The sequence below is a fragment of the Asterias amurensis genome, chromosome 20, assembly GCF_032118995.1.
Source record: "Asterias amurensis chromosome 20, ASM3211899v1".
NCBI classification, from domain to species: Eukaryota; Metazoa; Echinodermata; class Asteroidea; order Forcipulatida; family Asteriidae; genus Asterias; species Asterias amurensis.
In genome coordinates this window covers 8,229,857-8,517,356 of record NC_092667.1, presented here as the reverse complement: position 1 = coordinate 8,517,356, position 287,500 = coordinate 8,229,857, and the positions used below count along the sequence as shown (strand labels likewise).

Here is a 287,500-nt window from a genome sequence, read left to right as displayed (position 1 = left end):
CCAGTCTTTAAATGACTACATGGTAAGAGAAAATCATTGGATAAAATGAAGCAAAAGCGAACAGTGAACAAAGTTCAACAGACTTAAAAAAAAATAAACGAATAAATTATGTTTAAAAACAAGAGTTCTACCGAGATAACAATGTTATCGAGATCTTCCTTTAAGATCTTAGACCCACCCATTTTATTCTGACGGACAAAGTTTGATACACTTCACAATGTACCAAGGGATTCATTGATCTCGTGCGTGGTTCTGGTGAATCTATTGTTTTAACAAAAGTTATCTCAACTGTGATGATACATTCTGGTGAATGGTGCAATCTCACATAGACCAAAGTGTTATGTGACACAACGAGGTAAAATTACAAAGAACAATACATTTTGGTCGGCTATAGTCATTTTTTGGTTTGATTTACAGACAACGTCCGCAAGAAGCTCCATAAAAATTGCCCCCCCCCCCCCCCTCCGGCTATAAACTGCACCTTTCATCGGTAAAGTCACGTGCAAATTACAAAAAATTGGAATTTCAGTACAGTTTATTTATATGCATATAGCGTAAAATGAAAAGTCTATTGTACACGTCTTCCTCCATGATTGTACACAGAGATTCAATAATCCAGTCCTTGTACTTACAGCAAAATGTAAAACAGAAATCCGCCCATCCGGTGGGAGAGCGGATATCCTTTAAATGACCCAAATAAATGGTTGAATATCCAGCCATATCGAGTCTGTGCAGGTACCACGTCCTTGGGTATTGACTGATATGACTCCCTACAGTTCATCGTTCAATACAGAGTACCAGACCATTGTTGAAGATTAGCAACAGGTTCTGTCACTACACAGTGCAGTTCAAGGGCGTATTATATCAATCAAACAGTTCTCGGAGCATGTGCAAAGTGCAAAGAGTAAACGTGCATTTTGTACGTGTTCAAATAAAGCTTATTTCAATTGCAGCAATCGGAATGTTGTTGTCATTTATGGAGTATTTCATAATGTTCGTAATTTCAGACACATCATAGAGAGCACTTACTTGCCTCTCATACCGAGTTCCTTGGGGTCCTCTGTTTCGTAACAATCCCCGAACTTTGCTCTATTTTCCTGGAACCACTACAACGGACTTACACCAAAATCTAATTGATTAACCCCTGACCTTTTAGGCCTACTAATCTTTCAATAAAGCCTTTAAGTATTATGCGGCACTGGGAAATGCCCGCATGGTGCGGAAGCAAATTTAAAGGGCCCGTGTGACGTCAAAGTGACCCCACGTCACAACTTACGGCACAACTTTTGGTTCACACTTATTTCGTCAAGTTGAATCAAATATGGGCAGCCATCTTTTTAAAATAGAGTTTGGGAAGGGTAAATAATCCAACAGAGTCACCCCAAGGTTCCAGTTCCTAAACATGGCCGATTTGAACATGCCTCTCAAAGGAACTCGAGAATTTCTAACACGCATGAGAATTGCGCAGTGAATGGGGGAAGTTCATAAAAACAAAGGGGAAAAACCAGCGGTAATAAAAATAGTGCAGACCTGGTTCACTTTTAAATGTACATGTACATGTTTACAAAGGGAACATACAATGCAACGGCCAAATATGTCGGCCAAATTCACACTCCACGGTTGAATAAAGACAGACTTAATTTGGAAGCAGCAGACCTTAGCCTAATTTAGGTCAAAACGCTTCAACCAAAGAAGGCACCTCTCAAAAAAAAAAAATTTTTGCAAGTTTTTTTTAGACGCTTCGGTTATCTTACACAACACAAAAGTGTGAGTACTATGGTATTTTACGAGGCCCTGGACAAAGTAGACTGTTCCTGCTAGGCGTTGTCAGACACTAAATATATAACACACCTCTCGCTTGTTCAGTATTCTGGTTGGCTGAAACACGGTCTTGTGAGATGAGCTAATAAGGTCTAGTGATCGCGCGCGCGTGTTTTGCGGGAACTAGTACCTGAGCGGGCACTAGTCTTAGAAAATAGTGCCCGGTTACAGCGCCCTTGAACCGTGAACTGCAACTACAAAACTTCCTTTCTTTTCCAGATTTCTGTTCTTATTCGACATTTAAGACCGAGCTGTGTTATAAAACACATATTGACTGGCATAATTCGGTATTCGGCCACGGAAAATAGGTCCCTCTTCTGGTCACTCAACGTCCCTCGGGGGAATAGACGTACACTAGTTACCTAATTGCCAGTCAATGTGTGTATACTACTAAACGCTAATTTCCAACCAACCCTTTATTCAGTAACTTGCGTGCGTGACAGTGCTGACACCGTTTTAATTACCGCTACTTATACTGCAAAAAAGAGAAGCTTTTAATAAATCGATTTATTACAAGAAAATCGAAACCAGTGCCAACAGCGGTCAAAACCCTCTTAGTAATGACAGCAATAACCTTAGCAACGATAGTTCAAAAACTTCCTTCCATTTGATTTCCTACGTTTGTGATTATTACACAATCGTTTTCAGGCTAACTTTACTTCAAACAATACCTTTACAATTGTATTGTATATAAATATATCGAGTACTTCCGATGCGGTCATTTCGTCCTCCATGTTTAGATAAAGAACAATTCTTTGTTGAGAATTATCCAGATGGCTTCGTGTTCCTGTAAAACAGTCTTATCTAGACTAATCAGGGGTGGTGCACCAAAACTCTGCTAGCGTATGGAATAGCATTATCAGAACAGTGGGATAAAGTAGAACAAAGGAATTACATACACTCCATATACGGAAAGACAGATGGGCTATGTTATACAGATGGAACCTGCATTATCCCATACTGGAGAAATTAACTTGCCTCGATTGAAACAGTAGCCAATACAAACACAAGCCAAAGGCAGTGGACACTATTGGTAATTACTTAAAATATTTATAATCACAAAACCTTTCTTGATTACGAGTTATGGGAAAGGTTGACAGTATAACACACTGTGAGAAACAGCTCCCTCTGATTAGTGACGTAGTTTTCGAAAAAGAAGTAATTTTCCACAAATTTGATTTTAAGACCTCAGATTTAGAATTTGAGGTCTCGAAATCAAGCATCTGAAAGCACCATCTTCGTGTGACCATGGTGTGACCATGGTGCGACAAGGGTGTTTTTTCTTTCATTATTATCTCGCAACTTCGACGACGGATTTAGCTCACCTTCTCACAGGTTTGTTATTTTATGCATATGTTAAGGTACACCAACTGTGACTAGTCTTTGAAAAAGTGTCCAGTGTCTTTAAATCAATATAAACAAATTCACATACATAAAAAAAAAAGGAATTTAGCATATATCTACGGTGGCCCTGAAGGCACATCGTACATCGTAAGTATTTTCAGAATGCGATAATACGATATAAGCGTATGTTTGACAATAAGCGACATCGCAACTATAATACGCGATAATATTTTGCAACATCGCAAATATTTGCAAAGATATTGGCGATGTTTAAAGGCAGTGGACACTATTAGTAATTACTTAAAAAAAAAAAATTAGCATAAAAACTTAGTTGGTAACGAGTATTGGGGAGAAGTTGATGGTACAAAACATTGTGAGAAACGGCAATTTGCAAATTGCATAACCATGAATTGTGCCCCAAACTTGAATATCTACGAATTTGACCACATATCGCGAATACACGTGACAATAACGATTTGTGATTGATGCAAATAATGTGCAGTTTGATGTAAAATCTTGCCGCCATTAAAATTAAAATGGTGTTCGCTATCACTACGGGGCTATCATAGGTGAAATATACCTAGCTAGTTTATTATGTTGTTGTTTTGTTGTACCGGGCAAGGTTCAATACATGTATGAACCTGCATAAATTATGACTAGCGTGTGTGTATTGTTCATTTAGACTACCCACGCCGTCCTGCAGGTATGTATCCATCGACGCAACAATTATGATTGACGTTTGAATACGCCGATACCTGAACTTGCACCTGTGTAGACGTTAATCAAGGAAGCAGTCACAAACCTAAATATCATAAACAAACAGCACTCACACCTTTTCTTACTTACTGTATAGAGGGTGTTTTTACGATGACGTACACTGCAAAAACTGTGGTGTTAAGTTTTCAACACCCAGTTTTATTTATTCTTTTGGAATTAAAGTCGGTGTCATATTGACACCATCGGCATTAACTTGAACTCCAAACGCTGGTGTTGCCTAATAGTGGTGTTAATTTCGAGCTAAAGCGCATGCGTGTGTCGAATGGGGGCCTGTGATTGGTCAAGACGAAATAATGGGATGCGCTGCCGGCCGCTGGCGAGAGAACAGACAGCGTGTCAGAGAAAGTTGCTGCCACACAGAATTATACCAAGAAATAGTGTTCTGATCAATTGTTTTTGATAATCAACATGCCTGTAGCAAGAGTGAGTGACGCTCAAAAGACCATCCGGAAGTTAGTCCCATTCAGGGGGGACCACGACGAGTTTGTGGATCTTGGTAAGTCATTTATGGCATCCAAATGAGAAGCTTTTTTTGTCAGTTTTGCCTGAGCGGTGCGGGGCGAATTAACGATCTAAAGTGTGAGGGGCGATTGGTGCAACACACTTGTTATGTAGAACACGTCCCATAATAAACAGTACGTTGATGTCAGTTTGTGGTCTCATGCATAGTGGATTGGCTTACAATGTCGTACTCTAACATGTCTAAGTATGGAAGGAATGTATGTAGACGTACGTTTAGCCTAGCTAGAAATTGTTTAATCATGGAGTATAATTCTACCCCCCTGGTTATGATGGCTAATTCGCTTAACTTGTGAAATCTTTCTTGTTCTTGACCACAATCAAGCTTGTTAAGTTCTTATATACACAAGTCAATGCAATCATACAAAACTTCCGAAGTTCCATAAAAACTGAGGAATTTTTGTTTTAGCTTTTCTCCTCAAACGAGACCCGGCCGGCCGAGTGATTTGGTAACTTAGGATAGGAGGGATGAATAAGGCAAAAGTTCATAATTTGTTTAATATTTATTGAAATGAAATGAATTTTCAACAGGGGGGGGGGGGGGGTCAAACATAGGTCAAACCATGAAAACCAACTTTAGTCGGCCGTTACTGGCTTACGTGTTTGGAGTATTCCATTGTGCTAATTTTAATACATAGATACGTATGATAGATTTAACACCGACAAGAGGGTGGGCCAACTCAAGGGTGTTATTTTTTATTTTGTTAGCAGAGTGTAATATTTCCAATTAAAAAGACTTGTCACAAACTTAAAAAAAAAAACTATAAGAACATAAAGATGAATAATTACATAAAAATGTTGCGGTTATTTTGTGGACAAAAAAATTGATATTTATTTGTTTTGCGGTAGCACCATGTGTGTATCGACTTGCCAGGGCTCGTCAGTGCATTAACATTAAGTACATGTACACTGTTAGGCCTAACATGCCTAGTAAACACTATTTGGACATAACTTATTAAACAAAAGCTCCTTCATGAATTTCGATAACAAAATAATTGTTGTCTATTTTCTTTATTTTCATCCACAGTAAAAACAATATTTCAAATAGATAAAGATCAAGATGTTTATTTTGTTGATGACAAAGATGGTGCCGGCATTGATGCTGATGTCATAAATGATGTTCTCCAATCAGATCAGGGGATAACGATGATGGTGCTAAAGGAAGGGGAGGAGTGGGGCGAGTACTAAGCATAAATATTTTAGCAACTTTGTACTGGGCCCGAACTGAAACCGTCATTTTATTTTAATATTAGTAAGTATAACAATCTAATTTGGCTGCATGGACGAACTTTGTCAACAAGCTAATGGGACAAAAACAGAGACCCCTCTCTACTATAAATATACATTTCCTTTGCCGTTCACCGATGTGTGATAAGCACTGTATACTCAGTGCATGTTTTTTTCTTCTGCAGGACCCAAAATGCAAAGAGATGGTGCTTATCACATAGCGGTGAAGGGAAACAACAAAAATTATATTCATTTCCCCTGATGTGTATTTTTACACCTATTATTAATACTCTTCTATTGTATTGCTAATGCTATGAAAAATAAACCTGAACCTGAAACCCGAAGTCAATGTACGTTCTATTTTTCAGCTCCCTGTAGTCGTGAGCCAAGCATCATCAGTGACACAACTGGAATTATCAGCCCCAGTGATGACGGTTCATCAGAAAGTAGCCCCCCATATCAACCAAAGAGAGCGAAAAGACTTCAGTCCTGAAGTCACATAAATCTGAAAGCACACATTATATGGTGCAACAATGTTTGTTTTCCCTTCATTATCCTTTTGCAACTTCGATGACCAATTGAGTCAAAATTTTCACAGATGTGTTATAGTATGCATAATGTCTGGGATACACCTAGTGAAAATTATCAAAGGTGTCTTGAAGACACAGTATCGCGCTCCCGTACTTTTTGGTTATCCCCGGAAATTAATAGCGTGAGACTTAAACACTTGTCACTAGTAGCCCTCCCCCAATAAGGTTCCTCCCAAGACGGAACTCTGTCTCATGTCTTCTTGTCACTAGTAGCCCTCCCCCAATAAGGTTCCTCCCAAGACGGAACTCTGTCTCATGTCTTCTTGTCACTTGTAGCCCTCTCCCCACTAAGGTTCTTCCAATAGTATTTCTTCCCATAACTGCATTGTACCAAGGATAGAGCGAAACCAACAGGTGAACCTACAAAATGGACTGTAGCCGTTCTGTACAATCACACCCATAGCCACAAACTCAAGGCATGTGGTACATTCTTCTGACTGATCCTTGTCCAAACCTAGTTATTCAACCAAAATGGCAACAGTTAGAACAACTAGATGGAGGACCGAGGTGATGAAGGAGTAGGACCATATTGAAGCATGGAAGAAGTTAACGACACAAATGATGAACATTCATATTGAGTGATTATCCAGGTACCTTGATCCAGGTACCCATACGAAACTTAGGCATAATCAATCTTTGAATACTAAGTACTCCGATACATCCTTACCTCGATTCTTCATCTACTACCTATAAACAAAATATTTGATAATGGCCAGTGATAATGGTTACATAATTAAGCCCTACAATACTACCTCCATGTCCCTATCAATACCTATACTACTGCTTTCCTGGGTAGTGTTAGCATGGAGCTATTAAAAACAAGTAGATACACGGTGTGCATGTAGTAATAGTAGGCTTGGTGACCTTGGGCTGGGGTCGATTTCACAAAGATAGTCTCTTTGGCCCCACGATCAATATCTTTAGGAGTTGATTAAAACTTAATTAAGGCACGGGGGTATTTCTAATAGTAATACTATAGTTAGGACGACCATGGAGCTGTAAAAAGGAACTCGACACTACAATCTACATACCTCCGTATGCTCCATGGTACATCCATTAAAAATGATTAAGTTATTAACGTGTAGGCCTACATGATAAATGCACCCCGAATCATCTATACCAGCATGTATTGTATAAGCCTATCCCGATTTCCTTACGTAAGAAAAAAAAAAATACACATAATTATTCCTCCATGATTCAATCATAGAGCAATGACCAACCATGTACATGGGTACAAGCATTTCTACCTCCATGGTACAGGTAGCCTACATGAAGTGTATACGCACGGACGGACGACACATGATGTGGTGTGTTTGGTTTAGAACCCTATACAGACGAAACCGAGTGGTTGACACATAGAGAACCTGTGAGAGAGTATTTCTGTCAAGACCCCCTCGTTACAACCAGGCTTACCTGATGAAGTGGTACTAGTAGGTGTTCTTTCAGCAGCTGCTAGTTGGTTACCATGCAGTTGAATTAGCCTGCTCAATCCTAACATTGAGATGTGACCTTAGTACCAACAGTACGTAAGTTCGCTACGACGATTGTGAACAGATGTTGTTTCTATGAAATATCTTCACCTCCGAACCACGATCAACAGACTGATGTTACGTCTGGACATGCATTCTTAGCCCAAATCTCCATTGTTTGTGTTGTGTGTGCTTTGTGCTAGTACTACTAGTTCGTGCACACAGTGGTGCAGCAGCCAGACAACACACACGACATACATTCCATACGGTTGGAGTTCAGAAAGATTACCCATGTGTGACACACGCTGTGTGGCAACAGATCAGGTTTTTGTTGTCAGCCAATTTTCGTATTGCAAATGCACTTGTTGCGAACCCGGTACGGGTTTCAATGTGTACATAATGTACATGTACATGCATAGAGGAAGGTACATGCATATATTATTATATGATACAGCTGCGGTAATCATTGACTATATAAGGGTTTTATTAATTCGTCATATATAATTATTTGTTAAGCATTGCCTTTTTTTCTTCAAAATCGAACATGGATGGACCCGTTTCCACTATCCAATTTCAAAGCCAACAAAGTAAAGGCGGGGAAGTTAAAACTAGAGTCGTTCGGTTTATAGCGTTGGGAATACGAATCCACTCAACAAATAATTAGAAGTGTAAAAATAATGATCAACAACGATAACTAATGGCGTAGCTATGGCATGTGACGTCTCATTTGCTAAAAACTTTGTGGAAAGAAGAGTTTAAGGAATAACCGTCTTCTGAAACATGCTGTGTCGTAAGTGGTATTCTCCCTTTGTTGCAAATTGTTTATATGTTTTATAGTGAACCAGTTGGGCGGAGCAGGGGGGGGGGGTCAGTGTACCATGTGCAATGGACAGATGATACATCTTCTTTTACCTCATGCTAGGACGAAGTCACTTGCAGGCTTATAGTGATTCTTTTTTTGTATTGCCTCTAAGTAGAAGTGGTTTTGAAATCGCAAAGTATAGTTTGTATCATTGGATAGATGCCCCCCCCCCCCGTGTAAACAGTTGATAGTTGACCTCGCGACGGGTGTACGAGCTTTCGAAAGCCTAGACTGGTTCCAAGTCTGTGATCGTGGCTTTTAGTTTACACCATGGCCTGAGATAGCGCCCGCCTCTGGATTAACCTCCGAGTGGGGGGAGCGCGGGCTGAAGCCTTGAAATTAAGTCTATCGCAAGCTGTACTTCCGGGAACACCTCAAATGACAGCTACAGCGTGTATAGTGTTGCAATTGTTTTGGAAAAGAGGTTTCAAAACCAAGGTTAGGCAGACAAAAAAAAAAATTATAATCATTATCATAATTTTAAATAAATAATTAAACAAGGGTTTCCTATTAATGTAAAGGTTGGCTAACGAATGACAAGAATACAGTTTAAACGACAAGACAATCCAATTGAGATAAGGCAATCTTGGTTCTGCTCGACGTATACGGGAGAATCATGTAATTTCACGAAGAACACCTTTCCAACCATTACAAACGCTTTATAGAGCACAAAGGCGCCAAATCTGAAGGCAAACTCACTTCACTGCTCCGCCATTTTGTCAGTATTGTTTTATAATGTATTGTTGTGCTACATATCCATGGGCCTGAGCATGAGTCATTGTTGACAATCTGAGTCAACAACGTATGATATGCACGCAATAATAGCTTCAACCGTGCTTCAACGGGATATTTTATTGCAGACCGGAACGATCAAAATTCAAAGCGAATCTATCATTATGGTCAAATACATATCTGTCAAAATAATGAGGAGTTTATGAGCGTTTTGTACACCGTAGACGCGACGAGTTTGTTTTTGGTATCGAATTCAAACGAACACGTTAACAACAAATCTGTCAACTAATTGTCACTAACTGACGGTGACGTCAAATCCATTTGGCCATAATACAAGCGACCATCACTTTAACAAAGTGTTACCAGTAGGACCTAAGCCTACAGCAAAAATATAAATATACTAAATTACAATAATTAACATTTTTCTTGACGTTTTTTTTTTATGAAGTTCCAGAGAACGCCCTTGACCACATTAAACTGACATGTCGGCGTTGTTGGACCATTGTGGTCTACAAAATAAGACTCCACGTGTCTGGAAAGCATACGCTGACCTTATCCGTTTTTTAATATTTTATTTTAATATAATTTTTCGCTAATTACGTGATCCTTTTCATTTATGATTCCACACCACCAAATATTACGTAAACGGTGAGCCAGTGAGCTCATTTAAATAAACCCTATACATCAAACTTACCCTTAGACAAAAGTAACGTCCCGTAAGTGTTTAGCGGCTAACCAACTCATATAACGCAATGACATACAATTGTACATGAGTAATTGCCACGCGTTGTTCTAATGGATGGCCACCATCAAACTCATGCAGTTCCAATCGTTATAGGTTGATTTGAATACGTTCGAAGTCTGAAGGTGTTTGACACACACGTACGTAGGTTGCAAGTTACATGTTGTTTACACAGATACCAATACACGGAATCTCTTTCTACTTCGTGTGTGTAATCGTCCACGTGTTCTCAACGAGGCTGTAGTTTCACAAACATCGAGTATAAATAACCGATAGGCCAACATATACAATCTGCTAACCCTTTTTCATCATTATACATAATGTTTTATTGACAACAAAAACTTGAAAACAAAAATTGAAACAAAAAGATCACCCGACATGACACTAAAGTGCCATGGGAAATTTGATATAATAATAGTAAGAGCTAATAGGCTGGTTGCAGTTGGCAAAACGTTCGGCATAGGTCTAGTATTACTTTATCTGCTGTAGGCCTACAAACAGGGAGTCTAGCAAACAAAATCGGACGTTTTCTGGGCGGCGAGTGACGATGTCTCGACGGAGCCCGGTAACACTAGAACGTGGTCAGACCGGCCTGGCAGCGGAATTGGTGGCGGCAACAGGAAGGGTAGTCTTGGTGCAAGACGTTTCTCGTTTCCTTTTTACGCACACCGTGGCCAATCCACCGACAGCGCGCGCACCGACTCACCTGACTTAAGTCCACTCACCGCCCCGGTTTCTCCGGGGCGTGAGTGGACTATAAGTCATGTGAGTCGGTGCGCGCGCTGTCGGTGAATTGGCCGCGGTGTGCGTAAAAAGGAAACGAGAAACGTCTTGCACCAAGACTACAGGAAGGGTGGCTGACGGATGGGCTGCGGCGACGATGACGTGACTCAACGGCTGACACCAACTGTGTGTGTGCATAAAACATTGTGAGAAACAACTCCCTCTGAAGTGACGTAATCTTCGAGAAAGAAGTAATTTTCCACGAATTTTATTTCGAGACCCCAGGTTTAGAACTTAAGATCTCGAAATCAAGCATCTGAAAGCACACAACTTTGTGTAACAGGTGTGTTTTTCTTTTATTATTGTCTCGCAACTTCAATGACCAATTGAGCTCAAATTTGCACAGATTTTTTATTTCATGCATAATGTTGAGATACACCCAGTGAGAAGACTGGTCTTTGACAAACACCAATAGTGTCCAGTGTCTTTGAGCGAACATGTGCACTGTTCCCTTAAGTTATCTTATTACAATTGCCGTTTTTCCCACTTGAGGGCGGTATGCTCCTAATTTGGTGTCCAATAAAGGGTCTGTCAGTGTCACAGAGGGATTGTGCTTTTAGTTGACGACAAGTGCAATAACTTCATCTAATTCAACTTTCATTGTTGACGTTATATACCGTTGGAAGGTTTTTGTCATGAGTTTGCCTTCAACCTTGAAGTATGAATGCAGTTCGTTGCTGCGTGGTATTGGTTGCTGAAATATCCACAGGTAATATCCCCTGCATTGCTAAGAGTGCAACAATGTGAGTTGGTTGTCTTTAGTGAGCTCAAAACTTCTTACCTCCTACTGTCTACAATTCGTCCATTGAGCACTTCTGACACATTCTTAGTGTAGTGTTAATTGAAAATTTGTTGGTGAAGTGTTGTGGGATCAACGTTGAAACTTCTTTCCCATCAGTAGCAGAATCGGTTTTCCCTAGACATTTCAACGTTTGTGCCACCAGTGTGTCTGATGTTGTTTGAGGGTGAAACTAAACTATACTCTCGCCTTCCAGTAGCTTTATTTTCGCCTATCAAAGTCATCTGTTTGGAATCCCTTTCATGGTTTCCCACCATCCTACATTTTGTAGACGGCTTCTGAAGAAATTTCAGTTCCCATCCCGAGTTATCGTCCATCTTTAAATGATTTGCTTTTCGTCTCCTTACATGGAGTGGCTTTAAATACCTGGACACTATAAGTAATTGTCAAAGACCAGTCTTCTCTCTTGGTGTATCTTAACATATGCATACAATCACAAACATGTAACAATTTGAACTCAATTGGTCGTCGAAGTTGCGAGATAATAATGGCACAAAAACACCCTTGTCACACGAAGTTGTGTGCTTTCAGATTCGGTACCTCAAAATTTAATTCTGAGCTCTCGAAATCAAATTCAAATATTTTAGTGAAAAATTACTTCTCTCTCGAAAATTACATTACTTCAGAGGTAGCTGTTTCTCACAATGTTTTATACCATCAACAGCTCTCCTTGTTGCTTGTTACCAAGTAAGTTTTTATAATCAAAATTATTTTGAATAATTACCAATAGTGTCCACGGTTAGGGTTAACATTTTAAAATACTTTTCCTTTTGAATAATCAGATAAAAGCAGGTGTACATGTATCCTCATTTATTTGAATAACTTTGCTGTCTTTGTCGGTTTATTGTGACCGGGTTTGAAGAAGTAGTGTCATGAGACAATAGAACTTTAGCACGGTGCAGCCATCTCGAATTCTCCCATTGATATCCAATGTAACCAAACTGAGGCTGGAAGAACAAAATAGTCTGGTTCCTAATAGCAAGATGGTTATTATTCGATACGAGAAACATGACCAAGATGAAGGCAGCATGATCAAACAGCAAACAAAGGTGAACCCCATCAAATATATTGGCATTATCATCCCCGTCATGCAATTTATATTATTGAATATCAACAATAAAAACAAAGACATTTCAGAAAACGATTCACTCAACACCAATTAAGCTCGCCTCGTGCTACTTACTTAAGACCTAAACAGGATGTAAACATACCAGTTTGTAGAATTGCGAGCTGCTCCTATTAATACCTTATTATAGAGGTTCTTCATGGATGGCTTCATACATAGGCGCCAGCTAAACGAAACTGTGAATATTAATACAGGGAAGTAGAGCCATTATAACCATGTTATGAGTGTTAAGGTTCGTTAAGTTTGATTACTAAAACTCCACTCGATCAAAGCGTATTATAACACTCACCAATAAGCTCATTGCCCCCCATGGATTCGTAATTTACAGATGCATGATCGTATTAACATGCGCAAAATGCGTGTTTACCGGCTAGATACACACACACTTTATTTCGAAAATAATATTCACTCGAAATAATTAAGGAGATAAGGAGCTCTTGATATGCCATTGGACTTTCAAGTATCTTGCTTGCCGTACCACAATTTTTTTTCCTTCTTTTTTTACAGGTCGTTTTCTGACATTGAATTAAAACTTTATTACAGTTTCAAATCAATAACAAAATAAGTTGCAGTCTTAGCAACAAAGGGGTTGATAATCCTTGTGCTGGGCGTTGGTATTAATTGTATCGCTCATAGAAGACATGGGCGTCAATCAGGGGTGGGACAGGGGGACATGTCCCCCCCCCCCACCTTTTGGAGGGTGGGGGACACAATATCAAATGCCCCCACCTTTTTGACCACCTTTATCATGAAGCCCAAGTTTTGCCCTGTGTAAGACGAAACCCGGTGTCCCTATATGGGCATTAATCCTGTGGGCAAAGGATGACACAATTTTTGGAAGGGTGGGGGACACTATATCAAATGTCCCCCCTCAAAATTGGCCCTAGATTGCATCACAGAGCATCTAAAATGCAAAATTTCCCCGGGCCCTTAATCGGGCCCGCACCTCACGACGTAAAGGCTTCCCACACGCATGGTCCATCGTTGACAGATTTGCACCTCCCCCCTGAAAGAGTGGAAGGAATGTGAACCCCCACCCCATTTTCGAAGGGTGGGGGACAAAGTATCAACTGTTCCCCGTGTCTTTTGACCACCTTTATCATGAAACTCATGTTTTGCACTGTGGAACTGTGGAGCACTGGACCACAATATTCCCATTGTTCTGTTTCGTTTGCCATTTGGCCGCTAAATGGCCTAAAGATTGCACCAAAGAGCATCTAAAAATGCAAAATTTGCCCGGGCCCTTAAGCGGGCCCGGACCAATGGCGTAAAGGTTTCGCATTCGCGTGCTCACTCTTTGGCAGATTTGTCCCCTAAAATTCGTGTCAAAGATCAACACCTGAACATGCTGTTAACCAAAAAGATTCTACTGCTGCTCACATTTTACAGATATTCTGTTCCATTCTGTAAGCCTCTTATTGGCCTAAGATTGCACCACAGAGCATCTAGAATGCAAAATTTTCCCGGGCCCTAAAGCGGGCCCGGACCCATGCCTACAAGGAGCAGACAATAGACAATAAGAGAATTTTCCTGGGGCTTACACATGCCTCAAGCTCTCCTGCCTCTATTGAATAACATGAATATGTATAGCGTTTAACAAAGACAACGGTCCGAGTAGGGTGGAGCCTTCAGTATCGAGCTTGTGATTGGGCATTGGCAAGATCTGGACGTGCAACGGTGCTTTGAATGTGTAAAACGAATGATCACTATTCCGAACTATTCAGCGCGCACAGCAGGTAATATAATACAGCTGTACCATTAACATAATTCAACGATGCTTTGGTGGTAATTTCCCATGGGTTAACTCTTTATACATCTGTCAGCAAATTTACGGAAATTTTAATTTCAATACTGGTTGGATTTATTTCCCACGAACCCGGGAATAAATCAGTTTCCTTTTTGTTCGAGCGAAAAACTTAAAGTCACCTGGAAATAGAATTTGTTTTCTTTCAAACATAAGAGTATATGCTTACGAACAATAAATCAATTTTTTTTAGTAATTGTTTGTCACGATTTATATGTTTAAAGGATATATAAAGTTGTTTGGGGGGCTGACTCCGCCTAATCCTTTTGTGACGTCAATCGAGGCAGACTTTGCCTGCAATGCGTATAGTAAACACACGTGCAAAGTACATGTACGTCCAAGTCGTGAGTTGGTACATTTCAAAAAGTGTTTTTCTGCATTCAGCAGCAATACACCTGGTCGGCATTGCCGGAAAAAAACAAAATTTTTTTTTTGAAACGTACAAACTCACGACTTGGTCCGTACATGTACTTTGCAATTGTGTTTACTCTACGCATTACAGGCAAAGTCTGCCTCGATTGACGTCACGAACAGCGCCCTCTCGGGTCGGGACCACTCTTAAATTTGTAAATAACATAATAACTGATTTTTTAAAACCTTAGTTAACTGTTTATTCGCATTCCACTCATCAAAACACATATATTAGTGACAAAAGCTTTATTTTGAAAAAATACCACTTCCAGGTGACTTTAATCGTTCATGATAGTAATTGGGTCGAACAGTTTACTAAACCGACTTCCGAACAAGTAAACCCGTTTAAGTAAACCCGTTTAAATAAACCCAATCAATCAAACCCGTTCAATTCGACAGGCTTCGTAAATCTATAGACTAATTTGCTTCAAGAAGCATTTAAGAGAAGTTTAAAGTCTGAAATGTTTGAGTGATACTTTTCAGCGTGTCCGATGTAAAGCCTTCTCCGTTTAGTGCTTTCTTATAAGTTATTCAAACCTAATGAGGACTGAGGCGGGTAGGCATACTGCAGGCCCGCTAGACTTGTGGACAAGTCGTTAAATCGGCCCCACGCGCTGAGATACTGCTCTCGCGAGATCACTGCTCTCTCACGCGAACTGATGGCTCCCGAGGAGTCGAAATCGGGGAGCCATCAGTTCGCGCGAGAGCAGTGATCTCGCGAGAGCACTATCTCAGCGCGTGGGGCCGATTTAACGACTTGTCCACAAGTCTACAGGCCCGCGAGAGCAAATTTTTGCCAAGGGGTGCTGGATTTTCCAGAGACTCGGCGAGCGCGGTATGCGAAGCCAATACGGCGTGGGGTCCGGGGCCCGCTTAAGGGCCCTGGAAGTTTTTTGGTCCTAGATGCTCTGTTGGCATTCTTAGCCATTATTTGGCACTTAAATGTATCTTGTTGAGGTAGGATATTATTGGCAATTTAAAAAAATAATACCCTCACAATGCATTTTATTTAACACAAACACAAAGGCACTATATAATATATTCTGCAAAAGTTTTTTTTTTTTTTTTTTTAAACAGCATCGACAGCTATATTCCGACAAACCAGGGGCGTCGATCCGTCTTGCAAAAATGAGGGGGGGGGGGGGAAATAACATTTACGGCATGGGTTCCGGGGCCCTCTTTAGGGCCCAAGATTTTTTTTTAGGCCGTAGATGCTCTCTGTTGCAATCTAGGGAGTCTGAGAGGTGATAGTGAACTGCTCTCAGATGTTGGAATTTAATGCCTATTTCAAGGTATGATATGCACCATTTTTTGCTAGCATGGTTATTGTACCTAAAAACAATTATAGATTCGTAATATCCATATTGTTTCTGCATTATAATGCTCAGCCGGCGTTCCATCCCTACCATCACCAGCATCGTCAAAGACAAGACATTTTAGGGGAGGGATGGGGGTTGGTGTGTTCGGGTGGGGATTGGTGGGTTGGGGTGGGGTTGGTGAGTGTGGTTACATCTATTTAAGATGGAGCCTGCTAAAAAGCGGAACGCGAAGCCTTTTGCGGCATGGGGTCCGGGCCCGCGTAAGGGCCCGGGAAAATTTTGCATTCTAGATGCTCTGTAGTGCAATCTTAGGCCAATAAGTAAATTTTCTAATATCACTATAGAGCTGTAGAATAATGTTTTAATGTTTTAATTTTTTTTTAGCCTGTCTTGAATAAGTTAAAGAGAACTGCAGCTGGCTAAGTAATAGAGTCATACACAAAGTCTCACAGGACAATAGTCATAACAGATGTTTCTTCCACGTATGCCGATCACCGGGACACCACACTTTCTTGTTATGATAATTGATAAATGATAGAATCGCAGGATTTAGGCTATACAGAAAAAAACCGTGTAAACATGACAGTAACGGAGGTCGGCCGCGGCACCCCAGCACCCCCCCCCCCCCCCCCCCCCCCTGCTCTCGCGGGCCTGGCATACTGTGCCACAATAATCCAGGAACCTTTTAGCGCTATATCTGATCACCACCACATGATAATGTTTGAAATAATTATTTAGGATCATTAAATACACATCGGTGTCTATGGAAACGAAACACAAAATTTATATCCTTTATCCCCGATGCAAATTTCAATATATTAAATCGTTGCGGTACCCGCTGCCAAAACATAGGAATCGAACTGCCTCTAGCTACCGTCTATCTCGGTAGTCTAGTTGGTATGACACTGCTCTAGAATTGCAAGGGTTGTGGGTTCGAATCCCACCCGAGTAACATGCCTGTGATATTTTTTCACAGGACTCGGGAAAGTACTGAGTATACAGTGCTGACAGACATCGGTGTATGGATAAAAACCAAAATTAATATTCTTTATCCCCGATGCAAATTTAACATCTATTATATCGTTGAAGTATACCCGCTGCCAAAACGTAGGATTCGAACTGCCTCTAGCTACCGATCAACCTCGGTAGTCTAGTTGGTAATACACTGCTCTAGAACTGTAAGGGTCGTGGGTTCGAATCCCAACCGAGTAATATGCATGTCATTTTTCACTCAGCTCGGGAAAGTATCGAGTATAATGCAAACGCACATCGGTAAATGTGGTAAAACCAAAATTAACAAAACAAATCAACACAATTAAAATTGGATTTCGGTAGAGTTTTTTTAGTCCAATGATTTTCCTTTCCAAGGTAAACAAAAGGCAATTGTGCAACTGGCAACATAGGTAAGATTCGATGCACTCCCTACGTTGACATTTACAATAATAATAAAACTAATATTTTGTTTAAACCCTTAATGAAATCAATCGGCATGAGCATTGAAAGGTCAAGTTTGTTTACGCAAACCTCCATGCTGATTGAAAAAACCTTGCCCTTTATTTCTACACGAGGTGGATTTTTGATTAATTCATCCCAGAAGACAGAATCAATGCAATCAATATTGATGGGATTGTGGATGCGGTTCTCTGCAGTAAAACCAGCTATAATTGGGAGACAACAACAGTTGCTCGCATCCACTCACCCTCTAGCCCAGTCACTTGAATAAGCGTTTAGCTGACCTATTTTACCCAGCTGATTAAGGAACTGGACACTATTGGAAATCACTCAAAACAATTGTTAGCTTAAAAACTTACTTGGAAACGAGCAACGGAGAGCTGTTGTTATTACATAACAAAATTGTGAGCAATGGCTCCCTCTAAAGTAACACAGTTTTTGAGAAAGAGGTAGTTTTATCACTCAAATTATTGAAGGACTTCAGCTGAAGCCTTTTACAAAGCCGTATGCATCTGAAACACATCAAGTGGTGCAACAAGGGTGATCTTAGTTTCATTATTCTCTTGCAATATGCGATGACCAATTTGGTCCAAATTTTCACAGGTTTGTTATTTGATGCATATTATGTTGGGATACACCAAGTGATAATAATGGTCTTTGACAATTACCAAACGTGTCCATGTGCCTTTAAACTGGACAGATCGATCAACATCCGTTGAATAATACGTCCTGTTATTTTAATAGTTTCAAGTTTCACACATTTTGAAAGTATGAAAGTACAGTGTTGTTACTATGACGGATATAACCCCATGAACACAATTATTTTCAGTCCTCGACCCTTATGTGTATGTCCCTCAATCTCATTATGGGTATTACATTATTAATACAGGATTGGCCATTGCCGATGTGTATGAATTGCACCAGTTTTAAGCGGCTGGAAACAAACACACAAACATGCTGTAGTCCTCGAACACTAAATGTTTCTTGGCGAAATCTATGTTGTATCTGTTCCTGCCGGCCTCCTGCATTGCAGATCGATTTGTTGTGCGAATCTTCTTTTCGAACGCTTGTTAAATTGATCTCTAATCTAATTCAGTTACATGAACTAAATAGGCAGATCTGTTTTCTCTAAAATGCCACTTAAGGCCAAGTTAATATTGATTTAATAAGTGAGTAACCGATCCTAATGCATTCTATCTAACAGAGCGTGATCGTTCTCAATGGTTTGTTATTATTATTATTTTAGTGCCTCTAAAATAGTAAATGCAGGCCTGTATTGTCAAATAGTGTTGTCAAATTTTCTCCACTTTTAAAATAACGTTAATGACATTATTCTGTTTATTATTTCCGCATGAAACTGGGCTTGTTTTCCCACGAGGTCAGGCTTCCATCGGAGCACGAACGATTTGAATTAATTGCACGGGTCTGTCTTTGTAATGAGGGGAGCTGCGTCTGAGAGCGAGATGGAGAGAGAGAGGGAGAGAGAGGGGGAGACAGAGTGCCCGAGGCCGGCCCTTTTCAGAGACGTGTTATGTTCGGTTTTTCAATGAGAGTGGTTTTTGATCAATGTGCTGTTTTTGTATCGGGCCAAAATTATGCAGCTGTTATAAGTTATCTATCTCTTTCTCGCTAGAAATCGAAGTGTGTATTACAAATAAAAACATAATTTCTCAATTTTAACATCTCAAACACGACGTTTATTTGTAGTCGTTTACGCCATTATCATTATGTGAGTGTATGACTCGGTAATTGGATTTTAGCAATCGGAATAAAAAAATAAAAAATCACTGACCTGTAAATACTTTGACCTCTGTCGTATTAATTGGATAAATCTTCTTATAGATCTATCATGTTTGTCTTTTCCGAATCCGAATACTGCCCGATAACAAAATACATCGGATGCGATTAAAGGTACCCAAATACCTTTTTAAACACCAAAAAAAATATCCACAGATTAACATTAAACTCACCCAGTTTTAAGTTAATGATGGTAGAAAGCTCCCCTTAAATGTTAAATGCTGAGGTGCTGTAGTTTTTGAGAAATTAGTAAAACAATGTCACGGAAATATGTTTCGTCTCAGTCTGTTAGTGAGACGAATATTATTTTGCATGCAAAAACGTATTAACCATTTTGGGTATGTTACGGACATTGTTTTACTCATTTCTCAAAAATATTGGGACTTTGTGTAAAAAATACCCAGACCCTTTAAATGTGATCATAGTTTGCAACCATGAACACCACCCATTCGTAGATGCATAATGCAGATACGGTCACAACATTTACATGTAAATAATTATTGTACTAAGCATTCCAAATGACAGCCCAAATAAAAAACGTAAAGAAAAAATGTGAATCTGATATGAATTCTTCAAGTTGTGTTTAACATGGTGAGTTCTCCAAAATAAAAAATAATGCCATTTAAAAATGTATTTGAATGACAATCACCAGTTAAAATTCAAAGCAGCCTTTCAGCTGCTGTTTTAATAAATTCGTGCATACATTTAAACGAAATTAAACATTAGCTGCCAAACTCGAAGTCCAGGGCTTACACACTACGACTGAAGTCAACACCCAACCATTCCACTTACACAGTTCCCAATCAATCCTCACCAATACGACATGAACTCCGAAGGGACACCAGTTTTTGATTCCATGAACAGTTTGTCAATTATTTATGAGTTATTAACCGTGTCCGAAAACCTGAATATTTAACGGCCTCTCGACATCTGAAAGACTAGTTATGTAATTATCTCCCGCAGTTTCAGCTGTGATTAATCAAACACAATTCCAACATTTGTCAAAGAGTATTTGTATATACGTAGCAAGTTTATTTAGTTATTTATTTTGAATATTTTTTTTAATTTTCATTAATCAAAATATATCTGCAAATGATTTTTTAAATTTGTTTTTATGTAATTATTTAATATATTTGTTCGGTGGGTAGCAAGTCATTCAGTTTCCTTCCGCGACAATGTCTACAATTTCAATAATTACACTACTGTCCATGGTTTCAATGTTATCGCAATTATTTACGATATCAATATTACGCCACTCTATGATAATTCCAAACAAAAGGGTGTTACTTATTTGTTGTATTTCCGTCTCCCTTTTCATAAATATCTTGCGACACTGCAAATATTTTAAAGTTCCCTTTTTATAAGTGAAAATAGTTAACGCCCTAAATGACGCCCCATCTTTCTAATCATAATGCTGTCCTCAAAGGCTTGTTCTGTATCGGCGTATTGCATCACAAGCGATGTAGCGCATTCAATTTGCGTTTCCAGCTTAAATCCAATCAATAGAGACTATCCTTTTAAAGTGTTGACAGGCTGAGATGTGAGGAAGAGAGTACGTTAGCTCCGACCGTTAGCTCTCTTGGCTCGAAGCGTCATGCTTTCCCCTAGAAAACAAATCATGTGTATCTCACCTGAGGTGCATATTATCCATTTAATGACAAAAATAGTTTCGAAGTACCCGCCCGCATCATTTATTGTTCACGTTTGAAATGCATTTTATTTCGCAACGGTACTCAATTCTTCTCTCGTTCATAACATTAAAACCTGACAGAGTCATAAATGTTACTGCATACGTGTTCATATTTATGGAGCTGTGCCCTACCTCTAGCAAAAAACGGAAACATCATAATTATTATTAAAGGAACACGTTGCCTTGGATCGGACGAGTTGGTCTATTAAAAGCGTTTGAAACCGTTTGTTATGAAATGCATATGGTTAGAAAGATATTTTAAAAGAAGAATATAATGATCCACACAAGTATCACTCGAAATTGCACGGTTTTCCTTTTACGTCGTGAACTATCACGGTCGGCCATTTATGGGAGTCAAAATTTTGACTCCCATAAATGGCCGACCGTGTTAGTCGACACCGTGAAAACGTGTGCAATTTTGAGGCATGTTTGTGTGGATCATTGTTTTCTACTTTTACAACATCTTTCTACCCATATGCATTTTATAACAAACGGTTAAAAACGCTTGTCAAAGATCAACTCGTCCGATCCAAGGCAACGTGTTCCTTTAAGATGCGGACAAAAGTCATACTTAATTTACATTTTAAAGGAACACGTTGCCTTGGATCGGTGGAGTTGGTCGTTCAAAAGTGTTTTAAAGCGTTTGTTGTTAAATGCATATGGTTAGAAAGATAATTTGAAAGTAGGATGGAATGATCCACACAAACATCCCCCGAAATTGCGTGTTTTTTCTTGGACTTCGCGAACAAACACGGTCGGTCATTTTGTGGAGTCAAAATTCGTCCGTGTTATTTCACGACGTTTAGGGAAAACCATACACTTTCGAGGAATGTTCGTGTGGATCATTATAAACCCTTTTATGTTATCTACTCATAATGTGCATTTCATATAAACGGGTTTTTACAAGCTTTTCAAAGACCAACTCGCTCGATCCACGACAACGTGTTCCTTTAAACTTCTCCATCCAAATGAATAATAAATACATAATGTATTAATAATTTATTCATTAAAACACAAAGTCTAGGATGGAGATCACTCTGGCCATATGTTGGTTTAATGCGATTCAGTGTAGAATCTCATAATATGTGAGAAAGGCGATGAGACGACGAATTGAGTGCCTCTGGATCTGGAATAACTCATGTTCCGTGGACAAGAAGAATAATATATAGGCTAATAGCTTAGAGTCTGTGAGCTGAAACCTTTGTCCCTAGCAACAGCTGTGCAGCTGAATGCTGTTAAATTCATTGCAGGTTATCAAATAAGCCTTGTTGATGTATGGCGGACGTGATAGGAGTGTATACTGTTTGGTTTGGGTGTTACCCAAACCATAGTGCTGTAGCACTGTGTCCGCCTATCTCAGAAAGGCTTATGAGGTTTCCCGCCATAATGATATGATATGTTCATCAAACCGCTTCATAATTGAGTGACTTGTTGGACCATTCATCAACACGACGATAGGTCTGCTTTATAATTAGGTCCCATCCTGCCACAAGTCAACAGCGGTTTATCTCCATAATTGCAAAGTACAAACACAGGCATAATGTATCAGTACAATATCACCGTATACCAACACATACCTTTTGTTTCGTTTGATAATTGACCACGATGTTAAAGACTCTGGACACTATTGGTAATTGTCAAAGACCAGTCTTCTCACTTAGTGTATCTGAACATACGCATAAAATAACATTGAGCTCAATAGGTCGTCGAAGTTGCGAGATAATAATAAAAGAAAAAACACCACTGTCACACGAAGTTGTGTGCTTTCAGATGCTTGATTTCGCGACCTCAAATTCTAAATCTGAGGTCTTGAAATCAAATTCGTGGAAAATTACTTCTTTCTCGAAAACTACTTTACTTCAGAGGGAGCCGTTTCTCACAATGTTTTATGCTATCCACCTCTCCCCATTACTCATTATCAATTAAAGTGTTATGATAATAATTATTTTGAGTAATTACCAATAGTGTCCAATGCCATTCACCATTGGAGCTATACAATCTTTATTTTCGATGGTTCTACTTTACTGAGCTAGCCTGTCAAGTATGGTCATTTGAAACTCAACATCAAGCGAGCAGTCATGCAATTATTTTCTGATATAAGGTAATGACCAAATAAGATTACAATGTCTGCATATTAATGTGTGAATCTCAGAGCAATGGAGCATCAGCAATCTGCTTGGCAATTGTGATATTAATCTTTCATATATACGTTATGTAAACCCACCCATACACGTAGCATGCCGATTAGGCTACTGTGAGATGATTATCACACCGGCTGGTGGTAAACATATTTTTCAAGATATTTTAAAGACACAGTTTGTTGGGAAAGAATTCATTCAAACACAAACCAAAACAGGGTAATTAACTATTTTAAGCATTTACAAACGTATTTTCATGACATTGTTTTACTCATTTCCCAAAAACTACAGCACCTCAATAAGTAATATAGGTTTTCTCGGTCGAAATCGGCAAACGAGCAGCCAGTTTCATTTTCAAGTGTTCGAATTAAAGCTGTCTTGCCTCTTCAGTTGTTACTGCGTTTCAAATTCAGAATTCGGCCATTCAATTTCGTTTTGAGTCTAGTCAAATTCCTTTAGCACTATGTTCAATTTAGTGTATCGTCACTCTTTTTCGAGACACACACGCCTCAAGAAGCGACTGCGAATTTGAATGCTGCTTTGAAGAATTGTGAAATTGATTGATTATTTTGTTAAGTCGCATGACGCAACATTACATTTGACTAATCATAAAACGAAACCGAATGACTCTTTTCAGTAGCATTCGATTTCGCGCGAAATAGAATAGCTTGGTCAGGGTCAGGGTCAGGGTCAGGGTCAGGGTCAGGGTCAGGGTCAGGGTCAGGGTCAGGGTCAGGGTCAGGGTCAGGGTCAGGGTCAGGGTCAGGGTCAGGGTCAGGGTCAGGGTCAGGGTCAGGGTCAGGGTTAGGGTTAGGGTTAGGGTTAGGGTTAGGGTTTAGGGTTAGGGTTAGGGTTAGAGTTAGGGTTAGGTAATCTCCTAACACCTAATCTCCTAACACCGGTGCTATTATTTAGGCATATATTACAGACGTTGATGATAACTCAAGCACCCCTCAAACAGTAAACCCCTTAGTTGATGCAAGACACTGCCACACTATACATCGAATACACTGCGCACAAACTCGAACTCGGTACTAAACTATTCCATGGTAGCAGCAGTTGAGGAATTCATCTACCTTGACAATATCAATTGCTTCCCAACAAAAAGATATTCATACCCATTAGGTATCGGCCCGGGAGCAATGAATACATAGACTAGATACGACAGTTCACTCTTCCTGCAAACCTTCAAACCCAATCTGCTGTCGAATCACACTAGTATCTGATCAGGTGCCAAATCTCATGGCTCTGCTTTCTGTAATCAACGAATCGGCGCTTAAGAAGCTGGGAATTCCGCGCATAAGTTAAGCGTGTACTTTCACAGCTTAGCAGGGAATTGGTGCTTTTGCGTATGTGAACACCACATTTTTGTCTACACACATTTAGCCCCCCCCCCAAAAAAAAACCCCAAAACCGCCCCAAAAAATCAGCAAATCTTCAAAATTTCACCGACAAAGCAAACACACTCTTACCGTGCGGCTCTGATAACTGAAGGAAATAACCATTCAGAACAAAACGTTGCAGGGTAGTGGCATCATTCGAAAGAAGATTGCACTTCTCTGGTCCCAATTTCATAAAGCTGCAAATAAATTTTGCTTACCAGAATAAGTTTACCAGCCAAATTACCATATCACATGTACAATTTGTGACTGTAGCTTGCTCATTTCTGCATAGCAGAAAATTGTTAAGCAATATTTTTCTGCTTAAGCCGCTCTATGAAGTTGGGTCCAGGTCACTGATGGCTACGCAATGAAGAGCTCCCAAGTGTGTTTGGCTGCACTGTAAAACTCCTGGGTCGGATGTTGGTCCAATTCTGACCCATTAGGGTCAGGCTGGAAAGGAAAGTCATTTTGAATGTGATTTTACATCAGATTATGCGTTACGGGCAATCTCAGTGGTCCAGTTGGTATGACACTGCTCCATTGCAAAGGTCATGGGTTCGAATACCACCAGAGTAATATGCCTGTGATTTTTTCACAGGACTCGGGAAGTACTGAGTATACAGTGCTAACACACATCACTGTATGGGTAAAACAAAAAACGAATATTCTTTATCCCGATGCAAATTGAACCAAAAGGTCAGCCACTTTGAAAGTGACTTTCTGTCGCTATTGGCTTTCCCTGCCAGGGTTCTTGTCTTTTGTTTTGTCTGTAGTGTTTTGTGTTCTACCCGCGGCCAGGCCAGGCTTCTCAGTAATTTGCTTGTGTTTTTACATAATTGTATTCTTTTTACAACCATTGTATTGCTTTTACCTGTAAATCTTTGATATGCAATTTTTTAATACATGTTTGTGTTTTTACATGTTTGCTGGCAAATAAAATGAAATTAAATGAAATGAAATTTAACATCTAATAAATATCGGTTTATATTCATGAGTAACTTACTTTCGTCAACAAACCGTCTGAAGTAAAGTAAGTTGTCGAAATTTGAAAATAGAATAACATCAAAAATCACTACCAAAAAGCTATGCATAAAACACTTACTTTTTGCTCAATTTGTATTAGTGGGAAAAATATAATTTTCAAAAACATGTTTTTCTTTCTTTTTTTTCTTCATAGTTTTTGTTAATTTGTTTATGCGTAACAGTCAACAGACTAATCATTAAAGCCAGTGGACACTATTGGACCCGTCTTCTCACTTATTGTATCTCTACATTTGCATAAAATTAAAAACCTGTAAAAATTTGAGCTTGATTGGTCGTCGGAGTTGCGAGATAACTATGAAAGAAAAAACACCCTTGTCACACGAAGTTGTGTGCTTTCAGATGCTTGATTTCGGAACCTCCAATTCTAAACTTGAGGTCTTGAAATCAAGTTCGTGGAAAATTACTTCTTTCTCGAAAACTACTCCACTTCAGAGTGAGCCGTTTCTCCCAATGTTTTTTACTACCAACCTCTCCCCATTACTCGTTACCAAGTAAGGTTTTATGCTACTAATTATTTTGAGTAATTACCAATAGTGTCCACTGCCTTTAAGGCAGAACTCGCTAACAATGTGACAGACTTGAAAAAAAGGAACTCGGGACGACTGTTTTTATAAGATTAAGCACACACCATGTGTAACAAATTTATGCACTCAATTTGGAATCAGAAGCGCCGACCATCAAAATATATGATTACATACGACAATAATACTATAGGTTATCATAACTAATGCCAGATTCCTTAGCCCTTTCCTGTTTTGTTCGAATCATTATCGTTAACATGTGAGATAATTAATTCACAGGAATAACATTATTATTATCGATTCATTATTGTCAACAAAATCAGTTTTTGCAAACAGACTTGTTTAATTCCTACTTTTAAAACACAACTTTGGTTTACTCGAGAAGGTCAGTATTAATAAAAGAACAAAGCAACTTTAGGTTCACTCGATTGGATTCACTGGACACCACACTCCGAGTTACACCCATTCCTCATTTTCAAATTTTTCATTAAACTAAATAAAACGATACAAAATGGCGGTTTATTTTTCAACAATAATTATACCAAATACACGGTAGTGTGTTGTCGACACCTTAAAAATTATTAATTGAATCGGGGTTGCTATTATATAGATCGTTGACAAGATAGGTACAAAGGTTTCGTGGTTCGACTTTTCAAAGTGTGTATAACATCACACTGTTTATCGAATAGGCAGTGTTTTCATCATTAAGATTAAGTTTGATATACGCTCTTTACCACGTACCAGGTATGCAAAAGGAACATCACATACATAAAGTTATTCCTGATCACAAGACGGTTAAACTTAAAGTGTTTCCGTCAATCATTTTATTTTTTCGAAGCAACCATTAGCAGGATTGACTCACGGTGCACAATGTAACGCAACGTTGAATGATATTTTGGCCGGTAAACTATTTTTGCTAATAAGGACTCGTCTGTGCTAATCAAAGGTTTTGCTTTTCAGCTTTAGGAAATTAGGTCGCGGTCTTGGAATAAATTAAACTTGCTGTGACAATCGGCCAGAAGGCAACCCCATTCTTAACACTAATTGTAATAGGTATGCAGCTTTATAACTGCGTTCTCACACATATCCACAGAATTAAACTGGACGGTATTTTGGAATGTGGCTTGTATCTAAACTGCTGGCTATTATTTCAGCACTCTGATCCACAGCACACCAAAATGCAAAATATAATGGAGCTGCTTCATTAACGAATATTTACTTTATAGTACCATTCATATACATGTAGAATAACATCATGTCACTGTTTGGTAAGCAAAACTGTTCGCTGCTTAGCTTTATGATAATGAGCCCATGTGCGGACGGCGGTTGGTTAGATATTAAAATATAACTCTATATAATTTCGAAATGAAGTGTGATTGAAATGTCCATATTTCAATGAGTGATTATATATACTATTAATGGACCGCACTTATAGATAATTTTGTCATTTGATCGATAGACGGATTGGAGTGTCGGAACAGTTACGTAATAAGAGCAAAATAATGAAGGATCTAGTTGTGCAGTTTATAATACTCAATATTGGACTCCAATATGACTCAATATTGGACTCCAATATGACTCATTATTGGACTCCAGTATGACTCATAATTTGGACTATATTTAGTGTAGGAAAGTCGGGCAGTAAACTTGGAAAAAAAAGGGATCATACATGACCGCGTTCCAGTAAACAAGGCAATGATATGCGGTATTACAAAAGAAACCCAGCTCCCCGAACATAATACCTGCCTGTGAACTGCTTGTGAGTGGATGTACTTTTCTGTAACCTATTCCAGTGTTACACAAATCCACAGGAGAAGTTACACATTAATTAATGACCCATGACACAACTTATTTGTGTAAACTTAATGAACGATTTGCCCAAACAGATTGTGATGATGACATATACATGGTTTTGGGCATTTAACATTTTCAAATAATGTACTTTTGTGTTTAAATAACGTTAAATAATACATGGAATGTAATTTGGTTAAATAAAATAGTCTGTAAAATAAAGCCTCCAATATGCTAAATTTATTCTACTGACCAAGTCTAATCTCTTCCTCCATGGTCTAATCAATTTTTGACTCTCTTCCAAATAATGACAGGTTAAGGCCGATAGCATACACTAATCAATATTCAATGCTTTCTGCTCCAAACCGGCTTTGTTTACTTAACCCAATGAAGTGACACCGCGATAACCCACATTATAAAACGAAACTAATTGGTTATGTACACGTACATTGTAACTGTGGGTTGTTCATGCGGGCTTTATGATTTAATATATAAAATCATAGGAAATTAATCAAACCGCCATATATTCGGATACGGTAGGTGTTCCCTGAATGATCAAACCGCTAGATATTCGGATACGGTAGGTGTTCCCTGAATGATCAAACCGCTAGATATACGGATACGGTAGGTGTTCCATAAATGATCAAACCGCTAGATTTTCGGATACGGTAGGTGTTCCATGAATGATCAAACCGCTAGATTGTCGGATACGGTAGGTGTTCCATGAATGATCAAACCGCTAGATTTTCGGATACGGTAGGTGTTACATGAATGCACGACGAAAATCAAAGACAATAGATCCTTCCCATGAAATATTTAAACTGTGCATAGCGCCTGCGCACTAACATTTTGGTTGGCAAAATTAGGGAACATTGCGCTGTTTTGTACACAGGTAATGTACACAAGCGATTTCGCGTCTGCTTAGTGCACAACTCTATGGCGTTTGCAAACCAATAGGGTCTATACGCATGCGTGGATGTAATTAGCATATTTGATGGGAAGGTTCCATTAGCTTTATTTCTGTAAAGATTTGACTCATACACTACTTGGTAGCAACACATTGATTATAATGTTTAAATTTATCAAACAAATGCTGAACCTGGAACTGCCTTGTTTTAAAGCACACCTTTTTGTTAAAAAACACACGTTTTTGTTTTAATCGTTAAAGGCTGTTAGAGACGAGTCCAGGGAAAATTTACCACAACGGGGTGTTGTAGTAACCCAAATTCAAATATGGCGCACTCATAATAATGACCGTAATTTGCCTCATCTATTTGTTTTGTTTTACCCTTGAGTTCATTGCATTTACGTGGTGGTTTTAGGCAATTCAAGACGTTCGTTGAAGTGAAGACGCCACTTGTAGCGAAACACGTTCGTAGCGAAACATGTTCGACACTATAGGCTGACCTTCTAGTCTAGTAGGAATAAATGTTCCTCGGGTTGAAATCTGCGGGTTGTTTTTTGGAATGTGGTTCAGTTTTGAACGCTCACAATGCCCTTTCCTGCTACAACAGACTCGCCTTTAACTCGCTCTGGTTGTACATTGGTTACCGCCGATGTGTACGGTATTCCGTCGTCTGCTGATTCTTGCTGGGTAGCAACAGGCATGTAAGGTGGGAATGTATTCTCGGCATCAACTCTAATCTCATCTCGGCAGTACTCCTCATCATCAGTAGCAAACGAGAAGCTCGGTATGAGGAGGGAGATGGCTATGACTAACCCCCCGATACACATCATGATCAGACCCGCTAACTTCGCTGAATCAAGTTTTCGATTGAACAGACGAGCCTCCTCGTCAACTACTGGCACATCGTCATTGTATCCCAAAATCTCTTGATGTGGATTGATGAAGTAACCCACGATAAGAGCTAGGATAGCTAAGATGAGAATATTAAGGCCAACCCAAGCACCAGCCTTCCACCACACGGGAGAGCAGCACGCACCGAGGCGGCGTCGCTTCCTTGCTGCAAGATCAACAAGCGGATGCTCCTCATCCTCGCAGTAGATGTCATCACGGTCCTTGAAGGCTGGATCCTCCTCGTAGAACTTATGCAAGTAGGACTTGATGCCGAATGAATCGGAGCTCGCTGGGGAGTCAACGTAAGACTTGTCGCTATTCTCACTCTCGGACACACTTTCTAGGCGGGGAGGTCGTGTTAGTTTACGGCGTGCTGCCTGTTGGGTATTGGCAGTAGAAGCCGGCGGTGGTGGTGGCGGTGCTGGTTTAGGCACCGGAGGGCGGGGTCTCACGACACTTCCAGCCTCCATTTGAGCTTGGGTTGCCGTTGTCCCTGGGTTTGCACCATTCGTTTGGGGATTCATTCCATTTGCTAGCCCTTAAACGGTTTAGTTTCTGTCAGTGGGTGCAGTGTACATCACAGTGAGTCGAACAGTACGCAGGTTTAATTCATTCTGTAAAAAAATGACATTAAACCGTTTATTGGTTTTAATAAAAGACAGAGTTGAGAAAATATAGAAGAAAACACCTGAAAACGGAGTCAGTACAACAGGTGCCACAGGACATTGTTTTACGGTCAATGTGAGTGACATGCAGTTTACACTTCTGAATACCATCAACGGTTAACTTGTCGGTCGACAAACACAGACAACAAAAAATATTTCGAAGGGAATCCTTTCTCAAAGTAGTGTTTACTATCAAAAGCTACAGTGCTTTGAGTTCTTCCGAACCTAGGACCATACATGCATTTAATGTAACTTAACGTTCATAAATGCCTCAGACAGTTTCGCTACTACTATTGATGGAGAGCGCGTCACGTGGGGTGTTTAAACCTTTGATTATGACCAGTGTTTATGACCGGTTGTGAGCAGGACAGTTTCTTCATTCCTATTGGTCGAGAACAGTTGTGCCACATCACGCCATACGCACGACGCGCACAGCAATCTCCTTGTTGTTTACCAGAGGGCCTTATCATTTCATAGCTGGAGGGGTGTTGTGTTGAAAGAAATCATACAATAATTGTAATGTTTGCATTTATTTTACTTTTTGACCAAAAAGTGTTGATGTTTTTTGACAGAAAAGGTATTTATGAATGGGAATCAAAGTATGTTTAATCGGTTTTCAACTAGTGGTTTCAACCCGCCGAGGCCTGGTTCTGGATAATTTACCTCGACTTCGTCTCGGTAAAATTATCGAGAACCAGGCCTCGTTGGGATTAAACCACTAGTTGAAAACCTCTTCATCACACATTGATTCCCTGGTTTGTTGTTTAATACGCAACCCAATCTCGTGCTGTCAGCCTAAGGCGAGATGACATTTCATAATACACGGATCAATGACATAGCATTATCAAATACAACATTTCAGATTCATCATGTACCAGGCATCACGGTTTATTTTGATTGCAAGGGATGAAAATGATTACATTATTAGGAAGTTCGTATTTAAGAAGACCGCTTATCATTATCCAAATTATTTAAGGGAAAAATACCCCGTTTGAAATGATGATATACAAGTGGATACTCCCTAAAGCTATTTGCTTGTGAATAGTCAACGACATGATAAATATTGACTTAGTTAATTTGTTGTTGATACCACCAAATGAGATAACCAGGTTCACAGGTCGATGGTGGGTTTGCGTCAGGATTGTCACGGCTAAATTAAAAGCACTGGGAAACGTTTAGTAGTTGTCAGACCAGTATTCTCTCATGCATAAACAACACAATTTGGTCTCAAATGGTCGTTGAATATGCAAGAAAATATTGGAAGAAAAACAAAACACCCTTATTGCACATTGTGTGATTCAGATGCCCGGGAAAAGCTTCAGGTCTGAAGTCTTTTTTTCAAATTAAATCGTTTTGTTGAGTAATTACCTCGTTCCTAAAAACTGTGTTACTTCAGAGGGAGCTGTTCATAACAATATCATTATTTCTCGTAACAAAACAATTTTTTATTTTTATGCCAACACATTTTGAGTAATTACCAAACGTGTCCAGTGCCTTTAAACATATAATACATATTAATTGTCCTTAACATGCCTAAAGTGCCAAGTAATTGATTATCAGGCAAACTGAATTATTTAATATTTTGAATGCTTAATAGTCATATTTTAAGAAACCAAACACGTTAAGCAAATAGGGCTGTTCACGAACACGCTTTGGGCTCGATCGAAATACTTCATGATGTCTCATGAATAAGTTTAATTGCTTTATATATCTACTTAATTTAAGTAAGATCTTTCAGCCTCTCAGATTTCAAATTAGTTATAACTTGATATTAATCATAACGATATTTCATTGCCGACAATTAGTCAATTGATAGAGTTCGAAGGTTATGATATTCATTCCTAAACATCCATGAGTCGGTTTCAATAAATGTTAGAACAACTTGCATCAAAATTGTGTTTTTTGGTGTAGATACACACATGGTGTTACCGCAAACCAAATATTATGTCTGCCGCTTCCCAGGTTGTATCAATCCTAAATCATTTAAAAAAGTACCCAGTCAGTTTCCCTTGTGGTTTATTATTTGATATCTGATATAAAAAGTCGCATCCCCTTAAGGTGATCCCCTGTCTGCCGCTTCCCAGGTTGTATCGTTACCCGGGTGTGATCCCTGGCTACACGGCAGTTTGCGGTTTAATGTCTTCTGACAGGCACCCCCGAACAAAGATATTGACAAAATTGGGAGACCACCAACATAGGGCTAGATAGCTCAGTTGATAGAGCGCCGGCACGTTAAACCGGAGGTCGTTGGTTCAAATCCCGCTCTAGTAAATTTTTCTTTGTTCAATCCTAAATCATTTAAAAATTTACCCAGTCAGTTTCCCTTGTGGTTTATTATTTGATATATATATATATTGATACCTCACCATGCAATGCCTCAAATCCTATATAAATTTGTGATTGTTTGTAAAAAATAAATATAAAAAAAAAATATAAAAAATTGTGTTTTCCATTATAACGTTTTTCCCGTACGTCAATTATGACGCACGTATCGAGATTGTATGTCTTCAACATTGGTGTTTGTTTCTTACTGTGTGCATGCTTTATGTATCGTTTTGAGTTTTGTTTTGTCTGCACTCCGAAATTGCCACCGTCGTAGTGCTTTTCAAAAGCGAAGTTTTCTGTTCTTAATCGTTTTAAAAAAGGGAATCCTTTTAAACTTCAGGAATTTGTTTCAGAGAATATTGTTAAAGGCAGTGGACACTATTGGTAATTACTCAACATAATTATTAGCATAAAACCTTTCTTGGTGACGAGTAATGGGGAGAGTTTGATGGTACAAAACATTGTGAGAAACGGCTCCCTCTGAAGTGCCATAGTTTTCGAGAAAGAAGTAATTTTCCATGAATTTGATTTCGAGACCTCAGATTTAGAACTTGAGGTCTCGAAATCAAGCATCTGAAGCACACAACTTTGTGTGACAAGGGTGTTTTTTTTCTTTCATTATTATCTCGCAAGTTCGATGACCGATTGAGCTCAAATTTTCACAGGTTTTTTTTATGCATATGTTGAGATACACCAACTGTGAAGGCTAATTTTTGACAATTACCAATAGTGTCCACTGCCTTTAATTGCAGAGAAAAATATGTGAAGCGTAGGCCTTTACCGTTTGCGAAAAGCTAAATAGCACTAACTCAATGCAACAAGTACATGTATATTGCGGAAAGATGCAGCAATGGGAAAAAGCAAGGCGGACGGTATATCAACTAGAAACACGGTAGCGAAACGACAACATTAGAAGCAGCATCCGTTGTTGCATTATAATCAACTAGCGGGATGCCGCGCTTTGCACGGCAACCCGCTAGAAAGATCTACGTATAAAATGCTGCAAGTGTAGCGTTGTGTACAGGGGAGGGTTAGAGTGGCTGACCAGGGTCACAATACAAATCACTGTGGCAAACCACCCATCCAAAGTTAAGACGAATCTTAGTGCTTTGTGAAATCGTACACCAACCGTTGTCCGTCTTTTTTCCGTTTCGGCCATTATTGTCAATCCCATCCAGTGTTTTCCAGTTTCCAGCGGGTCCCGATAGTGGTTCTTTCCCAGTCCGGTTTATATCCCGTTCCGTTTATTTTGTTCCCGTTCAGTTTATTATTCAGTCCTGTCCTGTATCGTTTTCAAGTCCCCTTTCTTTTTTCACCGCCACCAGCCCCGTTCATTTCCACCCCACTTCCCCGTCCCACCGTGTGCCCCTTCCCTATCCCGTCCCATATCTAACCCACGCCTCCCGTCCCCGCGATCCCGTGCATTGGCTGGCATTGGCCTTTGCTTGCCACTGTTTGCCCATAACCCATAACCCGTTTCATGGGCTTGATCCCCCATTCAATTTAATATTTTCCTGTTCCATGTCCCATATCATGATAGTCCCTTTTCATTTTTTCAATCCCTATCCCAGCCCTGTCCATTTTCCCCGTAATTTTTTTTTGCCGTTCTCCCGCCCGTCCCCCATTACACAGACATACCACTTTGTGCCCCTTCCTCCTGTCCCCATCCTAAATCTAACCTGTATATATATTCTTCCTTCCCTACATCCCGCCCGTAAATTGTTCTTTGCACTTTTTTCCGGCCCATAACTTTCCCCCGTTCCGCGTGGGTCCCGCCAGTCAGGTGGTTCTCCGTTTCGTGTATTTTTCTCTGTCCAGTTTATTTTGCCCTGTCCAATGTCATCATTAGTCCCTTTTTCTTTTTCCCCTTTCCGTATTATTTTCCCAGCCCTTTTACTATGTTCCCTTCATTTTTGTCATTCCCCCGCCCCTTCCAACAAACGTACCACACTGCGTGCCCCTTCCTCCTCCCTGTCCCACAACGTGCTCTAATAACCCCCACCATCCCCGCCCAGCCTTCGTCCTGTCGTCGTGCCCCATGCATTGTTCTTTACTGTATGTACGCGCGAAGTTACTGGACGCTCGCGCTGTGACTGTGACATCACAAAGGACGCCTGCACTCAATCACAAAGTTATACACGCTCGCGCTTTGACTGTGACGTCACAGACAACACATATCCCCAACCCACGGGTACCCCGAAATTGCCCACAGGACGCATCATTTTAGCAGGGTGCGGGCACAACTTAACGTGAAAACAACATGGCGGCGCCCAGTGGGATTTAAGCGCTTTTATAATATAGATGGCAGCGACAATCGTGTCAACACCAGCATCTGTATAGATGACACAGACCTAGTATGTTGCTGTATCCAGGGCCCATTTTGTGCTTACTGTATATCAATTTGCTACGGTGTAAGCGTATTTCACAGGTAAGCAAGAAAAGTAGGCGGCAATTCTGTATGTTCACATGAAATTGCACGTGACGTCACTCGTTTTGGTGCAGTTCGCACCGGAAGGTTAGCATAACCTTTTCGTGTGCTTATTACGGTTAGCATCGCTATGAAAAGGAAGTCATCGGTAAGCAAAAAAACTCGGCCGCTAAGCAGCTCTATCAGACTCGTGATACAACAGCATGATATCTAATGGAAAGGTTTGCGGTAACACCAGACAATGACTATATCTCTTAATGAGTTGGGGTGGTTTTGAAAAGAACTGTTGGTTTCATCTCGACGTTTCGATCAGTATGCTCTGATCGTCTTCAGCATAATATCAACCAAGCATTACAGCAGCAAATTCAATATCATGAGTCTTGACGCATGTACCACAGGTCAGCAGCAACATCAGTATTAATGCTGGAGCAGCAGAACTGATTAGCAGCGGCAGACTCAGTTCTATGAGACAATCATAAGTGGCAATACAGATACATGCAGATGGCTTTTACTACTGCAGTGGCAATAACAGTGAAAACTCTGCAGACCGAAATCATCAACGAGCTGAAGATGCAGAAATGCAGTGGCAGATCAATGGCTGATGAATGACCAGACCATCTCTAATTGTGCAATGCATTTCTTCCTTCCAAATACATTACTATGCTATAATAAGCATGAAGATAAAAAGCGACTGTCCGTGACGAATATTATGCTCAATTGTTACGCCAGCCTAATTAGGTATGGCACCTCTGCGCAGTTAACAATAAAGGAACACTGGATGGCTGCCGAGTGTCAAGTCAGAACAATCAGTGTTACATTTGCCGCATTAAACCATGCACTGTGCGGTTATGAGATATTAAGAACACAAATTAAATTAAAGTAGTTCAATGCTACTTTCACTCACAAACAAACGAGTCCATCCCTGCATCCAAAAGTAGATGTTCAAGATGGCTGCTGATGCCTAGGTCTTACCTGCACAATGCGACCCTGCGATGTACTCAATGATGCCAGGCATACAAACACCATCAACTCCAGGGGAGTGGCTGGCTATCTCCTTATTGCAAAATATTGCCTCCAACAGTAATTTTCCCAGAAAAAATAAATCCCGAGATTCAACGAGTCGAAGTAACGGAAGCCAAGACGCAGGAAAAGCCAGCCGCGATGCAAAGTGGACTGAATCAAAATAGTGCAGTCCCTAGTCGTATAATAATGCACTTGTGTATCAGTGGCGCTGTTTTTTCCCCGTACATTAGCTATACACGGCGACCTCCCGCGGAAGAGTGTATGTTCTCAAAACCTTCTCACAACCGACGCGATATGAGTGAGAGGAGAGAGGTGGGGAGTAAAAAAAAAAAAAACTTGATAAATAATCACAGTAGAGCGAAGACGGTTTGCTCATTGTAATAATTACCGCCAGTGAAGAGCGACTACCTGCTACGGCGCGACGGAAACGACGGTCGGGGCATACCATTAAAGGGAGAGGGTAGTTTCCGAGTGGAACAATGCAGGTGAGATCTAGAGTGATGAATCCGACAAAATAGTGCCATTGGAAATAGGATGATGGGCAGATGGGTGATATGAATCAAACAGTATACACAAGGAATTAAAGGGTGAAAGTGGTATTGAAGTCCATGTGTCTTAAACAGAAGATGCATTGCTTGTCAGTTTCCATGCCAATATTTTCTTATTTATATTCTAGTTGGTTTGAAACTGCTCTAGAGCAGGTTGTTGGTTCGAATCCCATCCAGTAATAAATTATGCCACATTTTCACATAACTCGGGAAAATAGTGAGTATACAGTGCTAACACATCGGGTGAAACCAAAATGAACATTCATGTCAATGTTGCAAGCATAGATTGATGAACGTGTTTACAAGGAATAACAGTAATTGCAGTGAGCGGGGTGCGTATTTTTATACTGCATGCAACGAGGGGTTTGTTTTTTTGTTTTTTTTTGTTTACAAATATCACAATAGATAATCTTTAAAACATACATGTATTAGGTGGTGATAAGTCGAGGGCACAAGGGATAAACCTCGGCTGATACAGGTCCCTATAGTTTATAAATTAACTAATTTTTTACTTTAACTGCCAACTGTAGTCTTGAGCTAGGAGACTACCATAATTATATGGAATTACTTACCCCTTTTGAAATAGTCATCCAGTAGGGAACATGTGCATAGCGACGGTAGCAACAGCGTAGTCTCACCTCAAGACAGGAATTTGCAGTGTTACGGTACACAACTCATCGCTGCGGTGTAAAATAAAAACATGCCAGCGGGGCGGAGTAACCAACGCCACAAAAGCGCCATCAACGACTTGGACGTACATGTACTTTGCACGTGTGTTTACTATACGCATTGCAGGCAAAGTCTGCCTTGAATGACGTCACAAAAGGGGTAGGCGGAGTCAGCCCCCAAACAACTTTGTATATTTTTTAAACATATAAATCGTGACAAACAATTACTAAAAAAAATTGTTTTATTGTTCGTAAGCATATACTCTTATGTTTGAAAGAAAAAAATTCTATTTCCAGGTGACTTTAATGCTTTGGAGTATATATACTTCTGATATCAATTTGTCTGCCATGGCTGAATGGCTCTTTAACAAAACGTTTCCTTTGTATAACATGGTATAACCATGGATATAGAAATAGAACAACTCTCATTCACGTCAAGGCAGCATTTGATAAAAAAAAATAAAAATCTGAGGTCAGCCATCGAGATTTTGCTTCTGAAAACAGTTTGTTTGTTTGTTTGTTTGAATGATCTTCCCATCAAGGGAACTCGGCAAACTCCCACAAGAGGATATAAACGCCAACCTGACAACAGCCAATCTCTCTCATACAATTATTGGTTTGACGTCTATGATTATGAATTACACAAATCAAGAAATTGTGATACCCTTTCTAGCTGGCTACCAAAACACAAAGGTTTTGCCCGGCGGTATGCGCGCGAAGCATGTTGTGGTTTTCGTGTGACGTCAGAGGTGCAATGCATCGTCAATACTGCAGCCATGTATAATCTTATGGAAAATTGTTGAAGAGACGGTTTGACAACTGTAGGCGAACAAGTATATTACTTTGAGTCTTTACTACTAGGTGTTGACACTAAAAAACTGCAGTATTCTGGTGCACATGAATATGTAGAAAGTGTCTTCTAACTGGAGATTTCGAGTCCAATAATCATAAAGACCTTTATAACACCCCTTAAACAAATTCTGCATTTTCGTGGGTTTAGAGTGCGTCACTTGATATGTCTTAGTTTTCCAAGAAAACCGGCGGCCGTGTGATAGTCGTTTGCCACGCAATAGACGATGTGACCTGTGACATCACATGTTTACAAAAGAGCCACAGAGCCTGGACTTCCTGCAGGCATGATTTGTACACAGCTCAATGGAAGAAAATATGAAATCTTATATTTTATTGAGATTGCACGGTCTAATTCTTATCAACTTTTGATATGATGAAAGGGGCACAGTTCAAAACTTGACCAGCTTTTACTTTCACAACTCTTGGTTTTATGTGGACATTATGACACAAAATGTCAACTTTCCCATAGAACCAGTGTAGTATCTTGCCTGCCAGAATACTGAAAGAATGTACAAGGTCACACTTATTGTAAACAAGGTTCACATGGTCTATAGTAAAGATAATATACTTCATATATAGAATCCTTTTATCTGATTGGTTAAAAATTAAAGTAATTGAAATAGATGGGCCCCCTTTTTTCGTCAAGATGACGTCATAGTTAACCGTGCCCGCCCTGAAAATAACGGTCGCAAACAGGTCGCTCATGTGTACTGTTTTGTTTTGTACGACTAGCGTTCCGTGTCACAGTAGTCAGGGTCTGTTGATTAATTATTGCCTGCTTTAATAATCGGGGCACAAGTAAAATAATATACCCTCGGTGATGTCAAACCATGACTTTGCCCTCAGCTTGGCTTCGGGCATAGTCATGGCTTTGACATCACATTATTTTGGCCTATAACTTTTTACTGTGTCTCTCATAGCAGTCATGTATGTCTATACTAAACTGCTCACAAAAAGTAAGGAAACTTTTTTCAATCCAGTATAGTTGTTATTATTTAATACTCTCTTTGTATATGTTATATATCATTGCAAAGCTGAACTGTTCCTCTTTAAAATGATACCACAATTGCAATGATTACATGTTGCTGGACTTGACCACGTTAATGAGAATGAGACAAAGTCACATATCAAATGTGCCAAAATTAGCAATTTTGTGGTACTGTGTGAACAATCAAAATGACACTGTAACTCAAACAAGCAAGACAACTTGCTGATCTTAATCCACTTTATTGAGACAAGAAGTTTAGTATAGAGCAAGACAACTTACGGATCTTAATACACTTTATTGAAACAAAAAATTTCATTAACAAGTGGATGATCCAAAGGCGTTGATGACAGCCTGGCACCTTCTTCTCATGCTGCACACAAGTCGTGTGATGCGCTGATGATGAGGGATGGCGTTCCATTCTTTATTAAGGAACCTGGTTAGGTCAGCCACAGTTGATGTGTTGGTGGTTCTGGCGCGGACAGCGAGGTCAAGCTGGTCCAACAGATGTTCCATGGGATTCAGGTCTGGACTGTTAGAGGGCCAATCCATCCGGTGCACCCCAACATTTTTCAGGTAGTCAGTCACCAGTCGGGCTCGATAGGGGCGAGCGTTGTCATCTTGAAAGATAGGGTTCTATTTCTATGCAAAACAGCTATCTCACAGCGTGTGTTTGTGCGGCCATTTTGTAAGTTGAACAAACAGCATCGCGTGAGCGTTCAATAAAAAAAACCTCAAACGTGTATTTTATATTCAACGCGCGTGCAGCAGAATGACGCGCTTGTCATATTGCGGTCCCGTGGCGTTTGTGCACGAAGCATCACTCGTGCGCCCTCTAGTTCTTATATATAACTCTATGACTCGAACCAAGCAGATGTGCATCTGTGTATCTGAAACGCGCGTACGAACGTTACGTGTATTAGGATGTTATAAAACAAAATTGACTGCTTTTACACGTGCTGTGGTTACTGGTTACTGATATATACTTAACTTCTAACAGTTATAAGAATGTTCACAAATCTTGCCAATCCTATCGAACCAGGCCAAGTTCTGTATAGATAGTTCCCACATGACGTAAATCGGCCATCTTTACGGGCAATTTGGAACACATAGCCATGTGTTTTGCGCGAGAACGGCGTGCAGCACGCGCAGGATTCACAAAACTCGTTGCCTGATTGGTTAGTAAACAGCGTGGTTGCGTTAATAAACTGAGCGCTTGACGCGCCTGCAAGCTTAAATGCAATTTGCCCGTAAAGATGGCGTCTATTGCAACTTATCTATAGGCGATGTGCTTCTTTGATGTTCGCAACAACTACTAAGTTCAGAATATTGAGTGATCTTTCACAGGAGCTACAGTGCTTTTGATACGGGGCGCTGGCACATTAACATCACTGGGTCTTCGTAATCACAAGGAATATCGAACCAGCCTGAAAGACGGCCAGCAGCGCAGTTTTCATTGCCGCCGACACTCCTTGGCTGACCATCTTCCCATCTCTTGTCCTGCTCGTCAAAAGTACCCTCACCATCATGACACACCCAGGTACCTAAACAAAGTCAATCAGAAATGAAAAGTCTCATTACATCGACTGTTTGGAGCGTGATCGTATGGAAAATATACATACTGTTTTTGTTCTGGAATAGATTCAAGTTTTCACCCTCTTTTCAATAAACACACCATACCTTTCCATTATAATGTTTTAGAAAAAGCAAATAGAACAACGATTAGCGTGTCATGGACTGTTTGTCCGTGTGTTTATCATAACTACAATGCTAAGTATAAATACTATAATGTATTGAACATCATTTCTAGAATTGTGTACAAACCTTCAACTTCAAGGTCGTTGCAACCAATCCAGAACCATTGGCAACTGCTCATGTTGACGAGGTGTTGTAACTCTTCTTCGGATTGAGGGACAACCATCACCCTACCCAACTCAACACAAATCTGCTTGCCCTCTTCCCATGTAGCGTTGGTATCATGCACATTGTAGCATTTGTCTTGCCACTGGCTCCAAGTAGGGGGCATCGCGGTGACCCTCCGGTAGGTGTCCCTCCGGTAGGTGTCCCTCCGGTAGGTGTCCCTCCTGTGCTGGGGGCCTTCTTCCAACACCGCCCATTTACATCAGCGTAGTTTAACATCAAAAAAGTACCAACAACACCCAGCAATTTGGTCACCAACATTTTGCAGACCGTCTCTTGACAAATTGAAATTGTTGCTAGGTATATCAAGAAGGTGCAACCTTCACAGAACGATAGCGTGCCAAGATCCATAAATTGTCAATAAAAACACGACCGCATCGAGTCACACAAAGAAACGGCACAGAAGAATCTAATATAATAGCCATAATTTAATAAATCTAAAATACATAAATTATTATAATAAGAGTATATTAAAATAGAGTTTGAAAAAAGACCTTGACTTATTATAATTTTGAGTCTGCATATAACAGTTGTGATGTAGTATGACAATTTAGATTAGAAGAAAATAACGAATTCAAAGTAAAACATTTTGCAGAATGTTTTTTAAATGTCTTTCATTTTAGAACCATTGTGTACCCTTACAGACTTCTCTATGACCCACATTACAGTTTGACCTATCCCCTAATCCCGATAAGTCAAATGAAATTTAAAATTGTACATGGCGATAACTTTCCCCTTATTTTGTAAAAAAAAAACAAAAAAAAACACACAAAACATACGACTTTTTGGTATACATAAATAAGTATCATGTAAATACAGAAGATTGGGCTTTGCCTGACAGGTCGAACCTTAAAATGCTTATTAATTTGTTAATAATTTTGTTTTGTACAGGCATTGTTTAACTGGGTAATTTGTAAACATTTGCCGTTGGTTTTATTGTTTTTCTTGGTTTTCGTCAAACAGTTGACTATATGTTTGAATTGCAAGTTTTATTCTCCCGACATAAACTATATTCGCCCCCATCTTAAATGACTTTGCACACAGGATGGTCTAATGAGTGACCTTGTGTTAACCAGCTCAAATGGCGTCATGTGTTGCAAGGGTTTTTAAACCGATGATGCCAATCAAGCGATCATGACCAAACTATGAGTTGTCGTTGCTCTGCCGAATCTGTCGAAAAAGATACGTCAAGGCATGTTGCATGATGTAACTGAAGCAGCTATTTCTATGTAATAGATGTTAAATTTGCATCGGGGATAAAGAATATTACTTTTGGTTTTTACCCATACACGGTTGTGTGTTAGCACTGTACACTCAGAACTTTCCCGAGTTTTGTGAAATTGTTATCTTTATTGTTCTGTTATTTTATTCTCAGTCTCCAAAACGATATCGGACCATCTTCAAAGTCCGAAGACAATGTAAGCAAGTTCTCGTGGCACTTATTGTTTGAGTTTTGTCTCTGTGCAGTCTTTGAGGTCTTGTAACAATATTTTTTCAATGAGACACACATTTTTCAAAGTTCACTTATTCCATGAGTTGATTTTAACTTTCATATTTTATGCCTCTGGACCAACTCCATTAACTTCATTAATTGTATAAATGAAAATTTGTCAACCCCGCCCCGGATTCGAACTGGGGACCTGGAGGCGAGTGGATCTTTCGCAAGACCAATTTGATCGGTTAAAGGGCGTTTATTATAACTCAAACAAATATTTAGTTATAATTGTCTCTTCACTCCAGCTTTTGTCACTCTTGCCACTCGTTTTGTTGTCAATTGAAAAACAACAACATCAATTCCAGTATTTTCTATTACGAAATCTGAGTGTTTAAACATTTACTGCACATTCCATCCTTGGGTGAGGAAACCTCTTGTTCTTATTCATGATTCCTACATTTACCCCATATGACGCATCATAGTGAAACCTGACACCATGTGTACCGTTATAAGTAAATAGTGAATCCAAACCAGTTCTTATCAACCCTTCACGATAAAAAAACAACGGTCGTTTAACACAATCTCACTGGACAGGCCACTTTCAGTTTAGCTTTTGGATGATAACATGAAGGGCTATGGTCTCTTTTTGTATCGTTTCGAAGGTTCAATCGTAGATGATAAGTGCTCGGCAGTTCAAAAGACACAAGGAGTGACACAAGGAGGCAAAGGTTTTAGCCATTGTTGATTTCGATATTTTAATGTTTATTCGGGAATCACAAATGAAGCATTATCATTTAAAGGGTTAATCGTTTGTTTTGGAAGAGTAAATTCATTCATTCTTAAACACTCCACCCATTAAGCCGATGCATTGCGATGCATCGCGATGGTTCCATTTTAGTACAACAATGACTAAGGGAATCAATGTGTGGTGAAAGTGGTTTAATCCCAACGAGGCCTGGGGTGGACCAGTAACTCATCCTAACTTAGGACTGGTCCTATCTCTTAGCATTGCCTAGAACTAGTCCTAAGTTAGGACTACCTTTGTGAAATCCACCCCTGGTTCTTGACAATTTTACCAAGACGAAGTCGAGGTAAATTATTAAGAACCAGGCCTCGGCAGGTTAAACCTCTAGTTGAAAACCGATTCGACACACTTTGATTCCCATTCATAAATACCTTTTCGGTAAAAAACATCATCACTTTTTGGTCAAAAAGTAAAATAGATGCAAAAACTATAATTGTTCAATTATTTCTTTCAACACAACACCCCTCCAGCTATGAAATGGTAAAGCCCTCCGCCGCTCTCGGGTAAACAACTCCTTATAAGGGAATGCTGTGCGCGTCGCGCGTATCGCGTAATGTTGCACAACTGTTTAGCCGTTGCTCTCGACCAATAGGAATGAAGAAACTGTCTCATAAGAACAGGTGCCAGGTCGCGTGTCACGCCCATGAATTAACAATTTTTACCGGTCATAAACAAAGGTTTACACACACCCACGTGACGCGCTCTCCACCAATAGGAATAGCGAAACTGTGTCTGAGGTATTTATGAATTACAGTTTCTATTTTGCAGGATCATGCATAATATAACCGAGCGACCGACAACCATACTCACACAAGCTTTGGTGTTTCTAATTGCAGAGTATGGGTTCGAGTCTCGGTCGTGGCACTTGTTTCCTAGAGCAAGATATGTTATTAGAGTATAGGTGTTAAAACTGTATTGACGCCTTTACTTTACTTATTGAAAATTTAGCAAAATAGTCTGCCGCTGGCGGTCACTTCTAGGATTTCAAGATAAACGCCACTTATTTTGAAACATTTTGTCACACCCCTTAAATGTAGATTTATGCATTTCAACTGTCTCGATATCTGTACTAGTTAAGGAGCAAAACATGTCTAAAATGTCAGTCATTTTGAAATCCAAGATGGCCGCCATACGAGGTGCAAATTCTGGTGGTCCCTGGATAGAAAACAAATGTTTGAATTGTGTTTAACCATAGGCTATAAGTTTCATGGTTTTAATGTAAAATGCAGTTTATCAGCTAAGAGTAAAAAAAAAAACCAAAACAAAACAGAACACTTGACATGATGAGAAAGTAGCGACCAACCCTGGTGTTTCAGGTTCACATAACAGGCACGTTGTTCAGAGGTTTCCCCAAGCCTGAGTTCTACAGTGATTAAGATCACGATGCATCCTTTTTTGTATTACCATTACAATGAAACAATTACGTGTTTATTTTGAGATAACAATTTTAAGTTTCAATTGTCTAAAGAAAATGTTTTACGTACCTTGACCCTCTAGAGGTTTTACAATCAGTGAATTTACAATGAAACTGATAACCGCTATTCAAGTCGGATTTGGTCTAGCACGAAATGAGCTTTTGAATCAAATTGTGGCTTTTTACACAAAGAAACTCCACAAGCACTTTGGGTGAACTGTATCAGCCATTGTATCCCATTTGTGGTAAGGAGGTCCTGGTTTCGATGTACAATGCGGCGTCACATGACAAGGAAGTAAATGTAGAGAACTTCAGCAGAAGATTTATCGTATCAAAATCCACAATTGTTTGTGCATTCTGATCATGGTCAACCATACGTAAGGACAGGTAAGTCAATTCGTCTTTTAATCCGTGGTTATTGTCACGGAGTGATATAAGTTTTTTAAAGAATTACTTAAGTTTCCTCAGTTTGCTGGCCGTTATGTATAATACAGGAAGAAACAAGGTTTTAAATAGTTATGGCCAAAGCGCCGCAATCATGCCTTGGCATTTTCTTTTCATTGTGTTGAAGTTCTGTAAAGGTTAGTAAACTTTTGGGGCAGTTTAAAGGTTCTGATTAGCCAAGAAGGCATCTGACCAATAGTTATTTTATGTTAAAGGTTTGGAATGCGTGCAAGTCACGAGATCTTACAGCGGGAAGTTATTTTGTGTTAATTTAAGGGGAACAGAAATTTAGGTGTGTCACTTTGCATTTTGAGATTCCCGAGGAGAGGACTCTGTCAGCCTCGACGATCGAGTTATTGAGAACTTCTGTACTTTGCTTATGGGTTATTGAGAGCCCTAAGTATACAGTCATCCAGCCTTAGTTGCATAGTTTTTGCAAAAGCAGTTTATTCTGGCGAGTGAGACACGCCGAAATTTTGTTGAAGAGACCCGCCACTGTAGAAACCAGGATCGACAAATCGACCTGTAAGTAGCTATTGATAATGTTATTTATTATTTCAAAGAGATTGTGTTAATGAAATTCAGTTTTGTAGTATTTAATTGTGGAACCCCTTCTCAATAGAACTGTGATTTACTTTGATTTAATTGTTCGAGGAAGTTGTGGAAAGAAAGTTTTGTACATAGCATTGATTTGAATTTATGCGTTAAAGATTGGAAGTGCGTTGTCGAACTACCGTAAAGAAAACATTGATCATAAGTTGATAATGTGTTATTTTACTTTAAGTTTTGTAAATGTAGATTTGGGTTTATTTGCTTATTGCAGGGTTTTTCCCGCAAGGGTTAAAACGCCATACTTGAAGTTGATGTGCTAAACTGAGGGCTAACAGAAGGCCGGGCAGAGATACGACCCAGTGCCAAAGACTAATCTAAACTTAAAGAAGACTCGAAAGACGTGATGGGAGTGATGTTAAGCTAGGAACCGAAAGAGACAGAGAGAGAGAGAGAAAGAGAAGATTGTTATAACCGGCAACTATTATTGAAAGTCATTGATAGGACAACGTTTATTTTATTAATTTTGTGAAGACACACTTAATGTAAATTGTAAATAAATCTGTATATTTTCTTGTAAATACAAACTTGTTTCCTTTGCCTTCAATTCTCTGTTTGTCCAACAACTACCGAAGGTCATGGCTCGGGGCATGACAGTTATCACTTTTAAAAACTTAACAAAAATATTTTAATGTAGTCTCGAACAAATTCAAAACAATTGCTACAATTATTTATTTCATTGTAAATGAAGGGCTTCACAATAGACCCTTCCCATGAAATATGTAAATTGCATATAGCGCGTGCGCACTAACGTTTTGGTTGGCAAAATGAGGGAACATCGCGCTGTTTTGTACACGGCTAATGGGTGCGTGACGGTCTGCTTAGTGCACAATCTGCTTAGTGCACAACTCTATGGCGTTTGCCGACCAACAGGGTCTGTACGCATGCGTGAATGTGATTAGCATATTTCATGGGAAGGGTCTATTCGGTTTGCTCCATAGAAATCATAGAGTTATATATAAGAACTAAGGGCGCACAAGTGATGCTTCGTGCACAAACGCCACGGGACCGCAAGATGACAAGCGCGTCATTCTGCACGCGCGTTGAATATGAAATACACGTTTGAGTTTTTTTTTATTGAACGCTCACGCGATGCTGTTTGTTATATAGGCCAGTGCGCGCTCTAGTTCTTATATATAACTCTATGATAGAAATAGAACCCGGAAAAAGCTGAGTTCGACCACCCTCTGTGTCGTATCAATACTGCGCAATACGCGCGTATGGCAAAATTATCATCGTGTGACACGCGCGTATAGACCTTTTCGCAAATACTGGGGCGCGCGCGTAAAGCTTGGAATTAGGTGCATTGTGATCTAGCTGGTAGCAAAATTTGATTCATATCTATCCCACAATGCACCTCATTCAACAGTCTGCGCTTGCGCATTGGTATTTGCGATAAGGTCTATGGCAAAATGGCAAGATGTCAGCGCACATAGACCATTTCTAGTGTTTTCATTGGTCAATGATGATGTCATTGTTTGGCAAAATTGTATGGCAAAATATTTTGCCATAGACCTTTCTTTTGCAACGTCACAGCCCGAATTTTTGCCAACCCAGATTGGAAAACTATGGAAAGCCGTAAGTGCAAATTAAGAAAAGATCGCTATTTTTGGTAACAATGTAACCAAATTTGTTGATTTTGTTAAAAACAAAACAAATAATTATGAGAGGTATTTTATTTAATTGAATGTTTGCAGAAAATGCTGAATTTGGTTAAAACATTTGTTTTTAAGATTTAGTGTTTTTACTAACATTCGGCCGACCATGCCAACCAAGGCGGTTTGTTTATCAACAAAAGAAAGGTCTATACACGCGTTACGAAAATGGCGTGTGCGCGTCCATAAAAATGGTCTCACAACGAAACCACACGCACAATGAGACACTCAGCGTTCTCCGGGTTTTATTTCTATGGTTTGCTCACTTCTACGTGTTTATAGGCGTCAATGATGGGCGTTAAATTTGTTCGGTATTTCATCGTGACTTTTATTATTTTACGTTCAAGTTCAGTATCAGATGGGTTTACCTCACAATTGTGTTGGCCCACGGTCCCATTTATCAAATTCGTATAACTCGCTCTAAATATCATCATCAAGAAAATATACAAATAAATTGAAAAACCTCTTGCCACTTACTTTTGCCGTGACATGACATCCTAAAAGGCATACTCCAAGAACAGTTTGAATGAAGTTTTGATTGAGACACTCTGCAATGCTTGATAAAATGATTAGTCATCATCACAGTGAGGAAATATTTGTAACTATTGTATGTCTTAATCGCTAACAGAGAGAGTTGTAGTTTTCCACCACACAATAAATGCTGGCTCCAAATACAAAGTAAAAGTTGTCACCACAAACTATGATGAATCTACGGGGGATGAAAGACTGCCCGGCTGTGTCTGGGTATGCTTTACTTGGCCTGCTGGTCCTTCTAGTTCAACCTCATTCTTCACAAGGTAAGACAATTAGTTATAACAATCAATGTTCTTAACCATATTTTTGTCTCTCCCGTATTAGTTTTCTTGCTTGACGAATTTAATTGCGCGTCAATTAATCAGTGGGTAATAACCCGTTCACACAGCACTTTACGAAGACCATGCCGATCAACCCGATCGCCGTCAAAATCAATCAATTTTGCAAATTACAGACTAAATCACGACTGTAGTGCGATGCTTCTACATCAAAAGCGTTGCTGACGCGACGCTACTTCGGTTACACTTAGACCAATGCCGACCGATGCAGTCGTTTCTACTTCGTTGCCGCTGCGACGTACAGGATCATACTACGTTGTTACACAAACCTAGAAGACTGTAGGACGATACCACTACGCTGGTGCTGACCATAATACGCTTCTAGTACGCTTCTAGTACGACTTGTGCCGATGTCTATTACCCTAGTCAAACAGCACTATGACCTTGAGAAGGTCATGCCAATCACCCCGATTTCAAAAAAATTATCAAGTCGGGGTATGATCGCCGTCAAAATCCAGCAATTTGGCAAACTGAAGACTCCACCAAAATTTACTGATTCTACGTTACAAGTAAGTGTTCTGACTTGCTGCCTCTACGATTACTGACGAAAACACCAAGACCATTGCCGACCAAGCGGTTTTCTACTTTGAAATGGTTGCCGACGGTGCTGCGTTTTAATTACAACCACAGATAACTCACAACGATGGTACCACGACGTTGTACGATAATGGCGTTCCCACTACGACCCGCTTATTGTTGGTCACGACCTGGCTACGCTTATTTGGCCCACGATTGGTTCGCGATTGGTCACGCTCTCGGCCACTTTCCCATCATAGTAGAAGCGACGTCTATGTGTGAATATGTTCAAAATAAGCGTTGGGAGAGCTTGCAGCTCCCGACCTAGGAGATCCCACCCAGTTCATGAAGATCCTCCTACATTTGGCCGACGATTGGTCCGCGATTGGCCGCGCTCTCGGCCATTTTTCCATCGCAGTAGAAGCGGCGTCTATGTGTGACAGGGGTATAATACGCAATCCGACACTTGGTTTGTGACCGTAGGAGCCACTACTACTAGTTGGACTTAAAAGTCACCTGGAAGTGGTATTTTTTTCAAAACAAAGTTGTTGTCATTAAGATAATATGTGTTTTGATGAGTGGTTAACTAAGGTTCTAAAAAATTAATTCTTATCTTATTTAGAAATTTAAGAGTACGCCCCGACCCGAGAGGGCGCTGGTCGTGACGTCAATCGAGGCGTGATATTCGAAGAGAAAATGTATAGTCTGGCCCCGTACACTACGTCTGGTACCTGATCGGTATGATACCTACGTACATAACTACGGTCCACTCGGATTACCAAGCACGGTTAATCGCATGCCGTGCAAACAGAAAAAAATCATGACCCTAAGCGCACGCTAAAAACATGCCCTCAAAGTTCAAATTTACCCGAAAATTTTCACGTTTGGCAAATGCTCCTGTAAGTTCGTCACGTCTTTCAGGTACCTTCGTCGACTTCGAATAACCTTTCTCTTCATGTCAAATGTGTGGTGTGTTCTGGAATCGAAGCACGACGCGTCGCGACGGCTCAAAGTATTCGCTGCACAGCGTTTAAAAAGACGTCGGACTGGACCACTATTGCTCTTGTGAGTCTGACTATGCAGACTGACCCCATCTTCAGTTGTTTTGCTGCATCAAGCAGCAATACACCTGGTTGGTGTTGCCGGAAAAATGCAATAATTTATTTTTTATTTTTCGAAACGTAAAAAACTCACGACTTGGACTTCCATGTACTTTGCAGGTTTGTTTACTCTACGCATTGTAGTCAACCCCCAAACAACTTTATATATTTTTTAAACATAAAATCGTCAAACAATTGTTAACAAAGTTAGTTTATTGTTCATAATCATTACTCTTATGTTTGATTTTTTATTTTTATTTCCAGGTGACTCTTAATTGCAATTATAAAGCGCTTTAACACTGTTTCAAAGCGCTGTGCAGTCAAACAACATGATATTTTATTGATACTGTGATTTATATTGTATTTATACATTTTTGTATTGTAATTATGCATTGTTATTTAATATTAATTGTTAAAGGAACACGTTGCCTTGGATCGGTCGAGTTGGTCTTTAAAAAGCGTTTGTAACCGTTTTTTATAAAATGCATATGGGTAGAAAGATGTTGTAAAAGTAGAATACAATGATCCACACAAACATGCCTCGAAATTGCGTGGTTTTCCTTTTACCTCGTCGACTAACACGTCGGCCATTTATGGGGGTCAAAATTTTGACTCCCATAAATGGCCGACCGTGTTAGTTCTCACAGTAGAAGGAAAACCACGCAATTTCGAGGCAAACTTGTGTGGATCATTGTATTCTACTTTTAAAACATCTTTCCAACCATATGCATTATATACAAAACGGTTACAAACGCTTTTGTTTTGACCAACTCGTCCGATCCAAGGCAACGTGTTCCTTTAATGTTAAGTAGTGACCTACAATAACAAATAACATGCCAATATGTGAACCAATACCATAACATGTCTATGTACCCTTGTGGGAGATGGTTACAACCCAGTTGAAATAAGGGAATCATGGTGTGGTGAAGAGGTTTTCAACTAGTGGTTTAATCCCAACGAGGCCTGGTTCTTGATAACTTTACCGAAACGAAGTCGAGGTAAATTATAAAGAACCAGGCCTCGGCGGGTTCAAACCACTAGTTGAAAACCGATTCAACACACTTTGATTCCCATTCATAAATACCTTTTCGGCCAAAAACATCATCACTTTTTGGTCAAAAAGTAAAACAAATGCAAAAATAAAAATAATTGTTTAACGATTTCTTTCGACAAAATGGTAAAGCCCTCCGCCGCCCTCGGGTAAACAACTCCATAATTTATAAGGGAATGCTGTGCGCGTCGCGCGTATCGCGTGATGTGGCACAACTGTTGCTCTCGACCAATAGGAATGAAGCAACTGTCTCATAAGAACAGGTGAAGGATACGTTTTGTTCTTGCCTGTCACCATAGACCTTATGCATTGACGTCATCCAGCCGCCATCTTAGAGAAAAAACACTGACGAAACAATTGAGACGCACCGATCTGTACGCGCGGCGCACAGTATTGACCAATGAACAACCTCCTTTTGACCTCTAGGTGAGGGCGCCCTACTGAAATGACGTCATGTGCATAAAGTCTATTGTAACGTTTATTTGTTGTTGACTAGGAGCGGTTCCTGATTTCACGTGCTTCAATTCAAGACTGTATGCGTATGCAGTAGACCAACTTTTCCATTTCATTGGTGGCTACAAAAGTGGTGATGACACTGACGCAGTTGTCTCCTTTGAGCGTGTTCTGGATAGTGGTAGTGGCAGTAATCTACCAACTGGAGGATATGAAGAAGTTCATCCAGACCTTTCAGTCAGTGCCATACGTTATATCATGCATAACTCTATTGGGGCAGATATTTTCGGTGCTTACACCTGTATCTTCACCTCCTCACAGGACCAAGTCAAGATAACAACGGTCATTTTGCTGGAAAACGGTAAGGGATCAATGTTTTCCGGATTGTGTTTTTTTCATCAGATTGGAGTCAGTAGCAATTCAAGAGTTTGAAACTACCGTTGTGCCTATTGATACAATAATTGGCCATTACAAATGCGGAGTGTGATGGTTTTTTCAAGAAAAGGCGATTTATTTTGAATCCTTGTAGACAGTCACATACAACAAACAATAGACTGTGCAAGTCTCGCGAGAAATTAAACTTCCGGGACCATTGTGGTCCCAACCTAATGGAGTTTTACGTTGGGGAGATTTTGTTCTGTCAATAATTTTAGTTTAACATAAGTTATGACTCTAAAAAGTGAATATGTTCTTGGGAATGTAAAAAATAAGTGATTAAAAACAGAAAACGTAAAACGTAAAACTCCCAACCTAATGGAGTTTTACGTTGGGGAGATTTTGTTCTGTCAATAATTTTAGTTTAACATAAGTTATGACTCTAAAAAGTGAATATGTTCTTGGGAATGTAAAAAATAAGTGATTAAAAACAGAAAAGTAAAATCAATTCAACAAATTAACGAAGAAAACTAAAGAAAAAAACTTGATCTCCAGTTTCCGGTTTACTCTAAACAATAAGAATATTACCCAATTGACGTTCCCATTACCACTGAACCTATGTGATGATCGCACCAATTGGACGTGATTCACAAACGGGGTTTATTAGAAAAACCATCCAGGTCGATGTGGAACAGCGATCCTCGTCTCGATAAATGTATAATTTTTACGTTAATTTAAACAAAACAATTATTATGTACACGAATTAAAATAATAATTATACGAAAAGTACGTTAAAAATAATAATCTTTAAGAATTTTTTAACAAATAACAATTTCAGCACAATTTGGTTTTGTACAAAAATATACTTTTTTTTCGAATTAAGTTCTCGTTTTCGCTACGTATAAGACTTGCACAGTCTATAACAAGTTGTTCTATAACAGTCTATAACAAATTTTCTGACAACTTTTATGTACTGTTAAGGATGGAAATAAATGTTATATATTGAATTGTTACACTGGAAATGATGTAATGGGATGTAGTTGATGTATAATACCCAACATCAACAAGATTGACTATACTTCGACTCATGGAGAGGATGTAACATTGACAATGACACAGTTATATAACGGTCTATCAACTGAGCTTATTATTGATTGTAGGTGATGTATCTCCAGCCTCATCCACCTTGACTACGAGTGCTGGAGAGGATGTAACATTGACAATGACACAGTTATATAACTGTCTATCAACTGAGCTTATTTTTGATTGTAGGTGATGTATCTCCAGCCTCATCCACCTTGACTACGAGTGCTGGAGAGGATGTAACATTGACAAATGACACAGTTATATAACGGGCTATAACTGAGCTTATTATTGGTTGTAGGTGCTGTATCTCCAGCCTCATCCACCTTGACTACGAGTGCTGGAGAGGATGTAACATTGACAATGACACAGTTATATAACTGTCTACCAACTGAGCTCAGTATTGATTGTAGGTGATGTATCTCCAGCCTCATCCACCTTGACTACGAGTGCTGGAGAGGATGTGACATTGACAATGACACAGTTATATAACGGGCTATAACTGAGCTTATTATTGGTTGTAGGTGATGTATCTCCAGCCGCATCCACCTTGACTACGAGTGCTGGAGAGGATGTAACATTGACAATGACACAGTTAAATAACGGGCTATAACTGAGCTTATTATTGGTTGTAGGTGATGTATCTCCAGCCTCATCCACCTTGACTACGAGTGCTGGAGAGGATGTAACATTGACAATGACACAGTTATATAACGGTCTATCAACTGAGCTTATTATTGATTGTAGGTGATGTATCTCCAGCCTCATCCACCTTGACTACGAGTGCTGGAGAGGATGTAACATTGACAATGACACAGCATTACGGATTACTGTCTGAGCTTCGATGGAGACACAATGGTGATAACGTCACTGCATGGAATGGCCAATCAAGCATTACTATCCTTAATGTCCAACTGCATGATGCTGGTATCTACGAATGCTACATAGAAGGCAGACATGATCAACACAACCATGCACTTATGAATCTACTTGTAAGGCGTAAGTTGCCAGATGACTTTTGTTCTTTTAAAGGCAGTGGACACTATTGGTAATTGTCAAAGACTAGCCTTCACAGTTAGTGTATCTCAACAATATGCATAAAATAACAAACCTGTGAAAATTTGAGCTCAATCGGTCATCGAACTTGCGAGATAATAATGAAAGAAAAAACACCCTTGCCACACGAAGTTTAGTGCGTTTAGATGGTTGATTTCGAGACCTCTAGTTCTAAATCTGACGTCTCGAAATCAAATTGGTGGAAAATTACTTCTTTCTCGAAAACTATGGCACTTCAGAGGGAGCCGTTTCTCACAATGTTTTATACCATCAACCTCTCCCCATTACTCATCACCAAGTAAGGTTTTACGCAAATAATTATTTTGTGTAATTACCAATAGTGTCCACTGCCTTTAATTAAAGAATATTATTTGTTTGTTATGGGTCATAGATGTAACGACCCCTTTCAAAACGTTTTTAACAGATTGTTGCCGAACAGTGGTTTAATTAGAGTTTTCAATTCAAATCAGGTAAAATGCTTTAAATGTGTGTATTGTGGCGATCAAACTATTTAGTTGCTATACATATCATCATAAAACGTTATTAGTGAAAAATTGATTTAAATAACAATGATACCCGTCATTTTTTTTTACCTAAGGAAATTAAAAATTTGTCAGACCAGTTTCTTTCATTGTCACAATAATAATATGTAAAATCTAGTCACACACGGACCATATGGACCAACATACACGCTTCCAAATCCACATTACTTGATAGCATGACCATGATGTACATTGAGCAATAACAATAATTTTAATGAGGGATTTAGTTTAAAGGCAGTGGACACTATTGGTAATTACTCAAAATAACTATCATCATAAAACATTACTTGGTAACGAGTAATGTGGAGAGATTGATAGTTTAAAACAATGTGTGAAACGGCTCCATCTGAAGTGATGTACTTTTCGAGAAAGAAGTAATTTTCCACGAATTTGATTTCGAGACCTCAGATTTACAATTTGAGGTCTTGAAATCAAGCATCCGAATGCACACAACTTCGTGTGACAAAGATGTTTTTTTCTTTCACATTTATCTCGTAACTTTGATGACCGATTGAGCTCAAATTTTCACAGGTTTATTATTTTATGCATATGTTGAGATACACTAAGTGAGAAGACTGTTTTTTTGACAGTTTCTAATAGTGTTCAGTGTCTTTAATTTAATTGAGATTGATAATACTTGTTTTTGTGTTGTTTCAGATTGCTCTCCCAATAAATGGGGTTTATCTTGCGATAATGATTGTTCGTTCTGCTATAATGGCGGTCAGTGTGACGACACGACTGGTGACTGTATCTGCGCACCAGGATTTAGCGGCGTCCTTTGTCGATCAGGTAAGTTAGGCACACTTCCTGAACTTGGTTTTAAGGTAAACCAATTTGAAAGAAAGACCATGTGAAGAGTTTGTTTAGATGGATGTTGCATTGTCACGAAAAACTTGTATGTACTCAGTATAAAATACAAAAAGGGAATACAAAAACCAACAAACAGAAATAAATTCATGTTCGTTATTCCCATCCGTATTTTCTTCCAATATTTTGTTATTTCTAATAACTAGTTGATTGTTGGTAATAAGTGTACCAGGCCGTTAAAAATTGATAACTGATTTATTTTAATATTTCCACAGTGCATAACAAAAACTGTTTTGGTCAAGACTGCGATATCCGATGCACCTGGGATTGGGATATAGGTTGCGTCAACAACCTCATGTGTCTTCCAGATCCTTTTGGCTGTACGTGCGCTGCTGGTTTCACAGGCATCAATTGCGAACAAAGTATGAATAAAGTTCCGTTTAAACATCATAACAAAATAACATGAAAAACAATTGCAGAAGTCAATAACAAATAAGTTTCATAACTTTTGCTGGTATAAAATCATCAAAATAAAGAAAATGGGTATTTATAGTGTATTTAAAGTGTATTTATATGGCAAAAGGTCTTTAAGCTTTCATAATTAATTTAAATTGAATTGATATATTAATTAAAAAAATTTATCAACTTCTGATTCAACCTGTGATTCTTACAAGTTGGGTATCCTGTGACATATTAGAATTTTATTGTGATATAACTTGGACTGTTTCTCGTTTAGATTGCCCACATGGTATGTATGGTGCTGGTTGCACTTTGGAATGTCGCTGTGAAAATTCAGCTTGTAACAGTACAGTTGGTACTTGCACACCAGGCAGTAATTGCAGGTATCGCTTCACAGGAGTCAATTGCGAGGGTGAGTATAGACTTTATAAATGAATATCCATTGATTTAATTGTTTCTTACACTTAGAATTAATTGTACAACTATTGCACCAGCTTTTTCTGAAAGCCTAAACACTAGTCGTAACTATTGCAAATCTTTCACACGGTTCTCATTCGATGTACACTGTCTCAAGTATAAGTTAAGTTCTTAACCTAAAAAATATAGAAAAAACATACTAAGTATTTAAAATCGTCCCTTTTGTTTCAAACTTACCATACTTGTAGGAAACATGACTTAAAGACACTGCACACTTTTGGTAATTGTCAAAGACCACTTGGTATATCTCAACATTTATGCACAAAATAATAGACCTGTGAAAATTTGAACTTAATTTTTGGTCGTCGAAGTTGCGAGTATTATTGAAGAAAAAAAAACCTTGTCACACGAAGCTGTATACTTTCAGATGCTTGATTTCGGGACCTCAAAATCTAATTCTAAGGTCTCGAAATCAAATATTTTAGTGGAAAACTACTTCTTCCTCGAAAACTGCGTTACTTCAGAGGGAGCCGTTTCTCACAGTGTTTTTTTATTTTATGTTTTACTATCAATAGCTCTGCATTGGTCGTTACCAAGTACGTTTTTATGCTAACAATTAGTTTGATTAATTACTAATAATGTCCAGTGCCTTTAATTATGACTTGATTTAAAGTATATTGAAATGAACTTATTTAATAAAAGTTACTAGAAAATTTAACGTTTTAAAGAGTGTGTTAAGTTCATATGGGTATTTACCCTATACTCACTTCACTTCAGATTCAAACTACTCAATTTGACATTAACAGCTTGTACATTCTCTTACCACCAATACTATTCCCCTATGCAGACTGTTCCAATGGGTGGTTTGGAGTCAATTGTGCCCAGGAGTGTCATTGTGCTGGTAGTGGAGCTTGTAACAGAGTTTCTGGTGCATGCCAAACTGGTGTTCTTTGTCAAGGAGGATTTAGAGGTGAAAACTGCCAAAGTAAGTCTGACTGACCACGTTCTCCCGGTTTTTCCCGACATCCAAATACTGCTTAAATAATCAGCGATATTATATAAAACATGTCAGCAGACCTCGAGAAATGAAAAGTATTTAGCTTAGGTATTTAACTTGACATGGTGTACGGTCCGATACTACTGGTTCTAGAAGTGATCATGTCAGTTAATGTGTTCAATATCCTCAAAGCTCCGCCGTTCCAGTAGGATTACTTACCATAGATCTGAGCCCAAATTCATAGCACATAAAATGTGCTTAGCATGAAGTTTCTTCCTTGATAAAACAGGATTAGCAACCAAATATCCACTTTATTTTCAGGATAAGCAAACAACAGCTGGATACCAAAAACGAGCTATATATAACACACGCAAATTTGGTTGGTAATCCTGTTTTTACCAAGGAAAAATTGTCATGCAAGACAAATTTGTCTATGAAAGTACAAATAAGTCTGATCGCTAGCTAGACCAGCATGCACGTCAAATGACAGTTACCACTTGCGCAATGGGTGTTTGCGAAAAGGTCTGTTTGTCTCAGTACGTATAGAGTAAACGTTTGATTTTAGCATGCTTTATCAATGACTTTTGATTAACTATTTGATAATTTTGGTGAGCTACTGCATATGTCAATCAGGTTGATGTATATTTTTCAGTGTTGTCTTTCTGTGTGTCTGTCCATATTAAGGCTAAATTTTAAACATAACTATTTTGTATTATTTGTTTTGTTTGGAGGAGTTGTTAGACTCCGTTTACTCATCCCCAGTGATTCAAAAGGTTGAATTGTACAGTGTAACTGTACATACATTTTAAATCCATAAAAATAAAACGAAAATCTGAGCAGTATTTTAAAAAGATTGTTTCATATGATACTTCTTTAAATGTTTTAGTATTATTTTGTTATGGAATTGTTTTTAATAATTTGTGTTTTACAGATTCTTGCCCGTATGGTCAGATTGGTATTAACCCAAACTGCAGATTATGTTACGGTAAGATTGGCAAACAATATTTAATCCAAATAATGATTTTATTTATACCGAAAAAAACCCGAAAAAAACAACAACAAAAATACAGCGAATATTAAATCAGATTTTTTCAATTGTTTTTTTTATATTTTATTGTAACGTTTTTATTCTAACGTAACCAGATGGGTGGGGGCAGAGATGTTACGGTAAGATTGGCAAACAATATTTAATCCAAATAAACTTTTTTATACCGAAAAAAAAAAAAAATAAATAAAAAAAAAACGAATATTAAATCAGATTTGTTTAATCGTTTTTTTTTATTTTATTGTAACGTAACCAAATGGGTGGGGGCAGGGGCCAGTACTTTCATTCCCTCCCCTAATTAATATACATACAAACATCCACAAATAAATAGCTGAATCAACTGTTTAGCCCGAAATGAAAAGTAATGTCTGACTACGCCAATAAGTGTATTATACCGACTCTTAAAATTATTGATAACAATACCCAACTATAACGACTCATCACATCCGAGGGCATCTAAGAGCGCTCATTATATTTTTGTTCAAGGAATAATGTTGAACTATGTTGGAGTAAAGGGGCCCAATATGCATCCAATCACAACGCACTGGGTGAACCCTGTCTACATGGGTCACATGTAGTTCTTAAAGGACACACGTGTCAAGAACGGGACTCGAACGGTCTCTCTAAAACACCAGGGCCCAATTTAATAGAGCTGCTTAACGGTAAGCAAATTTTTTCGCTTAACGTAGCAAAAATAATTGCTTAAAACCATTCGGATTCCATGCTAAACGTACACGAGCTTAAGCACGTAAACAATCTGCGCGCAGAGATTTTAGATCGTTTGCTTAAGCAAAACAGAAGAAGGCAGTGTATTTTGCACTGTGTGCATGGCCTAGGGCTGCTTAACGGTAAGCAAATATGTTGGCTTATGTAGCAACAAAAATTGCTTAAGCGTAAACCTATTTCACCAGCGGTTGCTAGCTTAAGCACGTAAACAAACTGCGCGCGCAACATTTTAGATCGTTTGCTTAAGCGAAAAAGAAGAAGGTGCTGACAAAATGGCGGGCGAAATAAATGCGGAGTGCACTTGAGTGGCGAAAAAAAAATTCATCACCTTCTGTGTCTGATATGAATTATTTGTAATGGTTCAAAGTGCCCCTCGAAAGGTTTACACACTAACTTGAAAGTAAACAAGAAGATAATACATTGTACAACATGATTCTGAAGCATTTTAGACACTCGTTTATTCGCTACACCTACCATACAAACGCACGTACAATCACCGCTGTGCCGGCACAATAACATCGTTTGCAATGAGTGTTGCACTATGCGCTGTGTGCTTAAGCAAAATAGAGGCGTTAAGGACCCTTTTTGTTTGCTTACCTATGCAAGCAAAAAACCTTGCTTAAGAAAGGGTATGAAATAAAAAAAAATGCTAGGTGCGCCCGTTAAGCACAAAATCGACCGTAACGGGATGCAGCTCTTTGAAACTGGGCCCGGCGCTTAAAAAGGGTGCTTAAGCAATGGGGCTTTAAGGACCCTTTTTGCTTGCTTGCCTCGCCGTTTTAAGCAAAAAACTTTGCTTAAGCAAGGCTATGAAATGAAAAACTTGCTAGCTGCACCCTTTAAGCACAAAATCGACCGTTAAGCAGCTCTATGAAATTGAGCCCAGAGCTTTAGTCCAGTATGCTTTGACACCTAGTTATGATACACAGATTGCCAGGGATATAACAGGACACTGACAATTGTGAAAAATGTTAATTCTGTACCATTTAAACAATTTCGTCAAGCACAGATGATTTGTAGTTTCAAATTTCGTTCCCAGTTCCTGTTTCAGTGATCTATCATGTCAGCTCTGAGCAATACCCCAGCAGAACCATTACATGGAAAGCTCCTCAAAACAAGTGTCCTGTTATTGACTATGCGGTACAGTATCAACTGGTAAAGAGAGTTCTTTGCCAAGAGGAGGCTGGTGAATTTCAAACCCTACACAACACAACGGAGAGACAGTCTCCGTTATCACATCCTGATTCATTACCCAATGCAATCTATAAAGTTCGTGTACTTGCCAAGAATGAGGCAGGGCTTGGAGAATTTCAAGAGAACATTTATATCGAATACACAACACCTGAAAAGGGTAAGTTCAGCAGAGTATCTATAGAATGGGAACTTCCAAAACATTGAATTATAAAACTCCAGGGGAAACCAACGCCAATCTCGGTAACTTTAACATACAATTAGAGGAACCCAAGTACACTGCACTCAAAATGAACTGGTTACTTTTTGTAGATTACCCAAAGTACCATGATCCCATAACAGGGCTCATTAAACTACTTTTATATGATTTGACATATTTCTGGCACATAAATCAATCACCAAACGACTAGCACGTTGACCTGTATGTCTCAAGATATCAGATATTTAGAGAGCGTGAGAGAGAGAGAGAGAATGATAAATAAATATTCCGGTTATATAATATACACAAACCCTATTACTATATAACAGATGTATACTCAGTACTTTCTCGAGCCCTGTGAAAAAAAGTATCACAGTCATATAACACGGGTGGGATTCGAGCCCACGACTCTTGTAACTCACATGACTCGGGAAAATTACTGAGTATACAGTGCTACACATCGGTGTATGGGTAAACAAACAAATTAATGTTCTTAATCCCCGACGCAAATTTTAAATCTATTATAAATTTATATCGGTGCGGTACCCGCTGCCAAAACATAGGATTGGAACTGCCTCTAGCTACCTGGCAATCTCGTTAGTCTAGTTGTTTGTAAGACACTCCTCTAGAATTGCAAGGGTTGTAGGTTTGAATCCCACCCGAGTATGCCTGTGATACCCTTTTTACACAGGACTCGGGAGTATACAGTGCTTAAACACAAAGGTGTATGGGTTAAAACCGAAATTCCTATTATTATTATTATTATTATTCTATAAATATTCTGTAACTTTGTAGTCATCATTGTGACAGATACCAAAATATTTCAATTTGAGCATAATGATGTAAAAGTAAACTTGCCGTTTTGTGTTATTATTATTCTAGAACCAACGGGATCTCCTACAAATTTCAAGACAACTTTATCTACGAAGCACAGTGTGGCATTGAGCTGGAGTGAAATACCATGTGGTCAAAGAAATGGTGTTATCACGAAATACAGAGTGAGTCTTTATAGCAGATTATTTAGATCAAAACAATTGATATATGTCAACCCAGTCAATCAAAAATGTAGGACTAAATAAGATTGATCATGCAACAATCGTTTTTGAAGCTTTGTTCGTGTGTACTCATTTTGGTAGAAAACAGCAAAAACAAATTGCACAGGACTCGTATAAAGTACTTGGTTTGCAGTGCTTTCCATAGATCGGTGTATCGGTAAAATCTAACACTATAATTAAATGTTAACTCACAAACAAAGGCTGGAAGCCAAAGCTTTTTAACCTCACCTCTGAACGTTGTCACACTGCGCTTGTATAACGTTTAGCAGCTATACACAATAAGACAATATTGGTTAAAACATTACAAACAGCTGGCTTCAACTAGTCAACTTTGCATCTAATTTTGCAGGAAAACCTACATTAGACTTTCCTGGCTCAAACAAAGTTAGTATGACAACTAAGAATATCAATTAAATTTACATCGAGACTCAATCATATTCTGTTCAACAACATTTATTTCCATTTCACAAACAGTATTACAAGTATCATACACAATAAAGATTAACATTAAAACAGCTCACGATACCAAATAATAATAGTAGAAAAAGGACAGAGTAAGATAAATGGTGGCAATCCCCGGTAAGCGTTTGCTTGATTTGAGAATGCCATACAGGACAAGACATACAACAGACTAAAACCAAACCAAACTTTAAACCAAAGTAAAAATTGTTTTTAACCTTATCAGTTCAGTTTCCTTTAAACATAATTAAAATTTGCTTGGAACCTCAACTTAATTTACCTCTATAGCGAGTGTGAAAGTATATATATCTATAATAAGTGTGTTTCCCCATTTTACAAACATTATACAGCTCTCATACAGGGTGCTGGAAAAACCTTATGACGCCAACTTCAGTCCAACCAACTCATTCGAGACGGTTGATATAGAACCATCAGATATGCACCGCAACATTAGTGGTTTAGAACCCTCCACAAAATATGATTTCTTACTGGAAGGTTTCAACAGTGTTGGTGTTGGAGAGAAAACAATAATGGACACATTTACTGCAGTTGAAACAGGTATTTTCGGAAGTAAAAATTAAGTGAACATTTATATACAATAATTATATAATTATAACACTCTTACTTGAGTAATTTAGTTTCTTTGTGAGATTTGGATTTACACATGTTGGTGATAGAAACTACCAGTTTAACGGAATATATACACACTCTAGAATACTCACCGATCAAATTAAAACAGTTCAACCATTTGAATTTTGAGATGCTCTCTTATGATGCTTTAAATAAAGAATGTTTCCTTGGTAAAACTACATTTTTTTCTTTGACTTTACAGATCTTTCTGCTCCGACCCAGCTTTCCCAAAACGATATCTCACATTTGACTTCTTCCACAGTCACTATTGCTGTGAACCTTCCATCCTCCTCAAAATACATTACGTAAGTAGAAATGATGCAAGTTTGAGGTCAACCTTGTTCTTTGTTAATCCTGGTATGGGGTTATTAATAGATCTGAATCCAAGTTTAAGGTCGGTCAATCAGCACTGAATTCATTTCTAATAATTTGGCTGGTTATTGTGCACTCTTGTATAGTGTTGCATTAACTTGAAGTTTCCATTATGTATTTTTTTTAAGATAAATTTGTTTATTAATTGTTTCAATCATAAAAACAAACTTATTCAAAACAAGCCCCAAAGGCATCTTCAAGATACAATTAAAGAACACATAAAATCGTCTCAATGTCCAAAAAGGACTTCACCTGGCAAGAACTTCATGAAGTCCAAGCAAATGAATAGTAGAGGACGTACCATCCATTCATATATGATTTATTCTTCCACAGCAGACAAATAAATTACTCCAAATGAACCGTATACCTTTTGACTCGTTATAACTCGAGTTTAAAAATTATGAAGCATCACTTCAATTTGTTTTTAAATTGGCGCGGACATTTACCTTTCTCTAGAATTTTTTTTACTAATGAAAACTGAAGTGCTCACTCACCAACATGTTTGTGCATTGTGTAGAGGCATTCAAATCGGTGTGCGCCGTATAAGGACAGTCACTAAAAGGGACACCATGGGATCCGCTGCACCAGCTATTGATTATGTAGCTGCAGAATTACATAAGACTGATCTCCCTGCAACATTCACTGTGGGTGACGGAGAAACACTGGGAAATAACGTGAACAAACCCCTGGAAAGCAACACTCTGTATGACATCTACCTAGGATCAGTCAGTAGGACTTCTCAATCGGTGAGCCGTATGACGTCTGTATTTTTTTTATTTATAAAATAGTCATAATAATAAACCATTCGTGTAAAGAGCATAACACATAGTTGTACAACATGTCTCTAAGCGCTCTAGAGACAAAAACACAACACAATACAAGATGTACTAAACGTAATAAGATGTAATAAGATGTACTGTACGAATTCAGTACACACTAACAATAGAGTCAATGTTTTGTAACTGTTCTGGGAGATTGTTCCATAAAGTTAAGGCAGTGTTGAGGCAGTGTAACACTAAAACTTGAAAACAAGTAAAACGCTTACATTTGAATTCGCCAGACTATCAAGACAGTTGCTACGTCACCCGGCACGCGCAAGCCTTTGGGATGTTTAATGTGTTGTTGTTGAACATTATTCTGTCAATTTTCGTTGTAGACTTATGCTGTTAAGTGGAGTGAGCCGCTCAGAGTTCAAGGTAATTAACTGCCCAATAACCCAATACTAATCATATTGTGGCAATTCTGCTTTAAAGCATCCCAGATTGTTTTAAAGTGAAGCATGAATCAGAACAATAATGAGTGGTTCTTTCATTAAGTTTTTATAATAATTTATGAGTTTCCATATTATGGATATAGAGCAAAGTTTTTAATGCAGTTATCATGAAATGTTTGTTCTTTACTGACAAATTTACAAAACTAGGCGGCCAGCTTTTCGAGAAAAAAAAAACTTAATTTGGAACCCTGCACGGGTTGTTTCAGTGTCATATTATCGACGTCGAAAATGTTAGCTCAACGTCAATGTCAACAACAATAGATAACCTTCAAAACCTAAACATTGTTATCTTTTTTGGAAGTGCCTCAAAGTGCAATTAACCCAAAATGCTGCCAACGTCAACTCATGTGAACTTTATTTCCGTAAAATTTAGAATTTGGTTGGAACATCTGATTTAATTCATACTCTTAGAATGATAATTACAAACAGTACAAACATTACATAACAATGTCTTTGGCAGTTCCGCAAAGTGTAATTCCACTGGTGGCTGCAATTGTTGGCCCATTGATGTTACTTGTCGTGATTTGTGTTATATCGGCTTTGATCTTCAAAAAAAGGTAATTACTACAGTCTGAATTGTTTGTCATTTCCTCGGTGAGAGGGACACACGTTCAAATAAAATCAATACTGCTTTACACATTTGGCAGAAACAAGCAGGACAGGATGTCCGTTACAGTTGGTTCATTTGCAGTTTCATATTTACATAGCCTTATGCTGCTTTCATATTTATCTTGGGCTTTTAATTAATCAATTATTGGACATAGACAACTCTATGAAATGTTCGCAAAAATTGTTAAGTAAAATATCCCTGCTGACCAATTTACTTTAACTCATGTGCTATTTAGCTTTTCCCTGTGAGCAGTGGTAGTAATGAACCATTTACAATGCATACATTATCTAAGAACTGCAACTTATCGTTGCTGAGTGACAAGTAATTCTTTTCTTTCTTTTTCTTGTTTTACTCTATCTTTGACAGACGGAAGAGAACACTTAACCGTAGCTCAGGGGAAGGTATGCATTTCAACGCTGTTAATGACAAGTCATTTCAAGTCGCACCTAATAAAATTTTGTCATAATTTGTCATTTTGAAACCCCGTCAAATGTTGGATGTTCTATTAAACTATTGACCCTTTTAACATTATGTTGTTGTTGGCATCGTTACGAAAAACTTTGATCCATAAACTATAAAAGTTTGATCAAACAGTACAAATATTATACACAATTTCTGCACATCCTTTTTGTTGAAATCTTCACAGTAAAACTTGTCATGAATACTATAATTGTTGTTTCAGCAGGGATGCGAGTAAGCTACTTTTCTTCAGGACTAGAAAATCCAACGAGTGATGTTACCTATGACGTTATTGCTGATACCATAATGAGCACTGCACGAACCAGGGCACCAGCCATTTCACCAGTCACTTCACCGGCCACTACACCAGCCACCACACCAGCTACGGCACCAGCCAATTCACCAGCCACTTCACAAGCCACGGCACCAGCCTATTCACTAGCCACTTCACCAGCCACAGCATCATCCATTGCACCAGCCACTTCACAAGCCACGGCACCAGCCTATTCACCAGCCACGGCATCATCCATTGCACCAGCCACTTCACAAGCCACGGCACCAGCCTATTCCCCAGCCACTTCACCAGCCACGGCATCAGCCACTGCACAAGCCAGACCGAAGATCTTGGTTCAGAAGAAACAGTTTACTGCTCCTATCCCGATTCCCTTGTCAGAGTTCGACGATTATGTCAGCAAAAAGAAGAAGGAAACATACAAAAAAGGCAATGGGTTTCTGTTTGATTATGAGGTGAGTCATGTGATAATGTGGTTCTGTAATAAAACCATGTGACGTTGCTGTGCGCTTTTTAGCCAAAGTAGACCCCTCAAAGCACCTCATGATATTATCACTAATTGGTATTACACATTATAGTCCAATGCACTTGACTGCTTGCAAGAAACGCTCATTATGCTGAGCGAGATTTCATACTAGTTTGTGTTAACTGCAAGATGTATGTGGGTCTATAGTGCCGAGTACTGATGGCGTCAATGTGCATTCAAAGTAAAGCCCGGTTCATCATCATGCGAATGCGAATGTGAAGCATATTTACGTGTAAAGCCCGGTTAATATGCTTCTCTCACACTTGGGCGAATATATTCTTGCGAATATGGATATTTGAAATTCGCGGTAATTTCGCCCAAAATTTGCGAATTGATAGTGAATATTTTCACGTTCGCCCTCGGTCACCCCATGACCTGTCCGTACCAATATGTTACGAATTTTTACGAATGCTTAACAATGCTAGCCAATGATTGCCAATGTCTTACAATAGCTTACGAAAGTTGCCAACGCTTACGCACGCTTTACCAACGTTACTAATGGCTACCAATGCTTACTAAAATCTACGGCAAATGACTGTCTTCGCAACATTCGCTGAAATTAAAAAGCGCTTCCCAATGTTGTTTCAAACTGTTGCGGTAATATTAGAGTAAATGTGCTTACGAATGAAAGTATTTGACAATCGCTCATACTTTGCAACATTCGCCGTGTCTTCGTAAGCGTTCGTAACCAGTTCGGAGCGGTTACCCGTCATGCCCAATCTCCTTACGAAGATCGGTCAATTTACAAACCGGTTTGTTAATTTCAGCGAATGTTGTGAAGACGGTCATTCGCCTCGACATTCGTTAGCATTAGTAAGCCATTGTTGACGTCTGTAAGCATGCGTAAGCGTTGGCAACGTTCGTAAAGGCACCTGTAAGACGTTTGTAACCTTCGCGGGCCAGAGCAAGATTTGCCCCGGTACATATAGCAATCGCGGCCGCGTAATCCATTGTTCGGAAATTAGTCAGAAAATAGCAAGACATTGGCAACAATGGTAAGACATTGGCTTTACTTGTTTGAAATCGTTGGTAAGCTCAGTCGCGACGTGCGCAACGTTCGTTGCCTATTTGTAAGGCATTGGCTAGCATTGTCAAGCATTGGTCATATATTGTTAAGGAGAGGTCGAGGGACGACCGAGGGGTGACCAAGATGAAAATATTCACCATCCAATCGCAATTGTTTGGCGAACTCACCGCGAATGTAAACATTTTTATTCGCAAGAATTTATTCATAATCGCAAGAATATTTGCCACATTTTGATTGAGTGATCTTCGAAAAGAGGTGGAGAATGACTAGTGAACGTTCCGAAATTGTTACCAACGCTTACGAAACACGGCGAATGTTGCGAAGTTTGAGCGATTGTCAAATATTTCCATTTTGTAAGTCCATTCGCTAGCATATTTTCCCTGGTGTGAGAGTAGCAATACTTCCTGCGAATGTTGACGTCACATATTCGCAACGAAATTCGCACTGAGTTGAGTTGCCCTCAACTCACTCGGACTCAACTCACTCTAGCGAATGGAAATATTTATCAATCGCTCAAACTTCGCAACATTCGCCGTGTCTTAATAAGCGTAGGCAACACATTCACTACATTCACATGTCGTTCTACTCCTTACGAAGATCGGTCAATTTATGCTGTTCTCACACGGCAAATATGCTAACGGAAGGAAATATTTGACAATCGCTCACACTTCGCAACATTCGCCGTGTCTTCGTAAGCATGGGTAACAAATTCGGAACGTTCACAAATTGTTCCCCACCTCCTAACAAAGATCGGTCAATTTAGAAACCGGTTTCTAAATTTCACCGAATGTTGCGAAGACGTCATTCGCCGTCTATTTTTGTAAGCATTGGTATTATGCGTTAGATATTGGTAAGGAGAGGTTTCAGGACGACCAAGAACATATTCACTATCAAATCGCAACTTTCGGGCGAAATCATCGCGAATTTCAAATATTCATATTCGCCCAAGTGTGAGAGTAGCATTAAGACGTCACAAATTCGCAACGAATAATTCGAAGCAGTTGAGCTGTGCTCAATTCCTGCGAAACATTCGCTACAAACACGGCCCTGTGACGTCAAAATGTCCTTCACATTCGCATTTGCAGGAAGTAGGAACCGGGGTCTAGAGGCTGTCGAAGCGATGACAATGGGTGGCGCAGTGTTAAGGGGATTCCTACTAGTGGAGCAAGCCCTTGGGATAACGGTCAAAAACTGATATAAGTACTCAAACCGAACCTCCAACTTCACGGAGCCCTGATCAAATTATCATCTGTCTTAAAACCACAAAACGAGGCCAGTTCCCGTTTGAGAATTTGCTACCAGCCCAGTAGCCTTGGGATAAGGAAAATGGTTTCAGCAAGAATGCTTACAATCCATTTACGTAAATGACCGATTGAAGTCACAGTAAAACCACTATACAAAGAGAGGATGTTCAGAGATTTAATTTGGCTAATAGGAAATTCACGAAATGCCATGATGCATTGATGTATGCTTGCACAAAAGTTAAAGTCACCTGGAAGTGGTATTTTGCCAAAACAAAGCGCTTGTCACGAATATTTGTGTTTTGATGAGTGGTTTGTGAATGAACAGTTAACTAAGGTTCTAAAAAAATATATTTGAGAGTAGACCCCGACCCGAGGCGCAAAATTGTAAGAGAAAGTGCTGCACAGCGCTGAAAAAGACGTCGGACCGGACCACTAGGCACTATTGCTCTTGTGAGTCTAACCAGCCATGCAGACTGACCCCATCTGTAGTTGTTTTGCTGCATCCAGCAGCAATACAATTGGTCGGCATTGCCGGAAATATGCAAGAAGAATTCCTTTTTTTTTCGAAACGTACATTCTCACGACTTGGACTTGCATGTACTTTGCACGTGTTTTTACTCAACACATCAAGGCAAAGTCTGCCTCGATTGACGTCACAAAAGGGGTACGCGGAGTCAACCCCCAAACATTTACTAAAAACATTGTTTTATTGTTACTAAACAATACTCTTATGTTTGAACAAAAAAAAACATTTCCAAGTGACTTTAAGATCAGCTTTATAAATCCCTGTATGTTTATGTACAACTCTCCCCGATTCAGCAAGCAAACCAATATTGCTATGTTCTGATGAACACTTGCCATACATTTCTCGCTGTCAATTTGTTTTTCCAACAAACCCATCTCTAATAGCCATGTGGTAAGATGCATTACATATTAACCGAATCATTCTGGTTGTCTTGATACAGAATCTAAATTTGGTCACCAACATTCCGAACCCTGACATATTTAAAGGAGGTTGGCAACCAGACAACGTTAAGAAAAATAGATTTCCAGGCAAACTACCAGGTGAGGTTTGATTCAGTTTATAATGACCTCTCAGGGAAAGGTTGTGCTGTTTATAATAGCAAAGCAGCTTTCTCTATCTACCAAACTGAAACAAAAGTTATTCTCCCAGCAGTATTTATTAACACTTTAAAAGGTGTTGCTATAAAACCTACGCCAGGGTGGCGGGATATCTTTTTCAACCACACTGTCACCAATTTAAAGCTTGGTTGAACCAGCTCAAGGCAGGCATGATATTTGTAGGCCTCACTGAAGGATCTAGTGAAGCACCAAACGGTGAAATTAATGTCATCAACTTTATATTTTTCAAGTTGATCTGTACCGACCTCAGTTGATGACATCAGGAAAACATGGATCCAACAACCACATCAATGCCTGCTTCCTCAATGTAGGTAACATACTTGAGTGATTTTTGTTGTTCCTTCTTAAAAACTCAACCACTAGAGAAATATTTCGATCTTCAAGGTCACTGAAAAGTCATACGAGTAGCAATTCTCCACAGTTTTATTTTCATATGAAAGCTGACTGGTTTTAAAAAGCATACCGGAACCAATCCTCAGAGAAATGTTCACATCTGAAATTAATAATGTTTGTATTTTTTTGGGAAAACAATGATACACTCTCCGTAAAAGCTCATTGGATCTGTATTTTTTACGCTGGGCTTGAATCGTAACAACTTTGTCTTCCAATTTTGTAATTTTACAGAGTCCTAGCTACAAGGGACAGTACATTACTACCCCAATGCCCTTACCCCACACAATCAGTGACATGTGGAAAATGGTCTATGACTACAAGTCAACTTGTATCGTCATGTTGAATACACTAGAGAAAAAAGACCACGTGAGTACAAGTTGTACTTAAAAACAAATTGAAATTAATTTGACCATTAAAAATATCTACATTTAATACCGACTCCCAATGTAGCACACCCAAAGTAGTTTATGTCATATCATGTAAGAGATGTGGGCTACAATGTGCGGGAGAGACTAAGACCAAACCCAGTCTTCGCTTTGCGAACCATTCTCTATCCACTTCAACAGCCCCAATGCATCTGAAGAAGGTCTGGTTTGGACCGAAAGCTAAGGCCATCTACCCTACTCATAATAACGGCATAAATAAGTACAAACAAATACATATCCATTTATAGAAAAATAAAAGAGGGTAAAGGGATTAAGGGAAGGATCCAGAAAGAGTAGGTGGCTGTGAACCAATAGGACCAAAGTGGTGACAAAGGCTGATCAGTATGAAATGATGGATTACTGGATCATAAAAGTGTTGCTTGGAAAATTAATTTCGAAAGTCTACTGTATTTTATAAGAACATTTTTACTTTTAAAAACTCATTTGTTTTGCGCATGTTTATATTTTAATCATTATCTCTACTTGTTTTCCTTCCCACATACGTGTGTCAAGTATTGGCCAGAGAGAGACTCTGCATCATATGGCAATCTGACAGTTACTCTACAGTCTACCGATAAAGTGGGACCAAACATCATCATACGCTACCTATACCTGGCCAACAAGGATAATCAGGTATCAAGCTAGAATAATTCTTTAAAACCGTGCATTGTGTCAAACCAAAGCTGTCTAGATAAGTTACTGCGGCTGCGACTTTGGCTGTCGCTAATTTAATAAGATATGGATTAAGGCTGTCTCAACTGGTCACTGCGAATGTGGCTGTCGCTAGTGGTGTTGCTATGGGTATCCAAGCTTCAGTGTATGCTCAGGTAATGATTAAGCGGTAGCCTCAACCTCTACTTAAGATATGGCTTAAGGCTGTCTCAACTGGTCACTGCGGATATGGCTGTCGCTAGTGGTGTTGCTATGGGTATCCAAGCTTCAGTGTATGCTCAGGTAATGATTAAGCGGTAGCCTCAACCTCTACTTAAGATATGGCTTAAGGCTGTCTCAACTGGTCACTGCGGCTGTGGCTGTTGCAAATGGGGTTGCTGTATGCATCTTATGCTTAATCACATGCTCAGATAACGATGAAGCCATAGCCGCAGCCAGTACTTCAGTTATGGCTTAATACTGTAAGAGTTGATCACTGTGGTTCTGGCTGTTGCCGATGATGTTACTAATTATAAGGGGTACCTAATTTTTTGATGTGCAGGTTAAACGACCAAGTCGTAGCCACTTATTCAGACATGGATTATAAGATGTGGTGGCTTTTAAAGCTTCCCTGGATGTACTCCCACAGAGTACCATGCTTGGAAATACAAATTATACGGTTTGAATAATTACTTTAAAAACACTGGAATTAAAGGCCTCTCGCTGTTGCATTTTGCCTTGTTTAGCCTCGAGCAAGGCAATGGATTTGTTTGAATTAACTTTTTTTTATTATTATTTTTTATTTGCGCCACGCCTCTGTATGCGGGTGGGTCGTGCGATGCGGTACTCAATTACGCAGAGTGTGTATTTTGTGGGTTTACGCCCTTTTTTTTCGGAATGAAGAATGCGATTGCCTTGAGCAAGGCTAGAAGTCCCTTCGAAAGTTTCCAATAGTTTTTAAGATTTTCCATTGTTAACTTTACAAATTAATTTTCATATTAGTGCAAAAAGTTGTTTTTTAAAAAGAAAACGAGTTCACTACACAGGTCTGTGCTTGCTTAAATGGCAGAACTGTTATACCTACCGAAACTATCAAATGTTACATGAATCGTTGGTGTCTTGACGATAATGCCTTATTTGAGGCATGGCTACAACGGCATATACACAATACACAATCAGGATACAGTGTGTTTGCACTGACTGACTTTCTAATTGCAGAAGTTTTTAAGATTTGGTTTCATTCTTGCCATTGATACACAGGAATCCCGTCTGATTTGCCACCTTCAACTCATGAACTGGCCCATAGATGGCATACCATCATCACCCAAATCCATCGTGGAATTGGTTACAGCCGTTAAAGAGTGGCAACTCGAGCATAAGGATGACCGAGTTACAGTTCAGTGCATGTATGATGTTTGGTCATTTTCTTCCGCTAGTTTTAAAGAAAAACACAATCCAACAACTCGTTAAGTTTCAAACATATTAGAGATTTTGTGCCCTTTCTTTTACAAATGTAATGCATATTGCAAGAACCCATTAAAATGAACTTGGGAAAATGTGGTGGGCTGAGAGAGTAACTTGTTCATTTTTCAACTATTTTTCAACCACATCACCTCCTTTAAACGTCGATAACATCAGTCCAATCCTTTTATTGATATAGTCGGAATCAAAGCAACAACTTGTAATCCTAATTGTTATTAGTTCGTAAAGTTCCAATTGAAAATAAACAGTACTTCTTATTCAGGATCCAGATTTAATCAGAAAAGAAAACACAATAAAACTTACAGTAAGAATAAGATAGAGACTGATTTTTATTTGCGTTTTAGAAAACCCCAATCATCTGTGTACACCTCTTTACAAATGATGTAATGGTTTTGTTCTTAACAGTGATGGTGAGGGCGTCAGTGGAACATTCTGTGCCCTCCTTAACGTCATAGAGAAACTACAAGTTGAAAATAAAGTGGATGTCTTCCAGACAGTCCAGAAACTCAGAGTCTCTTGTCATGGATTGGTGCAGTCACAGGTAAGTTGACTTTACTATTGGGGCATCGTCTCATATGGCAAAGTATACTTCATCGATTGGTGCAGTCACAGGTAAATTGACTTTACCATTAGGGCATCGTCTCATTATTGCAAAGTATACTTCATGGATTGGTGCAGTCACAGGTAAGTTGACTTTACCATTAGGGCATCGTCTCATTATTGCAAAGTATACTTCATGGATTGGTGCAGTCACAGGTAAGCTGACTTTACCATTGGGGCATCGTCTCATATGGCAAAGTATACTTCATGGATTGGTGCAGTCACAGGTAAGTTGACTTTACTATTGGGGCATCGTCTCATATGGCAAATTGTACTTCATGGATTGGTGCAGTCTTAGGTAAGCTGAGTTTACCATTGGGGCATCGTCTCATTATTGCAAAATATACTTCATCGATTGGTGCAGTCACAGGTAAGCTGAGTTTACCATTAGGACATTGCATCATGGGGAGCAGAGTAATACTTCATGGATTGGTGCAGTCACAGGTCATGGATTGGTGTAGTCACAGATAAGGTGACTTTACCATTCGAACATTGCATCATGACGAGCAAAGTGTACTTCATGGATTGGTGTAGTCACAGGTAAGGTGACTTTACCATTAGGGCATTGCATCTTAGGGGAGCAGAGTGTGCTTTGAGTGTACTTATAGATAAGCTGACTTCACCGTTATGGCGAGTTTACTTTGGTATATTTTGGCAGCCGAGTTTTCCATATGCGGCCAGTCTCTGTTCCTCAAACGCATCTGGCAGCCTACGGACACCATTGGCCAATTTTGCTTATCGGAAAATGGTTACCTCCCAAAGTTCAGTTTTTGCATATGTTCCCTCTTAACTGGTATCCCTGTATTTGTGGCTTAGCAGTAAGTATTTAAGCAACATTTTCTGCTAAACAGCAAAACACAAATTATACACTGAGCTAAGATTGTTCTTAAAGGGGGTGTGTCAACTGATCAGAGCAGGCTATGATCTCTAAGACAACAGTACCCATATTTTCTAGATACGGTCAATGCATGTAAACTCATTATCAATTATTATTCTTTATTCAGAGTATTATTGTTTCTTTTCTCTCGTTTTCGTTTCGTTCAGGAGCAGTACGAGTTTATATACGAGGCCTTACAGATGTATTTGGGCGTTAACGCTTTGTACGCAAACCTTTAGACCCCCCACCCCCATCAACTGGTTCCTTGTGGAAGCTGGTACCGTAACGATCGATCAAGGAATGATAGAAAGTGGTCTACTTCGTAAGACGATCATACTTTTGTTGTGGTTAATAAAAAGTGTCTTATTTATCCGAAAAGTATTTGAGTTTTTGGGAAGATGATATTGTTTCGACTGGTTTCATTTAATAACTGGATATGTATATATATATGCTATCGGGGAACGTCGTATGACAGAAACGGTGCACTCTGTCACTTGTCAATTGCCAAAATGTATAGACAAAACAATTCTTGACAATTTTGAGAATAAAATTAATGTTTCAGTTTGTTTTTAACTCACTACAGGGTCTGATTAAATTAGAAAATTTATTTTGTGTACATTTGAAAAAGAAAAAAAAAATATTTTGCAAATATCTGAAATAAATATCCACATTTTTCTTTGTAGTTGGGCCTACTCTGACTCGGATGAACAATTCAAAGATTTATATTTTAAGATCCGAGCTGCGTAATAATTTGCTCCTTTGGCACACCTTTCTTGAGATATGTTCTGTATCTGACCTGAACCAATGAGGTCAAACTCAGGAACTCTTAGCGTGAGCAGAATAACGCAACTGAATGTACAATCATTCTATCAGAATCTAACTGTATTTGCGTTGATTAATTTTTGCTTTTAGAAAGTAGGACACATAGACTTTAGGCCTACTATTTAATCAAACAAATTAATTTGTAAATAGCTGTGTCTTGCAATTCTCATGCATTACATTTTGGTGGATTTAATTGTTGGAAGTAAATTAAAAGACTAATTTAAGGGGCTAAACATCCGAACTTAGCATTTTTAAAGAATGGTAAACATTTAAAGAATATACATGTATTTAGTTTATTATTATGAAACATATCATACTGTCTGTTTTCATAACTTTATCCTTGATTTGACTGAAAGTTATCATGTGAGTATTTCGATCACTGTGCAGAACGTTTTCTTTAATTGTATGTATATTATTATGAAAAAAAATAAGCCTATGCATTTATTTTACATGCCTTCAAAAATAATGTATTAATTCAAATGAAATAATGTATTAATTCAAATGTGTACTTGAAAGAAAATTGTTGTACTGAAAACGAATCTGAATTACCGATGAAAGTGTTGGTTATAATATTAAAATACTCAGAAAACACATTTTATTGCATTATTTTTTAGGCATGCTGTATACACAATTTCAACGCATTTTCAAAGGGTTTAAGCCTACGCCCCAGTTTTATAAAGCCGTTTGTCGGTAGTGTTTAGAAAATAATTAAGCGAAATATTGGAATGAGAACCAGTTGCAAGAATGTAAATTTTATTGAATAATAATAAGCTGCTATTTCACACACATCATTTGTATGGAAGTGACAATTTTAACAAGCACTCACTTCACTTTACAGTGGTTACCAGGTGATGTCCACTAACCAAAACAACGTTAACGTCACCACTTTATTCCCTCCCTCCACATTGAAAATTAGGCTAAATGTAAATTCAGAACCGTTTGTAATGATTTTGTTTTAGATATAGGCCTACTATGTTCAGTTTAACTATCTGTAACTTATAGCAATCTTGAATTTGAACTTGTATCAGCAATTGTCGTAAATAATAAATGTCTGCTAATTGTAGCAATTTTAGGAAATCATTTATTGAGTGCCCAACAGAGAAGGAAATGTGGTGAATCAACTGATATGAATATAGGCAAAACGTTACGGCACCAGGCCAAAAGGTAAAACATTGGAGATGGACACATGGCCGGAAAAGGGACCTAAATTATTATGTTATTAAGGGGAAGACAACAACAATGTGAGACCATTGAAATTTGGCAAAGGTTGAGGATTGAATGGGAATGCTGGCCCACTTAAGTCGTTCCTTATAACTTGCTTGGCCTTTAAAAAATACCAGTTGTAGCTTCCACACTGGTAATGGTGCTGCAAAGAGGATGAGCTTGCCGTTGGCACCACTGCCTGTTGTACCGCCTGATTTATACCTCCAAACATGCAAATGCTTAGCCAGTGGGGAACACTGCGGGTTCCACTACCCCGTTCCCCAGACCCAGTCCCAATCCCAAATGGAAATGTCGAGTTATGACACTGTACAGGTTGGTTGGATGGAGTGTTTATTAAACCCAGAGGATGAAGTGGCATGTATTGAGAACCAATGACTTAAAGGAACACGTTGCCTTGGATCGGATGAGTTGGTCTATAACTGAGCGTTTGTAACCGTTTTTTTTATAAAATGCATATGGTTGGAAAGATGTTTTAAAAGTAGAATACAATTATCCACACAAGTTTGCCTCGAAATTGCGTGGTTTTCCTTTTACTGTACGAACTTACACGGTCGGCCATTTATGGGAGTCAAAAATGTGACTCCCATAAGTGGCCGACCGAGTTAGTCGACGAGGTAAAAAGAAAACCGTGCAATTTCGAGGCATGTTTGTGTGGATCATTGTATTCTACTTTTACAACATCTTTCTACCCCATATGCATTTTATAAAAACAGTTACAAACGCTTTTCAAAGACCAACTCGTCCGATCCAAGGCAGCGTGTTCCTTTAAGGAACGTATTCGTTTACCTCGGAGACGAATTTTAAATTTTTAATACGATCGAGCACTTGGTCTTGGGTTTGGTTGTATCGATCTCTTCTATCAATGCGTCCACACGTCTCTGCGATGCGATACACAATGATGATTACGATATACAATTACATATTTACGTAATTTCTTTTTGGGTAACCTTTTTTGCGTATCCTGCCTTTGAATCGACAGATAAGGATCAGAACTGCTGGAAAAAAATACAATTGGATCACCATAGCAACGTGAAGCTGAGATTTGAAAACCTCAGATGCTTAATTGTTTTATTTAAGTCAACCGTTTACCTGTTGATACCAGAGTAGGCTAAGCGTTAACTTTTTACCTGTTGATACCAGAGTAGGCAAAGCGTTAACTGTTTACCTGTTGATACCAGAGTAGGCAAAGCGTTAACTGTTTACCTGTTGATACCAGAGTAGGCAAAGCGTTAACTGTTTACCTGTTGATACCAGAGTAGGCAAAGCGTTAACTGTTTACCTGTTGATACCAGAGTAGGCAAAGCGTTAACTGTTTAACTGTTGATACCAGAGTAGGCAAAGCGTTAACTGTTTACCTGTTGATACCAGAGTAGGCAAAGCGTTAACTGTTTACCTGTTGATACCAGAGTAGGCAAAGCGTTAACTGTTTACCTGTTGATACCAGAGCAGGCAAAGCGTTGTTCATGCAAGTTGGAGTTTTCTAGCGTTGCCTGCAAAATTGTAAATTTAACTCGGCGAGTGAGTCTTAAACATCTTTCTTGCATTCTCCTTTATTGTAAATCATAAAAACTTTAGTTTTACTTTTCACAGTTGCCTTTTATTTCGTGGTATCGAGCTGCAATGAAGATTTGATCTGCCCCTCCGAGTGGGTCATATTTGGCGAGTCATGCTACAAGTCAGTGATGGAGAGAATGACTTTTGATGACGCAGTCATCACATGTACCGACATGAGAAGCCGTGTGGCAGTCCCTATGTCACTCCAAGAGCATCTATTTATCTGGGAGTTGGTCAATGCAGTTGATTCAGAAGCAGTTTATATCGGCTGTACTGACAAGGAGGAAGAAGGCAAGTGGTTGCAGCCTGGTGACGGGGGTGAGGAATGTAGTTTCTTCAACTGGTATCCAGGAGAACCCAACAATGCAGGGGGTGAAGATTGCGCGTTCATGAATCCTGATTTCAATGTTCGCTGGAGTGATAATACGTGTATCTGGCCAAAGTACGTGGTCTGTCTGCGACCTGCCGTCGCACAACCACCCCGCAAATCCGTCTGCACTGCCTGCAAGCAGACACCAACGGCCACTTCTCATCCCACTGCCTGACCGGTCATGTCATCGAGTAGGTACCGATCAAGGGCGTGGTTGCGTGTGGCTCAGCGTGCCGGGATGAGCCTAGATGCCGCTCCTCCAATGTACGACTTGGACGCAGCAGCAAAGAGCAGCTCTGCCAACTCAATGACGTCACTCGCAAGGAAGCTGATAAAGAGGATATTGAGATGGATAGTATACAAATATTGACTGCTTCGAGTGCTATGGTTAAAACTATGACCCCCGAGGTGATCCCCGGAGCGTTCTATACTTCCCGAGGTGAAGCCGAGGGAAAATAGAACGCTCCGGGGATCACCGAGGCAGTCATAGTTTTAACCATTGCACGAGTAAAAGCAGTCAATATTTGTTTTATAACACCCCAAACATTTCTAAATACTGTACTTTTAAGTTACAGACCTGAATGCTACAATTCACGGACGACGCGAATACAGATTGCGAAAACTTTTACTGTGCTGCATGTAGTGTGATGTAATCGGAAATGTTTACAGACTATTAATTTATCATCCTCGTACACGCAACGGACGTCTGGGTACTGCACGCCGTGTGATAGTATTCGGACTAGCGCATGGCAAACCGATGCACTATCACACGGCAAACCGATGCACTATCACACGGCCGTCGTCTAGTAAAACTAAGACATACCATGTGACGCGCTCTAAACCAATGAAAAGGCAGAATATTGGTAAGGGGTGTTATAATTCTTGTTATTATTTCAACAACTGACAATCTACAAAAGAACAGACCGCAGGAGAAACAGTCGGATTGACAACATTGTGAATTGAGAAAGGATTGTTATATCAATTAATAGCTCCAAATGATTATGATTATCAGCGAAAGATATCATGTTGCGGTGATGTATAGAGTAAAAATAATTGCCCTCCACAATTCCCCCCCCAAACGTCCCTCCTTTACTTTAGCAGTAACATTCAATGTTATGCCATTTGTTGACGTCATACCGTCTTTAATATTAACAGTGAAGATTACTTTTCAAAGCAAAATAACCAAACATTAATTATGAAGGCAACATAGACGATGTAAAGTCTCAGACTTGAGCATTTACCGCCGGTCACCAATCTTTACATGTAACTTGAATTCACAAATAGCAGACCAAATACATCCATTGGAAAAACAATTCCGTCGCGTTTTAAAATTTTCCGTCGCGTCAGACTTTTTCCGTCGCGTCAGAGATTATTCCGTCGCGTTTGGAAATTATTCAATGTATCCTGCTGGGCAAAGTTATACAGGCATCGTGGTTTTTTGTTTGAATGGAAAAAACACAAAAAACTTGTGCAATAGTATATCCATTGATGCCCTAATTACCTTCACTTATGGGAGGTATGCATGGATGGACGTCGCAATCTCCACAGCACGCACTGATCGTTTGGGTTTTTAGGCTTTTTGCACAATCTTTTTTTGACTGGCCGCTTCAAAAGTTTTAACAACCATTTCTTCGACGTACAATTCACAATGATCAAACCACGTGACTCACCTGTCAGCTGAGCATTCTAAAAATACGCTTCAGAAAATTCTCTGACACGACGGAAAATTCTAAAACGCAACGGATTTTTTATTTTATTTTTTTTTCAAAGGAGTGGCACATATGAAACACCCTTTTCACTCGATATTGTGTGTTTCTGAGTTCAAAGTCAAGAATGGAAAGCCTCAACTCGTATACCTTATTACTTGTACCTAGATCATACGTAACCGTTTTCTGATGGCTGGACGCTATAACCAGTTCAGCTTGAGACTTCATGATCAGAATGATAAAAGCGAACGGATACACGGCCCCATTTTGCTCAAATGACCAATATAAAACACGACTTCTTTTGTTGCTAAATCACGGCAGTTTGCGGTTTAATGGCTTCTGACAGGCACCCCCGAACAAAGATATTGACAAAATTGGGAGACCACCAACATAGGGCTAGATAGCTCAGTTGGTAGAGCGCCGGCACGTTAAACCGGAGGTCGTTGGTTCAAATCCTGCTCTAGTCAAGTTTTCTTTGTTCAGTCCTAAATCATTTAAAAATGTACCCAGTCAGTTTCCCTTGTGGTTTATTATTTGATATATATATATATATATATATATAAACTGCGCCTATAAAGTATCTAAACACTTGCAAATTGTCAGATATATCGGAACCTGAAATAGTATGCCAAAAAATTATTATTCATTTCGAGTCACCGTTAATTTCTGCACATTTTGACACATCTTGTGTTGCGCTACGATGTTGTTTGGTGGATTTATGGACACTTGAGTGGCTTAAGGTCGAATTTCAAAAGTTGTAAAAGCCCCTATTCAAGCTAAATCGTTGTATTGTGACGAGTAAGATCAGCGTTTCTTTTGCCCACCTTTTATAAACGATTTTTTTGGTCGCTTGTTTGATAAATCGGTTGTGATGAACATCAGCAATAATTGTCAGTAACCAAGCAAAGGGGTCAAAGATGGGAGGCTTACAACAATATGGGTTAAGAGCCAGAATCCCTGATTATGATGGGATAGGGAAAGGTGGTTCAAGATAACAGGAAAGATGGCTCAAATGACCAAACAGGAAAGAGGACGGATCGTTGGTTTGATAGAAGCCGGTACGTCGATGCGAGCTGCAGCTCATGGTTACAACGTCACCAGCGACGGTCAGTAAATGATGAAATGGCTACCAAGCTCAGGGAAATGGGGACGACCTGTCAAGGAGTGGCCGTCCGAGGGTGACTTCTGCAGCAGAAGAAAGTGAACAAGTCCAAAAAGCCTGACACCACTCTCGAGGGATTGCGACGCATCCTGATCAGGAAATGGCAGGGGATTGACCAGGTACAGATCAGAGGTCTCATTGGGAGTATGAGAAGACGACTCCTTGGCGTACAGGACAGTGATGGAGGACACACTAAGAACTGAGGACAGGATATCAGCAGTTTTAAAGTTAAAGATACGGCAATAAATTTCATGGTCAAGTAAACGAAACGAGTTTGTGTCTTTTGATTTTGTCTGTGTGTGGTGCTTGTGCGAGTTCCCTTCTGGAATTGGGGTGAATAGGGGCTTTTGCAACTTTTGAAATTCGACCTTAAGCCACTCAAGTGCCCATAAATCCACTCAACAACATCGTAGCGCAACACAAGATGTGTCAAAATGTGCAGAAGTTAACGGTGAATAGAAATGAATAATTATTTTTTTGTATACTATTTCAGGTTCCGATAAATCTGACCATTTGTAAGTGTTTAGATACTTTATTGGCGCAGTTTATAATGAATAGGGTAGGTGGCCTTAGCTTTCGATCCAATCCGGACCTTCTTCAGAGGCATAAAACAAGTACAAACAAATAGATATCCATTTATAGAAAAAGAGAGGGGGAAAGGGATTAAAGAAAGGATCCAGAAAGAAGCGGGAAAATAACAGCCAATCAAAGTTTCTATTTCAGAGACAATATTGGTGGCTATGAACCAATAGGAGTGAAGTGGCGAGGACAAAGGATGTTTAGAATGAAAGGATGGGTTACTGGACCATAAAAGTGGTAAATGTATTGTTCGACAACAATGCAGGGAGACATGAAAGGGTAGGATTAGAGAGCAAGTTGCATCATGATGCAACTAACAATGGTCAATTAATAAGAATAGCAAGATCAAAGGTATGGTGATTTTAAAAATATATATATATATTGTTTTCATTTTATTTTAATTGTTCAAACAATACATTTAAAACGAGCACAGGCCGTCCAGGGAAGGGAAAAGGGCATTAAACTGTCAGACAAAAAAGTGTGTGCCCTCCCAGACCTAGCTCATGAAAAGGTAAAAAATCATGTACTATACATTACACTCTAAAATTGTAGTGAAAATAAAAACAAAAGATGGCAAGTAAAAGCAATATGTATTTACATATTGTACCGAATTGTTTATTTATTTATTTATTTCAAAAACGTATAGCAGGGAAGAACGCAGCCTATATATTTTGTGGCTGTGCGATGTAGTTCCTCATACCTGCGAGGATATGACCCGTATATAAGGCTATAGTTAGATAGAAAACAACATTATTTTGTTGGCTGTACGATGTACTTCCTCAAACCTGCGAGGATATGACCCGTATATAAGGCTATAGTTAGATAGAAAAACAACATTATTTTGTTGAGCTTTTTTTTTTTGCTTTGACAGTGAATACAAATAATGCTTGTGCACACGCGGGCGTGGGAAAGTTAACAATAATATAATTCAATTTGTTCACTATTCACCGGTGCACGATTAGCCAAACATTCCCGTTAGTGTGCCACTGAAACGCAACCCTACAGGCCGTTTTGTCAGCAAGTACAAGCTTCTAAATAATTTGCATTTTTGGTTTCAGTCTGCATTAAAATGGAACCATCATGTATGAAAATGACCCTGTTGGTCTTCATAGCCGTGTTTTCTATGAGAGCAAGATCCCAAACTGAACATAGAATTGGTTCAGATTCAACGAGCGAGACTGAACGATGTGTGTGTCAGCCACACATCACAGTCAACCCGCCCGTTTGTAGACGCGCCGTTCCGGTCAACTCCGGTGCAAGCTGCAACTGTACGACTGTCCAGGAAGTACTTCGTAAGGTGGATGATTTGCAGTTTGCAGTATCTACTAACCAAGCAATGGTAACCACGGATCTGAGCAACACAACACATCAGTTGAAAGAAACAAGACTTCAAGTGGAAGAGTTGCGAGTAAACGTTTCCACTGAGATACAGGGTCTGAAACAACAGTTGGACGAGCTGCACGTCTTGGTCTCGTCTTTAGTGGAATTCCATCATGGTAATTTTACATTTTGTTTTGATAGTCGTTGTCACAACGTTTGACTAAATGCCGAAAAAGTCACCTCTAACCACGCAATTTCGAGTGATACTTGTGTCTTTTCAAAGACCAACTCGACCGATCCAAGGCAACGTGTTCCTTTAAAATGCTATGCCGTGCGATATCATGCAATGTCTAACAAGTTTGTTTTTGCAAAAAAGCATTCCTGAGTTATAGATATATACATATATTCAGGGACAACATGTGTGGGTGGAGACAAACGATATGATAGTAAAATCGTTAGTCGTTATCGTAGTATGTTTCTACGTATAATAATAACTTGCTAGTTTTAATGACACTTCCATTCTCAGTTACCCACTTTTAAAACTAAAAGTATTCTGGGAGATCGCGCTTTATCTGTTTATTGTTGTAATGCGCACCTGTACATATTTGTTTATGAAACTTGCACATAATAAAGGAATAAATTATTATTACTATAGGTTTTCCCGGCCAATTTCAGCAAAAAAATAATCAATTTCATTAACATGCATTCAAATTTACGCATTTTCACAAAAATCCCCTCAAACCAGGGTTTCTTTTTAGCTCTTAATTCATTCAATTTCGTTTTCATGCACACACGTTCGCATTTTTTCTCGTTCAGATTCGCTTCAGTCATTCTACTTCATTTATAGGTATTCAAGACTACACTTTGACCATTCTTTAATGGAATTTCTACTACATATTTACAAATAATGCATTCAAATTAAGACTCACCGAAGCGAACATGATTTTGCTGCTAGTTTGAGTTTTCTTGTTCATTTATGTGCAACGAATTTGAATTTCTTTGCATTCAAATTAAAGATGAGTTAGACCCCCTTTGGCTTCATGACTTAAGTAAGAATTATACCCCCTTTGCTAGCACATACTCTTGTCATTGGTAAGAGGTGTTTCCATGTACTTTACATTATTTACTTTTTTTTTCTTTTCTTAATTTAAATAGTTTACTGTTCCTTTTGCTTTGTTACCCTTAAAGTTAAAGCCTGTATCCGATAACTTTGAAATGAAAACTAAATCTTTTGCTTCGGCCTTGAGATTTTGTTGCAATGTTGCTGTCTTTGTTTCTGCTAATGTCAGGTACATGTCAAGTTATAAGTTAACAAGTTTTTTTTTAAGGAACAAAAAGCTTAAAATTATAAAGGGTCGTTATACAATTTTAAAACAAATTAATCTCAATGTTATCTTGCTCTGATTTACGGACCACGGGCATCCATTGTTCGTTCAAAACCGTTGGGCTTAAATGTCAAACCGGTGTACAAATGAGTTACCCTGAAAGTATCTGCCTTTATATAGGTAGCAACGAATCAGCACATAACATAAATTTTATAATTTGAATTTGAATGCAGACAGATGGAAAATGTTTGCCCATTAATGAAATTGAATGGTTGACCAGCTCTTGCTGCTGGCTTTAACGAAATTGAATGAGTCTTGCAGCCTGATGAAATTGGATGATTTTGTTTGACCAGTGAATGCTTAACTGTTGAAATTGAATAACTATTTTTGACTCTTGAATGCTGATTCAAAGTGCATTCATTTTCAAAACGAAAATGAATGAGCCAGGAGTTAAAATGAATGGATTTTTGTTTAATTTGACCGGGAAAACCTATATTATTTAATTAGTGCTCATTGGATTGATGAAGCGTATTCCGCGGAGGTATTTTCTGCTGTACATATGAGCACAGGGTCAAATTTCATAGAGCTGCTAAGCACAAAAATTTGCTCAGCATGAAATGTTTGCCTTGATAAAAACAGGATTTCCCAACCAAATTTCTACGTGATTTTCAAGATAACCTACAACAGCTGAATACCAGTAACTAAGAAATGCAACAAAATGGAAATTTGGTTGGTAATCCTTTTTTTATCAAGGAAGAAATTTCATGCTAAGCAAATTTTCGTGCTTAGCAGCTCTATGAAATTGGGCCCTGGTCATGAGGTCTACGTCATTGTGGGAGAAAAACAAACTGTTTAGAAACTCCCTATACCCTCTTCCCCCTTTTTTTCTCCTCTTTTTTCTTTTCTGAACGCTCTTAATGTACACAAGTGAAAATTTCACTCTCTTGCCCGAGTGGTGTCAGTTTTGCCCTTTTGAGAGTAAAAGTCAATCTGTGTCACTCTTTTCGAGTGAAATTGGAACGATCTTCACTTTCATTCGAGTTGATCTACGAACGTAGGCCTACCCGTCTTTCACTCTTAGAAGAGTTGTCCGCCATGGCTCTTTGCAAGATTGGTATGGCGTACAAAACGGGTCTTTTTTCACTCTTTTACATTGAAAAGGAGGGGAAAGAGGGGCGTGCGCCCCCTCCCGAACCACACCATCCAATGTTGAATAATTATCTCGTTTAGTTAAACAAGGTTAAGTGTTTCAAGAAATCGGCCGAAAACGATGTTTTATTTACTTCTCCAGTTAGACACGAAGTCCTCTTTTCTTGTTTGATTTAATTATGTTTGCTTGCTTAAGAATGATAGTTATAACGTCATCCTGAGACCGCAGGTCCACATCCCACAGTTAATCAATACGGAAAAATCATACTTGCATTTCAAATGATAAACAGTCGAGTAATCATTTGTAATGTTTACTTGTTTGGGTTTCCGTGCAAAGAGTTGTGAGGAAATAAGAATGCGCACTAAACGAGAATAATGGGCAATTACGTTTTGGTCTTACTTACAGCTGCCTTTCCAAAAGACTGTTCGGAGATTCTTGCGAGTGGCACATCGACCAGTGGCGTGTATACAGTTCAACCTCTATGCTCTCGTAGGTTTTTCCATGTGTTTTGTGATATGAAGACAGACGGCGGTGGATGGACGGTAAGATAGTAGGCTACGCTAGTGAAAGTGAGACACTCATCTTTAGCGTTCGATATGAAACGAACCCGGTTGGAAAAATGTTAAAAGGAATATAATGATCCACATAACTATAGGTTTTCTCGGTCAATGAGCAGCCAATTTAACCACCAAGCTATTCTATTTCGCACGAAATCGAATGCTACTGAAAAGGGTCATTCGATTTCGTTTTATGATTAGTCAAATGTAATGTTGCGCCATTCGATTTAACAAAATAATAGTGGACACTATTGGTAATTACTCAAAATAATTATTAGCAAATAACCTTTCTTGGTGACAAGTAAATAGGGAGAGGTTGATGGTATAAAACATTGTGAGAAACGGCACCCTCTGAAATGCCATAGTTTCCGAGAAAGAAATAATTTTCCACGAATTTGATTTCGAGACCTCAGATTTAGAACTTGAGGTCTCAAAATTAACCATCTAAACGCACACACCTTCGTGTGACAAGGGTGTTTTTTTCTTTCATTCATATCTCGCAAGTTCGATGACCGATTGAGCTCAAATTTTCACAGGTTTGTTATTTTATGTATATGTTGAGACACACCAACTATGAAGGCTAGTCTTTGACAATTACTAGTTTCCACTGCCTTTAACAATTCATCAAAGCAGCATTCAAATAATTCGCAGACGCTTCTTGAGGCGTGTGTGTCACGAAAAAGAATGACGATACGCCAAATTGAACAGAGTGCTAGAGTAACTTGAATGCCTCAAAACGAAATTAAATGCCTGGATTCTGAATTTGAAACGCAGTAACAACTGGAAAGGCAAAACAGCATTAACTTGAACGCATGAAAATGAAATTGGCTGCTCATTTGTCGAATTTGACCAAGAAAACCTATATTACGTGAACATGTTTGGCTTAAATTTCGTGACACAAAACGCTCCGCCATATTGTGTAGTCAATCTTTTTCAAAACTCTGTGGTAATATTTATATCTATATAGGCCGATGAATGGAGGACCATAAGTGGACAACGCAATTTTCCAATGTTTTGATAGCAGAAAGTGAGAATTTACTTTCAAGTCAAACCATTTTTCCCAATCTTCATTTTCTGCTAGCAGAAATTTGGAATTTACTTTTTGCCAGTGACTGGAGTCGAAAAGTAGACAACCCAAATTTCCAAATTTGTACTAGCAGAAATTTGGATTTTCCTTTTTGGACCAAACCATGTTTCCAAATTTCTTCTAGCAGAATTTTGGATTTTACTTTTTGGACCAAACCATGTTTCCAAATTTCTTCTAGCAGAATTTTGGATTTTACTTTTTGGACCAAACCATGTTTCCAAATTTCTGCTAGTAGAATTTTGGATTTTACTTTTTGGACCAAACCATATTTTCAAATTTTTGCTAGTCGAATTTTGGATTTTACTTTTTGGATTTTACATCGGTCGTCATTGTTTCTGCAAAATGTCTTGCCCAATTTATATTTCGCCATAAAATGGTCACACACGAAATGATGAGGTACGATGGTTGGCTGGACCTTAATTTCAAGATCACGGTTATCTTGTCTCCACCAGTCGCGCAAAAACGTACATTTTTTATATTATTTTGTTAAGAATAATTTCAACTTCTTTGCATTCAAATTAAAGATGAGTTATGGCTGCATGAGTAAACTGGAAATTAAAGCTCCTCCAACACACAAGTTGTCCTTTGTTAGAGGTGTTTCCATGTACATGTACTTTACATTATATTTACATCATTTTTTCTTTCTTTTTAAATTGAAATAATTGTTCCCTTTGCTTTGTAACCCATGAGGTTAAAGCCTGTATCCGATAACTTTGAAATGAAAACTAAATCTTTTGCTTTAGACTTGAGATTTTGTTGCACTGGCATTGATGTTGCTGTCTTTGTTTCTGGTAATGTCCGGAAAATGTCAAATTAAAGTTTACAAGTTTTTTTCATAAAAAAAACTTAAAATTATAAGGGGTCGTTATAAAATTTGAAAACAAATTAATCTCAATGTTATCTTGCTTTGTGCCGACCACGGGCAGCCATTTTCATTCAAAACCGTTGGGCTTAAACGTCAAACCAGTGTACATGTATAAATGAGTTTTCCCTGAAAGTATCTGCCTTTATATAGGCAGCAACGAATGAGTATAAGTACATATGTTGAATTTGAATAAAAACATTTGGAAAATAGTTGCCCATTAATGAAATCGAATGGTTGACCAGCTCTTGCTTTGCGTAAGTCTCTTCTCGCTACCATGGGCAGCGCTACTTATCGCCCGCTAGCTTTGTGTAAGTCTATTCTCGCTACCATGGGCAGCGCGTCGTATCGCCCGCTAGCTTTGTGTAAGTCTATTCTCGCTACCATGGGCAGCGCGCCGTATCGCCTGCTAGGTTTGTGTAAGTCTATTCTCGCTACCATGGGCAGCGCGTCGTATCGCCCGCTAGCTTTGTGTGAGGCCGTGTCCGAAACGGCGACTTCGGCTACAGCTACGGCTAGATCGCGCGCGTCTGCCTATTCTTCAACACTGGTAGACGCGCTGATCTAGACGTAGCTGTAGCCGAAGTCGTCGTTTCGGACACGGCCTCAGTCTATTCTCGCTACCATGGGCAGCGCGCCGTATCGCCCGCTAGCTTTGTGTAAGTCTATTCTCGCTACCATGGGCAGCGCGCCGTATCGCTGCTAGGTTTGTGTAAGTCTTTTCTCGCTACCATCGTCAGCGCGCCGTAGCGCCCGTTAGCTTTGTGTGAGTCTATTCTCGCTACCATGGGCAGCGCGCCGTATCGCCTGCTAGGTTTGTGTAAGTCTTTTCTCGCTACCATTGTCAGCGCGCCGTAGCGCCCGTTAGCTTTGTGTGAGTCTATTCTCGGTACCATGGGTAGCGCGCGCTAGCTTTGCGTAGGTCTATTCTCGCTACCATTGGTAGAGCGCTGTATCGCCCGCTAGCTTTGTGGAAGTCTATTTTTCTACCCTTGGCAGCGCGCCTTATTGCCCTCTAGATTTGTGTAAGTCTTTTCTCGCTACCATGGGCAGCGCGCCGGATCGCCCGCTAGCTTTGTACAAGTCTATTCTCGCTACCTTGACCATTGTGTGAGTCTATTCTCGCTACAATGGGCAGCGCGCCGTATCTGCCCGCTAAACTTTGCGTAGGGCTATTCTCGCTACCATGGGCAGCGCGTCGTATCGCGGCTAGCTTTGTGTAAGTCTATTGTCGCTACCATGGGCAGCGCGCCGTATCGCCCGCTAGCTTTGTGTAAGTCTATTTTTGCTACTATTGGCAGAGTGCCGTATCGCCCGCTAGCTTTGTGTAAGTCAATATCCCTAGCATGGGCAGCTCGCCGTATCGCCCCCTAGCTTTGCGTTAGTCTATTCTCGCTTCCATTGGTAGCGCGCCGTATCTCCCGCTAGCTTTGTGTAAGTCTATTCTCGTTACCATGGGCAGAGTGCCGTATCGCCCGCTAGCTTTGTGTAAGTCTATTCTCCCTAGCATGGGCAGCTTGCCGTATCGCCCGCTAGCTTTGTGTAAGTCTATTCTCTCTTCCATTGGTAGCGCGCCGTATCTCCCGCTAGCTTTGTGTAAGTTTATTCTCGTTACCATTGGTAGCGAACCGTATCGCCCGCTAGCTTTGTGTAAGTATATTTTTCTACCATTGGCAGTGCGCCTTATTGCCCTCTAGCTTTGTATGAAAGTCTATTCTTGCTACCATGGGCAGCGCGCCGTATCGCCCGCTAGCTTTGTACAAGTATATTCTAGCTACCACGGGCAGTGCGCCATATCGCCCGCTAGCTTTATGTAAGTGTAGTTTCGCTACCATTGGCAGCGCGCCTTATCGCTTGCTAGCTTTGTGTAAGTCTTTTCTCTCGACCTTGGGCAGCGCGCCGTATCGCCCGCTAGTTTTGTGTAAGTCTTTTCTCGCTACCATCGGCAGCGCGCCGTATCGCCCGCTAGCTTTGTGTAAGTTTTTTTTCGTTACCATTGGAAGCGCGGCTTATCGCCCGCTAGATTTGTGTAAGTCTTTTCTCGTTACCATTGTCAGCCCGCCGTATCGCCCAATAGCTTTGTGTAAGTCTATTCTCGCTATAAACATGGGCAGCGCGCCGTATCGCCCGCTAGTTTTTTGTAAGTCTTTTCTCGCTACCGTGGGTAGCGCACCGTAGCGCCCGCTAGCTTTGTGTGTGTCTATTTTCGCTACCATGGGCAGCGCGCCGTATCGCCCGCTAGCTTCGTGTAAGTCTATTCTCGTAAGTCTATTCTCGCTACTATTGATAGCGCGCCGTATCGCCCGCTAGCTTTGTGTTAGTCTATTTTCGCTACCATGGGCAGCGCGCCTTATTGCCCTCTAGCTTTGTGTAAGTCTATTCTCGTAAGTCTTTTCTCGCTGCCATGGGCAGCGCGCTGTATCGCCCGCTAGCTTTGTACAAGTCTATTCTTGCTGCCATGGGCAGTGCACTGTATCGCAGGCTAGCTTTGTGTAACTCTATTCACCATACCATGGGCAACTCGCCGTTTCGCCTGCTAGCTTTGTGTAAGTCTATTCTCGCTACCATGGGCATTGTGCTGTATCGCTCGCTAGCTTTGCTAAGTCTTTTTCGCTACCATGGGCAGCGCGCGCCGTATTGCCGCTATCTTTGCGTAAGTCTGTTCTCGCTACCATGGGTAGCGCACCGTATCGCCCGCTAGCTTTGTGTAAGTCTATTTTCGCTACCATGGGCAGCGCGCCGTATCGCCCGCTAGCTTCGTGTAAGTCTATTCTCGTAAGTCTATTCTCGCTACTATTGATAGCGCGCCGTATCGCCCGCTAGCTTTGTGTTAGTCTATTTTCGCTACCATGGGCAGCGCGCCTTATTGCCCTCTAGCTTTGTGTAAGTCTATTCTCGTAAGTCTTTTCTCGCTGCCATGGGCAGCGCGCTGTATCGCCCGCTAGCTTTGTACAAGTCTATTCTTGCTGCCATGGGCAGTGCACTGTATCGCAGGCTAGCTTTGTGTAACTCTATTCACCATACCATGGGCAACTCGCCGTTTCGCCTGCTAGCTTTGTGTAAGTCTATTCTCGCTACCATGGGCATTGTGCTGTATCGCTCGCTAGCTTTGCTAAGTCTTTTTCGCTACCATGGGCAGCGCGCGCCGTATTGCCGCAATCTTTGCGTAAGTCTGTTCTCGCTACCATGGGCAGCGCGCCGTATTGCCGCTATCTTTGTGTAAGTCTATTCTCGCTACCATTGGCAGCACGCGCCGTGTTGCCGCTATCTTTGCAAAGGTCTGTTCTCCCTACCATAGGCAGCACGCCGCATCGCCCACTTTCTTTGCGTAGATCTAGTTTCGCTACCATCGCCAGTGCATCGCATCGCCCGCTACCATTGCGTATGTTTGTTCTTGCTACCATGGGCAGCGCGCCGTATCACCTGCTAGCTTTGCGTCAGTCTTTTGTTGCTACCGTGTGCAAATCGTTGAATCGCCCGCTAAGTCTATTGTCGGTTCAATTTTCAGCTTCCGCAAAGACAGTTGTCAACAGAAATGAGACGGAGAAGAAAAGCGCGCCTAATATCACGTGTACATTACGTTACGTTACATTATGTTACTGTACGATACGTTACGAGTAACATGATACAGTGACGTCTTTAACCGACACATAGGATTCGAACTGCCTCTAGCTACCGGGCAACCTCGGTTGGTAAGACACTGCTCTAGAATTGCAAGGGTCGTGGGTTCAAATCCCACCCGAGTAACATGCCTGTGATATTTCTTCACAGGACTCGGGGAAGTACTGAGCATACAGTGCTAACACACATCGGTGTATGGGTAACAACCAAAATTAATATTCTTTATCCCCGATGCAAATTTAACATCTATTATGTCTTTAACCAATAAAATCACCAATTTTATCAAATGTTTTTTTGGCACGATTAAAGGATAAGGAACACTCAAACAATAACATGTTATGAGATTTGATGGCATAAAGGGGTTTGATCAAATTAAATAAGTCTAGGGTGTAATAGATGTTGAATTTGCATCGGGTATAAAGAATATTCCCACAGCCCCGTTAATTTATTTCCGTCCTGATCATTATTTTCTCGTCCTATTTTCTTCCGTTTTGTATTATTTGTCAGTCGAATTAATTTTGTTCCCGTCTCGCCCATTCATAATCCCCCGTTCTCGCACTTGTACGCGTTTTTGCAATGTTTTTGTTTTGTTTTGTGTAAATTCCTGTACTGTGCGGGTCCCGCTATACAGGTAAACCGGGCAGTTAGCACACCTGAATACCTGCTACGCATAACAACATTAAAATAAAAATTAATGTCCCCATGTGTAAACCTTTAAATTGAGGCGTGTTATATTATTCAGTTTGTCATAATTTGCTTGAGGACGGATGCATGTGTCCTGAAAAATGGAGCTGCGTGATAGGTGCCGTTCCCCCGTCCCCCTGTCCCTTTCCTCCCCGTCCCACGTGCTCTAAATGTCTGACTCCGTTCTCCATGATCCCATCCCGTAGCAACAGTTAAATAAAAGGTGCCGTTCCCCCGTCCCATGCCCCTTCCCTCTTCCCGTCCCACGTGCTCTTAAGCCTGCCTCCGTTCTCCATGATCCTATCCCAAAGCAACAGTTTAATAAAAGGTGCCGTTCCCGAGTCCCACTGCCCCTTCCCTCTTCCCGCCCCACGTGCTCTAAAGCCTGCCTCCGTTCTCCATGATCCCGTCCCATAGCAACAGTTAAATAAAAGTGCCGTCCCCCCGTCTCCCTGCCCTGTTCCCTCTACCCGCCTCACGGGCTCTTAAGCCTGCCTCCGTTCTCCATGACCCCGTCCCATAACAACAGTTTAATAAAAGGTGCCGTTCCCCCGTCCCATGCCCCTTCCCTCTCCCCGTTCCACGTGCTCTTAAGCCTGCCTCCGTTCTCCATGATCCCGTCCCATAGCAACAATAAAATAAAAGTGCCGTCCCCGTCCCACTGCCCCCTTCCCTCTCCCCGCCCCACGTGCTCTAAAGCCTGCCTCCGTTCTCCATGATCCAGTCCCATAGCAACAGTTAAATAACAGTGCCGTCCCCCCGTCTCCCTGCCCAGTTCCCTCTACCCGCCTCACGTGCTCTTAAGCCTGCCTCCGTTCTCCATGACCCCGTCCCATAACAACAGTTTAATAAAAGGTGCCGTTCCCTAGTCCCCCTGCCCTTTCCCTCTTCCCGTTCCATTTGCTCTAAAGCCTGCCTCTGTTCTCCATGATCCCGTCCCATAGCAACAATAAATACAAAAGTGCCGTTCCCCCGTCTCCCTGACCCTTCCCTCTCCCTGCCCCACGTGCTCTAAAGCCTGCCTCCGTTCTCCATGATCCCGTCCCATAACAACAGTTTAATAAAGGTGCCGTTCCCCAGTTCCCCTCCCCCTTCCCTCTCCCTGTCCCACGTGCTCTAAAGCCTGCCTCCGTTCTCCATGATTCCGTCCCATAGCAACAGTTAAATAAAAGTGCCGCCCCCCCCCGTCTCCCTGCCCTGTTCCCTCTCCCCGCCTCACGTGCTCTAAGCCTGCCTCCGTTCTCCATGACCCCGTCCCATAACAACAGTTTAATAAAAAGTGCCGTTCCCCAGTCCCACTGTCCCTTCCTTTTCCCCGCCCCACGTCCTCTAAAGCCTGCCTCCGTTCTCCTTGATCCCGTCCCATAACAACAGTTAAATAAAAGTGCCGTCCCCCGTCTCTCTGCCCTGTTCCCTCTCCCCGCCTCACGTGCTCTAAGCCTGCCTCCGTTCTCCATGACCCCGTCCTCTAACAACAGTTTAATAAAAGGTGCCGTTCCCCAGTCCCATTGCCCCTTCCCTCTCCCCGCCCCACGTCCTCTAAAACCTGCCTCCGTTCTCCATGATCCCGTCCCATAGCAACAGTTAAATAAAAGTGCCGTCCCCCCGTCTCCCTGCCCTGTTCCCTCTACCCGCCTCACGTGCTCTAAGCCTGCCTCCGTTCTCCATGACCCCGTCCCATAACAACAGTTTAATAAAAGGTGCCGTCCCCCCGTCCCACTGCCCCTTCCGTCTCCCCGCCCCACGTGCTCTAAAGCCTGTCTCCGTTCTCCATGACCCCGTCCCATAACAACAGTTTAATAAAAGGTGCCGTTCCCCAGTCCCCCTGCCCTTTCCCTCTTCCCGTTCCATGTGCTCTAAAGCCTGCCTCTGTTCTCCATGATCCCGTCCCATAGCAACAATAAAAACAAAAGTGCCGTTCCCCCGTCTCCCTGACCCTTCCCTCTCCCTGTCCCACGTGCTCTAAAGCCTGCCTCCGTTCTCCATGATTCCGTCCCATAGCAACAGTTAAATAAAAGTGCCGCCCCCCGTCTCCCTGCCCTGTTCCCTCTACCCGCCTCACGTGCTCTAAGCCTGCCTCCGTTCTCCATGACCCCGTCCCTTAACAACAGTTTAATAAAAGGTGCCGTCCCCCCGTCCCACTGCCCCTTCCGTCTCCCCGCCCCACGTGCTCTAAAGCCTGTCTCCGTTCTCCATGACCCCGTCCCATAACAACAGTTTAATAAAAGGTGCCGTTCCCCAGTCCCCCTGCCCTTTCCCTCTTCCCGTTCCACGTGCTCTAAAGCCTGACTCCGTTCTCCATGATCCCGTCCCATAACAACAGTTTAATAAAGGTGCCGTTCCCCAGTTCCCCTCCCCCTTCCCTCTCCCTGTCCCACGTGCTCTAAAGCCTGCCTCCGTTCTCCATGATTCCGTCCCATAGCAACAGTTAAATAAAAGTGCCGCCCCCCGTCTCCCTGCCCTGTTCCCTCTCCCCGCCTCACGTGCTCTAAGCCTGCCTCCGTTCTCCATGACCCCGTCCCATAACAACAGTTTAATAAAAAGTGCCGTTCCCCAGTCCCACTGCCCCTTCCCTCTCCCCGCCCCACGTCCTCTAAAGCCTGCCTCCGTTCTCCTTGATCCCGTCCCATAACAACAGTTAAATAAAAGTGCCGTCCCCCGTCTCTCTGCCCTGTTCCCTCTCCCCGCCTCACGTGCTCTAAGCCTGCCTCCGTTCTCCATGACCCCGTCCCATAACAACAGTTTAATAAAAGGTGCCGTTCCCCAGTCCCCCTGCCCTGTTCCCTCTACCCGCCTCACGTGCTCTTAGCCTACCTCCGTTCTCCATGACCCCGTCCCATAACAACAGTTTAATAAAAGGTGCCGTTCCCCAGTCCCACTGCCCCTTCCTTCTCCCCGCGCCACGTGCTCTAAAGCCTGTCTCCGTTCTCCATGACCCCGTCCCATAACAACAGTTTAATAAAAGGTGCCGTTCCCCAGTCCCCCTGCCCTTTCCCTCTTCCCGTTCCATGTGCTCTAAAGCCTGCCTCTGTTCTCCATGATCCCGTCCCATAGCATATAAAATAAAAGTGCCGTCCCCCCGTCCCACTGCCCCTTCCCTCTCCCCGTTCCACGTGCTCTTAAGCCTGCCTCCGTTCTCCATGATCCCGTCCCATAGCAACAGTTAAATAAAAGTGCCGTCCCCCCTCCCACTGCCCCTTCCCTCTCCCCGCCCCACGTGCTCTAAAGCCTGCCTCCGTTCTCCATGATCCAGTCCCATAGCAACAGTTAAATAAAAGTGCCGTCCCCCCGTCTCCCTGCCCTGTTCCCTCTCCCCGCCTCACGTGCTCTTAAGCCTGCCTCCGTTCTCCATGACCCCGTCCCATTAATAAAAGGTGCCGTTCCCCAGTCCCCCTGTCCCTTCCCTCTTCCCGTTCCATTTGCTCTAAAGCCTGCCTCTGTTCTCCATGATCCCGGCCCATAGCAACAGTTAAATAAAAGTGCCGTCCCCCCGTCTCCCTGCCCTGTTCCCTTTCCCCGCCTCACGTGCTCTTAAGCCTGCCTCCGTTCTCCATGACCCCGTCCCATAACAACAGTTTAATAAAAGGTGCCGTTCCCCAGTCCCCCTGCCCTTTCCCTCTTCCCGTTCCATGTGCTCTAAAGCCTGCCTCTGTTCTCCATGATCCCGTCCCATAGCATATAAAATAAAAGTGCCGTCCCCCCGTCCCACTGCCCCTTCCCTCTCCCCGTTCCACGTGCTCTTAAGCCTGCCTCCGTTCTCCATGATCCCGTCCCATAGCAACAGTTAAATAAAAGTGCCGTCCCCCCGTCCCACTGCCCCTTCCCTCTCCCCGTTCCACGTGCTCTTAAGCTTGCCTCCGTTCTCCATGATCCCGTCCCATAGCAACAGTTAAATACAAGTGCCGTCCCCCCGTCCCACTGCCCCTTCCCTCTCCCTGCCCCACGTGCTCTAAAGCCTGCCTCCGTTCTCCATGATCCAGTCCCATAGCAACAGTTAAATAAAAGTGCCGTCCCCCGTCTCCCTGCCCTGTTCCCTCTCCCCGCCTCACGTGCTTTTAAGCCTGCCTCCGTTCTCCATGACCCCGTCCCATAACAACAGTTTAAAAAAAAGTGCCGTTCCCCAGTCCCCCTGCCCCTTCCATCTTCCCGTTCCATGTGCTCTAAAGCCTGCCTCTGTTCTCCATGATCCCGGCCCATAGCAACAGTTAAATAAAAGTGCCGTCCCCCCGTCTCCCTGCCCTGTTCCCTCTCCCCGCCTCACGTGCTCTTAAGCCTGCCTCCGTTCTCCATGACCCCGTCCCATAACAACAGTTTAATAAAAGGTGCCGTTCCCTAGTCCCCCTGCCCTTTCCCTCTTCCCGTTCCATGTGCGCTAAAGCCTGCCTCTGTTCTCCATGATCCCGTCCCATAGCAACAATAAAAAAAAAGTGCCGTTCCCCCGTCTCCCTGACCCTTCCCTCTCCCTGCCCCACGTGCTCTAAAGCCTGCCTCCGTTCTCCATGATCCCGTCCCATAACAACAGTTTAATAAAGGTGCCGTTCCCCAGTCCCCCTGCCCCTTCCCTCTCCCTGTCCCACGTGCTCTAACGCCTGCCTCCGTTCTCCATGATTCCGTCCCATAGCAACAGTTAAATAAAAGTGCCGCCCCCCCGTCTCCCTGCCCTGTTCCCTCTCCCCGCCTCACGTGCTCTAAGCCTGCCTCCGTTCTCCATGACCCCGTCCCATAACAACAGTTTAATAAAAGGTGCCGTTCCCCAGTCCCACTGCCCCTTCCCTCTCCCCGCCCCACGTGCTCTAAAGCCTGTCTCCGTTCTCCATGACCCCGTCCCATAACAACAGTTTAATAAAAGGTGCCGTTCCCCAGTCCCCCTGCCCTTTCCCTCTTCCCGTTCCATGTGCTCTAAAGCCTACCTCTGTTCTCCATGATCCCGTCCCATAGCAACAATAAAAAAAAGTGCCGTTCCCCAGTCCCCCTGCCCCTTCCCTCTCCCCGTCCCACGTGCTCTAAAGCCTGCCTCCGTTTACCATGATCCCGTCCCATAGCAACAGTAAAATAAAAGGTGCCACTCCCCCGTCCCCCTGCCCCTTCCCTCTCCCCGTCCCACGTGCTGTAAAGCCTGCCTCCGTTTACCATGATCCCGTCCCATAGCAATAGTTAAATAAAAGGTGCCGTTCCCCCGTCCCCCGCCCCTTCCCTCCCCGTCCCACGTGCTCTTAAGCCTGCCTCCGTTCTCCACGATTCCGTCCCATAGCAACAGTTAAATAAAATGTGCCGTTCCCCCGTTCCCCTGCCCCATCCCTGTCCCCGTCCCACGTGCTCTAAAGCTTGCCTCCGTTCTCCATGATCCCGTCCCATACGCCTCTCTTAATATTTATGCATGACGTCATAATTCTTACAAAAAAATGAGAGGCTATGGGCGCCCCCACTGTACTGCACGCGCACGCGGCCCATAGCAACAGTTCTTTTCTTGCATTGTACGCGCGCGCTGCCCATAGCAACAGTGAAAACGGCGCGCAAAACTCCACAAATTGTTTTTTTTTTTTTGCTCATAAATCTGTCAATTCTAAATGGATTTTGTTCAAAAATAGATGAGTGTCAAGACGAAGTCAGCTCTTTTCTTCCGTGTAAATTTGGCGAGGTTTGATGCGGTATCCAGGGAGGAGATCCAATAACAAACAAACACACACACACACGCACACACACACAGACACGATTCGACTATTTATACGAGATTATACACCGTTTTAAGCACTGTATACTCAGTTGGGTGTTTAAACAAAATTTTTTTTCCTTCGATAGGTTTTTCAGCGGCGTCAGGACGGCAGTGTTGATTTCTACCGGAGCTTTGCCAATTACAGCCAGGGCTTTGGGAATCTAGAGGGAGAGTTTTGGCTCGGTAACGACAACTTGCACCGTCTCACCGCTCAGGGCGAGTACGAACTCCGTGTAGATCTGTGGGACTTCGAAAACAATACTGCATTTGCTGTCTATGACTCATTCAGCATCGCTGGTGTAAGTGACAAATACAGACTGAGTCTGGGGAATTACTCGGGAACCGCAGGTAATAAATCAGTAACATTCATGCAAATTTAAGAATGAAAGGAACCTATGAAACTGCATTTTCCAAAATTGCTTTGCTGATGGGTGTGTGATTATTGTTCTTTTATCTTTTCACGGTTTCAACAAATTCCATAATAAGGAGCATTCAAGGCGGTGACAATGGTTCTGAATTCCTTGATGGTACACATTAGTACTTAATTCTCATCGTCTCCAGTGGGACATAAGGTCCCAATCAAGTTAAGCAACACGAGCCTCAGACCCCGGGCGAGACTCGTGTTGTTGCAATGGACATCTCCAAGGCCTTCAACTTTAAACTGCTATGGACTCGGCAAGCTTAACATTTGATTAACATATTTGTTTTGACAATGATTTTATTCCTGCTTTTCTTTGGAATTTCATTTCTAAAGTTTAACTTTTAAGCTCTGACCAGGAATGAACTTTTCACATATAACCTTGGGTTTTGAGTTTAATTAACGCGTTGTGTTTTAATCAATAATTTGTATTTCTTGTTGTTTTTAATAGATTTTCTCGGTCAATTTCAGAAAATTAACAGCCAGTTTAACCACCAAGCTATTCTATTTCGCGCGAAATCGAATGCTACTGAAAAGGGTAATTTGATTTCGTTTTATGATTAGTCAAATGTGTGCTAATGTTGCGTCATTCGATTCAACAAAATAATCATTAAATTTAACGATTCATCAAAGCAGCATTCAAATTCGCTGACGCTTCTTGAGGCGTGTGTGTCACGAAACAGAATGACGATACGCTGAATTGAACAGAGTACTAAAGGGATTTGGCTCCACTCAAAACGAAATTGAATTGCCGAAATTGACCGAGAAAACCTATATCACTTATTTACATTAAGTTTCGGTTTGAAAAAATTGAATGTTCAGATGTGTTTTTATTCTGTTATCATTGTTTCTATACCTCTAATTCAATCACTGGTTTTGTTTTGATTATTGATTGCTAATCATCAAAAGTATTTTGTAAAAATGCCCCCAAAATGCTCTTTTTAATTGGTCATTTGACAACGTGGGACATACTGAAATAATTAAACAGATTTCCTGTCATAATATCACTTAAGTGAGGAAGACAACAAATGGTTTCTCAACTCCTAGATAAAGGTATTTGCTGTGTGCAATTTAGTGACAGCACATGTTTACAAATGTGCCAGAGAGCCTGTACTTGTTCATGCATGGTTTGTACACTACGGAAGTGTAGTTTTGCCACATGAATTAAAAACAAATTATTATACAGATCATTTACGTACACGAAAACTAAACTGCGCCAATAAAGTATCTAAACACTTACAAATGGTCAGATTTATCGGAACCTGAAATAGTATACAAAAAAATAATTATTCATTTCTATTCACCGTTAACTTCTGCACATTTTGACACATCTTGTGTTGCGCTACGATGTTGTTGAGTGGATTTATGGGCACTTGAGTGGCTTAAGGTCGAATTTCAAAAGTTGCAAAAGCCCCTATTCACCCCAATTCCAGAAGGGAACTCGCACAAGCACCACACACAGACAAAATCAAAAGACACAAACTCGTTTCGTTTACTTGACCATGAAATTTGTTGCCGTATCTTTAACTTTAAAACTGCTGATATCCTGTCCTCAGTTCTTAGTGTGTCCTCCATCACTGTCCTGTACGCCAAGGAGTCGTCTTCTCATACTCCCAATGAGACCTCTGATCTGTACCTGGTCAATCCCCTGCCATTTCCTGATCAGGATGCGTCGCAATCCCTCGAGAGTGGTGTCAGGCTTTTTGGACCTGTTCACTTTCTTCTGCTGCAGAAGTCACCCTCGGACGGCCACTCCTTGACAGGTCGTCCCCATTTCCCTGAGCTTGGTAGCCATTTCATCATTTACTGACCGTCGCTGGTGACGTTGTAACCATGAGCTGCAGCTCGCATCGACGTACCGGCTTCTATCAAACCAACGATCCGTCCTCTTTCCTGTTTGGTCATTTGAGCCATCTTTCCTGTTATCTTGAACCACCTTTCCCTATCCCATCATAATCAGGGATTCTGGCTCTTAACCCATATTGTTGTAAGCCTCCCATCTTTGACCCCTTTGCTTGGTTACTGACAATTATTGGTGATGTTCATCACAACCGATTTATCAAACAAGCGACCAAAAAAATCGTTTATAAAAGGTGGGCAAAAGAAACGCTGATCTTACTCGTCACAATACAACGATTTAGCTTGAATAGGGGCTTTTACAACCTTTGAAATTCGACCTTAAGCCACTCAAGTGTCCATAAATCCACCAAACAACATCGTAGCGCAACACAAGATGTGTCAAAATGTGCAGAAATTAACGGTGACTCGAAATGAATAATAATTTTTTGGCATACTATTTCAGGTTCCGATATATCTGACAATTTGCAAGTGTTTAGATACTTTATTGGCGCAGTTTATATTGTACGTCAACGATAATTACCATGTGCATACGCTATAATTATCATGTAAGTGTATGTGCGCGATAATTATCATAAAGGTTCTTGATCTCTTTCGGAGTTAGGCTATCATATTTGACACAATATTGGGCAGCATCTCCATGCGAAAGAATAATCCAAAAGCTGTTGGGTGTGATCGAATTATTTAACACCCTAATAAAATCCAAACAAAGTTGTGTTTCTGTTGTCATTATAAACATCTCTGTATAATTATTCTGTGTTTGGGGAGAGTATTTTGTGCATGGAGATGCTGATAGTGTTTGTGTACGTACATAATAAGAGCGGATTTTGATTTTATTCATGTGGCAGAACTACGCTTCCGTAGTGAACCAATAGCCCGGACGCGATATTTTTCCCAGCTCAGTTGCGGCAGAATCAACAGGGGGCGATGTTGCGAGGATTTCGTCATAGAAAAATATATGAATTATGCATTAGCTGTTGCAATGAATGTGAAAGGAAGAAAATATTTTCTACCTCCTTGATATGGACGCTTTATATTGTGGCATTTATGAAACACCGATGGTATGCAATAAAACACAACAGTACACACAAACATGTTGGTGTATCACATTATTACCATCGCGACAGCGCCTTGCCCGTGTGTGCGATCATAGTACTGTGTATGTAACAAGCTTCAAGCATATATTACCAATCACAACTGCCACTTATTTCTGCAATGGGAATTAGCAATAACAACTGTCACTTATTTCTGCAACGGGAATAACCAATAACAACTGCCACTTTATTTCTGCAATGGTAATTACCAATCACAACTGCCACTTATTTAACTTTTAACTGTCAGCTCACCGTAATAAACCGTTTGGACGTAGGTGTCTCATGGCTTTAGTCTATAACTATTGTGTTCCGATTGGTACTTGTGCTCGTACTTTTATGATCGAAAATGCTGACTATAGGGCAACCACCCATGTTAAAAAATGCTCACTGAATGCTATAAATCCACGACCGTGGCTATGGAGGAAGGAAAACCCAACGGAGTGTATTTTCCACCATTGAGAAGTAACATCGATCTATTTTTGTTAGCTCTGTTGCTAAACATCCTCGTTCATAACATTTTTAGATTCCATTCCCCTCAATTAATTGCACTTACACAAATTCACAAAATATTCCCCCAAAACGTATTTAAGGGCAAATTAAAATTCGCACATCGTTCAGCAGCAATCATGTTTACAAAAATTAAAAGACGAACGTAAATATATAAGCCCTGTACACACCAATTAACATACGAGGAAGCCTGGCTGTTTCTGGTTGCGTTGCACCGAAGACGTACAGATACCAGACTGTGGGAAATTATGCTGATACTGCTACGTCAGAGTTATGCAGGCCACGGCATGATTGGAATGTGCTCGGAATTTCCCGAGCGATCAGCAAACGGACCAAGACGTTTCTCCGGGGCGGTGAGTGGACTAAAGTCAGGTGAGTCGGTGCGCGCGCTGTAGGTGAATTGGCCGCGGTGCTCGTGAAAGGGAAAGGGAAACGAGAAACGTTTTGCACCAAGACTATATCATCCAGTACTACCATGGTACTACTTTTATCACTATCCGCCACACACACGCGGCAATGCACGGTGGATTGAAAACGTGCGACAAGAAACTAAACATGCATTATTCATATGTTTCTTTGACGAAATCCCGGCAAACAGCGCGCCCTGTTGATTCTGCCGCAACTGAGCCTTTTCTTTCTCACTTAAGTAGACTGGATACAAAGTGCTATTGGGGAAAATTTGTAAATATCATTTTTCATAACCAAAACGTTTAGGTGAGAAGAGTTACTGGAAGTAATGTCTTAATATACAAAATATAACATGGTTTGATGGTGACAAATCGATATCAGCTCCCCGAGGTTCTGGAAGTTGACAAACTAGTTTGTCAACTTCCATTGACTAGTCACCCGAAACAAACTATGTTATATTTGTTTTACTATACTTCATACATATTAAGTTACCGGAACATGAGTTTTGAGCGAGAGAAATGATTACTGTGTAACAAAATGCACATGATAAGTTTGTTCATGCGCATTTACCACTTGCGTGAATACTCACGTGCGCGCTTGGTAATTAGCAAAACTAACACCTCGCACGCGGTGATGAATGGACCAATGAGAACTCGACTCTCGGTCATGAATATATATGAGGTATAGTAATGCGGATTAATCTTTCTGCGTATGGACATAATCGTTCCTGATTTTCGGCGACATCTATCAAAACCGATCAGTTTTGAAAAGAAATGTTGACAGGTTATGTTTTATTACAACACTATTAAAACAATTAAAAGATTTCAAAAACCAAAGGTTTGCTGAAATAACAATAAATTGAAAACATTAATGTTTCAAAGTTGTTCAATTATTACTTTGTGTAAGATAAACCGAAAGAGCAAAACAAAACTACAGTATATATAAAGCGTAAAAAAATCCTAAACAAACACAACCATTAATTTGTCGTACGTTTTATAATAAAAACTTCGTCTCTTTTTTCAGGTGACTCGCTTAGCCACCACAATAACTTTAAGTTCACTACCAAAGATCAAGACAACGATGAATACCGAGATAACTGTGCCCAGCTATACCACGGTGCCTGGTGGTACACGGGCTGCCGCCATTCTCATCTTAACGGGGTGTACCTCCGTGGGCACACGCCTGAATTTGCTCGAGGAGTAATTTGGTATCACTGGAGGGGGTCGTATTACTCACTCAAAACCACAGAGATGAAAATACGACCCACTCCACAATAATAACATCCTACCACAGTTTGGGAAAATATTTCCGTCTGCAAAACTTACATGGAGCAAAACTGTCATTTAATATCTCAATTTATAAGCATTGAATGAAAATGTTAAAGGACAATGTTTGCACAATGACGTTTATTCAGGCACTATATTTCCAAAACAATTTTATTTTATCTTAAATAAAGCTTTTTAAAGAAATAACACCCTAGCCTGTAGTTTGTAATTTCTTAGAAACTCTTTGTAATAAACAGTAAACTTGAATCTCCTTTGTGGTGTGGATAGTCAGTCACCCAGTGTAATGTACTCAGATAGCAGCTTAGCAGCGCAAAGGAAACACTCTTAAAATTTGATTTATTATTACAAAAGTTCTTTGACAACGTTAATAATCCTGTGTTTCCTTAAAATTTCATTTTTTAATGTAGCATTTTTGAAGATATGACCAAGAACTTTTCCTATAACCTTTGATTTCACGATGTTGTGTTCCTTCATTAGTTTAATTGATATAATTAATTGTTATCAATTTGCATTTCTTGTTGTTTATCGGTCTGTTTTGGCAAAATAAGCAGCTTATTGACCACCATCCCATTCAATTTTGCGCCAAATCGAATGCTACTGAAAAGGTTCATTCGATTTCGTTTTATAATGAGTCAAATGTACTGTTGCGTCTTTCAATTTAACAAAATAACCATGCAATTTACCAATTCATCAAAGCAGCATTCAAATTCGCAGGTGCTTCTTTGGGCATGTGTAAATTTCTTTTTGGGCAGACATTTCTGGAATTTGTGCAAAAATAAAAACACTTGGTTAAATGGTTTAAACAAAATCTAATTTTAGCAAAGCTGGTTCGACTGTATCTTTTGCTCATGTAGTTATTTTCAATTTCGCAAAGTGGCAATCAATTTCGCTTAAAGGATTTACATTAAACCTACAGGATTTGAATATTATGATAGTGGAAAGCTTCCCTTCAAATATTACTTACTGAGGTGCTGTACTTTTTGAGAAATGAGTAAAACAATGTCGTGCAAATACGTTTGTAAATGATCAAAATAATTTTCATGACATTGTTTTACTCGTTTCCCAAAAACTACAGCACCTCAGTTCGTAATATTTTCAGGGAAGCTTTCTACTATCATTATCTTCAAACTGTGTAAGTTTAGTGTAAATCTGTGGACATTGTGTTTTTTGTCTTTCAAAAGTTATATAGACTCTTTAATGAGAATTCAAATAAACACGATTAAAAAAATACGAACAAACAGATAATCTGTCTTAATAAGCAATTGTTTCGTAACTTCACTTTTAAATCAAGCGAACCTTATTTTATCTGTTTATGTTTCCAGTAGACTTTTTTCTTGTTTGATTTCTTAATTTTGTTTTCTCTTTTTTATTTTTTATTGGGGGGGGGGGGGGGGGGTGGGGGTCTTTACTGGTAATCTGACCTTTTATTCTGGGATAGTTATTGGTCAACTGAACAATACCTAGTTTTGTATTGCGTTTGAATCGGGTGTTTATTTACGTTTTTCCTATTAACTTAATGTTTTAATGTTTATAGGTTTTCTCGGTCAATTTCGGAAAATGTGCAGCCAATGTAATTTTCATGCGTTCGAATTAAAGCTATTTTTTGCCTCTCCGGTTTTTACTGCGTTTCAAATTCAGAATTCGGTCATTAAATTTCGTTTTGAGGCATTCAAGTTCCTAGCACACTCATTCTTTTTCAGGACGTACAATCATCATTCAATTTAGCAAAGCTGGTTTGAATAGAGATTTCGCTGATTTAATCATTTTCAATTTCGTAAAGAGGGAATCAATTTTGCTCAACGAGGATTCAAATAAGTACGACTAAAGAAATACGAATAAACAGATAAACTGTAAAGGGCAAACTGTTTCGTACCTTCACGAACCTTATTTTCTTTACTTAATGTTTTTTTTCGGGAGACCTTTAACGGTTAACTGACCAAGACCTGATATTTGAATGTGTTTGAATGTTTTTTTGTTTTGTTTAAAAAAATTTTTTCCAGTTTTTTGTTTGTAAATATTCACCAACCCGTTGTTGGCGTGCCAGACATCTTGGCATATTATGTTCAAGAGTGCAAAAAAACTAACCGCATGCCTTTAACATTCGTAAGGAAACAACAAGTTAACCAAGCGTTTTTAAGATTGCACAAATTCCAGAATTGACTGCCCCAAAATGAAATTGAATGACTACACATGCCTCAAAAACACTCCTGGGAATTTGAATGCAGCTTCGATGAATTGTTAAATTGAATGATTATTTTGTAAAATTGAATGACGGAGAAGTACCTGTGACTAGTCTTAAAAAGAAATAGAATGACCCTTTTTAAAAGCATTCGATTTCGTGCGAAATAGAATAGGCTGGTGCTTAAATTGGCTGCTCATTTTCCGAAATTTACCGAGAAAACTATTAATACGTTTCTCCCTCAACTTTTCAACCAAACATTTTTTAGATTGCACAAATTCCAGAAATGACTTCCCAAAAATGAATTTGAATGAAGCACACGCCTCAAGAAGCCCATGCGAATTGGAATGCTGCTTTGATAAATTGTTAAATTGAATGATTATTTTGTTAAATCGAATGACGCAACAATACATTTGACTAATCATAAAACGAAATTAAATTACCCTTTTTCAGTAGCATTCGATTTCGCGCGAAAAAAAATATGGCTTGGTGGTTAAAGTGGCTGTTCATTTACCGGAATTGACAGAAAAAACCCTGTATTTACACAGGTTTTAGTGAAACTAAGGTTTGAAAAACATATTTTTTTTAGATGTGTTTTTTGTTATTTTAATATCATTTTGTTTCACCTTATTTCAATCACTGTTTTTGTTTTTGATCATTGATTTATAATTAATAAAGTTATTTAGAACATTTTTTTTAGGGAAACTCTGAATTTTGTAGTTGTAGCGCCTCCGTTATAAGCAAAATGTGCCTTCATGCTATAACCTCAAAACGAAACGACTTTCCCAAAGTATGAGGACAGGAGGCACATTTCAAAGTGTTTTGGATACAATAATTTAAATAGTATAGGTTTCCCCTGCCTTGTTGGAGCCAATTCATTAAATTTCATTAACACGCATTAAAACTCACACATTTCCACCTTTTCCACTCAAAGTTATCTTGCTAAATGCATTTAATTTCGTTTTAATGCAATCAACAGTGGTTGTGTGCCCTCTATCTTGACATATCTCCAATACCTCAATACACTTTGGAACAAGCTACCCACCCTCATTCAAGCAGCTCCTTCATTGGACACCTTTAAATCTCCAGCATGAGTTACAGCACATCACCACTTCTCTACAGCGGAATGGATACAACGCTAAGCAAGTCAAGACAAGCAAGCCCGTCCCCCGACCAAAGGGTCTCCTATACCCAAGGTCAAACACACACACCCACAGTTAGTTTACCATACCTAGGTCTCGCCCCCCTCTCATCGCCTCCAACGCATCTTCAAGCAAGCAGGAATCAAGGTGTATCACTCCGCCTCGAAGAAACTCCATGGCTCTCTCCAACCGCACAAGGACAAGAAGGACCCCTCCACCCGTGCCGGAGTCTATCGCATTCCATGCGAATGTGGTAAGGTTTATGTCGGGGAAACAGGGCGTAACCTTCCCACTAGACTTAAGGAACACCGAGCACACGGAAGGAGGGGGACTTCGATAAATACGCCATCGTCAAGCATTCCCACATCACTGACCACCGAGTAAACTGGGAAGCAGCAGAAATCATCGCTCCCATCCAGGCGTGGCACCATAGACGCATCAGAGAGGCCATCGAGATCCACAAGCATGACACCGTACCCCAAGACATCGGCTTCCACATCAGCGACATCTGGCTCCCCTCCTCCCGACCAATGGATCTTCTATATCCACGGTCGGCCCATAGGCCCCAACCATTAGACTGCTTTGGGTCATCTATACCCTCAGTCACCTAGGCCCCACACCCTCACTATCCCCTGTGCTTGTTCCTACTGACACGGCTCAGTGAGCACACACCCCCACACACCACCCAAGGCTCCACAACAGGTTTCACCACGCATCATCGAGTACACTTCCCGCCTGTATTTCCCGCCTTCGTGCATCACCGCTGATCCGCCGCCCAGTACTTAGCAGCATGCAGCATCAGAGTCCAGCATTCTCCAGAAGAAATAATTTTTTTATTTATAGTATGACAAAATATTATAGAACGAAATAAATATATATATATATAACGAAATAAAAATTATATAGAATAAAACAGAAATATATGGAACGAAACACATATAGCGCGAAACAGACATATAGGGCGCGTTAATTTAGCTTCCCTGGGTCGACCCAGGTGTGTGGCGGACTTTTTTCTAGGACATATATCGAATGAAATAAATATATATAGGACAAAACAACAAAATATAAAGAACGAAAATAAATATATATAGAACGATATAAAAATATATATAACGAACTAAAAATATATAGAACGAAATAAAATTTGTATAAATATTTAGTATGAAGTAAAAATTTAGAGAACGAAATGAATTTTTTTTTTATAGTATGACAAAATATTATAGAACGAAATAAATGTATATATATATAACGAAATAAAAATTATATAGAACAAAACAGAAATATATGGAACGAAACACATATAGCGCGAAACAGATATATATAGGGTGCGTTCGTTTAGCTTCCCTGGGTCGACCCAGGTGTGTGGCGGATTTTTTTCTAGGACATACGTGGGTTATTATCTGGACACGTTCGTCCTGGAAAAAAAACCGCCACACACCGGGGTCGACCTGTGGAAGCTAAACGAACGCACCCAGTATGAAACAAAAATAAGTGGGTTCGTTTAGCTTCCCCGGGTCGACCCCGGTGTGTAGCGGTTTTTTTTCCAGGACGAACGTGTGCAGAAAATTACCCACATTCGTTCTGAATAGTCGTGAGCGACAAACGTGTTTAACCAAGCAGGAATTCGATCGCGGCTACAGTACGTAGTCGTAGCACCACGACCGAGAGTGAGTTGAGTAGCGTAGTTGCGACTGACTAAGCAATCAAATGTTGTAGTTTCCCATGAATTGTTTCAAAAGATATGGTTACGTTCCAAGCTACGCAGGCATTCCAAGATACACTTACTTTCCTTCCAGTTACGCTATAATTCCATTAAAAGGTACGCTTCAATCGCGAGTCAAGTAACGCTTACGTTCCATTACACGCAACAACGCTTTGTTCCAAGATATGCTTACGTTTCGTCCAGTTACCCTTTCAATTAAGGGTACACTTTCAATCCCGAGTCAAGCTACGCTTACGCTCTAAGATACGAAGCTACGCTACCTCCAAAATCACTTACGTTTCTTCATGTTACGCTTAATTTTTTATAAAAAGGTGTGCTTTCAAATACGTAGTCGTAGCACCACGACCGAGAGTGAGTTGAGTAGCGTAGTTGCGACTCGACTAAGCAATCAAATGTTGTAGTTTCCCATGAGTTATTTCAAAAGATATGGTTACGTTCCAAGCTACGCTGACATTCCAAGATACCTTTACTTTCCTTCCAGTTACGCTATAATTCCATTAAAAGGTACGCTTCAATCGCGAGTCAAGTTACGCTTACGTTCCAAGACACGCAACAACGCTTTGTTCCAAGATATGCTTACGTTTCGTCCAGTTACCCTTTCAATTAAGGGTACACTTTCAATCCTGAGTCAAGCTACGCTTACGCTCTAAGATACGAAGCTACGCTACCTCCAAAATCACTAACGTTTCTTCATGTTACGCTTAATTTTTTATAAAAAGGTGTGCTTTCAAATACGTAGTCGTAGCACCACGACCGAGAGTGAGTTGAGTAGCGTAGTTGCAACTCGACTAAGCAATCAAATGTTGTAGTTTCCCATGAGTTGTTTCAAAAGATATGGTTACGTTCCAAGCTACGCTGACATTCCAAGATACCTTTACTTTCCTTCCAGTTACGCTATAATTCCATTAAAAGGTACGCGAGTCAAGTTACGCTTACGTTCCAAGACACGCAACAACGCTTTGTTCCAAGATATGCTTACGTTTCATCCAGTTACCCTTTCAATAAAGGGTACACTTTCAATCCCGAGTCAAGCTACGCTTACGCTCTAAGATACGAAGCTACGCTACGTTCCAAGATCACTTACGTTTCTTCATGTTACGCTTAATTTGTTATCAAAAGGTGTACTTTCAATTCTGAGTCAAGCTATGCTTACGCTTCAGGATACGCAGCAACGCTTACGTTTCAAGATACGCAGCTACGCTTACGTTTCAAGATACGCAGCTACGCTTACGCTTCAAGATACACTTACGTTCTCTCAAGGACGGTTAGGAATCCCTCAAAATTCCCTTCCCTTCCCCAAGATGCTTTAAAAATCGTTCACATACCAAGGCCCACCAGTTTCATCTGTTTAGCAGAAAATACTGCTTAATAATCACCCTTTGTACTATTGTTGCTATTATTTGTTTGTTATGCTGATAAACAAGTCGTTGAAGTTTTGGTGTGGTAGTTGAAGAAAATACTTGTTTTTTTTAAAGTCTCACAGAAAAGTTAAAAAAAAAATTGGCACCGTGTTCCTGGTTTATTTGTAGTCATGGTTTAGTATTCATAGTTATTGATCTTGAGTTTTGCTGGCTGAAGTGAGTTCCCCTAGTGTTAGTTACATAATACTGTGAAAGTTGAATTCCCATACCAATACTACATGTACACGGTTGTGTTCTTATAACGTATGCTGCATGCCGTGGTGACCGAAACAAAAGAAGAAAAGTTCTAAAACTCAGCAAGTGAAGCTGCATGCATTCCCCTTTTCTTTTCTTTTCTATATTATTTGGTAATTAATTTCACTTCAAACCAGCCTGAATGTAATATCTTTAGTTGCAGTTCGTTCCCCAAAATTGGGAAAAATTATCTGTGGCTGTGTGATTATCCTAAGGTTATTGACATTTTTTAGTTTACGTGTTCTATCTACAGCGATAGTTAATTCAACGTGTATCATCAGCAGTAAGGAAGTGTGCACGACGACTCTGTTATCTAACGACTTGATGTCAAGTCTAGCATACTGGTCCGTCGCGCGGGCGGCGCTTCCTGCTATTTAGGTGTTCGGGCCAACAGCCCGGAACACCTCTTATTTTTGTTCGTTTTTTTTTTTCTTTTTAGGTGTTCGGGTATTGAACACCGAATTTTTTTTAATTAGGTGTTCGGACTCGAGTCCGAAGACCTCTTGTTTTTGTTCGTTTTTTTAGGTGTTCGGGGAAACAGCCCGGAACACCTCTTATTTTTGTTCGTTTTTTTTTTTTTTTCTTCATACTTCTTCTTCTTCTTCTTCTTCTTCTTCTTCTTCTTCTTCTTCTTCTTCTTCTTCTTCTCAGCGTCCCTTGTCCGCTAACAAAAGCGCCTTTCCCAAACTCGTATGAACTTGAAACTTCACACATAGTTAGCGATTTATTAGGAGAAGAAACCGTGTGAGTTATGTCATGATGACGTCATCAATTCTTGAGTTATGAATATTCAAAGTTTATTAATTCAAAAAATCATAACTTTTGATCTACATGAGGGATTCTTACAATCGAAACATCATCGGAATCGTCATTGAAAACTCCGTAAACGCCTCACAGACATGACCCCATTTTGATGTTGTCTTCCGGCTCAAAAGAGAGGTTGAAAATTTCAAAATTCACGTCTAAAGAACAACGTAAATCCCCATTGGTATGTGCATAAACATTGCACGTAGGCATACACACAACGTGTAGTGTATTAGCGGTGCAGCAGAGCACGCTCCAGTGATCATCCATTCTGCTTATTAGCGGCGATTGTCCGCTAAAAAAATTACACTTCCCAAGCACATATAAAGTTGAAACTTCACACATAGTTAGTTATGTATAAGGAGAAGAAACCGTTTGAGTTATGTCACGATGACGTCATCAATTCTTGAGTTATAAATTTTCAAAGTTTATTATTTCAAAAAATCATAACTTTTGATCTACATGATGGGTTGTTACAATCGACACATCATCGGAAAGTTCGTTAAAAACTCCGTAAATGCCTCGCAGACGTGATCCCATTTTGAGCTCGTCTTCTGGTTCAAAATCGAGTTTGAAAGTTCACAATTTCTTGTATAAAGAACTACGAAATTTCCCCATTGGTTGTGCGTAACACTTGTGGCGTACACGTGAAGTGTATACTATTAGGCATAATTTATTTGGTGGCATGCTGCCAAGTTTGTTGTACTCTGTGCCATAGCGTGATATGCGTAGAGCTATATAGCTATGCAGAACGCTGCGAAAACGATTTCATTTCAATCTTCAGCGTCAAATTGTTCAAATGTTACCCTTCCGATGGCTAAGTGGTCAATGTGATATTGAAGACGAGGTTTCGCTGAGATGGCCACCTACTTCAGTGATTCATGGGACTTTTAAGTATGTGAGAAAACAACAGTACAAAATGACGAACATTGGTCATGTTTGGTTAAACACCGAGAAGAATAGAGACGTTACATCGATCGACCACTCCCCCCGGGTGAAGGGCGTTTTGGGCCCACGGAATTCACGTCAGTATTATGATATCTATTACTTCTTGAACTTAGCATAATCATCAATTGTTTTGATTATTTGTTAAAACAACTATCCAAGTTATTTTGAGTTAAATATTTTGAAGAAAAAAAATCTCTGAAATAACATAAGCCCTTTCAAACTTTCTCTAGTAGGAAAGGACGTTACGTAACCTAATCTATTTCTACCTCCATGCACAGACATGGATGTTACAATACAAAACATTCAAAGAAAACAGAATGGTTAAAGCATAAGGCCCAAGCAATTAGGAGTGGTCTTGCTAAAATAAACTGCCGGATTAAACAAAACTTTAGTACAAACAAATAAATAAAACAATCCAGATTTTCATCTTCTTCTCTTCGTCCCTTGTCCTCGAACAAAAGCACATTCGTATGAACTTGAAACTTCGCACATAGTTAGATATGCATTAGGAGTGGAATAATGTGTTAGTTAGGTCATGATGACGTCATCCATTCTTGAGTAATAAAAATTCAAATTATTATTTCAAAAAATCATTATTTTTGATCCACTTTTTTTTTTACTTCTTTTTTAAAATATTATCAATAGAGCGCGAAAAAGCTTCATGAAAAATAGTCTTCGTTCAAGGCGGTTAAAAAATACATGCCCCTTACAGTATTTTCTTCAGTCGTCAGTCAATATTTCCTTAGTTCAGATTTCCTAAACTACATAAGCTATTTTGACAATCTGTACATCATATGAAAGGGCTTTACGTACTTGACAGAAATGGATATGTTGGTGAACTTTCGTTGACCTTTTGACCTGTTTAAACGGGAAGTGACTGTGAAATGATTTGAAAGGGCGTGGTTGATTGTCTTTTAGGTCGAAATAAACATCCTTTGATGCTTTACCATCACACCATACAAGTCTGGCAAAGGTCTGGTTTAAAACAAATATTACCGATGACGTCACCAAACATACACTTTTACTAGATGACGTAATCATGTGGTTTTGACAGTTTTTGTAATTTGAATCATTTATTACAAATCTTGAGAACAAAGCAAGGTATCATATTTGTTTTTTAATCCAGGCTTTTACTCCCGGAAACCGAACACCTTGAGTTTGTTCACAAACTCTCAATCTCTAGTTTTTTTTTTTTTTTACTTCGTCTTCTTCTCCGTGGTTTTTGTCCGCTAACAAAGACATACTTGCTAAGCTCACATAAACTTGAAACTTCACACGTAGTTAGATATTTATTAGTAGATGAAACCGTTTTAGTTTCGTCATGATGACGTCATCAGGTGTCGAATTACCAGGTTTTTAGGTTCAAAAAGTGACCATTTGCTTTTCGCTATATGTCTTCGAATTTTAAAGTTATGATATTCATAATTACGCATCTGATAGATCAAGACTGGGACTACATTTGAAAAGTTAACGTCAAAATCGTATGACCCCTCCTTCCGTTCGTACCGGAAGGTCAAAGTTTGCAATTGTATATTTTTCTTCAAAAATACATCTCCGTCCCTTGCCCTCTAACAAAAGCACACTTTCCAAACCTGTATGAACTTCTAACTTCACACATAGTTATATATTTATCCGGAGAAGAATCCGTTTGAGTTACGTCACGATGACGTCATCAACTCTTGAGTTATGAATTTTCAAAGTTTATTATTTCAAAAAATCATAACTTTTGATCTACATGATGGGTTGTTACAATCGACACATCATCGGAAAGTTCGTTAAAAACTCCGTAAATGCCTCGCAGACGTTATCCCATTTTGAGCTCGTCTTCTGGTTCAAAATCGAGTTCGAAAATTCACAATTTCTTGTATAAAGAACTACGAAATTTCCCCACTGGTTGTGCGTAACACTTGTGGCGTACACGTGTAGTGTATTAGGCATAATTTATTTGGTGGCATGCTGCCAAGTTTGTTGTACTCTGTGCCATAGCGTGATATGCATAGAGCTATATAGCTATGCAGAACGCTGCGAAAACGATTTCATTTCAATCTTCAGCATCAAATTGTTCAAATGTTACCCTTCTGATGGCTTAGTGGTCAATGTGGAATTGAAGACGAAGTTTCGCTGAGATGGCCACCTACTTCAGTGATTCATGGGACTTTTAATTATGTGAGAAAACAACAGTACAAAATGACGAACATTGGTCATGTTTTGGTTAAACACCGAGAAGAATAGAGACGTTACATCGATCGACCACTCCCCCCGGGTGAAGGGCGTTTTGGGCCCACGGAATTCACGTCAGTATTACAATATCTATTACTTCGTGAACTTAGCATAATCATCAATTGTTTTAAATATTTGTTAAAACAACTATCCAAGTTATTCTGAGTTAAATATTTGAAGAAAAAAAATATCTCTGGAATAACATAAGCCATTTTAAACTTTCTCTAGTAGGAAAGGACGTTACGTAAACTAATCTATTTCTACCTCCATGCACAGACATGGATGTTACAATACAAAACATTCAAAGAAAACAGAATGGTTAAAGTATAAGGCCCAAGCAATTAGGAGTGGTCTTGCTAAAATAAACTGCCGGATTAAACAAAACTTTAGTACAAACAAATAAATAAAACAATCCAGATTTTCATCGTCTTCTTCTCTTTGTCCCTTGTCCTCGAACAAAAGCACACTTCCCATACTCGTATGAACTTGAAACTTCGCACATAGTTAGATATGCATTAGGAGTGGAATAATGTGTTAGTTAGGTCATGATGACGTCATCCATTCTTGAGTAATAAAAATTCAAATTATTATTTCAAAAAATCATTGTTTTTGATCCACGTTTTTTTTTTACTTCTTTTTAAAAATATTATCAATAGAGCGCGAAAAAGCTTCATGAAGAATAGTCTTCGTTCAAGGCGGTTAAAACATACATGCCCATTACAATCTTTTCTACAGTCGTCAATATTTCCTAAGTTCATATTTCCAAAGCTACATAAGCTATTTTGACAATCTATACATCATATGAAAGGGCTGTACGTACTTGACAGAAATGGATATGTTGGTGAACTTTCGTTGACCTTTTGACCTGTTTAAACGGGAAGTGACTGTGAAATGATTTGAAAGGGCGTTGTTTAATGCCTTTTAGGTTGAAATCATGGAGGAGTAAAGAAATATACATCCTTTGATGCTTTACCATCACAGCATACAAGTCTGGCAAAGGTCTGGTTTAAAACAAATATTACCGATGACATCACCAAACATCTTTTACTAGAGTAATCAGGTTGTTTTGACAGTTTTTGCAATTTGAATCATTTATTACAAATCTTGAGAACAAAGCAAGGTGTAACTACTTGTTTTTTAATCCAGGCCTTTACTCCCGGTAACCGAACACCTTGAGTTTGTCCACAAACTCTCAATCTCTAGTTTTAAGTTTGTTCGGCCAACTCAAAAATACCTTGTCCGCTAACAAAAGCACCTTTCCCAAACCCGTATGAACTTGAAACTTCACACATAGATAGGTATTTATTAGGAGAGGAAACCGTTTAAGTTACGTCATGATGACGTCAACCGTTCTTGAATGATGGTCATTCAAAGTTTTTTTATTAATATAAAATCATAACTTCTGATCTACACAGGGGATTCTTACAATCAATACATCATCGGAATCATCATTCAAAACTCCGTAAACGCCTCGCAGACATAATCCCATTTCGACCTTGTCTTACGGTTCAAAAGTAAGCATTTGTATATTTTCTTGGCTTAAGTGTTTATGCCCAACGCAGCATACCCCTCGCGACTATAGCTTGTTCAGACTTGTTTACACATTAAACGCCAGTGCCATGTGCGTGCACATGGCGTGATTTTCCATTGATAAGTTTTGACTGGCAAAAGGTCACATACGGAGCTCCAGGAGTGCCATCCAACATATTGAGTTACCGACATACGTTATCTCATCAAGACGACTTATTTCGTGGAACCAGTTACTAACCGACATATTATTTTGCTAAGTCGACTTACTCAAAACTATCAGTTGACTTAATAACATAATTTATCTCATCAAGTCGACTTAGATAAAATGTTAAGTCCACTTACTGACATATTTTATCTCACCAAGTCGACTTACAGTTTACTTATACACAGCCTGCACACGTTGCAAATTGAGATTGCGAGTTAGGGCCCGCGTGATCGCTAACAATGTGGGGCGTTTTTGTGCCTGGGATGCAGAAGAATAACCACAATCTAAGACTTGAATCAAGTCTACACCTCGTCCAACTCCGACTGTATTAGTCAATTCAGGCATCCTCTTCACTTTTATTTTATGTAACAAGCAAAATTATTAATTTACTGATTATATTTAAAAAAGGTTAATGGCTGTTAGCAAACTGCGTCCAACTAACACTACATGGTGTACATGTACTTGCAAAATAGGTTTTGACCCTACTAAATAACTACGTGAGAAGATTGAGACAATAAATCATGAATTCAGTTCAAACGGATAAAAGTTTGTTTTCGTCATATTATTCATCAAACTATAAGCCTTTACACAATGAAAAAAATTAAAACAAAATGTATGTATGGAAGGTACCAGACAGCACGTAGAGCCGAGTTGAAAAGTGACAATACCAAAGTGCAACCATCAGCCGTGAAGTTACATTATATATGATGGTTGTCAAAAGGATAAAAAGGTTGTTGTCGCCGCAACCAACCCCTTATATTTGAACGAACCATGTGAATCTATTCAAACAAACAAAACCTTCTAAAGAATATCCATGCATAGATTTGCCAGGTGCATAAAATTATGTCCCAGCCAGCACTGTGATTTATGTGTGTTTTACTAGTTTCCTCACTCCCCAACCAAAGTGACTACAATACGTCTCTATTGAATAGCAATGGTATGTTTCGACATGGTTTTTATTTTCAGCTTTTCCATAGATCCTGTTTTTTTATGACTCCCAAAAATGGCCGACCGTGTTAGTTCGCAAAGTAAAAGGAAAACCACGCAGTTTCGAGGCAAATTTGTGTGGATCATTTTATTCTACTTTTACAACATCTTTCCAACCATTATGTATTCTATAACAAACGGTTACAAACGCTTTTTATAGACCAACTCGTCCGATCCAAGGCAACGTGTTCCTTTAGCGCATATAATGTTATTTACATAAAATAAGAAAATACTGGAACCCAAAACCGGGCTAAGCATATACTAATTATGTATCGTTTGGAACCTCCTTAACATCTCCTGCCCTAGTGGTGCCCGATCCAAGGCATCAAACATGACTTAAAGCCATTGGACCCTTTCGGTTAACAGTATTGCCCAAGGCCCACACTTCGTGTATCACAACTTCTATAACAAACCTGTGAAAATTTAGGCTCAATCGGTCATCGGAGTCGGGAAAAAATAACGGGAAAACCCACCCTCGTATCCGCGCGTTTCGCCGTGTCATGACATGTGTTTAAAATAAATCCGTAATTCTTTTGGCCCAGAGGTGCTCGGTCCAAGTTGTCAAACATAATGACAATGAAGTAAATTTAATCACAAACAATGGAACCCCCATGAGCGGGCTAAGCACGGGCTAATCATACTAATACTCTGGTAGCACCATGTAATGCTTTACAAGGTGCTGTGGCGCAATTTTGCTGCTAATTTTGTAAAGTTAAGAAAACTCCTAAACATCTTTTGACCCAGAGGTGCTCGGTCCAAGTTGTCAAACATAATGATAATGATGTAAGTTTAATCACAAACAATGGAACCCCCATGAGCGGGCTAAGCACGGGCTTATCATACTAATATTTTGTAACCGTTGGAACCTACTTTATATCTTTGCCTGGTCAAACATCATTTAAAGGGGCATTACAGTATTACATTTAGTTTTAGCCCGCAAACGTAAAGTTAAAAAGCAATATAAAGACTAGGAAATAGAGTGCTCTCATAGTGGTGCACAAGGTTTGATACACACACATCTCAACGCGTGTTCGGGCTGTTAAAGCCATTATACACTTTCGGTAAACAGTATTGTCCAAGTCCCACACTTCGTGTATCACAACTTATATATAAAATAACAATCCTGTGGAAACTGAGGCTCAATCGGACATCGGAGTCGGAAGAAAATAACGGGAAAACCCACTCCTGTTTTCGCGCGTTTCGCCGTGTCATGACATGTGTTTATAACAAATCCGTAATTCTCGTTAACGAGAATTTATATTGTTTTACCGTTTTCTCAAAAAGTAAACCATTTCATGGACTAATATTTCAAGAGAAGTCTTTCACCATTACCTTCTGTAAACCCTGTAAATTATTAATAAATCTGTGAACTTTTTGTTTCTGTACCGAAAGGGTCCAATGGCTTTAAGTCAACTTCTTAGTTTCTGTAAGTCGACTTGGTGAGATAAATTATGTCAGTTAGTCAACTGATCATTTGATCTTAGTCGACTTGGTGAGATGGATTATGTCAGTAAGTCGATCTACTTGAATCAAGTCTACACCTCGTCCAACTCCCAAGTCTACACCTCGTCCAACTCCGATTGTATGAGACCCGAGCGCGAGTAGCACTCAGGGCTCTCGGGGATCGAGTACATCCCCTTACCTTATTTTCCATGGTAGAAAAGCTAGCTTTTTTTCTAGGGTCAGTGTTCCACACTCGTGGGACTCCCTACTCTCCGAGAGAAGTACTCCCGGCCGTTGTAGTAGGAGGCTGACTCTAGGGCTCAATAATTTACGATTGGCTAACGTTCTTCTGGTCGCGACCAGTCGAACTCCCCCGCCCGAGAGAAGTACTCCCGGCCCGGCGCAGGAAGTTAGCGGAGAGAGCTTGGGTATACCGGTTAAATCCGTTCCCTTCCCCTGCTCGCTCCCCCTCGCTCCAGCGGAGAGCGTGGGCGCAAACGAAAATATATACGGGGTATACCGGCCTCTGGCCTCTCCCTTGCCCCGTCTGTTTTCGTACTGAGCCGGTCCCCGAGCTACCAGGAATTTACGCCGGTAAGGCCGTTCGATAAATTCCATGGTCAGCCATTTTCCTTCCTCGACACCGCGGTGACTTGGATCGAGGGACTATTGAGGGCGCTGTTGTGAGAAACATCGACCGGACGGTCTTTTTCTTCCCACATACGCAGTACCGCCCGGAAAGAGGGACGAACTTCAGTACCGGTCAAAATTGAAAAAGACCGCGCTACTGCACGTACGTGCCCTAGCGTCTCCTATCACTATCCACGTGATATTAACGCATTAGCGATTTTTTCTTTCGCGCGATTATCCACTCCAGCGGACATGCTAGCCATAGCTTTTCGCTGTCTAGAGGAAGGCCTTAGGATGTCCTTGGAGCAATTCACCAGAATTTCGCTCCAGACCACTCGTTCCAGAAGTAGTGGCTATTTGGGTAAGTGAATGAAATAGACTCCCCCCCCCCACAATAGTGTGGGACGAGTCTATGATTGATACTTACCCAAATAGCCTTCCCGCCCTCCTTCCCCACTAACGGCTCGTATTCAGGGTTACCTGTAAGATGAGAAAAAGAAGGACGTATTTGGCGGAGCTACTGCGTAGCATGCTGGGTGGGCGCGAGAGGGCGCCCTCTGGTTGTCAATTTTTCTAGCGAATTAGCCTGTCGGCTATGAAATTCAGGCATCCTCTTCAATTTTATTTTATGTAACAAGCCAAATTAATAATTTACTGATTTTATTTAAAAAAGGAAAATAGGCTGTTAGCAAACTGCGTCCAACTAACATTACATGGTGTACATGTACTTGCAAAAAAGTGTTACTGGCCTCACGTTTTGACCCTACTAAATAGCTACGTGAGAAGAATGAGACAATAAATCATGAATTCAGTTCAAAAGGATAAAAGTTTGTTTTCGTCATATTAATCATCAAACTATAAGCCTTTACCCAATTAAAATCTTCACAACAAAATGTATGTATGGAAGGTACCAGACAGCACGTAGAGCCGAGTTGAAAAGTGACAATACCAAAGTGCAACCATCAGCCGTGAAGTTACATTATATATGATGGTTGTCAAAAGGATAAAAAGGTTGTTGTCGCCACAACCAACCCCCTTATATTTGAACGAACCATGTGAATATATTCAAACAAACACAACCTTCTAAAGAATATCCATGCATAGATTTGTCAGGTGCATAAAATTATGTCCCAGCCAGCACTGTGATTTATGTGTGTTTTACTAGTTTCCTCACTCCCCAACCAAAGTGACTACAATACGTCTCTATTGAATAACAATGGTATATTTCGTCATGGTTTTTATTTTCAGCTTTTCCATAGATCCTGTTTTTTATGACTCCCAAAAATGGCCGACCGTGTTAGTTCGCAAAGTAAAAGGAAAACCACGCAATTTCGAGGCAAATTTGTGTGGATCATTTTACAACATCTTTCCAACCATTATGTATTTTATAACAAACGGTTACAAACGCTTTTTATAGACCAACTCGTCCGATCCAAGACAACGTGTTCCTTTAACGCATGTAATGTTATTTACATAAAATAAGAAAATACTGGAACCCACGATCGGGCTAAGCATACTAATTATGTATTGTTTGGAACCTCCTTAACATCTCCTGCCCTAGTGGTGCCCGATCCAAGGCGTCAAAAATGACTTAAAGCCATTGGACCCTTTCGGTTAACAGTATTGCCCAAGGCCCACACTTCGTGTATCAAAACTTCTATATCAAATAACAAACCTGTGAAAATTTAGCCTGGAGAAAATAACGGGAAAACCCACCCTCGTATCCGCGCGTTTCGCCGTGTCATGACATGTGTTTAAAATAAATCCGTAATTCTTTTGACCCAGAGTGGCTCGGTCCAAGTTGTCAAACATAATGATAATGAAGTAAATTTAATCACAAACAATGGAACCCACATGAGCGGGCTAAGCACGGGCTAATCATACTAATACTCTGGTAGCACCATGTAATGCTTTACAAGGTGCTGTGGCGCAATTTTGCTGCCGATCGGACCGGGAACACCGGGGCGAAATCCTTCTCTTTTCGATAAGTACACTGGGTTTCTTTTATATGCGTTACATAACACATGGGACCAACGGCTTTACGTCCCATCCGAAGGACGAAGCAATGGTTTAAAGTGATATCATAATTTTGTAAAGTTAAGAAAACTCCAAAACATCTTTTGACCCAGAGGTGCTCGGTCCAAGTTGTCAAACATAATGATAATGAAGTAAATTTAATCACAAACAATGGAACCCCCATGAGCGGGCTAAGCACGGGCTAATCATACTAATATTTTGTAACCGTTGGAACTTCTTTATATCTTTGCCTGGTCAAACATCATTTAAAGGGGCATTGCAGTATTACATTTAGTTTTAGCCCGCAAACGTAAAGTTAAAAAGCAATATACAGACTAGGAAATAGAGTGCTCTCATAGTGGTGCGCAAGGTTTGATACACACACATCTCAACGCGTGTTCGGGCTGTTAAGTCAACTTCTTAGTTTCTGTAAGTCGACTTGGTGAGATAGTTGTAAATAGTTGCGTTAAATAATAAGTTTACACTTGGCGCCTCATAAGGGAACGTGTTCCTTTAATTGTTAGTTGTTCGAGCAGCAACCCTTTTGATGCTAAATTACCATAATACACATCGAGAAAAAAAAATCTTTGCATTTTTAACAACACTTATTTCATTGACTCAAACGCTGACCTTGACGATATCCGAACACCTTGTGTTTGTTTCTACAAACACTAAATTCTAGTTATGCTTATGTTCGTGCTACTATGCTAATGTTCGTGCCGTGATACTATGCTAATGTTCGTGCTATTATGCTAATGTTGTACAACCCCTGGCCCTTACTCGTCGAAGGGGGAGCTTCGTTCTATATATTTTTGTTTCGTTCTGTGTATTTCTGTTTCGATCTATATATTATGTTTCGTCCCATATATTTCGGTTTTGTTCTATATTATTTTTATATTATTATTTCGTTATATAGATATATATTTCATTCTTTATATATTTTATTTCGTTCTATATATTTTTGTTTCGTTCTATATCTATTTTTCTTCGTTCTATTTTATTATTTTTCGTTCTATATATTTATTTTCGTTCTCTATATTTTTATTTCATTCTATATATATTCTATTTCGTTTTATATATTTTTTATTTCGTTCTATATATATATTTTTTTCGTTCTATGTATTATTTTTCGTTCTATATATTTATTTTCGTTCTATATATTTTATAATTCGTTCTATATATGTTTTACTTCGTCCTCCATATATTTATTGCGTTCTATATATATTGGTTTCGTAATAAAGTCATAAACGGCGCCCCATAAGAAAATGTCGAAACTAATGTAAACCAAAACGTACGTTGCACCTCAAAATCAGTTGTGGCCGATAGAGGATACGTCTCGTTAAATTGGAGAAGTTGCCCGAATTATAACAATCGCTGAGAGGTAACTCATACCAAGAATGTGAATATATCAGGACACTCTTGCTCAAGAACAATATATCACATCATCAAGTGTTAAATCCATTTACAATACAACCAATCTTTGAAAGTTTCATCACCGTTATTGTCAGTGAATTGAATCTGAAAGATTATGAGTACAGGGAGCTATAGACTCAAACCCCAGTTCGATCATAATTTGATACACAGCTGTTTATTTTTGATTGGTTAAATATTAGTTCTGTCATAGATTATATCTGAGCATTAATTAACCAGGACAAATCCATAATAGTTAACATTCGTCTCATTACTATGATTTTGTTTTGTTTTGAGTAGTAACATTACCAGACTGCAGAATGTAGCCCGAAAAGTAATGAATCACAGCCTCATCGTCTGTCAGATTATTTTTTACATAAATGCCATGGAGTATAGACGATGTGACATATGTTAACATTTAAACCGCCCTCTGTTGAAAAAAAACCCCACTAAATACGTCATGTTTCGCTGGGCAAAAAGACACGTAGTCATGTTAAGATTGCATACCCCTTCTAGCTGGCTACCGCAACACAAAGGTTTTGCCCGGCGGTATGCGCGCGAAGCATGTTGTGGTTTTCGTGTGACGTCAGAGGTCCCATGCATCGTCTATACTGCAGCCATGTATACTCTTATGGAAAATTGTTGAAGAGACAGTTTGACAACTGTAGGCGAACAAGTATATCACTTTGAGTCTTTACTACTAGGTGTTGACAATATAAAACTGCAGTATTCTGGTGCACATGAATATGTAGAAAGTGTCTTCTAACTGGAGATTTCGAGTCCAATAATCATAAAGACCCTTAAACAAATTCTGAATTTTCGTGGGTTTAGAGTGCGTCACTTGATATGTCTTAGTTTTCCAAGAAACCCGGCGGCCGTGTGATAGTCGTTTGCCACGCAACAGTAAAGATAATATACCTCATACATAGAATCCTCTAATCTGATTGGTTAAAAATTAAAGTAATTGAAATAGATGGGCCCCCTTTTCTCGTCAAGATGACGTCATAGCTAACCGTGCCCGCCCTGAAAATAACGGTCGCAAACAGGTCGCTCATGTGTACTGTTTTTTTTTGTACGACTAGCGTTCCGTGTCACAGTAGTCAGGGTCTGTTGATTAAAAGAATCTCTATCCGGTATATAAAATAATTATTGCCTGCTTAATAATCGGGGCACAGTTAAAATAATAAGCCCTCGGTGATGTCAAACCACGACTTTGCCCTCAGCTTCGCTTCGGGCATAGTCATGGTTTTGACATCACATTTGGCCTATAACTTTAACTGTGTCTCTCATAGCAGTCATGTATGTCTATACTATTACATTGTGCGCGCGGTACCCAGACGTCTTTCTTACCCAACTCGAACCAAGCAGATGTGCATCTGTGTATCTGAATTGCGCGTACGAACGTTACGTGTATTAGGATGTTATAAAACAAAATTGACTGCTTTTACATGTGCTATGGTTAAAACTCAAATTCCCTCGGTGATCCCCGGACCGTCCCATTTTCCCACGGTTGCGCCTCGGGAAAATAGAACGCTCTTGGGATCACCTCTGGAGTAGTAGTTTTCACCATAGCACTCGAAGTAGTCGATACTTGTATACACCGAAACAAATTGGGTAAAAAAATGCCCAACTTTTTACCCAATTAATGGCGAATAGTGAACTCCTCCAACTTTTGGGCAAAATATTACCCATCAAAGTTAAACACTCTGATTGCCAAATAATTGGGTAATATTTCCTCATCAATAGTTGGGTATATTTTGGTAACCAACAGTTGGGTAATTTTTTGTTTACCCATTTTCTGGGTATTTAATAAATTATCAATAACCCACTTATTGGGCGATGATTTTATTAATGATTTAACTCTTTTCGGTGTTATCCGACAAATGGTGAATGTATTTAACCCTTTGATTTACAGTTTCTTCTGTGATACGTCATACAACCAGGCGTAGAAAATATCTTTTCCACGATGGCAAACGGTGGTGAGCTGTGACCTTCAAAGGCCTTGGCATCTCTCTCAAAATCGAGAGGGTGCTCAGTGGTTTGTAGATGCTTTGGAAGGTTAGTTTTCAACTAAGTACTGTTTGTTTCCTGTTCAGTTGTTGTACACAGTCGTGACAGTTGCAGCGCAAGCACACGCATACATGCCACAACCGGCGTTGCACATAATGCCATGATAAAACTGAAACTAAAAACTGAAACTAATTCAACAGTAGTGTCACTTTGTTGCTCCCTCTGCAACTGTCACGACTATGTATGACTGAATAGAAAACACAACTTTATATTTAGTTAAAAACTAACTTTCAAATTTGATCTATATCTACTGGAAAACCCCGCTCGTCACAGCCACTCCTCCACTCGCCATGTTGGCAAATATCGTTATGTTTTTTCATACCTTGCCCAACTTTTGGGCAACTCTTTGATCGTAGTGCGCATGATCGGATGATTTTGACCAATTAATGTGCATCATTTTAACCAACAATCGAAATTAACTAAAATTACCAAAAAAGTTGCTCCAATAAATAACCAAAAGTGTAACCAACAGTTATGATAAATTTAGATTACGAATTATTTGCCCAACACTTGCCCAAATTTTGTTTCACTTTTTAAACAAAAAATTGGCAAACAAAATGTTTGTCCAACACCAATTATTGGTTTTGTTGGGCAATTATCGACCAATGAAAATTTATATTAGAAGAAAATAACGAATTCAAAGTAAAACATTTTGCAGAATGTTTTTTAAATGTCTTTCATTTTAGAACCATTGTGTACCCTTCCAGACTTCTCTATGACCCACATTACAGTTTGACCTATCCCCTAATCCCGATAAGTCAAATGAAATTTAAAATTGTACATGGCGATAACTTTCCCCTTATTTTGTAAAAAAAAAACAAAAAAAAAAAAAAAAAAACATACGAATTTTTGGTATACATAAATATGTATCATGTAAATACAGAAGATTGGGCTTTGCCTGACAGGTCGAACCTTAAAATGCATATTAATTTGTTAATGATTTTGTTTTGTACAGGCATTGTTTAACTGGGTAATTTGTAAACATTTGCCGTTGGTTTTACTGTTTTTCTTGGTTTTCGTCAAACAGTTGACTATATATGTTTGAATTGCAAGTTTTATTCTCCCTACATAACCTTTATTCGCCCCATCTTAAATGACTTTGCACACAGGATGGTCTAATGAGTGACCTGGTAAAGGTAGCGATTAAACTGGTTTTAGCCATTGTTGATTTCTATATTTTCATGTTTATTCGGGAATCACAAATGAAGCATTATCATTTAAAGGGTTAATCGTTGGTTTTGGAAGAGTAAATTCATTCATTCTTAAACACTCCACCCATTAAGCCGATGCATTGCGATGCATCGCGATGGTTCCGTTTTAGTACAACAATGACTAAGGGAATCAATGTGTGGTGAAGAGGTTTTCAACTAGTGGTTTAATCCCAACGAGGCCTGGTTCTTGATAATTTTACCAAGACGAAGTCGAGGTAAATTATTAAGAACCAGGCCTCGGCAGGTTTAAACCACCAGTTGAAAACCGATTAAACACACTTTGATTCCCATTCATAAATACCTTTTCGGTAAAAAACATCATCACTTTTTGGTCAAAAAGTAAAATAAATGCAAAAACTATAATTGTTCAATTACTTCTTTCAACACAACACCCCTCCAGCTATGAAATGATAAAGCCCTCCGCCGCCCTCAGGTAAACAACTCCTTATACGGGAATGCTGTGATGTGGCACAACTGTTTAGCATAGATATAGAATAAAATAACTAGATCGGCCGCGCGTAAATACGCAGGTTCTGGCATGGGGGCTGCCATTGGCTATCTCCCGTGTACATTTTCTGTGCGTTGCCGTCAGCACGTGACTTTTTGCCGTCAGCACGTGACATTTAGCGCGTCAAAGGCCTATCTCCCGTGTTCATTTTTGCGCGTCGCCTTTCGAACGTGAAATTTTTACCGCGTCCATGGCGAACAATTTTATTTTCTACACAGGTAATGGCGCGTATGTACGCGCGGCCGATCTAGTTATTTAATTCTATATCTATGCTGTTTAGCCGTTGCTCTCGACCGATAGGAATGAAGAAACAACTGTCTCATAAGAACAGGTGCAAGGTCGCGTGTCATGCCCATGAATTAACACTTTTTTACTGGTCATTAACAAAGGTTTATACACACCGACATGACGCGCTCTCCACGAATAGGAATCGCGAAACTGTGTCTGAGGTATTTATGAATTACAGTTTCTATTTTGCAGGTTCATGCATAAACATAACCGAGCGACCGACAACCATACTCACAAGCTTTGGTGTTTCTAATTTCGTATGAGTATGGGTTCGAGTCTCGGTCGTGGCACTTGTGTCCTAGAGCAAGATATGTTATTAGAGTTTAGGTGTTAAAACTGTACTGATGCCTTTACTCTACTTATTGAAAAAAATTGCAAAATAGTCTGCCGCTGGCGGGCACTTCTAGGTTTTCAAGATAACCGCCACTTATTTTTGAACTATTTTGTCACACCCCTTAAATGTAGGTTTATGCATTTCAACTGTCTCGATATCTGTACTAGTTAAGGAGCAAAACATGTCTAAAATGTCAGTGATTTTGAAATCCAAGATGACCGCCATACGAGGTGCAAATTCTGGTGGTCCCTGGACAGAAAACAAATAATTGTATTGTGTTTAACTGTTGCACCCGCCAAATTACCAAACTGGCAATCTAAACGGAGCACTTTAAAATCGGGTTGATGACCACTGTAAAGAATAATGGAAAAGCACTGTCACGATATATATCTAGAAGAAACTCCACTAATGTCTGTTACTGGTCATCACTGGTATAATAATGACCAGACCAACATCCTGTCCAGAGTATCTCTGCTGATGTGGCAATCTTGGACTGATCCATTAATTCTAAAGGTAGGGTCAAAGTTCTATTACAAAATTAAAAGGGGGGGGGGGTAAAATGTGTATGGGTAAAAAAAAAAAAAAATAATAATAATAATAAAAAACAGAACACTTGACATGATGAGAGAGTAGCGACTAACCCTAGTGTTTCAGGTTCACATAACAGGCACGTTGTTCAGAGGTTTCCCAAGCCTGAGTTCTACAGTGATTAGGGTCACGATGCATCCTTTGTTCTATTACCATTTACAATGAAACAATTACGTGTTTATTTTGATGGCTGCAATTGACATAAAAATTATAAGTTTAAATGATCTAAAGGAAATGTTTTTTTCTTGACCCTCTAGAGGTTTTACAATCAGTGAATTTACAATGAAACTAATAACTGATGTTCGAATTTAACGCTGTTCTCTAACATTAAAGTCGGGTTTGGTCTAGCACGTTATAAATGAGCTTTTGAACTAGAATCTAATGCTGGCTTTTTACACAAAGAAACTCCACAAGCACTTTGGTGAACTGTATCAGCCATTGTTTTCCATTTGTGGTAAGGAGGTCCTGGTTTCGATGTACAATGCGGCGTCACATGACAAGGAAGTAAATGTAGAGAACTTCAGCAGAAGATTTATCCTTTTTTAAATCCACAATTCGTTTGCGTATTCTGATCATGGTCAACCATACTTAAGGACAGGTAAGTCAATTCGTCTTTTAATCCGTGGTTATCACTTTTAAAAACTTTACAAAAATAATTTCATGTAGTCTCGAACAAATTCAAAACAATTGCTACAATTATTTCATTGTAAATGAAGGGCTTCACAACTGGCGTTTTGCCCACTTCTTCTACGTGTTTATAGGCGTCAATGATAGGCGTTAAATTTATTCGGTATTTCATCGTGACTTTTATTATTGTACGTTCAGGTTCAGTATCAGATGGGTTTATTATTAAAGCACAAGACTTAACAATTTGTAACATATAAAAACCTATGGGAAAAGCTTTGCAAAGAAAAAATAAAATAAACAAGCAACATTAAAATTCCTTGGGAAAAAGGAAAGTTTTTAAAAACTTCTTAAACATTTTTACACTAGGGGCATTACGAAGGTTTACAGGGAGACTGTTCCAAAGTCTGGACCCTGAAACAGAAAAAGACTTGTCCCCGAAAGATCTTTTGGTTGACGGTATTGCAAGTCGTGTGTGATCATGGGTTGATCAGAGTTGCGACCAGAGTTGTATTTATTAAAAAGCTCTTGTAAATAAATAGGTGAAGTACCATAGACACTATTGTACACATGCACTAAGATCCTCTGCTGGACTGGCAACCAATGCAACTCACGAAGAAGAGGGGTCGCACTTGTGCGCTTGCTGACCTGGTAAATGAGACGCGCAGCGCAATTGTGCAGTATTTGAAGACGCTGAACATCAGTGACAGACAAGCCACCAAGCAGAGAGTTGCCATAATCCAGCCGTGAAAGGATCAAAGATCTAACTGCATGAGCACAAGTGGACTGATCAATATAACGACGAATTTTACTCAGATTACGCAAATGAAAATTCACACTTCTACACAAAGAGCTAATGTGTTTTTCCATTGACAAACTATTGTCAAGGACAATGCCAAGATTCTTGACAGAAGCTGAGGGGGAAATCACAGACCCACCAATCCTCAAATCAAAGTCAGACAGAGCATCAGCATGCCTAGTTGATGCAATCAGGAAAAGCTCTGTTTTCGTTTCATTAAGTTTCAACCATGTTCACAAGCATCCAAGATCTTATTTCAGTAATGCAGTTAGTCATTCTAAGCTTTGCTGACGCTCTGTCTGCCTCAGACTTAGGATTGAAACTGGTGTACAGCTGGCGTATCATCAGCATAAATATGATAAGATACATCAAAACGCCTGATGATGTTCGCAAGTGGTTGAGCATACGTAGTGAAGATCGGCGGGCCTGCAACTGAGCCCTGTGGAATGCCAAAATTTAATGGATAATTTTCAGAATAGTCACCGAGTACACAAACCCTACTTGTACGATTTCTAAGGTAACTGTTGAACCAGTTGTTGGCAGACCCAGTTACACCATATTCCCTCCGCATTCGATCAACCAGAATATCATGATCAATTGTATCGAATGCAGAGGAATGATCCAAAAGAACAAGCATAACTGATTTACCCTTATCAAGTTCGTTGAGCATGTCATTCTTGACCCTAAGGAGAGCTGTTTCTGTACTGTGACAGGCTTTATAAGCAGACTGGTATGTTTCAGTGAGATTGTTATTCTGAAGATGAGTATTAAATCTAGATACAGCAGGGTACTCCATGATCTTACCCAGCGTGGGAAGATTAGACACAGGACGGTAATTACTGAGTGAATCTGGATTGAGAGAGGGGTTTTTAATTATAGGTGTAATAACCAGATTGCTCCGGGCAGGTGGAGCTCGTTAACCATGGGAGGTAGTCCACCTAGGAGACAGCCACTCTGATTTCAAACTCGGGTGGGTGGGGCTCGCAGCCTTGGTTGGCAGCCCACCTAGGAGAAGGAAAACTCTGATTTCAAACCACCGAACCGGAACGTCGGCGGCTAAACCGGCAACCCCACTGGAGCCCAGAAGGGAGCTGATGAGGAGGGTGGTTGGACATCCTGATGGAACGAAAAGTAATATCCATCTTTCTAAGGGCAGATGAACTCAGTTTTAGAGCCAACGGCCATCCATCAACGGTGGAAGGCAACGGCAAACCACCACCGTCTTTGTATGCCATGTAAACCGTATGATGAGTTCAACTTTAAGCAACGATATGACACTGGAAAGTGAGACCCCCAGGCTGGAAGGTGTCTCAATTACTTCTGGGGAAGAGAGGACGAATGATACCCTGCCTTGCATCAATGACGCTGCTGCATTAAATCCAAATGGAAGTGTGGGAGCTGAAACCAAGGTTAGTGTTGTCAGGCGTAACCTCTGGAAGACAACTTTGAAAATTGGCACTTGGACGTAAGAACCATGAACCAAGGGAAACTAGACATCGTGACAAGAGAACTAGACAGACTCGGTGTTCATCTGTGTGGAATTTCAGAAATGAGATGGACAGGGAAGGGGCATTTCACCACACTTACCAACCATGTAGTCTACTTCTCTGGAAAAGACAACAAGAGAGAAAGCGGAGTAGCCTTTGTTGTTAATCCAGATGTGGCTGGCTGTGTACTTGGTTATAACCCAGTAAACGACAGGATCATCACAATCCGTATTCAAGGAACACCAATGAATGTCACCTTTATCCAAACCTACGCACCTACCTCTGCATCGAGCGATGAAGAAATCAACACATTTTATAATCAACTCCAGCAGGCAATAAACAGTGTCAGCAAACGAGACATAATGGTCATCACAGGAGATTTCAATGCCAAGGTTGGAAATCAGAGCACTAACCAATGTGTGATGGGCAACTGTGGATTAGGAGATCAGAACGAGAGAGGAGAAACCTTGATCGACTTCTGCCAAGAAAACAACCTGGCGATTCTCAACACACTATTCAAGCAACACCCAAGAAGACTCTACACATGGATATCTCCAAATCATAGATACAGGAATCAAATTGATTACATTCTGGTAAACAAGAGATGGCGGTCCAGCTTTGAAGCTGCCAAAACATACCCAGGGGCAGACTGTGACTCAGATCATCAGCTCCTGGTTGCAACTATGAAGATGAGACTGCGAAAAATAAAACGTCAAAAGAAGCCTGTTCGGTACGACATCAGTAAGATCAGTGATAATTATAGAGTGAAGGTCAAGAATCAATTCCAATGCCTACTGGAACATGACCATCAGGAGACCAATGGCAAGATATAAAGAAGGTAGTCTTGGAGGCGGCTGAGGAAACTGTTCCAAAGCGTAAGAGCAGAAAGAAGCCCTGGCTTACAGAGAAGGTGTTCAAGCTAGCTGACGAAAGGAGAGAGGTTAAAGGAAAGGGACTGGAAAGGAGGGTGCAAGAAGAGAGTACCGGGTCCTAAACAGGCAAATCCAGCAACAAATCAGAAAGGATAAATCTGATTTCATGAACCAGAAATGTGCCGAGATCGAAAGGGATGGAGTGATAAATAACACAAAGGATATGTTCAAAAACGTCAAGTTGCTGACAAGCAAACCAACTACCAGGCTTAATGATGGGGATGGCACCATTCTAACTGAAGAGAAAGACATCAAAGACAGATGGCAGCAGTATTGTGAAAGGCTTTATGCTTCCCAAGAAGAAGTGACTGACCACGAAAATGATCACCAGCTTGAATATGAAGAAGATCCAGATATTCTCCTTAGTGAAGTTGAACAAGCTATTAAGAGAATGAGGAGTGGCAAGTCACCAGGATTTGATAACATCCAGGCAGAACTACTGAAAGAAAGTGGTACAGAAGGAGTTGAAGCTATTCACAGACTGTGCTGCAAGATATGGAAGATAAACGAGTGGCCAGAGGACTGGAAAAGGCAGTTTTTCTTCCATTACCCAAAAAGGGGGATACGAGGGAGTGTGCCAACAACCGCACAATCTCACTGATATCACATGCTAGTAAGGTGATGCTTCACATAATCGCTGAGAGAATCAGACACAAACTGGAGAGTGAGTTGCCACCAGAGCAAGCTGGATTTCGGAGAGGGAGAGGAACACGCAATCAGATTGGAAATCTGCGAAATCTGACAGAAAAATATCAGGAGTTTCGCCAGCCATTGTTCCTCTGTTTCATAGATTATTCAAAGGCATTTGATTGCGTCCTACATCAGAAGCTATGGAACATCATGAAAGAGATGGGATTCTCAACACATCTGACTGCACTAATCAGAGCACTGTACCAAGGACAGGAAGCCACAGTAAGAACTGAGTGTGGAGACAGTGGTTGGTTCTCAATCGGTCAAGGAGTCCGTCAAGGATGCATACTTTCACCCTTTCTGTTCAATATTTACGCTGAATACATTATGCGGAAAGCCTTGGATGGCTTTGCAGGAGGGGTCTCAATTGGAGGTCGACAACTCACCAATCTAAGATATGCAGATGACACCACCTTGATAGCAAGAACAGCAGCAGAACTTCAACACCTGATTGACAAAGTCAAGTACACCAGCGAAGATTATGGGTTGTTTCTCAATGTAAAGAAGACGAAAGCGATGATTTACGGAGGAACTCTTGATCAAAACCAGTCACTGCACGCTGATGATGAGGATATTGAAGTAGTTAATAACTTCAATTTTCTGGGCTCTTTGATCGTCAACGAAGGTGGAAGTTCTAAGGACATCAGAAGGCGCCTTGCTATGGCAAGAACATCAGCTATCTCCTTGACTGACATCTGGAAGGACAGAGGGATCTCCAGAACTACCAAAATTCGACTCATGAATGTTCTCGTCTTCCCAATAGCCACCTATGGGTCTGAAACGTGGGCTGTGGGTAAAGCAGACAGGAACAGGATCAACGCTTTTGAGATGTGGTGCTGGAGGAGAATGCTGAGAATATTATGGCAAGAGCACAAGACCAATGTTTTTGTTAGAAACCTGATAGGAGAAGGCAGACCCACCTTGTCCTCAAAAATTAACAAAAACAAGCTTCAGTACTTTGGTCACATATCCAGAAGAGAGGGGGACAACCTTGAGAAGATCTTTATGCAAGGATGTGTTGCAGGTAGTCGCCGACGTGGCCGTCAAAACCTTCGTTGGACAGACGGAATCAAAGAACTCACGGGCTTATCAATAAATGTTGCTTATCGATCTGCACTGGATAGACAGAAGTGGAACTACATCATAAACAGTGTCACAAAGGATCAGCCATGACTCATAGGACGACGACGACGACGACGTACTAACTGCTTGACGGAGAGTAGAAGGAAACAAACCAACTCTAAAGGAATTATTAATTATGGAAGTAATTATTGGCAACAAAGTATCAATACAATTTTTCAATAACCAAGTAGGAATTGGGTCAAGAGGACTGGTCTTATTAGGTAGCTTAGAAATATATTTTCTAACCTCATCTTCACTCACGGCATCAAAACTGTCTAACACCTGGCCATGGTTTGTAGCATCACCAAAGTTAATGCACAACCCGATTTTAACAGTAGACATTTCATTTGTTTGTCTTACATCAGTATCATTATTCAAACAGACAGAGATATTAGAAACTGTTACAATACTTGCAATGACACCTGCATTTTCAGCAAGCGGTTCATCAAGCTCAGACCTAATTTGAGAAACTTTGTCACTGAAATAGCGAGCAAAAGTATTACTGAGAGTCCGGTTAGAACTGCAAGCTGGGTATTTACGAGTAGATGAGTTAAGAAGCATATTAACAGTTCTATACATGGTATTAGCATTAGCGTTTTTTAGAGTTTCTAGAAAATAAACAGTCTTACTATCCAGAATTAATTGATTCACTCTAGAGTTCTGAGCAAGATATTCATCCCGATCATTGTTGGATTTAGTCTTTCTCCACCTGCGTTAAAGTCTTCTTCGAGCTCGTCTAGCATCTCTGACGTCATCTGTAAACCATTTAGGATTACTTATCAGACTCTGAGAACGCAATTTTTCCGGGCTATGATTGTTAAGAACCTCACTTATCGAGCTGTTGTATAGTACTGCTTGGGTGTTTGGATCATCAATTGAAACAATATGTTGCGTCGCCTTTGCTAGATCAGATGTAAAAGCATTTAAATCTAAATCTTTGAATGATCTAGAAGAAAACACCCTTCTTTCAGGAGGAGGTTTGGATCAGTTCACATTGCATTGGATCATATGATGACATGATATCCTAAAAGGCATACTCCAAGAACAGTTTGAATGAAGTTTTGATTGAGACACTCTGCAATGCTTGATAAATATGATTATTCATCTTCACAGTGAATGCTGGCTCCAAATACAAAGTAAAAGTTGTCACCACAAACTATGATGAATCTACGGGGGATGAAAGACTGCCCGGCTGTGTCTGGGTATGCTTTACTCGGCCTGCTGGTCCTTCTAGTTCAAACACATTCTTCACAAGGTAAGACAATTAGTTATGACAATCAATGTTCTTAACCATAATTTTGTCTCTCCCGTATTAGTTTTCTTGCTTGACGAATTTAATTGCGCGTCAATTAATCAGTGGGTAATACCCCGTTCACACAGCACTTTACGAAGACCATGCCGATCAACCCGATCGCCGTCAAAATCAATCAATTTTGCAAATTACAGACTAAATCACGACTGTAGTGCGATGCTTCTACATCAAAAGCGTTGCTGACTTGATGCCACTACGGTTACACTTAGAGCAGTGCCGACAAAGCAGTCATTTCTACTTCGTTGCCGCTGCGACGTACAGGATCATACTCATTGTTACACAAACCTAGAAGACTGTAGGACGATACCACTACGCTGGTGCTGACCATACTATGCTTCTAGTACGCTTCTAGTACGACTTGTGGCGATGTCTATTACCCCGTTCACACAGCACTACGACCTAAAGAAGATCATGCCAATCACCCCGATTCCAAAAAAATTATCAAGTCGGGGTATGATCGCCGTCAAAATCAAGCAATTTGGCAAACTGAAGACTCCACCAAAATTTACTGATTCTACGTAACAAGTGTTTTGACCCGCTGCCACTACGATTACTGACGAAAACACCAAAACCAATGCCGACCAAGCAGTTTTCTACTTCGAAATGGTTGCAGACGGTGCTGCGTTTTAATTACGACCACAGATAACTCACAACGATGCTACCACGACATTGTACGACAATGCGTTTTAATTACGACCACAGATAACTCACAACGATGCTACCACGACATTGTACGACAATGGCGTTCCCACTACGACCCGCTTATTGTTGGTCACGACCTGACTACGCTTATTTGGCCCACGATTGGTTCGCGATTGGTCACGCTCTCGGCCACTTTCCCATCGTAGTAGAAGCGACGTCTATATATGAATATGTGAATATGTTCAAAATAAGCGTTGGGAGAGCTTGCAGCTCCCGACCTAGGAGATCCCACTCAGTTCATGAAGATCCTCCTACATTTGGCCGACGATTGGTCCGCGATTGACCGCGCTCTCGGCCATTTTTCCATCGCAGTAGAAGCGGCGTTTATGTGTGACAGGGGTATAATACGCAATCCGACACTTGTTTTGTGACCGTAGGAGCCACTACTACTAGTTGGACTTAAAAGTCACCTGGAAGTGGTATTTTTTCAAAACAAAGTTGTTGTCACTAAGATAATATGTGTTTTGATGAGTGGTTAACTAAAGTCCTAAAAAATTAATTCTTATCTTATTTAGAAATTTAAGAGTACGACTCGACCCGAGAGGGCGCTGGTCGTGACGTCAATCGAGGCGTGATATTCAAAGAGAAAATGTATAGTCTGGCCCCGTACACTACGTCTGGTACCTGATCGGTATGAAACCTACGTACATAACTACGGTCCACTCGGATTACCAAGCACGCTGAATCGCATGCCGTGCAAACAGAAAAAATCATGACCCTAAGCGCACGCTAAAAACATGCCCTCAAAGTTCAAATTTACCCGAAAATTTTCACGTTTGGCAAATGCTCCTGTAAGTTCGTCACGTCTTTCAGGTACCTTCGTTGACTTCCCACTAGCAGGAAAAATTGTTGGGATGGCTTCATGTTTTAGAATAACCTGTCTCTTCATGTCAAATGTGTGGTGTGTTCTGGAATCGAAGCACGACGCGTCGCGACGGCTCAAAGTATTCGCTGCACAGCGCTTAAAAAGACGTCGGACTGGACCACTATAGCTCTTGTGAGTCTGACTTTGCAGACGGACCCCATCTTCAGTTGTTTTGCTGCATCAAGCAGCAATACACCTGGTCGGTGTTGCCGGAAAAATGCAATAATTTTGTTTTTCTTTTTCAAAACGTAAAAAACTCACGACTTGGACTTCCATGTACTTTGCAGGTTTGTTTACTCTACGCATTGCAGGCAAATTCGAGGGGGTCGATATTCGATCGAGGCAAATCTGCCTCAAATACCGTCACAAAAGGAGTAGGCGTTGTCAACCACCAAACAACTTTATATATTTTTTAAACATAAAATCGTCAAACAATTTTGTTAACAAAGTTAGTTTATTGTTCATAATCATTACTCTTATGTTTGATTTTTTATTTTTATTTCCAGGTGACTCTTAATTGCAATTATAAAGCGCTTTAACACTGTTTCAAAGCGCTGTGCAGTCAAACAACATGATTTATTGATACTGTGATTTATATTGTGTTTATACATTTTTGTATTGTAATTATGCATTGTTATTTAATATTAATGGCACAATGTTAAGTAGTGACCTACAATAACAAATAACATGCCAATCTGTAAACCAATACCATAACATGTCTATGTACCCTTGTGGGAGATGGTTACAACCCAGTTGAAATAAGGGAATCAATGTGTGGTGAATAGGTTTTCAACTAGTGGTTTAATCCCAACGAGGCCTGGTTCTTGATAACTTTACCGAGACGAAGTCGAGGTAAATTATAAAGAACCAGGCCTCGGCGGGTTCAAACCACTAGTTGAAATCCGATTCAACACACTTTGATTCCCATTCATAAATACCTTTTCGGCCAAAGACATCATCACTTTTTGGTCAAAAAGTAAAATAAATGCAAAAATAAAAATAATTGTTTAACGATTTCTTTCGACAAAATGGTAAAGCCCTCCGCCGCCCTCGGGTAAACAGCTCCATATAAGGGAATGCTGTGCGCGTCGCGCGTATCGCGTGATGTGGCACAACTGTTGCTCTCGACCAATAGGAATGAAGCAACTGTCTCATAAGGTGAAGGATACGTTTTGTTCTTGCCTGTCACCATAGACCTTATGCATTGACGTCATCCATCCGCCATCTTAGAGGAAAAACACTGACGAAACAATCGAGACGCACCGATCTGTACGCGCGGCGCACAGTATTGACCAATGAACAACCTCCTTTTGACCTCTAGGTGAGGGCGCCCTACTGAAATGACGTCATGTGCATAAAGTCTATTGTAATGTTTATTTGTTGTTGTCTAGGAGCGGTTCCTGATTTCACGTGCTTCAATTCAAGACTGTATGCGTATGCAGTAGACCAACTTTTCCATTTCATTGGTGGCTACAAAAGTGGTAATGACACTGACGCAGTTGTCTCCTTTGAGCGTGTTCTGGATACTGGTAGTGGCAGTAATCTACCAACTGGAGGATATGAAGAAGTTCATCCAGACCTTTCAGTCAGTGCCATACGTTATATCATGCATAACTCTATTGGGGCAGACATTTTCGGTGCTTACACCTGTATCTTCACCTCCTCACAGGACCAAGTCAAGATAACAACGGTCATTTTGCTGGAAAACGGTAAGGGATCAATGTTTTCCGGATTGTGTTTTTTTTTCATCAGATTGGATTCAGTAGCAATTCAAGAGTTTGAAACTACCGTTGTCCCTATTTGATCGAATAATTGGCCATTACAAATGCAGAGTGTGATGGTTTTTTCAAGAAAAGGCGTTTTATTTTGAATCCTTGTAGACAGTCACATACAACAAACAATAACAAGTTGTTGAGGTAATTTTCTGACAACTTTTATGTACTGTTAAGGATGGAAATAAATGTTATATATCGAATTGTTGTACTGGAAATTATGTAATGGGATGTAGTTGATGTATAATATCCAACCTCAACAAGATTGACTGTACTTCGACTCATGGAGAGGATGTAACATTGACAATGACACAGCTATATAACGGGCTATAACTGAGCTTCTTATTGATTGTAGGTGATTTATCTCCAGCCTCATCCACCTTGACTACGAGTGCTAGAGAGGATGTAACATTGACAATGACACAGTTATATAACGGGCTATAACTGAGCTTATTATTGATTGTAGGTGATGTATCTCCAGCCTCATCCACCTTGACTACGAGTGCTGGAGAGGATGTAACATTGACAATGACACAGTTATATAACTGTCTACCAACTGAGCTTATTTTTGATTGTAGGTGATGTATGTCCAGCCTCATCCACCTTGACTATGAGTGCTGGAGAGGATGTAACATTGACATGACACAGTTATATAACGGTCTATCAACTGAGCTTATTATTGATTGTAGGTGATGTATCTCCAGCCTCATCCACCTTGACTACGAGTGCTGGAGAGGATGTAACATTGACAATGACACAGCATTACGGATTACTGTCTAAGCTTCGATGGAGACACAATGGTGATAACGTCACTGCATGGAATGGCCAATCAAGCATCAGTATCCTTAATGTTCAACTGCATGATGCTGGTATCTACGAATGCTACATAGAAGGCAGACATGATCAACACAACCATGCACTTATGAATCTCCTTGTAAGGCGTAAGTTGCCAGGTGGCTTTTGTTCTTTTAAAGGCAGTGGACACTATTGGTAATTGTCAAAGACTAGCCTTCACAGTAAGTATATCTCAACAATATGCATAAATTAACAAACCTGTGAAAATTTGAGCTCAATCGGTCATCGAACTTGCGAGATAATCATGAAAGAAAAAACACCCTTGTCACACGAAGTTGAGTGCGTTTAGATAGTTGATTTCGAGACCTCAAGTTCTAAATCTGAGGTCTCGAAATCAAATTGGTGGAAAATTACTTCTTTCTCCAAAAACTATGGCACTTCAGAGGGAGCCGTTTCTCACAATATTTTATACTATCAACAGCTCCCCATTACTCATCACCAAGTAAGGTTTTACGCTAATAATTATTTTGAGTAGTTACCAATAGTGTCCACTGCTTTTAAGTAAAGAATATTATTTGTTTGTTATGGGTCATAGATGTAACGACCCCTTTCAAAACATTTTTAACAGATTGTTGCCGAACATTGGTTTAATTAGAGTTTTCAATTCAAATCAGGTAAAATGCTTCAAATGTGTGTACTGTGGCGATCAAACTATTTAGTTGCTATATATCTCATCATAAAACGTTATTAGTGACAAATTGATTTAAATAACAATGATACCCGTCATTTCTTTTTAACCTAAGGAAATTTAAAATTTGTCAGATCAGTTTCTTTCATTGTCACAATAATAATATGTCAAATCTAGTCACACGCGGACCATATGGACCAAAATACACGCTTCCAAATCCACATTACTTGATAGCATGACCATGATGTACATTGAGCAATAACAATAATTTTTATGAGGGATTTAGTTTAAAGGCAGTGGTCACTATTGGTAATTACTCAAAATAATTATTAGCATAAAACCTCACTTGGTAACGAGTAATGGGGAGAGGTTGACGGTATAAAACATTGTGAGAAACGGCTCCCTCTGAAATGATGTACTTTTCGAGAAAGAAGTAATTTCCCACAAATTTGATTTCGAGACCTCAGATTTAAAATTTGAGGTCTTGAAATCAAGCATCCGAATGCACACAACTTCGTGTGACAAGGATGTTTTTTGCTTTCACAGTTATCTTGTAACTTTGATGACCGATGGAGCTCAAATTTTCACAGGTTTATTATTTTATGCATATGTTGAGATACACCAAGTGAGAAGACTGGTCTTTGACAATTACTAATAGTGTTCAGTGTCTTTAATTGAATCGAGATTGATAATACTTGTTTTTGTGTTGTTTCAGATTGCTCTCCCAATAAATGGGGTCTATCTTGCGATAATGATTGTTCGTTCTGCTATAATGGCGGTCAATGTGACGACACAACTGGTGACTGTATCTGCGCACCAGGATTTAGCGGCGTCCTTTGTCGATTAGGTAAGTTATGAACACTTCCTGAACATGGTTTTAAGGTAAACCAATTTGAAAGAAAGACCATGTGAAGAGTTTGTTGAGATGGATGTGTCCATTGTCACGAAAAACTTGTATGTACTCAGTATAAAATAAAAAAAGGGACTAAAAAAAACCCAACAAACATAAATAAATTCATGTTCGTTATTCCCATCCCTTTTTTCCTCCAATATTTTGTTATTTCTAATAACTAGTTGATTGTTGGTAATAAGTGTACCAGGCCGTTAACAATTGATAACTGATTTATTTTAATATTTCCACAGTGCATAACAACAACTGTTTTGGTCAAGACTGCGATATCCTATGCACCCAGAATTGGAATATAGGTTGCTTCAAGAACCTCATGTGTCTTCCAGATCCTTTTGGCTGTACGTGCGCTGCTGGTTTCACAGGCATCAATTGCGAACAAAGTATGAATAAAGTTCCGTTTAAACATCATAACAAAATAATATGAACAACAATTGAAGAAGTCAATAACAAATAAGTTTCATAACTTTTGCTGGTATAAAATCATCAAAATAAAGAAAATGGGTATTTATAGTGTATTTAAAGTGTATTTATATGGCAAAAGGTCTTTAAGCTTTCATAACTAATTTAAATTGAATTGATATATTAATTAATTTTTTTTATTAACTTCTGATTCAACCTGTGATTCTTACAAGTTGGGTATCCTGTGACATATTATAATTTTATTGTGATATAACTTGGACTGTTTCTCCTTTAGATTGCCCACATGGTATGTATGGTGCAGGTTGCTCTTTGGAATGTCGCTGTGGAAATGCAGCTTGTAACAATACAGTTGGTACTTGCACACCAGGCAGTACGTGCAGGTATCGTTTCACAGGAGTCAATTGCGAGGGTGAGTATAGACTTTATAAATGAATATCCATTGTTTCTTACACTTAGAATTAACTGTACAACTATTGCACCAGCTTTTTCTGAAAGCCTAAACACAAGTCGTAACTATTGCAAATCTTTCACACGGTTCTCATTCGATGTACACTGTCTCAAGTATAAGTTAAGTTCTTAACCTAAAAAATATAGAAAAAACATACTAAGTATTTAAAATCGTCCCTTTTGTTTCAAACTTACCATACTTGTAGGAAACATGATTTAAAGACACTGCACACTTTTGGTCATTGTCAAAGACCACTTGGTATATCTCAACATTTATGCACAAAATAACAGACCTGTGAAAATTTGAACTTAATTTTTGGTCGTCGAAGTTGCAAGTATTATTGAAGAAAAAACAATCTTGTCACACGAAGCTGTATACTTTCAGATGCTTGATTTCGGGACCTCAAAATCTAATTCTGAGGTCTCGAAATCAAATATTTTAGTGGAAAACTACTTCTTTCTCGAAAACTGCGTTACTTCAGAGGGAGCCGTTTCTCACAATGTTTTTTTAAATATATTTTTTTAATTTATTACTATCAATAGCTCTGCATTGGTCGTTACCAAGTACGTTTTTATGCTAACAATTAGTTTGATTAATTACCAATAATGTCCAGTGCCTTTAATTATGACTTGATTTAAAGTATATTGAAATGAACTTATTTAATAAAAATTACTAGAAAATTCAACGTTTTAAAGAGTGTGTTAAGTTCATAGGGGTATTTACCCTATAATCACTTCGCTTCATAGGGGTATTTACCCTATAATCACTTCGCTTCATAGGGGTATTTACCCTATAATCACTTCGCTTCATAGGGGTATTTACCCTATAATCACTTCGCTTCATAGGGGTATTTACCCTATAATCACTTCGCTTCATAGGGGTATTTACCCTATAATCACTTCGCTTCATAGGGGTATTTACCCTATAATCACTTCGCTTCATAGGGGTATTTACCCTATAATCACTTCACTTCAGATTCAAACTACTCAATTTGACATTAACAGCTTGTACATTCTCTTACCACCAATACTATTCCCCTATGCAGACTGTTCCAATGGGTGGTTTGGAGTCAACTGTGCCCAGGAGTGTCATTGTGCTGGTGGTGGAGCTTGTAACAGAACTTCTGGTGCATGCCAAACTGGTGTACTTTGTCAAGGAGGATTTAGAGGTGAAAACTGCCAAAGTAAGTCTGACTGACCACGTTCTCCCGGTTTTTCCCGACATCCAAATACTGCTTAAATAATCAGCGATATTATATAAAACATGTCAGCAGACCTCGAGAAATGAAAAGTATTTAGCTTAGGTATTTAACTTGACATGGTGTACGGTCCGATACTACTGGTTCTAGAAGTGATTATGTCAGTTAATGTGTTCATTATCCTCAAAGCTCCGCCGTTCCAGTAGGATTACTCACCATAGATCTGAGCCCAAATTCATAGCACATAAAACGTGCTTAGCATGAAGTTTCTTCCTTGATAAAAACAGGATTAGCAACAAAATATCCACTTTATTTTAAGGATAAGCAAACCACAGTTGGATACCAAAAACGAGCTATATATAACAAACGCAAATTTGGTTGGTAATCCTGTTTTTACCAAGGAATAATTGTCATGCAAGACAAATTTGTGTGCTAAGCAGATCTATGAAAGTAGAAATAAGTCTGGTCGCTAGACCAGCATGCACGTCAAATTACAGTTACCAATTGCGCAATGGGTGTTTGCGAAAAGGTCTGTTTGTCTCAGTACGTATAGAGTAAACGTTTGATTTTAGCATGCTTTATCAATGACTTTTGGTTAACTATTTGATAATTTTGGTGAGCTACTGCATATGTCAATCAGATTGATGTATATTTGTCAGTGTTGTCTTTCTGTGTGTCTGTCCATATTAAGGCTAAATTTTAAACATAACTATTTTGTATTATTTGTTTTGTTTGGAGGAGCTGTTAGACTCCGTTTACTCATCTCCAGTGATTCAAAAGGTTGAATTGTACAGTGTAACTGTAAATAAATTTTAAATCCATAAAAATAAAACGAAAAACTGAGCAGTATTTTAAAAAGATTGTTTCATATGATACTTCTTTAAATGTTTTATTATTATTTTGTTATGGAATTGTTTTTAATAATTTGTGTTTTACAGATTCTTGCCCGTATGGTCAGATTGGTATTTATCCAAACTGCAGATTATGTTACGGTAAGATTGGCAAACAATATTTAATCCAAATAAATTTATTTATACCGAAAAAAAAAGAAAAAAAAAGAAAACACCATCAGATTTTTTCAATTGTTTTTTATTTTATTGTAACGTAACCAGATGGGTGGGGGCAGGGGCCAGTACTTTCATGCCCCTCCCTGATTGCAAGGGACATAACAATATACATACAAACATCCACAAATAAATAGCTGAATCATCTGTTTAGCCCGACATGAAAAGTAATGTCTGATTACGCCAATAAGTGCATTATACCGACTCTTAAAATTAATGATAACAATACCCAACTATAACGATTCATCACATCCGATTCATCTAAGAGCGCTCATTATATTTTTGTTCAAGGAATAATGTTGAACTATGTTGGAGTAAAGGGGCCCAATATGCATCCAATCACACCGCACTGGGTGAACCCTGCCTACATGGGTCACATGTAGTTCTTAAAGTACACACGTGTCAAGAACGGGACTCGAACGGTCACTCTATAACACCAGAGCTTTAGTCCAGTATGCTTTGACACCTAGTTGTGATACACAGATTGCCAGGGATATAACAGGACACTGACAATTGTGAAAAATGTAAATTCTGTACCATTTAAACAATTTCGTCAAGCACAAATGATTTGTAGTTTCAAATTTTGTTCCCAGTTCCTGTTTCAGTGATCTATCATGTCAGCTCTGAGCAATACCCCAGCAGAACCATTACATGGAAAGCTCCTCAAAACAAGTGTCATGTTATTGACTATGCGGTACAGTATCAACTGGTAAAGAGAATTCTTTGCCAAGAGGAGGCTGGTGAATTTCAAACCCTACACAACACAACGGAGAGACAGTCTCCATTATCACATCCTGATTCATTACCCAATGCAATCTATAAAGTTCGTGTACTTGCCAAGAATGAGGCAGGGCTTGGAGAATTTCAAGAGAACATTTATATCGAATACACAACACCCGAAAAGGGTAAGTTCAGCAGAGTATCTATAGATCGGGAACTTCCAAACATTGAATTATAAAACTCCAGGGGAAACCCAAGTCAATCTTGGTAACTTTAACATACAACTAGACATAGGATTTTTGTTAATTACAAAAATACGGTGTTCGGTTGGGCGTTACGTGATGACGTAGTTCAAAAACATTGAACCATAAAGATGAATTTTTCTACAACGTGTCGTTAATTTTTATAGTTAAACTTGTGTCACAGTTTTTAACGACTCCTTTTTTCTTCACAAATGCAATATTTGTGTGTGAGATTGGCTTTAGGTTTTAATTTGCAATTTATGGAAACCCTTTTAAAATTTAGCTACCCCTGCACGGGATGATGTACACAGATTTGATAATCAACAGCGCCCTCTTCTGTTGGACAAACGAGAGCTCTGTTGGGATTCCCCCCAAAACGTTCGCGCCATATGATTTGTACACATTTTAAACATTATTTTATTGTTATTTAATACCTGATGACGTCATTATGACGTAATTAGGCCTGTGTTGTCTTAAAAATACTAAGGTTCAACTATCTATTGAGTTTCAAGGTTCAACTCGATCTCAATCTTGAGTTATGCCGTAGATAAGCTCAAAAGTTGTTTTTTGATGAAAAAAAAACACAAAAGCGAACTTTGACCCTTAGTTAAGCGAGCATTAACTTTTCAAATGTTTTCCAAGTCTTTATCTATCCGATGGCCAAGTATGATCATCATAGCTTTTATATTCGTTGAGATACAGCAACAAGCAAATGGTAATTTTTTAACATTTAAAACCCTGTCATGACGTCATCAATGACGTCATCATTCCAAAAAAGTGGCTGTGTCATCAACTCACTGGTGCCTATGTACATAGTAAGTTTTAAGTTTATACAAGCTTAACTTTTGTTCAAAAGCTCAAAAGTTTTATTTTTGATGAAAAAACACGAATAAAAAAACACGAAGGCGAACTTTGACCCAGGGTAACGACCCGGAAGTTTAGGTCGTACGATTTTGGCGTTAACTTTTCAAATGTTGAACTATCTGATGCCTTAGTATGAACATCATAGCTGTTATAATCGTTGAGATACAGCGAAAAGCATATGTCGTTTTTCAACTTTAAAAACCTTGCCATGACGTCATCAATGACGTCATCATTCCCAAAAAGTGGCGGTTTCATCTACTCACTATTGCCTATGTACATAAGAAGTTTGAAGTTTGTACAAGCATTACTTTTGTTTAAAATTGCTGGAGAAGGTTCACATGGAAAGAAGAACACGAGGGGAAAAAAACAAACTAGACATAGAATTTTTGTTAATTACAAAAACGCGGTGTTCGGTTGGACGTTACGTGATGACGTAGTTCAAAAACATTGAACCATAAAGATGACTTTTTATAAAACGTGTCGTTAATTTTTATAGTTAAACTTGTATCACAGTTTTTAACAACTCCTTTTTTCTTCACAAATGCAATGTGTTTGTGTGAGATTGGCTTTAGGTTTTAATTTGCAATTATGGATTAGCTACCCCTGCACGGGATGATGTACACAGATTTGAAAATCAACAGCGCCCTCTTTTGTTGGACAAACAAGAGCGCTTTTGGGATTCCCCCCAAAACGTTCGCGCCATATGATTTTTACAAATTTTAACGTTGATTTATTGTTATTTAATACCTGATGACGTAATTATGACGTAATAAGGCCTGTGTTGTCTTAAAAACACTAAGGTTCAACTATCTGTTGAGTTTCAAGGTTCAAATCGATCTCAATCTTGAGTTATGCCGTAGATAAGCTGAATAATTACTGAGTATACATCTGTTATATAGTAATAGGGTTTGTGTATATATAATTATTATTATTATTATTATTATTATTATTATTATTATTATTATTATTACTATTACTATTACTATTACTATTACTATTACTATTACTATTACTATTACTATTACTATTACTATTACTATTACTATTACTATTACTATTACTATTACTATTACTATTACTATTACTATTACTATTACTATTACTATTACTATTACTATTACTATTACTATTACTATTACTATTACTATTACTATTACTATTACTATTACTATTACTATTACTATTACTATTACTATTACTATTACTATTACTATTACTATTACTATTACTATTACTATTACTATTACTATTACTATTACTATTACTATTACTATTACTATTACTATTACTATTACTATTACTATTACTATTACTATTACTATTACTATTACTATTACTATTACTATTACTATTACTATTACTATTACTATTACTATTACTATTATTATTATTATTATTATTATTATTATTATTATTATTATTATTATTATTATTATTATTATTATTATTATTATTATTATTATTATTATTATTATTATTATTATTATTATTATTATTATTATTATTATTATTATTATTATTATTATTATTATTATTATTATTATTATTATTATTATTATTATTATTATTATTATTATTATTATTATTATTATTATTATTATTATTATTATTATTATTATTATTATTATTATTATTATTATTATTATTATTATTATTATTATCGTCGTCGTCGTCGTCGTCGTCGTCGTCGTCGTTGTTGTTATTATTATTATTTTCCTATAAATTTTCTGTAACTTTGTAGTCATCATTGTGACAGATACCAAAATATTTCAGTTTGAGCATAATGATGTAAAAGTACACTTGCCGTTTTGTGTTATTATTATTCTAGAACCAACGGGATCTCCTACAAATTTCAAGACAACTTCATCTACGAAGCACAGTGTGGCATTGAGCTGGAGTGAAATACCATGTGGTCAAAGAAATGGTGTTATAACGAAATACAGAGTGAGTCTTTATAGCAGATTGTTTAGATCAAAACAATTGATATATGTCAACCCAGTCAATCAAAAATGTAGGACTAAATAAGATTGATCATGCAACAATCGTTTTTGAAACTTTGTTCGTGTGTGTTCATTTTGGTAGAAAACAGCAAAAACAAATTGCACAGGACTCGTATAAAGTACTTGGTTTGCAGTGCTTTCCATAGATCGGTGTATCGGTAAAATCTAACACTATAATTAAATGTTAACTCACAAACAAAGGCTGGAAGTTGTCAGAACGTTGTCACACTGCGCTTGTATAACGTTTAGCAGCTATACACAATAAGACAATTGGTTCAAACATTACAAACAGCTGGCTTCAACGAGTCAACTTTGCATCTAATTTTGCAGGAAAACCTACTGATTAGACTTTCCTGGCTCAAACAAAGTTAGTATGACATCTAAGAATCTCAATTAAATTTACATCGAGACTCAATCATATTCAGTTCAACAACATTTATTTCCATTTCACAAACAGTATTACAAGTATCATACACAATAAAGATTAACATTAAAGGGACACACCGGCCGAATTGGGCTATTTGGGCTACAAAATAGACTAAGATGTGACTTCAACAGTCTTCCAGGAATGAAAAAGAACAGTCCTTAGAAAAAATCATCAAATTAAGCCGTTTTTGAGCATTTTAAGACAAAAACGCAGGTCGCGTGATTGTTCTAACCAAAAAGTGGTACAAACAATCACGTGACCTTCCGGGCTAGTTTTACTTGCAGCCGTCTAAAAGTAACTTACTTAACCAAATTTAAATCTTTTTTTTACAAAATTATTTACGAATAATTGACGAAAAAGGTCATGTATTCAAATTATCGCTACAAAATGTAAATAATGGTGAAAATCTAACATAAGATTCACATTCAAAGAGTCCGTGTAACTGAAGCTTGTTATATGGCCGCTTTTATTTTTTAAATCATTTTTCGCTAAATACGTGACATTTTGATGATTTTTGTTTACAGCAACCATCTATAAAAACATTATTTATGATTCTCCACCCCTAAATTGCGTAAACGGTGAGCCGGTGTGTCCCTTTAAAACAGCTCATGATACTAAATAATAATAGTAGAAAAAGGACAGAGTAAGATAAATGGTGGCAATCCCCGGTAAGCGTTTGCTTGATTTGAGAATGCCATACAGGACAAGACATACAACAGACTAAAACCAAACCAAACTTTAAACCAAAGTAAAAATTGTTTTTAACCTTATCAGTTCAGTTTCCTTTAAACATAATTAAAATTTGCTTGGAACCTCAACTTAATTTACTTCTATAGCGAGTGTGAAAGTATATATATCTATAATAAGTGTGTTTCCCCATTTTACAAACATTATACAGCTCTCATACAGGGTGCTGGAAAAACCTTATGACGCCAACTTCAGTCCAACCAACTCATTCGAGACGGTTGATATAGAACCATCAGATATGCACCGCAACATTAGTGGTTTAGAACCCTCCACAAAATATGATTTCTTACTGGAAGGTTTCAACAGTGTTGGTGTTGGAGAGAAAACAATAATGGACACATTTACTGCAGTTGAAACAGGTATTTTCGGAAGTAAAAATTAAGTGAACATTTAAGTGAAACGATTTTATGTAATTATAACACTCTTACTTGAGTAATTTAGTTTCTTTGTGAGATTTTGATTTACACATGTTGGTGTGGAAACTACCAGTTTAACGGAATATATACACACTCTAGAATACTCACCGATCAAATTAAAACAGTCCAACCATTTGAATTTTGAGATGTCTCTTATGATGCTTTAAATAAAGAATGTTTCCTTGGTAAAACTACTTTTTTTTTTCTTTGACTTTACAGATCTTTCTGCTCCGACCCAGCTTTCCCAAAACGATATCTCACATTTGACTTCTTCCACAGTCACTATTGCTGTGAACCTTCCATCCTCCTCAAAATACATTACGTAAGTAGAAATGATGCAAGCTTTAGGTCAACCTTGTTCTTTGTTAATCCTGGTAAGGGGTTATTAATAGATCTGAATCCAAGTTTAAGGTCGGTCAATCAGCACTGAATTCATTTCTAAAAATTTGGCTGGTTATTGTGCACTCTTGTATAGTGTTGCATTAACTTGAAGTTTCCATTATGTATTTTTTTTAAAGAAAAATTTGTTTATGAATTGTTTCAATCATAAAAACAAACTTATTCAAAACAAGCCCCAAAGGCATCTTCAAGATACAATTAAAGAACACATAAAATCGTCTTAATGCCAAAAAAGGACTTCACCTGGCAAGAACTTCATGAAGTCTAAGCAAATGAATAGTAGAGGTCGTACCATCCATTCAAATATGATTTATTCTTCTACAGCAGACAAATAAATTACTCCAAATGAACCGTATACCTTTTGACTCGTTATAACTCGAGTTTAAAAATTATGAAGCATCACTTCAATTTTTCTTAAATTGGCGCGGACATTTACCTTACTCTAGACATTTTTTTACTAATGAAAACTGAAATGCTCACTCACCAACATGTTTGTGCATTGTGTAGAGGCATTCAAATCGGTGTACGCCGTATAAGGACAGTCACTAGAAGGGACACCATGGGATCCACTGCACCAGCTATTGATTATGTAGCTGCAGAATTACATAAGACTGATCTCCCTGCAACATTCACTGTGGGTGACGGAGAAACACTGGGAAATAACGTGAACAAACCCCTGGAAAGCAACACTCTGTATGACATCTACCTAGGATCAGTCAGTAGGACTTCTCAATCGGTGAGCCGTATGACGTCTGTTTTTTTATTTATAAAATAGTCATAATAACTAACCATTCGTGTAAAGAGCATAACACATAGTTGTTCAACATGTCTCTAAGCGCTCTAGAGACAAAAACACAACAGAATACAAGATGTCCTAAACAAAACAGGATGAATTCAATGTTAAATAAGTGCAGACTAACAATGGAGTCAATGTTTTGTAACTGTTCTGGGAGATTGTTCCATAAAGTTAAGGCAGTGTTGAGGCAGTGTAACACTAAAACATGAAAACAAGTAAAACGCTTACATTTGAATTCGCCAGACTATCAAGACAGTTGCTACGTCACCCGGCTCGCGCAAGCTTTTGGTCTGTTTAATGTGTTGTTGTTTAACATTATTCTCTCAATTTTCGTTGTAGACTTATGCTGTTAAGTGGAGTGAGCCGCTCAGAGTTCAAGGTAATTAACTGCCCAATAACCCAATATTGATCATATTGTGGCAATTCTGCTTTAAAGCATCCCAGATTGTTTTAAAGTGAAGCATGAATAAGAACAATAATGAGTGGTTCCTTCATTAAGTACTAATTTATGAGTTTCCATACTATGGATATAAAGAAATGTTTGTTCTTTACTGACAAATTTACAAAACTAGGCGGCCAGCTTTTCGAAAAAAAAAAACTTAATTTGGAATCCTGCACGGGTTGTTTTCAGTGTCATATTATTATTTGCGACATTTTGTCACTCGACGTCGAAAATGTTAGCTCAACGTCAATGTCAACAACAATAGATAACTTTCAAAACTTAAACATTGTTATCTTTTTTGGCAGTGCCTCAAAGTGCAATTAACCCATCAACTCATGTGAACTTTATTTCCGTAAAATTGAGAATTTGGTTGGAACATCTGATTTAATTCATATTCTTAAAGTGATAATTACAAACAGTACAAACATTACATGACATTGTCTTTGGCAGTTCCGCAAAGTGTAATTCCACTGGTGGCTGCAATTGTTGGCCCATTGATGTTACTTGTCGTGATTTGTGTTATATCGGCTTTGATCTTCAAAAAAAGGTAATTACTACAGTCTCAATTGTTTGTCATTTTCTCGATGAGAGGGACACACGTTCAAATAAAAACAATACTGCTTTACACATTTGGCAGAAACAAGCAGGACAGGATGCCCGTTACAGTTGGTTCATTTGCAGATTCATATTTACATAGCCTTATGCTGCTTTCATATTTATCTGGGGCTTTAAATTAAACAATTTCTGGACATAGACAACTCTATGAAATGTTCGCAAAAATTGTTAGGTAAAATAATCCTGCTAACCAATTTACTTTAACTCATGTGCTGTTTAGCTTTTTCCTGTGAGCAGTGGTAGTGATGAACCATTTACAATGCATAAATTATCTAAGAACTGCAACTAATCGTTGCTGAGTGACACGTAATTTTTTTCTTTCTTTTTCCTTTTTTACTTTATCTTTGACAGACGGAAGAGAACACTTAACCGTAGCTCAGGGGAAGGTATAACACAATAGGAAACATCTTTATTGGATTTGCAGTTGTTTGTATTTTGTACAAAAAATTTACTCTTTTGTCACCAAAATCATTCTTTTTTAACATTTTCACAGACAAATTTTACACTTTGTACAAGTGTTTAAAAGCCATTGGACCCTTTCGGTACGGAAAAAAAAAAAAAGTTCACAGATTTACAAATAATTTACAGGGTTTACAGAAGGTAATGGTGAAAGACTTCTCTTGAAATATTAGTCCATGAAATGCTTTACTTTTTGAGAAAACGGTAAAACAATATAAATTCTCGTTAGCGAGAATTACGGATTTGTTGTAAACACATGTCATGACACGGCGAAACGCGCGAAAACAGGAGTGGGTTTTCCCGTTATTTTCTCCCGACTCCGATGTCCGATTGAGCCTAAATTTCCACAGGATTGTTATTTTATATATAAGTTGTGATACACGAAGTGTGGGACTTGGACAATACTGTTTACCGAAAGTGTATAATGGCTTTAATGATCCTTTTTTTTTATCAATAAAAAACTCGATGTAGCTCTACGAGCACAGTTTTTGCATTACCAAAACATACCTTTGTCGAAAACTTCCACTTTTCCTTCAAAATCGAAACAGGAAAATATGTAACTTAGGTCTGTGTTTCTCTATCTCAGTTATTTTTTACTAAGTTACAGTTCAACAAAGCAACATTTAAGTTGTTCATTTCATGAAACTCATTCTTTTAGCTTCAAAATAAGCTTTGCGATGGTGTTACTACAGAAAACTCAAAATTTGTGAAATAATAACAGACATAATTGCAAAAGCATTAACATTGTTTCAGATGGCACTTTATTCTCCACCAAACTGTCACTTGAACGATCTTCAATAACTTTAAGACACAAAGTACAAAATAATTCAAAAAAAATTAAACAGGGTGATTTTCTTGAAAAATAAATTTTGTCGTTAATGTACAAATAAGAAACGGAATATTAAAAAGTCACTTTGACTATGAGGGGTGCCAATTGGCACCTTTCAGGAAAGAGTACATACATGTACTCCTATGTACAAAGAGTAAAATGAATACAAAACGGCATACCATAAAGCCACATTGGATATGAGTGGTGCCAATTGGCACCCTTCATGAAGATTCTATACTCCTATGTAAAGAGAGTAAAATTAATACAAAAAGGCATACCATAAAGCCACATTGGCTATGAGCGGTGCCAATTGGCACCCTTCATGAAGATTCTATACTCCTATGTACAGAGAGTAAAATGGTACAAAAAGGCAAACCATTAAGTTGATTTGGCTATGAGGGGTGCCAATTGGCACCCTTCATGAGGAGTCTATATTCCTATGTACAGAGAGTAACATGAATACAAAAAGACAAACAATAAAGTAACTTTGGCTATGAGGGGTGCAAATTGGCACCCTTCATGAAGAGTCTATATACTCCTATGTACAGAGAGTAAAATGAATACAAAAAGGCAAACGATAAAGTTGCTTTGGCTATGAGGGGTGCCAATTGGCACCCTTCAAGAGGAGTCTATACTCCTATGTACAGAGAGTAAAATGAATACAAAAAGACAAACAATAAAGTAACTTTGGCTATGAGGGGTGCCAATTGGCACCCTTCATGAAGAGTCTATACTTATGTACAGAGAGTAAAATGAATACAAAAAGACACTCTATTAAATCACAGTGGCTATATGAGGGGTGCCAATACAGGCTAACTAAAAAGCCCATTTTTATAACTGAAAAAATGCACCCTAGCCCCACAAATGATTTCTTTGTTCAACTTTGAACCCAACAGGGGAATAAAGATAAGGTAATAATATTAGCACGAACCAATTAACATGTAAAACTAAGGGTTCTGACTGAATTATTTAGTTACTGTCTGATTCGTAATCAATCGCATCGTTGGGCCCAGGTGCTGGACTGCTTTCAATGTTTACAGCAGGATGCCACAAGCTGGATAAATCTTGCAAAGAAGTGAAACAGTTTTGCAGAGTCATCTTCCACTGCCACACAGTTTCGTGCCTCTTTCAAAGCTGCTACCACTCCTGTACCTGTGTTTCATTAAAAAAAAAAAAAATTCTTTACTCACTTTCAATGTTTTATTCTTATAACAAAATATTTTTTAAATATTGTTTTATTATATAGTTAATAGAATGGCCTCAAAGCCTATTATGAAGAAACTTATCAATAGGAAGCACGCATTCAATCGAGCACAAATGGAACATAAAGATTAACAATCCAAAGGTATAAAGCAAATATCATAAACAAAAATGGACTAGTCAGTTCTGTTCGAAACATATTCAGTTTCTCTTTAATTTAAAACAGACGTTTCTCGCTTTTACAAAACGCGGCCGTTCACCGTAATAAGCCAGACCTGCAAACACTGGTATATGGTGCAGATATGGACGCAGAAGTTGGTCGTTGTAGCACAGGTCTCCATGAATATAACCTAAAATGGTTGTTGAACTTTGACAACAAAATTAAAAAACATGGCACTATTGAAAACTATCAGCCACCATGCGCCCCCCCTCTTTCTTTTACAATCCACCGTAAAGGTTTAAATGACATTGCAGCCGATCTTCTCGGTACAATGCATCCTACGTCTATGGATACGGAACTTAACTCGTATTAAGTCCTAATAAGATTAGTCCAAAGTTTAGGAGAGTTTGGTGAAATCAACAGTTTTGGACACCTTCCGGTATAGTTGTCAAAGACCAGTATTCCCACTCGGTGTAACTAAATGCATAAAATAACAAATCTGTGAAAATGTTGACTCATTTGGTCACAAAGTTGCAAGAGAATGATGAAAGACTTCAGGTATGAAGTCTTTTTAATATTTGATTGAGAAATTACCCCTTTCGTAAATAAACAGTTTAAATTTGAAAAATAGATTTGTTACTTACCGGATTTTATACCTTTGATGACCTTTGTAATGAAAGTCAATTGCTGGCAGTCTGTCAAGATGCGGTGGACTTAGAGTTGCTGGGGTACTTGTAAAGCGTGTGTCCGGTGAGCTTGGCAGATACATTCGTCGACGTGAAGTTTGCCACAGTCTCTTCCTACTCCTGTTGAAAAACGTATTTTTGAAGTCCTGTTTAGATTACGTTGCTTTTTGTTGTTGCTATTTTTTATAGGGGGGGGGGGGGCCTTCAAATAAAGATGTAAACAATGCAACGTGTTTTGATCACCCCATCACTCTAATTTTGTTTGGTTTTAATTATTTAGTAACGAATTTGCAATTTAGAATGCAAGCAATCCCCACCACGCACTGCATTACGATTTGCATTTAATTATATGGTGCATTTTTATGTTCTTTGGTGCAAGTTCTTCAAGGGAAGAGTTATCACACATGTAGCTGTGTATTTCCATATCAAAATTACCATGTTTTCATAGATGTAGCACTGTACTTTTCAAAGAACCATCATATGGAAAAACCGCAGGCTACTCCAACCACCCTAAAACTATTTTTTCATCTTATCAATCCCATATGTACATATTTAATCATACAGTACTTACACTTTCTGAGAAGCTTTCCAGTGATGTTAACGTTAAAGTTTTTTTTTAAATTTAAGTCACAATAATGGAAAAAAAAAAACGGTCCAGAAACAATACGAATCACCAGAGGTAAGCAGATATTTTGCATAGAAAAGAAAGTTGTGTAAGATAATATATTTTAATGGGTTTCTTAAATTTGACAATTTCGTTTAACGTTAGTGTACAACCTGTTCAAGTGTGTGTTTTTCTTGTTAAGGTAAAATCAGTTTGGAATAGGTTCAGGGCAACAATTTTATCAATTACAGGTTCAACATTTTGTTTACCTTTTTTTTGGTTAAGTATAGCAACTTTTCTAGAAGATGTTATCATTTTGGAGAACAAAATAAATGTCGGTGCACAAACTAAGCCAGAAAGAGGAAAAGATAGATTGATTATCCCTTGCTGCTCAAAAAACAAAAGAAAAAGAGGAAAGGTGATTTGTTTATCCCTTGAAACTCAAGCACGACAACATGTGCGATATACTGCAACAAATAAGTGGAATTAATCAATGTTTTAAATGTTAGCATAGAAACATTAGATTGATTCGTTAAATCTCTAGCGTATTTTCACGATTTGGTGGAGAAAATAGTAAACAAAAATTTGTCGGTTTAAAATCTGGATTCGAGAGCAATTTTCAGACAATAATGACAATTTTCCCTGTAAGTTTGAAAAAATAGCAAAATATTAAGATGCAAATAAATGTACGTGAACCTGTTCAATAAATTAAGTTGAAAAATAAAAATCAATTCCCCTTTCCTTTTAATCCTATGATCACTGCACCAAGAAAATCGGCAGCAAATTCCAAAATGGCAACACAAATAAATACTGAAATTATTTTTTTCCTTGCGACAAACTGTGACATAATGCTTCAAATTGAAGTTGATAAACTTGCATATGCATTACGCGAAATATTTGTAACTGGAGCGATATATATCATTGTTCAAAAATTAGTACGTATAATCAAATGGGGATAACATAAGGAAATTAATTGGATAAAATTTCCACAATAACGTTTCATGGACAAACTGCTTAAATACAACCTACGCTCTGTGTTTTTCAAACCAACTGATTTTCCAATAATCCCCCCTTTTTTGTGTGTGTTACGAAATAGTGGAAGAAATAATCACCAGTATCAATTACAATAATTTGTGTTACTGTCTTACTGAGAACAGGTGCACGGAAAAGGTCTTTAAGACGTTACGAGGCACTGTTTGTGAATTCCTTCCTCATGGATGAACTATGATGAAATGCTGACCCCGTGCCGGTTAATTTTCTGTCCGAGACATCTTCGTGTTTGTTTGTTTGTCGTTTGAGTGATAATAGCTGCGCCTAACTTTCTTTCTGATGTTTTTAACAATATTTAAATTAAAAATACTTAACATAAGTAACATTTTTTGTTGTGTAGTAATATTATGTTTACTTTGAACACAGACAGGAAACAAAACGCCAAAGATTATTTAAACAAGTTTTTCGTGAAAACACAATCATGTCAGATTTTATCGAGACCCGACAATCTGGTTCTTTAAATTTTGTGTTTTAACAAACGTATTTATTTTTGTAATATTTATATGTTTGTTTTGGTGTTTGTTGGTTTGTTTGGTTGTTTTTTGTTTGTTTCACCCCTTGTTTGTTTCTTTGCTCGATTATTGTTTTGAAACATCGTTGCAACTGATTTGTTTACGTCCATGGTTTTCTTATTTCGTAAAAATCTTCAAAATAATAACGTTTTGTTTCTTGATGTATTATTTTATTTGAGCATCATCTGCGACATATTAGTCTGAAGAATGTTTTATTGGCTTGGTTATAGGATACGTGTAAGCAAACAAAAATTAAAAATTAATAAGGACAATGCTTTAAGGTTTATTGAAATTGCTCAGTCTCCTAGGAGGTGGGCAGATAAATAGATAGATAGATAAATAGATAGAGGGCGCTCCCATTTGAGTAATTGCATAGTTCCCTGACTTAATTCATAGTAACATCATCGCTATCAGTGCGGAGGGCTGAGTGTGGCTTAATCAGGCACTTCTCATTTTGTTCGTGTACCTCAGGCCGAACCCGAACTGGCGGCTACAGCTACGGTTACGGCTGTTGCCAAGTGTGTTGCTAAGGGCGTCATATACCTCAACGCATGATGACACGGAAATCTAGCCATAGCCCTAGCTGTAGCCGCTAATTTGGACACGGCCACAAACCTAGCTGTGCGTGTCTGCGACGGATTAAGGATGTCCATGCACGAAGTGTTTGGATTTAGCCATGGTCACACATCACACCAAGATCATGTCACACCATGGAGCTAATAGTCCTCTACGTTAGTCCAAACCTGGGCTACATGGAGCTATGGTCACACAGGTAACACAACTGCCCATACTGGATAAACACAGCACGGATGTATTAAGGAACAACTCAGAAGTTCTTTGTGGCAAAAAGATTCTCGAGAAAAGGGTTGTCAGTCGTACACTCTAAAACAAAAAAAACAAGACTTAATGAGTTCTTTAAAAGTTTAAGTAGCTGATGAGGACAGACAGAAGAGCAAATTAAGGTAAGCTTTCTTCAAAATTTCAACTTGTTTATAATTAATGTAGGGGCCTAGTTTAGTTAATAGCGTTTACATATGTTTAACCATGGAGGGTTTAAATAACATAGCGTTTATATGTTTAACAATGAAAAACAAAGGGCTAAGGCTGTTGATCGAAGAGTGTCTGGGCTGGCACTCCATCTTGTTCCAGTAAGTTTGCTGACAATGTTGTTTCTTGCACAGACTTTGGCTTTGGTCTTCGCAACATGGGTCTCAAAGGAGAGGCAGCGGTCTAGGGTGACACCTAGATACACTGTATGGTTACAGTTTTCAAGAAGAGCCCCAGACCAGGAGACGTTCAGTTGGCATTTGGCTTCTCGATTACAGAGATAAAAGGCTGAATGAGAGTGATGAGCTCTGCAGCACTATAGTCAATTCGGTGGTCGGTTAAAGAATCCCTCGTTTTATGATGAAGTTTCTTGTGAGCGGAAGGTATATTGGCCTTATGCCTGCTTGATGGAACATACACGGAAGAAAGTGAGTAGTGGTATGTGGTTGACCTTGGGTATGGGAAACATATAGTTAAGTTTGGGGCGGCTTGGTGGTGTTAATCTGGTTGAAACTGTAGCTGTCCATACCAATGCGGTGACCCTACAATTGCCTTTAAAACTCCTCTGCAGAAGGTGACTGTCAAAATGATCCACAATCTCACTGGTAAATTCTTGGTAGCAAATGCCGAAACACTTTGCTCATCGGCGCTAGCTATCTGCCACTGGGGGCTGAGTATTGTGATCCAGTTTGGAGAAACTCTCAAGCCTACTCGATATTCAATTGAACAGCACCATGAGGACCATCGCTGGTGCTGTTAGCTGCACAAAGACTGATTGGCTACCAGTCCTGAGTAAGGCAAATTTCCCTATTCAGATGATCCAAAGAGAGTGTGCCATATCAGTGATGGTTCTCTAAAGCTAAAGCAAAAGAGCGGCGCACGCAGTGGCAAGGTCCAGACGGCACAAGTTCTTGATGAAAAAGGATCGCACCATCAAGTTCCCGGGGATAGACCTTCCCAATGGTAAAATGTACCTCCTGAACCGGTTCCGCACTAACTCGTCACTCCAACTAGCCAATTCTCTTCACTCTGACTCAATTAATCAACTGCAGAGACAGCAAGGGTCAGTCGCACCGATCTCCTGTGTCCACGTCCTATAGAGCTTTGTGGTCAATTTCACTAGGCCAGGCAGTTGTTTACCCCAAGACGATCGTGGACGGCCTCTGGATATTTTCCAGCCAGGAGCTGGTGCTAGGCCTCCCCTGGAGTTGCTGGCGATGCGAAGAGCGTTTTTAGCTGGGGTATTGTCAGCCAGGCGAGCGACATGACAAAAGAAAGCAGAACTGCGGCATTGAATCACTCAGACTGGCAAACCCACAACTCCAACAGACCAACTCACAACACCGACAAAGGCTATCCTGTCCTGTATATTGAACACCATAGACACAAGTTGTAGGAACCTTGAACAAGAGGGTGTGTTTAGATGCTAGGGTAATGAAAGAAGAACTGGTGTACAACGGTCAATGTTGGTTATTTTTCATTGGAAACTGTGGTGGAGGGTGTTGTCTTGTTTCTTTGTGGTGGGGATCAGGCATCTAGACAGCTATTGCAAGACTGCCCTTGTCCCATGGTGAACACGGTGAACTTGATGCTTGGGTGTTGCTGGTTGAGGTATCTGTATAGCATTTTGGGGGCTAATGGGTAGAGTCGGGCCACATCATAAGTTCGAATGAGCTCTTGTGGGAATTTGGAGAGGCAAAAACTGTATAAGAATACTCAATATTAAGGCATCACTGCTGGTTCGATTTGTTTAGCACCCAATCGTTTACTCTCAAGAGGGAGCAAAGAAGTGCTGTGAGTAAATTGTAAACACTGTTACTGCGAACAACTATGTAGTGCGTACTGAAAATGTAGAAATATTGTAATTAAATGTCTATACATGTATTTACACGGTTTTGCATGTATCAGTACAACAATCAAGGGGCTAGAATGGCATGTTTTATTTTATCCCCACTTTCAAAAAATGTGACTCCCCTCACAAAAGGGGCAGGAATAAAGACAGTTATTAATTTCTAAATAACTATTTTACTGTTATTATGTATTTTAGTCTAAAAGAATGACGGAGAAAAGCAAATTTAGTCAAAATTAACATATTACATTTTTTACCCCCCACTTTCTTAAAAATACGACTCCGCCCACTAAAGGGGCAGAATTCAAGACAGTTATTAATTTTTAAATAATTATTGAACTGTTATCATGTATTTTAGTCTAAAAAATGAGCAGAATTGTTTTTCAAATAGTCAAAACTGACATATTAAATTTGTTACCCCAATTTCTTAAAACGTAGCCCCACCCCTAAAATGGGTGAGATCCAAGATGGGTCCAAGTCTGAAAATGATCTTTAGGGTGTATGTAACAACTGTAGGAAGTTTCATGCCTTTACCACAAAGTGCACAATTTGTCCACATATGGGCCTTCAGCAGCTGGACTAATGTACATCATGAAGGGTGCCAATTGGCACCGCTCATAGCCAAAGCAAGTTTATGGTTATCATGTTTTTATTGATTTCATTCTCTGTACTTTAAGAGTATAGACTCTTCATGAAGGGTGCCAATTGGCACCGCTCATAGCCAAAGCAACTTTATGGTTATCATGTTTTTATTGATTTCATTCTCTGTACATTAAGAGTATAGATATATCACTTTTGAATGCTGAACTTTTTAAAATCCATTGATTTGATGCAGGAAAACAACACTATATAGTTTTTATCTGTACAAAATTAAACTCTCTGAGCAGAATTGTGTTATTGTGTATTTGTTATTGATAATAAACCATCTTTTCATAAATTGAGTCGTCCGAAGGTATCAAGTCGATTTTGTTTGAACAATGTGAAGGTTACTTCATTGCCACTGCTATGTAGCATTTCGTAACTCATTTGTATCTGATTAAAAACACAAAATTGAACGTCCAATAAAGACAATATGTTTCCTATTGTGTTATATGCATTTCAACGCTGTTAATGGCAAGTCACAATATTAACACATTCTGCAATCTTTTAGTTTAAAAAGAAAACATGTGCAGATGTGTTAGTAAGGATGGGACGTTTCAGACGTTTATAACCTTGTTTCCAGGTTCAGGCCTTTAAAACCTCTGCGAGTGTTGCTGTTTTTGTCATCAGATTACAAAGAAACGCGGGTCTTAAGTCTACTTTATCTAAAGCTGAGTATACTTTATCTAAAGCTGAAATTTAGATTTCCAGGAGTTGCTTAAAAGTTAGAACGTCATCACTTTTACATCTTAACGTTTTGATCTTAGTTACATACCCTTATTCCAGCAATGATTGTCACCCCCGGAATGTTTATCACAACAAAGAACAGTTCCACATACTGCCTGATTTTGTCAATTTAAATATGAAAACTATATCCCTAATGAAATGATGTACATTTGTTTCTGTTAACGCTGATAACTTAAGCCTTCATACATAATTCTGTTTTTTAAAAACCCTGTTTTACTTGCTCTACTTGAGAATTTAATGCAAATTCGATTTATTTATCAACAAAACAACCTAAATCCCTGAGAGGACCCACGACTATAGAAACAACAATAAAACAAAGAAACACGCAGGCTGTTATTTGTACGGTTTCTCATACAGGACAATAAATGGCAGCCACGACGCAATTTTTTGGAGAGATAAATACTGCGTTCCCTTAATATTATTTCATCATTTTGAGGGAGTGAACAGATTTTAAGGGACGAAATAATATTTCGAGGATACGAATTGAGGGAACAAATTAATATGTCGAGGTAACACAATCATAAGTACGGTAGCTTAATAGTTTTTTCGAGGGGACGCATTAATATTTTGAAGAAATACCATTTCTGTAGTACCTTTTAAGGTTTTGCACTCAAGCAATTTTCATTTCAAGTCGCACCTAATAACATTTTGTCATACTTTGTCATTTTGAAACCCCGTCAAATGTTGGATGTTCTATTAAAGTATTGACCCTTTTTAACATTATGTTGTTGTTAGCATCGTTACGAAAAACTTTGATCCATAAACTATAACAGTTTGATCAAATAGTACAAATATTATACACAATTTCTGCACATCCTTTTTGTTGAAATGTTCACAGTAAAACTTGTCTTGAATACTATAATTGTTGTTTCATCAGGGATGCGAGTAAGCAATGACAAACTTTCTTCAGGACTAGAAAATCCAACGAGTGATGTTACCTATGACGTTATTGCTGATACCACAATGAGCACTGCACGAGCCACGGCACCAGTCATTTCACCAGCCACTTCACCAGCCACTGCACCAGCCACCACACCAGCTACGGCACCAGCCAATTCACCAGCCACTTCACAAGCCACGGCACCAGCCACTTCACCAGCCAATGCACCGGCCACTACACCAGCTACGGCACCAGCCACTTCACAAGCCACGGCACCAGCCTATTCACCAGCCACTTCACCAGCCACGGCATCAGCCACTGCACCAGCCAGACCGAAGATCTTGGTTCAGAAGAAACAGTTTACTGCTCCTATCCCGATTCCCTTGTCAGAGTTCGACGATTATGTCAGCAAAAAGAAGAAGGAAACATACAAAAAAGGCAATGGGTTTCTGTTTGATTATGAGGTGAGTCATGTGATAATGTGGTTCTGTAATAAAACTATGTGACGTTGTTGTGCGCTTTTTAGCCAAAGTAGACCCCTCAAAGCACCTCATGATATTATCAATAATTGGTATTACACATTATAGTCCAATGCACTTGACTGCTTGCAAGAAACGCTCATTATGCTGAGCGAGATTTCATACTAGTTTGTGTTAACTGCAAGATGTATGTGGGTCTATAGTGCCGAGTACTGATGGCGTCAATGTGCATTCAAAGTAAAGCCCGGTTCATCATCATGCGAATGCGAATGTGAAGCATATTTACATGTAAAGCCCGGTTAATATGCTTCTCTCACACTTGGGCGAATATATTCTTGCGAATATGGATATTTGAAATTCGCGGTAATTTCGCCCAAAATTTGCGAATTGATAGTGAATATTTTCACGTTCGCCCTCGGTCACCCCATGACCTGTCCGTACCAATATGTTACGAATTTTTACGAATGCTTAACAATGCTAGCCAATGATTGCCAATGTCTTACAATAGCTTACGAAAGTTGCCAACGCTTACGCACGCTTTACCAACGTTACTAATGGCTACCAATGCTTACTAAAATCTACGGCGAATGACTGTCTTCGCAACATTCGCTGAAATTAAAAAGCGCTTCCCAATGTTGTTTCAAACTGTTGCGGTAATATTAGAGTAAATGTGCTTACGAATGAAAATATTTGACAATCGCTCATACTTTGCAACATTCGCCGTGTCTTCGTAAGCGTTCGTAACCAGTTCGGAGCGGTTACCCGTCATGCCCAATCTCCTTACGAAGATCGGTCAATTTACAAACCGGTTTGTTAATTTCAGCGAATGTTGTGAAGACGGTCATTCGCCTCGACATTCGTTAGCATTAGTAAGCCATTGTTGACGTCTGTAAGCATGCGTAAGCGTTGGCAACGTTCGTAAAGGCACCTGTAAGACGTTTGTAACCTTCGCGGGCCAGAGCGAGATTTGCCCCGGTACATATAGCAATCGCGGCCGCGTAATCCATTGTTCGGAAATTAGTCAGAAAATAGCAAGACATTGGCAACAATGGTAAGACATTGGCTTTACTTGTTTGAAATCGTTGGTAAGCTCAGTCGCGACGTGCGCGACGTTCGTTGCCTATTTGTAAGGCATTGGCTAGCATTGTCAAGCATTGGTCATATATTGTTAAGGAGAGGTCGAGGGACGACCGAGGGGTGACCAAGATGAAAATATTCACCATCCAATCGCAATTGTTTGGCGAACTCACCGCGAATGTAAACATTTTTATTCGCAAGAATTTATTCATAATCGCAAGAATATTTGCCACATTTTGATTGAGTGATCTTCGAAAAGAGGTGAAGAATGACTAGTGAACGTTCCGAAATTGTTACCAACGCTTACGAAACACGGCGAATGTTGCGAATTTTGAGCGATTGTCAAATATTTCCATTTTGTAAGTCCATTCGCTAGCATATTTTCCCTGGTGTGAGAGTAGCAATACTTCCTGCGAATGTTGACGTCACATATTCGCAACGAAATTCGCACTGAGTTGAGTTGCCCTCAACTCACTCGGACTCAACTCACTCTAGCGAATGGAAATATTTAACAATCGCTCAAACTTCGCAACATTCGCCGTGTCTTAATAAGCGTAGGCAACACATTCACTACATTCACATGTCGTTCTACTCCTCCTTACGAAGATCGGTCAATTTATGCTGTTCTCACACGGCAAATATGCTAACGGAAGGAAATATTTGACAATCGCTCACACTTCGCAACATTCGCCGTGTCTTCGTAAGCATGGGTAACAAATTCGGAACGTTCACAAATTGTTCCCCACCTCCTAACAAAGATCGGTCAATTTAGAAACCGGTTTCTAAATTTCACCGAAGGTTGCGAAGACGTCATTCGCCGTCTATTTTTGTAAGCATTGGTATTATGCGTAAGATATTGGTAAGGAGAGGTTTAAGGACGACCAAGGACATATTCACTATCAAATTGCAACTTTCGGGCGAAATCACCGCGAATTTCAAATATTCATATTCGCAAGAATATTCGTGAGAGTAGCATTAAGACGTCACAAATTCGCAACGAATAATTCGAAGCAGTTGAATTGTGCTCAATTCCTGCGAAACATTCGCTACAAACACGGCCCTGTGACGTCAAAATGTCCTTCACATTCGCATTTGCAGGAAGTAGGAACCGGGGTCTAGAGGTTGTCGAAGCGATGACAATGGGTGGCGCAGTGTTTAGGGGATTCCTACTAGTGGAGCAAGCCCTTGGGATAACGGTCAAAAACTTAGATAAGAACTCAAACCGAACCTCCAACTTCACGGAGCCCTGATCAAATTATCATCTGTCTTAAAACCACAAAACGAGGCCAGTTCCCGTTTGAGAATTTGCTACCAGCCCAGTAGCCTTGGCATAAGGAAAATGGTTTCAGCAAGAATGCTTACAATCCATTTACGTAAATGACCGATTGAAGTCACAGTAAAACCACTATACAAAGAGAGGATGTTCAGATATTTAATTTGGCTAATAGGAAATTCACGAAATGCCATGATGCATTGATGTATGCTTGCACAAAAGTTAAAATCACCTGGAAGTGGTATTTTGTCAAAACAAAGCGCTTGTCACGAATATTTGTGTTTTTATGAGTGGTTTGTGAATGAACAGTTAACTAAGGTTCTAAAAAAATATTTCTTATCTTATTTACAAACTTGAGAGTAGACCCCGCCTCGAGAGGGTGCTGTTCGTGGCGTCAATCGAGGCGCAAAATTGTAAGAGAAAGTGCTGCACAGCGCTGAAAAAGACGTCGGACCGGACCACTAGGCACTATTGCTCTTGTGAGTCTAACCAGCCATGCAGACTGACCCCATCTGTAGTTGTTTTGCTGCATCCAGCAGCAATACAATTGGTCGGCATTGCCGGAAATATGCAAGAAGAATTCCTTTTTTTTTCGAAACGTACAATCTCACGATTTGGACTTGCATGTACTTTGCACGTGTTTTTACTCAACACATCAAGGCAAAGTCTGCCTCGATTGACGTCACAAAAGGGGTACGCGGAGTCAACCCCCAAACATTTACTAAAAACATTGTTTTATTGTTACTAAACAATACTCTTATGTTTGAACAAAAAAAACATTTCCAAGTGACTTTAAGATCAGCTTTATAAATCCCTGTATGTTTATGTACAACTCTCCCCGATTCAGCAAGCAAACCAATATTGCTATGTTCTGATGAACACTTGCCATACATATCTCGCTGTCAATTTGTTTTTCCAACAAACCCATCTCTAATAGCCATGTGGTAAGATGCATTACATATTAACCGAATCATTCTGGTTGTCTTGATACAGAATCTAAATTTGGTCACCAACATTCCGAACCCTGACATATTTAAAGGAGGTTGGCAACCAGACAACGTTAAGAAAAATAGATTTCCAGGCAAACTACCAGGTGAGGTTTGATTCAGTTTATAATGACCTCTCAGGGAAAGGTTGTGCTGTTTATAATAGCAAAGCAGCTTTCTCTATCTACCAAACTGAAACAAAAGTTATTCTCCCAGCAGTATTTATTAACACTTTAAAAGGTGTTGCTATAAAACCTACGCCAGGGTGGCGGGACATCTTTTTCAACCACACTGTCACCAATTTAAAGCTTGGTTGAACCAGCTCAAGGCAGGCATGATATTTGTAGGCCTCACTGAAGGATCTAGTGAAGCACCAAACGGTGAAATTAATGTCATCAACTTTATATTTTTCAAGTTGATCTGTACCGACCCCAGTTGATGACATCAGGAAAACATGGATCCAACAACCACATCAATGCCTGCTTCCTCAATGTAGGTAACATACTTGAGTGATTTTTGTTGTTCCTTCTTAAAAACTCAACCACTAGAGAAATATTTCCATCTTTAAGGTCACTGAAAAGTCATACCAGTAGCAATTCTCCACAGTTTTATTTTCATATGAAAGCTGACTGGTTTTAAAAAGCATACCGGAACCAATCCTCAGAGAAATGTTCACATCTGAAATTAATAATGTTTGTATTTTTTGGGGAAAACAATGATACACTCTCCGTAAAAGCTCATTGGATCTGTATTTTTTACGCTGGGCTTGAATCGTAACAACTTTGTCTTCCAATTTTGTAATTTGACAGAGTCCTAGCTACAAGGGACAGTACATTACTACCCCAATGCCCTTACCCCACACAATCAGTGACATGTGGAAAATGGTCTATGACTACAAGTCAACTTGTATCGTCATGTTGAATACACTAGAGAAAAAAGACCACGTGAGTAGAAGTTGTACTTAAAAACAAATTGAAATTAATTTGACCATTAAAAATATCTACATTTAATACCGACTCCCAATGTAGCACACCCAAAGTAGTTTATGTCATATCATGTAAGAGATGTGGGCTACAATGTGCGGGAGAGACTAAGACCAAACCCAGTCTTCGCTTTGCGAACCATTCTCTATCCACTTCAACAGCCCCAATGCATCTGAAGAAGGTCTGGTTTGGACCGATAGCTAAGGCCATCTACCCTACTCATAATAACGGCATAAATAAGTACAAACAAATACATATCCAGTTATAGAAAAATAAAAGAGGGTAAAGGGATTAAGGGAAGGATCCAGAAAGAGTAGGTGGCTGTGAACCAATAGGACCAAAGTGGTGACAAAGGCTGATCAGTATGAAATGATGGATTACTGGATCATAAAAGTGTTGCTTGGAAAATTAATTTCGAAAGTCTACTGTATTTTATAAGAACATTTTTACTTTTAAAAACTCATTTGTTTTGCGCATGTTTATATTTTAATCATTACCTCTACTTGTTTTCCTTCCCACATACGTGTGTCAAGTATTGGCCAGAGAGAGACTCTGCATCATATGGCAATCTGACAGTTACTCTACAGTCTACCGATAAAGTGGGACCAAACATCATCATACGCTACCTATACCTGGCCAACAAGGATAATCAGGTATCAAGCTAGAATAATTCTTTAAAACCGTGCATTGTGTCAAACCAAGGCTGTCTAGATAAGTTACTGCGGCTGCGACTTTGGCTGTCGCTAATTTAATAAGATATGGATTAAGGCTGTCTCAACTGGTCACTGTGAATGTGGCTGTCGCTAGTGTTGTTGCTATGGGTATCCAAGCTTCAGTGTATGCTCAGGTAATGATTAAGCGGTAGCCACAACCTCTATTAATAAGATATGGCTTAAGGCTGTCTCAACTGGTCACTGCGGATATGGCTGTCGCTAGTGGTGTTGCTATGGGTATCCAAGCTTCAGTGTATGCTCAGGTAATGATTAAGCGGTAGCCACAACCTCTATTAATAAGATATGGATTAAGGCTGTCTCAACTGGTCACTGCGGCTGTCGCTGTCGCTAGTGGTGTTGCTATGGGTATACTAGCTTCAGTGTATGCTCAGGTAATGATTAAGCGGTAGCCACAACCTCTATTAATAAGATATGGATTAAGGCTGTCTCAACTGGTCACTGCGGCTGTCGCTGTCGCTAGTGGTGTTGCTATGGGTATCCAAGCTTCAGTGTATGCTCAGGTAATGATTAAGCGGTAGCCTCAACCTCTACTTAAGATATGGCTTAAAGGCTGTCTTAACCGGTCACTGCGGCTGTGGCTGTCGCTAGTGGTGTTGCTATGGGTATACTAGCTTCAGTGTATGTTCAGGTACTGATTAAGCGGTAGCCACAACCTCTATTTAATACGATATGGCTTAAGGCTGTCTCAACTGGTCACTGCGGATATGGCTGTCGCTAGTGGTGTTGCTATGGGTATCCAAGCTTCAGTGTATGCTCAGGTAATGATTAAGCGGTAGCCTCAACCTCTACTTAAGATATGGCTTAAGGCTGTCTCAACTGGTCACTGCGGATATGGCTGTCGCTAGTGGTGTTGCTATGGGTATCCAAGCTTCAGTGTATGCTCAGGTAATGATTAAGCGGTAGCCTCAACCTCTACTTAAGATATGGCTTAAGGCTGTCTCAACTGGTCACTGCGGCTGTGGCTGTTGCAAATGGGGTTGCTGTATGCATCCTATGCTTAATCACATGCTCAGATAACGATGAAGCCATAGCCGCAGCCAGTACTTCAGTTATGGCTTAATACTGTAAGAGTTGATCACTGTGGTTCTGGCTGTTGCCGATGATGTTACTAATTATAAGGGGTACCTAATTTTTTGATGTGCAGGTTAAACGACCAAGTCGTAGCCACTTATTCAGACATGGATTATAAGATGTGGTGGCTTTTAAAGCTTCCCTGGATGTACTCCCACAGAGTACCATGCTTGGAAATACAAATTATACAGTTTGAATAATTACTTTGAAAACACTGGAATTAAAGGCCTCTCGCTGTTGCATTTTGCCTTGTTTAGCCTCGAGCAAGGCAATGGATTTGTTTGAATTAACTTTTTTTATTATTTTTTTTAATTTGCGCCACGCCTCTGTATGCGGGTGGGTCGTGCGATGCGGTACTCAATTACGCAGAGTGTGTATTTTGTGGGTTTACGCCCTTTTTTCGGAATGAAGAATGCGATTGCCTTGAGCAAGGCTAGAAGTCCCTTCGAAAGTTTCCAATAGTTTTTAAGATTTTCCATTGTTAACTTTACAAATTAATTTTCATATTAGTGCAAAAAGTTGTTTTTTAAAAAGAAAACGAGTTCACTACACAGGTCTGTGCTTGCTTAAATGGCAGAACTGTTATACCTATACCGAAACTATCAAATGTTACATGAATCGTTGGTGTCTTGACGATAATGCCTTATTTGAGGCATGGCTACAACGGCATATACACATTACACAATCAGGATACAGTGTGTTTGCACTGACTAACTTTCTAATTGCAGAAGTTTTTAAGATTTGGTTTCATTCTTGCCATTGATACACAGGAATCCCGTCTGATTTGCCACCTTCAACTCATGAACTGGCCCATAGATGGCATACCATCATCACCCAAATCCATCGTGGAATTGGTTACAGCCGTTAAAGAGTGGCAACTCGAGCATAACGATGACCGAGTTACAATTCAGTGCATGTATGATGTTTGGTCATTTTCTTCCGCTAGTTTTAAAGAAAAACACAATCCAACAACTCGTTAAGTTTCAAACATATTAGAGATTTTGTGCCCTTTCTTTTACAAATGTAATGCATATTGCAAGAACCCATTAAAATGAACTTGGGAAAATGTGGTGGGCTGAGAGAGTAACTTGTTCATTTTTCAACTATTTTTCAACCACATCACCTCCTTTAAACGTCGATAACATCAGTCCAATCCTTTTATTGATATAGTCGGAATCAAAGCAACAACTTGTAATCCTAATTGTTATTAGTTCGTAAAGTTCCAATTGAAAATAAACAGTACTTCTTATTCAGGATCCAGATTTAATCAGAAAAGAAAACACAATAAAATTTACAGTAAGAATAAGATAGAGGCTGATTTTTATTTGCGTTTTAGAAAACCCCAAACATCTGTGTACACCTCTTTACAAATGATGTAATGGTTTTGTTCTTAACAGTGATGGTGAGGGCGTCAGTGGAACATTCTGTGCCCTCCTTAACGTCATAGAGAAACTACAAGTTGAAAATAAAGTGGATGTCTTCCAGACAGTCCAGAAACTCAGAGTCTCTTGTCATGGATTGGTGCAGTCACAGGTAAGTTGACTTTACTATTGGGGCATCGTCTCATATGACAAAGTATACTTCATCGATTGGTGCAGTCACAGGTAAATTGACTTTACCATTGGGGCATCGTCTCATTATTGCAAAGTGTACTTCATGGATTGGTGCAGTCACAGGTAAGCTGAGTTTACCATTGGGCATCGTCTCATATGGCAAAGTGTACTTCATGGATTGGTGCAGTCTTAGGTAAGCTGAGTTTACCATTGGGGCATCGTCTCATTATTGCAAAATATACTTCATCGATTGGTGCAGTCACAGGTAAGCTGAGTTTACCATTAGGACATTGCATCATGGGGAGCAGAGTAATACTTCATGGATTGGTGCAGTCACAGGTCATGGATTGGTGTAGTCACAGGTAAGGTGACTTTACCATTCGAACATTGCATCATGACGAGCAAAGTGTACTTCATGGATTGGTGTAGTCACAGGTAAGGTGACTTTACCATTAGGGCATTGCATCTTAGGGGAGCAGAGTGTGCTTTGAGTGTACTTATAGATAAGCTGACTTCACCGTTATGGCGAGTTTACTTTGGTATATTTTGGCAGCCGAGTTTTCCATATGCGGCCAGTCTCTGTTCCTCAAACGCATCTGGCAGCCTACGGACACCATTGGCCAATTTTGCTTATCGGAAAATGGTTACCTCCCAAAGTTCAGTTTTTGCATATGTACCCTCTTAACTGGTATCCCTGTATTTGTGGCTTAGCAGTAAGTATTTAAGCAACATTTTCTGCTAAACAGCAAAACACAAATTATACACTGAGCTAAGATTGTTCTTAAAGGGGGTGTGTCAACTGATCAGAGCAGGCTATGATCTCTAAGACAACATTACCCATATTTTCTAGATACGGTCAATGCATGCAAACTCATTATCAATTATTATTCTTTATTCAGAGTATTATTTTTTCTTTTCTCTCGTTTTCGTTTCGTTCAGGAGCAGTACGAGTTTATATACGAGGCCTTACAGATGTATTTGGGCGTTAACGCTTTGTACGCAAACCTTTAGACCCCCCACCCCCATCAACTGGTTCCTTGTGGAAGCTGGTACCGTAACGATCGATCAAGGAATGATAGAAAGTGGTCTACTTTGTAAGACGATCATACTTTTGTTGTGGTTAATAAAAAGTGTCTTATTTATCCGAAAAGTATTTGAGTTTTTGGGAAGATGATATTGTTTCGACTGGTTTCATTTAATAACTGGATATGTATATATATATGCTATCGGGGAACGTCGTCTGACAGAAACGGTGCACTCTGTCACTTGTCAATTGCCAAAATGGTTAGACAAAACAATTCTTGACAATTTTGAGAATAAAATTAATCTTTCAGTTTGTTTTTAACTCACTACAGGGTCTGATTAAATTAGAACATTTATTTTGTGTACATTTGAAAAAGAAAAAAAAAATATTTTTGCAAATATCTGAAATAAATATCCACATTTTTCTTTGTAGTGGGGCCTACTCTTACTCGGATGAACAATTCAAAGATTTATATTTTAAGATCCGAGCTGCGTAATAATTTGCTCCTTTGGCACACCTTTCTTGAGATATGTTCTGTATCTGACCTGAACCAATGAGGTCAAACTCAGGAACTCTTAGCGTGAGCAGAATAACGCAACTGAATGTACAATCATTCTATCAGAATCTAACTGTATTTGCGTTGATTAATTTTTGCTTTTAGAAAGTAGGACACATAGACTTTAGGCCTACTATTTAATCAAACAAATTAATTTGTAAATAGCTGTGTCTTGCAATTCTCATGCATTACATTTTGTGTGGATTTAATTGTTGGAAGTAAATTAAAAGACTAATTTAAGGGGCTAAACATCCGAACTTAGCATTTTTAAAGAATGAATAACATTTAAATAATATACATGTTTTTAGTTTATTATTATGAAACATATCATACTGTCTGTTTTCATAGTTTTATCCTTGATTTGACTGAAAGTTATCATGTGAGTATTTCGATCACTGTGCAGAACGTTTTCTTTAATTGTATGTATATTATTATGCAAAAAAAAATAAGCTTATGCATTTATTTTATATGCCTTCAAAAATAATGTATTAATTCAAATGAAACACAGGAGTACTTGAAAGAAAATTGTTGTACTGAAAACGAATCTGAATTACCGATGAAAGTGTTGGTTATAATATTAAAATACTCAGAAAACACATTTTATTGCATTATTTTTTAGGCATGCTGTATACACAATTTCAACGCATTTTCAAAGGGTTTAAGCCTACGCCCCAGTTTTATAAAGCCGTTTGTCGGTAGTGTTTAGAAAATAATTAAGCGAAATATTGGAATGGGAACCAGTTGCAAGAATGTAAATTTTATTGAATAATAATAAGCTGCTATTTCACACACATCATTTGTATGGAAGTGACAATTTTAACAAGCACTCACTTCACTTTACAGTGGTTACCAGGTGATGTCCACTAACCAAAAGAACGTTAACGTCACCACTTTATTCCCTCCCTCTACATTGACAATTAGGCTAAATTTAAATTCAGAACCGTTTGTAATGATTTTGTTTTAGATATAGGCCTACTATGTTCAGTTTAACTTTCTGTAACTTATAGCAATCTTGAATTTGAACTTGTATCAGCAATTGTCGTAAATAATAAATGTCTGCTAATTGTAGCCATTTTAGGAAATCATTTATTGAGTGCACAACAGAGAACAAATGTGGTGAATCAACTGATATGAATATAGGAAAAACGTTACGGCACCAGGCCAAAAGGTAAAACATTGGAGATGGACACATGGCCGGAAAAGGGACCTAAATTATTTTGTTATTAAGGGGAAGACAACAACAATGTGAGACCATTGAAATTTGGCAAAGGCTGAGGATTGAATGGGAATGCTGGCCCACTTAAGTCGTTCCTTATAACTTGCTTGGCCTTTAAAAAATACCAGTTGTAGCTTCCACACTGGTAATGGTGCTGCAAAGAGGATGAGCTTGCCGTTGGCACCACTGCCTGTTGTACCGCCTGATTTATACCTCCAAACATGCAAATGCTTAGCCAGTGGGGAACACTGCGGGTTCCACTACCCCGTTCCCCAGACCCAGTCCCAATCCCAATGGAAATGTCGAGTTATGACACTGTACAGGTTGGTTGGATGGAGTGTTTATTAAACCCAGAGGATGAAGTGGCATGTATTGAGAACCAATGACTTAAAGGAACACGTTGCCTTGGATCGGACGAGTTGGTCTATAACTGAGCGTTTGTAACCGTTTTTTTTATAAAATGCATATGGTTGGAAAGATGTTTTAAAAGTAGAATACAATTATCCACACAAGTTTGCCTCGAAATTGCGTGGTTTTCCTTTTACTGTACGAACTTACACGGTCGGCCATTTATGGGAGTCAAAAATGTGACTCCCATAAATGGCCGACCGAGTTAGTCGACGAGGTAAAAAGAAAACCGTGCAATTTCGAGGCATGTTTGTGTGGATCATTGTATTCTACTTTTACAACATCTTTCTACCCCATATGCATTTTATAAAAAACAGTTACAAACGCTTTTCAAAGACCAACTCGTCCGATCCAAGGCAACGTGTTCCTTTAAGGAACGTATTCGTTTACCTCGGAGACGTATTTTTAATTTTTAATTTTTAATTTTTAATACGATCGAGCACTTGGTCTTGGGTTTGGTTGTATCGATCTCTTCTATCAATGCGTCCACACGTCTCTGCGATGCGATACACAATGATGATTACGATTTACGATAACATATTTACGTAATTTCTTTTTGAGTAACCTTTTTTGAGTATCCTACCTTTGAAACGACAGATTAGGATCAGAACTGCTGGAAAAAATACAATTGGATCACCATAGCAACGTGAAGCTGAGATTTGAAAACCTCAGAAGCTTAATTGTTTTATTTAAGTCAACTGTTTACCTGTTGATACCAGAGTAGGCAAAGCGTTAACTGTTTACCTGTTGATACCAGAGTAGGCAAAGCGTCAACTGTTTACCTGTTGATACCAGAGTAGGCAAAGCGTCAACTGTTTACCTGTTGATACCAGAGTAGGCAAAGCGTCAACTGTTTACCTGTTGATACCAGAGTAGGCAAAGCGTCAACTGTTTACCTGTTGATACCAGAGTAGGCAAAGCGTTAACTGTTTACCTGTTGATACCAGAGTAGGCAAAGCGTCAACTGTTTACCTGTTGATACCAGAGTAGGCAAAGCGTTAACTGTTTACCTGTTGATACCAGAGTAGGCAAAGCGTTAACTGTTTACCTGTTGATACCAGAGTAGGCAAAGCGTCAACTGTTTACCTGTTGATACCAGAGTAGGCAAAGCGTCAACTGTTTACCTGTTGATACCAGAGTAGGCAAAGCGTCAACTGTTAACCTGTTGATACCAGAGTAGGCAAAGCGTTAACTGTTTACCTGTTGATACCAGAGTAGGCAAAGCGTCAACTGTTTACCTGTTGATACCAGAGTAGGCAAAGCGTTAACTGTTTACCTGTTGATACCAGAGTAGGCAAAGCGTCAACTGTTTACCTGTTGATACCAGAGAAGGCAAAGCGTTAACTGTTTACCTGTTGATACCAGAGTAGGCAAAGCGTTGTTCATGCAAGTTGGAGTTTTCTAGCGTTGCCTGCAAAGCTGTAAATTTAACTCGGCGAGTGAGTCTTAAACATCTTTCTTGCATTCTCCTTTATTGTCAATCATGAAAACTTTAGTTTTACTTTTCGCATTTGCCTTTTATTTCGCGGTATCGAGCTGCAATGAAGATTTGATCTGCCCCTCCGAGTGGGTTATATTTGGCGAGTCATGCTACAAGTCAGTGATGGAGAGAATGACTTTTGATGACGCAGTCATCACATGTACCGACATGAGAAGCCGTGTGGCAGTCCCTACGTCACTCCAAGAGCAAATATTTATCTGGGAGTTGGTCAATGCAGTTGATTCAGAAGCAGTTTATATCGGCTGTACTGACAAGGAGGAAGAAGGCAAGTGGTTGCAGCCTGGTGACGGGGGTGAGGAATGTAGTTTCTTCAACTGGTATCCAGGAGAACCCAACAATGCAGGGGGTGAAGATTGCGCGTTCATGAATCCTGATTTCAATGGTCGCTGGAGTGATAATACGTGTATCTGGCCAAAATACGTGGTCTGTCAGCGACCTGCCGTCGCACCAACCGACCCGCAAATCCGTCTGCACTGCCTCCAAGCAGACACCAACGGCCACTTCGCATCCCACTGCCTGACCGGTCATGTCATCGAGTAGGTACCGATCAAGGGCCTGGTTGCGTGTGGCTCAGCGTGCCGGGATGAGCCTAGATGCCGCTCCTCCAATGTACGACTTGGACGCAGCAGCAAAGAGCAGCTCTGCCAAATCAATGACGTCACTTGTGAGGAAGCTGATAAAGAGGATATCTAGATGGATAGTTCTTGTTATTATTTCAACAACTGACAACATACAAAAGAACAGACCGCTGGAGAAAGGGCCGGATTGACAACATAATGAATTGAGAATGGATTGCTAGATTAATTAATAACTCCACAGATATGATTAGTGATTATCAGTGAAGCAGAATAAGTTGTGGTGATGTATAATTTTAAATTTACTGCCCTCCACAATCCCCAAAATAATTTCCCTCCTTTACTACAGCAGTAGCAACCAATGTTATGCCACTTTTGGACGTCATACCGTCTTTAAAATTAACAGTGAAGATTACTTTTAAAGTCACCTGGAAATTATTATTTTATTTTTTTTCAATTATAACAGTATATGCTCAGTAACAATGAAACCATTTCTTCTCGGGTCGGGGGCCTGCTTTTAAATTTGTAAATAAGATAAGAACTAATTTTTTAGAACCTTAGTTAACTGTTTATTCACATTCCGCTCATCAAAACACATTATTAGAGACACATCTTAGGACTTAGGACGAGTCCCAACCCTGCACTGTAGCACCCAGACCTTAAAATTAATCCTAAGTTAGGACGAGTTAATCGTCCTAACTCGAGATAAGACGAGTCCTAAATCTTTGTGAAATCGACGGCAGGCTTTATTTTGACATTCCAGGTGACTTTAAGGCAAAATAGCTAAACAACAATAATATGAAGGCAACATAGACGATGTCAAGTCTTATTCATGAGAATATACCGCCGCTCACCAATCTTTACATGTAACTTAAATTAAATAATCGCAAACCAATTCATTGCCAATTTGTGGTGTGAACACATACTTCTGCGCAATGTGAACTTAGATTTTTGTCACGTGGTAATAAGTCAAGAAACGCTTTTTGTATAACAAGCTGATTTTATAATTTTAGAAAGTAATTGATTTTCTTGAAAACTGCATTGGCTGCAAGTTGGATTTTCCAATGTATAAAGTCATTAACAGAACTTCATACGACATCTTGTCAGTAAAGTGCCCTCGGCTAAAATGTGACAGCACATCCATAAACTCATCACAATGTTTAACTCTTTATGGATGAAGTCAATGCATAAGGACAGTATAAACATTTAGAGTAAAGTTAGTGGGATTAGGATTAGTTTTAACATTTAAGTGAAGTGCCTGTGCTGAGGATTATATTAAAGAATAACTGTATTAAATAATATGCAGTCTGTCGGCTCTGTCTAAAGTTGTTTCGAACATTAAACGTATACTAAAGCCAAATCCGGCGCCCAAGACTAGGTTTGGGAAAGGTATTCTCTTCGAGTGGCCATACTGTCAGAAGGGCGCCATCATGGTCCAGCTGAGATCAATTGAATAAATTACCTTTACAGTGTGCGTTCGTTTAGCTTCCCTGGGTCATTCCCGGTCTGCCCCAGTGCGTTCGAATAGCTTTTGACGTCACTCCAGGGGCTCACCTAGGTCATTATGGGTACGTTCCTTTAGCTTCCCTGGGTCGACCCCGATGTTGCGTATTTTATTTTTTTCTAGGTTGAACGTGGGCACACAATTACCCCACGTTCGTCCTCGAACCAGAGAAAAACCCCAGACACGTCACCACGTGAGCCTTCCCGTGGTGACGTCAGTGCACCTCGGGCCAGCCCCAAGTGACCCAATCCACAAGTGGTGACGTGTCTGGGGGGTTTTCCTGGTTCGAGGACGAACGTGGGGTAATTGTGTGCCCACGTTCGTCCTGGAAAAAAATATAATACGCAACATCGGGGTCGACCCAGGGAAGCTAAACGAACGCACCCAATATGGGTGCGTTTGTATAGCTTCCCTGAGTCGACCCCGGTGTGTGGCGTTTTTTTTTCCAGGACGAACGTGGGTAATTATCTGCACACGTTCGTCCTGGAAAAAAACCCCATTCACACACCGGGGTCGACCCAGGGAAGCTAAACGAACGCACCCAATATATAGGGTGAGTTCGATAATAAGCTTCCCTGGGTCGACCTCACTCGGGTGAGCCCCTGACAAAAGCTAATCGAACGACCACGCTCGCCCTCTCGTTGTGACGGCATGCACCTCAGGTCACCCCAAGTGACCTACTCCACAAGCGACCTACTCCACAAGCAGGGCACTGGGGGCTGACCCGGGTGAGCCCCATCAAAGCTATTCGAACGTACCGGGGCAGACCGGGGTCGACCCAGGGAATAAGACCTTTCTCGGACAGGTAAAATTGTCGGTTTTGCTTTCGTTGTTTTGAAGAACATACAATTCTCAAACAAACCTAACTATTTGTGTATGAACTGATAATTGTCAAACACTTTGGTGTATTCCATCATTATGCTTAAAACAACAAATCTGTGAAACTTTTGGCTCAGTTGCTCACGTTGCAGGAAAACAACGAAAGCAAAAACGAAAATTTTGCCTGTCCGAGAAAGGTCTTATAGACCATTAACCCCGATCACAATGTCCTTCAACTGCATACAAAGATTGTTTGTTTGTTTGTAGCTGTTAATCCTTCAAAATTTAAACTCCGACTTCAATGAGGATTCTTTACACATTGGTTGGCTATATTTGTTAATTTAACCCTCCGAGCCTCCAAGGAAAAAATGTACATGCTGGAGAGTCCATCTCAAAACAATTTTTTGGACCAACCTTTGCGCTATCGGAAGGCAGATTGTAATTGACTTTGTTTGGGCATAGAGCTAGGACCATTGGGGTACAATTATTGTTCCAACTGTCCAAAAAGATGACTTTGTTTCCCGGATCCTAGTGTCACAACAAAATCATATACTGTGTGCACAACAACCTGTAATTCTTTGAATAAATGTAATTATGTTCTTCACATGTATACACATTTCAGAATGCTTCTGGTTAATGTAGACTTATTGTTGTATGCACACTATTTTGTCAACCTCTGTTCGAGTTTTTAAATGACACACTTTAAAGTATGTTTTTTTAGATAACATTTAGTAGTAAAGGTTCCCCTTGCCAATGTTAGCCAAATTTATTTGATTTCATCACGACGCTATTAAAGACACTGGACACTGGTAATTGTCAAAGACTAGCCTTCATAGTTGGTGTATCTCAACATATACATAACATTTCAAACCTGTAAATAGACTGTGGGATGATCATCAAAAAGGGCTCTAGTTTTCGAGTTTTGTGGTCCACCCTCTGCAACTACCTGAACTTTCCCCCAGATGTTCTTATGGTAGTCCTGAATAACATGTGAAAGTCGTCAAGGGCAAAACTTGCACAGTAATGAGTTATTTTAATTAGAAAATAATTATAGGAAAATAGCGCCCTCTATTGGTCAAAACTGGAGAACTATGCACAAACTCTATGGGCAAATCACCAAGTGCACAAACGAATGGGGAAAATATACTGGCTTATTTATTTTGCTTTCATTTACAGGTTTTCAGCTCTTTTCTCCCAGATCTCAATTAATTAATTATTTAACATCCCTGCACATCAATCATTTCCCCAATTGAGTTATTTCAATTGTTTCAAATTAATGTCACTAACAAACTTTCTGGGCCTCATTTTGGTCATTTACTAAGTCTTCAGAGCTTAGACAGGCCTTAATTAAATTTTAATCGAATGAATGAATGAACTTGACAAAAAAAGGATATTGTTGACAAGAGACACACATTTAGATTTTTTTTTATTTCTTCTCTTCATATCATGACACATTTCTGGTACAATACTCATTGTTATTATAAACATTGAAAGTTAATATTACCCTCATGATGAATTATGTTACTTTCTTGAAACGGTCCTTTTTAAATTCCCCCAAACAATTCAATTTAAAACAATTCAAATTCAAATTTAACAGCTGAACACTCATCGTTTGTTCTCCCAATTGTGTCCACTAGTCATCATTGGTTTGGAACACAAAAAGCTAACCAAGAAATTATGCCCATTGGATCTTCTTTGCAATTTACAAATTGATGATCATGTATTTAGTCTCTCAAAACACAGATTTTTTTTATTTAAGGGCTTGCCACACCATGGCGTATCACCTGCTTGTATGTTAACGTTTGGTGTACGCTGATATAGGTTAGGGGTAATATGTCGCTAATGTTATTAGAGCACGCTGTGATACGCTATTAAAATTTGGAGCATGTAGAGCCCGCAACAAAATATTGAGCATGGTCAAAATTTCTCGTTGCCCGTTGTACGTTAGACATTTGTCAGCGGGACGTTACTGGTATAGGGCTCTGTGATGTACTTTGGCTGACGAAATAAATACGTTTATGTGCCGTATAACCTATGCCTGGCGTATCCCCAAAAAGTCTTGACGTATTCTGACGTATCCACCTGTAACATACATAACTTCATTTTAAGTTAGTGATACGCTATCAATTCATTAGTCATATGCTTTGTATACGTTCAGTACGCTATGGATGCGATTCTGGGAAGTTGGGCACTCTTGGACTTTTAAAATGCTCGAACTAGTTTCTGTAGGCCTATACGCCGGCACACGTTAAGGCGATACGCCATGGTGTGACAGGGCCTTTAACAATTTCAAAGATATAAAGTTTTAACAAAATTGAATGAAAATAATATAAATCTAGTTCCCAAACTGTCTTTCTGGTACCACAGTAACTGATGGGTTAATTCAATTCTCAAATAAATTGTTGCACATTTATTTTAAGGTTTATGTTTTGGTAAGCCAAAAGCTTGCTTTTTACACATTGTACTTGTGCAGAATTCTCTTCTTGTTTTTCTACCTTTCTATTGAAAATGATGATTCAGACAACATTTTGATAAAATTAGTTATCATCAGAATAAACATCAAAGAAGCCACTCCACAACTGGCACAAAAGCATAAGTTGACAGGAACATCTTCTGTGTGATATTTTCCTTTACATACTTTCTTCTTCAATCTGCATGATACACTGTACGGGGAGCAGGTTCAACTGAGGCGTTTCAGAATCACCAGTGTCAGAGCGTAGCAACCTTTTGATCGTGGTTCACCTTCAGTTGTCTCGTTGCTAATGGCATCACTATTCTCGCGTTCTGCAAGCGAATTAGAAAAGCATACTCGATGACTGAACAGACAGTACACAAAATAAAAACAATTTGTAGGAAAAGCAAACATTAGCCTTGCTCAAGGCAGTCGCATTATTCGCTCCGAAAAGACGCAGCTGTAAACCCACCCGCCGTATACCCTGTGCATGGTGTGTGCGATCACACCGAATGACCCACCCGTATACGCACTGTCACATCGCACGAATACTGTTCACACAAGTCATCGCACTCGTACACAACCGCATGCGGAGGCTGTCAGGCCGACAGCCTTGTCGGGTCTGTATCTTCCCGTTTTAATGTGTTGTATTGAAAAAATTCCAATAGTGGACGAAATTGGGGGGGCTCTAGGATATGCTAGTATGCAGCTCATGAATATGTTTATCGTTCGTCAGACCTATCAGACAACACAGGATGTGAGGCAAATGAATTATTCATTTTGACGTCCAATCACGCACTTCCCTTATCACGATCTTTGGACCCTATCATGCGTCCGTGGTGGTGGTGTGTGAGGTAAACATGTCTCGTCTTTCGCGGGCATTATGGTAATGAGCTGACCGTGGGAACTCTTCGCTTATTATAGTAATGAGGTCAGTGGCTTCAATACAGATCCTACAAGGCTGTCGGCCTGACGGCCTCCGCATGCGGATAGTGTACGGGGGCATCGTGTCGTGCGATGTTACGCACAGTGAATACGGGTGGGTTTTACACACAGTGAATACGGGTGGGTTTTTATACAGCGACGGTCTTTTTTCGGAGTGAATAATTCGACTGCCTTGAGCAAGGCTAAGCAAACATGTACAGTTTTGGTGAAGGTACAATATTACAATAACAACATAGAAAAGCAATCAGATCAACTCATTGTTCCTTAATTGCAGTACACATCCAATCCAAAGTTTATTTAGGCATGACCTCATACCCTAGTCAACTTGTGCCAAATTATTAAAGGTCAATCCATACAAAACGTATGATAAAGAGCACTGGAAAGCTTTTGATATAAAGAGGACATTTTTACCCAATACTTTGAACTTTTCATTATCTTGTAGCAAATTCTTGCCAAAATTTACACAAATTTTTTATTTAATGGGGATACTGGTCCTGTTCACAAATACCAACAGTTTACCATATATTCATTTGATTTTTTTTCTCTCGTTTTCCTTAAAACAAAAGAAAAGAAGGTTAGAAGGTTACGCACAGTATTTCTTCTGGTGGACGAGAGTAATGAACAAGTTATTTTGTTTTTACCTTCAATTTTTGTTCTTCTCTAGCTTTCTCAGATTAGTTTCTGCCTTTCTTTGTTTCTCCTACTACCAGCACGCTTCATTGTCAGCGAAAAGTGTTGATAGCACTAACCCAGAGCGGACATGTCATACTGAAAAGAAAAGAAATACAAATAAATGAGGCCCTAGTTTACTCATCTTATTTGAAAACAAAATTAGGCTTGTTCCCCTTAGTTTAAATACAAAATTTTAATTTTAATACCACATCTCAAATAAATCTGGTTGTTTGCCTCTAGAATTTTAAGAATAAAGATGGGGATGTTATTATTATTCAAGCATACATGTACTTCATCACAAGATTAGTATGGGGGTCTTTGGGTACGTGTATGTACCCTTGCCCTTCCTCCACTTCAGTGTTTTAGTTTAGTAAGTAAGGGCCAATTTAATTTTTCCTGAATCGTGTAAATTTTTAATCGGCCTAGTGCATTAAATATTTAATGCTTTTTGATTTTTCATACTGTAGTCTGTACATGTAATTGTAATTACTAATTGTAACAGTGCATGTATGATGTATGTTTTTTATTTTTAATTTAAGTATTAAGTAAATAACTAAAACCGATGTGTGTCATCATCATGATTCATCAACAAAATATGTATCCTCATCATGTGATCGTGACTCTGATTTCGTTTCATTTAATTGAGAGATCGGAGCATTTCATTTTGTTTAACTTGACAAAATAAAAATAAAATAATGATTAAAGCCATTACCCTTGCCGAAATTCTAATAGAAAAACCTATTTTAATCCTGCTGGAAACATGTTTTTTTCCTGTTTTCCCACCAAAAACTAGGAAAAAAATATGTTTTTTTCCTGTTTCAATGAAAATATGCCAAAGTTAGAGACTGTTTTTTACCAATTTGCAACATCAAAACCTGTTTTTTCACTGTTTTTATGGACTCTGAATTTTTGGGGAGGGTGGTTGACTGTTTCTATACTGTTTTGGGGGACTTAGAATATTTTGTGACTGTTTCTTTACTGTTTTTTGGGACTTAGAATTTTTTCGAAAGGTGGTAGTCTGTTTTTTTACTGTTTTTGGGGGCTTAGAATATTTGTTGAAGAGTGGTGGACTGTTTCTTTACTGTTTTTTGGGACTTAGAATTTTTTTGAAAGGTGGTAGTCTGTTTTTTTACTGTTTTAGGGGACTTAGAATATTTGTTGAAGAGTGGTGGACTGTTTCTTTACTGTTTTTTGGGACTTAGAATTTTTCGAAAGGAGTTAGTCTGTTTCTTTTCTGTTTTTTGGGACTTAGAATTTATTTTGAACATGCTGAAAATAAGCGTAGTGGGGTCGTGGCCAACTACATTCGCAGTACAGTCGTGATGTGGTCTTTAATTTGCAAAATTGCTGGATTTCCCTTACAAACAAGTTTTATAGAATTCTATAGAACGCTTTATAGAGTTCTATAAAACTCTATAGCATTCCAGATTCTCTATAGAACTTTTAAGGATTCTCTATAGAAATCGGTTTCCTCTATAGAGTTCTATAGAATAAGTTTTCTATAGATCTAAATTTCTATAGAAAATTTGATTTAAAAAATGGCGTCCCTGCTTCTCTAAGAATTTTTATGGTCTTCTATAGAAATCGGTTTACTCTATAGAATTCTATAGAATAAGTTTTCTATAGATCTAAATTTTTATAGAAATTTTGATTTAAAAAAAAGGCGTCCCTGCTAATTCTCTACAGAAATTTTACGGATGTCTATAGAATTTAGTTTCCTCTATATATATCTATAGAATATGTTTTCTATTGAACTAAACTTCTATAATTGCATTTATTTTCAAAATGTCTATATAGAAATCGGTTTCTTAGTCTATAAAGAATTCATAGAATTTATAGTTTCTATAAATTATGATAATCAACATTTCTTAAAAAAAAAAACTTTTCAAAAGTAGAATCCCAACTGCTCCATAGCACAGCAAGCAAGCTTAAACACAATTATTGTGACGCATGTTTAATAATTCCCATCCCCCATGCCCCCTCCCCCCCCCTCCCCACTGCAAGATTTTTCCCAAGATTGTCTAGCTTTGAAAAATAATGACTGGTCATTTTACGCCAATAGAGGGCGCACTAGGATCTTTGGTTGTCTAACTCGACAGGCACCTAGACTTCGCGCATGTAAACTGAACAGCTATATTGTTAGAGTCCCGTCTATTCTCTCAGTCAGAGTCGGTTTCAAACCGTTTGAACAGGAGGAGGCCAACGGATTTTAATTTCTGTAATGATGTACGTTTTTGTGTATAATTCTACATTCTGGAGGTATTTCCAGTGAATTTTAAAGGCTGACAGTGTGGAGCTGATTAGATGTGAATTTTACAGTGAAAATTAAGAGCAAGAGAGTCGTCCGCCGGGTACGTTCGCCGTGCGTGATGTCGGTCGGTGATCATTTTTATTTGGTAAGTCATAAGTGTTTTGGTTAAGCTTAAGTTTGTGACCGTGATGTAGGCTTTACAATTTTTTTTATTTTTTTTATTATTATAGAGCTGGGAAATGTTCAATGCACAATTGTATCTCTTTTTATGCTTTGCTGCTTGTGTAGGCAAAGTACAAGTTCTAACATTAAAACCCAGGATTTTCCATCAACAAGAAAAAAGTAAATAAATAGCTATTGATTGGTTGGAGTGTTGGACACTTTCTTTATGAACAGAACAACAAATAAAGGAAAGTTCACAGCTTTACAAATAACTTAGAGGGTTTACAGAAGGTAATGGTGAAATACTTCCTTTGAAATGATTCCGTGATCAATTCTCGATATCGAGAATAACAGATTTATTTTAAACACATGTCATGACACGGCGAAACGTGCGGAAACAAGGGTGGACTTTCCCGTTAATTAAACTTAGTATTATTTCTTACACATATTTTTTATTTTCAGATCTTTGTGCTGCTCTGATGATAAAGACAACTAAATCAACATCATTATCATTCAACGGAAGGCTGGCAATGAAGCATGGTGCCATTTTTCATATTCATGACCAGCATTGTGTTTGGGCTACCTCTTGCTTGCCCAAGATAAATATTCCAAAGAATCCAAAAAGAGATTAATCCTGTCCTGTGGTAGTGCAACAAAAGGTGCTGCATGTATTTTATTTCAGTTAACAGTTCATGTACATTGCATCTGTGGGAATGTTCTTCATTTCTTCAGTCAATCTTAATCTTAATCTTTGCACCCCATGGTCGTTGTTTATTGGAGCCACAAGTAGCACTAGTCTCATTTGCATACTCCTTTGTGGTTTCATGTTTATACATTCTGTAAGGAGTGGTTTTTTAAAGAGATAGTTTTGTACAACGCCCAGTTTCCACTGTTGGAACAATGGGATGTTTCCAGTCTTGATAAAGAACCAATCTGTCGGGGTCACAAATGGAATTCTATAGAATTCTATAAAATGGTTTATAGAAATAATATTTCCTAGAATGTTATTGCATTTTTTATATAAAAAAAGGATGCAAAATTTCTATAGAATTCTATCAAATGGTTTATAGAGATTTCTATTGCAGATGTATAGAAAAGCAACACAATTTCTATAGAATTCTATTGCAGGTTCTATAGAACCGATACAACATTTCTATAGAATTCCATCAAATGATTTGTAGAAAAATCAAATTTTCTAAAGAATCTGGTTCCAGGTGTTATAGAAAAGAGACTACATTTCTATAGAATTCTATTAAATTGTTTATAGAAAGTCCTATAGAATTCTAAAACAATGGTCTGTAGAATTCTTTTCAAAAAATTTCTATAGAATTAAAATTCAATAACAAAATCCTAAAGAATTTCTATAGGCCATTGTATAGAATGTTTTAAAGAAATTCTATAGAAGTCCTTTATATATTTCTATAGAATTCGTATAGAAAAGTGCCCCATTTTTCTAAAGAATTTCTATAAAGCATTTCTATACATGTAGAATTGCCTGTAGAAATTCTATAATTTTTTTTTATAGAATTCTATAGAACTTTTTTGTAAGGGTTTGACGGCGATAATAGTGCCCGATTTGATAACTTTTTCAGATCGGGTGATCGGCATGGTCTTCGTAAGGTCGCAGGGCTGTGTGAACGGGGTATTAGCAAAGTCAATGACCGCGGGCCCACAACAAAATTGAACTGTTTTTAAAAAACAATTAAAAACACTGCAATTCTGCATAAATAAGACAAGTTAAAGCCTGTTTTTACAAAAGACCAATATGTGTTTTTAAAAAACAGTAATTCCTGTTTTTTAAAAACAGTAATTCCTGTTTTTTTAAAAACAGCAATACATGTGTAATAACATAGACTATAATTTATAAGGAAACCTGTTTTTAAAAAATAGAAAGACCTGTTTTTACCAAACAGTTCATAACTTTCTGTTTTAATACTGTTTTTGTACCTGTTTTTATGTTTTTCGTCGTTCCAAATTGCATCCTTTCAAACAGGTTTTTAAAAAACATGTTTCGAGCAGGATAAAAACATGTTTTTTTCCTGTTTAGTTTCGGTAAGGGTATACACTTTCGGTAAACAGTATTGTCCAAGTCCCACACTTCGTGTATCACAACTTATATATAAAATAACAATCCTGTGGAAATTTAGGCTCAATCGGACATCCGAGTCGGGAGAAAATAACGGGAAAACCCACTCCTGTTTTTGCGTGTTTCGCCGTGTCATGACATGTGTTTATAACAAATCCGTAATTCTCGTTAACGAGAATTTATATTGTTTTACCGTTTTCTCAAAAAGTAAAGCATTTCATGGACTAATATTTCAAGAGAAGTCTTTCACCATTACCTTCTGTAAACCCTGTAAATTATTTGTAAATCTGTGAACTTTTTTTTTTTTTCTGTACCGAAAGGGTCCAATGGCTTTAACTCAACTGCTTTGCTTCGAATTGAAGCACAACTTATTCTGGAAAGAAATGTTGCCTAAATACCTTCAACTTCCACTAGTACATCCACGGTACTCCAACCAGCAGCTGCCGCTGTGCTTTCTGGTGAAATTGGATCGGAAGGTCTTGTCTTTTGTAGATGTCATCATCCATGGCGTCCAAGCATGATTGATATTGATACACATTTCACATGTCATGATGATCATGTCGTCCGTCAGTGTCCGTATGGTCAGCACATCACCGATGCTGATAGTTTTTCCTAACCACTGCTGGGCCAACGAACTCCTGCCAGCGATAACTATTTTCCCTAACTAGCTCGGATTTAATTTATGTTGTGTTCATGTAACATAAAACGAGCCGATCTTCGCAACTTTCTTCCCTTCACACAGGACGAAGTTTCCTTAGAAGCGTACACGACATCTTTCTGAAACCCTTTTCGAAACCACGGTTTCGGCTCCGGATGCTAGCTTGGCCCCGTGCTTGTTTTGGCAATTGTGCCTGCTTTGCGTACGCGTTCAGTCAGGGCTTCAGACGAGATAAGGGAGCCTGAAGCTGAATCCAACGCAGACGCCGTCGTTTCGAAAAAGGCCACAAAACCACAGGACTTCGAAACAAGCTCTTTCATTGGTCCACACATCCACATGCATGTCATATGCGCTATGATTGGCCAAGCTTAAAAGTCATCTATTTTTTTCTTACACGTTCAGCCATTTATTCTCGCTGTATTATTGTGCTTCATTTCGCGAATAAATCCATACTGCGTACGTTTTGTGCTTGACGACTTTTTTGGGTGGTAAGTTGAATTTTCTTCAAATTTTGAGACCAAATGTAAGTAGTTGTGTAGGGTAGACCACTGAAAAGCAGAATTTGGAGCATCATCCCACCATATGATCCCACGGTCTAGTCGTCGAAGTTGCGAGATAATAATGAAGAAAGAAAAAAACACCCTTAAACAAAGTTTGTGCTTTCCAGACGCTTGAATTTCAAGACCTCAAATTCTAAATTTGAGGTCTCGAAATCAAATTCGTGGAAAATTACTTCCATTTCTCACAATTATTTTTACTGTCAACCTCTCCCCATAGTCGTTACCAAGTAAGGTTTTATGCTAATAATTATTTTTTAGTAATTACCAATAGTGCCCACTACCTTTAATATCAAACATTGCACATTTTCCCACTCAAACTAAGGGTAATGTTTTGCTATTCCACGTTTTAATGCATTCAACAGTCGTTGTGCGCCATCTACCGGTGAAAAATACAAACAAACAGCGTCGCCAACGAAACAAGTATCGTGTCAGAGCCTCTAAAAAAACATGTAATGTATTGGTTTTACCATGGAGGTAGGATTACGGAAGCAGCAATGTCATTGGATACAACATACATGTATACAGTACATACATACATGTATTACCTTACATTATGATAAATGTACATCCATATAATGATATTTTAATCATCAGCCTCGAAGTGTGACGTCAGATGTCCAAGCTTTTCTACGCCCCGCCCCATAATATTTCAGTGACCTCGTATCCTGGTTCGCGTGTCCTTGGATTGGATTGCCCCTTCAAAAAGTATGGCATCTGACGTTCTTCATGCGCTTTGCAGTGTGACATCAGCTGTTGGAAAGACAACTTGTTGTGACCTTTTCCTTGCGCTGTGTTAACTGTACTGAAGTTGCTGCGACGTTTTCGTGCGGAACCGGTAAGTAATAACCATGTAACTATAAAACCACGATAAGCAAAATCTGGATTCATCTTGTGAATACAAACAAATTTCAAACGAATTAAACTTCGTAGGTGTTGAATGCATGTTCAATGCTTCGGTTTAACCATGGAGGTGGGAATAGACCTCCAGGGTTCAACAGAGCAATGTGGCGTGGTACAGTCAATTGTTGAATGGGTACTACCATGGACTTGTCCCTATTATACATCGTACAATACTTCATTGTCTTTTGTAGTTGGGTGGCTAGCCTCCAATAATACAATGGTAAAATGCACAAACAAAAACCAGGGACGAGTCATGTTAGCTGCAGCAGTCCGCCGTGTTTTTCACTGGTCCGTATTTTGCGAGGTCACCAACTAATACTAACTGCAAGGTGTTTTTGTTTGTTTGTTTGTTAATTAGACAATCTCCACAGAATTCTTTAAAATACAGAAAAGACACTCTGAGATTGTTGAGGATATCACAGTCACCTGAATTATTAGTTTGAAATTCGAATCTAGTGTTTTTTTGCAAAGTTCAGAGAATTGCTATGACATAAGTGGCTTTTGTTCGCGTACGAAGTGTAGGCAACACATTGTGTGTTTTACTTTTAGGCTGGTTATTGCAGCATAGAGGTATGAATTGCAGCCATAGTTCGTGTGGTATGTACCACCATAGAGCAATGTGCTTACATACTATGGTACACACTCACTTCGTTGTTGTGAATTGAGGCAATAGCTGAATTCCCACTGATGAATAATTCAGCGTCAAGTGCGGAGCAGCCAATGGGAGCGTGTATGCAAATCTATTGGCCTTTACCATCCTTGAAAAAAAAATGTCTTTCAGTCTGACGCTAGCCTTGCTTATTTACCTTGGCACCCATCAGCCATTAAAGGCAGTGGACACAGTATTGGTAATTACTCAAAATAATTATTAGCATAAAACCTTACTTCGTAACGAGTAAAAGGGAAAGGTTGGTAGTATAAAACATTGTGAGAAACAGCTCCCTCTGAAATGGAGTAGTTTTCGAGAAAGAAGTAATTTTCCACGAACTTGATTTCGAGACCTCAAGTTTAGAATTTGAGGTCCCGAAATCTCCGGCGTGAAGTTGGTTACTTATTTGACGTTCGACGTTCAATATCAAACGAGTAACAGTTACCGGTTTGACATTCGTCTTAAGTGCATGTTCAATACGAAAATATAAATCATTCATTTTCTAGTGGCCAGACCCTTTTGGCCGGGCAGTGTCTGGCATAGTTGTGTAGAGGAGGGTCCAAGGAACACTTCCATGGTAATTTTGACCCGGCCATTAGGGTCCTTCTATTTTTTAACTATTTATTATAAGAGATGTTAAATTTGCAACGGGGATATTTAACTATTTTGCACAAGTAGAAGGAAAACCAACAGGTGCATTTTGCTGCTAAACCAAAAATATGCCTACTCAGTATTTAGTGGGCTCAACCAAAGCAGACTGGGTTTGGCTGCGCATTGTTGCAATCTACATCCATTCAGTTTGTGCACAGAGCCCTGGTCTTTCCTCTATAGGTATTATTTTGTTGTACAATGGTCATTATTGATTTTCTTATACCCAGGGTTACAACCACCTGTAACCTCTAAACTATAAGCTCACGGTTTGCTCTATGGATTGCTCCGTGACTACAGCATCGATATGTTTACCCCTTTATAGCACTGTGTGTCCGTGTATGAATGTTCAACGGGCATACTATAAGACCTTTATTGTCACCTTTCCTGCAGACCTGTTTACTGGAAACAGCATTATCACGAGCTCAAACGTTCAAAGTGGCACTAACTGGCATGTTTTTGTGCTGTTTACAAATAAATTTCGCCCACTGAACTTTTTTTATAACTAAAAGCTTGATCAATTGCGGTTTTTACCATGTGCAAATCTCTTTTGAGAAGTGTTGGTTCTAAAAAGACTGGTGAATAACGACTCAGTATACCATAATCTTGGATTTATTTGCTTCGTTTTTAAAGGCACACGTTGCCTTGGATCGGACGAGTTGGTCTATAAGAAAGTGTTTGTAACCGTTTGTTATAAAATGCATATGGTTGGAAAGATAATTTAAAAGTAGAATACAATGATCCACACAAGTTTGCCTCAAAATTGCGTGGTTTTCCTTTTACTGTGCGAATGAACACGGTCGGCCATTTATGGGAGTCAAAAATTTGACTTCCATAAATGGCCGACCGTGTTAGCCGACGAGGTAAAAGGAAAACCGTGCAATTTCGAGGCATGTTTGTGTGGATCATTGTATTCTACTTCTACGGCATCTTTCTACCCATATGCGTATTATAATAAACGCTTTTTAATGACCAACTCGACCGATCCAAGGCAACGTGTTCCTTTAAGAGCCATTCCTTATACTTTTCATCATTGAAACCATAAGACAAATGCGATAAAAAAGGCGACCAATGTGATCCTTCATATCAAGCAGAGGACCAAGACCCAACGAGTAATACAGAACCCCAAACCAACGAGTAGTATGGAACCCTAAACCAATTGGTAGTACGGAACCCCAAATCAATTTGTAGTCGGAACCCCAGACCAACGAGTAATATGGAACCCAATACCAACGAGTAGTATGGAACCCTAAACCAATTGGTAGTACGGAACCCCAAATAAATTTGTAGTACATAACCCCAGACCAACGAGTAATATGGAACCCAACACCAACGAGTAGAATGGAACTCCATACCATTGAGTAATGCGGAACGCCAAAACCAACGAGGTAGTACGGAACTCAAGACCAACGAGTAATGCGGGACCCAAACCAACAAGCATGCAGTATTGAATCCAAAACAAAGAGTAGTATGTAACCATAAACCAACAAGTAATAATACGGAGCCCCAAACCATCGAGTAGTATAGCATCCTGAACCAAAGAGTAATACAGAACCCCAAACCAATGAGTAGTACAAAACCCCAGACCAATGAGTAATAGGGAACCCAAGACCAACGAGTAATACGGAACCCCAAACCAACGAGTAGTACGAAACGCCAGACCATTGAGTAATACGGAACCCAAGACCAACGAGTAATACGGAACCCCAGACCAACGAGTAATACGATACCCCAAACCAACGAGTAGTATGGAACCCCAAACCAAAGAGTAATACGGAACCCAAGACCAACGAGTAATACGGAACCCCAGACCAAGTAGTAGTACGGAACCCCAAACCAACGAGAAGTTCGAAACCCTAGACCAACGAGTAGTACGAAACCCCAGACCAATGAGTAATACGGAACCCTAAACCAACTAGTAGTACGGAACCCCAGACCAACAAGTAATACGGAACCCCAAACCAACGAGAAGTACAAACCCCAGACCAATGAGTAATACGGAACCCCAAACCAACGAGAAGTACGAAACCCCAGACCAACGAGTAATACGGAACCCCAAACCAACGAGAAGTACGAAACCCCAGACCAACGAGTAATACGGAACCTTAAACCAACGTTTAGTACGGAACCCCAAACCAACGTTTAGTATGGAACCCCAAACCAACGTTTAGTATGGTACCCCAAACCAACGAGTAGTATGGAACCCCAGACCAATGAGTAATACGGAACCCAAGACCAACGAGTAATACGGAACCCCAAACCATCGAGTAGTACGAAACCCCAGACCATTGAGTAATACGAAACCCAAGACCAACGAGTAATACGGAACCCCAGACCAACGAGTAATACGGTACCCCAACCAACGAGTAGTATGGAACCCCAAACCAAAGAGTAATACGGAACCCAAGACCAACGAGTAATACGGAACCCCAGACCAAGTAGTAGTACGGAACCCCAAACCAACGAGAAGTACGAAACCCTAGACCAACGAGTAGTACGATACCCCAGACCAATGAGTAATACGGAACCCCAAACCAACTAGTAATACGGAACCCCAGACCAACGAGTAATACGGAATCCCAAACCAACGAGAAGTACGAAACCCCAGACCAACGAGTAATACGGAACCCCAAACCAACGAGAAGTACGAAACCCCAGACCAACGAGTAATATGGAACCCCAAACCAACGAAAAGTACGTAACCCCAGACCAACGAGTAATACGGAACCCCAAACCAATGAATAGTATGAACCCCAAACCAACGAGTAATACGGAACCCCAAACCAACGAGTAATACGGAACCCCAAACCAACGAGTAATACGGTACCCCAAACCCACGAGTAGTATGGAACCCCAAACCAACGAGTAATACGGAACCCAGACCAACAAGTAATACAGAACCCCAAACCAACGAGGTGAGCATTCCATATTGGTGTAGGTTTACAGTAAGTTGTACCCATTTTGTGAAATGTCAGCTACCAAGTTGGCATTATACTGTTGGTGTTTTCGTCCATGAGCCGTAGTATGGAATCCCAAACCAATGAGTAGTATAGAACCCAGAACCAGCGAGTAATACGGAACACCGAACCAACAAGTAGACTGGAACCCAAACCACCGTTTAGTACGGAACCCCAAACCAACGTTTAGTATGGAACCCCAAACCAACGTTTAGTACGGAACCCCAAACCAAGGAGTAGTATGGAACCCCAAACCAACGTTTAGTACGGAACCCCAAACCAACGTTTAGTACGGAACCCCAAACCAACGTTTAGTACGGAACCCCAAACCAACGTTTAGTATGGAACCCCAAACCAACGTTTAGTACGGAACCCCAAACCAACGTTTAGTATGGAACCCCAAACCAACGTTTAGTACGGAACCCATAACCAACGTTTAGTACGGAACCCCAAACCAATTTGTAGTACAGAACCCACAACCAACGAGTAATATGGAACCCAGAACCAACGAGTAATTTTGAACCCCGAACCAATGTGGAATGGAACCCCGACCCAACGAGTAATACAGAACCACAAACCAACGAGTTGTATGTTACTCGGGTAACATGCCTGTGATACTTTTTCACGGGACTCGGGAAGGTACTGAGTATACAGTGCTAACACACATCGGTGTATGGGTAAAAATCAAAATTAATATTCTTTATCCCCGATGCAAATTTAACATCTGTTATATTGTTGCGGAACCCGCTGCCAAAACATAGGATCGAAATGCCTCTAGCTGCCGGGCAACCTCGATATTCTAGTTAGTAAGACACTGCTCTAGAATTGCAAGGGACGTGGGTTCGAATCACACCCGAGTTACATGCCCGTGATATAATGTTTTACACAGGACCCTGGGAAATACTGAGTATACGGTGCTAACACACATCAGTGTATGGGTAAAAACCAAAATTAATATGGACATGTTTTGTTTGGGTATTGATTATGACAATGTCGGGACGAAGTTTGGAAACAATGTCAACCGGAAGGGTGCCACCCGGGCATAAAACAAAGCCCTCATTATTGCACTTTGCCATTGTTCAGAGGTGCCAGGATAGTCAATGGTGACATTTTCGTTTAGAGCGAAGTGATCAAATCTCAATTCATGTGGCAGTGATTTGAATATAAACATAATGTTAATATAGTTCCAGCTATTACACATTACTTTTAAAAGGTCATATGATTAATAAAGGAAGTGTTATAACTTATGCTGCAACCGAAAATTAAATTAAACTTTCGTTTTAAAAATGTAGAAAGTTCACAGCCGAGGTGCTGAGCCCACAAACAAGCGATTATTTCGAAATATATACCATATGAAGAGGAGGGAATAAGCTTTCAACTGCTGTACGCCATGATGGTTAACAGGAAACAATTCACAAAAATAGGCGAATTAACAAGCTCAAGGATGCCATGTTCTAGTTGGTTTTCATTGCAATTCTAATAAGGCCTATCCATTCTTAAAAACAGCCAGATGGGAAAAATATCAAATTTTTTTTTTTCTACTTGTAAGGCACGAACATCTTTAGCCCCGCTGAGGTTTGATGACAGCTCTAAAATCCGACAACCCAATATTTCGACAACCCCTCAAGATTTGCCTGCTAGGGTTGAGTTTGGGTTAGGGTTTGTAGGGTGAGGAATAGGGAAATACATTGGGGTGTCGGAAAATCGGTGTGTAACCCTGAGGTTTATTAGACTTTACAATGCTGAGAAAACAAGGCTTCATAACCCGAGTGCAACGATTTTTCAGACTGCTATTACGGGGTGTCACATGGCAGTGACTAGCCGTGTCAGCTGTCAGAAAGATCATTCTTGAGTATTCACAACTCAAACTAGATTTGTATGTATTTATTTAGTTATAGTTTTTCGTAAAGCCTCTAGTGTTATGGTAATACAGTTTTTTTTTTCATTTTAGATTTAGTAAAATTACAGTATAAATCCATCGCTTATTGATTTCTAATACCAATATGTTACTAGTTCACGTGCACAAACACAATCGGCGAGCCTTCTTTTCCATGCATAAAGTGATGGCGAATTGTTTCGCTATGATTCGATAAAAGCAACGAAAGTTTGATTTGCAATCCAAAGTATGTATCTTTGTGCTAAACAAGTTACAATGGGCTTCGTTCGCGTACAAATGTATGTAAAACTGAGTTGTGCAGCTCATAGTAGTACAGATAGCTTTCTAGAATGCAAAGAACAATAAAGTATAATATTGTGTTAAAGTCTAATTTCTTAGGCCGATGACCCCCGGCCAGCTTCGTCTTGTTACTTAGGCCGATGACCCCGGCCAGCTTTAGTAGAGCTTGTGCTTAGAATGAAATAGCAACAAGTTCATTTTAATGAAGAGAAACAAAACCAAAGAAAAACATATACGTGATAGTGATACCCAAAACAATTGTTTTCGAAAGGATGTCGAACATACTCCACAAGTTTTCTGGGAAAAATCTGAAACTACATTGTTATGGTTAAAAAATATCAGTCGACCTGCGTAGACAAAGCACAAATGTACCGCACTGATTCATACTAATAATATTGTTGTTATCAAAGATTAATTCAACCACATTGGTCTTGCTAGAAGATTGATATTAGAAGGAACTATTCACGTAGTTAGCATAATATACCAGTGCCAACGTAAACACCAGCTAAACAATGCAACAAATTGCGACGCGTGTAAAAACAAATGTGTAATAGTGCTTAGGGACCGTAGACTTGGTTTGAAGGCTGCGATCGAGGCATTTAGTCTACCCGATATAGCCAATAATATATTATTGCCTGAAATAGTGCCCTCTTGCAGATTAACCTCCTTCATAAGTGTATGAGATTGCGGGTTGGTGCAGGGCGGGTGTGTGTGATAGATAATGCTGAGGATCGAATAACCGCGATCTCAGACTTTACATTAAGTCTAGGGGGACCAAGATGACGACATTGAACACTTGTGTTACCGTGGCCTTGTCTAAGGCGGAACATGGTGTCGCCGATGGATGACTTTCTTCACAATGCACAATGGGACACTAACCTAGGTCATTCAACAGTTCCGGTTGTGGAATGTTGTTATAGCAATGTTCTTCCTCTTTCGAGTCTTGTGGGAAGTGTTCAACCAGAGCCCATGAACTTAGACTGGCTTTGTTTCAACACGTAACAGCTACATAAGCTTCGACTCGACAACATTAAAGAAGAACTGCAATTAACTGCTTTTTGTCAAAAACTGCGTCTGATTCAAATGATACAGATTTTTACAAACCCAACTTTGACACTGCTCTAGAATTGCAAGGGTCGTGGGTTCGAATCCCATGCCTGTGATGTTTGTTCACAGGACTCGGGAAGTACTGAGTATACAGTGCTAACACACATCGGTGTATGGGTAAAAACCAAAATTAATATTCTTTATCCCCGATGCAAATTTAACATATATTATATCGTTGCGGTACCCGCTGCCAAAACATAGGATTCGAACTGCCTCTAGCTGCCGGGCAACCTCGGTAGTCTAGTTGGTAAGACACTGCTCTAGAATTGCAAGGGTCGTGGGTTCGAATCCCACCCGAGTAACATGCCTGTGATTTTTTTCACAGGACTCGGGAAGTACTGAGTTTACAGTGCTAACACACATCGGTGTGTTACACCCACAGCCAGGAACACCGGGGCGGCCCCCTTCTCGTTTCGAAAAGTGCACTGGTTTTTTTTACATGCGTTACACAACACATGGGACCAACGGCTTTACGTCCCATCCGAAGGACGAAGCAATGGTTAAATGTCTTGCTTAAGGACACAAGTGTCACGGCTGGGGATTCGAACCCACACTCTGCTGATCAGAAACACCAGAGTTTAAATTCGCTGCTCTTAACCGCTCGGCCACGACACTTCAAAGACAAGGAGATTTTGTTGTATCTTTGTTCCTCAAACCCGACCACAAAATGGGAGGAAATATGTTTGTTTACCCTGTGTTCCTCAAACCCATCTGAAAGAAGGATATGAATTTACTCATTTCTCAAAAACTACGGCACCTCATCAAGTAATATTTTCAGGGCTGCTTCCTACCATCATTATCTTCACACTATGTAAGTTTAATGTAAATCTGTGCACATTTTGGGTTTTGTCCTGCAAAAAAGTACCCATAGAAGAAGCAATGGTTAAATGTCTTGCTTATGGACACAAGTGTCACGGCTGGGGATTCGAACCCACACTCTGCTGATCAGAAACACCAGAGTTTAAATTTGGTGCTGTTAACCGCTCGGCCACGACACTTCAAAGACAAGGAGATTTTGTTGTATCTTTGTTCCTCAAACCCGACCACAAAATGGGAGGAAATATGTTTATTTACCCTGTGTTCCTCAAACCCATCTGAAAGAAGGAGATGCATTTACTCATTTCTCAAAAACTACGGCACCTCATCAAACATTATTTTCAGGGCTGCTTCCTACCATCATTATCTTCACACTATGTAAGTTTAATGTAAATCTGTGGACATTTGGGGTTTTGTCCTGCAAAAAAGTACCCATAGAAGAAGCAATGGTTAAATGTCTTGCTTAGGGACACAAGTGTCACGGCTGGGGATTCGAACCCACACTCTGCTGATCAGAAACACCAGAGTTTAAATTTGGTGCTGTTAACCGCTCGGCCACGACACTTCAAAGACAAGTCTTCTCACTTGGTGTATCTCAACATGTGCATAAAATAACAAAACTGAAAATTTGAGCTCGATTGGTCGTCGGAGTTGCGAGATAATTATGACAGACAAAAAACACCCTTGTCACACGAAGTTGGGTGCTCTCAGATGCTTGATTTCGAGACCTCAAATTCTAAACTTGAGGTCTCGAAATGAAATTCGTCGAAAATTACTACGTTCTCGAAAACTACGTCACTTTACAGGGAGCCGTTTCTCACAATGTTTTATACCTTCAACCTCTCCCATTACTCGTTACCAAGGGAGGTTATATGCTGATAATGTTTTTGAGTAATTACCATTAGTGTCCACTGCCTTTTAGCCTGGTGCATACTTCCTGCGAATGCGATTCGAATGTTGACGTCCATGGCTCAGAGTTGAGCACAAGTCAACTGATGCGAATTATTCGATGCGATTTGGTGTCGTCAACATTCGTATCGCATTCGAGTATGACTCGGGTTTTATATAATGGTTTCAAACATGCAAGGGTACCTTAAAAAAAATGCAGGGATGGGAAACTACAAGAATTTGACAAAATAATAACTAAACACAACAAGAAACAAACAAATAAAGAGTCAAACTTAAGTTGATCTTATTTCGTAAGCTAAGCTGTACCTTAGACATGTTGCTCACTTTTGTTCATTGTGGACAGATCATCCATCTTTTGAAAGGTTTTATAAAACAAATGCTTGTTTGTTTCTGTTTTATAACGATAGGAGATTTGTTGTATCTTTGTTCCTCAAACCCGACCACAAAATGGGAGGAAATATGTTTGTTTACCCTGTGTTCCTCAAACCCATCTGAAAGAAGGAGATGCATTTACTCATTTCTCAAAAAGTACGGCACCTCATCAAGTAATATTTTCAGCCCCCGATTTCACGAAGCGCTGCGACGCGTCGCAAGTGCAAGTTGCGACCGGTTACACGTCGTAAGTTGCGAACTCGTCGCAGCCGCGAAGTGTCTTATAGGTCTGCGACGCATCGCAAACCCTACGATGCGTCGCTACTTGCGATGAGTTTCGTGAAATCGGGGGCAGGGCTCCTTCCTACCATCATTATCTTCACACTATGTAAGTTTAATGTAAATCTGTGGACATTTGGGGTTTTGTCCTGCAAAAAAGTACCCATAGAAGAAGCAATGGTTAAATGTCTTGCTTAGGGACACAAGTGTCACGGCTGGGGATTCGAACCCACACTCTGCTGATCAGAAACACCAGAGTTTAAATTTGGTGCTGTTAACCGCTCGGCCACGACACTTCAACGACAAGTCTTCTCACTTGGTGTATCTCAACATGTGCATAAAATAACAAAACTGAAAATTTGAGCTCGATTGGTCGTCGGAGTTGCGAGATAATTATGACAGAAAAAACACCCTTGTCACACAAAGTTGTGTGCTCTCAGATGCTTGATTTCGAGACCTCAAATTCTAAACTTGAGGTCTCGAAATGAAATTCGTCGAAAATTACTACGTTCTCGAAAACTACGTCACTTCACAGGGAGCCGTTTCTCACAATGTTTTATACTATCAACCTCTCCCCATTACTTGTCACCAAGGGAGGTTATATGCTGATAATGTTTTTGAGTAATTACCATTAGTGTCTACTGCCTTTAAGCCTGGTGCATACTTCCTGCGAATGCGATTCGAATGTTGACGTCCATGGCTCGAGAATTGATGATTGTTTTAATGTTTTCTCAAAAATGGAGCATTTCATGGAACAATATTTCAAGGGAAGTCTTTCAGCATTACCTTTTGTAAACCCTGTAAGTTATTTGTAAATCTGTGAACTTGAAATTTTTGTTATGTTCAGAAAGTGTCCAATGGCTTTAAATCAGTTGTCTGTGATCAGTGAATGTGAGTAACCACTAGATCGCCGAGGGCACTCTCTTTGCACTCCCTTTTATTCCCACGCTACACAAGTGGTCTAATTCCTTTCACTGTGAATACGATTTAACTCACTTAAAAGAGCAATGCAAACTTTGACCTGCTGCTGTTAAAGAGTTAAGGTCACTATTGAAGGATCCACACACTAACACGTCGTGTCGCGTGATGTACGTTGAGCATTATAGCTCTACTGATGCGAAAGGCTCGTACGAATAGTCCGGGTTTGATCCGAGCGGTAAAAGATATCGCGTGCCGAGTTGTGTCGTTTGGTACCGGGAAAGGACATAGGTAAACTATTTTTTTGAAGAGTGCGTGATTATTTGTCTAGCCCTTATTTGGCGGCCGCCACTTAGTAAGTAAATATCACATCACCAACATGAGTGTATTTATTTTGCTATGGTTTAAATGTATGGCAATCGGCATATAATCGCAAGACACATTGTATAAAACAAACACGTGCACGCGCTTGGCACTATCATGGCCTCCGTGGACTCTTGCTGTTTGTGTTTGACTTATCGATGATATAATGCAATTCCGATAAATCGGATTATTGCTGAAATGTATTATTACGAAACATATTGGGCAGACAGTTGTTCATTTGAATTTGTCTCATTTATTTCACAGATAGCTTCAACAGTTTCACGAAGGCCAGAGCATCGTAGAGCAAAATGTCTCCAGTAGATACAACATTTCAGCCGGCGGATTACGCAGTATGTGCCTTTACCCTGATGGTAGCGTGCGGTATTGGCGTATACCATGCATGCACCGGTGGCAAGCAGAAAACAACCAACGAATTCCTCATGGCAGATCGCAACATGAATCCAATACCTGTGTCGATTTCCTTGGTTGCTAGTTTCATATCTGCAATCACCTTCCTAGGGACACCGGCTGAGAACTACATCCATGGCTGCATGTATTGGCTGTATGGACCTAGCTACATTCTCACTGGTCTCTGGACATCTCGATGTTTCCTTCCTATATTCTACCGTCTTCGGGTTACCAGTGCTTTCGAGGTAAAGTTGTTAATATTGTTATCCTTAACCACATTATTATACAATAGAGTGTTTTTTTTAAGTTATCGAGTTTTTATTTTACTTCAGACCTAACATTAAAAAGCACAGAAAGCCCGCTTAACATGAGTTATTTGATGATGATGAGTCTAACTAGTGAATCACGAGGCACTTTTTATAGACAACCAGTTCCAGGCCATATCAATGAAATAAAGGCTTCATAGTTGAATTCACAATTTTTTCTTTGGGTTCGTTTGACATTGTTTGAAAATCTATTCGTGTGACACCGAAGTGCTCATGTAAAGCACTGCGTGTTTGCCTTTAGGTTGCTTGTCAAAGTTGCCTCAAGTGACAGGGCCCTCTATAACAATACAGACTTGTGGGTGTTTTATTGTATCATTTGCTAAATTAATCATTGCATAACATTCTATGGAAAAAAAACTACTGAAATCGTAAATTTGCTATTACTAAAGAGGGAAGCAAAAAAACAATTGTTTGCTGTTTTAGCCTCCCCCGGCAGATGTGGCCGCAGGTGTTAAGACAATCTATATGAAAGGTTACTTCTCAAGTTGAGGTCAATGGCCAAGCTTTTCATGGGGACATGCAGTCATGTACAAAAAACAACCCATTGTGTGTCCGCTTTGCTGTGCAGTAGTTCAACGATCATAGGTTGTACGTTTTCACTGGGAAAGCGCTCCAACAACACCCAGATTGTTGGTCAGATCATCAGATACATTCATCAGAAACAACACATTTTTGGCACAACAGTCTGTCTGAAATTTTGCCTTCTTGGGAACCACTGCTTCGACATCGGCAGTTTCTACTTCAACACCGTCAGTGAAAGTTGATACTGGTAAACGGGTGTATCCTACTTGTAACGCCTGAAACCGATGATAGTTTAGATGCTAAACTGCTCACAAAAAGTAAGGAAACTGCTCACAAAAAGTAAGGAAACTTTTTTCAATCCAGTATATTTGTTACTATTTAATACTCTCTTTGTATATGGTATATATCAATGCAAAGCTGAACTGTTCCTTTTTAAAATGATACCATATTTGCAATGATTACATGTTGCTGAACTTGGCTACACGAATAACAATGAGGCAAAGTCACAAATCAAATGTGCCAAAATTACCGTTGTCTGTGAATGGTCAATAGGTAATGCTCAATAATCGAATCGATCAAGCTTTTTAGAACCATTAATGGTTTACACAATGATTTGCACCAGTGAGCTCATCAGACATAAACCCTCATCTCATGAAAAACACCTTGTTTGATGGGTATTTGCAAAACGATATTCTACAGCCGAATGCAGTGTCCCATACTTGCAGACTCTTGGACCGAATGCCATCTTTCAAGATGACAACGCTCACCCCAATCGAGCCCGACTGGTGACTGACTACCTGAAAAATGTTGGGGTGCATCGGATGGATTGGCCTGCTAACAGTCCGGACCTGAATCCCATGGAACATCTGTGGGACCAGTTTGGCCTCGCTGTCCGCGCCAGAACCACCAACACATCAACTGTGGCTGACCTAACCAGGTTCCTTAATAAAGAACGGAACGCCATCCCTCATCATTAGCGCATCACACGACTTGTGTGCAGCATGAGAAGAAGGTGCCAGGCTGTCATCAACGCCTTCGGATCATCCACTTGTTACTGAACTTTTTGTATCAATAAAGTGTATTAAGATCAGTAAGTTGTCTTGCTCTATACCAAACTTCTTGTCTCAATAAAGTGGATTAAGATCAGTAAGTTGTCTTGCTTGTTTGAATTACAGTGTCAATTTGATTGTTCAGACAGTAACACAAAATTGCTAATTTTGGCACATTTGATTTGTGACTTTGCCTCATTGTTATTCGTGTAGCCAAGTTCAGCAACATGCAATCATTGCAAATGTGGTATCATTTTAAAGAGGAACAGTTCAGCTTTGCATTGATATATACCATATACAAAGAGAGTATTAAATAATAACAAATATACTGGATTGAAAAAAGTTTCCTTACTTTTTGTGAGCAGTTTATAATGCTAACTACACACTCGTTGTTTGTTTCAATCACTGACCGCTGTTTAAGCCTATTCATTGTTGGAATGCATCACCCTATTAATTGTTGGAATGCACTATAGTTATTGTACAAGTACAGACAGACACGTCGACAAATTCACCTTCAACCCCATGGCTACAGATTGCATTTCTTGTCTTTGTATAGGAGGTCCCACCATTAGCATAGATTGAATGGGTCTTTTAGAACCTGCTCGAACAGAACAATAATATAGTGTGACCTTTATGACCTTTAATATGACGTATGACCTGTGTTGTATGAGTTTTGACCTGTAAGATGACGGATGACCTGTGTTATATGACGAATGACCTTTAATATGACGTATGACCTGTAATATGACAAATGACTTTTGTGTTATATGGGGGATGACCTTAAATATGACGTATGACCTTTAATATGACATATGACCTGTAATATGGCGTCATACCTGTAATATGATCTATGACCTGTAATATGACCTATGACCTGTTATATGATGTATGACCTGTAATATGACGTATGACCTTTAATATGATGTATGACCTGTAATATGATGTATGACCTGTAATATGACGTATGACCTTTGCTATGACGTATGACCTTTACTATGACGTGTGACCTTTAATATGACGTATGACCTGTTATATGACGTATGACCTGTAATATGACGTATGACCTTTAATATGATGTATGACCTTTAATATGACGTATGACCTTGACGTATGACCTGTAATATGATATATGACCTGCAATATGACGTATGACCTGTTTTATGACGTATGACCTTTACTATGACGTATGACTTTTAATATGACGTATGACCTGTAATATGATGTATGACCTGTAATAAGACGTATGACCTTCATACTGATGAACCCGTGTTAGTACAAACAGGGAGGTTGTAAATGTGTGCGAATGACATTAAGAGTGTTCACAAGCACCCCCTCCCCCACCCCTCGAAAAAGGGACGTACGGAAAACTAATGTGTAATACAGCATGGTCAACATGTAACGAGTGAATTTGAGTTAAGATTCAAAATCCGAACAATTGAAACTGTAAAGGTAGGTTTGTTGGACAAAATGGCTGATAGAAGGGGCATAATTATTTGCATCGGGAAAGAAATTATTATATATTGACTTTTACCCCCATACACCGATGTGTGTTAATCACTCCTGAATAATGTGTAAAACAACTAACACGCACAATGACTTTATCATCGATTTGCGATTCTCTGTCTGAGTCTTAAATAATGTCCTTTCTCATTCAAACTAACAATTGAATCTTTTGCAAATTTACGGGCCAGGCGAAATGAAGATGAGTGACTTTTGCCGCATGGTCAGTGCACTAAAAGTCTGCAACAATTTAGATGACGACGTTATGGCATTATGCGGGAATTGATGGAGTTTAAAGGAACACGTTGCCTTGGTTCGGTCGAGTTGGTCTATAAAAAGCGTTTGTAACCGTTTGTTATAAAATGTATATGGTTTGAAAGATGTTGTAAAAGTAGAATACAATGATCTACACAAATATGCCTCGAAATTGCTTGGTTTTTCCTTTTATCTCGTCGACTAACACGGTCGGCCATTTATGGAAGTCAAATTTTTGACTCCAATAAATGGCCGACCGTGTTAAGGCTCTTAATTATTTTTACTTTGTTATTTATTTACACATGCATCCAACGACAACAAGAAGCCCCAATAACATAATACATCGGAAAAAAAGAAGAAAGTTTTAAGTCTTGGAAGAAAACTCGTTTGGGACTGAAACCCACAACCTACATGCAAGGTTCCAATCTTAGGCGGGGTTCGAACCGGGTTTTAAACCGGGTTCCACAGGGGTGAAAGGCATGGCATGGAAAGGGACCATTAAACCTACCAGATTTCCTAACCACAAAAAGCAAAACATTGCTAATTAAAAACATTCAAAACCCGGGCGTCAGCCTTCAGCTAGTGGCTCGCTAAAAACAATGTTTTTATATTTGAGTTGATGCACATGTTTTGCGGGAAAATTTGCGGAAATATTGTTTCAAAATCGGTTTGTCTAATGTTCACAGTATCAGATTTACAACGTAACTAGATGGTTATGGAAAGTGCAAAGACCCGTGTTCATTTGAAACTCTTTAAAGTTCAACCGTGAAAGATATTGTAGCTATAAACTAATGGCTTACTTTAATGTCAGGCGAGCGGGTCTGAACATTCAGTATGAGTTACTTGAACAATGATAACCTTGGATATGACCTTATGACATACTTCACATTTCCCTCTGTTTTTACCGGCCGCTAAAAACACGCAATGCGTCCAAAACTACGTGTACAGCTTTGGGGATTCCCCGAAACATGATGTGAAAGCAAGAGGGCGCTATTCACTGAGTACGATCAGATCCAAAGCTAAGGCCATCTTCACTCAAGTCAATAAGCCTGAGACAGATAAACGGTTTTAAAAACGTTTACAAAACCACAATCCGTGTAGTTTGTATCCGTTAAAGTGAAACAAAAACATCAACAACTTAGCCACCCGATGCTTCGTATGAGTTAACGTTATGAAGTATTCGTAGTTTATATTTTGTGTTTTTTTCAAAGACATATTCTAAACAACACTTGGTGATTTTTAAGACTCATGTCCTGTTGAAAGTGGAACAAACATGTAGCTGTCTCTTTCACTAATGGCAAGTTTGCCATCAAGAGTTGAATTCCCCGGAGTTTTTTTTTAGGCGAAGTGGTATTCTACAAAGATACTTTTTTAGGTGTGAAAGTGGAGGACAACGGAATGTTGAAGTCAATGTTATGTTCAATGTCCCTTCAGGGCCACCATACGATCGGCCACCGGCATTCGGCAAATCCACAGAGAGCCTTGAAATAATATAATAAATGTGCAGTGAAAATCAAAGAACAATTCTCACGCACAGTTCCATTCGGTTTAGTTTGTGTTTGTGGTGTATTGAACGAGCCAGTAGGACGTGAAATCAACACTATTAGGCTATTGTTAACTTTTTACAGATTTGGCGGATCCGTTGTAGTCAATTTAGCCGAGGTTTTAACGATGTTTTAAAACGTTCCCTTTTAGGAATGCGACATGCGCCCGAGTTTGTAACGGTATGTGCACTTGCTATAGTTAAATGCAGCTGAACTTGGCGTTCGGTACACTTTGAGTTCGGTTTTGGCAGTGAGTTTCCATTAAAAAAAACACGAACATGAAAAACAGCAGCTAACTGCATGTGCAGTGCCACCTTTGACCCATCATGGTAAATGCATTAAGCTGTGGGTCGGAGGGTTCTACGTTTGTTTTCACTTCACCGAACATAAATCTTGTTGGAACTAGGTCAAACTTTGAAAGGTGTCTGAAAACTGTATGATTCTTTGTTGAGTATGTTGAAATCGCAGTGGTTTGGCCGATAATCAAACTTCTGATAATCAGTGATGCGTGGTTGGCTGTGTGGGTGAATGGGTGAAAGCACACACAGTACGTACCAGGGGTGTAGTGAGCGAACCGACAGCTAGTGCTTTCTTTTGCCCACCAACAACTGATCCATAGTTGTTCACTTCTCAGCTGGCCCAGGCACGTCAAGCAGTTGATTTAAACGCACTGAAGTCAGTCTATTACGAGTTGTAAACATGGTTGCCGAAGAAATGAGAGTGTTCGGCGCTGCCGACTATGCCGTATTTGCGTGTGTTCTGTTAGTATCTAGCGCTATTGGTGTCTACCATGCCCTGACTGGAGGAAAGCAGAAAACCACCAAGGAGTTTCTGATGGCTGATCGCAATATGAGTCCAATTCCTGTTGCAGTGTCCCTAGTAGCCAGCTTCATCTCGGCAATAACCTTCCTGGGAACACCGGCAGAGAACTACATTCACGGCTGTATGTTTTGGCTGTACGGATTCGCCTACATCGGTGCTGGCTTCTTTACGTCCAGGTGTTTCTTGCCAATTTTTTTTAGGCTGGATGTGACAAGCGCATTTGAGGTAAGAATAAGTCCAACTTTAACCATCAACTCGTCTGCCTCCGTCGCATCATTGGAAGTTATAATTCCTTTTAGAAATTTAGGTAAACATCATCCGGTGTGTGTGGGGGGGGGGGGGGCTCACATAATGTAAGCCATTGCTGCTCAGTTACCTGCACGTGTACATCCCGATATGTGGAGATTGTGCAGTAGTTCACCGGAACCAGAGTTTTTTTCAAAAAAATTCAACTTGTTGCGACCCTTCCCTTCTATTACACAACATAGTACGAAGGGCACAAGGGCCGAATTCATTCTATTTGATTGCTAAATTTTGGATCGGTTCGTTTTTTCCTTTCGATTTAGATTTGATATTTTCTAACGATTTGTATGTGTACTTATGTACATCTTTTTATCGAATTGATGGTTGGAACGACCCCATTCGAAGCCAGAATATGATTAACAGGGAAACGATGGCAACAAACAAAAACGTAGGCCTACCCTGTGACTGTTTACGTTTTTCTTTTTACCTCAATAGCCCCCCCCCCCCCCAATCTTACCCGAAAACAAACAATAATCCCCTGTTCACCCATGGGCGAATCTGTCCCCTCCAACCATAAATCAAGCTCCAAACATGATCCAGCAAATGAGGAGACTCACTTCCAACAATGGAACCATAAATTTGTTGACCTATTTATGTGAGCTGGTATAGTGTTTGACATGCTTAAAGGTCAAGGTAGGCCTAACTAGTAATGTGCATGCAGCTGCTAAAGAACTATAGATATCAAAGAACCATACATTCGAATGACTGACTGCATAAACCATTGCAATACTTATAGATTGATTTGGTGCATTACAGATGCCCTTTCATTGTTATTGTTATTATGGTGTCGGCCGGGGGCGGAGCTCCAAAAGGGGGAGATTTTAGCATATTTGAAGAGGCTGTATTTCGGAAACGGTACGGAGTATGGATTAAATTTTTGGTTTGTGTTAATTTTAGCCATAGTGGAACAGTTGGACAAAGTTTCATGTAAATCCGAGCTAATTTGACAACTGGTTAATTTCAACCCATAGGTTTGTACACAAAATATTTGGGGGAGGGGGTGTCTGGCAGGCCTAATGCAGCAGAAAATTTGTCTGGCGGTTGATATTTTTTACTTAGTATCATTGTGATGACCATTTCCATTTGGTTTCATGTGGTACCTAGAATGTTTGATCCAGCCCATTATTTTGCCTCTTTGTTGGGGGTCCATGCGCTACACGCAGCGGGGGGGGGTCCCCGGCAGACATCCATATTTGACTATGTGAGGTTATCCACTAAATGTTTATGTACTCAAATATTGGTACCTCGTTCGTTTAACCAAAGTGCTCTGGGCTGCCGGTCTAGAAGCGCCTTTACCAACTCGTTTTGGGAGCCTTATGTTTTTTCCTTACATTTGCCAACGATTTTGGTGGGAGAAAATGTAACGAATTTGCATCGAACGTTCTTGTGACGTCATGCAAGTAATTGTGGCTTCTTATTGGCCAGCAACTCACCACGCTAATGCATTATGCATAACATTTTCTCCCACCAAAATCGTTGGCAAATGTAAAGAAAAACATAAGGCATCAAAACGAGTTGGTAAAGGCGCTTCGCGGCTTAGCCGCTCGCGGTGATAGTCTTTTTTCGTGCGTTACATTTTTGGGGTTGTGCGTGCCATCCGGTGTGCCGCGTGCGCCTTGACTAAAGGCTAGTTGTGGTGTGGATGTGAAACCTACGCTCACCAGACGCACAGTTGATGAACTTTGTGTGGCACTCGCTTCGAACAGGCAAACCTACGTAGGGTGTCGAGGGGTCTTATGTGTACGGGGAATGCCCATAAGTTACCCATAACCTGTGAACAGTGTTGTTCAAAGTCTAAAATTGATTTCCCTTACTCAAATTGCCGTGTGCGTACCCGTCAGCCATGCTTTATTTCCGATGTGTTTGCACTTGGAAGAAAACAAATACATTTGTGATAACATAGCCCGAAAGGTGTACAACGCCTATAGGTGATGTGGTAGATAGTGTGTAGGTCAGCCCGATAATGTTCCTACTGTTTTCACAGGGACCAATTATCGCGCATGCCGCATGCATATCGCTATAACATTATCTATTGCCATTTTGCATGTCACTATAATTTGCAGCTATTGTTTAAAACATTTTTTATATTTGTGTTACGCTACTTCGTTGCGGTCATCATGGAAATCAGTTTCATATTATATGACGACATGAGGAAAGGAGGCACACATTACTGACTTTAATGTAAACAAATATCCAGACAGTATCGGAGGGATATTGCTGCATTGGCGATATGTTGTATTACCAAAAAAGAAACAGAGGTTAACCCTTTTTTACAATATGCGCGACATAACTAGTCAATTTTTGGGTCTTTCTTCCAAGCCAAATACTGAACTGGTCATATTTGAAAGTTAACACGTGTGTCATAATCTCCTCATAAATCAAGAGTTTTAACAGCTGAACCAGTTTTGAGACGTACCCCCTTTTTATCATATAGAAAAGTTGATACAAATTGGACTTTGCAATTTCCCTACAATATTGTATTTGTCTTCCATTGAGCTGTGTAAAAATCATGCCTGCTGGAAGCCCAGGCTTAGTGGCATGTAATGTCACAGTTCATAACGTCTATAGTTTTAGCTCATGCCTGGTTCCACGGAGTATATTCAATTCAATTCAGTTCAAAAATGGTTTATTAAAACATGTCTCGCAGTTAAAAACTGAATTGCACATGTCAACATCATATGTTAAAAAAATTACATAAAGTAGAAGTTAACAAAGAAAATGATATTAAACAAGAAATTATTATTATATTTGTCAAAAATACATTGGTAAAAAAACCCAGTAGGCACAATTATATACACACATATATCCCGGAGTTAAGCATTCAGAAACACAAGTTAATTTTATTATACCCTTTTATTCCCCTTTTGTCCTTTGTAGAATTCAAAATTTAAAGATCTCAGCACTTATTTTCCCCTTTTGTCCTTTATAGAATTCAAAATTAAAGATCTCAGCACTTATTTTCACACAGCTTCAGATCACTTTTTTATCAAATTTTGTATTGTTTACCCTTTTTATTGTAAACTGTTGCAATTCAGCATGTGGCTGCTTATGACATTTTTTAATAAACCATTCTATATATATATGTTCCGTCAAAGTGGTGGGAGTGGTTCATGAACACACTGGATATCTGCAAGCGTTTTGCTCTATTTCATTATACATAACGATTCTTTGCTGAATCAGTTTTCCATCGGCCATGTTTGAGAGGAGAATCAATTATATTCAGAAATACCAGCAAGAGCTACTACTGTTCTATGTGATGCTCTTCCTGGCTAAAAGTTGCGGAGCCCACAACTATAGTCATACTATTGGCTAATGCACTTTATCTAATAACGTCAGTTTTAGAATTAAGGATTGAAACTTTGAAACTTTGTTCGTTTGACAATTAAGTGATGTGATAAATACCTTAAGATGGGATTTTAAACTTTGCACGGTGGACGATATGGAAGGTTTGTGGTAACACAATGCAATGACTATCGCTTAATGAGTAGGGGTGGTTCTGAAAAGAACCGTTGGTTTCAACTCACCAACGGTGAAACCGACGGTGAAACCAACGGTTCTTTTCCGAACCACCCCAACTCATAAATAGATGGTCATTGACGTCTGTCATTTTTATAGTGTCTGAAGCAAACTAAGAAGCCGTTTTAGCAAATTTACACAATATTTTCTTCAGTAAAGATAACGAACGTTTTTGAATGGGTGGCTTTTGACTATTTTGTTGCATGGAATTTAGGTGATTAGTTGGATTATAGAGAACGGACCACAGGGTTGGATTCGTGTTGTTTTGCATCCCGGGATAACATTATCGCTTACTATTCAAACTACTAAGTTTGTAGCAACAAAACAAACGTTTGTTTTGTTTTCTGGTGACACTTGTAGCATTGTGTTGTCTCCTGATGACACTGATTGTCTTTGAAACATGTCTAATGATAGTTATAATGTTCTGTAACATGGGACAAAGCTATCCGGGTGCACTAGGGAGGCTTAAACGTGCCCTTGCTAGGGTAAAAGTGTTACCTAGCAGTTGCTAAGGAAAATGCACTTTTTCAATGGCTCTTCCCTAAAAATAATCAGTATGGGTTGAAGAATACTTGTGCCAAGTTTCATGCTTTTATCACTTTCTGAGCAATTCTTACAGTATTTTGCCTACATCCCTTTGCTTTTCCAGATGCAAACAATTGATCTCTAGTGTCAGGTACCTCGGAAGGTACTTCTTTCCAAATCTCGAATACTCTGTATGATCAGAACAATGGGGTAATCATCAATATGACAACAACAAATATATGAAATGTTTGCGGCGGTACCGGCTGCCTAAACCTCTATCTACCTATTATAGATTCGAACTGCCTCTAGCTGCCAGGAACATCCTCGGTTGTCTAGTTGGTAAGACACTGCTCTAGAATTGCAAGGGTCGTGGGTTCGAATCCCACCCGAGTAACATGCCTGTAATATTTTTTTCACAGGACTCGGGAAGTACTGAGTATACAGTGCTAACACACATCGGTGTATGGGTAAAAAACAAAAATTAATATTCTTTATCCCCGATGCAAATTTAACATCTATTATCTCTATCTACCTGGCAATTTAGGTAGTCTAATTGGTAAGACATCTGCTCTAGGTACACAAGGGTCGTTGGCTCAAGTCCCACCTGAATAGATGCCTGTGATGTTTTCACAGAACTCGGCAAGTAATGAGTATAAAGTGCCAGCACACATCGGTGTAAAGGTTAAACGAAAGGGAAATGTGTTACAAATTAAATGCTTCAAAACAGTTAAAAGTTACAGTTTAACATTTTTTAAAGAATTAACCTACAAGTAATTTAAAACTCTTTTTGGAAGTAATCTCATTCGAAACGTTGAGACAGATATTATTTAAGAATTGACTCCGCGGTAGTACAGTTAATTACGATCCTATAAGCTTTAAGTAGTAGTCCCAGCCTATGTTCTATACCATCCGCCTGGGTAATAGTTAATAAGCAGGACAGTTCGTTTTAGAACTGAGAAGTCTCCCGAACACCCGAACAATCTTCTCCGTGGTAGTAGAATAAAGCAAGACAGTTTTCCACTCCATTCTCGAGGCGCATTAAAGTTCGCAGTTCAAAACCAATACATCGGTAAGGTTACACATTTATGTTCCGGCACACCTGTTCCGGCACACCTGTTCCGACACTCCTGTTTAAAGTGTATACGTTGTCCAGATTGAATGCACGTACGGCGAATGTTCCCGTCCGTCGATCGACAATACAAATAGTGCGGTCGTGCACGTATAGGTAGAAAACATTTTCTCGGAAAAAAAACTTCCTGATAATTAAATTAAATATTTGTAACGGATGTACGGATGGATTGTGTTTAATCGTTCAGCTACGAAAGATGTATCCTGCAAAATATCTGAAACATGTCGAAGGACGAAATGTCTGCGAAGAATATTTACGTCTATTTATATCCTATATCACTTGGGGGTAAATTTTGTGAAAATTTCAAACATGAAGGTGGTATTTGAATTTTTGTTTTCTTCTCAAAAACTGCCTGGGTATACTTACCTTTCAAACAAAGTTGTTTGAAACCAATAATATGCACTAATAAGGATGGGAGTGAAAAAAAAAACAATTGATGTACTCAAAATGTACCCTTTTCAAGATAATCACACTTTTACACTTTGTTTTGCTATACATTTGTGGACAAGGTCAAAGTTTATTCGTTAAAGGAACACGTTGCCTTGGATCGGACGAGTCGGTCTATAAAAAAGCGTTGGTAACCGTTTGTTACAAAATGCATATGGTTGGAAAGATAATTTAAAAGTAGAATACAATGATCCACACAAGTTTGCCTCGAAATTGCGTGGTTTTCCTTTTACTGTGCGAACTAACACGGTCGGCCATTTATGGGAGTCAAAAATTTGACTCCCATAAATGGCCGACCGTGTTAGTGTTAGCCGACGAGGTAAAAGGAAAACCGTGCAATTTCGAGGCATGTTTGTGTGGATCATTGTATTCTACTTTTACAGCATCTTTCTACCCATATGCATAGTATAACAAACGCTTTTCAAAGACCAACTCGACCGATCCAAGGCAACGTGTTCCTTTAATTACATAGGTTTGTAATATCAACATAAAGTTAAAAATACATTTTATGGATAGATCTATCAAATGTGATTAAATTTGACACAAATTTTGAAAGTATCGATTTTTGACCTTTTTTTTCCTTTTGACCCCAAAATGACCTTAAAATTCAAAATCAAGCTGGGCATCCACCCTCATCGTCTTCCCGAGCCCATGATCCATACATCTAGCATGGATGCCAGCCATTAACAAACTATGCCGTCCAAAGAGTAATTTCACACTTTGGCTGGCCTACTAATACTATGGTCGGGTTTAGGATCTGGATCACGCAATCAAGGTAAAATAAATCGGAACAGCTTTGTGTTCTTACGAAGGACATCATCAAATGTAAACATATGTTTTTCTTGAAATTTATGACAACGTACTAGTACCATTCGCCAAATGGTGGTTTTGATGCATGCATACAGAAACCATCCGAGAAAAAATAGCTCAGTGTACACTATTAGTTAGATAGATAGATAGATGGTTTGTTTCTTTTTACATTCGTGGCCAACGGCCAAAATTACAGTAACAAAATAGTAATCATTTGAACAACAATTATCTTGAGTGGTAAAATTATAAAAAGGCAAGAAATACATTCTGTATATTCACATTTTCCCTAGCAGTAAATGCGAACCCGTATGATATGATTAAGCCATTGTATTCCTTGTGATGTTTTCAGTTTCTGTGGGGCCGGCCTTCAAGGGGAAAACACCCCTGAAACAAAAAGAAGACAACAAAAACCGATGAGAGAAAAACATATCCAAACACCTAAAACCAAACCTTGGATTTGGAAATAGGAAAAAGAAAACTGCAATGTTTTTATTTCTACATTCTTGTTGTGGTGGTGGTGGTGATGGTGTAGATCCTTTCAGTTATTGAATTCCCAGAAAATTCAATTAATTTTGTTTCTACACCGATATATATATCTTGTTGTTCTTTTCAATATATCCATTTTTGTACAACCACGCGCCTGTCACTGAGTAGGACTTGAACCAACGACCTCCGGATTATGGGTATCTGAATCATTATGTATTTGCGATAGTATTATTACGTTAATAATTATTTCGGTTAAATGTGTGGGTGTTTGAATGAGTATTCATATTTGTTCCTATCCTTAAAGGGAAGGTACACTATTGGTAATTGTCAAAAACCAGTGTTCTCACTTGGTGTATCCCATCTAGCTAAACATAAAATAACAAGGCCGTGAAATTGTGGGCTCAATTGGTCATCGAAGTTGCGAGAAAAAAATGAAAGAAAAACACCCTTGTTGGACGATTTTGGAAAAAAAGACTTCTAGATAGAAGTCTTTTAATATTTTAGTGAGAAATTACCTCTTTCTCAAAAACTACGTTACTTCAGAGGGAGTCGTTTCCCACAATGTTTTATACTATCAACAGCTCTCCAATACTTGTTACCAAGTCAGTTTTTAAGTTAACATTTGTTTTAAGTAATTACCAAACGTGTACCTTCCCTTTAAATTATCAATAACCATAATCAATAACCATAATCAACCTGTCTGTGAGTGCCCGTGACAATATGACTGATTTTATTAGACAGGTTTGGCTCCTGTTGTTAAGATTCAAAGCATGATTATTGGCCTGATATTTCAACTTTAATAATAACAGAGTCGTTTTTTAAGGCTAAATGACAAAACCCATTCAACTGAAGCAGTCAAATGGAAATAATAGAGACAAGGGAGAGAGAGGCAGAAAGCACAATAGATAATAAATGAATCACAAAACAAGTTTTCTACCATCAATAACAAGATCATATTATTTTCAATCTTTAACAGTTTCGTCATATTGGTTGTCGGATATTAAAAGAAAAAAAATGTTTTACAATATTTGTATGTTTCGTCAAGAATTTCCTATCCTGGTTATTTTAACGTGACAAGAAAAAAATTCTCAAAACGCAGGTCGTAATAATATAACTAAAGATACTTTTCAGAGGATACTGTAATATGGAGTTGATAACAAGTAAATATTTCCATCCATTAGGTATCACACCATGTGTTGAATCGCAATTCTATATAGTTTTTTGCAATTTCCTTCATTTGACATAGCCTACTTTTATATTGTTCAATTCCCATGCACAGTATCTGGAGCTGAGGTTCAATAAGGTCATGCGAATATGTGGTATGCTGACCTTCTTTCTACAAATGGTAAGATCTATTTACCTGTAGTTCTTTTCTTGTTAAGCCTACGTACCTAGTATCCATACGTTGTCCCTGAAAAGCTGTCGACGCCATGGAGTCGGCACGTATACCTTTTCAATAAATCCAACACAACAAATCATTTGAATTTTGGGTGTGTTGACATTGTGTGTACATTGACTTTCTTTGGAAGTATTGCAAGTTTTCTTGCAAAGGAAATTCTTTTGGTTAATACACTATAGACGGCCCTAAAATATTTATGTGGTGTTTTTTTCCCTCCCACATCTAAATCTGAAACTTCCTTCCATGAAATTCTTGGTAATGGGAATTTTTTGGTATGACGGCTAGAATAATCAAAATGAAATGCAATGATTAAAAACAGCGACGAAACTAGTCAATCATTTAGGGGTACAACGTAAAACTCTAGTAGTTTCTGTTTGCCTTTCTCTAAACAAGATCACCCTTCAGTCCTGTTGTTATACCGATCACTAGTTTTTCTGAGATAATCTGAAGTGGCTCCCAAAAAGCAATTGTCTCAATGTCTGTGATAAAATGGAACAATAGTTATAAACATTTCACACGTTATAGCTGATACATTTTACGATTAATTAGTTTACTAGTCCAGATTTCAAATTTAGGCACCAGGGGTGTGGAGGGCGTGGGGGGGGGGGGCTGTGCTAACATTATATAGCTGATGCAAACACCTGTAATTCGTTACCCATAATATTTACATGAGACTGATAATTACGTGTTCTTCGCCCGTTTCCCCAGATCATCTACATGGGCATTGTAATCTATGCGCCGGCTCTTGCTTTAAGTGCAGGTAAGACTTGTATACGAAGTCTTTTTCTTTCCCAATCCGCAGTATTAAAGGTTGACCAACTTTGAACCCGATAATATTAATGAATTTCGCGGTAAGGTCAGGTTCGATGGTCCAACCAGGCTTTATGAATGTGTTCGGGTATCAGGGTACTTTGGACCTGGACTGTCTGTAGTCGTGGCTTTTAGTCTTCCCGAAAACCAACACATTGTTGCCTGATGAACTAGCGCCCTCTGGCAGATTAACATCTGTCATTGGAGACTGCGAGTTAGAGGGTGTTATAGTTAATCTGCGGGTGAATTCTGTGTGGCTGATGCAGAGAAATAACTAGACATTGAGTGTTTGTGAACAAACACGAAGCTGTTCCGTGTTGTTTTGCTTGGATTATGTGCTTCATTTCCCAAGGAATATATAACAAAAAAAGTTTCAAAAAAGTTGTGTAGCTCTTGTTATAAGGTCTTACTTCCCGGTTGACCCGTAAGTAAAGGTCAACATTGGCCCACAGCTACCAAAGATTAATCTGCAATGCCAAGGAGTCTATAAAATCGGTTGTGTAGATCTTGATATATAGTCCCACTTCCGGTTGACCTAGAAGTAGAGGTCAACTTGGGGTCACAGTTTTCCAAAGCTTATATTTATTGCCTTAGAGTCTATAACCGAAGTTTGAACATTAGCTTTGTACTTTTTTAGATATGGGCTCACTTCCGGTTGACCCGGAAGTAAAGGTCAACATGGGGTCAATGTTGTTTCAAACTAATCTTGAATGCCCAAGGAGTCTATAACTGAACAAAAATTGATAATCTGTTGTATAGTTCTTGAGATATGGTCCCACTTCCGGTTGACCAGGAAGTAGGGGTCAACTTGAGGTCACGGTTTTTTAAAGTTAGTATTTTATGCCTAAGGAGTTTATAACTGAAAATATTTTGAAAATCTGCTGTATAGTTCTTGAGATATGGTGACACTTCCGGTTGACGAGGAAGTAGAGCTCGAATTGAGGTCACAGTTTTTTCAAATTAATCTTTAACCCCCAAGGAGTCTTTAAGAACAAACAGTTGACAAGTCGGCCGTGAAGTTCTTGAGATATGATGCTGCAAAGATTTCCTAATTACTATGCAAATGAGGGTCACTGGTGGTTAATCAATAAATAATTTTAATATGTTTTATGATAGGAATTAAGCTTAACATCCTAAAGCTACCATTTGATATTATTTTACGTGTTTAAAAACACAAAATTAATTTGTAGGATACTCCTTTATTTTCCTACTCCTGCCGATAGGGGGCGCTCTTATGAGACATTTCAATTGCACGATTTCTGCACCGTAATGTCTGTATCTGACTCTGTATTTCTTTGTATATGTACGTCGCAGAGACCAAAACTGTCATAAAATGTCAAGCTATAATTTCCCCTATAGAACACGGCCCAGTTTTATGGCTCTGTCTGCTTCAACCAAACTCTGCCCATTTAATATACAACCACCTTTCTCCGCTTACTGTGCAGGCACTGAAATATCTGTGCAATTAGTTCAAAGCAAAGATTACATATGATAAGTTTCCCCGCGCACAAGCAAAAATATCCCTGCTAAGCTGTGAAATATGCTTTATGTAAGCGATAATATCCGCGCTTCTGATGTGCCAATTCTTTGCTTACGCAGTGAAGCAGAGTCAAATTGGACCAGTTTCACAAGATTTCCCCTCATGTACTAACAATCTTTTTTGACTTTACATGTTTGAAGTGTAGGCCTTACCAAACCTACTTACAGGGCAAAATTACATGGTTCTCATGACCACCAAAGTCTGCGCTTACGATCACCATTTTCCGCTTACTGTGATGTGCAAGCTTGGAAAATAATGTGCAAACTTGGAAGCACACAAACAAAAGAAATCCCTGCTATAAGCAGTCTATTTCGCTTGACGTAAGCGCAGAATTCAATGCTTCTGCAGAGCACTGAATGTTTTTCATTAAGCAAGTTCCCATCATGACTCGACTAGTCGCACCTCAAACCTAACTACGACACTTGTCGAGATAAAATACAGATTCTCAAGATGTGTGCCGCTATGTGCCGCAAAGGCATTATTAATTATGTTGCGAATGGGTGACTAGTGAATTTTACTACTCGACTAGTCGCACCTCAAACCTGACTACGACACTTGTCGAGATAAAATACAGATTCTCAAGATTTGTGCCGCTATGTGCCGTAAAGGCATTATTAATTATGTTGCGAATGGGTGACTAGTGAATGTTACTCGACTAGTCGCACCTCAAACCTGACTACGACACTTGTCGAGATGAAATACGGAGTCTCAAGATGTGTACCGCTATGTGCCGCAAGGGCAATATTAATTATGTTGCGAATGGGTGTGACTAGTGAAATTTACTACTCGACTAGTCGCACTTCAAACCTAACTACGACACTTGTCGAGATAAAGTACAGATTCTCAAGATTTGTGCCGCTATGCCGCAAGGGCAATATAAATTATGTTGCGAATAGTAGTAAGCAACACAACTGGTTCACCAAACAGGTAGTCGGGACAAATTTTATATTATGTTGCGAATGGGTGTGACTAGTGAAATTTACTACTCGACTAGTCGCACTTCAAACCTAACTATGACACTTGTGATAAAGTACGGATTCTCAAGATTTGTGCCGCTATGCCGCAAGGGCAATATTAATTATGTTGCGAATAGTAGTAAGCAAAGCAACACAACTGGTTCACCAAACAGGTAGTCGGGACAAATTTTGTAGTCGATGTGTGGACACGATTATAACAGAGTAAAGACAAACAGTAGTCGCGACTCAAATAATAATTTGTAGTCGCGACTTTAACACTAAAGCACACTAGTCGCCCCTGCGTACTTTTGTCACAAGTAAAGCACGTTTTTTTCCTGAGAATGCAAATCAAATTTTTAAGTCACTGTTTTCGCAGTGAAAGTTTCGCAGGAGTTGAGCACAATTAGTCAACTGTAGCAAATTTTTGTTGATGCGAATTGTTACGTGAAGAACACATTCCCTGCTAAGCTGTAAAATAACCTTAGCGTAAGCACAGTTTCCTGATTACGTAAGCGCTGCGATTCTTTCCTTTTGCCATTGGCCCAGGACCAGACTACATAATAGCTTTTTAAACACAAAAAGCAGCTTAACCATGCCTCATGTTCAAGTTGTGAATCCAGGTGTTCTGCTCAATTTCTACAATTTTGTAAAGCAAAATGTTTTGGCTGTTTATTATAAGCAGCTCTATAAAACGAGCCACTCAACCACCAGAGAAACGTCAGCATAATAAAATCTCTGCTTTTGTATTCCTGTCAAAGAGTTTTTGTTTGCCATGGTCTAATTTCCGAACGTAACGCGAAACACTGGAATTAGTTTAGGCAAATGGTTCCCGGCACGAACAAGGTGACCTTTTTTTTTTTACCCGTAAATAATTCCAATTCCCGGGCGGTCTATTTTCGTCGTCCACGCTCGTCGCCTGAAATGAACCCGGTCCACGACGCACCATACTCAGGCTTGTCAAATTTTGGGAACAAGTTTAGACTTGTGCTAGTCGGTGACCGTAAGAAATCTATGTATACTGAAGAAAAAAAAAAAAAAAAAAGCAATAACACCGGTCGAAAATGGGATAAGGACTTGGTCAAGTTAACAACTTTACAATTTTGACTATTCAAATCAAGTTTTACGCCGTACCCATGATTTTTGAAAAAACTTCCCGGAAATACAGGTTTTTAAAAATAATTACACTGTTTCTATAAGTTCTGATGCTTTTAAATGACCATCAATAAAATATATCTTAATCTAAAGCAGTTTTGGGAAGTGTACAACATGTAATTTAATTTTAATCGAATAAATTATGTTTCCGAAAGCTGGGTTTGTTTACACTTCAAGAGCCATTGTGTTTATGCACAGACACAAAACGTGCATTACATGACGTTATGGTGACGTCGTCCAGAATTGTATGTCGGAAATCACATTAACAGGACCTGACTAGTGTATAGCTGAAAAAAGGTTTCAGGATCGGCGGTCTACTTTTTGAGATATGGTGTTAACTTGGTTTGCAAATTAAATATTCACAAGCTTAATTAAGGCTTATTAATTAACAATTTTTACATTTTTTTACGATAAGAATTAAGCTTATGTTGTAAGCTTCAATTTGGTATAATAAACTCACTCTTTAGTATTATGGTTTGGGAGATTAGGCTGCCGCAAAAAAGTGTGCAAACTCTATGGGATTTAGGGAGAAACAAAGAATAATAATAATAGTACAAATAATAAAAATCTCCACGAAAACAATAGCTGTTCCGACTGGATCGGAGCAGCTAATTACGGTCTCAGACTTGAAATCAAGTCTACTTTTGAAATCAAGTCTACTTTTGAAATCAAGTCTACTTTGGACCCGGTACCGTTCTCGGTGAAGCCTACTCGAGTAGTATACCAACTCAACTGAAAACAGTGCAATTAGTTAGAAAGGGTATGTCTTTATACCTTGAATTTCTCATTTTGAGAGTTTAGAAACTTAAATGGACGTTTTGCAGGGATCAGATTTGTCAGACTTTTTATCTGAATTAAGTCAGTTTGGTGACGAAAATTACCCGTTACTTTTTCCACAATATAACAATTGATCTACTTTTCTAGTGCTGAGAACACTATTCCTAAGAGCTCAGTGGAATCTATAACTCAGGGGGTTAACGTACAAGTAATTTCAACGTTCATCAGCAGAATTTGTATTCTACATTAGTTTCTGACCTTTATTGTGAGCAATTACTCTCATCACTGGTTTTGGGATACTGATGTTTATTGTCTATCACTCAACATTTATATACGCTAACTACACCTTCGTAATAAAAACAATAAGATTGAATGCAAACATTGAACACTGTCAGACATCAATGTATTATTTTTTATTGCTAGTATGTTCTCGGAGTTATTGTATCTATTTGCTAAAGATTAATTAACTGTATGGACCAAGAACGATAACTGATTATTTTTGCCTTTATTATACAGTTACTGGGCTGCATCTGTGGGGTTCGGTCATTGCCATTGGACTTGTGTGTACTTTTTACACAACAATTGTAAGTTCAGCGACGTTCGCGCTGAACGTCGCACTTTTATTGTGTCGAACTCAAATAACCGGAAAATGGTGATTAAATTCGACAAAAGAGCGACGTTTAGCGCAAACGTTTGTTTTATCTTAGCTCGACTCTGCCCTGCTACACGGTAAATGCATGATGGGGTCACAAACACATAACCGATTGATATTCAACAAGGAATTACAACGATCATTAATTAAATCTACTACTAATTGCACCCTCAGATACACATACACACGTAATTATAATAATAACAGCATTATTATACTACTAAATTTAGATAAACACACAATACAAACGGCCAACAGCCAGAAAAGTTTTTGTTTTACCATTTGACCGTTACAAAACCAGTATGGGCCCAGATAAGGTTTTCTATACAATTTGACCAAATGATGTGCAGCTACAAAACCAGTATTTGCACAATAGAGGTCTTTTACCAGTTTCCCCAAATAGTTTGCGCTACAAAACCAGTATTGGCCCAATAGGGGTTTTCTACCGTTTTGCCAAATTGAATGGTGTCCTGCAAAACAAAACAAAAAAACGTTTTTGCCCAGAAAAGATTTGCTAGTATTGGCCCCAAAAATGATGTAACGCTACAAAACCCAATGCAGGTTTTATTCAATATTGCCAATGGTGTGCCACAAAACCAGTGTTTGACAGGTGCATGTTTATACTACCATTTTCCCCAAAATGATGCACAGCTACAAAGCCAGTATCGGCCCGTACTATTAAAGTCACCTGGAAATAGATTTTTTTTCCTTTCAAACATAAGAGTATATGCTTACGAACAATAAAACAATTTTTTAGTAATTGTTTGACACGATTTATATGTTTTAAAAGTATATAAAATTGTTTGGGGCTGACTCCGCCTACCCCTTTTGTGACGTCAATCGCGGCAGACTTTGCCTGCAATGCGTAAAGTAAACACACGTGCAAAGTACATGTACGTTCAAGTCGTGAGTTGGTACATTTCAAAAAGTGTTTTTCAGCAGCAATAAAACAATTTTTCTTTTTTTTAACGTACATTTCAAACGCAATTGTGTTTACTCTACGCATTACAGGCAAAGTCTGCCTCGATTGACGTCACGAACAGCGCCCTCTCGGGTCGGGGTCTACTCTTAAATTTGTAAATAACACAAGAACTGATTTTTTAAAACCCTAGTTCACATTCCACTCATCAAAATACATATATTAGTGACAAAAGATTTATTTTGAAAAAATACCACTTCCAGGTGACTGTAAGGTTTTCCACACTTTGGCCGAATCATATAAATCCATAACATCGTTCAGCATTTGTTATGATATTTTGTAAAAACTGTTTTAATTTGTCCTGACTGAAGGGTGGAATGAAAGCTGTGTTGTGGACTGATGTATTTCAAGTAACTATCATGATGAGTGGTTTCCTTGCCCTTATCATTGCTGGCAGCATTCGGGCTGGAGGCATGGGAGAGGTCTGGTCAATAGCCGAGAAAGGAGGACGCATCGACTTCTTTAAGTGAGTAATTTGAACAACAGACACTGGACACCTTTTGATAATTTTCTAAGACAAGTATTCTCACTCGGTGCATCCCACAAAACACATCATCAGTTACAAACCTGTGAAAATTTGATCTCAATTGGTCATTGAAGTTGCAAGGGATTAATGAAAGAAAAACACCTATGTTGAACTTCTTTGTATGCTTTCAGAAATATAATAAATGGCTTCATGCTGAAGTCTTCTATAAAAAAAAATTAAGTGAAAAAATACCTCTTTCCAAAAACTAGGTTTTACTTCAGAGGGAGCTTTATTCACAATCTTTATACTATCAACAGCTCTCGTATGCTCGTTATACCAAGTAAGTTTGTGTTCTAACAATTATTTTGAGTAATTACCACCATAGTGTACAGTACCTTTAATAACTACATTTATTACACAGTTTTCTATAACGACTTGGTATTATGTAAAAGTCTGGTCGACAACTTAAATGAAGGTTTGCTTAAAAATCCGCCTGTAGGTGTTTTACTAATCAAGTTGATGCCGGCCCTTCAAATCACATCACGAGACCGAGTTCCCGGTTTGGGCAGTATGCGGATTGGCTCTACATATATGGCTATGGCTGTTGCTAAGTGTGTTGCTAAGAACGTCCTATACCTCAACCCTCAACGCATGATGACGCAGACAGTTGTAGCCACCAATTCAGTCACGGCTATAGTTCGAGTCCTGCACATTATTGAGGCACACATTATTCAAAGCGCCCACATTTTACCAAACGAATTTCTTATTTGTTTGTAAAATCCATTGTTTTAGAGTTGTGCTGATTTGCCATGAAAGTACAACATAATTACAGTTATCCTAATTTTTCTATATTTGTATTTACATGCATAATAACTGTTGCTATTTCATGTGAACGAAATTTTGACTCAGTCTGTCATGGTTTTAATGGATTGGTTTAATCATATTTTTCTGTTTAGTTTCGACCCAGATCCATCAGTCCGTCACACCTTCTGGTCTGTAGTGATTGGTGGCACTTTCACCTGGTCAGCCGTCTATTGCGTCAACCAGGCACAGGTCCAACGCTACTTGACATGTGGCAAAGAACCTGTGGCCCAATTGTAAGTGTCTTTTCGTATGTTTCAATGGCAGCCAGGGGACAAATGTTTAATGTTGTTTATAAGTATGACATCAAAATCCAAACCAACCGATTGTTTAAACACATTCATAACCATAATACAAACTCATCTTCAAAGCATTTCCCGTCCTCATCATTGAGTTCCCCTCTTTTGAAATTCACGTGGGCTGTAAGAGGGCGCTATCACAAGTTGTTTGGATACACAGTGCGCTAATAAATGGGGGACTAAATCTCTGTGTGGACAGAATCTCCTACCACGCAGGTTTGAAGTGCAGGCTTTGTCCCCCATTGCAATTAAATAACTTATACCTTCTTCAACATTTAAAAGTACTCAGTTACTCAAGAAAAACACTTCTTCTCTGGGAAGAAAAACACAATGCACGTTTAACGGCACATTTAATAGTTTTAACTGTTAGTTACACAGTTAGTATGGACGGTACACCTCAGTGGACATTGTACCACCTAATGGTTGAATTAGTCATTTTGGTCCTTTTACATAAAATTGTTAGAACTGTCTGCTTATATCAGAAAGTAAACGATTAAAATGGATATATTAATACCGGATTGAATGTATTACCCACATTAATGTGTTATCTGATTTATTTCAGTGCCCTGTTGCTAGCTGTTATTGGTATGGTGGTAGTAGTTAGCCTTGCATGCTTAGCTGGGCTAGTAATGTATGCTAACTATGTTAACTGTGACCCACTTACACTTGAGTATGTGCAGTCAAGCGACCAGGTAATATTTTGTAATTATTGCTTCTTTTCTTTGCTGTTTGTTGAGAGTATTTTAGATTGTAGCATTGCATTGTACGTTAATATTGTCAGAACCAGTGTTTTAGCCATGGTGGGCGATGCCAGGCAGGCCTCGCCGTTCGAACTAACGAACTTCGCCCAGTCTTAGCATTCACTCACTGCCCAGCACAGATTTACCCAAGATCGCACTTCAGCAATGATGGCCCCAATATCTTAGAGGACTTTTACTGAACCTTGTTGGACTAATTTGGATTTAGAGCCTGCCACTAAAATTGTAAGCTTCTGGTTGAGATTATGATTTCGGGTACAGCATGCAAAGAGGCAAGTGGTGAGACAATACGTGTAGGCCTACACAGATTAAATGTACTTTTTGATTAACAACACTGCAGTTGATTCCCTACTTTCTGATGGACCTATTTCACACCAGCCCTGGTCTACCAGGTCTCTTGGTTTCTGCTGTCTTCAGTGCTGCTCTTAGGTACGTACGCAAACACGCTTACATGTTTGTCAAATTTTTATATCACTGATTCAGTTACACATTGCTGAGCCTTCTAATTGGCCAATGTGAAGTTGCAGAATATAGACCTAAATGCCACAATATGAGCGTATTATGAAAGTGACATTTTGTAGCGATTTGGGAGTCTGTGAATGCACCGTGATAGCTATATCACTCAGAGATATAAAGTACCAAAGTTATTAACAGGCAGTGCCAGATAGCAATATATATTATAATAATGGCTAGCCTTAGTCAAGGCAGTCGCATTATTCGCTCCGAAAAGACACCGCTGTAAACCCACCCGCATACCCTGTGCGTGGTGCGTGCGATCACACCGCATGACCCACCCGTATACACACTGTCACATCGTACGACAACTGTGCACACAAGTCATCCGCACTCGTACCACTAACCGCATGCGGAGGCCGTCAGGCCGACAGCCTTGTCGGGTCTGTAACTTCTGGGTTTAATGTGTTGTATTGAAAAATTTCCACAAGTGGAAAAAATTGGGGGGGGGGGGGGGACTCTCAGATATGCTAGTATGCCATGAATATGTATATCTTTCGTCAGACCTATCAGACAACACAGGATGTGAGGCAAATGAATTATTCATTTTGACGTCCAATCATGCACGCCTATCATGCTCGCTGAGCGTCCGTGGTGGTGGTGTGTGACGTAGACATGTCTCGTCTTTCGCGGGCATTATGGTAATGAGCTGACCGTGGGAACTCTTCGCTTATTATAGTAATGAGGTCAGTGGCTTCAACACAGACCCTACAAGGCTGTCGGCCTGACGGCCTCCGCATGCGGATAGTGTACGGGGGCATCGTGTCGTGAGATGTTACGCACAGTGAATACGGGTGGGTTTTTATACAGCGGCGGTCTTTTTTTCGGAGTGAATAATTCGACTGCCTTGAGCAAGGCTAAATAATGGCGGGCACTGATAGATAGCTTTGAAAGATGTGGTGCCAATATCAGGCCTTGACGGCTACACTCATAGTATAGTTCCACTGTCGGGAACTGACAGTTAGCACTCGGAGATAGTAGCACTCAAACCTAGTGCCAATATCTGGCACTCAGATATTTGTTCTAACAAGAGGAAAATACTCACCCGGGAGTCGGAGATGTAGAGCCACAAATTGACAGGTAGCATTCTAAAATAAAAATTAACAGACACAGACAGCTAGCAATCGATAACTTTCTGTTTTGAGGCACTGGAAAATTCTGTTTTTCTCTTCCCTTTTTTAAAGTACGGTATCGTCTGGATTGAACTCCTTGGCAGCAGTAACTGGTGAAGATATCGTCAAAACTATCTGGCCAGACATGGACGAGCTCAAATACACCAAAGTCACAAAGTGCTTGGGTAAACGACCACTGTATTTAAGTTTGTGTTTTCTAATACGTTGCGTGTGGTAGGGTTACTATTGCTGTCATTTGTTTTATCTTCAGGATTATTTCATTATGTCTGTCATAAGCTGAAGTACATTCGTTCAATTTTTTTTTTACAAATTAGTGTTATTGTTGAAAAAAATTACGGTTTTCCAGATTTACATACCTGGTTTATTAAATTACGTCAATCATTGTCAAAAAATCCCCTCTCCTACATTTGGGCAACATTAGTTTGGATCTCGGTAGACAGAAACTCTATAACAGTGAAAACATGCCTCAAATCCCGTATGAAAACATACTAGTTCAAATTTGTTCACTGGTAGTTGTTATGTTGGGATACATAAACTAATGTGACTTGAGAGGGATTTTTGCATTACCTTTTTATGTGTGTCTTTTATAGCACTGCATATACACTTATTTATAACCAAAAAATTGTTTTTCTATCTTTGCTGTACAGCTGCTGCTTACGGAATTCTGTGTATTGGAATGGCATTTGTGGCATCATTTCTTGGTGATGTTCTCCAGGTAACAATAATGCAAACATCAGTTATTAAAAACCTCTGCTCATTGTATGCTGCGTTGAAATCCACTGTTTAATCAGCCTTTTCAAAGAGGGTTGGTGTACATCTGCATCAGTGTGTCTCAACTCCTCTTGTTAACTCTGTTATGCAAGCATAACATTCTTCCTATACTTATTGCCTTTGGAAAATATCACGAAAATGGTGATTAAATGGCGTTAAAATATACAACTCGATGCAACATATGAACGAGTAGGTCAGCCAATGTGCTTAAAGCCATTATACACTTTCGGTACAGAAACAAAATTAAAAGTTCACAGATTTACAAATAGCTTACAGGGTTTACAGAAGGTAATTGTAAAGACTTATCTTGAAATATTATTGCATGAAATGCTTTACTTTTTGATAAAACATTAAAACAATATAAATTCTTGATAGCGAGAATTACAGATTTATTTTAAACACACGCCATGGCACGGCGAAACGTGGGGAACCGGAAACAAGGGTGGGTTTTCCCGTTATTTTCTCCCGACTCCGATGACCGATTGAGCCTAAACTCTCACAGGTTTGTTATTTTATATATAAGTTGTGGTACACGAAGTGTGGGCCTTCGCCAATACTGTTTACCGAAAGTGTCCAACGGCTTTAACAATTAGTTTCCTACTTTTCCCCGAGATGTAGTTATCATGAGTGACTAATGGGGCACCGTTAATCACACACGCAGGGTAGGATTCACACATACTTCCATTGAAAGTCGGAACCAAGTATCAGGATTAATTGTAACACCGTACTAAGTAAGTTATGAGGTTAATAAAGAAAAAAAATCTTGTCTGAATGCACCCTGACAATCCCAATTGCTTAGCACCGACTGTAACATGACTATGCATAACTTTCCCGGTGTTAAATCGGTTTACTGCGTTACGCTATAAACCCTATTAGTTGTGTCCTTGACAATAATTGTGCATAAAACACATTGGGATTGGTTAATGATAACTAATTAAGATACCACTTTTGTTGATGGAACACAAATTAATGAATAAGAAATACATACAACTGTAAACGTCATTTGAGCCAGTTAATATGTTTTAATTTGTTTTCTAATTGTGTTTGTAGGCAGCTCTGAGCATCTTTGGAATGATTGGCGGACCTTTACTTGGACTCTTTAGCTTAGGAATTTTCTTCCCTTGGGCCAATTCAAAGGTAACATTTTTGATTTTGGAAAGCAATAATATATATATTTATATATTTTTTTTAACGAACTATTTTTACTTGTAAATGAACTTTTTTCGGCCTGCTTGGCCGCCAGTGCAGTTAATAAATAAACCATAACTAATATTTGATAACTTTAGTGTTATGCGGATTTAGGACTAGGCGCAGTGAGTAATAAATAACAATGAACCATTATTGTATAGCGCATGAGACTTAGTAATAAAACATATCCCACATGTCGTCATTTGAGGTAGGCGCCCTTGGATAAAGGTCAAACGAAGGTTGCTCCTAGCCCATCGTGCATGCCGTGTATTTGTTTCATCATCTTTTAATCGTAATGGCGGCTATGCAATAGTAACATTGGGTTATTATTAAACAATGTAAATAATAAGGCAATTCCTTTGCTAAATATAATCACAGTACATATCCCTTTGTAATGCAAACACATTTCCCTTTGTAATGCAAACACATTTCCCTTTGTAATACAAACACATTTCCCTTTGTAATGCAAACATAGGGTGCTTTATTTGGACTGATCTGTGGGTTGGCACTGTCCTTCTGGATTGGGATAGGTGCACAAGTATACAAACCGTTTGTGCCCACGCCCGGTCTGAACGCCGACGGTTGCACTGATTTAAATGACACCATGATGACCACTGAGGACATGATGACCTCTCAGACCATGATGATGACGTCATCGGTAGCTCCCACAGTAGAAGAGAGGTACTTTGGCAAATAGAATGTGTGTAGCTTATATTGCTTGTATTTGCCCAGATACACTGTAGTAGGGGGGCCAATGTACAATTTTTAGGTCCCGTGGAAACTTCATGTTAATTTATGGCAACCATTATAAATGCATTCATAAGAGTCCCTAGAACAATAAAAATGATGTTGCAATTTTTTCTATTGACCTTTAGTGACCTTGACCCGAGGTCAAAGGTCATGCATCATTTTCACCTAAAAATCACCTAGGGCGGTTCGATGTCCATGGACTGGATGTCATCAATATGATTTGGGCGCACTATGGTGCGTGAAAGCAGCCACACAAAGTCATGTGCCCGACTGTACTCTGATGGACCGCCCAGCACACTGACAGTGATGATTCAGCTGCCCATGGCGCCAGTCAAACAACAGATGACATACAATCTATGGACACCCCCAGAAAGAGTTAGAACACCAACTGGTGTCTGAAACCCACAATGCACAATCAGCAAGTCAGCCAGTCAAGATCACAAGGCACAGCATTCCTACTTGGACTGCCTACAACTCACTCATAGCCTCATAAAAAAAAACTTTAACTGCTCCTTTGGTAGCAGCACCTGCCCGTGAGTGGCAAACACTGTTGACAGTTTTAAAGCAGACACATCAGATCAACTGCATGGGTATACCTGTCAAAAAAGTTATGCCTAGTACCAGCACCAGGGACGAGCTGTATGTTTACCTCGCTCAGAAAGCCCTTCACCATTTTGAGAAGAGGTCTGAGACCATTATTGTTAACTCAAGAAGGATGTCTTTTTGAACCATTTAGATGTGCATCACCTTCGCAGTTCACAAGAAGAGGACGATACAAAAAAGATCATGCACAGCATAGATGCTGTTCAAAGAGGAGCCACAGAACTGTAGGCTACATCCACTTACCATACATTGAAGTGCTTGTCCTTCGACGACAGCAACAACTCTGCAACGAAACCTTGTTTTGTCACTGGCAATGGGACTAAGAAACAGGAAATTCCATTGAAACCCAAATAATGGCCAATATGCACCTGGTGCCGCCAAAGCTGCAGCCTTACCTGGCTTCCATGCTTTCAGTGGAGCTGATCAGATGGGCAGGTTTGCGAGGAAGGTCAATATTAAAGTGTTTGCAGTCACTCAATAAATGTACTGCTTAAGTGGTATCTGCTTTTGCTGCACTGGGAGCCTATAAAGAAAGCTGACAGCTGCAATTGAAGGAGGCGTTGAGGTTTTTGTTTGTAAATACAGTTACATTTTATATTTGTTATCATGAATATGCTCACAGTTAACGTTAAATATGCTCAATTGCCTTGAAACTGTTTGAAAACCTGTCCAAAAAGGAGATTTTTAGGTGAAAATTATGCATGACCTTTGACCTCAGGTCAAGGTCATTAAAGGTCAATAGAAAAAATGGCAACATCATTTTTATTGTTATAGGGACTCATGATAATGCGTTTATAATGGTTGCCATAAATTAACATAAAATTTCCATGGGAGTATTGCCCCCCCCCCCCCCGCAAAATTTGGGTACAAGCACACGAGGGTGGTTGGTAATCAATTAGGTTCATCTTTTAGGTGCCCGGTAGCGTCCAAAAATGTTATCGCGTCTCAAAAAAGGTAGTTTTTCCTTTATTATATCCATACGACATACGACGCCATAGTTTGGTGAAGAACCAAGTGCGCACGCGCAAACTCGCGCATGCCAGGTCGCCCATTGTTTGTGTAAGGCATGTGTGATTACGGTGGGTGATTACAAGGTGTCGTTAAATGACCGCCACGGTACCACGGATTCGACCTTTGAAATCCCTTCGTTCGAACTCCTTCTCTTCCCTCCTCTATGGTATAACTGACGGTTCTAACCCGATGCATTTTAACTTAAAAACATTAAACGAAATTGACATCCCGCTGTAATTCACAAGAACTCAGTGGTACCTGGTACAAAATCACATGGTTTCGGCAAAGTTTCATGCATATTTGTGCATAGTTTCATAACTAAAACTTAAAGCTCTCTGACTAATATTACTGGCTGGAGTACTGTCAAACATGATAGTATATTTTCATAGATCATTCCTACTTTCGGAAAAGCATAACTTCAGTGTCTCAACAAAGTAGCAACGTCATAACAATTAATATTTATTTGTTGCAAATTATTTTGTGTTTGTTTGTTCATGAATCTGCATATAGGCCAGCCATCGCTGCGTTGTATACCGTGTCCTATGCGTGGTATAGTGCCATCGCATGGCTGACTGTCATTATTACCGGCCTGATTGGCAGCTTTGCAACCGGTAAGCAAAACGTGTCTTCCTGTTCCCCTCACGCTTACATCAAAGTTTTTAATTCCTCTGCCAGACAACGTGGCGAGGCGATTTCACGACCCCTCAATTGTTATGCAATTAATATATACAAATATAAATATATATTAATGAGTATGGTAGATGGTCTCAGCCTTTGGTCCAAACTGGACCTTCTTCAGAGGCATAAAACAAGTACAAACAAATACATATCCATTTATAGAAAAAGAGAGGGGGAAAGGGATTAAAGAAAGGATCAAGAAAAACAAAAACGGAAAAGTTATAGCCAATTAAAGTTTCTATTTGAGAAACAATTGGTGGCTATGAACCAATGGGAGTAAAGTGGTGAGGACAAAGGATGTCCAGTATGAAAGAAAGGATACTCAACCTAAAAAAGTGGTAAATTCATTGTATGTAACAATGCATTATAAAAACAATGAATATTTCCTAGCTACGCAAAGGACGGGTTACAAAATGAACGGGTGAAACAAAGCAAACAACACAACTATTGCGTTACCTCAAAATACTATTAAATTTTAGCTTCCCCGGGATTTGATTATATTTCTTCAAAATAATTTCATTACTTCAAGTCACTAACATCATACTTGTTTTGCTGTTTTTGAAAATATTAGTTTCGTTCTTAATATTATTCGTTTTATTATTTCTTTTATAAAATAACTGGATTGGAGGAAACGACATAACTCTTGTTATAGACTTGGTTCAAAGTCTTTGACCGTGGCTTTTTAGTCGCCCTGATAGCCGCTACAAACAGCGCCCCTGGTATAGTTACAAGGGGCAAGGTAAAAGCTAATACAATCATACTATTAAGTGTTTAACAATATGTTGTGTTGCTGCAATGATGACAACTTTTGATTGATTATTTTATCTATGCAGGATATACCAAACCATCTGAGGTTGACCCCCGTCTGATATGTCCAGTGGTCGATGCCATGTATTGCTGCCTGCCTGAAAAGTGGAAGGCTCCACTTCGATGTGGGGTAAAGAAGCTCCACCCGGATGATGATGCTAAGGTATTCCATAATATTTCTCTGTTTAGTATCCCTCTACATGTCAACAAACTTGATCACCTACAAAATATAACTACTAAAAAACTACTATGGGAGCTGAGAAACATCCTCTGAAAACATCTAAACCAAAAGCTAAAAAACTGACAATTTGTCTTGCTATGACTTATATTGTAAATTCGGCTGAGATCACTTATGAGATCTGCTAAAACAAAAGGCACACTACAGAATGGTTCTATACCGAAGCCATCTTTGGGGGTTCCCAGTAACTTAAAAACAAAAGAGAGTTTAAATTGCAAGTTTTTAAAAGACAACAGGCTGCTCTGCCTTTTAATCTTATTTTTAATCTGCAAAGCGTGCTTTTGACAATGAAACAAATGCTCTTAAAATAAAATAACAGTTGCACTAATATTCCCTCGTTGTATGTACCAGTCATTTAGAGATCACCAACACATGGTGTTACCGCAAACCTTTAGTATATCGTATTTCACCATGCAAAGTTTCAAATCCTACTTTAATAGTCATTTTGTTTTGTATTCATGCCTCATTATTGCATATAACCACAACATGCTTTGCGTGCCATCAATCCATTCATAACGATCATTAAGCTATACATGTACTCATTACTGGCTGAAATATGACTATCACCACCTGCTCTACTAGAAAGTGACATAGAAAAGGGCTGTCTGGTAAATAATTCAATATTAAAGGGCGTTTTCATTAAAAATGTGTTCAATCGTTCACTTTTTTTCAATTTGTTTTCAATTTAATGTTTATCTTTTCAATTGAGCATTGTTTTGAACGATGTGTTTGTACAAGGAAACATAATTAAAAACTGAATGCATTTCATTTATTACAAGCTGTATCAGGTCTTTGATTGAACACATTGTTCACCGTGTGGAATCATCCTTGGCTAAATTGCTGCTCATGTTTGTATCATGCATGCTGTGTTTATTTCATTTTTTGTCAGCATGAAACTTTTTGACAATTGCTGTTGTTGTTGCAGGCAGTGGACACTATTGGTAATTACTTAAAATACTTATTAGCACAAAACCTTACTTGGTAACAAGTAAGGGGGAGAGGTTAATAGTTTACAAACATTGAGTGGCTCAGAGTGGAATGGGAGGAATATTTTCGCAAGGTAAAATTTTGACTGTTCCGTTTCACGAGACGAAGCCGAGTGAAATGGAACAGTACAAATTTTACCGAATTATAGCCACTCAATTTTTGTTTTATATAACTGACATATAGATCCTTGTCATTTGATGTATTTTAAAAGTATAATATTATGAAAAATCACACAAATTACTGACAACCAAAAATCATACAGCACCGCGGCAACAATGCACAAATCGGATCACAACCTTTTGCACAGGTGCTCCTTTGTTTTAGCAGCGGCGCGGCGGCGCTGTACTGCTCAAACACATGGGGAACAAGGATGATCCTAACTGTTGAATGGGAAATGCTATTCCCCATGGGCGAATACATGTAGGTGTTTTTGATCGCCGGTGCGGATGGGAGTAATAGTGAGTGTCACGTGAAGTAAGTTCCACCAATCAAATGACAAGGATCTGTGTGTCAGTTATATAATATAAAACATTGTGAGAAACGGCTCCCGCTGAAGTGGAGTAGTTTTCGAGAAAAAAGTAATTTTTCCACGCATTTGATTTCGAGACCTCTGATTTAGAATTTGAGGTCTCGAAATCAACCATCTAAACGCAACCATCTAAACGCAACCATGTAAAGAATCACACCCGAGTAGCATGCCTGTGATATTTGTTCACAGGACTCTGGAAAGTACTGACTTTACGGCGCTAACACACGTCGGTGTATGGGTAAAAAAACAAAAAACAAAAAACAATTAACATCTAAAAGCACACAACTTTGTGTGACAAGGGTGCAACTTTGACGACCGACTGAACTCAAATTTTCACAGGTTTGTTATTTTATGCATAATGTTGAGATACACCAAGTGTGAAGATTAGTCTTTGACAATTACCAATAGTGTCCAGTGTCTTTAAGTATTCTTGCTTTTCATTCTTGAAATAACTGTTTACTCCTTGTTGACTTTTTTTTCCGAAGTCGTGCTGAATAAACATTGTACGTTCAAATTTGCTCCTTATAGTTAGACGGTTATAAACTGGGCCCAGTGTCTGAAGATCCTGACTTTGAACGGGCCGATTGAGTTATTGTAAGTTGATCTTTACCTCTGCCCATACCATCCAACCCGTTGTTAGATAGTTCAAGGTGACAGATACGTACTGGACCAAAGTATCAACATTCACTCTAACTTGACTCACAAGTTATAACCACACCTTATATACTAGATGTCAACTCCATGCACTAAATGTGGAAATAATATACAAAGCGCTGGGAGCGGTGTCGTTTATTTCAGGACAATTCTTGAACATTCAAAAGTAAATCATTTGGTTATCGTTGCATACTTGAAATATGAAATAAGCCACAGAAACAGTTACCTTTACTTTCGTGCATATGGAAAACATGTCTCATCTCATTGCAAATATTTCTCAAAGGAAAACACCGAACAGGAAATTGTGTTTCAGTATAAGTAATAGAAACTCAACAAGCGATGCCTTGACATTGAATCCACCACGTAGCAAAGAGTGGTACTTTTGAACATGGTGTTCAGAAATATCGTTGCGGAGACGATAATGCAGTACTCGCTTATAGTGTTAGTATATTGCTACGGCTATGCGGTGCATTTTCGTAATCGTTGATATTATTTTGTGGTTTGATGGCATTTTGCTACAGGTTTAGAGCTTGTGATTTTTTGGTTCTAGTGTGTATCTCATCACCATTGTCCGGATTATGATGTACAATAGACTTACTGCTCGGCCGAATAGGAGCGATTGCAGGGTCACTTATTAATAGCGAGATATCATGATTTTTGTTTGTACCACAAAACAGTGACTTAACAACATCTCTATGGTCACATACATAGGTATATGACATTTTATTTCAAAATTTGATGATAAAATACTTACGATATTATGATCACGAACTACACGTTTTTTATGACCCGCGCGAAACATTTTTGCCTAATTATTTTGGGCATAAAAAGCAAACAAATGTGTACATCGAATTCTACAGATAATCGGTTTCAGAGATAAATATGAGTGAATAAGGCCTTTGGTGCAAGCGGTTTGACTGCAGTGATTTTAAGCTCAAAGCTTGGCTTTTAACTATGCTTGAAATAATTGTTATGCCAAAAGGTTTGTCACGCTTGCCTAGTGATGTTTGTGTGTAGGGTCCATTGTACATTATATTGCAATGGTTGAATTGCAAACAAAATGGTATTGTGGTGTTTGTAGTGAATATGTCAGATGGTGTTACTAACTTTCTTAAAATAATTTCTAGGTGAGTTATACAAAATGAATGTTTCGACCATGTCTAACAATGATGTATTTCTATTCAACTCTGTGGTGTCTACTTTCATTAAGGGTAACTAATGAAGACTTTGTACATGACGCATGATCGTCCATTCAACCTTGTGCAACGTTGTGCAAATTTTACCGGAAAGTGTAGGTGAACACGTTAGAGATGAAAAGTTAAAAAATTAGAACATTACTACGATTGACAGTTTTTAAAGGAATTTTGAAAAGTTTGTCAGTCCATTGGCTTCGGTTTGCCAAAAAAAGGAACATGACAGTATTTGCGTTGTCAGTAGATTTTTTTTCTCGTACTTTTCAAACACGAACATGTGATCCATTTGTCTACGCCAATTATTTAGATAAACACCGATCTTGGGAAACAGTTTTAATGCTTATGTACCAGTAGCTTTGAGAATTAAGGATACAATTGTGTAATTTATCCCTTTAGATTGGACAGTGCCGGCTCTGTGAAAAGATTAATCAATATTACGAAGCTTTCCTCTGACCCATGCCTCCACAATCCAACAAGAAAATAAAGAGACTATCAATTTCGAAGTACCGTTCACTGCTAGTAGAAGCTGTTAAACTCAGATCAGTCTCTGTCAGGTTTTATTATAGCTTACGTTTAACAGTTACCGGCCTGCCACCTGTCCACACGTTTGCTTATTATCTAAATCTGCTCTAGAATGGTTTGAAGCTAATAACTATTAATTAAGATCAATTATCGACATCAATTTTTTGTTATTGTTTGACCATGTGGACCCATGATGTCTCAACCTTTCAAAGCAAAGTCCATTATTCTTTTTGTATTTTTCTTTTAAATTGTGATTTTCAGGTCCTAAATCATACACAAAGTGGGACCTACTTATATGATGTTCTCTAAATTATAGATATTTGGTCCTACTTATGTTTCACAGTAGAGTACATATTTCTGTGCATCACTTTCCTTCCAACATGCAACTTCCAACATGCAACACTTCTGCACCCAATACTCTTGCTTAACCCGCTCATTTACTGCACATTATGTGATATAATAACCACTAACAATGAAAACCGTTCATATAATTATATCAGACTCATTCTAATTGGAAAGTGTTTTATAACTCTACCTTACACTAACACAATTGAAACTCGTTGAGCTGAAAGGCGAGTCTGTATACTGTATGCGCTATTTCATTTGCAGATTGCGTTCAGTATTGAGTGTGAAGAGAAAGTTACTAGACATTTTCGCAACACTGATTGCGAAACCTGGTCTATGCTGGTCTAGGTATCGATCAAACATCGCTAACTAGAGCAGCATGCACCTAAATCCAAGCCTATAAAACACGTGCGTTCCGCCGAGTATTTGTGGTAAGTCTGTACGCATGGTTCCAAAAGCGAGCATCAGACTCAATTTATATGGGAAACTTTAGACTGAATCTGCCAATTACCAAGAGAGGGCGCTCTTCACAGGTAATGTCAACAACTTAGGAATAGGATAAGCATGAGTGACGGTCACTGACAGCAACTACCTTGTGTTTTGTGTGTTTTTTATTTTGAATTTAGATTAAGCCAAACTGTATTTTGTTTTTCATAACACAATGCCAGCAGTATAAACCAAACGTTATGGAACAGGACGTACTGGATACGATTTCCCCAAGAATTCCAAAATACTGACCTACCCAAAAATTGAGAAGAAATCTGAAGTTTAGTTGTATGACAATGTATCTGATTTAATTTTCAAGAAGCTGAAAACTTCTAAATATTATTTGAGTATTTTTGCATTTTTAGCATTTACCATTGTTTGCTGTAGGAGTAAACATGGGCAAGATACCATCTTTTGTGCTTAAACTTGGCCCTAGTCTGTACACCGATCACGTTCGTTTTCGTTGTGAAAGACAGTACATATGGACTCAAGCCTGGTCCGTACTTCTTGCGATTGCGAAGCAAATTTTGACGTCACAAGATCTCATGTATCAATTCGCAACAGTTGAACACTAACAGCCATGTAAGTGATACCTAAAATCGCTTGGCATTCTCATTCCAAGGAAGTATATAAACCAGGCTGTATGCGTTTGTAAAATGTATCGTATTATAATCATCACGAAAAAGAAAGATCAACTATTATAGTGAATCATGTGCGCACGTGTCAAAAAATATCAAAAAGTGTAGTGCTTAAAGATTCTGTTGTTCGTTAACTGGGCCATTGGACAAGTGAGGTTCAACCATTATTGGAGTGTAGTGATTCCACTCCGAGATCCCATTGCAACATGTATAACGTTTGATTGACGTATGTGTTTTTGTTTTGCTTTGATCAGGAGGGAGTTAAAGTTGTCAATGCTGAGAATGGGTTGGAGTTTAAAGCAGAGAGTGAGGTAAACCCGAACACTCAAGACATGCAACCGCCGTATCCAACGGAAAAAGAGTACAACACTAAGTTGTAAACATCAGGTCGAACAAGATAATGATGAGGTTTTGTGCATTGCACAACATACAATATGTTGGTGGTTGGGCTACTTCATCAGATAAGAAAGTCCCGTAGTTTAAGTAACTATAATATATGCTTCTGTCCGTTTATATTTGTTTAATTGTATTATGGGAAGAGGTGGTAGGTAAGCATAATTATGACAACATAAATCAGTGTTACTGTTTTGTTACCAGGGAAAGCATCTTAATTTTTGTATTATTATTTTTTTTTTTTTACAATATTGGACGAAAAATGTGTGAAACTTCCGGCGAAGCTTTTGATATACCTGCGTTGGTTCTATTTCAACAATAACAAGGAACCGATTCCACCCTGTATTTAATGGCGAATCAGTCTTTTAAGGTTGAGTATTATGTACTTAAACTATTTTTCATTCAAATAGTGGTATTGTGTGGCGTTCTACCCGGACCCGCTCCCCATGGTTTTCAGCCTCGTTAGCATGGGTTGATCGATCTCGCCCAAGGATGCGTTGGAATAAGTTCATTAGTTTGCCATAATCTGGCACATTTTTAAAGTAGGCTCAACGCGACCACTAAGCATGTTAACCGAGTCGTCACTAGTCATCGCGAGTAAAAGAACAGCACTGGACCCCTCTAATTAAAATTTAATCGGGTGATATGTAAAACTGAATGCAGTTTCTGGTGACCAAGTAAAATTTAGATTAATTTAAAATGGAATCGCGTGTGCGGCACCTAAATGTTGCCCAAGCCCTAAATGTAGCCTGACCTAAATGTAGCCCAAACATGTACCTAGATGTAGCCCCAAACATGTACCTAACTGTAGCCTCAAACATGTCATGTACTTACATTAAGGGCTCGGGCTACATTTAGGTGCCGCACAATCGCATCAGGATTTTTGAAATTTGACACGTAGGTGTGTAAGAGCATTTTGAGCCCAATTTTATGAAGTCTGTGGGCACAAACCGTGCTTGGCACATAAATGCATTGCTTTCAGAAACGGGTTACCAGTCAAACTTGCATTAAAATAACATTATTGTGACTTGCGCCCCACTCAAATTGTGCTTAGTGAAGACTTTTCCAAGCAGTATTTTTTTGCTTGATAGTTTTATGATTGGCCCTGCAAGCATTTAAAATATTGTTAACTAAGTGTTGTTCAGAGTATAATACTACTTTTGATGAGACAATCGGCGCTGTTTTTCAGAACATCCCTTTCCAGGGGTCAGGGACAAGATGAATAACTAGAAAAGTGACGTCACAAAACGATGGCGACGTGCTGCAACGATGTGATAGTTCAACAATTACTAGAATCAGCTCAAAAAAGAAGAAAGAAAATTAATGCAGTATAGACTTAGCTCAAATGAGAAATGATATGTTGTGATTCACAGAATAATAAGACCAACAAAAATGGTGACGTTGTAATTTCCGCTGTTCAACACAGTTCACACATTTTACACAAGAGGGCGCCCTGGTTGTTCTTTCGTTAGTCCTTGCCAGGTCTGACTCGCGTGTCTTTGACTAGAGCAACACCAAGTAAGTTGAGTAACGCCACAATCCTTAATTATGACAAATGTGCCGTTAAGCTTAACCTGTACTCATGTAAGAAACTCCTACTGGCAAAGTGCACTTACTACTATGCAGGACTACGTAACTTACTTTCAAACATTATACATATTATATTTTTGTTTTGATATGTTGTGTGGATTTTCGTTTTGGTGTGGGTTTTTGTTTAAAGGCAGTGGACACTATTGGTAATTACTCAAAAAAATTATTAGCACAAAACCTTATCTTGGTAACGAGTAATGGGGAGAGGTTGATGGTATACAACATTGTGAGAAACGGCTCCCTCTGAAGTGACGTAGTTTTCGAGAGAGAAGTAATTTTCATCGAATTTGATTTCGAGACCTCAGATTTAGAATTTGAGGTCTCGAAATCAAGCATCTTAAAGCGCACAACTCCGTGTTTTTTCTTTCATTAATATCTATCAACTTTGATGACCAATTGAGCTCAAATTTTCACAGGTTTGTTATTTTATGCACATGTTGAGATACAGCCAGTGAGAAGACTGTTCTTTGACAATTACCAAGTGTCCATTGTCTTTAACTAGTAACAGTTTTAACTTTTTTATTTTAACTTGTAAATGATGTGTGTTTGTTTTAGTATGTTCACTATATCTTAATCGAACTAAATCTGTATTTGACGTACGTTTTTAGTTGCCCAACACTTGTGACTCATCCTTTTAATGAACTTGAGATTTCTTTTGTCTCCTTTGCAGTTATTCTTCGAAGAGACATAGTATAATACCCTTTCAGTTTGAAGTGATTTTTCTTCTATAGGCGATGTTTTTAATTGTGTTTGTATAAATAAACTTACATGTTCGTGTATCAAGTAATATTATCTTATATACCGCACACGCAGACTCTTGGTATTTGATTGGCGGATTCACGTCACATGGCGCCCTTTCCCCACCGTCTTTTCCAGCGCTGTGCAGCGAACACTTCGAGCCGTCGTGCTTCGAGAATCCGGAATACACGACACATTTTGACATGAAGAGAAAAGTTATTTTCTAAAACATGACGCCATCCCAGCAATTTTTTTTCCAGCTAGTGGAAAGTCGAAGAAGCTACCTGAAAGACGTGACAAACCTTAAAGGAACACGTTGCCTTGGATCGGACGAGTTGGTCTATAAAAAGCGTTTGTAACTGGTTTTGTATAAAATGCATATGGTTGGAAAGATGTTTTAAAAGTAGAATACAATGATCCACACGAGTTTGCCTCGAAATTGCGTGTTTTTTTTTTACTGTGCGAACTAACACGGTCGGCCATTTATAGGAGTCAAAAATTTGACTCCCATAAATGGCCGACCGTGTTAGTCGACGAGGTAAAAGGAAAACCGTGCAATTTCGAGGCATGTTTGTGTGGATCATTGTATTCTACTTTTACAACATCTTTCTACACATATGCATTTTATAAAAAACGGTTACAAACGCTTTTCAAAGACCAACTCGACCGATCCAAGGCAACGTGTTCCTTTAAGGAGCATTTGCTTAACGTGAACAAAATCGGGTATTGTTTCAACTTTGAGGGCATGTTTTTAGAGCTTGCGTCAAGCGTCACTATCTTGTGTTTGCACTGCATGCGAATCACTGTGCTGGGTAATCCGAGTGGACCGTCCGCACAGCAGGCATACAGTGCGTGCAGTCTGCTCCGTCACCGTAGTTCTGTACGTAAGCATCATACCCAACCGGTATACAGACTAATTGTACGGGGACAGACTGCACATTTTCTCTTCAAATATCGCGCCTCGAATGACGTCACAAACAGCGCCCTCTCGGGTTGGGTCTACTTTTAAATTTGTAAAAATTAATGGAAACTCAATTTTTAGAACCGTAGTTAATTGTTAATTCATATTCCACTCATCAAAACACATAATTTTAGTGACAAAGCTTTATTTTGACAAAATACCACTTCCTGGTGACTTTAAAACAACAATTCAGTGCATTTGGTGTGAGTACTGTCACAATCATAATCAGACGGTAATGGAAAAGGAATAGTCCTTGTTTCATCTCATCATTAAATTATGCAATTCTTCACACTTTAATACATCACATTTTTGTGTAGTGTTCTTTTATAGCTAGTTATGTATTTGCGGCTTTGCTGTGATTGTTATTTTTATTCTACCATACAAGTAAGGTAGTTTTTATGCTGAAGCATAGAATAGGAGAAAATTGCATTGATCTAGATTTATTGAGCTTGCTGTAAAAGACAAGAATTTCAAAATACAAAAAGATAGAGGCCATCTACGACATAAATAAAAGTGTAACTAGCTCTTGAAGTGAAAAAATATAGTTTCCGTTTGCAGTTATCAATTCATTTGGGCGTGTTTGGAGCCACATAGCATTGCGAAAAGTGTGATCCATACAAAACCACCAAGTTTAACCTAGTATTGTATACTCTATTTGTCTGTACACAGAAACATTTAAGCTGAGCCTTTGCATTTAATGGGGCAAACTACCTGGAAATAAGTTTGAAAACTGATGGAATAAACAATGTCACTTGTCTTCAGAAATAGTAGGACCTAAAATTAACAAACTTTGATAGTGAAAGGTAATACATCCGAGAGGCGTATTTAGCGAGTAATTTACCATTGCATCATTTGAAGCAAGTTTGCTCCCTTTGTTGACTTTTAGGGGGTGATGGGCAATAATAATTATGGAAAACTATTAGTTACCCGTTGATTGTTCTTACGCTTTATAGGTGATTATATAAAAGTTGCAGCTAGTGTACTTGTTGAAATATATTCTTTGATTAAATTTTGTTTTGCAGACATTGAGTTGTTGTTTGTGTTATTACTTACCCGTTTTCGTACGTGAGCATCATGGATTTCCCTAGCTTCGACCGTGCTCATTACGATGAATTGTTTTGCTATGTAAATCCTCGATGTCGTCTGACAGTAGCCATTCTGTTCCCGTAGTAGGCCCCTACTCATGTACAATAAAGAATCCATAATTACACCGAGGTAATAACGGGCAAATTCAGATGGTTCAACGACAGACTAGGCAAAATGTACTCTTTTTTTTTGTGAAATGATTTTTTGAGTCGTTTAGATCGAGTTATTTGACAAAGCCCAAGATTTGACATCTTGCATGAATGCATAATATTAAACTTTTGAAAAGGCAGAAGCGTGATCAGCACGATAAAAATGTAGTGTAAATATGGGTGTCGTCGGCGTAAGCAACACTATAAATACCATGGGCAGCAAAGGGTGAACTGAACAATATAAATTTAAGAGGCCCAGCTACAAAACCTTGTGGAACACCACACCAGAGATGGTGACGGACGGATTTTGCATTGTTGGTGACAACATGCTGGGTTATGTTGTTGAGAGAACCAGTAAAGAGCCGTTCTTAGCGAGAACATAAACGTTAATGGAGGAGATGCTTATGGTTGATAGTGTCAAAAGCAGCTGAAAAATCAAACAGTACCGTGATTGTTTCCTTAGATTTCATTCTGCGTACGAAAGAGAGCAGTCTCAGTCAGTAGAAAGGGCGATAAGCAGACTGCATTTAGCATGGCCGAGGTTTATTTTCATGATAGTCTTGAAGTTGACTCATAACCGCAGGGCGGCACGCTCAATCAATTTTGAGATGAATCTCAAGTTAGAGATAGGACGATAATTTGACAAAAACTCCGGGTCCAAATGTTGCCTTTTCAGAAGTGGCATGATGCAACACTCAAACAACTAAAGAGTTGGATCCAACACTTGCATGAGTTCGGTGAGTATGACCATACTTTGAACGTGTTAACTCCAACATTTCATATGTTAAGGCCAGTATTTTAAAGTATTCGGTCAACAATTTAAGTGCCAGTTTAACGTTTAACAAGCTGATCCAACAATTACAAGGATTCTTTTGAGAAATGTTGAATAACACTTAAATGGTCGAATTAACCCTTTTTTGCGTTGGATCAAAAATTTAAATGCTAGATTTAACACACAAAAAGCTGGATCCAACACTTTCAAAGTGCAGTCACTCACCGATCTCATGCAAGTGTTGGATTCATCGGGGGGCTTTGCCGCTGCGTGCGCCTTGATTAACGGTTAGGCTTGTGCTGCGGGGTATGGGTTTTATTGGTTAACTCGAGTTGTTCAAGCTTGGTGCTTTCACTAATGAGTCGTCAAGGGCATTCCACTCTACTGTGGTCTTTGGAAACAATGAGTATTTGTGGATAACCAAGCGGGCTCTGTGGGTTATGAAGCTTCTGCATGCTTTTTGTATGACAAGAGCGTCGGGTTGCTGGCATAAGGAAACGGTCACTGGGGATGTCCACAAAGTTGTTGTTGATCTTGTACACGAGGGTAAAATACCTGGCTTGTTTTGTCCTCTACTCCATCAATGTGCACCAACCCAACTCTTACAGGAGGTGCGCAACCGTGCATTTGGTGCGGATGCACCCTTGTAATGTCAAAAGTATGTTATGGGAATTATTACACCAACATGCTGGTGAGGGACACCGGTCTATAATCCTTTGGCTTAGCCCGGTCCCCCTTCTTGAAGATCGGTGTGATGTTAACGTTTTTCCAATTGGATGGGAGCGATCCGGTACGTGCTAATGGATTGGTTGAAGATGAAGGTCGGTACAGGCTGTACGTAGAGTATCACTATACCGTGGGGCATGAGGACGAAGATGACGGATCTTACAACTTCAGGAGCATGATGACAAGAATATCATTGTGAACAGAATCGTATTGCATAACAAGTTTATCTAAATCTATGGCAGCATCCGTCATTAAAGAAGAGTTACAAATATCATATTTAAAAGCAGCCCTATTAACTGAACGAAGTTTGCGAGTAGTTGATGCTGGTGGGCGAGCAGCATTTATTAGACACTTCACATCAGCATGGTCAGAAAGAAGATCACGATGAGTTGAAACCGAAAAAGGTTGATCATCAGTGACGTTAGAAATCAGTAAATCCAGTGTATGTTCAGCGATATGAGTAGACATGTTGTTGAAGTTGTTAAGTATCCATCAAGTCACGAAAAATAACAGGTTCACGTTTGACACAGTCAAGTGTCACGTGACGTCTCCTTGAGGATGCATAATTAAAATACAGGAATATATACTCGGTCAGGCTTAAACGTGGATGTATACAAGCCAGGATATGTGACATGTGCATGTACAATATGAGGTGACTTCACGTTGAAGTCATCAAGCGTCAACATTTATAGGAACAATGCGCGATAATTCTCTCTAATGTAAACGAGTGAAAAACACCACTCTTTACATTTCGAGTTGTCCCTAATATTGCTCATTAAAAAGACTGGTGGTTATTTCACTCTTTGAGAAAGGTTTTATTCCAGGACAGAGTGAAAAATCACTCAAAAAGATGCAAACTTTAATCTAAAAAGAGCGGAAGACCACTCGAAAAAAAGAGTTGTCCCTCACATGGCTCTTCAAAGAGTGGTTTTTCACTCGTTTACATTTAGATAGTAAGGAACGTAAGGAACGCATGAGAGAACAAGTTTTCCTTGCAATATTAGTTCATTCCCCAGAAATATCATTTCGTTACCTCAAAATTTTATTTCGTTCCCTCTGAATATATCAAGAACCATTTCGATGGAGCAAAATAAAATATATTACCCTTAACATTTTTTGTATTTACCTGTCTGTTCAGATTCTCCGTAAATTGATGTACGGGAAATAGTTACATGGCATGACAAAATACCAATGAATTGCTGGGATGATGAGTTCAGTGGTGTTCGGCCAAACGTTGAACTCAAAGTACCAGAGATTGTTCCTAAGGCTGGCTGGACTTCGATAAAGGGAGCGAAGAAACTAACTTGAACTTTATCTTATTGATTTTAAGATAAACTTTGGTTTACACCGCCTGTAAGTTATTTTCTGCATTTGCTCCAGCTTGGCTTTGTATAGCTCTAGATATATTGACATAGTCACCAGTAAGAGCTCCACCCATTAAACAAAGTTATCAAGTCCGCAAATGCTATTGAAATAGTGATAAATGGTACACGATTTGTTGACTTTCAGGGCATGTAAACAAAAATGCAAACAAACATAAACAACGAAATGAACACGTAGTAAAGGCAGAACAAGTTCGGTCATGTAATACAAACACTACAGTGTCTGCTAAATGCATTTCGTACTATTTATTTAGCTGAACACTCGACGTTTGTCATGACCTTGTGTTCTCACTTAATTTGGAAAGAAATGCCTGGCTACTAGGAGATTCTTTTGAGTTGCTAGTCATTTCAATGTGCAGTGAGTCGGGCATCAGTCTGGGTTTGTTTCAGTACCGTAACGCAGGTACATTTTAAACCAGTCGGGGACGACAAGTTTGCAAGACAATTTAACTCAAAACAAAACTAGCCATGGTTGACGCAGTCAATGTTTTTAGTGTGTGGGATTATGTTGTGTTCAGTTGCATGCTCGCTATATCCTTGTTCATCGGGCTGTATTATGGATGCACCGGGGGAAAGCAGAAAACCACGGCGGAGTTCTTGATGGCAGACCGGAACATGAGTCCCTTCCCAGTGGCGATGTCTCTAGTAGCAAGCTTCATCTCTGCAATCACGGTACTCGGCACGCCAGCTGAGGTTTACATCTATGGCTCCATGTTCTGGCTTTTCGGTGTGTCTTACATTCTGACTGGAATTGTTGTTACTAGGTTATTCCTGCCCGTGTTCTTCCGATTAGAAGTTACCAGCGCAAATGAGGTACGTTGACGGTGTAACAATAAGTTGACTGCGATCAGTTTATGTAGATCATCAAGGTGAACATTATAATAACGTTTTTTTTATGGAGCGCCCATAGTGCGAGGGCCTCGATGCGATTAACAAATAAACAAAACAGAAGCGCTTAAAGAAAAGTAAGCACGAAATAAATACACATAAACCTCTGCTGGGGTATTTTCCCTTTTGTACATTGACTATTTGAAATAGAGGACAATTAAGCAGCCTTATAAAATATAATTGATATGTACTGGAAATGAACATAGTTGGATAATCCCGCATCATTCCCCGGTGTTTGTGAACAAACATATGGATTAATTCCGCTTTTTGTAACTATCCTCCAACTCCGCTCTTTCAGTACAGTAGTGTTTTCTGTGGGCAGAGTGTGGGATTGCAGATTTAGTCTTTATGGACCAAATGAAATGTGCATACAAAGTTATTTACCCGTGATACAATCTGCCTTCCGATCGCACCAAGTATAGGTCCAACATGTAATCTTTTTACTCTGACTGTTTGTATTTTTTTATGTTTTCCTCCCCCCCCCCTTTATTTTTAAACAAATGACCATAATGTAGTACAGCTCTGTTTTTTTTTTTTTTTTTTTCCTGTATCAATATATTTAAGTAAATAAATAAATACATTCATTTTTGTTCCGGGGCTGCCCGGAGGGTTAACGACTGCCGGTAAATGACAGAGGAGAACTAAATGTATATATCGTTATTAAATAAAATTTGTTTTTATACTTACACCGATTTATGTTAGCACTGTATGTCAGTGTTTTCTCGAGTCCTGTGAAAAACAAATATCACAGGCATATTACTCGGGTGGGATTTGAACCCACGACCCTTGCAATTTTAGAGCAGTGTCTTGCCAACCATTGCCCGGTATAGCTGTAGGCAGTTCGAATCCTAGGTTTTGGCAGCGGGTAGCGCAACGATATCAGAGATGTTAAATTTGCATCGGGATAAAGGATTTTAATTGAGAATGATATAGCACTGAGATATAGCACTGAGTAGTAGGTGTACAGCGCTAACACACATCGGTGTTTGGGTAAAAAGCAGAATTCAAATTAAAACTATATTAACGATTTACAATTAATATTAAAAGAAGAAAACAATATTATGTTAACTTGCATTATACCTTGATATTTTGATCTGTTTCTTTTGCCTGAGTGTTTTGTGTACCCTATTACTCCCTGTTTCTTTTGCCTGAGTGTTTTGTGTACCCTATTCCTCCCTGTTTCTTTTGCCTGAGTGTTTTGTGTACCCTATTACTCCCTGTTTCTTTTGCCTGAGTGTTTTGTGTACCCTATTCCTCCTTGTTTCTTTTGCCTGAGTGTTTTGTGTACCCTATTCCTCCCTGTTTCTTTTGCCTGAGTGTTTTGTGTACCCTATTCCTCCCTGTTTCTTTTGCCTGAGTGTTTTGTGTACCCTATTCCTCCCTGTTTCTTTTGCCTGAGTGTTTTGTGTACCCTATTCCTCCCTGTTTCTTTTGCCTGAGTGTTTTGTGTACCCTATTCCTCCTTGTTTCTTTTGCCTGAGTGTTTTGTGTACCCTATTTCTCCCTGTTTCTTTTGCCTGAGTGTTTTGTGTACCCTATTCCTCCTTGTTTATTTTGCCTGAGTGTTTTGTGTACCCTACTACTCCCTGTTTCTTTTGCCTGAATATTTTGTGTACCCTATTCCTCCCTGTTTTGATGCAGTATCTTGAGAAACGGTTCAATAAAGTCGTCCGAGTTGCAGGCACCTTGACTTACTTCATTCAAATGGTATGACAGATTCCTCTAGCAAATGTTGTCTTTATGTTTTAGATTTTACTTTTTAGGTCTGTAGGCATTGTTTTTATTTACGAATTTCATGCATCCGAGGTCCAATTTAAAGCCTACAGGAATTCTTAGTTTCAAGTTTCACAAATTATGACTATAACTTTGAGCTGGAGGTTACTTTTGTTTAACTATGTTGTTCTCACGGCTGTTTCACTGCCAAATAAAGTGCGCCCTCTGTTGACCACTAGTGGTTAGTGAAGAAATGACGTCACTGCATCAAATTCGCGAGCGGAATGGGCGTGGTATGCAGACATACAATTGTTGACGTAGTGGGAGGCTATGAATAAGATTGGTTTTTGATTGGTTAAAGACCTCAAGAAGCAATGAATATTCATATATAGTTTTTTTATTATTTAAAACAGACAAATAACTGGTCCTCAAGCCCCAAGGGCTTGAAAATTAATGGATAAACGAGATTACCAGGTGCATTCACAACGCGGAAAGATTCTACGCAAATTTTTGACTTTTTTTTTCCACTATTCGAAAATCGTTTATATTTTTAAAGATCCGGTGGTTCATGGGTGACGATGATTAACAGTTTACTATTGAACAATTATGTAATCACTGGGAATGTAATCATTTGTGGGACATTGGTAGTATCCGAAAAAATGTGATTTTAAAATCACCATTTTACCATGGCTGAAAGTCTTTTGTGGCTTGTTTTTAACGTCACACGTGTTGTTCTAATTCTGTCACCTCGTGATGAAAGCAGATAGTTATTCCATTTGCAATCTGCGTTTCATTATTACGTTGTGATACCAAAGATGCACTCACCAAATGGAAGCCTTTTTATAGCAAAAAACAATAACAACAGAACAAACACCACATAAACTTGTTATCTTTTCTTTTCACACAAGGTGCTGTACATGGGGATTGTAATATATGCGCCAGCATTGGCATTTAATGCAGGTAATGTTGCTAAGATTTCTTGTTTTTTTTTGCTTTCGATTCCTGAACAGTTCGGCGGTTGAATACAGTTAGATCAAAACTTACCAATCGACCTATCATTTAGACGGGCAAGGAACTGGACACTCGGTAATTACTCAAAATAATTGTTAGCATAAACACTTAGTTGGTAACAAACAATGGATATACGAAATATTTGAATTTGAATTCGAGACCTCCGATTTTTAGATTTTGAGGTCTCGAAATCAAGCATCTGAAAGCACACACCTTGTGCAACAATGGCGTTTTTCTACCATTAACCTCTCGCAACTTCTGGTCTTTAAAAGACTGGTATGTAACAATTACCAATAGTGTTCAGTGTCTTTAAACGACGAGTTGCCAACATCACCACAATGAGATATTTGTGACGTCACACTTTATTTAAAGACACCAGTCACTATTGGTAATTGTCAAACACCTTGTGGTTTTCTTAGAAACTTAGTGGGTTATTATTGGTTTCAAAGATTCACTGAGCTGAGCTATTGGCCCACAAAATGGACTACTGGACTACTGAAAGTAAAGTTTTGCAGACTCTCCTTTTTTACAAAAATGGGGAGGAGGGTAGATCGGATTTTGACAGAGTCTTCTCACTTGGTGTATCTTAACACATGCATAAATCAACAAACCCGTGAAAATTTGAACTCAATTGGTCGTCGAAGTGGCGAGAGTAGGACACAAAACATTTTTGCCACACAAAGTTGTGTGCTTTCAGATGGCTGATTTCGGGACCTAAAAATCTAATTCCGAGGTCTTGACATCAGAAAATTACTTCTTTCTCGAAAATTCCGTTACTTCAAAGGGAGCCGTTTCTCACAATGTTTTAAACTACCAACAGCTCTCCATTGCTTGTTACCAAGTAAGTTGTTATGCTAACAATTATTTTGAATAATTACCAATAGTCATATTTCAGTAATAAATGAGTGGAATGCAAGTTCATATGCAATGTCATTTCTAAAGTTAATATTTGCAATAAAAGAGGGACATACTCAGCTACTCAGCTACAAGGTACTACAAGAAAAGTAACATATATTATATCGTTGCGGGACCCTCTGCCAAAACATAGGATTCAAAATGCCTCTAGCTACCGGGCAACCTCGGTAGTCTAGTTGGTAAGACACTGCTCTAGAATTGCAAGGGTCGTGGGTTCGAATCCCACCCGAGTAATATGCCTGTGATATTTGTTCACAGGGCTCGGGACAATACTGAGTATACAGTGCTAACACACATCGGTGTATGGGTAAAATAGAATAAAAATTTAAATTAGTATTCTTTATCCCCGATGCAAATTTAACATCTATTATACAAGGGACTGGTTATAAATTATATTTTGTTGAATTTGTGTTACAGTGACCAATGTGAACCTATGGGGAATTGTTGTAGTTATAGGAGTGGCTTGTACATTCTACACTACAGTGGTAAGATTTATTCTTTGAATACTAAAGTTTGACATTAACAGTTGTGCATGTAAGGAAAAGTCTCTTATAAAGTCATATTTTTATTTGTGTCACCTCTAAAACATAGTGAATCTTTTTTATGTATACCTTGTTGTTGAAGATAACTTTTCGCCTTATCAATGTTTACAAATCTTATGTTTCGTAAATTTAAAAAATAGGTCGGAAATGCAAAAGGCATGTTCTTATTCTCCGAAAGGTCTCACCGTTGTGAAGCATAATTTTTCCAATTAAAAACATAAACGAGAAACAAAACCAACCCTTCCGGGTGGATCCGGCATCGTGATTAGGCATCGATGGCGTAAGGGTGTGATCGCACGCTTCAAATCAGGAACCGAATGGTGATCGTAAACGCAGAATCATCCGCGATAAGCAGAGTCACTTCGCGCTTTATATGTTTAGTTTAGAAAACACGTCATCAACATGCACAGATTCACGCTAAAATCGTCAGAAAGTGGTCTACCGCAGAGGTGGAGGTATGGGTTACATGATACATGACTAGCGGGATGCCGCGCTTAGCGCGGCACCCCGCTAGATGAGGAGGGTTCTATATAGTGAGTCATGTGCCTTGTTATTTTGAGGGCTCTTTCGTTAACAAAACCCGACGGCCGATTGCTTAATACAAAACGGATTTGGCAAAATGTACCCTGATCCTGACCAAACTGCGTTCTAACAATTTCGTTGCTTCAGAATTTGACCAATGGAATAATCGTTTACAGCTTCAAAACAGCCGTTGATGTTTCACAAAGTTCGTAACCATGAAAGCATACTATTCTTAAACGGTAATTTCATGTACTATTTGAAGGTTTAACTGGCAAAACCTACATATGAAAAGAATCAGTAATGTAATCACTTTCTTCTTGAAAATGGTGCAACTTTTGTGTGTACATACGTTCTGTGTGGGGGATGACATATGGACTGTACCACCAATGCAATGGTACAGAGTTAAATGGAACTAATAAAGTCATTCACAACAATAGGTTGCTGTTTGATGCGTTAAAAAAATGCTTGAAAGTTGGGTAGGCCTATGAGTGACTTAATTATAATAAACACATCTGTAACAGACGCATATATTTTTGTTTCTCATAAAGACTTAATATTTTGTATTTAATACGCAAAATACCCCCCCCCCCCCCCCTGTACAAAATAGTTTATACACAATGCCATACCCCTCTGCGAAACATCAATGAGTCACTCTCTGGAATGTTAATGGTAGTCCGAGGTTGCTACCCACTTCAAACCTAAAGAGGTGGCTTTGTGTGCAGCCTACGGCTTCCCCCTTAGACCAACAGGTGGCCCATATCAAAACCAGACAACCACACATGTAAGGAGATATCGCTCGTGACTCCAGCCAATCAGTTAGAGGGAGTTTGAGTCAAGGTTTTGTAGACTTGCAACCCGACATTTCAATCCAAGATGGCGCGGGTTACGGCTTTAATAGTATAGATACGTTGCTTGACAAGAAGCCAGGGGACTTGCTTCAGAAATGGCGTTGCGCATGATCGTACTTTTGTAGGGCAGTGAATGGCGCAATTCTAGGTGTGCGATGACTCTTTTACTTTGCGACCACTGACAGGTCATCGAAAGATTGTCATCGCTAAATAAATCTTTGTGATGAGTACTGTTAGTTAAATCGTTATCCAAAATCCATCGCTAAGTTGCGATGGATTTTGGATTTAGCGCTCGATTTCGGCGTTTGCGATTATCGCAAAGCGATAGTGAAATCAAACCCAGGGTTATGTGTCCCTCCCTCACACTCTCCTCTTTTTTTCTCACCCTCTTTTTTTCTGATGGAGAAGGGGCCCACGCCCTCCATCGTCAGCAGTTTCCCGGTCTTTCTTGAAACCTCCAAGTTGTATTGATCTGTGTATGATAACATAAAAAAATCCAGCCATCACCACACACATCTCGATACTTAGCTGTTATCATACAGGGATCAATACAACTTGGAGGTTCAAGAAAGACCGGGAAACTGCTGACGATGGAGGATCATAATAATGATTAAAATAAAGATGATTGACGTCGTAATAAATATAACAAGCTTGAAGTTTGTTGTGATTATGTTTGTTTAGGGCGGTATGAAGGCAGTATTGTGGACGGATGTTTTCCAGATGTGTGTGATGATGGCTGGATTCTTAGCTGTTATTATACAGGGATCAATACAACTTGGAGGTTTCAAGAAAGCCTGGGAAATTGCTGACAATGGAGGGCGTATTGACTTCCAGAAGTAGGTTCATCAAATTCATCAAACAATGTTTGTGTGTGTGTTTGTTTCCTCCAAAGTTTTGTATTGGGAAAACGGTTCATAATAATAACAATAAACCGCATTTATACAGCGCATATCACTACCAAGTCCCTACGCGCTGGACAGGAAAAGAAAAACAGGAAAAGAAATACCAATGGAAGAACAAGTAGTAAATAGTGAATTGATGATACTTCAGGCCATTTTTAAATTGCCCAACCGCCGCTGCCATCTTTACACACTGTAGTATGCTATAGTACAGTTCAGCTGCAGCTAAACTTGGAATGACCGAGCCCCGTCAGATGTTGTGACAGGAGTGGACGTGAAGAGAAGGGACTTTGATTTGGAACGTAAATTTCTAGAAGGAATGTATTTGTGAACTAGTTCCGTAGATAAACGTGGGCTGTGCCTTCTAAATAAAGACAAGTGAGCGGAGAATTTCAAACCAAACTCCAGCTTCACTCAAACACATGATAAACCCTAAAGTTAATTTTTGTTTTATAGTATGTTTTCTCCAGATCCAACTATTCGACACACGTTTTGGTCAGTGTGTATTGGAGGCTGTTTTACATGGAGTGCAACGTACGGAGTCAATCAATCACAAGTTCAACGCTACCTGACTGTTGGAAACATGAAGAAGGCTAAAATGTAATTCAGAACGTTGTATGGCGGTAATAGGGAGGTTTCGCATGCAAACGGATACGATTAGTGCGACGGGTATGTCATCATTATGACGTCATACGCTACTCGCTACCCGCTACACGACGTGCAGACGGCACTGATATCCTGCTTGCTACACGTGAGTTCGCAGGCGAATGCGAAAGCGAAGCGAATTTTGGTGTTGCAACAATTGCCCTGCGCCCCTTTTCCCTTTGTGACGCAATGAAATTCGCATCGCACGAAGCATTCGCAGAAAGTATGAACCGGGCTTCAAACGGATAGCTAAACGTATGCGTATGCGTATCCGTTCGCGTGTGAAACATCCCTCTTGTGTCACACGATAAGACATATTAAGGCCGCATTGGCAATAGTTACGGATTAGTTATTAGTTGATACCTAGTTATTAATTTTATATATGAGAGTATTGTTCGTGTGTTCCCATTGTGCAAGGACCACGATCCAAATGGTTCAAGAATTGTTCTGATATAAAAGCGGTAACATTATTAAACAGTTTATATGCTATAGTGTTAACTATTATTAATCATTAAAATGAATCAGTCTTGCTGTGTATCTTGTCGAGACTATTACGTCATTGTAGATAGTTTAACAACAAAAAACCTTGCATAACGTGAAATGCTACGGGGACGCATGTGTAAGCATTCAGATTATTGCTTTCATCCACTTGCCTCATTTGACTTCAATGAAAGCGTTTTTTTTCACACAAGTGAGGGTTCTTATGAGCGTGTGACGCCACATGGAAGGCGTCTATGTAAACATAATAGCATATTGATGTTCTTTCCCATACAGGTCGTTATATCTAGCTACGATTGGAATGGTGATTGTTGTATCATGTGCTTGCTCTGCGGGATTGGTGATGTATTCATACTACTTCACTAAAGGATGTGATCCATTTACATCAGGGCAAGTAGGACAAACCGATCAGGTACATCAATGTTTGCAATCAAAGCGGTATGTGGTTGCATGGACCGATATGTCTTACACACAAACTGAACGTTATAATCATTATTATTTCATCTTGGTAGCAAAGTTCTGGGGGCTTTTTGAGGGCTTGGTGTGACAAGTTTTTACGGGGAACACCAACGCATAGTCATACCATCAAAATATAACACTAACTTATTTGAAACTACAAACATCGTGTACGCATACATAGTGTTGCTGGATGTGATCATTGGCTTCACGATAACTAATTTGACTGCCACCCAAACGATATTGACAACATAGTGAGATTGCCTCGCTAATTGACAGAGCACCATGCCAGCACGTTATCCACAGGTCATTGGTTCAAATCCACCTCTATTAAAAGTGTCCGTGTCCAACCCGAAATCGTTTATAATTTACTCAGCCAGTTTCCCTTGAGTTTAAACAATTGATATTAATTAATATTAATAAATACCTTGGACGGTTTCAAGTCTCTGATTGGTCAAAACCCGGTCACGTGTGAGAGTGTTAACGACCGGCTTTGGAAAATAGCGAAAAAGTGGCCACTAAATCAGCATACATTGTGTAAACCTTGCGCGTTGCACTGTTATCGCACGCTTATTTATATCCCTGTTAGTTTCATTGCAACTTCGCGCACTTACGCGTACGCGCGCTGAAATAGTATCAATTTTGAGTGCGCGCCTGTAACATGTGCGCGCGTATAAACTGGCGCGCGTTTTAATGCACAAGGAACAGCTATCGTCCAATCATTTGCCTCGTTTGACCCCAGTGAAGGCGCTGAACAGATCATTATTTAAAAGAGTCACTGGTCTCAAAGATCAGTAATGTGATTAACGCACGAAAGAGATGGGAACCATCAAAAGCTCAAATATGGCCCCTGAACATGTCTGGAAGTACCGCCGAGAGAAAAGTCACAAAATTTGGACAATTTTAGCCGTTGAATTCGCTAAAAAAGGTGTTTATTAATGGGAATAACAGTGTTCGTACCCGGTCTTCACTGCGTGGTAATGACCTTGGTTGGTGGCTGGCGCTGTTAACGGACCTCGCCTCCGGCTCGGTCCGTTAACAGCGCCAGCCACCAACCCGGTCATTACCACGCAGTGAAGACCGGGTACTCGCACTGTTATTCCCTAATTATAAGCTATATAGCTCATATTAAATAAATAAATGAATAAATATATAATATTTCCTTTAATATTTGTTGCTTTCTTACTGATGTTTGCTTTTCTCGCTGTTTTTGACATGACTGTTGTGGACCGATTTGTAGCTGATTCCGTTTTTTATAATGGAACTCTTCGGATCCTTTCCAGGTCTACCAGGTTTGTTCACATCCTCAGTGTTTTGTGCTGCACTAAGGTAAGTAGCAGTGATTGGTTCTCGTGCCCGCCAACACGTGTTTTTGGTCCAAGACTTCACTATCTCGTAACATAACGTAACATAACGTAACGTAACGTAACGTAACGTAACGTAACGTTACGTTACGCACGAGTTAAACGGCTTTCATTAACCGAACATATTATAAGGTTCAAAGCACCAAAACAACAAGTTAGGACACTTTTTTCAATCAAGTATATTTTTATCACTTATTACTCTGTATTAAGTTATATATCAATGCAAAGCTGAGGTGTTTCTCTTTAAAGTGATACCACATTTGCAATGATGAAAAAGAGACACACTTTGTGTTTAACTGTATGAACAAACGATTGACACTGTAATGCAGTCAAGCACGGGCACTTACTGATCTTAATTCACTTGCAATTACCCAAACAAGGTGTTTTTCAAGAGATGGGGGTAATTATGTATGGTGTTCTCACTGGTGCAAGTTTTTGTATAAACCATTATGGTTCTTAAGCTTGACCGGTTTGATTAATGATCATTACCTATTGACTGTTAAATACAGATAGCGGTAATTTTTGCACATTTGATTTGTGACTTTGCCTCATTGTTATTCATGTAGCAAATTTTAGCAACATGTCACCAAAGCAAATAAGGCACCATTTTAAAGAAGAACACCTCAACTTTGCATTGATCTATAACTTAAAGGCAGTGGACACTATTGGTAATTACTCAAAATAATTATTATCATAAAACCTTTCTTGACTACGAGTAATGGGGAGAGGTTGATAGTATAAAACATTGTGAGAAACAGCTCCCTCTGGAGTGATGTAGTTTTTGAGAAAGAATTAATTTTCCACGAATTTGATTTCGAGACCTCAGATTTAGAATTTGAGGTCTCGAAATCAAGCATCTAAACGCACACAACTTCGTGTTACAAGGGTGTTTTTTCTTTCATGATTATCTCGCAAGTTCGATGACCGTTTGAGCTCAAATTTTCACAGGTTTGTTATTTTATGCATATGTTGAGATACACCAACTGTGAAGGCTGGTCTTTGACAATTACCAATGTTTGCCATGCTTTTAATACAAACACAGTAATACATTATAAAAAATACTTGATTGAAAAAAGTTTCCTAAATTGTTGTGAGCAGTTTAGTTGAACTGATATTATGAAAGCTTGACTTCAAAAAGCTTTTATCTTTTTGTTAAACGGCGTTTTCTTCGATTGGTATAATACTTGTCCCGATTTCACAAAGCTGCTAAGGCACACAAATAAGCCAATCATAACACAAATTATGCTTTCAAGGAAAAGGTTACCAGCCAACAGCCATATCCGTGTGTAGTTTGTGACTGGTATCCTGCTCATTGCTGCTTAGAATGTGTCAAGCAATATTTATGTTTTATAGCAGCTCGATTAAATTGGACCCAGCTATACGGCCGTGTGTTTCAGTTCGTAGTTTCGACACATAGGGCCATAATAACCGATTGCGGATTGTTTCCATAGATAATTACCCATCATTTATTTATTTGGTTTCCCTTCTACAGGCCATAGCACACTAGGTAAAGTTGCATACATACGATTGGAGACATATGACATGACTGTGTATGTTGACCATGCATGGAGGGAATATACCTTTTATAAGGCCTAAATATTATAAAAGACGTAAATTACTAGTCCTGTTCGTTTCCTTCCGTAAAACGTTATGTTGTTGTTTTTATTTGACGTGGATAATTAAAGCTTTAAAACTTGACAAATCAAGTTTCATATAATGATGTGAAATGTATGAAACTTCCCATTATAAGAACAGAGTTATAGCTCATTAAACATAATTTACTACCGTGTCCATTTGTTGTTGCTTCAGTACCGTATCATCTGGGCTCAACTCTCTGGCAGCCGTGACGGCAGAAGACTTGGTCAGGCCATGCTTTAAGAAAATGAGTGAAGAAACGTTCACCAAGATTACCAAAGGAATAGGTGAGTTTTAAAGCTTGCCATCCTGACGTTACATTTTTATTTTATTTGTACATTTAAATTAATCTGTAAAATGAAAAACATGCCATCAAGTTAGTATCGCCGAGATATAATATTACATGATTTTAGTTTATGGGATGTCTGAGAGTTACGGGGGTCTGGAAGTGGTATCCCCTTTATTAAAATTATGAAATATTATCTCAGGGGTGGATTTCACAAAGGTAGTCCTAACTTAGGACTAGTCCTAGGCAATGCTAGGAGATAGGACCAGTCCTAAGTTAGGACCAGTAACTCATCCTAACTTAGGACTGGTCCTATATCTTAGCATTGCCTAGGACTAGTCCTAAGTTAGGACTACCTTTGTGAAATCCACCCCTGGATACGTATATCTATGCAACAATGATATCTCGGGTACATTGGAATTGCGAGTTTTCTAATGTATTTTATGTACGGAGGTTGCCACCCCCCCCCCCCCCCGAGTGGAATTATGAAATATTTATATTTGGATATATATCTATTTGCGACAAGAGTATATCGCGAATCTCGGGATAGCATCATACTCTTTGACAACATTGAGTATCTGATAATAACTGTCAGATCAAGACGTCCAGTTATTTACATGATGCCACTAACCCGAGATTGTTATCTTGGAAAGTCTGCATACCTATTTCGTGACTTAATGATAAATTATGTGTGAAGTTAACATCATACTTTTAAAATCTTGATTTGTTTAAGATCTCAAAACAGTGGATAAAACTGAGAGCTCAGTCGTTGATTTGTATTTGTTATATTATATTTATTTTAGCGATGGCATTTGGTTTGCTGAGTATCTTAGTTGCGTATATCGTGTCCCTCGTCAACCAAGGCATCTTACAGGTCAGAGCAATCAAATGTATTAATTTATTTGTTGTTTATTCAAATTGATATTGTATTTTCTTAATGTTTACGCTGATTATGGGGGTCATACATTGGTTGTTGTCAACGTTGTTAATTTATGTTAAGGAGAATGGCCAAGAAAGTGTAGATTCGTGAATAGAATGTACGAGCCGAAGGCGAAACACTGTATTCACGAATCTACACTCTAGAGTCTGTTCTCTGACTTAAACTATTTCCCCCATACATTGTTTATGTAACAGTTTCGATGAATTGGACTTCTTAGAAGTAAGCAACACTATAAATAATCTGTATGATTGCGTATACTTGTCAAACGATGGTTGGTCATAATTTCTATAACTATTTTACAAAATATACAGAGGCAAACTTTGTGGCTGCAAAATTATCGAGTATTACACATCCAGTTTGCTGAGCTTACAATAAATTATGTGACTAAAAGTGATTTCTTTAAACTGAAAATGTTTTTGTAATTTGAAAGATATTTTTAGCATACGTTTAGTTGCAGTTTATGCCATCTTGCAGCTTGGAAAGACAGTCATTTTCAATTAAAAAGAAACCGTAAATAAAATTAGTAAACTTGCGGGTAGCAAACATGTGTAAGTCTCTTAGGGTGAGTGTTGGCTCTGAAAAAAGCCGGTTCGGTGTCGACGTTTCGAACAGTATACTCTGCTCGTCTTTAAGAGAACGAGCAAGATTTATTTACAGTTTCTTCTCATATCTCCACACCATGCAAAGCTTCAAACAATACTTAGTCATTTTCAAGTTGAACCATTTACTTAAGTTTGTAATGAATCTGCACTCAACTGTAAATTATGTTACGAATCTACACTTAAGTTGTAGATTCGGAAAAATAATCCACACTTTCAACAATGGAGTGACGTCACATAAATAGTTTAAAGGTCAAATAAACGCCAATTAAAAAATAAAAGTCACCTGTAATGAAAGTTTCGGCCGATTATGGTGTCTTTTGTTGAAAACAGAAAAAGACAAAAAAAAAAAAATACAATCGTCGAATCATTTTGGATCTACACAAACTTGTTCAGCTTCGTGTATACTAATTAAACAAAATTAGTTTATCATTAGTTTGTTAATGTTCACTTTGCCTTTTAATCATGATGGTGTGGTTATTTTGTAGTTGGCTTTGAGTCTCTTTGGTATGACTGGTGGTCCTTTAATGGGTGTCTTTAGTCTCGGAATGTTTTTCCCACATTCCAACTCAAAGGTGAGTGTAAAAACTTGACTTGTTGTACTTTGTTGATGTTGTACTTTGCAAACAAACTGTATTTTGTTTATCATACCGTTCACACAGTAGAGCTGATTCTATACCTTCATTACAAACCGTACAGCTAAAACCAGACGCATGTTTTAAATCCGATCGTTTAACCCGCAGAGATTGTATCTTCATACACAACAGACAATCTGGTGGGACGTACGGGCCAATAAGTAACTTTCACCCTACTGAATAATACCAATTTGATCAATGCATGCTAAGTTTTTAATCAAAGGGACACCACAACATGCTTCCAAGTAAAACATTCATGACAAGTTGATATGAAAAAAGGTGAAAAGTAATTTTAGTGTTCTCGGACAACGGACTGATTATCACAAACTGCTCCTTATTAAATTGAAAAAGGGAGCTGTGATTGGTTTGATGTGTGGGCTTGGATGTGCATTCTGGATAGGAATTGGCTCTCAGCTTTACCCTCCAGAGGTCTACAAACCAGACCTCATCACCGATAATTGTGTCTGTAACGTCACGTGTTCCTGGAACATAACTGTGACGTCATCACCCGAGGAACCGAGGTGAGTCCAATTATTCATTAAAGGCTATTAGCAATTTGCAGGCAGAAATTATTACCGACATTAAGATTCGTTTATTTTCTAAATTATCAAAAATATAAAGTCATTGTAGCTCAAGAGCGATCAGTTTCAATAATACAATTTTACAGTAAAGATATACCATAAGCACAAGCTGAAAACAAAGGGAATACCTTAAAGGGATCCAATTTAGAAGCAAAGGACGTGCATTTCGCAATCAGACAACGAGTAATAAACACACAACTTATGTTGTCTCTTTTCATTCGTTTCTGGCACTGCATTGTAATGTTACTCATGTTTTGTTTGTAAATCTGTGCGCATAATACAAAAGAAAGTCTCCCCCCTCAACAATTCGTCATAACATCGCAAGGTAAAACATTTTACCAATACAACTTTAAAAAAAACAGGGGGGGGGGGACACACTTGCTTTTGTGGATGTGTTTAGATCCACAACTTAATCAGTAATTATAGGAAGCTTCTTGTTGCATTGTTTCTTTATCTTTTTGAAGACCCAAAATAGCTGGTCTCTACAGTCTGTCGTATGCTTGGTACAGCTGCACCTATTGGTTGATTACCGTTGTTGTTGGTCTTCTTGTTAGCTTTATTACTGGTAAGTAGTTCATTCATGGAAATTTAAAGGAACACGTTGCCTTTGATCGGACGAGTTGGTCTATAAAAAGCGTTTGAAACCGTTTGCTATGAAATGCATATGGTTAGAAAGATGTGTTAAAAGTAGAATATAATGATCCACACAAGTATCACTCAAAATTGCACGGTTTTCATTTTACGTCGCGAACTAAAACGGTCGGCCATTTATGGGAGTCAAATTTTTAAATGGCCGACCGTGTTTGTCGACGAGGCAAAACGAAAACCACGCAATTTCGAGGCATGTTTGTGCGGATCAATGTATTCCACTTTTACAACATCTTTCTAACCATACCGATTTTACAAAAAGCGATACAGAACGCTTTTCAAAGACCAACTCGACCGATCCAAGGCAACGTGTTCCTTTAAACTCTTACACCTTCCGTTAGAGTTAAATTTATATATACTATGTTCATGGATGCATCTGAAGAAGGTCAGGTTTGGATCGAAAGCTAAGACCATCTACACTACTCATATTATGTAATCCGAGTTGCTTGACATTGTTGTATACATGCACTGGAAACTGTGGGTAATTACTTAAAATAAATGTTAATCTAAAAACTTACTTTGTGATGAGCAATAGTTTACACATTGTGAGAAACAGCTAGCTGTAATTTAATTGTTTAGATGTAATTTTTTAGATAGTTTCTCATTCCATTTAAATGCCCTTAGCATTTTATTATGCATCTGAAAGCGCACACATTTGTGTAACAAGGTTGTTTTTCATTATTGTCTTGTTCAATCAATATGAGCCCAAATTGTCAAAAGTGCCCTCTTGAGCTGCAGATAGTTTGAATGCATTGATTTTCATTTACACCAGGTGCTGAGAGACGTGAGGATATCGAACCAGCTCTAAAGCAGCATATTGCTGATGCGTGTTACTGCTGTCTACCAGAGTCAATTAAGAAACCAATGCGATGTGGCGACGACAAGCTCGTAATACAAGTCAATATTATTTCATTTGAAAACATCAATCAATTAACAAATTAAAGAATTAATCTGCAAAAGTTATACACACTCATAACGCTCAGCTTCCTCCAGAAGATGATCAGAGCATACTGTTCGAAACGTCGAGTTGAAACCAACGGTTCTTTTCAGAACCACCCCAACTCATTAGAGATAGTCATTACATGGTGTTACCGCAAACCTTTATATATCGTATTTCCACCATGCAGAGTTTCAAATCCTACACACTCATAATAGTATCGTTACTTTTTTTCAACAAATTCAATTCGTTTCCTGTGGCATGGTTATCGGATCATTACGAACCGTAACGCAAAAACCATAAGCTAAAATCCCAACACAACCATGCAAGCTATTTTGTGTCTTTAAAATTGATGTCCATTTTGGATTGATGTCCATTTCGGATTATCCTGATAACTTGAATTTTCACTCAGATTTAGCTGGTCTAAAAAAGTGTCTCGATTATGGTTCAGTTTGCTCAATCTACCCCGATCGGGGTCTGGTTCCTTTGACCTCCATACAAGCTTATCATTGTGTTATTTGGATGTTGTAAATAGATATTACCAGAATTGTTCAATTTCCCCCCATTTTGTTGTCTTCTAGGAAGATGATGACTACAAGGATCCAGACGATAAAAACATCTATTGTGTCCAAGAAGATGAGATCAAAATTGCAAGCGATTTCAGTTCAATGCAGGAAATGGGTACACAGACGTATAAACCACACTCGGACCTAGCCGGAGTATACAACAACGAATCATATAAGAGTAATGAAGGTACTTTGACGGAACTGTAGCTTGCTGTAAATTATAATGGTGATCTTTCCATGATGTGGCCTTACTAAATAGGCGATAGTATCGTGCTTAACTTTGATCGAGCGTGCACTTCATTAGTGACCGAATTGACTTTCAAATCAAATAATTTATTATGCCAGGACAAATGGTTCAAATGTAACTCCTTGTAGCGATTGACGTGAATCAACTAGAACCCAATCGAGCGTTTGGGGTTAGAAAAGAGTAAAGTATCTTCTTAACTATGCAAGTTTGTACTACTGTTATAGTAAATAATTATGTTGCATGAAACGTCAATGATGTACGACCAATAAAACCAAAATGTGGTATGATCTTTTTTTTTTCAATTTTAATAAAACAAGATTGATATTTCACTTAAAATAATAAGTAAAGAGAGTTACAAAGAAGGCTGTATATTATGCAAACTGCACCAAATTTATTGTTTTAGCTAAAATATGTATAACATAAAACTACACTAACTAAATAAGTTAAAGAACATCTCTTATTGCAATGTTGCAATAATTCCAAATCATATCCCAATTGAACATTTATACCAAAATATAGAAGCAGGAATGAGGAAAACTCCTGATAAATTACACATGTTTTCTTAGTAGCCTCCTTTCTAACACAGCAACAAATCAAAAACACGAACTGCAATTAAAATAAACTTTTAAAATATATTATAAAACAAACTCAAAATTTTTATCTCAGAACTTGCCCGTGGCATGTAAAAGCAAATTGTATGCCATTGTAACACTTTTTTAAACTACCGTAAATAGTTTTTCCCCCTAACTTTTTATATTAGTTCTAAATCAAATTGCTGTACATGTTTGTCAGATATATCAGGTAGCGCTGAATATTTGTTATTAGCCGTAGGTTAATTAATGTGTTTAGATAATGTCAGTCTCAGATCATGTTGGTCCTCAGCAACTGAATTTAGTAAGTTAATCACAACTTTGTAGTTTTATGGTATTACGACACAGGAGAAAAGCCAACGGAAAAGGCTCATTCATCCACACGATCACTTCACGCAATGCAGCTTGCATCCAGCTCTACCTCATGGGACACCTCTTTCTGGATGCACATATTCATCAGCACAAGGTGCCTGTCGTGACGCCATTAAAGCCATTATACACTTTCGGTCGAGAAAAAAAAAGTTCACATTTAACTTACAGGGTTTACAGATGGTAATGGTGAAATACTTCTCTTGAAATATTGTTTCATAATATGCTTTATAGTATAAGAAAACATTAAAACAATATCAATTCTCGATATTGAGAATTACGGATTTATTTTAAACACATGTCATGACACGGCGAAACGTGCGGAGAGCAAGGGTGGGTTTCCCGTTATTTTCACAGTTTGTTATTTTATAATAGAAGTTGTGATACACGAAGTGTGGGCCTTGAACAATACTGTTTACCGAAAGTGTCCAATGGCTTTAAAGTCACCTGGAAGTGGTATTTTGTCAAAATGAAGCTTTTGTCACTAAAATATGTGTTTGATGGGTGGAATATGAAAACAGTTTACTAAGGTTCTAAAAAATTAGTTTCCATTTTATTTACAAATTTAAAAGTAGGCCCGACCCGAGAGGGCGCTGTTCGTGACGTCAATCGAGGCGCGATATTTGAAGAGAAAATGTGTAGTCTGGCCCCGTGCACTACGTCTGTGTAACTGATCGGTATGATGCACACGTACAGAACTGTGGTCACGAGCAGACTGCACGCACCGTTTGCCTGCTGTGCGGACGGTTCACTCGGATTACCCAGCACGGTGAATCGCATGCCGTGCCAACACAAGATAGTGACGCTTGGCGCAAGCTAAAATTATGCCCTAACAATTGAAACAATACCCGATTTTTTGTTCTCTTTAGGCAAATACTCTTTATAGGTTCGTCACGTCTTTCAGGTACCTTCTTCGACTTCCCAGTAACTGGAAAAAATATTGGGATATGGTATTCCGGACTCTTGAGGCACGACGTATCGAAGTGTTTGCTGCATAGCGCTTGAAAAGACGTCGGACCGGACCACTTTGCAAACTGATCCCATCTTTAGTTGTTTTGCTTAATCCGGCAGCAATATACGTGGTCAACATTGCAAAAACGCAAGAAATACACCTTTTTCGAAACGGACAAACTCACGACTAGGACTTGCATGTACTTGCACGTACGAATGTTCGATGTTCGATCGAGGCAAAGTCAGCCTCGATTGACGTCACAAAAGGGGTAGGCGGAGTCCGCCCCAAACAACTTTATTTATTGTTTAAACATATAAATCGTTAAAAACAATTACTCAAAAAATCGTTTTATTATTCATAAACATTATACTCTAATGTTTGAAGAAGAAAAATATATATATTTCCAGGTGCTTTTAAACGATAAACACACTCGCTTACATTGGAGTGAACGTAAGCCCTTTCAAGTGGTACACAACTTCAGATATACGCTAGTCGAAACGTTGAGACCAATAACTTGCTCCAGTGCAGTTAATAACGATCGTTAAGCCAAATTCCTAAGTACTTCAGACAGTTTCGCTCTTACTATTGGGGGTGTTTAAACGGTCGATAATGACCAGCTTGAGCTCTGTTTATAACCGTGTGTAGTCGGATACTACGCGCTTGTCTCGGTGCAAGGCGTTTCTTGTTACGGGCAATGCGGGAACTGTCGGCGAGTTGGCCGCGCTGTGTGTGAAAGGAAAACGAGAACGTCTTACACCAAGACTATACGCGCACGAACGGAACCGGAACTGTCGAAAATAGGCGTCACAGTCATAACAATGCAACACATGGACGTCGTACATGTACATACAGAGCTCAAGCACGTCGGAAAGGGATAAGTTTTACAGAGTTTCTTACTTATATACGTCTTTTAACAAACAAAGGCATTTATGAATGGGAATAAAAGAGTAGTAACTCGTTCTTAAACGGCCGATTAAAACCTTGCAGGGTCGTTGCCGTGTAATAAATAACGCGGCAACGACCCTGCCTGTTTTTAACGGCCGTTAAGTAACTCGTCGCTGTCCCTTTATTCACTATAGTAGTCCCAGCCGATTTTCCACCTCCCGCTCGGGAACTTGTTTAAAAGCAGGACAGTTCTTTTCAAACTATCTCTAGAATGTCTGGAAAAGTTATTAGGGGTTTTTTGTTATTCCCTTTTCCCTCCATATTCCGCCATCGCAACATCGGTATTATCGATGTATCGATCTTCACGGTCGCCTCCCACAATTGATTCTCGATCGTCTTCATCGTAGTGAACCTGACATAATCAACACAAAATGACAGAAAATTGTATTAACCGGGGATGAGATTGTTCAGACTTTTGGCTGAATTCAAGCTTTTTATGTCGGCCTGGTACTGAAAATCAGACAATATTTTGTTCCACAAAAAATAAATCTTGCTCATTGGTCTACGTCTCTAGTGCTTTGAATACTGTTTCCAAAAGCTCCTTTGAATGTATAACCCCAGTGGTTACCAAAGGGTAGAAATGGCATCACCCTTGAATTTGTATCTAAGTTTCAGACTTTTTCAAATGACTCTCGACCCTGGTTAACAAAGTGAGGTTTCAATAAACATGAGAAATGCAAATGGCGGTAAATCATTGGCACTTAAAATAAAAGACTATGTTTCGCTTTTGTAAGTAGGCCCTATGTGGTTACACCGATTTAAACATGGGAGGATTTCAAGGCTTGTCTAAACTATTTTTCAAATCAACCCCAGAAACTTTTACTGACTCCAATGTTTAAAATGACACTCTTTTAGAAAATTCAAGGTAAATCACTTTTTATATTCGATTAGTTTTTTGTATGAAAACTTCATCAAAACTTAAAGGCAAAATACTCACCAATTTATCATCACAACATCGTACTGGTTTCTTGCATGCTTCAGGCAGGAAACAACACAGGCCATCCGCACAATGTTGCGTCAAATTCGTATCTCTATTAGCTCTCTTTCCTCGACCTGTTTAAGTTTAAACAAAATATTAGTGGTCAAACGTGTGTGTGGTCCCTTAATATAGCCCGAGCCCTAAATGTCGCCTGACCTAAACGTGTCATTGGTATCGTTCACCTTGTGTGAGGGCAATAGCTATGATAGTATGAGCCAGGCAATCAAGATTGCGTGCGTCAAGAACAAGGTAGTCTTAAAACGCGAACAGTTGGACAACTGTTTATCATTGCACCTGAAGGTAGGGAATAACTTTGGTATTGACTTAAACATTTAAGGACCACGGCAACTTGGGCAGTAAGAAGCACTGCAGCTTTGAAAGCTCCACTATGACTTTTAACGCGTTTTCTAAATGTGAATTTCAATAAATACATAATCTGAATGTAAAACTATAACTAAGGTTACTTACCTGTTATAAGACTTACAATAAGCCCAACGATGACCGTTACAAAGCAGTAAACAAAGGTATACCAGGTGTAGGAAAGAGAATATAGGCCTGCAATTGCCGGTCTAAAGAAATCATGTTAGAAACATAAAATAAAGAATTAGCAAAGTTTTCCCTGCATGTGTTTGGTACTACAGTTTTTCTAAACCCTAATAGGCTTACTTTCATAAATATATATATATATTTATTGCAACACAGTCTTTATTTTGTAATTTTTTGTTACATGTTTGTCTCATCTCACTGTTTGTGGGTTTTTCTGTCAAGGCTGTCTTCTGTAAGCCTTGGCTTCATCTGACAGCCTCACACTTTCTTTATTTTGGTTTACAAAGATTAACTGTTTTCCCACCTTCCTCTGTGCGTACGATTTTGTTTTTGTCTGTAATATTTTGTATAGCCTATATCATGAGAAGAGATGAAATAAATGTTGACCTGAATTGAAAATCCACCTGCTTTGACTTTAAAACCAGTCTGCACGGAGTCCCTTAAGGGACATGTGAGGAAAAGTTGACCACTCAGGTAAACGGTGAGACAGGTTGTATGGACGCTGGATACATTTGTACAGTTAAAACGTCATCTGTAACAGCGTATTGTGGTATTACCTTTCCTGTATAATTGCTGGCATCTCTGTCATGTTTGAGATCATCATAGTAACTTGTGAGGTTGTAGTAAGATTACAGCCAGAGATGTTCAGATGTAGACTGTTGGATACTGGTGGGTAAATAAAGATGGCGCCTATTCCAACCCAGAATGCGAAAGCCAATCCACTGATTAATCCAACCAATGCACCCTTTACATAGACCAAAGGAAAATAAAGGACTGTGAGTGTTATTTATAGGCACTTGGCACGTTTGGTAATTGTCAAAAACCAGTAATCTTATGATGTACCCCAACATATTATGCATAAAATAACAAAGCTGTGGACATTTTGGATTAAGTGGTCATCAAGGTTGCAAGAAAATGATGAAAAAAAAAAAAAAAAACTTGTTGAACAAATTAGAAGTGTGTGTTTATTCATGTAGAATTTAATGGCTTCAGCTGAAGTCTTTTAATTGAGTGAGAAAATACATACTTCAGAGGGAGCCGTTTCTCACAATGTTATATACTATCAACAGCTCTCCGTTGCTCGTTACCAAGTAAGTTTTTATATTAATACATTTTGAGTAACTGCCAAACGTGTTCTTGCTGGATAACATAGCCAAATTGTACTTGTTATTTTGTATATTGTTAGATTGATAGATAGATAAAAAGAGAGTAAATTACAACAATTATTACATTAATTTACACAAAACACCAAATTGATACTTAATAGGATGCAAACTGGTTATCAAAATCAATAGGTGGAATAGTTAAGCCACTCCCTTTAATTTAAAAAAAAAACTTTGCATTTGTCTGGTTCTTTGTTTATATGCATACGTTTGCCAAGCGGGAAATTTAATTAGTTTATTTCTTCTATTATACAACGTTCCATTTGTTGTGCACATTTCCCATACGTTTATTTGGCTTTTAAGATTGTGGGAAATGTTCTGTTCACTCTCGTTTTTGTTTCGATGACCAGTAGACATATCGTTTGATGAGTTAATTGGTAAGCCTTTTTCCACAAAGTTCCTTTAAAATGCTTTTGCACTGACCTTTGAATTGCTGCATGGAAAGAACATTCCAAGGCTGAACAAACCCAGTAGAGGACCCCCAGCAATGCCAAACAGGCTGATCACCAACTGTGGTTGTTAAAATAAAGACAGACGAACAAAATGGTTTATAAAATATCAGTCCGTTATTCAAGATACGATTTACCAACCGATTACATATTTATAAAAAAAGGTTTTAAATATTGTTGAAAACAATATTAATGATTAACTCTCATAAATACATTAGTGTATGATAGACTGTCGTAGTAATGGGTTAGGGTACAAAACAAAACAATGAAAAAAAAATATCCTCGACAATAGTATAAACGAGGGGCAATGCATCCTACAATTCTCGACTCGGGTTTTTATTCTGGCATTATTTAAGCATTGAATAAACAGCCCCTCTTTTCCAACCCCTCTTTTCCATATTCAAGAATTGTAAAATAAATAATGTGTAACCGATTATACACAAACTATTGGTACATAATTGTGCCAAACTCAAAGACTAAACTGATACGACGTTGAGATTTTATTGTGGATGCATTTGCTCTTCGGAAAAATTTACTTAACAAATTTTTCTTTACAACTTTCAGAGATTCATAGCTTTCATATTCACAGCAAATTTCACCAAGCTACATTTCGTACAGAAGAAATGAGCACAGATAAATCTTGTTAAATGCCTTAACATTAGGGACAGACTGTCTGTAGACACATTAAACGAGACTATGATATAATGACATAAAAGGAGACTATGACATACTGTTAATGTCTAACATGTATTGAAATGATTTGAGTACGAAGAATTGATGTATTTTAAGGGCAGAAGGACATTAAGCACTGCAATCATACCTGGAGAATACCTTGCTTAAGCAGAGACGTGATGTACGCCGCGAATATACAGAGGAAACCAAATCCAAGACCTGTCAAACAAAGATACAAATGAGTTTGCTGCAAACTTCACTGGATGATAGCACACAGAGACTTATAGTGCTGCAAGCTACACGTCTACACTCTGTACATAACGATTTCAATCATTTCAAGAAGAACATTAAATGTAATATTTTACTGAATCAAAATTCGTCGATAAATAAACTTTGTTAAACGTGTGTAACTATAGATTACGAGATCTCGTTACTGCAATCGCAATTATTATTTCCGAGAGCAGCTGCAAATAGTTATTTGTTCCTTGGAAATGTGTTCTTAGAGACAACTGTAAGTAAATATAATGAATAAAATGACCACAGGTACTCACCGATTCCTTTGGTTACCAGTGTGAATCTTTCTTGACTCATACGAGGAAAGCATGGCTTGACCAGATCTTCAGCTGTCACTGCAGATAGCGCGCTCAACCCAGATGATACCGTGCTAAAATAATAACACATAAATTGCTACACAAAACCGTAACTATCATGTCGATATCTACAACATCAATACTCAAAAACATTACTACGAGAAGGCACACAGTTTACTATGTTAATATATTATATTCGTAACTACTTCAGACACTATCGCTATTCATATTGGTAGAGAGTGCGTCACGTGGGGGAGTTTAAATCTTGTTAATGACCGGTGTTTATAACTGGTTGTGAGCGGATACGCTGCGCTAGTCTTTGTGCAAGACGTTACGGGTGATGCGGACGCAACGCTGTCAGTGAGTTGACCGCGCTGTGTGTGAAGGGAAAACGAAAACGCGCACGCGCACGAAAAAATCAGGAAACTTTCGGAAATAGGCGTCTCAGTCATAACAATGCAACACACGGACTTCGTACATGTACATAAACATACCATACAAGCAACGTCGGAAACGGATAAGTTGACAGAGGTATACTACGCCTTTTAACCAACGGCAACGACCCTGCCTGTTTTAAATGGCCGTGAAAGAACGAGTCACTACTCTTGTATTCCCTTAATATATAATAATAATTATTTATTTTATTTTGTTATGGGGGGTAGGGGGCTGGCTAATCATCCTTACTCGCAGCTAAGAGCTGAATTGCGAAGTACGCGGCTACAACGTGTTCGAGAAGCAGGCATGCAACGGTGCCTTTGGCTGCTAACCACATCTACCAATTATGACCACGGAGTACAGCCAAGATCCAATGTGTTTTATTTTTTTTTCCCGAGGGAGGAAAACCAGATGGTCTGGAAAACCCTCGTGGCACATCAGAGAACCAACGCACAACTCAACTCATATATGGCCCCAGCCGGGAATCGCACACGCCAGCCATGCCACCTACCTATTAGGTTTAAAAGCGCTTGGGGCCAAAGCCAAAAGTATCCTTTGTGTGACAGGACGGAATTTGATGTAGTTTTTTCAGTGCATTTAATAATAGAACCATTAAAACACAAATTAATTTATTTTGTGTAATTAAGGAACCAACTGACCCAAGCAAGCTCCAAACAAAATTGAATAGTATTTAGTTTTTGCCATAGAAACACAAATTTATTTGCACGACAGGACGGAACGATATAAACATGTGTTTGAAACATTCAATTATCTTTTAAATTATTATCAAATTTAATGCAACTAAATACCTTGTTTTATTTTATAATCAAGTATACCCTCATATACTCTAACCTACAGAAAAAAAAGAATGATTTTTGCATGTTTCTTTCTTTCAATTACTGGAGGATTCATTATGATATACATGCGACAGGACGGAAATGTGACAGGTCGGAATTTCGTTCACATGGTTTTAATCAACTATAACCATTATAAAAATGGGTCTAATTAAATGTTTTTAATCCATTTTAAGGCAGTGTATAAATAACCATATAAAAACAAAACATACAATGGGAAACTGAGTTAAAGATTCTCTGTCAGATTGTTGGCCCCAAACATTAAAAAAAAAATGATTCTTTTTTTAGTGAATGGTATTTCAAAGAGTATCTCCCGCTCTAACCGTGGAGGAAGGAAGAGAAGGAGCTCAAACGAAGGAACTTCAAAAGTCAAACCCGTGGTACCGCGGTCGTTTAACTACACCTTATAATCACCGACATACCTTATACAGACAATGGGCGACCTGGGCCCAATTTCATAAAGCTGCTAAGCACAAAAATTTGCTTAACATGAAATTCCTTCCTTGATAAAAATATGATTACCAACCAAATTTCCACCTGATTTTCAGGATAAGCAAACAACAGCTGAATACCAGTTACATATATGCAACATATGGAAATTTGGTTTGTAATCTTGTTTTTATCAAGGAAGATATTTCATGCTAAGCAAATTTTTGTGCTTAGCAGCTCTATAAAATTGGGCCCTGGCGTATGTGAGTTTGCGCGTGCGCACTTGGTTCTTCACCCAACCATGGTGTCGTATGTCGTATGGATATAATACAGAAAAACAACTTTTTTGAGACCTGATAAAAATTGTGTACACTTGTGCTCACCAAATCGAAAAACAATTGAATACCAACCACCCTCGTGTGCTAATACCTGAACCACCGCTAGTGACCGGAAAGTCACAAAAAATGTAAAAATATGCCATGATGTTTCAGTGAAACACCACAAACGGTAAATGAAAACGTGTATATTCACAATTCTTGTCTCCAATGGTTCAACTTTACACAAAAGGCAACGATGCAGAGCGGCGGTACCGCACGTTCTGTACAAAGAAATCTAATCCTGCTCGTTAATCGGCCGTCCAGCTGGAGGTCTCCTATCTTTTTCCACTGGTCAGACAGGGGCATTGTCAGGGTATTGTTTTGTTACTTTGCGGTTTTGCGGGTCGTTCGAGCTCATTCTCTTCCTTCCTTCATGCTCTAACGAAACAATGTTTAACTTTTACATTTAATGGTCAGGAACCATGACTTTTTTTAACGTTTCTTATAAAACACATAAGAATTGGTCACGTGATATAGTCGGGATCCCAACAAAAACTAATTTTGGGCACTTTATTTCACTAATAGTTAGCGGACTTTTTCGAGCAATGGCTCAAATGAAAGCTTGTAACTTTCTCGACCCCCATCAAAATACGTTGAATTTTAAATCAAAATTGTTGGGTCAAATCGGCCAAAAATCTGACATAGCATCTTTAATAATTCTTTCCTGTCGCACTTGTTTTCGGTCCTGTCGCACCTATTTTCGTCCTGTGGCACTTGTTTTGTCCTGTTATGAACACTACGGGTTGCCTCATTAGACTAATTGGATGAATTAATTGAAAGCAAATATGCTTAAAGTGTCAAACACACTTGTCATTGATAGTTTGGAAGAATTCATACAAATAAATACAAAATTAAGCATTTGAATATTAATTAATAAAAAGTTAAAAAATGCGACAGGACGGAATTGATACCTATAGATTTGCATATTCGCATAAATTTAAAAAAATATTTTAAGTATTTGTCATAGGTATATGTACTCCATGACCAGCTGGTCTATACACCAAAATAACAAATCTGATAAATCTGTAATTAAGTTATTAAAGTTTTAATTAATCATTCCGTCCTGTCGCACTCTAAGCGCTCGTTTCTCGTTTAAATCACTTCATAATTAGCATTATAGGAGACTATATCTCATTTTCTTGTTTTAATCCTGAAACTTTAATTATTATTCTACACAGCTACATTCTTATTACACCCAAAAGAAAGACTTGAAAATATAGAGCTCAGGATGACCACTTTGGGCTTTGACCCATATCACACCCTCGGAGCGTGTCAAAGCGCTCACTAGGTTTTCCTGCAAGGTATGCAGAGCTAACCCTTAGCTTCAGGCTATGGTTTACGATCAAACCAAGAGCACGGGCGAATCTCATCTCTTAAATATATTAATTGCACTGAGTTATTTTACGTGCATTACACAACACACAGGAATTAAGGCGTTTACTTAACGTTCCATCCGAAGGACCCAACAATGATCAGAGACGCTGAGCTTGAGTCTGGTGCTCATATCCAATCAGCCTCGACACGCCATAATAAGGTAACCTGTATTGAGTATACTTTCCGATAATCTTGTTGTAACTTCTTAAAGTAATGGGCGTTGGTGTTTTCATAGAGTTACACAACAATTAATCAGGAAGTTGATCTTCAAAAGACTATTATGTCCAGTAACGATGTGCCTAAAGCTGAAAATGGTAGGCCATGATGTTGGTGTGCGACAGTTCTGTAGGTTCAGAGTTACCGTGACAACGTTTTTTAAAGTGAACATAATCAACTTACCTGAGAGCAGCAGCGAATATGGCAGAGGTAAAGAGACCAGGTAAACCCGGGAAAGAGCCAAATAGTTCCAACATGAAGTAAGGTATGAGCTGCAAAAAAATATATATTGAAATTTCAACTAACGTATGGCTGTGTGTATTGGGGCTAGCTATTGTTGTTAAGTCGGTATATAGCTAATCAATTTTGTACACGCAGTGTCTTTACCACAACAAGGGAGTCGTAGCCGAGTGGATAAGAGCACCGAACTCAAGCTCTGGTGCTTTTGTTTAGCAGAGTGTGGGTTCGAATCCCGTTCGTAACCCTTGTGTCCTTGAGCAAGACACTTAGTTACTTCTCTCCCAGGGGTAATAATGCTATTATTTTTTACAAAAACATACGAATTTTCTTGTTCAAGAAATTAATTCTCTTAATTCCAGAAACAAATCTTAATTAAAAATGTGATTCTTGCTTGGAAGTTCTTGAAGATTTTCATCATTCGAGAAAACGATCTAAGCGTGTAATCCTTAAAGGATTTGGGTACTTTTTGTAACACAAAACACGATGTCCACAGATTTACATTAAACTTACACCGTTTGAAGATAATGATAGTAGAACGCGTACCCTAAAATATTAGTAGCTGAGGTGCTGTAGCTTTTGAGACATGAGTAAACGTTTTTACATGTAAAAATAATTTTCGTCTCATTATCAATACGAAAACTATTTTCATGACATTGTTTTACTCAAGTGTCTTTACTCATGTCTCAAAATTTACAGCACCTCAGCAAGTAATATTTTCAGGGAAGCTTTCTACTATCATTATCTTCACAAACTGTGTAGTTTAGTGTAAATCTATAGACATATTTTTGTTGTCCTACAAAAAGTACTAAGATCCTTTAAGTCTCGGTAAAGCCATTGCTCTTTTGCAATGTAACGAGACTGGGGTGCGCGGGAGCCCCCCACCCCCTGAATGTTTGGAAAACCTTTCCGCTCGCTATCTCTTGGCCCCACTTTGTCATGAATAAAGTTCGGTATAGCAAACATAGGCCCGTATATGCCCTGCCTTTGCACCCATCTGACTGTTCAAAATAACTTTACCTGATCTCTTCGTGAAATTTTCTTACTGCTGAATGGGTCGCATTTTTTATCTTCGTAAAATGCGAACATTACAACTCCACATAAGCAGGCACATGACACAACCACCATCATACCAACAGCAGCCAAAAATAGGGCACTGTTTTTGAAACAAAAAGATAAAGAATTATATTTTTTTAAACCCATAAAAATGTACTGCAAGAATACTTTGTAAAGCCAAAGTATGCCTTTGGTTTTGGGAAATCAATACAATCCACAGCCTACACACTTTGCGGGATAGTAGCAACCAACCAAAGAATAATGAAAACTTTAAAAAAGAAATTCTGGTCAGCTACAAAAAGACAGTGTGAGGCTAGTTGAGGATTGGATTGCTGAGGGAAGGTTAAACGTCTTGAGAATTTTTGTTGCAACTGCTTCCCCTTGTTTTAGTAATATGGGTGTCCTGGGGGATCGTTTGTTTGTTTATTTTGGTTTTTGTTGCCAAAAACAAGATAGTTCAACATTAATTACAAACTAAATTGTTTACTTACATGTTTGCCCTGGTGAGAGTTTTGGTGGTCATGCAGCGCTGTATCTGAGCCTGATTGGCTCCGTACGTTGTTATCCAGGTAAAGGATCCACCAATCAGGATCGACCAAAAGGTATGACGTATGGTTGGATCAATATTGAAGCTAGGATGGGATAGAATAAAACAAAAGTCACATCATGATATGATGACAAGTGGTGATATTTTTTTCAGGTTTCAATGGGCTTGTCTGATTAGTTATTGCATTATTCTAAAAGTGGTAATTATAAAACGTGTTCAAGTAAATTCTTACTTCCAAAAATCTATCCTTTCGCCCGATTCTGCGATTTTCCAGACGTTTCCAAGACCACCAAGTCTTGAGGAACCTTCTATGATGATGGCCAGAAAACCTGCCATCATGACGCAGGTTTGGAAGACGTCTGTCCATAACACTGCCTTCATACCTCCCTGGCAATTGAACAAGGCAATAATAATAAGTTGGCAACAACGTGGTTTTTACTTTTAGTTATAATTGGTTGATTGTTAATGTTCATCTTTGTCAAGAAACGTAGTGGTGTTCCATGTGAAAGGTTTAAATGCATTCTGGAAATTCAAAATTGCGGCTTTATCCGGCAGACATTTTTTATTTTGTTTTAATTTTGTCATCAATGGAAAATTTAAGTGGGCCAAATAATACTAAAGGCTATTTTTTTTAAGGCAAGTTTTATAAAGAATCTGTCGAAACTTTGGTAAAATATGAAGGAGTTGACTATATGCACTCACACGACCCAAAATGAAAAAACAAACGAAAACCCCAAACATAGTATTGATATGATTCAAATTATTATAAACATGTCTGCTGCCATCTGGCGTCTCTTCTCAACAATGTTTATTTACTACGCAGTCTTTGCACTTCCTGGCATCATTTGTCAGGTTAGACCCCTACCTATACCTGTATGTGTGTAATACGAATTCGTTTCAATTCAATGCAGATATGGGTCGTTGTGGGCCGTTATGGCTCGGTGCATAAAATGCAACGGTTTACAATTGAAACATACTTACAACTGTAGTATAAGCTGTGCAAACCAGCCCAGTGGCCAAGACAGAACCCCACAGACTGATGTTAGTTACTAAATCAAAAAAATAAAACAATATATAACTCATTCTGTATGCTATGGCCAGTTACAATCAGAGCGTGAACTAGGAGTTACAATTTGTGCACGGTTTTTGAATGCTCCTTTATATTATCTGTTCGATTTGAACGTCTAATATTGATTTGTAAAGCTCCATAGTCGCTTATCAATCATAATGGAGAGTAATGGAAGTAATGGAGAGCTGTTGATAGAATAACACATTGTGACAAAACGGCTCCCTCTGAAGTAACGTAGTTTTCGAGAAAGAAGAAATTTTCCACGAATTTGATTTTGAGACCTCAGATTAGAATTTAAGGTCTCGAAATCAATCATCTGAAAGCACACGACTTCGTATAACAAGGGTGTTTTTTTTTTCTGAGATTGTGATCTCGCAACTTTGACGACCAATTGAGCTCAAATTTTCACAGGTTTGTTATTTTATGCATATTGAGATACACCAAGTGAGAAGACTGGTCTTTGGCAGTTACCAATAATGTCCAGTGCCTTTAAACAGATAAACGGACACACTTGTCAATTACTACTAATCAAAACAATCTTTAATAAATTGTACTGGAAATATCACTCCCATGAAGAGATTAGAAAAGAAAAAAAGTGAAGTTCGCAAATTCTGAGTATTTTCCTAGATTTGAGAATCGATTTAAAAAAACTTCTTTTGCGCTGACATTATTCTGGATTCAACGCTCGCTGTTCGTCGATGACTTGGGAATAACTCCAAGGCTGTGTAAGAATCTACGAGCCTGAACCAATCTCTGAACCCCATTCTGGAGATCAACACATAAACCGTTCGTGACCCAGAAAGAACTATAAAAAGTGAACCTTGAAAATAACGAACTGGAGACAAACAATCGGTTGCCTTCACCTGGGTCGTTGTCTCCTTTTGCAGTAAACAACTTTTTCTAAAGAAGTCGAATCACAATGGATGTGTTTTGCTTGGTTTGCCTCGTAGTGTAAGGTCAAGCGTTGCTAAACACAGTATACGTGTTTGAAACACGTTTTGTATGAAATAATTTGAGGAATTCGATGCTGAAGAGTGTTTTTTTTTATAAACTTTATAGTAGTGGTACAAGTGCCAGTTGAAGATTTGCGATTGGAATTTTATCAAGCCTTACAATGTGTGCACATATATAATTCAGTTCGGATAGCGTTTCGATTCGGCCTATAACATGAGCCAACACATGATCATGCACAACAATCTTTAAAAGGTAGTTCAATAATGGAATCAATGTGTGGTGAAGAGGTTTTCAACTTGTGGTTTAAACCCGAAGTCGAGGTAAATTATCAAGAACCAGGCCTCGGCGGGTTTAAACCACTAGCTGAAAACCGATTCAACACACTTTGATTCCCATTCATAAATACCTTTTCGGTCAAAAAACATCAACACTTTTTGGTCAAAAGGTAAAATAAATGCAAAAATTATAACTGTTCAATGATTTCTTTCAACACACCTCCAGCTATGAAATCGTCGGTCGCACCACGAACTGACCTAACTTGTTCACTGTTTTAAAAAACGTGTTCAGAGAAAATCACGATTTTAATAAGTAATTAATTCCTAAACAGATGGGTCACTTTGTGAAATTGAAAATTTCATTTTTGCCTGCAGCGCGCTGTGTATAAACCAATGCGTAATAGAGACCTATCGAGATCGGTCACTTGTGAAAATACTACGCTCCCCAGTTAGGTCACTTCGTGGTGCGAAAATTTGCATGCGCGCCATAATCGCGCGCGCTGTAGCGCATAGTTTAACCATTGGTAAAGCGACGTATCTATAGACAGGTCACTTTGTGAAAAGACAAAATGGCAAGTCCAGCGATGCGTCGTTTATACTAATTAGTGTAATTACCAAACTATTACATATTAGGCACTGAAACTTGCTGATAATGTTAACAGCGTTGACTTTGTCAATAATTTGTTTTAAAACAAATTTGCGAAAATGTGTGATTTTGTGTCAGTTAGGTCAGTTCGTGGTGCGACCGACGAAATGGTTAGGCCATCCTTTGGTACACAACTCCTTATAAGGAGATGCTGTGCGCGTCGCGCGTATTGCGTGATGTCGCACAACTGTTTTAGCCGTTGCTCTCGACCAATATGAATGCAGAAACTGTCTTATACGCACAGGTGCAAGCTCGCGTGTCACGCCCATGTTTCAACACTTTTTACTGGTGTTATATCATCCGTTCAAACAACACCTCGTGATGCCCTTTAGACCAATCAGAATGGATAAATTGTCTTAGGTGTTTATGAATGCCTCATTAAGACAAACCTTGTAATGTATTTTCAGACACCAAACAACAGTTGTATCCTACTATAACTATGAGGCGATGACGAGAGCTATTGACTCGAATACAAAAACGTTTACATTATTTATTCAAAAGGTCACAGACCATGGCTTCTAAACAACTTGACATTTTGAGTGGCAAATAATAATTATAAAATAATAAAAAATAATAATACACATGTCATAAATGTCATGAATATTGTTGTAATGTACGATGAACAAACCTGCATTAAGTGCCAAGGCAGGGGCATAGATGACAACTCCCAAATACATCACCTGCAAATAAATTTAAAACATAGTAATTAATGTTTATATTATTATATATTAGAATGTATACTACACTATTATGAACGCATGTATTGCGAATAACTGATGTAACTGTGAATGATTCTGACCTACACATCTACTTTGACTTCAACCCTAGACACCGATGGAGAAGACGTTTCCTCATAAAGGCCCCAAAGCGAGCTTTATATCAAATATTAACTCAAGCAAATATGGAACAGTGCTTCCAAACGCAGAAAGAAGGGAGGGAGGGGTGCGTTCAAGCTCTTTGATCATCGAGCGGATTTGAAGGACTAGGGTAACATTGGAAGAGCTCAAGATGACGAGGATCTCCAAGGTTGCCAAAGAAGCCTTCGTTGTTGTATGGTCATGGAGCCATGGACGTCACAACTTGTGTTCAGGGGCGAGGGCCGTTGTTGGGCTGAGTGGGCGTAACATTACATCCATGGTTCAGAGAGGGGAATATGACAGACGCATAAGAGCCCTACACAAACGCACACAACGGGCTATGCTCTTTGCCAATACGTATGTGCAAAGATTTGCATCGTCGACAGCAATTATTTCGAAAAAAAAACTTGTGATTCGATTTTCAATTATTTTATTAACAAGGTCTATGGTCAATGTATAATTTTTGCACGCCACTTTATATCGTAAATGGATTTCTTTTAGAGTTGAGCGTGGCTGTACAACGGACGCATTGTGTTTCTTGATGCCCTGTCTCACCGGACTCGTACTTCATCACCGTGTTTTCATATGTATCATATCGTTGGCAATGAAAACATACTAGCTGAGAATGGCAAAGATCAATAATTCGGCGTCTACTTGGCTGAAGAAGACGATCATAGCATACTGATCGAAACGTCGAGTTGAAACCAATGGTTCTTTTCAGAACCAGCCCCTACTCATTAGGGATAGTCATTACATGGTGTTACCGCAAACCTTTCTATATCGTGTTTCCACCATGCAAAGTTTAAAATAATTGCTATGGTAATTATAAAATAGATTTTAAAGGCGTCAACATGCGCTTAAGCCTACTGATTAATTGTCATTGCATTATTTTTTGGAAATATCATCATGATGAACATGATGAAAGCAAATTACACTTTGATTACAAAGTAATGAGCACAGAAGAGCTCAGTTATAGTATTAACATTATTTATATGTCGACTGTGATAGGGAAACTAAACACTGTTTATAAACGGTTGCCATGTAATTGACAAACGCGCAAATGTTAATCATCAAGTTTTATTTTGATGTTTCTTTTCTCTCCTAAAACAAGCTGTTGAGCATTCCTCCCATACCACATGTTAAGTATGGTGTATATCACAGGGCAGCTGGGCTGTCAAAGGACTTAAAAGGTTGATACATTATTACTGTTTTTTTTTTTTCAAACTTGGGCTAAATGTTTTTCGGGTTGTAAAAATTAGGGAATACTTGTTATTATGTTAGGGGCTACAACTAAGTCAGGGCTACACTCTAGAGGTGCAAATGCTATGTTGCTATTATGTCTCTGGCTACATCTAGGGGCCGCACAGACAGCAACTTAATGATCTTCTCAAAATACTTAAAGTCACCTGGAAGTGGTATTTTTTCAAAATAAAGCTTTTGTCACTAATATATGTGTTTTGATGAATGGAATGTGAATAAACAGTTAACTAAGGTTTTAAAAAATCAGTTCTTATGTTATTTACAAATTTAAGAGTAGACCCCGATCCGAGGGGGCGCTGTTCGTGACGTCAATCGAGGCAGACTTTGCCTGTAATGCGTAGAGTAAACACAATTGCAAAGTACATGTACGGACCAAGTCGTGAGTTTGTAAGTTTAAAAACGTAAGTCACGACTTGGACGTACATGTACTTTGCACGTGTGTTTACTACACGCATTGCAGGCAAAGTCTGCCTCGATTGACGTCACAAAAGGGGTAGGCGGAGTCAGCCCCCCAAACAACTTTATATATTTTTTAAACATATAAATCGTGACAAACAATTACTAATAAAATTGTTTTATTGTTCGTAAGCATATACTCTTATGTTTGAAAGAAAAAAAAATTATATTTCCAGGTGACTTTAATCTCCAAAATATGCAGAGCTAGAGAGATTTTTGTTATGCCGTCTTGCGCAAACTTACATCCGTCTTGTTCACTAATCTCTTCTGTACATATGTATTAAGCAACTGTTCAAATGGTCCCCTTTCACCATTTCACTCACCATGTTCAGAAATAGAGTCATTGTGCCTGCAACTCGTACCACTTTATTGAAACGTCTCTCAAGATACTACAAGTTGAATCAAATTTAACATTAGTATGCAGTATTGTTTAATAGCTGCTTAATAAAAAACAAACAAAAACATTTTTTTTTTTATATTAAACATGTATTCACATTAGTTCGTTAATAATATGAACAGGACAGAACTGTTTTTGTTTTAGGACACCAAAAGAGATTCTTATATAAAGATTATATACGAAAGTTTTGTTTTAAGACCATACGGTGCTTTATGCACACATCGGTGTAAAGGCAAAGACCCACATGTTTTGTAAACCAACAACATTTCAACAACTGTTGGTGTGTGCATTCTCATAACATTATTCAAAGTAATCAAAATTACAATTTGAAAAACATACCTCGTTCGCACTTGTTACTTTGAGCCTGAAAAACACTGGAAGGAAAAGCCTAGACACCACGATGAACATAACGGGATATACAAGAGCAAAGAGCCAGAACATGGTCCCATTGATGTATACCTCAGCTGGAGTACCTAGCACTGTTACTGCAGAGATGAAGCTTGCTACTAGAGACATTGCTACTGGGATGGGATTCATGTTCCGATCTGCCAGCAGGAACTCTTTGTTGGTCTTCTGCTTCCCGCCGGTGAATCCATAATACAGACCAATTGCAAGAGATATCGCTAACATCCCACCAAAGACTACATAGTCCCACACTCCGAAATTACCAACCCTTTCGATGTCATCCATGATAAGTTTGACCACTTTATTTTAGCCGTGTTTTTATATTTTGCAAGTCAGACTCTTAAACTATTCGTTTGACGACAACGGCGTTCCTGTCACATTGGTCTCACCCATGCATGAGTAACTTTGTAACCTCCATAGTCTGGTAGGATTCACAATGGTTTCTAGTTTTCTCTTCAACTTTTCAATAACAGCTTTGATAGTTCCCAAAGGTCACTTGCTTGGGTCACATGGAAAAAGCTGGCTAAACGCTTCACTCAATACTTTCCGGCTACGCTCTCTAAACCAATGAGAAGGCAGAATTATACTAAGGGGTGCTCTACAACTTATTAGACTGTGCCCCTATCTTTATCCGCACGGATATAGACGGGTACTTGCTATTCAGAACCAGTGATTTCATTGGATACAATGATGTCATTGGATAAATGCAGTGACATGAACTTTCCATAGCTGTGTTTTGATTGGTCGGGGTGATTTGGGTGCCGCTGCTGACAAACATCACCTCGGACCAATCAAAATACAGATATGGAAAGCTTATTTTCGGTCGTCTGCTGCATGCAGTGTCAATCTACATACACTACTGTACTTTTGTATGTAGTGTTGGTGAACAATTTGACTGCGTATCTCTACATTATCAAATGAATGTATGTGAAATGTGAAGATGCACGGGGACTGACCTACGATTGGAGGCAACTCTCTGGTGTTATTCGCGAGCCTCGAAGTGTGACGTCAGATGTTCAGGCTAAGAACTTATTAGCGGGATGCCGTGCCAGACACCCCGCAGGTGGCAGGAGCGCTGGCGGGTGGTGGGGGCGGGGGGTATATATCCACGAAGGAGCATGAGAGCGCGGAGCGCGGAGAGCGAAGCCTTTATGGGCACACTGAAAGGAACACGTTGTCTCAGAACGGTTAAGTTGGTCTTTGAAAAGCGTTTGCGGCAAAGCGTTTGTCAAAAGCCAGTCTTCTCACTTGGTGTATCTTAACATAGGCCTATTATGCATAAAATAACAAGTTGCGAGATAATAATGAAAGAAAAAAAAACACCCTTGCCACATGAAGTGGTGTGCTTTCAGGTGCTTGATTTCGAGACCTCAAAATCTAATTCTGAGGTCTCGAAATCAAATTCGTGGAAAATTACCTTTTCTCGAAAACTAAGTTACTTCAGAGGCAGCCGTTGGTCACAATGTTTTATACTTTCAACAGCTTCCAATTGCTTGCTACATGTACCAAGCAACTAGTAAGGTTTCATGCTAATAATAATTTTGAGTAATTACCAAAAGTGTCCACTGCCTAAATAACACAGGAATTGTTTGCAATCTAGATGCTCTGTGGTGCAATCTTAGGACAATAAGAGGCATACTGACTGAAGAAAAAGAACAACAAGACTGGGCAATACTTAAATTTTCACTAGAAGACATAGAGCAGTATCAGTTCATATGAAACACAGGGGTAACAGCCAAGGGTTTGCCGTTGTTGTGCTTGTTTTCCCTCTTTTCAGCGTGATATTTACTGGGCATTGGTACTAGTTTGCATACATAATATTTCCACTGAGTAAACAATGAGGAGGGTAACATGATTTAAATGTGTTTCTTCAAAAGGGGAAATTGGATATGTTTATAACTTAATTATTTGCTTTATTTTACGACATCGTTTTTGTGTGTATAGTTAAACTACCAACTACTACATGAAACCAACGTTTAGGCTGTGTACATAACTTGATCAAGGTGCCCCGTTGTGTACATTGTACTATGTTGGGTACTTTTTGAGTGCGTTCGATAAGCGACCCCGGGTCGACCCCAGTGTAATCACCCGGTGAGCCCCTGACAAGAGCTAATAGAACAATCACTCACCCTCTCGTGGTGACGTCATGTACCTCGGGCCAGCCCAAAGCGACCCGTTCCATAAGCAGGACATTTGGGGCTAATCCGGGTGCAGAGCCCCTGGAATGACGTCAAGGCTATTCGAGCGTACCGGGGCAGATCAGGGTCGATCAGGGAAAGCTATAATCGAACGCACCCAATAAGTAGCGCCTCTGTGGTTTTGTTAAAAGCCCAAAATTTAGGGCGGAGCTCATTATGGTAATGTTTACTAAAAACACGTTCTTATTAGATGTTGGTTGGCCTACCAACTCTCGCTGCGTTGCCAATCACAATGTTTTGCAAACACTGCACATATACTCCTTTGGTCATAGTGCTTATGTAAAGCGTAAAACGTTAGCTATTATTTTTATTCCGGAAGAAAATACCATGTCATATAGTTAATTAGTAACCATTATTACACAAACACATTTTAAATGCTTGATTTATCAATGTTATTAGTAAACACAAGTAAACTTCGTTAAATACTTGTTGGTTTTTAATTCACACGGCGTCAAAACGAAATCAAAAAACATATTCGCATCGTCTATTCAATGCAAATCAGGTGAAGTAGTGTCATACTTTGGTGATGATCTAGAATTCAAAATCCAAATAGTTATACATATGGTATTAGTAGAAAATAAATCGTCTGAAGTGTCCCCCCCCCCCATCGATTACACAATTGGGTTTTTACCTCAGATCGCCGGATGTCCAAAAGTCGCATGGAGAGGCTACTGTTTTTGTGCTAAATATATTGTTTATTAATATGTAGGTTTATGCTAATTTATAAAGTAATCTTCTCATTACCAGAAGTTTTCAGATTATCTACCAGCTTAATATCCGATCATTTAACAGGTACATCCACACCAGTTCGCTCACACAAAGATCCTTCCATACAATGCCTCAACTCCCGGGGACCATGAAACCTTGTATTTCTGTTTTTCAGTAACCTCATGGATCATGGTCATGTCAACCTGCCTGAGACCAACTATCAATAATCCATCGAGTTTCATTGTACATTGTAGACAGCATTTAAAGAATTTGCATGGTGGGAGCTTTTTTTCTAGACAGGGTGTAATGGTTATTTAGGAAAATAAAATACTAATTTAGTTTTTGTTCAAAAAGCATTTCTAGCCCCTCTAAGGAGTGGAATTGTGCGTTCCCATTGGACTTCTTGTCCCTACTATATTAAGTTAACATTGTTAAGTTAGCGCGGCTCGAATCGGCCCATTAAAGCTAACAGCGCCGTGGTGGTAGTTTACAACCCCGATATTAAAGTTATCGGCTGTGCGCACTTGGACTTAATATCGGTAAATTAACAGTTGTTGGCCGTAAGTTAACAACTGTATGTCCAATGCGAACACGGCTTTAGGCTTGAAAATTAAGCGATAAAGCTTTGTACCCCAAATCAATACGATTTCCCACAACTTTCTGTAGTTTAAGCTTCCTTTGAATGACTGAATGTAAAATGACACACGCGACTGGTTTCCTAAGCAACTGGATTTACAGGTAATGGGTTCTCATAACAAGCATCTTCCTTTTTGGTGTCGTCACTGGCGTCCTCCGTTGCCATAGTGACATCACCAGTACTGATGATGTTACCGGTCTTCTCATCCAATACCATCATCTCTTCTTTGTCTTCCTTCTTGTCAATCTAATGGCATAATAACAATACAAAACATCAACATTATACCAAATTGGTGCACTGTGCCCAATTTCACCTGCATAGGCAGAACAAGTAGCACAGCTGAACCACATTGTGCTTACTGCAGAATAACCATTCAAATTAATACCTAGTCTTTTGTACATTAAAGGCAGTGTACACTATTGGTAAATGTCAAAGACTAGCCTTCACAGTTGGTGTATCTCAACATATGCATAAAATAACTAACCTGTTAAAATTTGAGCTTAATCGGTCATCGAACTTGCGAGTTATTAATGAAAGAAGAAAACACCCTTGTCACACGAAGTTGTGTGCGTTTAGATTGTTGATTTTGGCACCTCAAGTTCTAAATCTGAGGTCTCGAAATCAAATTCGTGGAAAATTCCTTCTTTTTAGAAAACTATGGCACTTCAGAGGGAGCTGTTTCTTACAATGTTTTACACCATCAGCCTCTCCCCATTACTTGTCACCAAGAAAGGTTTTATGCTTATAATTATTTTGAGTAATTACCAATAGCGTCCACTGCCTTTAAGTGGTGACTGGTAATTCCTGCTCACTTCTGTTGAGCAGAAAATTGTTGATTATTATATTCTGCTTAAGCAGATGAAAATTGGCCCAGGTGTCTTTTCTTACTGGTGTTCTGTTAGTTATTCATAGTACATGCACTACACTTCATTGAGTCTCGATTGCTGTGGTGAACAGTGTGTTTATACATTGGCGCACTGATGTATTTCGAACTGAACTGCCATTTTGTGTGATGTCAATAACTAGAAAGTGTGACAAACGTCTGGATGGGAAGTCTTTCATCCGAACTGGTAGTTCTGCCTGAGCAGGTACCAGGCACTCTGTCAAACTTATTGCTGTGTGTGTGAGTGGGTTGGGGGGGGGGCAATTCCCATGATCCCCACTGTTACTGTTAGGGTACAATGCTTTTTTTTTTGCTTTTTTTTTTGGGGGGGGGGGGGGCAATTATCATCATCCCCACTGTTAGAGTACAATGCATTTTGGATAATTTGCATAAGGCATACGGTTGAAAATTCGCTTCCACCACCAGAGGTATACGATTGTACTGAAGGTGGTGCATGAATAGACTCGGCAAACAAGCTCGCACCGTCGGCATCACCACATCAGTCATACTTTCTACTAAGTGATTACGGAATATGGTGAAGTACATACCAACTTGTCATCCCCGCATCGTAAAGGTTTCTTGATCGCTTCAGGTAAAAAGCAATACAAGCCATCCACACAGTGTGACCTCAAAACGGGATCAGTGTCCTTACTCTTGGTTGCCCCTGTAAATACAATGATAGTAGGAAGGATTTGAAACTTTGCATGGTAGAAGTAAGAGAGGTTTGAGGTAACACCATGTGAGTAATATATCTTTGTGGAGAGTGTCGGTTACAACAACAACAACAACAACAACAACAACAACAACAACAGCAACAACAACAACAACAACAACAGCAACAGCAACAGCAGCAGCAGCAGCAGCAGCAGCAGCAGCAGCAGCAGCAGCAGCAGCAGCAGCAGCAGCAGCAGCAGCAGCAGCAACAGCAACAACAACAACAACAACAACAACGTTGCATTGGCCTACAACGAAATAGTCAAACACCCAGAGAAATGCCCCGAATGGCTGACACGAGGAACTACATTCCTGCTTCCAAAGTCGGAAGAGACTCGGAACCCTAAGAACTATAGACCAATCACCTGTCTGCCCACAATGTACAAAATCCTCACCTCCATCCTAACAGAGAGGACGTATAGCTTCCTTGATGAAAACAACTTGCTACCAGTAGAACAGAAAGGGTGTAGGAAAGGAAGCTATGGCTGCAAAGACCAGCTACTGATCAACAAAACCGTAATGGAAGAAGCCAAATTTAAGAAAAAAAAACTTATCAACAGCGTGGATTGACTACAAGAAGGCATTTGATAGTGTACCTCATTCCTGGATAAGAAAATGCCTTGAAATCTACAAAATATGTCCAACTACTGTCAACTTCATCACAGCAAGCATGATGAACTGGAAAACCACCTTGAATCTCCACCATGCAGAAGGGTCGTTAACATCAAGACCGATTAACATTAGATGCGGGATTTTCCAAGGAGATTCACTATCACCACTACTTTTCTGTTTAGCGCTAGCACCACTTAGCAACCTGCTGAACAACAGTAGTTACGGATACACATCCGAAAATGGCAAACTTAACCATCTTGTCTACATGGATGACCTCAAGACATTTTCCAAGGATGACAACCAGCAAAAGGGTCTGCTCACCATTGTGAAGACCTTCAGTGACGACATCAGGATGGAGTTCGGACTCGATAAGTGTGCCAAAGCCACATTCATAAGGGGAAAACTCACCAAAACAACAGACCTAGACATTGACACTGTCACTAAAATCAAGGAGATGGACCAAGAGGGTACATACAAATACCTTGGAATAAATGAAGGTAACGGCATACAACACTCAGCCATGAAGGAGAAGGTCCGGAAAGAGTATTATAGAAGAATGTGGATGATACTGAAGAGTGAACTTTATGCAGCCAACCGATTTGAAGCTATCAACACCATTGCAATACTGTAGTATCGTACAGTTTCAATATCATCAACTGGAAACTGTCGGAGATTAAGAGGATGGATGCAAAGACACGAAAAATAATGACCATGAACAGGATACACCATCCAAAAGCAGACGTTGACAGGATGTACCTGCCAAGATCAACTGGAGGGACGTGGCCTGATCCAGCTTGAACTGACCTTCAAAACCTCCACAATGGATCTAGATGCTTATCTGACGAAAACTAATGACCCACTCCTCCAAATAGTGAAACAACATGATGACAAGAAAAAGCTCTACTCCATCAAAAAAGAAGCAGTAAAATTCAAAAGAGAACTTGACTACTCAGAAATCACACCATCAGATAATGAAGCAACAACTATCTATGCAAAGCGAGTAAAGAAGACAGCAAAAACCAAGG

At 39.1% G+C, this 287,500-nt stretch overlaps 13 protein-coding genes, 1 long non-coding RNA gene and 1 pseudogene across 29 annotated transcripts in view; 9 read left to right on the top strand and 6 right to left on the bottom strand.

The window, feature by feature from the left end:
* The window catches only part of LOC139952194 (scavenger receptor cysteine-rich domain superfamily protein-like), a 43,669-nt gene extending 33,409 nt beyond the window's left edge, over positions 1–10,260 (bottom strand). The window contains exon 1 of one of the 2 annotated variants that reach the window (XM_071951244.1): positions 10,036–10,260. The gene's annotated coding sequence lies outside the window, so the exon portion shown is untranslated. Of the gene's footprint in view, positions 1–7,691; positions 7,988–10,035 lie in introns of those variants that run through there. The other variant, XM_071951243.1, reaches the window with a different exon arrangement.
* Positions 10,261–26,464: 16,204 nt separating this feature from the next.
* On the bottom strand, positions 26,465–36,624 carry LOC139952610 (neurensin-1-like). Of its 2 annotated transcripts, none has more exons than XM_071951800.1 (2): positions 36,329–36,624; positions 26,465–30,552 (listed from the first exon to the last, which is right to left on the bottom strand). In XM_071951800.1, the coding sequence occupies exon 2, from the start codon at positions 30,460–30,462 to the stop codon at positions 29,614–29,616; it is 849 nt and encodes a 282-aa protein (XP_071807901.1). In that variant the 5' UTR covers positions 30,463–30,552; positions 36,329–36,624; the 3' UTR covers positions 26,465–29,613. The 2 variants fall into 2 exon arrangements, with proteins under 2 accessions (XP_071807901.1, XP_071807902.1); XM_071951801.1 differs by lacking the exon at positions 36,329–36,624 and adding an exon at positions 34,875–34,960.
* Positions 36,625–40,782: 4,158 nt separating this feature from the next.
* LOC139952698 (C-type lectin domain family 4 member M-like) lies at positions 40,783–41,458 on the bottom strand. Its single transcript, XM_071951901.1, has 2 exons — positions 41,257–41,458; positions 40,783–40,976 (listed from the first exon to the last, which is right to left on the bottom strand). The coding sequence occupies exons 1-2, from the start codon at positions 41,456–41,458 to the stop codon at positions 40,783–40,785; spliced, it is 396 nt and encodes a 131-aa protein (XP_071808002.1).
* Positions 40,945–75,984, top strand: LOC139952520 (receptor-type tyrosine-protein phosphatase F-like). Of its 4 annotated transcripts, none has more exons than XM_071951670.1 (25): positions 40,945–40,972; positions 48,343–48,511; positions 51,750–52,067; positions 53,912–54,163; positions 55,420–55,551; positions 55,845–55,991; positions 56,306–56,440; positions 57,293–57,430; positions 58,374–58,427; positions 60,253–60,564; positions 61,486–61,601; positions 62,468–62,675; positions 62,950–63,052; positions 63,637–63,865; positions 64,276–64,315; positions 64,853–64,949; positions 65,369–65,403; positions 65,685–66,208; positions 69,516–69,615; positions 69,924–70,000; positions 70,318–70,452; positions 71,025–71,144; positions 72,423–72,568; positions 73,050–73,185; positions 74,289–75,984. In XM_071951670.1, the coding sequence occupies exons 2-25, from the start codon at positions 48,415–48,417 to the stop codon at positions 74,358–74,360; spliced, it is 3,723 nt and encodes a 1,240-aa protein (XP_071807771.1). In that variant the 5' UTR covers positions 40,945–40,972; positions 48,343–48,414; the 3' UTR covers positions 74,361–75,984. The 4 variants fall into 4 exon arrangements, with proteins under 4 accessions (XP_071807771.1, XP_071807773.1, XP_071807772.1 ...); XM_071951671.1 differs by lacking the exon at positions 40,945–40,972 and adding an exon at positions 45,371–45,393 and having other exon boundaries at positions 65,688–66,208; XM_071951669.1 differs by lacking the exon at positions 40,945–40,972 and adding an exon at positions 45,371–45,393.
* A 336-nt stretch (positions 75,985–76,320) lies between these two features.
* LOC139952697 (perlucin-like protein) lies at positions 76,321–78,266 on the top strand. Its single transcript, XM_071951899.1, has 2 exons — positions 76,321–76,525; positions 77,758–78,266. The coding sequence occupies exons 1-2, from the start codon at positions 76,321–76,323 to the stop codon at positions 78,264–78,266; spliced, it is 714 nt and encodes a 237-aa protein (XP_071808000.1).
* Positions 78,267–82,530: 4,264 nt separating this feature from the next.
* On the top strand, positions 82,531–104,380 carry LOC139952523 (ficolin-2-like). 2 transcript variants are annotated; one of them, XM_071951679.1, is made up of 4 exons: positions 82,531–83,034; positions 85,739–85,875; positions 97,944–98,205; positions 103,165–104,380. In XM_071951679.1, the coding sequence occupies exons 1-4, from the start codon at positions 82,608–82,610 to the stop codon at positions 103,416–103,418; spliced, it is 1,080 nt and encodes a 359-aa protein (XP_071807780.1). In that variant the 5' UTR covers positions 82,531–82,607; the 3' UTR covers positions 103,419–104,380. The 2 variants fall into 2 exon arrangements, with proteins under 2 accessions (XP_071807780.1, XP_071807781.1); XM_071951680.1 differs by lacking the exon at positions 103,165–104,380 and adding an exon at positions 98,344–99,380.
* Positions 104,381–113,581: 9,201 nt separating this feature from the next.
* Positions 113,582–172,241, top strand: LOC139952521 (receptor-type tyrosine-protein phosphatase F-like). 6 transcript variants are annotated; one of them, XM_071951674.1, is made up of 25 exons: positions 113,582–114,172; positions 134,086–134,227; positions 137,243–137,560; positions 138,313–138,564; positions 139,822–139,953; positions 140,250–140,396; positions 140,711–140,845; positions 141,930–142,067; positions 143,021–143,074; positions 143,740–144,051; positions 146,801–146,916; positions 148,298–148,505; positions 148,782–148,884; positions 149,469–149,697; positions 150,097–150,136; positions 150,650–150,746; positions 151,166–151,200; positions 161,474–161,940; positions 165,299–165,398; positions 165,707–165,783; positions 166,101–166,235; positions 166,808–166,927; positions 168,850–168,995; positions 169,477–169,612; positions 170,572–172,241. In XM_071951674.1, the coding sequence occupies exons 2-25, from the start codon at positions 134,131–134,133 to the stop codon at positions 170,641–170,643; spliced, it is 3,666 nt and encodes a 1,221-aa protein (XP_071807775.1). In that variant the 5' UTR covers positions 113,582–114,172; positions 134,086–134,130; the 3' UTR covers positions 170,644–172,241. The 6 variants fall into 6 exon arrangements, with proteins under 6 accessions (XP_071807775.1, XP_071807777.1, XP_071807776.1 ...); XM_071951676.1 differs by lacking the exon at positions 134,086–134,227 and adding an exon at positions 124,235–124,377; XM_071951675.1 differs by lacking the exon at positions 113,582–114,172 and adding an exon at positions 126,131–126,557.
* LOC139952696 (craniofacial development protein 2-like) lies at positions 130,216–131,061 on the top strand. The gene has a single exon (XM_071951898.1). It carries the CDS (start codon positions 130,216–130,218, stop codon positions 131,059–131,061), a length of 846 nt encoding a protein of 281 aa, XP_071807999.1.
* LOC139952694 (uncharacterized) lies at positions 131,267–131,761 on the top strand. Its single transcript, XM_071951896.1, has one exon. The coding sequence runs from the start codon at positions 131,267–131,269 to the stop codon at positions 131,759–131,761; it is 495 nt and encodes a 164-aa protein (XP_071807997.1).
* On the bottom strand, positions 151,170–156,424 carry LOC139952651 (uncharacterized; annotated as a pseudogene).
* A 2,198-nt stretch (positions 172,242–174,439) lies between the features above and the next one.
* LOC139952693 (pulmonary surfactant-associated protein D-like) lies at positions 174,440–174,877 on the top strand. The gene has a single exon (XM_071951895.1). The coding sequence runs from the start codon at positions 174,440–174,442 to the stop codon at positions 174,875–174,877; it is 438 nt and encodes a 145-aa protein (XP_071807996.1).
* Positions 174,878–178,680: 3,803 nt separating this feature from the next.
* Positions 178,681–186,604, bottom strand: LOC139952346 (uncharacterized). Its single transcript, XR_011787882.1, has 3 exons — positions 186,202–186,604; positions 181,274–181,400; positions 178,681–180,019 (listed from the first exon to the last, which is right to left on the bottom strand). It is a non-coding gene; the product is annotated as an uncharacterized lncRNA (long non-coding RNA).
* A 958-nt stretch (positions 186,605–187,562) lies between these two features.
* Positions 187,563–239,117, top strand: LOC139952287 (sodium-coupled monocarboxylate transporter 1-like). 4 transcript variants are annotated; one of them, XM_071951369.1, is made up of 16 exons: positions 187,563–187,856; positions 199,380–199,768; positions 214,037–214,102; positions 214,865–214,916; positions 219,908–219,975; positions 221,334–221,488; positions 222,445–222,585; positions 223,211–223,340; positions 223,747–223,835; positions 225,104–225,216; positions 225,700–225,767; positions 226,874–226,960; positions 227,487–227,692; positions 229,886–229,986; positions 230,887–231,023; positions 236,707–239,117. In XM_071951369.1, exons 2-16 carry the CDS (start codon positions 199,424–199,426, stop codon positions 236,830–236,832), a joined length of 1,884 nt encoding a protein of 627 aa, XP_071807470.1. In that variant the 5' UTR covers positions 187,563–187,856; positions 199,380–199,423; the 3' UTR covers positions 236,833–239,117. The 4 variants fall into 4 exon arrangements, with proteins under 4 accessions (XP_071807470.1, XP_071807473.1, XP_071807474.1 ...); XM_071951372.1 differs by lacking the exon at positions 187,563–187,856 and adding an exon at positions 198,967–199,043; XM_071951373.1 differs by lacking the exons at positions 187,563–187,856; positions 199,380–199,768 and adding exons at positions 205,094–205,766; positions 233,143–233,208 and having other exon boundaries at positions 236,707–236,841.
* Positions 239,118–244,516: 5,399 nt separating this feature from the next.
* Positions 244,517–261,595, top strand: LOC139952286 (sodium-coupled monocarboxylate transporter 1-like). Of its 2 annotated transcripts, none has more exons than XM_071951367.1 (15): positions 244,517–245,062; positions 246,779–246,844; positions 247,759–247,810; positions 249,194–249,261; positions 251,370–251,524; positions 252,044–252,187; positions 253,007–253,142; positions 254,427–254,515; positions 256,360–256,472; positions 257,275–257,345; positions 258,499–258,585; positions 258,997–259,166; positions 259,691–259,791; positions 260,647–260,762; positions 261,393–261,595. In XM_071951367.1, the coding sequence occupies exons 1-15, from the start codon at positions 244,718–244,720 to the stop codon at positions 261,582–261,584; spliced, it is 1,905 nt and encodes a 634-aa protein (XP_071807468.1). In that variant the 5' UTR covers positions 244,517–244,717; the 3' UTR covers positions 261,585–261,595. The 2 variants fall into 2 exon arrangements, with proteins under 2 accessions (XP_071807468.1, XP_071807467.1); XM_071951366.1 differs by having other exon boundaries at positions 260,647–260,771.
* Positions 261,596–264,693: 3,098 nt separating this feature from the next.
* Positions 264,694–287,500, bottom strand: part of LOC139952288 (uncharacterized) — a 37,408-nt gene continuing 14,601 nt past the window's right edge. The window contains exons 11-24 of the mRNA XM_071951374.1: positions 280,245–280,310; positions 277,977–278,028; positions 275,386–275,453; positions 274,637–274,791; positions 274,349–274,489; positions 273,822–273,957; positions 272,748–272,836; positions 268,841–268,953; positions 268,438–268,508; positions 267,592–267,678; positions 266,563–266,750; positions 265,928–266,028; positions 265,418–265,533; positions 264,694–264,832 (exon numbers count right to left, since the gene is read on the bottom strand). Coding sequence (XP_071807475.1) covers positions 264,722–264,832; positions 265,418–265,533; positions 265,928–266,028; positions 266,563–266,750; positions 267,592–267,678; positions 268,438–268,508; positions 268,841–268,953; positions 272,748–272,836; positions 273,822–273,957; positions 274,349–274,489; positions 274,637–274,791; positions 275,386–275,453; positions 277,977–278,028; positions 280,245–280,310 — 1,494 coding nt within the window. The 3' untranslated portion in view covers positions 264,694–264,721. The remainder of the gene's footprint in view (positions 264,833–265,417; positions 265,534–265,927; positions 266,029–266,562; positions 266,751–267,591; positions 267,679–268,437; positions 268,509–268,840; positions 268,954–272,747; positions 272,837–273,821; positions 273,958–274,348; positions 274,490–274,636; positions 274,792–275,385; positions 275,454–277,976; positions 278,029–280,244; positions 280,311–287,500) is intronic.

Coding starts and splice junctions, on each gene's coding strand:
- LOC139952610 (XM_071951800.1), bottom strand. CDS start 30,462: ATGAATCCCCAAACGAATGGTGCAAACCCAGGGACAACGGCAACCCAA.
- LOC139952698 (XM_071951901.1), bottom strand. CDS start 41,458: ATGCCCCCTACTTGGAGCCAGTGGCAAGACAAATGCTACAATGTGCAT. Junction 40,977..41,256: donor CAACGACCTTGAAGTTGAAG/GTTTGTACACAA, acceptor GACTTTGTTTAG/GTACCTGGGTGTGTCATGAT.
- LOC139952520 (XM_071951670.1), top strand. CDS start 48,415: ATGATGAATCTACGGGGGATGAAAGACTGCCCGGCTGTGTCTGGGTAT. Junction 55,552..55,844: donor CGGCGTCCTTTGTCGATCAG/GTAAGTTAGGCA, acceptor ATATTTCCACAG/TGCATAACAAAAACTGTTTT. Junction 55,992..56,305: donor AGGCATCAATTGCGAACAAA/GTATGAATAAAG, acceptor TTTCTCGTTTAG/ATTGCCCACATGGTATGTAT.
- LOC139952697 (XM_071951899.1), top strand. CDS start 76,321: ATGAGCTTGCCGTTGGCACCACTGCCTGTTGTACCGCCTGATTTATAC. Junction 76,526..77,757: donor CCCAGAGGATGAAGTGGCAT/GTATTGAGAACC, acceptor TACTTTTCACAG/TTGCCTTTTATTTCGTGGTA.
- LOC139952523 (XM_071951679.1), top strand. CDS start 82,608: ATGGAACCATCATGTATGAAAATGACCCTGTTGGTCTTCATAGCCGTG. Junction 85,876..97,943: donor CAGACGGCGGTGGATGGACG/GTAAGATAGTAG, acceptor TTCCTTCGATAG/GTTTTTCAGCGGCGTCAGGA. Junction 98,206..103,164: donor GAATTACTCGGGAACCGCAG/GTAATAAATCAG, acceptor CTCTTTTTTCAG/GTGACTCGCTTAGCCACCAC.
- LOC139952696 (XM_071951898.1), top strand. CDS start 130,216: ATGAACCAAGGGAAACTAGACATCGTGACAAGAGAACTAGACAGACTC.
- LOC139952694 (XM_071951896.1), top strand. CDS start 131,267: ATGAACCAGAAATGTGCCGAGATCGAAAGGGATGGAGTGATAAATAAC.
- LOC139952521 (XM_071951674.1), top strand. CDS start 134,131: ATGATGAATCTACGGGGGATGAAAGACTGCCCGGCTGTGTCTGGGTAT. Junction 137,561..138,312: donor GGTCATTTTGCTGGAAAACG/GTAAGGGATCAA, acceptor TATTGATTGTAG/GTGATGTATCTCCAGCCTCA. Junction 140,397..140,710: donor AGGCATCAATTGCGAACAAA/GTATGAATAAAG, acceptor TTTCTCCTTTAG/ATTGCCCACATGGTATGTAT.
- LOC139952693 (XM_071951895.1), top strand. CDS start 174,440: ATGGAGAGAATGACTTTTGATGACGCAGTCATCACATGTACCGACATG.
- LOC139952287 (XM_071951368.1), top strand. CDS start 205,419: ATGGTTGCCGAAGAAATGAGAGTGTTCGGCGCTGCCGACTATGCCGTA. Junction 214,103..214,864: donor TGACCTTCTTTCTACAAATG/GTAAGATCTATT, acceptor CCGTTTCCCCAG/ATCATCTACATGGGCATTGT. Junction 219,976..221,333: donor GTACTTTTTACACAACAATT/GTAAGTTCAGCG, acceptor TCCTGACTGAAG/GGTGGAATGAAAGCTGTGTT.
- LOC139952286 (XM_071951366.1), top strand. CDS start 244,718: ATGGTTGACGCAGTCAATGTTTTTAGTGTGTGGGATTATGTTGTGTTC. Junction 245,063..246,778: donor AAGTTACCAGCGCAAATGAG/GTACGTTGACGG, acceptor GTTTTGATGCAG/TATCTTGAGAAACGGTTCAA. Junction 257,346..258,498: donor TCAACCAAGGCATCTTACAG/GTCAGAGCAATC, acceptor GTTATTTTGTAG/TTGGCTTTGAGTCTCTTTGG.